The sequence below is a fragment of the Phragmites australis genome, chromosome 14 (assembly GCF_958298935.1).
Source record: "Phragmites australis chromosome 14, lpPhrAust1.1, whole genome shotgun sequence".
Classification (NCBI taxonomy): Eukaryota; Viridiplantae; Streptophyta; class Magnoliopsida; order Poales; family Poaceae; genus Phragmites; species Phragmites australis.
In genome coordinates, this window is record NC_084934.1 from 26,882,435 (window position 1) to 27,160,259 (window position 277,825).

Below are 277,825 nucleotides of genomic sequence, written 5' to 3' on the forward strand. Positions count from 1 at the left end.
CGTTTGAAAAATCGTATGTGTAGGTTACCATCGCTTGTTCAATGGGTGAGAACAAAATCTTATGGGTCCCGGCGCTCAGTGCATTAAAATAACTAGAGACAGAGCAACATCTCGCCCGTTCAGTGGGCGAGAACTTGGTCTCACCCAACGAACGGGGGAGACCTTTGTCTCGTCCGATGAATAGGTGACATCTTTATTAATATATAGCATAATAGACATATATAAAATTATTTTTTCTAATATAACTTTTGTATACAGTAATTTGAAAAATATTGCACATTTATTCGGCGAAAAATGCCAGTTTTGTAAATAGTTATCCAAACGGCATCATAGAGTGGTTCATTCTATCTTTAAATTTGGTTCGATATCATTTTGTCGATATTTTCTTTACTTAGTTGATGTAAAATTGTGTGAGATATTTTTTTTTAGTGAAGTAACATTGGGAGGATACATAATCTATTTTTTCGATCAATAGTAGTTGTGAAGCACAATTATCATATAATCCGGCACAGATGTTACATATGCTGAGAAACATTACAAGCATGAATAAACCTTAACCATAAAAAGATGACGACAACAAACTTTGGCATGCATGGTATGTGTAAAGACTAACCTGATAGCGTGCCGCTGCTAAATCTAAAATGCCTTAGGGGATGAAAATAGGCCAGGTTACAATATATGTTCTCTACTGAGTGCACTTGTGATATTTGCCATTTCATAGGGAATTGGGACCCTCCACCTTAAAACAATAGGCTATCTCCCACTTCCTTTCCCTCTCTACTTTCACATGCTTCATCCGCGGTGCACTCCTCCGCTGTCTTCCTCATGCACTCCTCCTCATGATGCTTCATCTGTAGTTTCTCTTGTTGTTGCTCGTACTCCCAGTGTTCGTACACTTCCCTCCTCCACCGCATACTCATGTCGACTCACCACTTCTAGTGCTCATTTTACTCCATATCAAGCCATTCTATGAAGTCATAGATAGGTGGAGAGGACTGAACAAATGAAATAATATGAAAGATTAGTAAGACAGTGCATGAAATCATATGAAAAGTACCACATGAATGATCTATATTACTATACCGGTGAGTACTCGTATGGTCCATATCGAGATGGGTCATACTGGTAGTTAGCACATATGAAAAAGCGTATACCATATGTGTAGGAGATGTCTTAAGACTCGTGAAGCCTACAAGAGTCGCCACAGAAGCACAACGGTGATTCGACCCCCTCAGAGATAAAAATCTCTCAATATTTCTTGCGTGAGCTTAGTGGTGCTGAGGAAGACATTGCAATTGAGAGAGCTGAGGAAGGAGTAGTCTATCTGCCACGTCCCAAAAAATGATAACCATAATTAAGCATCACTTAACCATAATTGCATGTGTTATCACCTGTGTTGTTACGTAATTGTCCAACAAGTTTAGTTCGAAGGTGTTTTAAACACCCTAGAGATGGTTTAGAGCTCCTTAGAAAGGCCCTAGATCCTTTAGAGAAGAAAGGGAAGGAAAAACGGGAATACTTAGAAAGATTCAGCACAAAACCCCTCTCGCGACCTGAGCGGGATCACCCGTAGTCTGACAGCCAGGTGGTAGCCACGTGGGCTTGCCATGTGTGCTGCTGCGGTCTGACTAGTGCCCTACCCAGTTCGACCGCCAGCACACGGAGGCTCGACTTAAGGTGGTTGATTGCCTCTCTCACTCTCTCATTTGCTCTCGCTCTCTCACTATCTCCACCCAACACTAGAAGAGGGAGAGATTCCTTTGTCATCGTGTTTGAGGGCCAGAGATCAGAGGAGGGGACTCTCACGAGCTCCCGAAGGACTTCTCCAAATGTCGCCCCTTCTTCTCCCTTGCCGGAGACCCGCTGTTCACCTCAAGCTCCACCACCACCCCAGGAGCCGATCCGCAAATTGAAGCCTTCCGCTAGAAAGCTTCAATGCACTAAGGTGAGCCTTCCCTACCATTTTTCCGTTGTTTTCAAGCTCGATTCGACCCCTCCCCCCATGTCGTTTAGGCCCAAAACTCAACCTAGCCTAGATCCAATCCCTAGGGCATTTTGAGTTTATCTCGGTGAAGGTAGTCCAAGTCACTTTAGAAACACTCAACTAGTCTCATAAAGTATTTAGATACCCTCCATGGTCGAAAGTTTCGTCAGCAACCCCACAAGGGTGCTACCGACAAGGCCTGGCGGTTTGACCGCCGCTAGGGCCAGTCTGACCACCAGTTGGGACTGGAAGGTCCGAATTGAGGGCTCTATATAGGGGTCAGACTGCCGCTAGGGCCGGTCTGACTGTTGGTGGGCAGTCTGATAGCTGGATCAACGTCGGTTCGACCATCAACCCCCAAAACTCTCTGCAGGCCACCGGACTGACCGCCACCCCAGGCCTGGTCTGACCGCCAGCCACTGAAGGCTTGGTGCATTTTGAGTTGGCTTATCCGGGGTTTCACGTTTTGAAGCCCTAGTCCCTTAGCGGTCTTTTGCGAATATTTTCAAGTCTCGGCACTCCACTATTACTTGAGCATGGATTTTATGCATCCTTTTTGTATTGTTCATTTATTTATGTATTGCACCCGTGTTTCTTTTAGAGAGCGTCGATCCGACAGTTCAGGCGAGTGAGGGCGACACCGAGCCACCCCACTTCTGTGAATTTTGTGCGGGTAGCATCAGGTAGCCGGCAGAGTAGCAAGGCAATTATTTAAGCATATTGAACCCTTGTGTTGAATTGAATGAAGTCAAAATTTGATAAATTATGCTTATGTATGTTTTCATGAGTAGCGAGTCGATGTCAAATGGGTAGAACCTATGTTGTGTTACATATCATCTACCTTGAATTATTGATTATTTTCATCCTTGTCACCTCAATAATATTGTTGATGTCTAGCCTAAGAGTTGTTCGACGTGCTTAGCAATGTATAGGTCCTCGGTAGAAGTCAAGCGACAGTGATGCTATTGTTAGCAAGCTTAGCGCTTACTTAATGTTTCACACGATTGATTATGTTGTTGAGATGGTTGAGATGTGAGAATGAGACAAGATGTGTGCGGTGTTAGAGGTATCATCTACCCTGGAGGAGGTTCTCAGGGTAGTTCAGGGAGGGAGCCCGGATACCATAGATCGCCTTACATTGGTTAAGCACCAACCGTTGGTCGTTCTTAGCTTTAGCACTTACCATACTCACCACATGCTGATCTAATGGTAAGCCAAATACTTCTGTAGCTATGATCATTTGGGCCTGAACATCGACGGTGTGAGCGGGCGGGCTGGTAGAGGTATCTAGTTTGCTCCGGCAATAGTTCTAGATACCTCTGCATCGAGCGATGCATGTATCAAAAGGTTGGGGCTTATTGGGAAATGTTATCATGAGTACCCCTTGTATGGACCTATGTGGTCATGCAAGCCGAATAATCCTCGTGTCGTATAGGTAAAGGAGTATCCCCTTTAGGGTGTAAAAATAGTTCGAACTATCGCGCTCCCGATCATTAGCATGTCTTCTATCCATGCACACCATCGTAGAGTCACGAGTTGTGATTTGTGGTTGGATATGTTGGTCATGAGGAAGATGGTTCGTGTTACATACATGTTCATGATGGTTCCAGTTACATTTATGCGCAGTTGGTTATTACAGGGTATAATGGTATTGTTGTTAGTTAAGTTTAGGTGCTCACACATATGTCTAAGTTATTTAAGCATAATAATGTACTTAACCTTGAGGTCTTTTTCTTGCTAACAGCTCAATACATAATTCTTGGAGTCGAGCTATTTATATGTGCTCTATATGTATTAAGTCTTGCAAGTACCTTCGTACTCAGCTACTCTCCATGTTTTGTAGGTGAGGAGGAAGCAGTGTTTTTCTACTTCACTCCTGTCGAGGGTGGTGGCGGGTATGAGTAGTGTATCCTACTCAGTTGACGTGCTTTTGTGATAGAGTCTAAAGTGCATATGGCTCCATATAGCTTTAGCTTTCGTTGCGTAGTTTCTTTTGTTGGTTAGGAGTTAAGCAGGTTTTAGTCTCCTCCTAGCTTTCTTTTACTGTAAATTATAATAACTTAGTAGTGCTTAAGAACTTGTAATATAATGTTAATTACTTGCTCTTTCTTAAGTTGTGTTGTGATGTTATATATTGTAAAGGCACGTGTTTCGATCTTGGACACAAAACACGTATCAGGATTACCGGGATGATATTCTGGTTAATTATCGAGGTTATGATTATAAATAATAATCCTCCTAGTGATTAATTAGAATATTATTTGGACGGTTCCTCCACACTATCTATAGTTGAGGGTAGGGTTATTTATGGTGACTAGGGGCTGGTGCGTGGACTGAGTGCATGAGCATGGTTGAGAGCTGGAGTATGAGATTCCTTGTGAAAGCTGAAAAAGCTGTGGCATTGATGTTTGGTAGAGATTATCTGTGAAAGTTGTTGCTTGGTGTGATCATTTTATTTTGCAAAAGTTCAAGAATGAGTTAGTGTTGCCTCTCGCGGGAAGGATGGTTCAACTAGTGCAGACCATTGAGTTTGTTACCGTCAATGTATTCCATGTAAAACATTCATGTGTCGTATGCTACGTGTATCATGCTATCGTTGTTGCAGTTTATAAGGGTGTTGTTAATTCAGTATGGCTACAAGCAATATATCCCGATGTACTACTTTAGTCTTATGTAATATTTCATTGTACCATGTTATTTGTAATTGAATAAGTTGTACCCTATCATGTAACGTTGTATTTTGTTTGCACGTGTACTAGTGGTAGGGTTTGTAATGCGAATAGTTTTGATATGAAAAGTTGCAAGCTAACGATTAATTGTCTGATAGGACGGCACCCCTACCCTTGTCCCTGCCTCTGGCACGCTTTCGCCTACGTGTTGACGCTGATTTTCACCTTAATGTAGAGTAGGTTTTATAAACTATACAATTGTCAGTGGTACTCCTAACAAACCGGTGTAATCTAGCGAATAGACTTTTCAGTGCTACCCCTAATAGGCTGGTACAGTCTAGGCAATAGATTTTTCAGTGTTGCCACATCTATCCACTACTGTCGAGACTTCTTGTATATAAAAAGAACTTAGTTGATTCTCTATTCGCACTTCTCTTGACCTTGAATTGAATCGAAACAATGGTGTATCACCATCCTCCCGATAGCCCCGTTGATCCACCGCCTCCACACCCCTATTTAGACGTCTATGGTAGATATTACCACAGAAACCATAATGTTCTTCCTTGTTCGTTTTAGCCGTTATGGAGATGACGTTGTAGTCCAAGTTTATGAGCATTTAGATAACACAGTCGTCGATTCTTCCATTGTCCATATTTCAAAGTACGAACAAATAATACTCACTTTCTTTCCTATTATCTCTACACTATTTACTTATCTCATCTATCACTTTTTTCAGACAGATGATTATGGGTTCCAGTACTGGAATGACCCGCAGATAGAACCACACATTCAAAAAATACATCCGTCATCTTCACGTCATCATCGAGGAACTATAGGAACAATTGCGCCAAGAGAGAGCCAGAAACATTTGAAGATGCTATATCCTGCCACCACTAGGGGTATCGTATATGTCATCATTCATTCGGTCGATATGTTTATTATAATTGTTATGGAATGATCGTTGCACAAGTCAATAATCCGAATAGAATCACAAAACAAAAACACGGTACATAAAAGCTATTATAACAGTAATAATAACATAGTAGCATGAAGAAATATAATAACATAACACCATAAAACTAACAATGAGATAGCTGTCTATATGTTACGTCCCCTTTTAGGAATAAGGTCCCTGGTCGCGTTCGTCCTCGGGATCATACATCTATCAAACCAATTATAACTACACTATGTCCAAATCATACATCTATCAAACTAGTTATGACTACATATCATACATCTATTACCTAACATATGTCTAGATACTACATCTAATTGCTAAAAATACGTATAAAAAGGATATAACCGCTAAACTATATCTAACCCTAATTCTAAAACTAGATCTACATTCTAACCTACATCTAGTGGCTATCCTATCAGGTTTTTAAAACAATTCTAAATTTAGCATCTAACTTATATCAAAATCTAGTAGTAGTGGTTATCCTATTAAATTTGTAAAAAAAATCATAAAAAAACATACCTCTTTCCTCCGGTAGGGCTTCACCGCACAATTTCCCACTCTCCACTCCCCTCCCCTCCCCTCATCTCCTCTTCTCTCGCCTGTGTTGATATAAAATGAGCGGTCGACGTGACAGGGCTGACGCGGCCGGATTAAATACCCAAAAGATCTCACATTCAACGGATGAGACCTTTTGGATGGGTTCGCTCGGTGTTGCAGCCACGGATATCTTGCTCATTCAGTAGGCGAGACCTATTTCTGACCCACTGAGCATGTGAGATGTTTCTCTATCTAGTTATTTAATATACTGAACGTCGGGGGTCTACAAGTTCTTACCTGTTCAAAAGACGAGATCTTGTTCTCGCTCATTAAATAGGCGATGATAAACTACCCATGCCATTTTTTAAATAATCGTGTATTCTTAAAAATATTAAAAATATATATAAAAAAATCGCCCAGTGGCACTCACGGCAACTCTGGTTCGAACCAGGCGACCCACTCCCCATTCAGACTAGGGCCAAACCCGAGCCGGGATACGAGCCAGACCGGAGCAGCGCCTCTCGCCCCGCCCAGCCGTCCGCCCCCCTCTTCGCCGTCGCGCCCACCACCGCCAGCCGCACGAGGCGCCTCCTCTCCACCCGGGCGAGCGACGGTGGCGGAGATGGCGGGGTGGCTGAAGGCGCTGGCGTACGGCGCGGGGGGCGTGGCGGTGGCCGGTCTGGCGGCGCTGGTGGCGCTGCAGGATCGCATCGTGTACGTGCCCGTGCTCCCGGGCCTGGCGCGCGCGTACCCTTTCACCCCCGCCCGCCTCGGCCTCGCCTACGAGGACGTCTGGCTCCGCGCCGCCGACGGCGTGCGCCTCCACTCCTGGTTCATCCGCCACTCCCCCACCTGCCGAGGCAAGCGCGAGTCCCCTTCCCCCCGTCTCCAGTCCCCAATCTTATGTCGCTTTGTTTGTTGCGTCCTCTCTTCGCCCCCATGCCTGCTGCTTTGCAGGTTTTGTAGGTGGTGTTTGTTTTCCTTGGGGCGTCGGCTCGTGGATCTCTTCGTAGCTGGGTTGGAAGACTCCACATTGATCCCAATTCCCTGGCTAGATGTAGTGGTGTTGTAGTCGTCGCTTCATCTCTTAGATTCCTTGATTGAGATTTGCGTTGCTGTATCCTGGTAGGGTTTGGAGTATTCACGCAGGGCAGGCTCGATTAGTATAAATTTTGTAGCGAGAGATTCGTGGTTACTTTCATGCACTGTGTGAATTTGTTGTTAATCAATTTCTAGGGTTTCTAGGTTATGATGCACAATTCTGTAGTCCAGTATGCGAACTGTTCGTCTGAGCTGATAACACGTTTGAGTCATAATTTAGCTAGCTGGTTCCAGCCTTAGGGCGATTCCGTAGCTGCTACTCAGCAGTGTATGTGGTCTAGGAGTGTGGTGCTTAGTATTCCGTTGATGTGTTATAGTTGCCTGTCATGTAAACTGTTCTAGTGTCAAAGGTTCTATATGCAGTAGTGTTAAGCTTCCATAATTGTAGTTTCTGTGCTTAGATTTGATTTTGATGTGTGTGTGTTTTTTGTTTCTCTATGGTAGTTAGCAAATCACATTGTACTTTTGTACCATAAGTTTTTTGGTTGCTGGTTTGTTTCCACCGTATGGTTTGAAAGATGTATAGCTTGAGAAAGTATAATTAGTAAGTTTTTCATATGTAGCAGCATGTAGGACTACTAGAAGAATTCATGTGAATGGGGAATTGGTTGAAAGCAGGCAGAGCTGAAATATATTTGGAGTGTACTAGAGCTTTGTGGACAGTAAAAAAGGCAAACACCACGTCTTTTTCCAAAATACATCAACTGGTCATCACCCTTGGCTCTTGTTCCCATGAAATGCTTCCCACCACTGAATGTAACTTCTGATAAACTCAGTCGTTCACTCCTTGGCTGGTTGGCCCCATACCAGCAAAAGGACCGTCTGGCCAGCTAGCTGCAAGTTAAACTTTACATGCATGCATGAATGATATGCAATGATCCAAGCAATATCGATCAATGTAATGCGTACACAAGTAACGTAGAAGCTAGCTATTTAGTTGCATGATTGTCGTCTTTCTAGTCGTATCTGCTATTACCTGTCCACCATGTACTAACTGATACTGTCTATGCATTAAATGAGTTGCATGATTCATGTTCTGGTCTATTTTTTTTATTGAATGTATCATGTGCTGGTCTTTTTAGATGCTACGTTAGGCTAGCATGACTTAGCAAAATAGTTATGTTTTTTATTCTATTTGTAATTAGGTACTTGTGATGCTTATTTATACCAGAGAGGAATGGTTTTAGGAGTGGATTTGCCAATGGCCTGTTCTAGTGTTCTGTGCTTTGACCCTCCCCCATTTTCTGAATTACTATGATATGCTTATGCACTATTTTCTCAATCTTCACAACTTCACATCCTTCTGTGCCCACTTTGTTAATTCTTTCATTGTTTGTTTTTCTGATGCAGGTCCAACCATTCTGTTCTTCCAAGAAAATGCTGGCAGTATCCTGAATTTCTTCTTATGGACAGAATGTATAACTCATATATCCTTTACAATTTATAGACATTGCCCATCGTCTGGAATTTGTTCAACTAATGATGCAGCGGCTACAGTGCAATGTCTTTATGCTTTCTTATAGAGGGTATGATATTCCATTAGTATGAATTACTTCTGTTATACTCGTACCATCCTTGACACTCAAAGGTCTCAATACCTTTTGGATTAAACATTCCCATTTTCTTCATCTGTGATGTATCTAAACTTGAATATGTTTGTAGGTATGGTGAGAGTGATGGTTATCCTTCTCAGAAAGGGATCACATATGATGCACAGGTTTGCTGGTTCCTTCATGTTTTACTTTTCTGGTTCCATGTGTTCTCACTTCTTACAGATATCCTGTTTACTAGGCGGCACTTGATCATCTAGTTCAGAGGAAGGACATTGACACATCCAGGATAGCTGTCTTTGGGAGATCTTTAGGAGGCGCTGTTGGAGCAGTTCTTGCAAAAAACAATGCTGACAAGGTAGTCATCATACATCAATATGTTATTCATATTGCTGTAGGAAAGCGAGAATTAGGCTTCTCTGTTCTCTATGCTATTGGATGGGTGGCATTAGTATTCTCCATCACATTTTATTTAATGCCTGTTTAAATAACTTGTGAAGCAACATGAACATGCCCATAGATTAGACTTGCATGTTCCTTGCGATCATGATGTAGAGGATCCTTTCCAAGATACCAGTGTTCAAGTCAAAAGATAGACAAGTATCACTTAACAGTTAAGATTGCTGATTAATGGAGTTTGAACCCCCCCCTCCCCCCCGGCCCTTAGGTTTTTGTCCCCCGAGTAACACCTCCCTTATCCCCATCTTATGGTAAGACTAATGTTCAGAAATTTTGGGGAAAAGAGTGTGAAAATCAGGAACATGGATGATCATGGTTATTACTCCACTTGAAATTGTTGAACGCACGGGTGGGGTATCCAAGCCTGTTTGAAATAGCTATCCTTTGGAGAATGCTGAATGACTTTTTTTTAAAAGATGAATAGTCTTCTCAAAACACAGTTGCACAAAAGAGATCCATTTGTTGTGAAATCATGCTATATTTGAAATCAAACCATAAAACGGGGTTTAGTGTGAGTAGTAAGAACTGGAGAGAAGATGTGTTCTGATGTATGTGACGGAGCTTGACCTACCAGCAGGCACTGCATGTGACCCTAACATAGAAGACTAGGTTTTCTGTGCTTTCTATTGAAGTCCCACATGCGATGAACTGCTTCCAACTTCTTCATTCTTTTTGTAGTTATAAACATTAAGATGATGTGAAAAGTGACCTCTTTATTGGAGAGGTGGGTGACAGCAACACACAATCTTGAATACAATGCTGATAATGAATGATGACTCATTACCACAGTTAAGAGCAGCAGTTTGTAAGGTACCACAGGGGACAGAGGTCTCACTGTTGGAAAAAAAAACTGTCGAGCCTAGATTTTTATCCCCCTTCCATCCAACTTGGCTAGTACCATGTAACTAGGTACCGCAATACAACTCTAAGTTCTGTACTTCTGTCTTTCACCCATCGCTTAAGAGTATATGCATATGATCACTTTTCATCAGGATCTAAGCCATATTATAGTAACATCTATCAATTATGCTTTTGAAATTAAGTAAAAACATTACACGAATTGCTCCATGCTGCAGGTGGCTGCTCTAATACTGGAAAATACATTTACATCTATATTGGATATGGCTGGTATCATGCTTCCCTTCTTAAGATGGTTCATTGGTGGCAGCTCCTCTAAAGGTCCAAAACTTCTGAACTGTGTTGCTCGCTCTCCATGGAGTACACTTGATATTGTTGCAGAGGTGAGTTTTGGGTGGTTTAAATCTACTTCCTGATCTATGTTTCGTGCTTTGGTTACCACTTATTATTTTCATTTGCAGTTTTGGAAAATCAGGGTGTAGATTACAGATTTTTTAGAGTGGTGAATACTAGTTTAATTTTGCTCCTTTGGTCTGTGTGTTTGGAATTTATGCTAAGTTCCAACCTAGATTCTTTCGCTACACAGTTTCAGCACTTTACATCTCATCTCCAGACACACTCACAGGCTACTAAATCTATATGACCTCAAATATTTGAATATGCTTGCATTGATTTTTTTTTGTTCTTATTCAAACATCTGTTGGTGTGTGCTATTTGTTGCCTCACACTTGCTTGGCTATTTTCTTCGCAGGTCAAACAACCCATTCTCTTCCTTTCTGGGTTGCAAGATGAACTGGTTCCCCCTTCACACATGAGGATGCTATATGACAAAGCTTTTGAACATAACAGAAATTGTAGATTTGTTGATTTTCCTAACGGCATGCATATGGATACCTGGATTTCTGGAAAAGAACGCTACTGGAGGACAATTCAATTGTTTTTGGATCAATATGCTCCAGAAGTACAGAGTTGTGATGATGCCAGCTGCAAAAGTGAAATTGCTGAGGATGGTAATTGGCTATCTTATTTATTAACTTGTTGCCGGGATTATCCTGTTCTCGTATTTTCTCTTTCCTTTGATATGAGGATTAGTTTATTTTTGAAGTTTGGTATAGTGCTTACTGCAGTGAAGTTTTCTGAATAGATTCAGTAATGATTGCTAAATGCTATAGACGTCATGATTCGTTTTTCATGTTTGTGTTCTCATGTTTGTGAGTACCTTGTGCAATTTCACTAAAATGTTAATGCCAGGATTGACTACTGGCAGTTGTTTGTTTCATCTCAGCTTTATTTTGGAACCACGTACTGTTCATGCTGCTGACTGCAAAAGTTATGTTTGCTTGTTTCTGATGATTATCTCTGACACTAGATGCTGCTGCTGAATGACTGGAACATCTGAAACAGACTTCTTTTTTCCAAGCTCCAGCTTTTCTGATGTTGATGCAATTTCAATCACCTATGAACTGAAGCTCACTGCAAACAATTCAATCAAACAGGCAATTGTTCTGCTCCATTCCACCTGAAGAAACCGAAGTTATGAATACTTTTTTAGGATATTCTCTACCATGCTCTTCCGCCACGTTTGTCCCTGGAACTTCAAAGATTTCTCTGTGGATTTGTCCCCGAACTGATTACCTCGTCTTGATTCAATGTACAAATTACTAGTACCTTTATTATTACTTAGTACTTATTATTATTATTGTTGTTTTCTCATCATCTTTTTAGTTGGGTCTTGTGGGTTTTATCTTGGGTCTACCTAACTTATTTGGGACAAAGGTGGCCGCCGCCGCCGCCGCTGTTGTTGATTCAATGTACAAATTGGCTTTTCTAAAAGTGTCTATACTAGAACTGGTATCCAAACATGCCGGGAAATCTGGCCATGGTGTACGACTGATCATTACATAGGTTGTAAGCTCACTATTTGGTTTTGTGATTTTGATTGTTATTGGTTGCAACCAAGGTGTTTTCTTGTTTCTTTCCTTTTTGCCTGGTATACTAAGACGATGCTATATCAAATAAGTGAGTAGCGAATCGTTTAAACGTGAAAAGTGAACTTATAGCATGTTTGGTTTAATCTAACTATACCGACAATTAATCATGACAAGTCATAGTCATCTGGCACACGTGTTAGTTTTTTTATTAACTTTGTCACACTTTGGGATAAAGAATTTGTTAGCTATATTTTTTTTTTGCAAGTCATTTAATTAAGGTTAATTGTGACGCCATTAAGCATGAAGTTTGTGGAACCTGTTCTAAGTAGTCTTTTTGAGAATTAGGAAGTCACTATTGATTGATGAGATTATATATATATATATATATATATATATATATATATATATATATATATATATAGGACACCTATTCTATACTCCTAGGAGTATGTACTCCCACATGCAATATATATATATATATATACATGTTTAAGGAACAAGTACATATCCATTCGGTGGCAATTCCACCTGAATGGGTGTCTCATTGTTGTAACTGTTAATGACTAATTGATCATATGTTTAACCTAAAAGGGTGTCTATTCATAACACTCCCCCTTGATCAATTATCTTGTATGTAAATTTTTTTTGTTGAAAACTCCTCTAAAAACCCTGTGGAAAAAATATGATGAGAAATAATATGTTATATGTTGATATACCATTAAAACTCCTTTAAAACCTAATAGAAAAATATAAGGAGAAAATGATATGTATATATCAGTTATTGCCTCATTGTAAGGTTATATGAGAAAACACATTGGTGAGCTTAAAGAGTAATAATTATGATCTTTGGATCATATTTAAAATCTTAGAAAACCATATTGGAAAAATAGGAGGAACAAAATAGATATTGCCTTATTAAAAATCTTATATGAGAAATCGTATAGGAAAAACTCATAAAGAAAAAGAGTAATATAATAGAACCAGTTATTTATTCAGGGATCAACTCCCCCTGAATCTTACAAATCTCGCAGTCGTCGCATACCAATTCCTTTAACATATTTTTGGAATGTAGAAGTCGGTAAGGACTTGGTGAACAAATTAGCAAGATTATCACATGATTTGACTTGTAAGATTTCTATTTCTCTATTATTTTATAATTCATAAAGATAGAACATTTTAGGGGCAATATGTTTAGTTATATTACTCTTTATGTAACCTGTTTGCATTTGAGCAATGCATGCAGAATTATCTTTATAGATAATTATCGGTGATCGAATAGAACCAATACCGCATGATTGTTGTATGTGGTTGATCATTCTGCGAAGTCATATGCATTCACGTGATGCTTCATATAATGCAATTATTTTAGAATAATTAGTGGATGTAGCCACTAGAATCTGTTTTGAAGATTTTCATGAAATGACTGTTCTACCATTTAAGAACACAAAACCTGTTCATAACCTGGCATTATGGGAATGTGATAAGTAACCAGCGTCAGTGTATTAAATTATATTCATGTCTTGATTTCTTTGAAAGAAAAGACCAAGATCTATAGTGCCTTCGAGATATCGTAAGATATTCTTAACTCCTATCCAATGACGTTTAGTTGGAGTAGCGCTATGCCTAGCTAGTAAGTTTACTGCAAATGCGATATCAGGCCTGGTGCAATTTGCAAGATACATAAGCGTCCCAATGGCACTGAGATAAGGAACCTCGGTTCTTAGTATCTCTTCTCCTTCCTCCTGTGGTCTAAATGGATCTTTCTACATATCAAGAGATCGAACAACCATGAGAATCTTGGAAGGGTATGATTTTTTCATATTAATTTTCTCCAATATTTTCTGGGTATATGTGGCTTGGTGTAGTAGAATACCTGAAGGATGATGCTCGAGTTGTATTCCCAAGCAAAATTTGGTTTTACCCAAATCCTTCATTTTAAATTCCGTCTTTAGATGATTGCGTGCTTCATCTATATCTTCTGTATTTTCGATGATATTGAGATCATCAACATACATAGAGATAATACAAAATCCTGTTGAGGATTTCTTTATGAAGACACACGGACAATCATCATTGTTGGAATATCCCTTTTTAAAAGAAATTCTTATTTTGATTTGGGAGTTGAGCGGTCTCCCTTAGTATAGAGTTAATGGTATAACTATTCACTAAGCACATCTCCTTTTTCATTGGATTGTCTCCCGTAATCATCTATATATATAGAACTAGAGAATGTAAAATTCTTCATAGATATATATAGAATACATACAACTTTATTGAGTATCAATGTGTTGATACATTATTGGAATATGCAACGGTATAAGATGACAACAACCTATTACAATACTATGTAGGATATAAATATAATAATATCTAATTAATTGGCAATCTAATTGAGGTCTCCAAATAAGTCGTTGGAAGCAAATTCCATAAGCATATTGTCCATGCTCTCAAGGTCTTTTTGCTGTTGAAGAGTGATGTCGTTGTTCAGTTCTGGATGAACGTTTTGGGAACAACTTGTCGTTCTGGTGGTGTTAGGTTGAATATTGAAATAAGCTTCAAATCTTTTGCCTTGAATTGGTCAGCTTTGTCCCACGAACTTAAGGTAGAGATCAACCAAGTGTTCTGGGGGTATGGCTTTTCTTAGTTGTGTGGCTATAGCAACCACATTTACGATAAATGTCAGATTTATCTTTGTTGTTGTTGAAAATGCCATTCCCCTTGTTATTTCTATGGAATTTCTACTTCTTGATGTGGTTCTACTTGCCTTTGAAGCTCTTTGGGCGGCGTTTGTTGCCGTCGAACCTCTTAGTGTTGTGAATATTTGAATTTACTTAAGGCAAATGGCTAGTGCCTGTAGGGCGCTAGTGATGATTCTTTAAAAGAAGTTCATCATACTTTTCAGTCTGAAGTAAAGTATAAATTAATTCATAATAGTGCTGATAGTTCCTAGCATGATATTGTTGTTGCAATACCCTATGAGCAGGAAGCATTGTAGACAAAGTTTTTTCTATTCTCTCCACATCGGTGGGAGATTTGTCAAAAAAAAAAAGCATTCTTGAGCAGATCTTGTGAACAACATGGTTGTATTCTCCAATGGATTTAAAGTCCTGACGGTGAATGTTGGACCATTCGCGTTGCTCTTCAGGTAGTATTATTGTCTTTTGCTGTTCATATCGCTCTTTGAGCGAGTTCCATAGGTTATGTGGATTTTCATCCATCAAGTATTCAGATTTTAAATCTGGATGTAAATGGTGCCTTATGTAGTATAAAGTCCCATGCTTGATTTGATCTTGAAGTGGCAGATCTCCCTCTTGAGGAGGATTAATTGCCGTCATAAGTTCGCGGGATGATAGACTTATCTTCATGTCCATTGCCCATGTTAGATAGTTTTTGCCATATAACTCGAGTCTTTCAAACTCAATGTTAGATATTTTGTCCTACAAATTGACAAATGATTGAATGAATTTACATTTTAGGTAAATTAAAGAATCATGGTAATGTTGTAATAGTGCAAAAATTGTAAAGTCAAGTTGATACTTGAGTTACATAGTGTAGACCTCAAATTATATTGGTAACACATTAAAGGTAGTCACTAAGATGGTGTAAACCTTTCAGTAGTGGGGGCATAATCTGTAATTATGCAGTAGATACCATTAATTTCACTAACTTGTGTTATGCAAATATTGTGTTAACACTACGAAGGTAATCACCAAAATTGGTATAGAACTTCTTTAATTCATACTCAAATTGGGTACGCACATAGAGGATAGTCACTATGTGCAAATATAGTATAGATCCCACAGTAGTACATAGATACTACCTTGTGTATGGTCAATATGAGATATGAATTAAGATAATCACCTTAAAAGGTGTAGGCCTTAGTTCCAAATTTGATATTGGGTACGCGCTTTAAGGATAGTCTCTATGTGTTGGACATAGCGTAGATCTCATAGTAGTATTAGAGTACTACTTAGTGTATGGCCAATATGCGAAAGTTTGGAATATAGTGTTATATCAAGTGAAAGAGGTTTGATAGGAAACATAGTGTTATATCAAGTCAAAGGTATCTAAAGAAGAAAATGACCGGTTTGATAGGATAAATGTCGTACTATAAAGAGAGGTTGGTGTATGTTTACTTGAGGTCTTTATAGTGCCAATTTGCTCAAACTTGCATTCATATAGAGATAAGAAATCTTAGCTTCTGAGGATCCCATGAAAAGGTTGCCTTAGTGTTTTCTGGTTGTTAGTGGTCTGATTGGCCTAAAGGTAGTCTGACTGCTGTACCTCAGTGTGGCGGTCTGACCAGGCCTTCGGCCGGTTTGACCGCTGTATAGCAATATTAGTAGTTCCTGCTTGGTGGTCTGACCAACCGAGTGGCTCGGTCAAACAATCCTGGCGCAGAAGGTTTTGGGATATGACGGTCCGACCGAACTGGTCTGCCGGTCAGACCGCCATAGTTGCTCTTGTGTCAGAACCACAGTAACGGTCGAATTTAATGTGAAGGCTATAAATATGAGGTTGGCTGGTCCTTATGAGCCCTCTCTTGCACTCTAGTTATTCAATACACGTACTTGGAGCTCTTGAATTCCTCCTCTCCCTCTCTTGATTAAGTGTTGTATCTTTGAGAGGTTTGAGAGCATCTAATGCATAATTTCAAGAGTTTGAGCAATTAGGCACTAGTGATTCTTCAAGCAAGCGACATCGGTTTTTTACTCTTGGAGGTTGCCGCCTCCTAGACGGCTTGGAGGTTGTAGTACCGTCGAGCTCTTCAAGGAGATTGTGAAGAAGCCACGGTGGTGGCTATGAGAGGCTTGAGCACACCTTGCCAGAGCGACAAAGTGCATCACTAGTGGAATCGAGGTTTGAGTAGTTCTTGTCAATTCCGACTTAAGATCAAGTTGCTCGGTGTGAGTCCTTTCTCCTTGGAGAATTGAATACTTGATTGAGAAGCGGATTGTAGCTTGAACTCACCTCAACGTGGACTAGGGGTGATCGGCAAATCACCGATACCATGGGAAAATTCCTTTGCTTCCTTGAGCATTTACTTTATTGTTGAGCTATTTATCTTTCATGTAATTTACTTCAAAAAAATTATATTTCTAGTCTTTAAGTTGTTGCATGTCACCTAGTTTGCAAACCTTCGACTTTGCTCTTAGTTGTCCCTTTTTATTACTAGTGATCATAAGTTCAATTTCGTAAGTTTTCTTAATCACGTGTCAATTAGTTTTTAAAACCGCCTATTCACCCCCCTCTAGTCGGTATCCTTGATCCTACAGTGTTGAGGTCGATGCCCCGGGAAGAAGAGGCGGGACTGTAGTCCGTCGTTGCTCCCGGGAGGCTTCTGCCGCTACGGACGCAGAAGATCCAATTGCGGCGACGGATTTCCGGAGTTGGTTCTGCCATCGCAGTAAAGGGAGCCGCGTCGGCCATTGGAGGAGACAGTGGAGTATACTCCGGGGAGTACAACCACACACGCTCCTCCGAATCTTCCTCCTCCTCCTCGGACGTCACCGTCGAAGTGCTGTTGAAGAAAGGTGCAGCGCCGCTGCGTGCTGCCATCGTGGGTGGAGGGCCAGCGGGGACAGTGCTAGAGCCCTTGGAGGACTATGGTGGTGGCCACGACGGCGAGGACCACGTGTACGAGCGCGGCGACGGCGACGAGCACATGGTTGGCCGAGCGGCGAGATGTGCCGGAGAACTGCCGCCTCCAAATTCATCAGGCATCGAAGAACTTCTCCAGTGGTGGATGAAGGTGAAGCCATCTTCTTTCTTTACCTTTTGTGCTGGGAGAGACCTTCGAGTCCTCTGGTTGTTGTGATGGTGGTAGCTGATGGTCCTTTGCTTCTATGATTTATGTGAATGCTGAGTGGTTTGAGGCTATGTGCTGATAACGTGTTCTAAGTAGTCTTTTTGAGAATCAGAAAGTCACTATTGATTGATGAGATTACACATATATATATACATGTTTAAGGGATAAGGGATAAGTACATGTCCATTTGGGTGGCAGTTCCACCTGAATGGGTGTTCCATTGGTATAACTGCTAATGACTAATTGATCACATGTTTAACCCAAAAGGATGTCTGTTCATAATAGAACCGGCGAGTAGCCCTTCTTAGTGTGTTAATGGCCATGTACTTGTTCATTTGATGGAATTTGCTTGTTTGTAGCCCTTTTGTTTGACGGCGCCTTAGTGGGAGTTAAGGGTTTGTTTTGTTCGCGTCTAAGTTTGCTATACTAAGATTAGTTATGTCATATATTTTTATATAAATGTTTGATTGACTGTTATAACCGTAACAAGTCTCACTTGTGGCTAAGAATTTTTTAATCATATTTTTTTGCGGCAAATCATACTTGACTGTACGGCAAACTTAGACGCGAAGGACCTGAATGTGCTTGCATTGCCACAAACTTGCAGCTAATTTCCGCATTCAATTCCAAAGTCCAAAAACCAGCCCAACAAAAACTTACAGGCCCAATAGGAATGTAAAATCTACAAGCTAAGAAAAGGAAAATCACGCAAAAAAAAAGTAAGAAAAGGAAACAGGATAAAACGGGCAGTACTCCGGTCTCGTGGGCCGCGGGGCCCACCAGCACGGACACGTTCCAGCCTCTCCAATCCACTTAACCCGCGTTCCCACCCCTCGCGTCCGCTCCTCTCCCTCCTCCTCCTGCTGCAGCTGCTGCTGCTCTCTCTCTCTCTCGTTTTAAACCCCCCTCCGCTTGAAGAGAAGACCCAAAAAAAAATGCCAGAATAAAACGGCAGCAAATCTTCGTCTGCAGCGCTCGAATCACCGCTCCAAATGGACCCGCAGTACAACCCCCGGACGGTGGAGGAGGTGTTCCGGGACTTCAAGGGCCGCCGCGCCGGCATAATCCGCGCGCTCACCACAGGTAGGCGATTGATTCGTTCAAACACTGAATTTTATGGCCAAAGATGTGAAGTTTCAAATTTTCTGCTGTCCCTGGAGCCGTGGAGGGTTTTGTCGGGTTCTTGGATGGTTCGGTGATTGGTTTTCGCTGGTTCTTGCTGCAGATGTGGAGGATTTCTTCCAGCAATGCGACCCGGGTGAGTGAATTCTTGCTTGTATTTGCGTTGTAACTTTTTATTGCTTTGTTTTTCCAGGTTTTGTTGTTCTGTGCTCCAGAATTTTTTGCACGCAATGCATTTTTCAGTTAGGGATGAGTGTTCTGTCATAGTTCTGGTCAATACTTTTTCGGTTTTACATCTAGGTAGATGCTAAACTGAGTGTTACTGTGTGTGCTCTAGAAATGCTTTACTCTGAATCCAAAGATTACAGAACACTAGTATGCAGTGTGCACCCGTGTAGGAGCAGGAATATAGTATGAGTGCTACCTGATGCTCTCAGAATTTGAAGTACAAGGACTTAATTTTAGGATTTAATAATAAGTGTCCTACTGACTCTGAGGTTAGGGTGGGAAGTGGGAACTGTAGAAGGTCTCAGCAGCAGCATGACCAGAGATGGACGGTTCAGATTAATCCAAAGTCCACTGATTGCTCAAACCTTTCTTAAGCTCCTCTCATTAGGACTCTTAAAGCTGAATCTTCTACCTTTTTGTATGTGCTGCTATGGTACAGCACTGTCCTTGTACCTGTTTGAGTTTGGGTTGTTGAGTTCAGCTCACTTCAACATTAGTGGGTCCTGCTTGGTAGGTGAGGTGTGATTCTTCTTTTTTCTTGTTTGGAGCCTCTAGGGTACAAGCTGTAGTATTTGGCGTATACCCAAACACACATCATACCCTACACATGCACACACCCTAAGACACATGCTAGACCTACATCCTATACACACACGCTTGCTGAAGAGATTCACGAAGCCTCTGGCTCCACAAGCGACGGACACGTCGTGCTCCCATTGTGGTCCACAGGCGCTCGAGGCTGTCCGGAAGAAATCTATTTACAAGCCCCGGTGCGAGGCCGGGAGTCAAACTCCCGACCGGTCGTTCGCCCACCAGCGAAACAATCAACGCGCTACAAGCGCATTCGCGGGGTGTGATTCTTCTGGCCTAACTATGATTCTGTAATTCTTTTGACTTGGAAGGGTGGGTTACATGCCTGCAGTAATAATCGGAGCTCTATCTCCTGCTTTGTGTGTGGAACAGAGGCCGGTGGCAGTTTGAGTTCTGACCCCATGGTTGTCACTGAACTTGGCTACCCATGGGTACAATTCTACTGTTGCATAGGCCATAGAGCAAAGGGCAGTGCTGTTGGGATCCACAAGATGATGGTGTAGTTTAATCATAAGATGACTTAGTGATGGGGAACTAGCTTACATTCCCCATAGATTTAAAGTATCGTGTTGTTGATTACATGGGGCCTTTTGTCGATCATTCTCTTTGCCTCTTCTTCCATGACATTACAGCCTCACAAATGTTCTGAACACTTTACTGTCACTAACTCACTATTGAATGTGGAGGAGACCAGGGAGAGCGTTGCCATGAAGATCCTTAATTGTTCTAAATTCTCATGAAGATCCTCAATCATCATTTGTCAGTTCTCAAGTCGTTTTTTGTGTGAATTATATCATTGTTTGGTGAATCAGATTGAATCACATGCCGTTACCCTACTGTCTAAAGCCTATGAGTTGTCTGGTGGAAGCATAGTGAACGTTGGACCTTTTGGTAGGAATTATGATCTTCTGAACAAGCGTCTTTTTTCCCTAGAAAATGATTTTCCAATTAGAATAGAACTGCACCAAGGGTCAGCTTTGAGCCCTTATCTTTTTGCTTTGGTGATGGATGAGGTCACAAGGGATATACAAGGTGATATCCCATGGTGTATGCTCTTTGCAGACGATGTGGTGCTAGTCGACGATAGTCGGACGGGGGTAAATGGAAAGTTGGAGCTGTGAAGACAGACCTTGGAGTCGAAGGGTTTTAGGCTTAGTAGAACTAAAACTGAGTACATGATGTGCGATTTTAGTACTACTAGGCACGAGGAGGATGAGGTTTGCCTTGACGGGCAGGTGATACCTCAGAAGGATACCTTTCAATATTTGGGGTCGATGCTGCAGAAGGATGGTGAAATCGATGAAGATGTGAGCCATCGAATCAAAGTCGGATGGATGAAGTGGCGCCAAGCTTCCGGCGTCCTCTGCGACAAGAGAGTACCACAGAAGCTAAAAGGCAGGTTCTATAGGACGGCAATTAGACCAGCGATGTTGTATGGCGCAGAATGTTGGCCAACTAAAAGGCGACATGTCCAACGGTTGAGTGTAGCGGAGATGCGCATGCTGAGATGGATGTGTGGCCACACAAGAAAGGATCGGATACGTGATAGAGTTGGTGTAGCACCAATTGAAGAGAAGCTTGTCCAACATCGTTTGAGATGGTTTGGACATATACAACGCAGGCCCTCAGAAGCGCCTGTACATAGCGGAAGAATAAAGCGTGCGGATAATGTCAAGAGAGGTCGAGGTAGACCAAACTTGACATGGGAGGAGTCTGTAAAGAGGGATCTGAAAGACTGGAATATCACCAAAGAACTAGCCATGGACAGGGGTGCGTGGAAGTTAGCTATCCAAGTGCCAGAGCCATGACTAGACTTGCAAGATCTTATGGGTTTCATCTCTAGTCTACCCCAACTTGTTTGGGACTGAAAGGCTTTGTTATTGTTGTTGTTGTTGCTGCTGTATATGTATACCTTGGAGGGAGTGATGGAGAGAAACTCATCGATCATTTGAAACAAAAAGAAGAAGGGTGTGTTGTATATTTTAGAGTAAAAATGAAGGGGCCTTTTGCTAGTTTCCCACTGATGGTTTGTGCAATTAACGCCAAAAGTCATTAGGCATGTGTAGTGTGTTAATTACAAGGGAAATTCCACCATATGGTGATATAGGGATTGATCCACAAATTACCAACATAACGCGAAGTCACCGTTTCCCTAGTGGACTGTGGACTGATTGTTTGACAATTTGATCATTACTGATATGCTATCCTTTTCGTCCTAAGCCATAACTCCCGTCAACGCACTAGCTTGATTTATTGATCCTTCATATAGTATATTAGAATGTGGCTTAACATTCGTAGTCTGCTCATATATCTTGTAGCGTTCTAGCTGTTGAATTATTGTAGTTTTTATATAGCTCATTGTTGAATCTTTATATGATAACCTGCATCTGTTGTTAGGGAGATGATGACCTTGCATTTGATGTTTATTTGTTAGGGAGATGTGAAGTGATCATATTTTAGCATTGCCGAGTTAATTCATGTTCACATTCTGAGCATTTTCATCCTCTTCTTTTCAACAGAGCATCTACTGAACATGTCATCATAACTATAGCAGATATATTTGTCTAGCCTGGCATAATTATGTTTTCTCTTCTTCAGAAAAGGAAAACTTGTGCCTCTATGGGTTTCCCAATGAGAATTGGGAAGTAAATTTGCCTGCAGAGGAGGTGCCACCTGAGCTCCCAGAGCCTGCATTGGGCATCAACTTTGCACGAGACGGAATGCAGGACAAAGATTGGTTGTCCATGGTTGCTGTACACAGTGATGCATGGTTACTTTCTGTTGCATTTTACTTTGGTGCTCGATTTGGTTTTGATAAAAATGACAGGTTACTTTCCATTCCATCTTTCTGGAATCTATACTGCAGTTTCTTTATCTTCTTTTACTTCTTGCCTTTCTCTTCTATCTGTGTTCCCACTTTATATATAGCTTTCCTACAGACATGTAATGCTTAATATGTACACTGTTGGACCCAATTTCGGCAGGTGATAGATCTGGAAAAGATAGTTTAAATTATAACTACTGCTTAAGCATAGGATAGTGTAACATCTGTTGGGAATTATTTGGCTTACTGAAGAATGACATGGTCAAACTGCATGGAACAAAAGTTAATCAAACCTGGACAGGAATTTGTGAAGCAATTCGAAAATTGGCTTGAAAAAATGTAAGACTTGACAGTGGCAGTATGAAACAATTCCTATCCTTTTGCAATGTTAGGCCATGCTTTGCTAGGGCTAGGGTTATCGAGAGAGACAACTGATTCGCTTTGCCTTCATTGACTCGAAATTGAAATTAATGTTTTTTGGTTAGTAACTTTCAGTAGGACTTATGGTAATGTTCTTGGGGGGAGTTGTTCTGGTATTAAGGAAATGCCGAACATGATTTTATGGTTAGCATTAATGTCATATCTTCACAAGGACCTGTTGCTATTACGCAGGAAGCGCCTGTTTGGTATGATCAATGAACTTCCCACGACTTTAGAAGTTGTTAGTGGGAAGAGTAAAACCAAGGCACCAAGCAATAATTACCACAACAATAACAAATCCAAGTCCAACAACAAAACGGTACTGCTCATTCTCTGGATATACATGTACCATTGTTCTGTCTTAAGTTCAACTGATCTTGAAATCCATCCAATATTTACCCATAAAGTGCAGCAGTGACATATGTTTCTTTTTCGGTATATTTGATTCATTTGTTCATATCTTTCATCAAATCAATCCATTTATTACCTGTTTGATCCAGTGTATAAATCTCTTGAACTGTACTGAACTCTTTGTTGCCACTATGTAAGTGTTGCTCATATTAGCAGTCAAAATTCTGCACCTTGTCCAGAACTGCATACATTTTTATACAGAGAAAATATCCTGCTTAAATGTGCTTACATCACGTATGAATGGCTCAATCTGCACCACCCCCTGTTCTGAAAAATGCAGAAATCATCCGAGCCAAAGGTGAAGCAGCCAAAGCCGCCGCCCCAGGTGAAGGAAGAAGACCCCGCCCCCGCTGATGAAGGCTCGGCCGAGGAGGAAGACGGCAGCTGTGGCGGCAGCGAGGGGGAGCACGGAGAGACCCTCTGCGGCGCGTGCGGGGAGAGCTACGGCCCCGACGAGTTCTGGATCTGCTGCGACATCTGCGAGAAGTGGTTCCACGGCAAGTGCGTCAAGATCACGGCCGCCAAGGCCGAGCACATCAAGCAGTACAAATGCCCGTCCTGCAGCGGCGGCGGCGGCGGCGGCAACAGCAAGCGAGCCCGCCTGTCCTAAGGTGGCCGGCGTGCTGGTTGGCAAAGCTGTTGCTGTAGTTGCAATGGCTGTGACTGTAAACTTGTCGAAAGTAGTTGAGCCATTTTGGCTAGGCTGCTTGTAAACAATGTAACTCTACTTGGCGTGAAGAGGTTTCGTGTTTAGCTGGATTTTCACAAGGAATTCATTTGGCATTTGCTCTGTTCATTTGGTGCTGGCTACCGTTCTCTGTTCCTGTGCAGAGGCCACTATGCTGCTCGCATGAATTTCTCTGTTCCTAAACCCTACAACCACGTACGTCCCTTTATAGTGGATCTAAATATAGCTCGTTTTGCGAGCGTCATTTTATGATTTGAAGGTTGTTGCAACCTGATTAGGGTTGTCAACGGAGAACTCCCCGTTGGAAAATGGTTCTCCATCTTTTTTTGAACGAGGGAAAATTTCATATCTCTCCTCACACCTGTGGGGACTATTTTCTTCTTATCTTCGTCCACACGTGGAGAATGATGACTTAACGGGAATCATCTCTGCTAACAAGTAGAATGCACGGCTGCATACAGCAGTTCTACAACCGAGTAAGAGGCGGCTCAATGACCCAAGATATGTGTAGTGTCTCGAGTCCACACATGCAGCAATCTAATTGGTCCATTCTTCTCAAGGTTTGGTGTTGGACCAAGATAATTACATACCTCGTTATCATTCTCTAGCGGTCTCACCCCAACAAATCGCGGTCTTACCCCACCAAACAAACAAAATAGCAAGTCCACACGATGCTAAATTTTAATAGATAAGCCTAGGACAGGTCCCCAGGGACGAAGAATGCTTTCTCATACATATCCCAATTAGACCTGACAGATTATTTTTCTACCATTTAAATCCCCATAGAAGGCAAAATCTCCAATCCCTATCTCCTAACAGGTAAATTCGCCGCGAATCAGGGATCGACCCCCATTAACATCCGTAAACCTGATAACACTACCTTAGACCACGGGGCCTGTTAGGATTTTCATACCAACGAGTTTCCATAATAACCAGAACCTTCATAGAAACAGAAAATTACATTAGAAGTTTGGAAAAGGTGATAGCTACACAAGGTAGTGATAGACCGGGCGTAGTCTACTAACGTCGTTGCAGATTTCCCAAATGTTCTGGAATACATACATGAAGTAACGAATGCCAACACTTTCCTTTGCCAAAACTGCATACATTATAGATTTTACAAATTGCGGTATTCTGTTTGTCACCCTCCAGCCTCCAGCAAAACTGCATATTTGCAAAAGACTATTTTTCCTGCAGAAATCACCCACGCAGCAGCATCAGCTTAAAAAACAAGCCCTGCAGGTAACGCCGAACTTCTCTGATTAAGTTGACAAATCTTCAGAAAATAGCGCTCCAGAAAGTGGCTATTGGAATCAATTCTACCGAACTCATCATACATTGTTTGCACACTGGACAAGTCGGGCGCCATTGTCTTGGTTCAGTAGTGAAACATCTTTGACCATAGGCTAGCCTTCGTTTTGCCCCACATCAGAAATAATGCAACCGGCAAGGTAATCTAAACGGACATACGGGCTTCATTGGCATAAACAAAATCCAAAGACAACAGTCTATCACAAAGGGTGTCTGGCACAATCAATATAATGCAGAGTTGTATATGGAGGGCAGCTTAACGCATTCCATGAAACGAGAATGCAAATGAAACGCCATCCTCCACGTGGTCAATTTTGCAGGATCGCTCGGCAACAATGCACAGATAACAGCATATGCTGCCGATACAAATATCCTGCGCCAACCAGACAAACACCAGACCATAATAACATCCGATGATAGCACAGAAACCAATCAATCTACCACAAAAATAGGGACAGGCACCATATACCAACAATGCAAGAATCTATATGCGTTCCAACAGGAAACATAACGAAACCTTTAACATTAATATACGAGTGCCAAATACAACAGAAATTTTAACTCGAAAAAGAAGGCAGAGAAAATATGTGAAAAATGATTGTTGAGAAAACCATAAGCCATCAGGCCTAACTCAACTGGCCATTTTTCTCAAATTGATGTAGCACGAAACAAGTTCAGGTGGCAAGTATCACAATGATTAGTTCTATGCCGTTCACACTCATCCTGCACATGGCATTCATACGAATAAAAAGCACATGTAACAATTGTATTCATGTACAATTCACCAATCAATCTATCAGATCAGTTTCCTAACTCGCTACATGCATAAAGTTTAGCAGTAGAAACAGTACCACATGCAAATGCTTTACAAGCTTAGCCAGACTAGAGATCACCAAGATTCTGACATTGGTGTCGCACTAGAATACATGTGCATTTCAGGTCACATGAGAGGAAAATGATTGTTGGAGAAAGCAGATAAGCTTAACCCAACTGCCCACTTTCCTCAGGTTGATATGGCAGGAAACACTTTCGGCAAAAAATGCAATGAAGGAGCATAAAGCCGATACACACTATCCTGCAGAGCAGCAAGTGGTTCAAAACTGAAGAACAAACTATGTGCAATACAAATGAAAAGAACGTGCCAGTTGAAGCTATTCCTGCAGATTGTAGTGTAAAATGGAAGCATGCAACCATGCAAATGCTATGGATAGCTATACAGAGATTAAAGAAAACTATTGTCACAACATCATGGAAACAGATAGTCATGGCATAAATACACAGTTTCCTAACTCGCTACATGCATAAAGTTTAGCAGTAGAAACAGTACCACATGCAAATGCTTTACAAGCTTAGCCAGACTAGAGATCACCAAGATTCTGACATTGGTGTCGCACTAGAATACATGTGCATTTCAGGTCACATGAGAGGAAAATGATGGCAGGAGTCACTTTCGGCAAAAGACGCATAAAAATTGCGTAAAGCCGATACACACTATCCTGCAGGGCAACATGAGACTAACAAATGAAGACCTTATATATGTGCAGGAGAAAAAAATGTTCATCCTGACCACAATCCTACATGAGCTATTGATCATAATGTTAAGCCATTCCTGCAGCCACAAATTGTAGTGTAAAAATGAAAGCATGCAACCATGCAAATTCTATGGATAACTATACAGAGATTAAAGAAAACTATTGTCACAACATCATGGAAACAAATAATGATGGCATGAAAATACACAAAAATGTTTCGGATAATGAGAGGAAAATGATTGTTGGAGAAAGCAGATAAACTTAACCCAACTGCCCACTTTCCTCAGGTTGATATGGCAGGAAACACTTTCGGCAAAAGACACATAAAAATTGCGTAAAGCCGATACACACTATCCTGCAGGGCAACATGAGACTAACAAATGAAGACCTTATATATGTGCAAGAGAAAAAAAAAATGTTCATCCTGGCCACAATCCTACATGAGCTATTGATCATAATGTTAAGCCATTCCTGCAGCCACAAATTGTAGTGTAAAAATGAAAGCTTGCAACCATTCAAATTCTTTGGATAACTATACAGAGATTAAAGAAAACTATTGTCACAACATCATGGAAACAAATAATGATGGCATGAAAATACACAAAAATGTTTCGAATAATGAGAGGAAAATGATTGTTGGAGAAAGCAGATAAACTTAACCCAACTGCCCACTTTCCTCAGGTTGATATGGCAGGAAACACTTTCGGCAAAATACGCATAAAAATTGCATAGAGCCAATACACACTATCCTGCAGGGCAACACGGGACAAACAAATGAAGGCCTTATACATGTGCAAGAGAAAAAAATATTCATGTTGACCACAATCCTACATGAGCTATTGATCATAATGTTGAAGCCATTCCTGCAGCCACAAATTGTAGCGTAAAAATGAAAGCATGCAACCATGCAAATTCTATGGATAGCTATACAGAGATTAAAGAAAACTATAGCCACGTCATCATGGAAACAAATAATGATGGCATGAAAATACACAAAAATGTTTCGGATAATGAGAGGAAAATGATTGTTGGAGAAAGCAGATAAACTTAACCCAACTGCCCACTTTCCTCAGGTTGATATGGCAGGAAACACTTTCGGCAAAATACGCATAAAAATTGCGTAAAGCCAATACACACTATCCTGCAGGGCAACATGAGACTAACAAATAAAGACCTTATATGTGCATGAGAAAAAATATTCATGCTGACCACAATCCTACATGAGCTATTGCTCATAATGTTGAAGCCATTCCAGCAGCCACAGATTGTAGTATAAAAATGGAAGCATGCAACCATGCAAATGCTATGGATAGCTATACAGAGATTAAAGAAAACTATTGTCACAACATCATGGAAACAGATAATGATGGCATAAAAATACACAAATATGTTTCGGGTAGTGAGAGGAAAATGATTGTTGGAGAAAGCAGATAAGCTTAACCCAACTGCCCACTTTCCTCAGGTTGATATGACAGGAGTCACTTTCAGCAAAAGACGCATAAAAATGCGTAAAGCCAATACACACTATCCTGCAGGGCAACAAGGGACTAACAAATGAAGGCCTTATACATGTGCAAAAGAAAAAATATTCATGTAACAGGCATACTGTGGTTTGCTCATCATCACCTATAGAAATGTGATGACTTGCCTAGAAGACATGTCAAGTGAATCACAATATATCATATTAAGCACCAAAAAAGAAACAAATCCAGTACCATAGTGAGGAAAGAAAAAATTATATTGATTGCCACTGTTTGCAACTTTAAAAAGTAAAGCTCTTTTTACTTGTGAGAATGTTAATAATAAAAAAATACACAGATGCAAAAACTGGATCACAAGCATCGGTTCACCTAAACTTGGATACTTCAAGCAATTGGGATTTCTGCTGCAAGAGGCCTCAAGAAGCAATTGGGATTTCTGCTGCAAGAGGCCTCAAGAGTTCGTCCTCGTCTTTAGCAGGGTGAATTGTAACAAGATCAGGTAATGGCATGGTTGGCCCTTGCTTGCCCTTTGGATCCCAGTCAAGCATAATCTTAACCTTGATACCCAGCACACCCTGAAGGCACGTCAAACTAGAACTTCAGTGCCAGAAACAAGCTAAAGATTCAAAGACAACTTATGATTCACATAATATCAACGAGTAATCAAACCTGTCTCAGAAGAACATGCCTCACAGCTGAGTCAATATAAAGGTTGACAGGATGACCAGAAGAAATCATGTACCCATCCTTGAACTTCATGGATTTAGCGCGTTGGGCCCTGAGCTTGCCGCTTACAATAACCTAGAAAAACAAAAGGATCATTGAAGGGATTGTACGTGTATTTGAGATCTAATGAAAACTACACATACTATTAAGGTTTCCAGCAGGACTCCTACCTCGCAGCCCTTAGCACCGCTCTCCATGACAAACCTGAGAACACCATAACAAGCCCTGGCAAACGAACGAACTGATTTAGTCAGATGAAAAGAATAGATGCAAATGGGAAACAAAAGGTGCACAAAGAGAGCATACTAACAAGAATCAAAGCCAGCTAAGTATCAATTAGCCAATCGAAACAAAAAAAAACCAAAGAAATTTAAATACAAGTAATGTGGCCAACCAGAAACACATCATAAGCCTATCACCAAAGCTTTTCAAAAGAGATTCTAGTTGGCACAGGTGATATAGTCGTCTTCCGACACAAAGTTGGCACAGAGTGACCTATTTGCTTTATAGACGACATGACACAAAGCAGGACTAAAATCATAACATACACAAACGCATTAGTTCATAAGTATACACGATCATATCCCTCCAACGCTGAAGCAACAGATTAGTAATAAATCCATCCAAAGCTGATAAAATGCAACAGAGGGCGGTGGTCAATTTCGTCAGCATTCGAACACAGGTCTGGCACAGCAATGAGCCAAGCCTGCTGTGAAAGTGACTGGAACTATATAGCATTACAACGATGTATGGACAATCGACATAACAGTACTATGTCAAAAGTAAGAATATAACCTTCGGACGGCGAGCCCACCGAGGAGCTTGTAGCGAAGGGACTCGGCCTGAGCAATGGCGCAGAGGCCGCGGTTGTTCACTTTCTCGGCGTAGAGCTCCACGCCGCCCTCTGGGAAGTTGAAGCGCTTTTGCACCACCGAAGTCAGCTCCCGGATCCTCCGTCCCTTCTCGCCTAGATGAAATCGAAACCTCAGATTCAGCATCCAAACTAGAAACCGAGCAAACTTGTACCTATCGGATCCGAATGGGGGAGCAGAGACGCACGTACCGAGGACGTTCTGGGTGCGGGTGGCGCGGATGATGATCTCGGTGCGCATTGGGGTGACGCGGACCTCGACGCCGGAGTAGCCGTCCTCCGCGAGCTCGCGGGTCAGCATCTCGTTTAGCTCCGCGAAGAACACCCCATCCGCCACGAACTGCGAGCGAGCGAGCGAACAAACGACACATCAGAAATAAAATCCTTGGGTCAGGCAAGCCGAGCTCGGGATCTAGATGTGAGGGCTCAGGCCCGCACCTTCCGCTTCTTGCTGGTCTGCGCGTGAGTCGCCATTGGGGAAAGGACGGGGGAGAGTCCGGCGGCGCGGTGAGAGCGGCGGCGGCGGCGGAGGAGGAGGAGGATAAAAACCCTAGATTTGGATGTGAAACGTTGGGAACGAGTGGCAATATATAGAGAGGTAGCACGATCGGACGGCTAGGGTTTGTTACTTTGTTTGAAAGTTTTGTACTTATGCCCCTGGCTTCCTTCCAATTTTGTTCTGAAGGGGCTCAGGACAGTGCGAACTGTTAAGGCATAGCGAAAATTTTTTTTTTGGAAGACAACATAGCAAAAGTTTTCTATCACTGACAATGACCACCCAAATAATGAATAAGATAGAGTGCAAATTAGTGAATCTAAGGATATACACGGATGCTCTTTAGTTTAACTAATAATACTAAAATTTTAAAAAATTAATGTAATTGAATAAACTAAAAAAAATCGGTAGGTATTTTTATGATAATTAATTTATACCCTTAACATAAGGTTGTTCTCGAAACAAACAAGTAAACAAGTTTGATGTGCATATACTGTTTTTCAGGGATTTTGGGTGAATATGCATTCCAAACGGGTTATAAGAAGGCCACACTGCACTCGGCAATCGGAGCTCGTGGACAATATTGAGGTTGCGTTTCATAGGCAGCTAGTGGCCAGACTTTTCTAATGGAGTTGTGTGTGTCTCAAATGTATTTTCTTATGGAATACGATAAAAATATATAAGAAATAAATCTACAGTAATAAGGAGTAATGCAAGTTTTAACTTTTTTTAATGAACTAGAGGTAGTTTGGTATCTAGTTGTATCCCTATCATTCGAAAAAAAAAAGTTGTATCCCTATCATATGCTTATCATATCGCTGAAGGCCATGCTAACGAGCCCAACTACACGCATGAAGATGGAACCATCGTAAAAAAACCGACAAATTGCAATTTGTAATTAACATCATCTTAGAGCATGTACAGTTAGGTGCTTAGAGGATGTGCTTATAGAAAAACAAGTTTTTTTTCTAACTGTAGTAGCACAAGTGTTTAGACAAAAGGTAAAATTCTTACTTAAACACCGCTTCTTATATTAGTGTTAACAAGATGCTTAGTTATATTTAAGCATATGTAGTTTTGTTTGTATTGAAAATTATAATTTTTAAGTGCATGTAGTTTTTATCTGTACTGAAAATTATAATTTTTATGTGATATTTAACACTCTCCTTCTTTAAGCATCCAGTATTATTTATGTCTTTAGAAAGACGCCAACATTGAAATCACATTAGTTCTCACGCGCTCTCGCAAGGAATAAGGTATGATGCTCACGAAAAAAGGATAAAGTGGTGATAAAACAACATTTTCCGTTTCTCAAACGGAATATGTGTTAGATTCAAAGCGAATATCGTATGGTTGGACTCGGCGAAACCATCCAATTTCTCAAACTAAAAAATCATTTCCTGCTACTGGTGATAAACTGAACTGATGACCCACCCCTGTTCAGAAGACAATGATATCACGAATCCAGCAAAATAATAACACTGGGCAAGCAGTGCAAATCGAAAGGCAGGTTGAACTATACAAAGGTGCTCAAGCTTGCACATGAATAAGGTTAGGAACTCACGATACAACATGTCTACCAGTTTGAATTAACACTACCAATTTCATTACTAAACCAGTATTATCTCTACTACTTAAAAAATACAAAGTATTTTTCGAATCAAACAGGACGTCTTGTCCACGTCCTGACAGGTGGTCCCTCCTCCACCTCTCTCGCTGCCTCCACCTCCACCTCCTCCGACCCTAGACTCCTCGCATCTCTCACCCCCCGCTCTCCACCCACCCTCGCTTCCTCATCCTCCTCCTCGCCCACATCCGGCGTCTCGAGATGGGCCACCTATGACCCCCTCAGCGACAGCCTCGCGTTCGCTACAGCGATCCCTTCCGCCTACGCCTTGGTCTCTGACTCCGAGACCCTTGCCACTGCTCCGCTCCGCCTCGCCCCACGACACCAGCGGCCACTCGCGTGCCCGACATGGCAACCGCCGCTGCCCACCATCCCCTTCCTGTCAGCCCACACCGGCTTGCCCTAGCGTATCATAGCAGCTTTCAGCCCACCGGTGATTCATCTAGCCTCCCATGCGACGAAGATGCCTACCCGGTTCCAGACAGTCGTGGAACCATCGGTGGTGATGGAGAGGATGGAGAGGGTGGCCGGGTTCACCACATGCATGGCGTTCAACCTCTCCGGCAACTTCGATCTCTCCCTCTCCATGGACCAAGATGGTGACTTTTTCTTCTACTAAGTAAAAATCAACGCTAAATTGATGTTCTAAATGTCTCAACACTAAATTGATGCTCTGAATGATGTGAACAAAGTGACTGTAATTAGGGAACATAACTCATCAATCAACCAGAATTAATCGAATACTCAAAGAGCTAATGGGATGGTTCGCGGATTTCAGTGTACTAAGAGCTCAACAACAGTTTTATTTAGATTTCTATACTCAGCTATGTAGATCATGATTCAGGAACCGCTGAAACAAGTCATAAAACACTTCTTATGCTTTAATGTGTATGTTCTCATAAGTCTCATCTTGTGCCAGCCCGATAGCCATTCGCCATTCGGCACAAAGGGTCTGTATTGCCCAAGCAAGAGTAGCAGTCTGAAAATCAAGGAACTCGTAAAGTTTTTGAATTGTCATAAAGTTAGCTAACGAAAAGGGTACTACCTAAGCTAAAACATTCTGAAAATCACTAATAACGTTAGTACAGCTCGATGGCGCCAACACAGAAACTCGAGATAAGTACGACACAGTAAAGGACATTACAAATCAACAAAATGTTGCAGTTACCCTATAGAATCCCACCAGTTACCAATGACATAAGATGCCGATCAGGCGACCAACATAAACCTAGTATGCTGACAACCTAGCACATCACTGTTCAGTTTCTATAACACGTGACGAAGATTATGCAATACCGATGCATAAAACCTTAGAAACTAAAATATCTCACGACTTAGCAGTGCTTAATTAACACGAGCGCAAAACAAAACTAGTATCGAATTAAGTGTACTTATTGTGGAGCCTCTTGTCCACGTACCTAAGATTCACCAAAGCAAAAACTCTGATTAAAATCACAATAAAGCAGAGAAAAACCAGCAAAACAAATCTAGATTCGGAGGCTGCCCCGATCGGATCATGGCGACTCCCCAACGGAAGATCTAGAAGCTTCTCCGTTCAGCCACAGACAACAGTGGCTGAGGATGCCGCATTCCCTTCGGCAGTGGCCAGTAGCCTGCCCGATGGTAGGAACATCACTCTCTCCACCAATTCCCCGTGGGAGAAAGACAAAGATGGGTCGGTGTTTCCCATGCGGGCATCCCACAATCTGACGCTGCAATCGTAGGAGCTAGTGGCGAATAGGTTACAGTCGATAGGGGACGTGGTGTCGTTGCGGATGTAGTCCTAGTGCACGGTGGAGACGGTAAAGACAGGCGTCTCCGAGGGCACGTCCCAGTAGGCAAGGAGCGCGTCATAGCCGGCAGTGAGGAGGTGGAACTTGTCGCCACCGAAGATCGGGTACCGGACGACGCGGGTTTGGACGGCGTGAGCAGAGCATGCAGAGGGGGCCCGCCGTGGGTTTGTCAGTGCAGAAGATGCGAACGACACCCTTTTTGTCGCCAGCGGCTAGGAGGGCACCGTTGGAGCGGAAGGAGGGGGAGAAGGCGAGATCGTCGACGACATATATCTTGGGAAGTGACTCGAGGGGGTCGCCGGAGAAGAGGTGCACGGAGGTGAACCACGCGGGGGCGAGGGTTGGGGTGGCGAGGCCGAAGGTGAGGTCGGTGACGGGGAACTCGGCACCGAAGACAAGCTCGAAGGAGTGTCAGGCGCGCCAGTAGGAAGCCTTCAGGGAGGCACGGGATGTGACGCCACGAGGCGGGAGGATTGCGGGGTGTGGTGCCGCAGGGAAGAAGGGGTTCTAGGTGTCAGCGACAATAATATTTTTGTCCAATAAAATTCTTATTCTAATCTCAAGTCTAACTTATCTAAATTTAATATATCTACTAATTAAAACATTTACAATTTTCCTTCCGTTGTCCATCTTTGCGTGTTCTAACTCCTCCTAATCACGTGTGCTGATAGGTGGGCCCTCATTGGCGCTCGCCCCCACCCCCAACCCACCCCCTCCTGCATCCCTCATGTGCCGCACGGAGCGCACGGGCACATTGCCATTCCCTCGATCCAGTCACCTACGTCGCCATCGCCGTCGCCCTTGCCCCTGCCGCAGTCGCCACCGTTCCTCTCCCCTCTAGCCGCAGTCATCGCTGTTCCTCCCCCTCTAGCCGTAGCCGCCATCCCCTCCCCATCCTGTCGATCACGCCGCCGCCATCTTCGTCCCATCCCATCGTTTGCTCCGCCGTCCCTGTTTCGCGGATTCGAAACGTCAAGCGTTTGAATTTGTATTTGAAATTATGCATGTAATATTGCGGGCGTGCCAGTATACAGAGTATACAAGAGACAGGATACAATGTAATGGAATTGTAACTTTATTCATTCATATTGAATTCATAAAGTACATCTTTCGATTACACTTGTTTTACTCCTCAAACGCACACGCTATCTGACTATCTTCATGATTTGGCGATTGCTTTGTCTTGGTTCCCGTGGCCTCGTGGGGCTCTCCGGTTAATTACGCCCGTCTTCGGGCTACCTCCGATTAAGTGCGCTGGCGGTCGTCATACCGAGGTCGTCTCCGAGTCTGCAAGGCTGTAGTCACACGCAACAAAGACCAAGCAAAGTGAGCGTTAGAAATAAAATGCGGTAAAGTACGGGACAACAGTCTGGCATAAGCTTTTTGGACTGTTTATGTATCCCGGATCATCATCGGCCACATAGGCCTCAGAATTGTGTTTTTATGAAGAGGTGGGCTGGGAGCGCGGCACGACGCGTAGCTTCGACCGAAAGCAGCAACATGGCCACAACCGGGAGCTCCGACGCCGTGCTTGACTCACTAACTCACTCTTCGGGCCTCGGACTTGTCCTCATCGGCCGTCTGAAGGCAACGTGCCACAAAGGCGAACGCCACAAAGGCTAGGTAATAACATGTGAGCCACAAAGGCATCAGCCGTAGCACCGGACATCCTTAAAAAAAGGATTAGGTCTCTAGCAATATCATAACTTAATACCGGGGCAACCTAAAGAAACCCACACTCTGAATTTTCTGCAACACACGATCACTGACAAGCAGTAGCCATATGAATGCAAGCCTCATGGCACGACGGCCAGACATCAGTGCATAGCATCCCCACCGTAGAGAAGGGTAGCACCAGGCCACCACCATTCGGCTAAGAACAGGAGGAGGAAAGGAGAGCCTCAGTTTTAGCATCATCGGCGGTCTCCGAGCACGACGGCACGAAGGCCGGGCTATCACAGAACATCAGCATGAAGCATAGCGGCCGGGCCTCAGTTTTCATCACTGGCCAACGGGCACGCCGCATCAGCGAGCACAAAGGCGGCACGATGGCACGGCCAGACAGACGGGCGGCGCAATGGCACGCATAAACAGAGAGACAACACCATGGCCGGGCTAGCAACATCACGAGATCCACGGCACGACACCAGCACTGTCAGAGGCTCGCCGACATGGCCATGGCCAGGGGTCGAATAGAGCATGGTGCGGCATCAGCACATATCAACAGGACGAGCAACAGTCGGGCCTCAGCAGGCACAACGGCAAGTACACAGAGCAAGAGCACGCCGACGCGAAGGCCGGGGACAAGCGTGAGCAAGACAGTAGCATATGCACGACGGCACGAAGGCCGGGCTATCACAGAGCAGAAGGGGGGAAGAGCAACGGCACAGCCGGAGCACCGGCTACGACGGCAAGGCCGTGCATCACAGAGAAAAGTCACGGCCAGGGCTCACCTTGGGTCAGCGTCATGGTGGTGATGGCGACGGATCGGAGGCGCGTCCTAGGGGGCGTGGGTGCGGTAGAAGCGGCAGAGGCTTCTATCAATTTCTCCTTGCCGATGGCGAAGCTTGCTAGCGGGGAGGGGAAGGCCCAGCTGCTCAGCAAACACACCTAGCAGCACAGCTTCGGCGCAGCAGAGCTCCAAAGATTCATCCTCCCTCCCGGGCACCCCCTCCCTGCCTTTTATAGAGGTGGCCCGGGGTTCCCACAGGAGGAGATAAGAGCATGTAGCCGGCCCAAATTTGCAGAAATCGCGGTGGCCGAGATTATCCGAAGCAATCCCCAAACTGATTTGAAATCGGGGAAGAGATAGAGATAGAGTCCAACCGAACTCGCCTCAATCCGTTGAGGATCAGAGGGTGAGGCTTGGCTTAGGGGCAGCGCAGCTCGGGCGGGCTCGAGCCCAGGGGCATGGCCGAGGAGGAGAGCCGCGGTGCGGTGTGGACACAGGGAGCTAGGGCAGCTCGGGCTGCGTGGGAGAGCGGTGTAGGCCCAAGGAGCAGGGAGGGGAAAGGGGGAGAGCCGACTTGGCCGGCGGGACGCGCGGCTCGAGCGAGGCGGCGGCGCGCGCGAGGGAGAGAGGCGGCCGCTCGGGCGACGCGAGGAAGAGGAACAGCGCCCAGGCGCCCTAGGGCAACCGGCGTGTGAGGGTAAGGTGGCCCGGGATGGGCCGGGCCGGCTTGGTCCGGGAGAAAAGAAGAGAGCCGGGCCGGCCCAAAAGGAGAGAGGCCGGCCGGGCCACTCTCTTCCTCTCTCTGTTTTTTTTTCTTTCTTTTTTTTATATGCTGTTGTATATATTTGATGCCAGAATATCGTTCTACAGTCCCATCCCATCGTTTGCGACTCCAAGAGCCCGCTCTTTTGCCCCAAGCCACGACTCCCCTTGGCGCCCCTCCGGTGCCACCAGAGCGGTAGCTACTCCGACGCCGGCTCCAGCTTGGATTCGCTCGACCTCCTCCTCTCAAAGCTGAGATCTTTTTGCTTCATCTTCAGATCCACGGGTTTTCTGCATATTATTTGATACATGATGCTGATGATTCGTGTTCGGTTCTTGGCTGGGAGATAAGCGTAGTCTCTCAGCGGCGCCCCTGCAGCCATTGCTGTTCTGTGGTTCGCCACGGTGGCAACCGTCGAACCCGGTGGTCCACGATAGTTGGTTCGGCATGGGGAAGCAAATTTTATAGGATACAATCCAGAAAGATTCTCGTAAGATCCTATTCATCCTGTGATCCAATAGCTGAGCTGAAAATGAAAGAGAATGAGTGAACACGTATCATCACGAGAAAAATGTCTTTTGTAGAATCGAGTTCTATAAAATTCGCTTACTCGACATGAACTGCCTGCCGATGCCAACGCGGCCACCGTCAACGCTGCCGGTGGCCGCGCCGGCGGCGGTATCCCGGCCCACTCCACGCTCGGTGGCACCATCCATGTCGCAAAGGAGTCAAATAGTGGTCATGGCTGCTCATGAGGCACTATCAGTTTGCCTGATAGCTTGATACTTATGCGAGTGTGCGAGAGCAGACAGAAGTAATTAACTATCTGAAAACGGTGCCTGTACGAGGATCTACATCAGCTCATCTTCTGCGGGCTTTGGAAGAGTACTTTCCAGTTCTTCTAGGACTGTTAAAGGAGGGTAACTTTTGTATTTGTTGCTCTTCCATCTTGCTCCGCATGAGATGAAACAAATCTGTGTCAATCACTGTTCCCTTCATTTTGGCTCAATTCTTCTTCTTTTAGTGAAGACTCACTTTGGCTCAATTCTTAGCAGGAAGCGACTTGGAAGATAAGATAGAGTTTTCATGGATGAACCAAGAGGATGACGCAGAGGTCTGGAAGCGTCTGTCCCTGCAGTGTATGTCTTGCATTCTGCATTACTGGAGGGGTACTGATTAAGCTGGCTTCTGTTGCTAGGAGACGGCATTGCCCAGTGCTTGGTACGAGGTGTTGTCGATTCTGCACTTGATGGCTATGCTGCGTTTATCTCAAGCAAAGTATCTGAAGGTCTGTAACATAAATTCCACTCCTCGTTGTTGCAGAAATCTGTATTGGTTATCTTTTAAGGCTGTGGAGGTGCATTTATAATTCTCAATAATTCTAATTTGTGGCCAATGCAGTATTATAATTATCCTGCGTGATTCTGTTTTTTTTTCAGATAACAAACGAGCTTCTATTGAAATATTTCTCAAGGCATCTGGGTACTTGGAGTGTGCTATTCAACATGTTCTTCCAAGGATATCCCCAGAAAATAAGGTGGGTGGAGTTTCCTTCTCACTTGCAAAAGGTTTGATGAGCAGTATTCCATTTTGAGTTTAGTTTGTGGTAAGGCGTTGTTTGTCTCTGTGTGCTCTGCCATTTCAATTCCTGAACTGAACAGATAAGTTTTGCATCAGTAGCTCTGAAGTGCTACATACTTCATGGGAATCGGAATATGTTGGTTGGTCTGGCACAAAGCTGATTGTTCTTGTGTTAAGTTCATACGCTTGACCAGCTGCATCCATGTCTGTAGATTCCATGAAAGATAGACTACTGCTTCTCTAGCATCCAGCAAGTTCTCTTTGTTACTGTGGTAGAAGCATTGCTAAATCGAGTCCATGATGTTAATGTTCCTTGAACTCATTATATATATACGAATAAAATACGGATGTATCTATGTGACATGCGAAGAAATGCAAGTGGGTTGGCCCATGGGCGTAGCTAGGCGAGTAGACGATCAGGGTCTTCTCTCTGTTATAGGATGGGGTCATTGCCATCTACTTCCTTCTTTTTTCAATAATTATCATTTTATTTGTTTTCAAATATTTGTCACTCCACATTTTTTAGACGTAGTTTTCAATTTTATCCCTATAATATATCTCTTACCTATTTATTTACGGTAGATTCTAGAATATTTGGGCTAGTTTCTAAGGACGTTTTTGTTATTTCTCATTTAAAATTAGTACTATCTTTGGTATAACTTGGTATGTGTGTTTGGTAAAAAATAACCAGTATTGAAAAACAAAGAGAGTATGGACAATGATTTCATTGAATTTACCAAAATTCGTCAAGTCAGCTGACCTGATAAACCACCCTAGTTCCACCAATGGGTTGGTCGTGGTTGCCGATGGGCAGCTTGATGCCACACGCAGGAGCTGACTTCAATTTTTTTCTGACCTGACAGCTGAGTTTACGTGATCAGTTGAGCTTGCAATTCATAAGAAGAGAAGAAGTGTGTAGATGATGGATGATTTGCCCTGATCCCCCGTTACGAGAGCTCGACTCATTTGACGAGAGTCTGTCAAGAAGTCCGAGTGTGATGCAGACCAGAAGACATGCCTTGGCGTGCAGCGCAATAACAATTGTAGCAAGCATGCGAGCAGCAACACCTCTGACGTTGTTAGCAAATTCTCCTCATTGGTTTCTCTCTGAGACCTTATAAAGCACCAAAAATATTTGATCCGTCGCAACACACGAAAATGTAACTCTCATATATTATTTATTAGTTATTAGCAAATAACTAATAAATTCATATTTTTTACATACTTATCCCTAATCCACCACTTCATATCTCATCTGATATCTATAATCCAAATCTACCGGAAAGCGAAGGTGTAGCCGCCGAACCTTGAACCCTAATAATGCCCAGGAGTCGGGGCAGGCATGCCTCTCGGCTAACTGCCACGTCTGCAGGGTATAAAAGTCACTGGCATGCGGGCTCGTCTCCCAAACTAGCGTATGAGGTATAACTTTTGGAATAGTACTAAGCACAGCGGCCTTTCTGCAAAACTCCCTCACCGGAAACCGGCCCGGCCCGGCCCACCCCACCAAGGCGCACGCTTGCGAACTACGGGCTCCTCCGAGTTCCGAACTCTATCGCGTGCGGACCGACACGCGGAGTCCACAGGGCGACGAGAGATGCGAGCAGGCGCCGCCGCCACCGGCGATGCGGGTCCCAGCTCCCGCGCCGGCGCCGGGGGCGGTGCGCCGGCGCGGCCACGGAGGTTCCCCGGGGCGGCGCAGCCGGAGATCATGCGGGCGGCGGAGAAGGACGACGGCTACGCCGCCCACGTCACCGAGGCCTGCCGCGACGCCTTCCGCCACCTCTTCGGTACTGGGAGATTCTCTAATTAGTATCGAACGTAGCGTTGTGTTGTGCAATTGATGGTGATTTGAGGTGGTTCGGCTTTTGGTTGCGATGATGATGCAGGTACCAGGGTTGCTGTTGCTTACCAGAGCGAGGTGAGAGCAAGTTGCCTCTGTTGGCATGTTCTTCTACTTAAACACGTAATCAGTACCAATTGACACTTCAAAGGATTCACGTGGACAGATTTTGGTCCAGTAAACACGTTTTGGGCATTGGTTGCAATGGAAGTTTGTGAATGACTGGTTTATAGCGTTTGTATGGGAAAATTGCTCCATATTATACAAAGCCTATCAGTGTTTGGGATTCTTCAGGTGTTGGTGCTTGAAAATCGTTCAGCTGTTGGATTGGCTGATTTTAGATGTGGAGGCTTTGGTCTAGTTGTTACAACCTTGAAGTTTGTTGAACACCTAGTTAAATCGTTTGCTTGGATATAACAACCCTTAACTGACATGCTTTCAACCCTTGCAATTTGGGTAACATACATAGAAACTTTAAACCTAGAAATGTCAGAAGTGCTTAAACTTTATTCCGAGAAAAAGTGTTCTAGCTGATATAGCTAATCTGCATTAATTGAATTGATGCTTATGGTGTTCTATCTCATATAGCTATATTGCATGCTTAACACTACAATTTAGTTGTTGATCAAATAATAATGGCATTTGCAGTATATTTCATCTCAATAGGGTAGGATGGTTGTTGATTTCGGTAAAAACAGCTCCAAGTTCTGTTTATGTGAAATGCATGAAATTGTTCCATAGAGCTGCAATATAAAGTAGGAACTTTAATGTTAACTCTTCTGCACTAGTATTCTTGGGTAATATTACATTTGCCTATGTAAGTTCTAGAAGCAGCAGTAACTTACCTTGATTTTGATCTTTCACAGATAAAACTGCTTGGGCAGTCCCTTTATTACCTGCTAACAACTGGTTCAGGCCAGCAAACACTTGGAGAAGAATACTGTGATATATCTCAGGTCATAGTGCCTATTCTTCTTTAGCATTATTTATGGTTTTCTTTGAGAAAGGGCAAACATTTTCTGCCCCTCAGTTCCATATTCTGCTATGCAGCTATTTGATTTGGCAGTATGGTGTACTATGTGTTTGTGTTTTTTGTCTTTTGATGAGAACAGTACGGGATGACCCTCCTGAATATATATCTATATAATAAAGAAGTTGTAACTATAGAAGAGGTCTAAAAGATCAAAATACAACGCTATATAAGGTCCATAAGACCTGACTGTAGAACCTGATTACAATATGGCACTAGGACTACATATCAATAGTATGTTGTAATTGTTGCTACTCTACTGCCTTGTAATTTTGAATCCTAGCAGCCACGTTAATTTGTCTCAATCACTATAGATTTCCAGTATACATTCCTTGGACATGTGCTGTTATTTCTTTTTCGCATAAGATACTAAAACTTTAATGAAGTAAATATGACCTTTTATCAGGGGTCCACTTTGCATCTTAATTTAAACACAACACTAAATATCCTCTTTTGATAAGGGAACACCAAATTTGACGTCCAGCGAGATGATGAAATTTGTTGTTCAACGCTTGTGGAAATTGAGGCCCGTAAAGGAGCCATTTGCAACATAGCAATACTATTATGCTGATGCTGTCCATGCTATAATTGAAATTTTCAGATTGCAACCTCACATGGACTGCCACCTACGCCTGCCAAGCGGATCCTGTTCATCTTGTACCAAACTACTGTGCCATATCTTGCTGAACGAATCAGGTTTGACAGCAATAATTTGTCGCAGTCCTTCAATCATGATTCTTTTGCTTAAAAAAAGGGCTGAATTCATATTTTTTTGTCCAAACTGATTTTAACAGCTCCAGAATTGTTGCCCGTGGTATTGCCGTCAATGAATCTCAGTTTGACGATCATCCTGAAAGTGATAATTCTAGTAGTGGCACTACACAATCCGCCACTAATAGGGATATTCCTTCAAGAAGCTTAAGTTTTTCTTCTTTGTCAAGGTTGATAGGCCGAGTTCATGCCTTGTGGCTATGGGTTCTTCAGAAATGGCCCACGGTACGAAATTGTGCAAGTTGCTTTGTTCCATCTGTATTTTGTTAGTGGAAATCCTATCTAGGGTCACACACTGAGAAATGCCGTTGAAGGTTTAAGGTTGCTTTAGCACTACAAAGATGATTTTATTGCCTAACATTTCTATCCTTTCGACTCTGTTACCCAGATGCTGCCGTTTGCTCATGATTTTATACAGTTGGCTATCCGGACAAACTTGATGTTCTTCTATTTTGAAGGTAAATGCTCAATAGAACATGTGAAGTCCTTTTTTTTTTGTCTTTTTCGTTGGGGGCGTAACCCTCTTAGCGACGCGCCACATTGGAACCCGGATGTGGTGTTAAATGAGCAAGGGCCGGGCCGTCACCCCCTTGGTGGCGCGCCGTATCTTGATCTGGATACGGTGATAAGTGGGCAAGGATCGGGTCGTCGCATCCTTAGTGGCGCGCTACATCGGCGCCCGGGTGTAGTGAAAAATGAGCAAGGGTCTTCGCATTTGACTCGACGAGTGCGAAGGGTAAGGAAGCTAGCCGAGTCAAGTAGGATCCGCTTAGGTAGCTGGAACGTAGGGTCCCTGACGGGTAAGCTACGGGAGTTAGTTGATACAGCGGTGAGGAGACGGGTTAATATCCTATGCGTCCAAGAAACCAAATGGAAAGGACAGAAGGCGAAGGAGGTGGAGGATACCGGCTTCAAGCTGTGGTACACGGGGACAACTACAAATAAAAATGGAGTAGGCATCTTGATCGACAAGAGCCTCAAGTATGGAGTGGTAGACGTCAAGAGGCAAGGGGACCGGATTATCCTGGTCAAGCTGGTCGTTGGGGACTTAGTTCTCAATGTTATCAGCGCGTATGCCCCTCAAGTAGGCCACAATGAGAGCACCAAGAGGGAGTTCTGGGAAGGCCTGGAGGACATGGTTAGGAGTGTACCTATTGGCGAGAAGCTCTTCATAGGAGGAGACCTCAATGGCCACGTGGGTACATCTAACACAGGTTTCGAGGGGGTGCATGGGGGCTTTGGTTATGGAAGCAGGAATCAAGAAGGAGAGGATGTCTTAAGCTTTGCTCTAGCCTACGACATGATCGTAGCTAACACCCTCTTTAAGAAAAGGGAATCCCATCTAGTGACCTTTAGTAGTGGCCAACACTCTAGCCAGATCGATTTCGTCCTCTCGAGAAGAGAAGACAGGCGTGCTTGCCTAGATTGTAAGGTGATATCTGGAGAGAGTGTTGTCCCTCAACATAAGCTTTTGGTGGCTGACTTCCGCTTCCGGATACGTGTCCAGCGGGATAAGCGCGCTAAAGTCGCTAGAACGAAGTGGTGGAAGCTCAGGGGGGAAGCGGCTCAAGCTTTCAAGGAGAGGGTAATTAAGGAGGGCTCTTGGGAGGAAGGAGGTGATGCAAACAATATGTGGATAAAGATGGCGACTTGCATTCGGAAGGTGGCTTCCGAGGAGTTTGGGGTGACGAGGGGAAGTAGAAGCGAAGCGAAAGATACCTGGTGGTGGAACGAGGATGTCCAGAAGGCTATCAAGGAGAAGAAATAATGTTTCAAACGCTTACACTTGGACAGGAGTGTTGACAACGTAGAGAAGTACAAGGTGGCGAAGAAGACCGCAAAGCGAGCAGTGAGTGAAGCAAGAGGTCGGGCGTATGAGGACCTCTACCAGCGGTTAAACACGAAGGAAGGGGAAATGGACATCTATAAGATGGCCAAGATCCGTGAGAGGAAGACGAGGGATGTCAACCAAGTCAAATGCATCAAGGATGGGACAGATCGACTTCTGGTGAAGGAAGATGAGATTAAGAATAGATGGCGAGAGTACTTCGACCAGCTGTTCAATGGAGGAGGTGAGAGCTCTTCCATTGAGCTGGACGACTCCTTTGATGATGCCAACAGGCGTTTTGTACGAAGGATTCAGGAGTTTGAGGTCAAGGAGGCTTTAAAAAGGATGAAAGGAGGCAAGGCAATGGGCCCTGATGGTATCCCTATTGAGGTGTGGAGATGCCTTGGAGACATAGCAATTGTATGGCTAACTAAGCTTTTCAACCTCATTTTTTGGGCAAACAAGATGCCCGAAGAATGGAGGCGGAGTATATTAGTACCAATCTTCAAGAATAAGGGGGATATTCAAAGTTGTACTAATTACCGTGGGATTAAGCTGATGAGCCATACGATGAAGCTATGGGAGAGAGTCATTGAACACCGCTTACGAAGAATGACAAGCGTGACCAAAAATCAGTTTGGTTTCATGCCTGGGAGGTCGACCATGGAAGCTATCTTCTTGGTACGACAACTTATGGAGAGATACAGGGAGCAAAAGAAGGACTTGCATATGGTGTTCATTGACTTAGAGAAGGCCTACGATAAGATACCGCGGAATGTTATGTGGTGGGCCTTGGAGAAGCACAAAGTCCCAACAAAGTATATTACCCTTATCAAGGATATGTACGATAATGTTGTGACAAGTGTTCGAACAAGCGATGGTGACACCAATGATTTTCCAATTAGAATAGGACTGCACCAAAGATCAGCTTTGAGCCCTTATCTTTTTGCTTTGGTGATGGATGAGGTCACAAGGGATATACAAGGTGATATCCCATGGTGTATGCTCTTTGCAGATGATGTGGTGCTAGTCGACGATAGTCGGACGGGGGTAAATGGAAAGTTGGAGCTGTGGAGACAGACCTTGGAGTCGAAGGGTTTTAGGCTTAGTAGAACTAAAACTGAGTACATGAGGTGCGATTTTAGTACTACTAGGCACGAGGAGGATGAGGTTTGCCTTGACGGGCAGGTGATACCTCAGAAGGATACCTTTCGATATTTGGGGTCGATGTTGCAGAAGGATGGTGAAATCGATGAAGGTGTGAGCCATCGAATCAAAGCCGGATGGATGAAGTGGCGCCAAGCTTCCGGCGTCCTCTGCGACAAGAGAGTACCACAGAAGCTAAAAGGCAGGTTCTATAGGACGGCAATTAGACCTGCGATGTTGTATGGCGCAGAATGTTGGCCAACTAAAAGGCGACATGTCCAACGGTTGAGTGTAGCGGAGATGCGCATGCTGAGATGGATGTGTGGCCACACAAGAAAGGATCTGGTTCGGAATGATGATATACGTGATAGAGTTGGTGTAGCACCAATTGAAGAGAAGCTTGTCCAACATCGTTTGAGATGGTTTGGGCATATACAACGCAGACCCTCAGAAACGCCTGTACATAGCGGAAGAATAAAGCGTGCGGATAATGTCAAGAGAGGTCGAGGTAGACCAAACTTGACATGGGAGGAGTCTGTAAAGAGGGATCTGAAAGACTGGAATATCACCAAAGAACTAGCCATGGACAGGGGTGCGTGAAAGTTAGCTATCCACATGCCAGAGCCATGACTAGACTTGCAAGATCTTATGGGTTTCATCTCTAGCCTACCCCAACTTGTTTGGGACTGAAAGGCTTTGTTGTTGTTGTTGCACGTAGCGATATGCTCGAGGCCAATGGATTATGATGAGTTAGGTAACAATTCAGGAGTTCTGTTTTTGTACCCTGCTCAGTGATCAACTTAAGTCATGGAGCTTGAACTAGTTGTGAGCTTGTAGGCAAATGAAAATACTCAGGCTGTGCCTTATCATTAAATTCAACTAATCTGGTTTGCCATTAGCCATCTAACATAACATCTTGAAATATTTGTCCAATGCACTGTTAAAATCTGCTACATATCATAACACCGCATACACTCATGCTGTCCTAGACATAGTTGCTGTGCAATCCAATCATTCAATATATCTATTGTAGGATGCAACACGTTGGTAATAATGTACCTTCAATGATTAACTAATTGGGTGACACTGGTCGGTTCAGGATTGGTCATTCTTTCTTGTCAATTCAGTTGGATATGTATATTAGCTATTTAATTACACTTCATATGATTCCTTTGCTGTAGGATTGTATTATCATTTGCCAAAGCGAGCAGCTGGTATTCGTTATGTATTCATTGGGAAGCCAATGAATCAGAGGCCCAGGTAGTCCCCCCTCCTCTACTTTGTCTTATACTACAATAACTTGGCTGCAAATAATTAGACATAATTGATACCGTGAAGTTACATGCCACAAATGAATTTGATAATTTGGATAATAAGTCTTTTCATAATCCATATTGTTTTGAATTATCTTTGCATAGACTACTTTTCCTTTGAGACCCTCAAATTCTCCCGGAGATCAAATTTAACTTGTGACATATTGCAGGTATCAGATATTGGGTATTTTTCTATTAGTTCAGTTGTGTATTCTTGGTGCTGAAAGACTCCGAAGAAGTAATTTATCATCGATAGCTAGTTCCATTAACCAAATATCATCTGGAAGCTATCCTTCATCTAGAGGTGCACTCCCTTTTGCGGAATTTATTGAAACATTTATGTTCTTTACTTCTTTTATGTCAAACCTTATTCAGTGAGGCAAATAAGTGTCGATTCCTATTGTTATCTTTGTCAATGGCGAACCAGGTCAAGGTGTCCCTGTTCTAAATGAAGATGGAAATATCATCAGTGACACCCGCCATGGTAAAGCTGCAGATATGACTTCTAGTTCTGAGGTATTTTCTTCCTCAGATAAGATCGGGTTTGAATACCTCCTTTCACACAGCACAGGACATTTAGAAAACAATATTATTTTTGTTGGAAGCCAACAGGTTTAGCTATTCTTCAATTACACCTTGTAGTGCACTTTTTTTTTTCAGAAAACAATCAACTTAATATACAACTACATTTTAAAATTACAGATTGTATTACATATGAGTTCAGCTACTATTCTTAGGTTATGTATCTACAGTTTATTGTACTTTAAGCCCAATTTTAGTATGTAATGCTTACATTTTGTTTATTGTACGTGTAATGGTCAGGCTTCCAGTGGCAAGAGCAAGTGCACCCTCTGTCTCAGTACCCGTCAAAATCCTACTGCCACTACCTGTGGACATGTCTTCTGCTGGTAAAAAAGTTTTTTCGATTATCATGTCTTGACAGATACTAACTGATGTTCATCCCTGCACCCTCTCTTGAATGGTTTGATAACTCATCACATACCATGCAGGAATTGCATAATGGAGTGGTGCAATGAGAAGCCTGAGTGCCCGCTATGCAGAACTCCAATTACTCATTCGAGTTTGATTTGTATATATCATTCAGATTTCTAGCAAGTCATTTCACACTGCAGCAAGGATCTTATTATTCTTGGCTGGCATTAAAATGATTATTCTGGACTATGGGTAAGAAATATGCTCGCTGAAATGGTCTAGTATACCGAAAGAGGAAGAGGAGCATGCGACCATTGCAACATGTTGAAGATGAGACAAAGTTGCTATGGTAAATTGCTGTAGAGTTGAAATGCCAAAGAGCACTAGGAACTGAGTATAAATTATTTATTTGTAGTGCGAACAGATACCTTGTATATATGTAAGTTTTGGACACCAGTGTGAATTTTGTAGGGTCTACAAAGACTGATTCGATTTTCTAGACACTGTATCAACTTAATTTTTTTGCCCGATCTGTTCCGTCCTGGCTCGTGTTTGGAGGGCGTGACTGGCATGTTCAGCCTTGTGAATTTTTCTCCATTCTCATGTCTGCTCCAGTTGCACCAACCGGGTGGCTATGTTGGAAGTCTCATGCCTTGCTTTGCTTCTTATAGATCCGTAGATTGCATACGCTGTAAAGGTGCCAGTTACCTTAGCATTCTACGGACGGTTGTTGGGGCCATCGACCAGCCAGTAGCTCCTACTCTGAATTAGCGAACTGCCTGTGTCGATGCAATGTCAGGAGAGAGAATCAAATGTCTGCTTGGTCTTCTGCTGGAACAGAAGGAACCATCGGAAGTTTGAATTGGACCTTAAAAATTTATCATTTGTACAGTGAAATTCAATGAAAATTTAGATCCAAACCACAGGCTAAAGCTCATATTGTCATGAGCCTGGTTCTGCCCCTGTCTCTGCGGTTATGTAGAAAATTCGCCACCGCTACAGATCCAAAACATTTTGCAATCGGTTACGTATTCGCTCTACATAAGCGTCGGATTTCTGATCAAATTCGGCTTCATCCGCCGTGATCGGATCTAACGGTTCCCGAAATTCACATGATCATGCATGCACCTCCGAATTTTCTTTCTTAACGCAGTGGATGATGCATGTCAACCATGATTTACTCGTGCACACAGCAAGCTGCATCCACCAAACCAGCTACCGCAGTAAAACCAACCATGATTCGCGGCGAGCCTGTCAGGTCGGACTGGGATCTCGCGGAAGGGCTAAAATCACGGATACCGTAGCATGATGACTTTGCTAAAGATTAGAGAATCTCAGTCGTCACCGTCTCGCCGGCGCTCTCAATTTTTAACCTCCTCTTGTCGCACTGGCCCAGCCATGATTTGCCTCAAAGCCCTCTCATCCCCTCTCCACCTCCCGACGCTCCGCCGCCTCAACCCCTCCTCCTCCGCCCTCCGCGTCGCCGCCATGTCCTCCGCCGCCGCGTCCCCCGCCATCGCGGACCCGATCGAGCACATCGTGCTCATCAAGGTCCGTCCGGAGGCCGCGGCCTCGGGCGCCGACGCGGCGATGGTCTCCTCGCTGCAGGCGCTCTCCACGCTAGTCCCTGGCCTGGCCTACATCCACGCGGGCCCCGTGCTGCGGCTCCGCTCCCCCGCCGCGGAGGCGCTGGGCCCGACCCACCTCCTCCACTCCCGCTACGCCACCAAGCAGGACCTTGCGTCCTACGCGGTGCACCCAGCCCACGTCGCCGCCGTGCAGGGGCACGTGCTGCCCAGCGCGCTCGACGCCACCGCCGTCGACTGGGTCAACGCGGCGCCGCTCCCGTCCCCCGTGTCCCCCGGCGCCGCCGTGCGGCTCACGCTCGCCAAGGTCAAGGAAGGGGTGGAGGTCGGGAAGCTCGTGGAGGAGGTGGGCACGGCGACGAAGGCGGCAGGGGAGGCCAGGGGCGCCAAGGTGAGCTTCGGGGAGAACTTCTCCCCCGCGCGGGCCAAGGGGTACCAATTCGGGATGGTGGCGGTGTTCAACAGCGTGGAGGAGCTGGACGCGGTGGAGGGGGACGGGAAGGTCGAGGAGGCCAAGGCAGCGGTCAGGCCGCTGCTCGACGAGGTGATGGTGCTGGACTTCGTTGTCGGGCCTCCTGCGTAGGCTCAGGCGCCGGCGAGCCTCTGAGAAGCTTCAGGTTTGACCTCAGTTTCGAGTGTGTTGTCAATTTGGAAATAATGGACTCCTGGTTGTGAACTTTGTGAAATTGGGGATGACAGTGCGATGAGAATTGCTTCCCTTGATTAAAAATCAAACTAGGGTGTTCTTCCCAAGCAACTTCCTATGTGCTTCAAATTTTGCCGTGCCCATGCATTCGGTGATTACTACTACTGCCTAAGCGCCTAACACCATACAACTACGACAACAACATAGCACATGACTTGCTAATTTTTACGCACTTTTATTCGTGTACAGTTTTTTAAAATATTTCATTTATTCAAATATCTCTACTACTCCTATATTAGTTTTGGTCGACCTCTGTCTCTCTTTACATTATCGGCACGGCCCAGTATCTCATTATACACAGGTGACTCTGGAGGTCTCTGTTAGATATGTTCAAACCATCTCAACTGATGTTAGATAAATTTAAAATTGTATTTGTTGAATCAAATTGAAAATGAACATTTTTTTCACCAAAGGCTAGTCATTCCCTAGTTTTATCCTCACCTGATTTTTTTTTTCTCTAGTATGTTTTCTGTTAAAGGGTACGTTACATACCATGATTTGGAATTTTCCTGATGGCCCAAAACCGTCAGGGAGAACACCTCCGGGGAGAGAGATGCTAGCAGAGTACTGAGGATCATCTGGTTTTTCTGAAGCCAGATGTTGTACTCTAGATTGGGAGGTTATGCGGTGCCTTTTGTCACGTTCCAGAACTATAATCACGTAATTAAGCATAATTATGTATCATAAGCATTCGTTGAGTATTTGTTAGTTTCATATGGTGACTTAATTTTTTGCTAAGTGTTTTTGAAAATACTCGACGTTAGAGTTTTATTTTAGTTCCGCATAGGCATTTGGGTGAGTCTAATTTAAATTGAGTTCATTTAATTTTGTAATTGCGACACATAATCCTTAGGATTTTTAAGCACTAGAATACCTCGTTTGGATTAATAAAATAGGGAGAGAAAGAAATGAGTTTCAACTGAAATAGACATGTGACTCTAATACATGGGATCTGCCTAGCTGGCTCCACCACCTCACCTCTCTCTTCTAGTTGCAGCAGCCCTTTTTCCCCTCCCATCGGTGCTCCTCCTCACTCCCTCATTCTCACTCTCTCTCTCTCCCCCACCAAAAACAGCAAGAGCAAAGCTACTCTCCTTCTCCCTCTCTCAAGTTCTCTCCTCCTCCACCCAGATTCCTCCCTCAAGAAGGAAAATCAAGATATGCATGTGTTGCCATGGTGTTCCTCGCCTCTTTAGCTTCCCATCCATATAAGAAATTCATGTATGCATGAAGGATCGAAGGATTGACAAACCATTTTCGTTGCCTCTCTCTTTTCTAAAAATTTCAGCACTTGGGTCTCTCTTCTCCAAGCTAGTTCCTTCGATTTCTTCCTCAACCGATGGTTACAAACCTTGATAAGTACCTTGGGTAAGTTTCCTAGGTTCCCATGGTGAGAATTCCTGGATGGATTTGGTAGAATTCGAGTTTTTTTAGCTGCGTTCTTGAAGTGGCGAAACAACGTTGTGTTCTTGATGTTTTGGAGCCAATAGAAGGATTTTGGAGGGGGATAAAACATGTGAATCGTGTTCGTTGGTGGGTAGATGAAGTTTAGAATCCATGCATTAGTATTTTTACATATTTAGGTGGTTTAGATTTTGATATGCAAATCGAATCGGCTGAAGAATCGTCGAAAATCAGCTTTTATGACATCACTCGGAGTATCCGGGTCACAACCCGGAGAGTCCGGGTGACCCTAGCCCAAAATAACTGAGAACCCTCACCAGGAGGTTCACCTGGAGGCTTCGGAATCCGGAGTGTCTGGGTACAAACTGGAGTATCTAGGTTTACTGTTCATCAAAGATTTTTCTGTTTGTGTACCTTTGCTGATAGATTGTAAATTTTATAATAAATTCTTTGTAGCTCTAAAAATTATGAAACAATTTTTTTTTCATAATAACATCCTCTACCTAACAAAAATATCCCCATCCATGAAATAAGTAATTAAATTTCTAAGTTAAATTGATTAGGTTAAGGCTTCATTAATTCACCGTTAATGTTGTACAAGCCCAAAATTAGGAAGACCAATTTTGCTTGTCTTCTTATGACTTGTTTATAACTAAAAAAAATATTTTCATGCATTATAAAGCATATTTTATGGTGTTTCATCATATGCTTATTGCGATGCATACTTTTCTTTAGTGATCGTTGAACCGGAGAGTAGTGGGTTATCGTGAGGATGTTTTGTGGTTGATCTTGATTAGAAGAAGAGCAGCAAGGTAAGCAACCAAGCATATTGCATCCTTTGTTCAAATTTAATGGAGTCTCAATTGATAAATTATGCTTGATGTATGTTTGCATGTTTAGCGAGTCGATGTCGGGTTATATGGGTAGAACCTATATTGTTGCATTACCTCTATCTTGATCTGTTGATGATCTCTATTCCTTGTAACCTAGGATGATATTGTCGATGTATAACTACAACGGTTAATCGAAATGATTAGCAATGCTTAGGTTCTCGGTAGAAGTTGAGCGATGGTACGACCGTTGTTCGTGAGCTTAGGGTTTACTTACTATTGTTCACATTTATAATTACGATGTCAGGTTGGATGAGATGTGAGAATGAGTTGAGATACAGGCGGTGTTAGGGGTAGGTCGGGAGAGGAGCCCGAATGTCATAGACTGCTTGCATCGTTTAAGCACCGTATGTCGGTGCCGTTGGTTTTAACATTTTTTCGTGCTCACCACATACCCGAATATGCGATGGGTAAGCCAAGTTCGTCGTGTCCATTTGACTCATACACCCGGAGTGTGAGAAATGGCTTGTAGAGGCACCTGAGATTCGCTAGTAAGACGTTGTACGCATTGGGGTCTAGGTGACCTCCACATGCATCGGGCATGGGAACAAAGGTTTAGGGTGAGTATGCGAATCATCACTTGCAACTGACAGGTTGTGTGGGCGATGGTTTCATATCATGTGGGTTCAGGAGTACTCCTCTGCAGAGTGTAAAATCAATTCGAATTACCGCGTTTTTGGTTATGAGCAAGCTTTTGTCCATCTATATTGGTCATAGAGTTACAAATGTGGGATGTTTGGTATGGAGGGTATATTGGGTATGGTTGGTGATGATCCTTGGTTATATGAGATGGATCCTTCTACATTTATGTGCAGGTTGGTGTTTACAGGGTAGATTGGATATGCGTTTTTGGTTAAATATAGGTGCTCACACATAGATGTTATGTTGCTTACATATATGAATATTTGCTCAACCTTGTGGCCTTTTCTTGCTAATAACTCAATGTATAATCCTTGGAGTCGAGCTATTTATACGTGCCCTATATGGTTTAAGTCTTGCGAGTACCTTTGTACTCACGCTGCTCTTCCAGGTTGGCAGGCGAGGAAATGTTAGCTTCTGGCTACTTCATGTCTATCGGTGGTGGTGGCGGGCAAGAGTAGTGTCGTCTACTCGTGTGGCGAGGTTTGGGTAGAGCCTAAGGGTATATGGCTCCACCGATCTCTTTGTTATTGTTAAGTTTTAATTCTTCCGCAGCGTAGTTTTATCTATTTTGATGTAAATTGTTATAAATGGTTGGATGCTTTTTATTAAGTTTGATTGTGATTATTTATATTGGAAAGGTATGTGTTTCGATCTTGGATACAAAACACGTGTTGGGATTATCGGAATAATATTCTGGTTCATCGTTAAAATTATGATTAATTAATTAATTAATTTAATAATTAATTAAAATACTTTTTGGACGATTTCTACACCTTCTTCGGTAACCGTCACCATCTGGCTGGCGGTACATCTGTTCCTTCAACAAGGTCGAGCAATTGCTGACCTCGATGAATTGGCAAGATCTGTGCCTTCCAAGAGATACGATTGTCACGTGTCAATTTTATATTGATCAGGTGACCATATGAGGGCGTTGGCAGAAGTCCTCTGGCTGACGTTCTCAGTCCTGCAACCATCGACGTGCTAACCGCTGATGTGCTCATCGTCGACATGCTAATGAAGATGATCAAGTAGAAATAGATGGATGTGAATGGAAGAGAGGCTCTGGTACCATATGAAATTCACCAAAGCTTTGAGATTTGCCGCACTGCAAAGGGTTGCCAGCCTGTTCTATTTATAGTCGCGGCTGATGTACCGGACGTTGAACAACAACTAAATCAGTTGTGATTACAACTTCTAAAAAAACCCGGCTATGATTATATTACATTGCATGAGTATAATTCTATCTATAACAACTCTATCTGTTAACAAAAGCCTCAGCGCTTGCAGACGAAGCCATGATCGCACAGGACGCGCATCCACCACCCGAAGGCCTCGGCAAGTGGGCAGGATCACAGGAACACATAGCCGCTACTGCGACACAATCCATGCTACTCTGCATGGTCGCCGTCGATCCCTCCGACTCCGAGGCGTCACTGCGGGCTGCGGCGGGACGTGGAGTCGTGGACGACGTCCTCGATGCTCGAGTGGTGGGCTCCCCTGTGAAGTTTGATCATCTTCCATCTTGGCAGCCATCCCCTGTCTTACGTACGATCGTCTTCCGCATGCGTTCTAAGCTCTTTGGGCTGAGGCGAGTATCATGCACCTAGGCCTGAACCATTCCATCAAGAGCTGCCAACTGCTGTCCTCGAGAGGTGGGCTCATGGGCTACCCAAAGGGGTAGGGGTGACCACCCCTTCCCCCTGTTGGCTCCGCCATTGCCACAAATGAATAAAAGATCAAACCAATGCAGTAACAAATATCTAGTCGGATATTACATGAAGTCAAAGGGATCAAACATGTCATTGTCGTACCATCGATCAACCAATTGTACATATATAAATGCAACAATAGAAGTTTCTCCATCCAAAACTACTCCAAATCGTAAATTGGCATTGTCTTAATGATCTAATTGAGGTAATAAAATATTCTGACTTTGAGAGATATCTGAGGTATAATCATTGGGAACTATCTTATTCCAACAAATACCTCAGCTCTCTACTAAATACTAACAAAAAAACTTCCATTTTTTGAATCTAACAAATACCCGAGACAGATTTCCAAATCCAATCCAAACTAGACAGGTCGGTCAGAAATAACCGAACCTACATCTAGCAAACAATCACGATAGGGAATTCAGCAGCATTTTCTAGAAAAATAAAACTATTATTTGGCTTTGCAATTTCAAATAGATTAACAGATTTGAAGTTGGCAAAAAACAGATAATGGAACTACGACATGAGCCTTAGCTTGATGTCTTAGGCACAACTTATATAGGATAATTTAGGATCCATTTGGATCGATCCCAATGAATTTCAAAAGAATTTAAAAGTTTTTCATCCCTATGAAAAGTTGTCTTATTTTGCTATTTGGAATTGAGGAATAACATATTCCTATCTTTACGAATGGGATCCATTCTGGTACTTTTTATAATAAACTGAAAATGTGGTTGCAACCTAGTGGAATAAATTTCTTTCAAGCTAAAGCACACCATGAGATTCATGATTGAAACAGCCCTGACATATGTGTAAAACAACACACAAATGGACATCAAAAGGGAGAAGTATGTTGATATCAGTAAAGCCAGTGTTGTGTATAATTTTGAAGCTGATGTATTTGTTGAATCAAATTGGAAATGAACATTTTTTTTCATCAATGGCTAGTCATTCCCTAGTTTTACTCTCACCTGATTTTTTTTCTTTAGTATATTTTCTATTATAAGGAACAATACATACCATGTTTTGGAAATTTCCTGACATCACGAAACCTTCAGGGATACATATGCTCTATTAAACATTATGGTTCATCATTAGCCATTAGCAGGTAGCCATATATAGTCTTGTAAAATGGTTTAGTGAAAGCAACTATTGTAAGACCCCGATCTCGGGTTCCCCTATGCCTCATATATAAATCTCTGGATCAAGTAGCTGATACGCATATAATTCAACAGAATGATATCAAATACATATTTTAAATAAAATAATTACCTAAACAGAGCGAACGATGATCTTGTGAACTAGGATCCAAGACAGAAGAGCCTAGAATGGAATGAAGAGGCACAAAATGAAACAACCCAATGCCACATGCAATCTGGGTGCGGATGCGACCTTAGACTTCTTCTCTTTAACTTCATCTGGGTCGGCATTTATCTCCATCTCAACAATCTGAAAGCAGCAAGACTGAGTACAAAAGGTACTCAACAAGTTCTAACACTACTTCAAAAGGTTGAGTAGATGCATAATAGAGATAACCTAGGATAAAGCCATAGGGCTATAGTTTGGGCGCAAAGCCCATTTTACATGCAGTGCGAATTCAGGTGTAACACTTGGTTTGAACCAGTTTAATCAAAATACATGTTGGATTAATAAGAGTTGTTGCCCACCATCACTCCTTTAAGCCTGGCTTACCAATCCATTCCAAGGACAATAGGCTCTTGCATTGCTAGATTTGCGGAGAAGTCTACCCCCCTCATTTAAGGTTTTCCTTAAGGCAACAAGCCTGGTTCTCATCGCTCCACCCGTTGAACTTATTCGTGTAGTCATTGACTAACTGAACTCCTTGCCTCTAATTATGGAACTTTTTCCTTATCATAGTGATTGCTTCTTCTCAATAGTCCTTGCTCCAAACATCTGTAGTTAGTGATTTAATGGCGTAGGAGGACATCGGTGGCTTTGTCCCCATGAATTTCTCCAACTTGGGCAGATTGTGGTGATTGTGTGACCGTGGCTGGGGTTGAGACTGCAACGGTTGTCTATGACACTCCTTGAGGGTTTTGAGTCTACATCACCATAAGTTGCTTAAGGGTCTAACCTTAACTCCTAGAATTACGTGTAGCTGGGTATAACCCAAGGGTGAGTTGCTTTTAAAACTTGAGGTGATAAAGCCAAAAACGGAGAATGCTTATCTTCATATGCTTGTTGCTCTGGATAGGGAGTGGCAGTGGTGGGGCTCCTTCCCGCTGGTGTTCTTACATTCGCCTCTTCTGTGTGGTTGTTCCTCGCATCCAAGTGGTTGGCGCTGGAACCTTGTAAAGTGGCATCTCCTCGAATCTTCAAGACGTTCATACTTCTCAAAAGCATCAGTAGCACAACTCTATCTTCCCAAGTGTAAAGAGAGTTAGGAGAGAAAAAAAAGATTTGGGATGAGTAGTCTTCAAGCATATCTTTTAAGATTCCATATTTCTCTTCTTTTAGGGCTGTCCAGACTATCTAGGGTTGCGTTCTAGGTCGATATAGCTCTGATACCACCTCTGTCGAGATCAGTTCAAGGAACCAACCAATCTCTTCTATGTGCTGAGTCTAGGAAACATTCTCAATACATAGTGACTTCATTGATGATAATCATTACAATATCATTACCTTAATCAATAAATTATCTTACAAAAGACCTTCAAGGGTCAAAGAACCAAATAAACTACAACGGATCTTAAGTGTAGTCTTTGTCTTCATTGATAACTCCACAGGGAAAAATTTGACGGAGAACACCTCCCTAGAATGCATCTTCCACGAAGTCTTCAAATTCTTTCCCAACTAAGTATTTGGTTATAGTAAGTGCGAGCACATGTCGTACTCAACAAGTTATGAAAGAATAGTATGCATATTAAGGCTTTAACAAGAATAAGGCTAAATGACTCTTTTTCATAAAACAACATTTATTTAAAAATATTTGAAAAGCAATAGTAATTGAATGAATAACAAACCACCTCAAGATTCCATCCATCTTAGCTTAACCAACCGACCACCTCAACCAAGATTCTAACCACCAAGGTTGAACACCCAACACCTCAACCATGGCTCCCACCGCCATAGTTGAACCACTAATAGACCACCTCAATCATGATTCGTACCATCGTGATTGACTCACACCTCAACCATTGTTCCCACCGTCATAGTTGACCTACTAACTAAAACATCAAGTTATAATCATGGTAGGTTTTTCGTACTGCTCGTGACCGTGAGCATGGCTGAATATTCAGTTTTAACTTTACAGAGATTGTACTTTACCCACAAGTCATGATTTCATCAACCGCAAGCGGGTGACTAAGTCTCCATGTTGTAGTGCCGACTGAGTAAATTACACACTACCTAAGGTGTGTTGCCAAGAGATCACTACAAAGCCTTTACAATTCCCCTCTCAGCATATGTCTACCCGCTAAGGTTTCACCGCCGTGTGATTCTACCTCAACAACGGAAGCCCCCTCTTATGCCTTTCAGATCCCAAGACATCGTCCATTCATTGCTCTTATGCCTGATATATACTATGCTGAGAGTAAGCAAATTACTTGGCTATGTCTGTCTCATACCAGGCTTGTAGTTGTACTGTAAACACAGAAATATTAACCCATGAATCGGTCCTTAGATTTGAGCAAGACTACCACTTTTCCAACCATACATCTCATCATACCACCTGCTCAAATTCCTACACCATGTCGCTACAAAAATTATTCCATCATATTTTATCATTGTTACATAGGATCATTATCAAGTTCATAGAACAATTATCACGATTATCATCTCAAAGCAAATATAAGCATCATCTACCCATCCATAACCCAAAACCATACTATGACGACAAGGATGATAAGGGAAAAACTAGATAAAGCCTAACACTTTGGATTCCCAACAAAATTATTAGCATGCATATTTATAAAAAAAAAAAACAATTGTAAAATTGAGATAAATATGATCAAGAACAAAACTTGCCTTTACTCGACCCAGTTGGATCTTCAGCGAAGTCTGGGTCTTGTAGTCCTTGTGGCTCCTCTAGAACGGTGGTGTCTACTTGCGAACATAAGCGAAAAGGCAACACATAAACACCAAGATTAAAAAAGAATCAGATATCACACAATAAACATCATCACATACAAGATCATATTTTTCTGGACAACCTAGCGGAAGAACGGGTCAAAACGGAACTACGGTTAACAAGTACCGATTTTTCTAAAGATTAAAACATGACTAAAAATATTATCTACAGATGAAATTATGTTCCTAAGATTTTTATAAAAAAATTCAGAGTCATCTATGATTTTATAGTATTTTATGGTATTTATTATATTATTAGAAATCAATTTCCTAATTATTATTATTAGAATTATTTTCATACTGGAAAACTATTTATTGTGCAATATAATTATGACATCATCACATTAATAAAAAGAAAAACATCGCTGACTAGGCATGACACGTGGCACTCTATGCTGAGTGGCATGACACATTAGTGGAATGGATGACATGGCAGGGTGAGGTGGCGTGATGACAAGGCTAAAGGGCTTATTGGGATTATGTTGGCCACGTGGCAATTCCTGATTAGCTACCGAAGGGGTACAAAGAGATCCAATCTCGACCATCGACTATAGATCGGATGGCTCACCTTGCTTCTTCTTCTCCCGAGTGAAGATGACGACAATGGCGACTCGTCGGAGACCCGTCGAAATCGTGTTGTCGGCCTCCTGCTACTCCAGCAAGTGGTGGAACTAGAACTGCAGCACCTTGCGAACTCGTGTGGGTGGTCCCGGACCTTCGGTAAACTACGCAAGGGGTTGGCAACGGTGCAAGGCGGTTGTGGCTCTTGGGACCAGGTGGAACCGATGCTCCGGTGAGCTACAGTTAGCAGTGAGCAGAGGTACAACACCAAGGGCTCATGGCGAACTCGTCTCTGGGGCACATCATCATCGGTGATGGTTGTGGAGGGCCGACGGTAGCTAAGGGCGGCGGCGGCGGCAGCTTCGAATCTTCGGTGCACGGGCCAACTAGCAGTGCATTTGCCTCGGCTTGATGGGCAATAGGCTTGAGATGAGGTAAGAAGGATCAAGGGGTGGCTATTTATAGGCGGGGAGGGCTAGAGATAGAGTTTGAGCTCGGTTTTCCATGGCGGTGGCGTCTTGTGCCCGATGCGGTTTCCTCGTTCAAACTCGAGGCCCTTGGAGATAAGGCCGAACATAGGTTGCGGGACTCCCAGGGATTCAATTCGGAGGCTTCTAGATTATGTCCCCTATGGCTTGGGCACGGATTCGATGGCCAGCGCACTAGCTCGTGTTGGAAGTGACTCTAGCTCAAGGTAGGAGACGACCAGTGGGGCTTGCACGTCAGCGGCTCAGGGAGGAAGCGGAGAGGCAGAAGGCGCCTTCGACTGAGGCTCACGTGGGCACAACTCAAAGGGAGGCGGCGGTAGCGGCTTGGGTCAGTTGGCTGCACAGCCCAGGCGGAAGAGAAGAGAGGGAATGAAAGAAAGAACGTGCCAGCTCGGTTTGGACTGCTTGGCTAGGAGGGTTTTAGCCTGATTAAACTAAAAGCTTTTCTTTTTTATTCTATTTCCTCTCATGTACATACACATGTATGTATATACATACAATGTATACACCACACAAATATAATATATTAGCTCACATACTCAAGCAATCAAATATATAATCAACATATACACATATATAGATATATAGATGTTATTTTATAAGAAAATAGCCCTCAACTTATATATGTATTTATACATATAGCACACATACTCACATATATAGATAAAGGTACACATACACATTTAGGGTTTTATTTGTTTTTTTAAAAAAACTCTTTTTATTTTCTTTGCAAAAGTTTCTAATTTTCCTGGTTTTCAGAATTTGAGCTGTTACGAACACCAAAGCGAAAGGACGGGGAATACGATAAAAGCTAACCTAGCGGGAAGATGATCAATAATTGTTAGCTATGCAAAATTGACACATGGAGTTTAGCGGGGTTATCTAGTAAAGCTAAGTCAAGTTGTTAACTAGTTGTTGTATCAACTTTTAAGATGAAGCCTAATTAAGTCATGATCTACTAGTTGAGCGTCTAATAGTTTAACTGCCGAAAAACGTTAATTAGGGTTTCTACGTGTAGGTGAGTACATGTGTATTGGTGTATATGTACGTGGGATGCTTAGGTCTATATGTATGTGAGCATGTGTACGTACACACATAAGTATACCTCTAGCTAGGTGACTATACGTGCTTAAGTGTTGTGATTAGTTATTCTAACCTATCGCACTAAACCAAGTTAGCTAGTATATATTCTTTATTACCTAGTGTTTATTTACTACACTCATTGGGATATATTTTACTGCTATCATAAAATCATTTATGTAATTAATTAACTAGGTTAACTATTTTTATTAAAAAGGTAATTAATTAATTAATTACTAATGTTAAATTAATCTATTATATTCTAATATTTGGTACTTATTTATCTAGTAGCTACACTGGTTAAATTATTATATTAATCTTATAGCCTAAAGCATGAATTAATATAACATTAATTAAAAATCAACATTTAGTTATTCTAAAAACTACTTTTAATTAACATAAAGATTAATCCTACACAGGAATCAGGTTATCATATGCGACTAAAATATGTTTATAATCTAAACATGGTTATTAAATTAACTGAAAATAACTTTATTTATTAAAAGATAAAATCTAATTCTAAGTTAAACAATACGACACAAAATAAATACCGAACAAGAAAATTAAAAGAGCTCAAAAAATCACAAGATTTGGTAGGAAGGTAGATTACGATTTTAGAAGAATATCAAAAAAAAATCACCAAAATCGGAGTTAAAAAAGAGGAGATATGGCTATCGGATGATTTGCTAAAAAGGATAATCCTGGAAGAAGAATGGGGCACTATTTTGTGGACTCGGTCCACAGGACTTGTGAACTGAGGGGGACTCGTGAGGGTGGTGTACGGTGGGCCAAGTTCGTGGGCTGGTGGGGGACTGTGCGGTGGATTTCTCTATGGGTCGGTGGACCGAGGTTGGGCGTAGTGGTCGGTCCATGCTGGACCGAGGCCATGGACAACAGGTTAGCCTGACATGCGGGGCCCATATGGCGGAGTGAGGGAGTGAGAAGGGAGGGCCTGTCTGTGTCGTGTGTGCAGCTCACAGGTGGGGGGGGGGGGAGGAGCCTGGGAGGAGGAGGCCGGAGAGGCAAATGGGAGAGGAGGACGCTGGTCGGGGTGAGGAGCTCACCAGCGGCGGGAGGGGATTTGTAGAGAGGGGTGGCTGGAGGGGCGACCATAGCCGAAGATGGAGAAGGGAGCCAGAGAGTAGGAGGGAGCTCGGCGGCGGAGAGAAGGCTAGCCAGGGATGAGACATGGCCGAGCGCAGTGGGGCTTGCCGACGGTGGCTTGGAGCAGGGCGGGGCTCAGCTTGACGGTGCGTACCAGCGGTGCGAGCCGGCGAGGACGGCCGGCCGGGGAGAAGTGAAGTGGAGGAGGGAGGCCGGTGGGGTCAGCGGCAGCGCACGCGTGCGAAGCTTGCTGACGGCGAGCGATGGCCCAATCAGCCTGGCTGAGGGTACCAAAAGAGGTAGCACGTCGCGAAGGACTCATTTGGGTGGGGCTTGGCTGGTGGGCCTGTCTGGAAGGTGGCTGGCGCGAGCACAGAGGGGCAACGACGCACAACGTTCGTGGAAGACTGCGTCGGTGAGGGGCTGACGATGAAATAACTCGGGCAAAAGGTTCAGAAGGGTACGGGGGAGCTCACCGTGGGGTCAGTTGATGCAAAGACGCATCGGTAGGGTGGCTCAACGGTGAGGGCGGAGAAAGTTGGCCGGGGACGAAGAAGAAGGTGGCGCGAGCTCCAATCCGGTGGGAAAACACGCCAAACTGGTCGGGGAAACCGTGCGTGACACCTCTCTTCGCTCCACGTAGCTCGAGCTCGACCGATTAATGCTTGAGCTCGTCGTATTTTGTGGCGGCGGTGTGGGATTTGGTGATGGCGGAGTATGCTGCGCTGCTCTCTGTTCTGTGCATGGTGTGCTCAACCGAGAGAAGTGAGGGGAAGAGATAGCAGTGAGTGAGAGAGAACTACGGGGAGGGAGAGATAAAGCGATGGCCGGTCCTGCTTAAGGTCAAGGAAAACGGCGCACGGCCTATACTCGAAGCAGCTCGGTGGCAGCTGGCCGGCGAGGAACGAGAAAGTCCACCGATGAACAGTAGCCACCAAGAGCAGTAACCAACAGAGAGGAAGGATCTGAGATAGAGAGAAAGATATGAGGAGAGAGAGAGAGAGAGACAATTTGAATGACAAATTCAAATGAATGTATTTGAATTTGAAATTGGATTTATGATGATTCAATTGAATAACTTGAATTGAATTGGGTTGGGATAATTCAAATTGAAATTGAATTTGACATGATTTTGGAATGAGGATTTGAAATATGATAATTGAACTTGAACCAAGATTTGAATTGAATTTGCGAAGTGATTAAACTGGAAAGCATTCAATTAAATCTTGAATGATTCAAATTTACGTTCGAATACAAAATCGACGAGGACTTGGATGAATCTGGCTTTGGATAAGATTTGAGATAAGGGAAAAGTCAGGAGATTATTCCAGGGTTCAATATAAATTCAAATAAAAATATTTGAATTTGAAACCTATTTGAAATGAGCTAGGACATCGCACTAAGATTTGAATTGAGCGTCAATCGAAGAATTGAATAGACTAGGATTCATCCGAAAAGAACTAAAATAGGTTTCGAATTTGAGAAACATTTAAATTCGAATTGTTACACAAAGAAACAAGGACACCAAGAAACAAAAATACAATTGCTCGAGTTGATGCAGGTTTCGAATTTAGAAATTGATTCCGGTGAATTTTGAAATACATAGTTCAATAATAATATACATATATATATATGTACATACGAATATATATACACACACCTATATATATTTCCTAGATTTTAAGTTGACTTAATTTTTTTAAAAAAAAATACTAGTGGATTTTGACTATTTTCTAAATGCTAAAACACATGTTGTTACAGCTATATATCCAAACGTAACGAGTAAACAATCAAAAGCAGTTCCATCGAAAACCATGATTAATCTTTCGATTTGGCGGATTTGCCGAACGGAGCCTAAGGCATCACCTTTCAAATAAGAATGAGTAAGTTGGATGTTGCTTGTGATTAGGTTTGTTGACCGTGCAATTTTTTTGTCAAGAATCGCATGTCGTAGGCCGGGTCATGAATCAGTCGCCATAATCATTGTTCCATAGGCTGTACTAATATTGCCACTCCCAGTTGGCTTTGGACGGAGTAGCACATACATATTTAGTATAAGTTCTAGAACTTCCTGCGTATAGTGTCGTTGGTGTATACATGCGAAGTTCACATGCATGCACGCGGATGGCCTCAATTAGACCATTATACCATGCATTGAAACATCTATAAGTACTCACGTTGAGGGAGGCAATCTACAAAGCGAACTGCAGAAACGTACACAAAAACTATCAAGTTAGCAGCCAGTCAGAGAGAGAGAGAGAGAGAGAGACATGGCCCCTGCTACTGCTAGCAACTTCTTCCACCCACAGCACTCGGTTGTAAGCTACAATTACGACGACGGGTCGTCGACCTACAACTGCGCCGCGTGCAAGCGCATAGTCACCGGCACCGGCTACCGCTGCGACGAGTGCGACTTCAACATCCACGAGGCGTGCTTCAGCCTCCCGCGGTCCATCTCCTTCGACCAGCACCCCGAGCACAAGCTCACTCTCACCCGCCTGACCGCCAGCCGCTCCTGCGAGGTCTGCAAGGACACCTCCCACGAGGGGCGCTACCTTTACCGCTGCGTGCCGTGCAGCTTCCACGTGCACCCGCGGTGCATACCGGCGCTGGATGATGGGGCCCAGCACCAGCAGCCGTCGCCGCCGCCGCCGCAGGGTTGGGGACAGAATGTGGCCCACACCGCTCTCAAGTGGGGCATCAAGGCCAGCCTCTATGGCGCCAACGTGGCGACCGGCGGGGTCCTGTCGCCAGTAGTCGACGTCTTACAAACGGCGGCTGATGCTCTCTAGTACAGCAGATAGGCATGCATGTTGGCACCGTTAGCTGTGCGGCGTTCAGTCACTACTACCGTACGTCTATGTGCGGCGTTCAGTCGCTTAATTGCTCCAGCCGTGCACTTATGTTGTTGCTTCTTCCTTTCGTATGAAAAGATCAGAGAGGTGTTCATGCTTTAATTTGTTTCTATATCTATATTTCTATAAAATAGATGAGTTATGATAAATTTGAATGATTTTTATCGTACATCTTATATGATTAAACGGTTCATGATCAAAGTTAGTTCCATGTCTCTCACCTCTCAATTATTTGAAAACTTATAATGAGTTTAGAAACATGCAATTAATATATGTTATCAGCATTTAAAAGTATTAATCACTATTATTTCATTCTATCTATAGGGCTGCATCCTCAGTTTTTTTCAACTAGCAATTGCTCACTTATTTCACACATATTAATTCAAGATATAATAATATATGAAAGATAAACATTAGACGTTTATGTATGGAAGATAAATAATAAGAGATTGAATGTATTTTTAGAATGTATGGAAGATAAATATTAGACGTCAAAATATGAAAGATAATTAATGTAAGATTAAATGTATTTTTAGAAGAAGGAATGAGAAAAATCTTTATACGGTATCCGTTTGATCAACTCGGATGAATGTTAGTTATCGTTCGACTCTATCATAACTCTTACATTTTATAGGAATATAGATTATTTTTTCCCGTGAAACTTTTTAGCATCTATCACAATATTATTAATTTTATGTACATGAAATACATGTATAGTTACTAGTGAAAAAAAAGCATCGGAGTATTTTATCTGTCATGCATGTGTGGCCGAATTAGTGCGCCTAGCTGCATCGTTATATGCTACTAGTAACGGCTTATATGTTAGACACGTGGTATCAATTCAGTATATAGCAATTAGAAAAAGTATAGAAGATAAATAATAAAGATTGAATGTATTTTAGAATACCTGGAAGATAATATTGAACATTTAGGTACGAAAGATAAATAATAGGAAATCAAATATATTTTTAGAAGAAGAACTGGGGTCTGATTTTACACGGTGATCGTTTAATCAACTTAAATGAACGGTAAAGATCGTCCGAATCTATTATAACTATTAAATTATATAGGAGTATAGATATATGGATAATACCGTAATGTTATGATTTCGGCGGAGGAAGTAGATACAACGTGAAATTATGATAAATTACTACACTGTAAAAATAAAGCAAAACAAGTCACGTGACGATAGCAAACCGAGCAACGGGTGAAAACCACCTATTTTTTGAAAACCCGAAAAGTGTTGCAAACAGTGCACATGTTTGGTTCCGTCGCTACATTATTGTGTTACACGTTGCAACAAATATCAAAACATTGACTACAACAAAGACCAAACTCTATATGCAAAAAAGACTTCTTTGGCGGAATCACACTCTCGTTGGCCTGAGTAGTACTTGTGCCGTTTCTCCGTTTATCACAAATCTACAAATAAACAATTACACAAAGTGAAAACAATATCACATTGATACAAATGATATAATCAGCCGCTTGGAACTTCAGATTTCACAATTCAGAGTGAAAAAATCACCTACGTGGCGGAGTCTCTCTCGCGCGCCGCAGGAGAAGCAGCCGGCGAGGAGGTTCCACAGCAGCGGCCAGCGGCCAGCGGCAACCACCTGCATTGCTCACCGTCATGGCCTTGCCCCGCAGACCACCCTCCACCCTGAGGCAGAACGACCACCACCACTGCTGATATTGAAGCCTCACGGCTTGCTGACGGAGCCGTGATCGCACAAGCAGCACATCCACCGCCCGCAGGCCTCGGCGAGTGGGCAGGATCACAGGAACGCACGGTCGCCACCGTGACACCGTCCACGCTGCTCCACCTGGCCGCTGTCGATCCCTCTGACTCCAAGGCGTCGCTGCAGCCTAAGGCGCGATGTGGAGGCGTGGATGTAAATTTAACCTTAGCAAGGGAATTATCATTAATATATATGTTATGTTGTTGAAATTATTATCTCTTATATTTTAACGGTTGAAGTTTAATCGGTTTATTTGTCGTTCATCAAAAACGTCACTTTTTTATCTTAAAATTTTATCATCCACAACAGACTCCTCTTGTTCATAGGCTACACTATGAAAATCCACTCGACCATTGTTCGGTGACGGAATAACCAATCGATCAAAACGTGTATTGAGTATTGCAATACTTTTATTAAGTTGTTGCATTGCGGTATTAGTTCCTACAAGCTTTTTGTCACTGTCACCATTAATAGTTAATCGATGATCATCCAACAATATTACGAGTTTGTCGATGTATCAGGAACCGGGGGTCCCTGAGGTCCGAGGTCAGGCCAGCTGTCTGCCACGTGTCACCATCCCGCGAGGTCCCTCCCGCGGGATGAGGAAAATCTAAGTTTCGGGAGAAGGCGCTCGGGGTCACAGCCTTTGGTCTCCGAGCACCCCAGTTCCCCGACGACCCGTAGAGTCCAAGTACCGGGAGAAAGTGCCTGGGGAGGTGCCCGGTCACCCCCGAGCACCCTAGTCCCCTGACAATCAGAAAAGCTAAGTTCCGGGAGAGAGTGCTCGGGGGGCTGTGTCGGAGAGTGAACTCCTGTCGCAGGGATCCCGAGAGACCCCTTTTTAGAGATTCGGCCGGGGGGATGATCCTGGAAAAGCTTGTGTGGGAAATAAGCGGGAACGGAAATAAATGCGATGGCTAGTGGGAGACGATCACCCTAATGCAAGGAAAAGTGGGTACGCTGGGTTTTAGACAGGTTCGGGCCGCACGGAGGCGTAACACCCTACTCCTGTATGAGCGCTATATTTATCCTTGAAGGGGATTCTTCAAGGAGGTATCTGGTTCTAAGGGGAGAACTGTTTACAAAGAGCTTGAGGCTCTTATGTTCTAGCTTAACTTGAGCTGGTTCGAGTGTCTGTCGATCTATCTTTGGCCTGGTTCACCGGAGATTGTTGGTTGTCTGGTCTCTTGGTCGTCTTGTGGTCGGGGGCTGTTGCTCTCCTTCTTTTAGTGTTCTCCATCCTTTCCTTTTATAGGCGCGTCAACCTCAACATATCCTGAATGGGAAAGAGGGGACGCGAATGCCAAGGTGCCACGGAGAAAAAGGCGTAATCATTTCATCTTGGCGAAGTGACAGGGGCGGTGGAGAAATGCGGCGCGCATTCGACCACCAGCCGCTGCGGAAGCCTCTGGGCGCCATAAAAGGGGCCCACCGGGCAGCCTCAGAGGTGCCCAGTGCGCCCACCCCGTCTTGTCCTTCTGACAGGGCGGGGTGGCTGACGGAGCGCTTTGATCCTGGCAACGTTATCCCGAGGCACCCGGATGAAACGGGACGGGACCCGTGCATTTAATGGACCCACGCCTCCCCCCCTGCCAGTACATGGCAGGGTCTGACACTGGGGCGTGGGCAGCTGAGAATGTCAGGATGTCAGGATGTCAGGCCGCGCGTGCCTATTAAATGCGGCATTGGGCCTTTGACTGGATGACACCCTGATGACGGGACCCTTCGGGTCGTCGAATGATCTTGCGCGAACCTTCGGGGCACCGAGTCCTCGGGGGCCGCCACGTGCAGCCCCGAGCACTCTCTCCCGAGCACTTCGGTGGGACCTTCGGGGCACCGAGTCCTCGGGGGCCGCCACGTGCAGCCCCGAGCACTCTCTCCCGAGCACTTCGGTGGGACCTTCGGGGAACCGAGTCCTCGGGGGCTGCCACGTGCAGCCCCGAGCACTCTCTCCCGAGCACTTCGGTGGGACCTTCGGGGAACCGAGTCCTCGGGGGCTGCCACGTGCAGCCCCGAGCACTCTCTCCCGAGCACTTCGGTGGGACCTTCGGGGAACCGAGTCCTCGGGGGCTGGCGCGTGCAGCCCCGAGCACTCTCTCCCGAGCACTTCGGTGGGACCTTCGGGGAACCGAGTCCTCGGGGGCTGCCACGTGCAGCCCCGAGCACTCTCTCCTGAGCATCTGCGGATCATCGGGGAACTAGGGTGCTCGGGAACCAGAGGCGGCGGCCCCAAACACCTTCTCCCGGGACTTAGCATCTTCCTACCTTGCAGGGTGGTGACATGTGGCGGATGGCCGGCCGGGTCTCGGGACTTAGGGACCCCTGGTTCTGAATACACCGACAGGCTGCGTGCGGCAGCCCCTGAGCGCCCGGTTCCCCGAGGGTCAGTGCAAAAGTGCTCGGGAGAGAGTGCTCGGGGTTGCACATGGCAGCCCCCGAGCACTCGATTCCCCGAAGGTTCGTGCGAGAGTTCTCGGGAGAGGGTGCTCGGGGAGGTGAACCATACCCCCGAGCACTCGGTGCCCCGACGACCCAGAAGGGCCCCCGAGGGGCCCACCGATGAGGTGTCAACCAGTCAGAGGTCCGATGCCGCATTTAATGGGCGTGCGCGGTCTAACATCCCCAACTGCTCACGCCGTAGTGTCAGTCTCTGCCATGCTTTGGCAAAGAGGCGTGGGGCCATTAATTGCACGGGTCCCGTCCCGTATCATCCGGTGTGTCTCGGGATAACGTCGCCAGGATCAAGGGGTTCCGCCTGCCGCCCTGCCGTGGCAGAGGAACAAGACAGGGCGGGCACGCCGGGTGCCTCTGTGGCTGCCCGGTGGGCCCTCTCAACGGCGCCCGTCGCCAGGGCGCCTACAGTGACAAGTGACCGGACGCGCGCCGCGTTTTTCCACCGCCCCAGTCACTTCGCCCAGAGAAAATGATGACGCCTTTCTCAGTCGTGGCGTCTTGGAACTTGTGCCCCTTCCTTCCCGTTCGGGGTATGTCGCAGCCGGCGAGTGCATAAAAGGATCGGCATATGGAGAGAAGAGAACGATATAGAAAAATTGGATAAAACACAAGCCCAAGCAGTCGACCGGGCCACACTCAGACGAAAAAGACGAACCCCACGACGAACCAAGCCAACAGACGAAAACATTGCAAGCAAGACTGAGTAGGGCTCCTGCCGAAGAACAAGGAGCCTCAAGCTCTTAGTTAGACACTATATTCTTGTAACCAGATACACCCCTGAGGGATCCCCCTCAGGGTAAGTTATCGCATCCATACAGGAGTAGGGTATTACGCCCCCGTGCGGCCCGAACCTATCTAAACTCCGGTGCATTTACTTCCCTTTGCACTAGGTCGATCGTCCCCCACCACCGGCCGTTGCATTTACTTCCACTTCCATTTATTTCTCCGACGAATTTATTCAGGATCATCCCCCGGCCGAATCTCTAAAAAGGGGTCTCTCGGAATCCCTGCGACAGGAGTTAATCCTCCGACAGCTGGCGCGCCAGGTAGGGGGGAACATCCCTGAATCTGTTCGTTTGTTTTCTTCCGCAGGAAAAAGGGCCGGTGGACACCGTCTCCAGCGTTCCGGCTCCACTTCCAGTGAGGAAATGCTGCCTGACGTCCAGGAGGCCCCAGTCGCTGCTGCGTTTCAGCTGCAGCCACTATTTGCACGCGCGGCTTTCCCCTCCCAAGGGGACCAGGGTGCTGGGCCCAGCAGGGCCGCCGCCGGTGCACCGTCTGACCCCCAGCAGGTGGTTGAAACCCCGGCCGCCAGGTCCGCCTCTAGGCAGCGCCGGGTGCCTTTGCGGCGTAGGCTCGCCTTCGGCGAGGCTTGCCCCGGAAGTGCGCTACTTGCGGCGCACGCTCTCCTCTGGCATCCGCCTATCCAGGCAATGCCGAACACTCCGGAAGGCTGGTGGATCCAAGACGTCGTCGCCCTGGTCGGCACTGCTCGCTGCCAGGTGCTGGCCGGGAGTTCTCGCGCCACCACCCAGCATGGCGCTACCAGAAATGGCTCTTCAACAGGCAACGTTCGCGCGGGCCGGGGGGGCCTCCAGGTGGAGCGCCACCCCCCTGGCCGCGTCCGAAGCCCAGGACCTCCGCTTGCATCTCAACGAGCGGAGGGGCCACGAAGATGCGCGCGTCACTCTTGAGCCCCAGCGGGAAACCCGACAGGAGGCCAAGGCAGAGGATCAGGCTTCCTCTTTCCCGGCCCACGATCGCCAGGAATCCCCGGCTCGCCGGCAGTCCCCACCAAGGACTACCGCCCGCGCCATGGGGTACGTCACCGGTTGCCGTGCCTTTACCACTGAGCTCTGTCGGGTCAAATGGCCCTCCAAGTTCCGCCCTGAGCTACCGGAGAAGTACGACGGGTCCATCGACCCCGTCGAGTTCCTCCAGATCTACACTACGGCCATCCAAGCGGCCGGGGGCAGCGAAAAGGTGATGGCAAATTATTTCCATGTTGCCTTGAGGGGCTCTGCCCGTTCTTGGCTCATGAACTTACCCCCAAGGTCTATTAGCTCCTGGGATGACCTCTGCCACCAGTTTGTGGCTAATTTTTAGGGCACATTCACGCGCCCCGGTTTAGAGTGCGACCTCCACACCGTCAAGCAACAGGAGGGGGACACGCTGCGACGTTTTATTCAGCGCTTCAGCCAGGTCAGCAACACCATCCCGCGGGTAGCCCCCCACGCTGTCATCGTCGCCTTCCGGCAGGGCGTCCGCGACGAGCGGATGCTCGAAAAGCTAGGTACGCACGAAATCGAAACCACTGCGAAGCTCTTCGCACTGGCTGATAAGTGCGCCAAGGCGGCGGAGGCCCGGGCGTGGCATGCTCCGCGCCCCACCGCCGACCAGCCAAGTTCTTCCCGTTCCGACAGGTAGGAAAAGAAGAAGAGAAGAAAGCGCGAAGCCGCTCCTGTCGAACCGGCCCAGGGCCCTGCCCATATGCCGGCCCAAGAGCCCGACCGCTGGCAAGAACACCGGGCGGCCGCCGATAGACGGCCCACGCCCGCAAGGGCCCCTGCCAGGGCCCCTCCTCGGGCCCCGGCACCAGCTAGGGCACCGGCTCCCGCAAGAGCCCCGGCACCCGGCCGGGCTCCTGCTCCAGCGAGGGTCCCCGCTCCCGCGGGGCCTGAGCCAGGCAAATGGTGCCCCATACACCAGACCAAATGGCACGATCTCACGGAGTGTCGTACGGTCAAATGTCTCATCGAGCAACGCCAGATGGAGCGCGACGAGTCTCGCGGGGGAGGCGATGTTGAGGCCGCCCCCGGCAACACCGAGCTCGGCTTCCAGGAGCCCGAGCATACCGTCGCCTTCATCGACGGAGGCGCCTACACGCCTTCCTCGCGACGTGGCATCAAGGTCATGCAGCGCGAGGTGTGCTCGGCAACCCCGAGCGAGGAAGCCGCTAGGCCCCTAAGGTGGTCGGACGCCCCGATCACGTTCAGCATGGCCGACCACCCCACGAGTACTGCAGCCGTGGGGCGACTGCCCCTGGTAGTGTCCCCCACCATCTGCAATGTCAAGGTCGGCAGGGTGCTGATTGATGGTGGTGCAAGCCTCAACCTCCTCTCCAAGGAGGCTTTTGAAAAGCTGCAGGTGTCCTCCAGGCGCCTAAGGCCATCGCTCCCATTCTGCGGAGTGACACCCGGGCACTCCATGCCCCTTGGGCAAGTCGAGTTACCCGTGACCTTTGGGAGTCGGGACAACTTCCGCACGGAGAACGTCCTCTTCGACGTCGCGGAGCTCCCCCTCCCCTACAACGCCATCCTCGGGCGTCCGGCGCTCGCCAAATTCATGATGGCCGCGCTTTATGCGTATCTCACGGTTAAGATGCCGGGCCCAGCAGGCCCCATCTCCGTGATTGCCGACTCCGGCGATGCCGTCTCCTGCACCGAGCAGTCGTACATGGCCCTGGTTTCAGCGCAGGCCGAGGTCGAAGGCTGCACAGGGGGCCCGGGACCCTCTTCATCCAAACCCTGACTCGCCGCCGACGCCTCTATTCTTACGAAGGAGGTCGTGGTGGGCGAAGGCGCTACCCAGGTCGTCTGGATTGGCGGTGACCTGGGCAGCAAATAGAAAAGCGCGCTCGTCACCTTGCTCCGGGCCAACGTAGACGTGTTTGCATGGCAACCGTCCGACATGCCCGGGATCCCCAAGGAGGTGATTGAGCATCACTTGGCGGTGCGCCCGGACGCCCGCCCGGTGAAGCAGAAGGTCCGGCGGCAGGCGCCTGAGCGCCAGGAGTTCATCCGGGAGCAGGTCAGCAAGCTCCTTGACGCCTGATTTATCCGAGAGGTCCTCCACCCCGACTGGCTGGCAAATCTAGTCATCGTCCCGAACGCCAACAGCAAGCTCCGCATGTGTGTAGACTACACCGACCTAAATAAGGCTTGCCCTAAAGATCATTTTCCCTTGCCCCGCATTGATCAAATTGTAGATGCAACCGCGGGATGCGATCTTTTATGTTTTTTAGATGCGAACTCTGGGTATCACCAGATCCGCATGGCTGTTGAGGACGAAGAAAAAACTGCTTTTACCACCCCGGTGGGGACTTACTGTTATATGTCAATGCCTTTTGGTTTGCGCAATACTGGGTCTTCTTTCCAGCGCGCCATTCGCATTACCCTTGATTCGCAGGTTGGCCGCAACGTCGAGGCCTACATCGACGATCTCGTGGTCAAGTCCCAAGACCGCGCCACCCTGCTCGAGGACCTTGCTGAGACTTTCAACAGTCTCCGCACCACCCGCCTCAAGCTCAACCCCGAGAAGTGTGTCTTCAGGGTGCCGGCGGGCAAGCTCCTCGGTTTCTTGGTTTCCGGCCGAGGAATCGAGGCCAATCCAGAGAAGATCCGGGCCATCGAGCAGATGCGACCCCCGGCTCGACTCAAAGAGGTCCAGCGTCTCTCCGGCTGCATGGCGGCCCTCGGGCGCTTCATCTCCAAGCTCGGGGAGCGAGGGCTCCCCCTCTTCAAGCTTCTGAAGAAAACCGGTTGTTTCGACTGAACGCCGGAGGCCGAACAGGCCCTCCGCGATCTGAACAAGTACCTCACCTCACCACCCGTGCTGGTGGCTCCCTCCGAAGGCGAGCCCCTACTGCTCTACGTATCGACCACTCCTCAGGTCATAAGCATGGTGTTGGTGGTGGAGCGTGACGAGTGCGCGGGGCCAGGTGCTGGGTCCCAGCTCCCGGCCACCCCCGGGCACTCCCCAGTCCTCGCGGCTCCCCCCGGGCAGGGGGTCGAGCCCGAGCACTTGGCTCCCCCTGAGCAATGGGTCGATTCCGAGCACTCTACTCCTCCCGACCAGGGAGTCGAGCCCGGGCACCCGGCCAACCTCGACCACGCCGCCGAGCCTGGGGGCTGTAACAGCCCCTCGGGTGAAGCCGCCGCCCGGGCTCGTCGGGTACATGTACCGGTGTACTTCGTCAGTGAAGTCCTCCGGGAGGCCAAAGCAAGGTATCCCCAGGCTCAGAAGCTGCTCTACGTCGTGCTCATCGCTTCCCGAAAGCTGCGCCATTACTATCAAGCGCACAAGGTCTCGGTGGTTACCGCGTATCCGCTGGGACCCATCCTCTGGAACCGAGAAGGCACCGGGCGAGTCGTCAAGTGGGCGGTGGAGCTGGCGGAGTTCGACCTGCACTTTGTCAGTCGTCAGGCGATCAAAAGCCAGGCGCTCTCCGACTTCGTGGCAGAGTGGACACCCGTCCCCGAGGTCGTCCCAGAAGAGATTTCTGCGTATCCCAGAAGAGATTTCTGCGTATCCCGGGCACTGGGTCATGCACTTCGACGGTTCCCTCACGCTGAAAGGCGCAGGGGCCGGAGTGGTTCTCACCTCCCCAACGGGTGAAGAACTCCGGTACGTTGTGCAGTTGCAGTTCCGCGCATCCAACAACATGGCGGAATATGAAGGCCTCATCGCCGGCCTCCGAGCCGCGGTGGGGCTCGGGATTCGTCGCCTCCTGGTCAAAGGAGACTCCCAGCTGGTGATCAACCAGGTGTCCAAAGAGTACCAGTGCACAGATCCTCAAATGGCGGCGTACGTGGCAGCTGTCAGGAAGCTGGAGAGGCGCTTCGATGGCCTGGAATTGCGGTACATCCCTCGCCGCGACAACACTCTGGCTGACGAGCTCTCCCGCCTGGCCTCCTCCAGTGCGCGCGTCCCTGCCGGAGTCTTTGAAGAAAGACTCACACGGCCTTCCATCCTGCCTGCCGAACAGGACGAAGGGGAAACCTCGAACCCAATTCAGGGGATCCCGGCGGTGTCCTCAGTGGGAAGCCCCATCAGGGTGCCACCGTCCGACGAGTGTGCTGCACTCGCTGAATGTTCTCAAGATGCCTCGTGGATGTCCGACATCCGAGGGTACTTGAAGGAAAAGTCCATCCCCGGGGATGAGGCGTAGTAGATGGGGATCTCTACCGGCGTAGCGCAGGAGGTGTCCTCCTGAAATGCATCTCCCGGGCAGAAGGCGGCGAGCTTCTCGCTGAGATCCACGACGGCGAGTGCGGTGGCCATTCATCGTAAAGCACGCTGGTCGGGAAGGCCTTCCGGTAAGGTTTCTACTGGCCTACAGCTCTCCAGGATGCTTCCGAGCTGGTTCGGCGCTGCAGGGCGTGGCAGTTCCACGCAAAGCAGATTCACCAGCCAGCTCAGGCTCTTCACACCATCCCCCTGTCATGGTCTTTCGCGGTCTGGGGGTTGGACATTCTGGGTCCATTCCCCCGAGCAATCGGAGGCTATGAGTACCTCTACGTCGTCATCGACAAGTTCACCAAGTGGCCGGAGGCGGTCCCAGTCATCAAGGTGACCAAGAACACGGCGCTCCAGTTTATCCGTGGCATCACCAGTCGCTTCGGTGTCCCGAACCGGATCATCACCGACGACGGCACCCAGTTCACGAGTGCCCTGTTCGGGGACTACTGCGAAGACCTCAGCAAAACATCGGAATAAACACTAAGTACTCAAGAACACTGGAGTTGCAAGCCCAAAGAAAAGCTCCCATTATATTCACAAGGAAAATACAAGCATTTCTAAGGGATCGCTCCCATATTTACATCCAGCCAAGACAAAAATAGAAGAAGAGGAAACTACTACAAAAGCCTAATCGGAGGCAGAGTCGGCATCGGAGTCGTCTTGGCCATCCCCGGGGGCTGGCGACGGCGGCACTTCCCGCCTAAAGCCGGCCGCCACCTCGGCAGCGGTGCTCCGAACTGCTTCCCGGGCGGCCTCTCCCTCGGCTTCGACCACTCCTTCCCGCGCTGGCTCCAGTGGGAAGTTCGAGTCTCTGCTCCGGTAGCAGGCCAGGACGTGCTCGGCCACTGCTTGGGCCAAGCCGCGTCCTTCCCGGGCGGCGAGCTCCTGGACGGCCCAGGGCAGCGCCTCGAGGCGCTCGCAGACTTGTTGAAGCCCCAGGACTTGTCGTGCGGGGCCATCGCTCTTCTTGTCCGCGATGAGTCGCGCAAGGCCGGCCCTCTCCATGGCCCGCCGCATCCGCCGGAGTACGTCCTCCAACATCTGCTGCAGGTTGACCCGCGAGACGAAGGTAGCCTCGAGCTTCTCCTTCGCGGCCCGCAGCTGCTCCTTGAGTCCCTGGCCCTCGGCCGCGCCAGAAGAGCCGACGTCGGTTGCCGGGCCGGCGGCTTGCTTCGTCTGCGCCACCAGTTCGGACAAAGCGCGCTCACGGGCGGTCAGCTCTGCCTCGTGTTTAGCATTCTCCTCCTCCCTAGCGGCATAGGCCGTCGCGGCAGCCTCCCCCTCCCGGCGGGTCAGCGAGTCTTCCCGGGCGCCCAGCTCCGCCGCCGTAATCTCGTTGTCGACCTCCCGGATGGAGACGTCCTCCTCCCACCGTCGGACATCTCCGTCCGTTCTCTGGAGCTCCTCCTTCCAACGTTGGAGGTTGGCGCGCGTCCGCTCGGCCTCGCCCTCTCGTCAGGTTAGCTCAGCCCGGAGGTCATCCGCCGCCTTCTCACGGTCGGCAACCGCCTCCTCCAGTTCTTGCGCCCGCGCCTCCCTGGCAAGAGCATCGGCAGCCTGCTACCGCGACGCCACAGCCAGGCGGGCGGCGTCTTCTCGCTCCTGCGCGGCTTCGGCGCGGGCGGTCTTCAAAATCTCCCGCTCCCGCGCGACCTCCGCGCGGGTATCTTCCAAAAGCTTCTGCTCTCGCGCAGCCACTGCGCGGGCCTCTTCCTGCGCGTTCGCAAGCTGCGCCCTCTCCAAGTCCAGCCGGGCGCGCTCCGCTTCGAGCTGCCCCTCCTTCGCATCCACCGCCGCGCCCAGCCCTTCGACCGCCACCTGGACGCCCTCGATCGCAGCCAGGAAGGGGTCGGCAGGCCGGCCAGGTGCCGGTGGAGCGCTGGTTTCCCCGCGATCCGCCTCCGGGGGGTTCGGGGTCCCCAAGGGTCGCCACACGATCATCCGCCCCGGGCTTGGCACGCCCGGGGTAGGTTCGACCGGCGCCGGGCGCTCGGGTGATGGCCGCGTTCCTGCCTCGGCCGCCGCATCCGCCGGCCCCGGCAAGGCCGCTGCTTCCGCCACCATCCGCCCCGGGCTCTGCACGCCCGGGGTAGGTTCCACCGGCGCCGAGGGTTTGGGCGACGGCTCCATCCTCCCCTCGGCTGCCACTTCCGCCGTCCTCCCCTCGGCTGCCGCGTCCGCTGCCCCCCCCCCCCCGCCCCGCCATCGCTGCGTCCGCCTGCCTCGGCTCGGCCGGCGGGCTTGGCTCTGGCGCCAGCGCCGGCGTTCCTTCGCCCTCGGCGGCGCCCGTGGGTGGCCTGCAGGAGATAGGCGAAGGTCAAAACCGAAGTCTAGTTCGGGCGAAGAGCGCCCAAGAAAAAGCAAAGAATGAAACTTACGCGGTCGTAGTTCCCCGATACTGCCATTTGGTCGCCGGGAGCCTGAACTCCGGGTCTGGCAGTGCCGGCCCGGAATCCTCCCGCCGCCTCTTTCGCTGGGGTCTCGGCGGGGCCACCGCGCGGTCTCCAGGTGCCGAGTCAGGCCCCATTCTCACAAGGCGCGGCTCCAGGGCCGAGAACGCCGCCACCGCCGATGGCGACGGCGGGGAATCTGGCACGGGGATGTAGATTCGGGGGCGCTTCCCCCGGTCTCCCGGCGCCACCGTCACTGCGCTTTCGACGGTGCCCTCTTCTCCGGTGCGACGGCTGCTCCCCGCAGCGGCTCTACCGCTGGCTTGCGGCTCGCTGCACCCGGCGCCCGGGCCACCGGCCCGCACCGGGCTGCTCGCAGCCTCCTCGCTGGCCACCTCGTCCAACCCAGGGAGCTCGGGGGCCTTGGGGCTCCGGCTCCTCGGCTGGTCGACGAGCCCCTGGGCGTCGAACTCCGGCAGCTTCGCCAAGATCACCGCACGCTCGGGGTTAGCGCAGAGCGCCATCTCCGGCCACGGGAGCACTGCCGGTCACCACTCGGGTCATACCCCTCAGCTCCGCTATGCCCAGATCCCAGCTTGCGCCAATTTGGGTCCGGGTGATATCTTCGGGCCCGGTGTAGAGCCAGCACGGCCGGGCCCGCTCCCGCAGGGGCGCCAGGCAACGACGCAAGAAGTCTGCCACCACCATTACCGAGGTCAGCCCGGAGTCACAGAGGAATCTGATGCGCTTGAACACCGGCTCCAACCTCGCGTCCTCCGACGGTGGCACCTCCCACGTCGACTTCCGGGGCTCCGCCGCCACCTCCGGTAAAGCGAGACGATCATGGGGGTCGACGTCGACGAAGAACCAGTCTCGTCGCCACTCCTCCCATTTGCTGCGCAGCACCTGGGGGATGTACTGCTCCCCCAAGCCGTCTCGCAGCCGAAGATTGCAGCACCCTGCAACGTCCGCCGTGGAGTACCCCTCTTCTTCCCGGCCGGCCGCAGGACGAAGAAATGTCAGAGAAGCGTCACCGAAGGCACCACCCCCACGAACATCTCGCAAAGGTGCGCGAAGACCGCCAGCACCACTGGGGCTCAAGTGCACCAGTTGGATGCCGTAGGTGTCGAGGACTTGAAGGAAGAAAGTTGAAAATGGCGGCACCAACCCCGCCGCCACGAAAGACGTGAACAAGACAATTCGCTCGGGAACGGTTGTCGCCGGCGGGAAGTTCGCCAGCGTCACTACCGCGGCTCCCTGCTGGCCCTCGGGGACCAGCAGCTTCCTGATCTTATCAGCCGCTTCTTCATTCTTCAGGCGAGACTCCGGCAGCACGCTGTCCGGAGTCCTGTCACGACGGCCTCCTCCGGCTCACGGCATCTCGACGGGAGGGGAGGTTGTCTGGTGGCGGAGAGGAAGGAGGAGAAGCGTTCCGATCGTCTGAAGGGTTTCTAAGGGCTTTGAAGCATGAAGGAGACAAGAGCAAGATCGTAAGAAGGCGTAAAGAGGGGGGGCGGATCGATCCCCTCCCCCTTTTTTATATCTCAAAGTTCAAACGTCGCCTGCCAACGGTTCGCTCGGCGGGACAGCTTCCTCGATCGACGCAACTGCACTCGCTAGGTTGAACTTGGACCTAAACGACACGAGGGTCGAATCAAGCTAAAAAAAAAATTGGGAAACGGGGTAGGAGATAGCTCACATCAGCTTATGAAAGTTTTCTATTGGATTGGAATGCTTCGGGAAGTCTCCGATATTGGATTGGCTCCCGGAATGGTGGTACCATGTTTTCAAATGGTGTTGTTCGCAAACTGTCACTTCAATTAGCCCATGGAGTTCGTTATCTAATTCTTCTCAAGGCAAAAAATCGTTGTTCAAGGTCTGCGGTTAACAAGAATAATTGAATGATATCACTTCTTACAATTTTATTGCATATTTCTGTTAATTATGAACTTTTGTTGTAAACTTGTATTAGTTATGATATCTAATCAATGACATGTAAAATAACATATATACATATGCATGAATGAGATGAGATGTGTATATGTATGTGATATTATATGTGCCGAGATAATTATATATGCATGTGAAACTTGAATGTATATTTATCTTGTTGTATGTGAAATTATTTGGGTTATTGTGGAAAAAGGCTAGATTCTGTATAGGGAGAGGGGCCATCAGTGCCGACTCATAACAAAAAATCGGCACTGATACAGAAACTATCACTGTCGGCTTGTACTAAAAACCGACACTGATAGTTGAGTACCAATGTCAATTACTTGTTATGAACCGACACTGATAGTCTCAGTATATCAATACTGTTTTTTTTCATGAGCTGGCACTGATATCATTATCAGTGTCGGTTAATAAACCGACACTAATAGTCACAATACTAGCTCAAAAAATATTACTAATGGTGTTTTTGAGCCAGCACTAATAACTATTTCTGTAGTAGTGCTAAAGCGCACCATGTGATTCATGATCGAAACAGCCCCGACCCATGTGTAAAACAACACACAGATGGACATCAAAAGGGATGAGTATGTTAATATGAGTAAAGTCAGTTTTCTGTTGTTGTGTATAATTTTGAAGCCGTGGATAAAGCAATTGCGAAAAAAAAACTTAATATTGTATTTGTTGAATCAAGTTGGAAATGAACATTTTTTTCATCAATGGCTAACATTCAGTCTTTCTCTCACCTGATTTTTTTCTCTTCAGTATGTTTTCTGTTATAAGGAACTGTACATACCATGACTTGGATTTTTTCTGACGGCCCCAAACCATCAGGGATACATATGCTCTGTTAAACATTATGGTTCGTCATTATCAGGTAACGAATATATAGTCTTGTAAAATGGTTTAGTGAAAGCAGCTATATATCCAAACGTAAAACGAGTAAACAACCAAAAACAATTCCATCAAAAACCATAATTATTCGTTCAATTTGGCGGATTTGCGAAATGGAGCCTAAGTCATCGCCTTTGAAATAAGAATATAAGTAGGATGTTGCTTGTGATTAAATTAAAGTGTAGGTTTGTTGACCGTGCAATTTGTATCGAGGATCGCATCTGTCATGAATCAGTCGCCATAATCATTGTTCCATAGGCTGTACTAATATGCCACGCCAATTTGGCTTTGGACGGAGTCATGCATCTTTAGTAAAAGTTATAGAACTTCGTCGTACAGTGTCGTTCGTGCATATGTCATCTGAAGTTCACACGCATGCACGCGGATGCCCTTAAGACGATTATAGCATGCATTGAAATATCTATAAGTATTCACGTCGAGGGAGGCAATCTACACAGCGAACTGCAGAAACGTACACAAAAACTACTTCCTCCGATTGCAAATATAGGTCATTTTAGTCTCTCAACTATTCTCTAAATATAAGTCATTCTCAAACTTCTATACACTTTTTTCTCTTTTATTCTCTTCTTGCCTTTGTTTAATAAATACTATCACTCTCACGAATAAATGAGTTATCTTTTTAAATACAGAATAAATAAGGAGCAATAAGATCATTCGATCTACTTTCTTAATTCTTATGTATAAGTCTAAAACGACCTACATTTACAATTGAAGAGAGTATATAACAAGTTAGCAGCCAATCAGAGAGATAGAGCAGCTTCTTCCACCCACCTCACTTGGTTGTAAGCTACCATTACGACGGTTCGTCGACCTACGACTACATCGGAGTTGGCGGGTGTGATAAATCATCTAAATAGTATTTTAATTAATTATTAAATTGATTATTAATATAGGTAAGGTTATAATAATTAATCAAAATACCATCATGTTAGTTCTCCGTCACATGTTTTGCACAAGATCAGAACACATACTTTTCCGACATATACATCATAGCAAAGCTTAAAAAAGAGCGAGTAATTAATATTATATTACAAGTTCTTAAGCATCTAACCATTTACAATAATTTACAACAAAAGAATAAAATTGTGTAGTGGAAGAACAAACTAAATAAAAAAAATCGGTGGCAGTATTTGCCCACAAGACAACCAACCAGGGGCTAGAGTAGGCGGTACCTAACTCCGTCTAAAAAGAAAATAAGCAGCGTAAGTATGAAAGTACTCGCAACACTTAATCCATAATAGACATGTATAAATAGTCCACCCCACCTGCCATCGCGTTTACATCCATTTATTTCTCCAGCAAACATATTCAGAATCATCCACCCAGCCGAATCTCTAAAAAGGGGTCCCTCAGAATCCCTGCGACAGGAGCTAACCCTCCGACAAACATGAACCCAGATTTGAATTGAATTTGTGAAATGATTAAACTGGAAAGCATTCGAATCTCAAACGATTCGAATTTACATACGAGTACGAAATCAACGACGATTTGGATGAATCTGGCTTTGGATAGGATTTGAAATAAAGGAAAAGTCGGGAGATTATTCCAGGGTTCGATATAAATTCAAATAGAAATATTTGAATTTGAAACTGATTTGAAATGAGCCAGGACATCACACTAAGATTTGAATGGAGCGTCAATCGGAGATCGATTTTCAAGGATTGAACTGGATTAGAATTCAGCCGAAAAGAACTAAAATAAGATTCGAATGTGAGAAACATTCAAATTCAAATTGCCACACAAAGAAACAAGGACACCAAGAAACAAAATTGCAATTGCTCGAGTTGACGCAGGTTTCGAATTTAGAAATTGATTCCGGTGAATTTTGAAATACATAGTCCAATAATAATATACATATATATATGCACATACGAATATATATATATATACACGTATATATATTTTCTAGATTTTAAGTTGACTTAATTATTTAATTTTTTAAATACTAGTGGATTTTGACTATTTTCTAAATACTAAAACACATGTTGTTACAGCTATATATCCAAACGTAACGAGTAAACAATCAAAAGCAGTTCCATCGAAAACTATAATTAATCTTTCGATTTGGCGGATTTGCCAAACGGAGCCTAAGTCATCACCTTACAAATAAGAATATGAGTAAGTTGGATGTTGCTTGTGAATAGGTTTGTTGACCACGCAATTTTTGTCAAGAATCGCATCTCGTAGGCCGGGTCATGAATCAGTCGCCATAACCATTGTTCCATAGGCTGTACTAATATTGCCACGCCCAGTTGGCTTTGGACGTACTAGCACATGCATCTTTAGTAAAAGTTCTACAGCTTCGTGCGTATAGTGTCGTTGGTGTATACACGTGAAGTTCACATGCATGCACGCGGATGGCCTCAATAAGACCATTATAGCATGCATTGAAACATCTATAAGTACTCACGTCGAGGGAGGCAATCTACAGAGCGAACTGCAGAAACGTACACAAAAACTATCAAGTTAGCAGCCAGTCAGAGAGAGAGAGAGAGAGAGAGAGATGGCCCCTGCTACTGCTCGCAGCTTCTTCCACCCACAGCACTTGGTTGTAAGCTACAATTACGATGGGTCGTCGACCTACGACTGCGCCGCGTGCAAGCGCATAGTCACCGGCACCGGCTACCGCTGCGACGAGTGCGACTTCAACATCCACGAGGCGTGCTTCAGCCTCCCGCGGTCCATCTCCTTCGACCAGCACCCCGAGCACAAGCTCACTCTCATCCGCCTGACCGCCAGCCGCTGCTGCGACGTCTGCAAGGGCCCCTCCCACGACGGGAGCTACCTTTACCGCTGCGTGCCGTGCAGCTTCGACGTACACCCGCGGTGCATGCCGCCGCTGGATGATGGGGCTCAGCCCCAGCAGCAGCAACCGCCGCCGCAGGGTCAGGAACGGAATGTGGTCTCAAGCCTTTTCAAGTGGGGCGTCAACGTCGGCATCGTTGGCTTCAGAGTGGTGGACGATGTGGTGACCGGTGGGTCCCTGTCGCCGGTCCTCGACGCCATACAAATGGCGGCTGATGCTCTCTAGGACAGCAGACAGGCATGCATGTTGGCACCGCTAGCTGTGCGCCTGTGCGGCGTCCAATATCTACTACCCTCAAGTATTTTCTCTGTTTTTTAATCTCTGAACAAAACACTACCGTCATGTATTATCATCGACTTCGTATTTTTGCTTAATCGCTCCAGCCGTATGTACTGTCTAAAAATGTAACCGTGCACTTATGTTGTTGCTTCTTCCCCTTCATATGAAAATAACAGATGGGTGTTCATGCTTCAATTCGTCTGGAAAAAAAAAGGCCCCGGAGTCTTTTGTCTGCCATGCATGTGTGGCCAGATTAGTGCGTCTAGCTGCATCGTTATGTGCTGCTATGCATGGACAACACCACGATTTTGTGATTTCTGCGAAGGAAGTACGTACACCATGAAATCATGATAAATTACTACACTGTAAAAATAAAGCAAAAACAAGTCACGTGACGATAGCAAACTAAAAGGGATCCTTAGGGAGCAACGGGTGAAAACCACCTATTTTTTTAAAACTTGAAAAGTGTTGCAAACATTGCATGTTTGGTTCCGTTGCTACATTTTGTTACACGATGCAACAAATATCAAAACATTGACTAGAACAAAAACCAAACTACTCTAGATGCAAAAAGATTTATTTGGCGGGCTCACACTCTCACTGGCCTGAGTAGTAGTAATGCCGTTTCTCCATTTCTCACAAATCTACAAATAAACATTTGCATAAAGTGAAAACTATATCACACTGATACAAATGATATAATTGGCCGTTCAGAACTTCAGATTTCATATTTCTCAGTGAAAAAAATCACCTACCTGGCGAAATCTCTCACGCGTGCAGTGCCGCACGTGAAGCAGCCGGCAAGGAGGAGGTCCCACAGCAGCGGCCAGCGGCAACCACCTGCATTGCTCACGGCCTTGCCCCCACAGGGCACCCTCCTTGAGGAAGAACGACCACCACCATTGCTGATGTTGAGGCGTCAGCGCTTGATGACGGAGCCGTGATCGTACAGGCCGCGCATCCACCGCCTGCAGGCCTCGGTGAGTAGGCAGGATCACAGGAATGAATGGCCGCCGTCGATCCCTCCGACTATGAGGCGTTGCTGCGGTGCGACGTGGAGTCCTGGACGACCTCCTCGAGGAACTGAGTGGTGGGATCTCATGTGAAAACTGATCATCTTCCACATGCATTCTGAGCTCTTTGGGCTAAGGCGAATATCGTGCACCCAGGCCTGAACAGTTGTAGCAAGAGCTTCCGACTATTGTCCTGGAGAGGTGGGCTAATGAGCTTAGGGGCAACTGCACTTTGCTGGACTGAGATTCTCTGACTTAAGAGTGAAGTCATGGGTGAATAGTACCTATGACTTTATTTCTCTACAAATAGTTGGGTTGGAAATAAACGTAAGAGATCAATCGTTACAGTTCTGATACAGTATCATACAGTATAATCGCTATAGTATTTTCGTGTACATTATATTTGCTACAGTAAAATTACAATACTGTTCACCATCTCAGAGAAAAAATATTGTTCACCGGTGACTTCCCTTCGAGACAGAGGATCCGGTTCCCCTTCCCCCTGCTGGCTCCGCCACTGCGCAGCAACCTTCGGCTTGGGATCGCCGTTGGTCGAAGTCCTATCAGCGGCCTTGAACAATTGATCAATCACCACGTCGTAGCCGCGCTAACCCGGCCGGTGTCCGTCTGTCCTGCAGATGTTGCTCAGAATGTACGTCTCAGCTATTGCCTTTGCCTTCTGTAACTTTCGTCTTCCTGCATGCATGTACTTTGTGTTGCGCTCAATAAGCGCAGAGACTCTGCTCAGATCGACTGTCTGTAGCCAACTGTGCGAACGTGGCGCACCGTCTGTAATGTATCTTCGGTTTTCCTGTTGGTTTCTCGTGCCATGAGTTATCACCGCTAGAAAAAAATAGATTTTTTGGTGACTGTCCCATAAATTTGGTGACAAGTATAAAAAAACAGTCACGAAGATTGTTTTGGTGACATGCAAGTTGGGACTGTCACAAAAAATGTATCTCTTGTGACACCGAGTTTGTTCTTTTTCGAAAAGAATCGGTTGTTCTTTTTCGAAAGCGAACGTGCTGTCTGAAATGTATCCGTACACCCATGCTGTGTTTTCTTCCCTTCATACGAAAAGAACAGGATGTTTTGTTTTTGCCTTTGTTTGGGAAAAAAAAGTATTTTTCCTGCCGTGAATGATGACCGGATTAACGCATCTGACTGCATCAATTTGGTTTGACATGCAACATAACTCTGCGTTTAATCATGTGGCATCTGCTCTGCCAGGGAAGCACACAATGAGACCATGACCATTTTATTAGCGGACACTAACAGTTAAAGAAAAGAAGTTTCTCAGATGAAGATCGATAGCAAACTAACCAAAAGATCGGACAGTGCTAATTAGCGCGCACCCGCGAGCAGCGCAACTCGCGGGACCTTTCCGACAGGAAAACGACGCACGTGATTTGGTCTCGGACGAGTTCGTCAGCCCGGCTGGCACGTGGCCCAGGTGGAAGCGTGCGTCAGGCTGGGGGCCGAGGCCCACGTGCGCGGAGAGTTCGTGTGTAGATGGGCTGCGGAGTTGTTGGGCAAGCATCTTACAAGTTTGGCTCAAAAATTTTAAATAAAAAGTTATGAGAAAAAAGTTTGGAGCAAAAGTTTTGAGAAAATGTTTTGAGGAAGAGTTTTGGAGCAGAAGTTTTGAGAAAAATGTTCGAGCAAAAGTTTGGTTTAAAAGTTTTGAGAAAAAGTTTGGATCAAAAAATTTATGAAAAAGTTTGAGAAAAAATTAACGAGAAAAGTTTGAGAAAAAATTATCGAGAAAAAGTTTTTGAGAAAAAATATCAATAAAAGTTTTAGAGGAAAAATTATTGAGAAAAAAAATTCAGCCCACATCCTCTGCTCCTTTGGATCAGATCAGCGGCTCGTGTGTTCTCTATTTCCCTCTCTGAGCCGCAGCAGCCCCAGCAAGCTTAGAGGCCGCTCCCCTCCACCACTCCTTTTCCCATCGCCTGAGTCGGCTCGCAGTCGGTCCTTCAATCCAGCGCGAGTCAGGGTCTGTTTGTTTCAGCTTCTGCTTTTGGTTTTTCTGAAAAGCTGTGCTTTTGGCTTTTCTGAAAAGCTGCTTTTGAAAATAGGCTATTGGTTTCTATAATAAATTTTTGGCTTCTCAGCGCATAACTTTTCAGAAAAGCTACTTTCAGTGAGCTTCTCAGCTTTTAGTTTATTTTCCTCAGAAGCAGCTTCTGGGGCTTCTCTAGAAACCACTTCTCAGCAAACCCGTTTGTTCTGGCTTCTGGCTTCTGGACTTCTGACAGAAGTAAAAATCAGAAGCAGCTGAAAATAAACAGGCCCTCAGTCCGTGAGCCGCTCGGACAACGTCGTTGGTGACTTGGCCACTCGCGGCCGTGCTCGAAATAGTTTTTTTGCCAAAAGATCCTTGCTCATTCCATCCTCCAAGCCACGCCCTCGATCGTCCACCACCACCGCGTAAACAATTGCTTCACCGCCACTTTTTTCCCACACCGCTGAATGAACAACCACCATGACGGCCACCAGCGTAACACGCCCGGAACAAGCATGTGTGCTTACTAGAGATGGCAATGGGGGCATGACGGGCACGTGTAGAGCTGATGAGGGTGGTGGCACACGGTGTTGGGATCTTGTGCCTCTGCGGCCTATATGCATGCGGGATTATCGTCGTTCCATTGTGTCGAGCATGATGCCCTCGAGAAAACGCCATGCATACTACAACGAATCTAGCTTCGGCTAGAACTTTTTTATTTATATATTTTTGTAAATTAAAAATATATAAATATATGTTCTTATTTTAAAAATTTATAAATCTAATCTTATATTATCTATTGGAAGAGCGACAGAGGTTTAAAAATAAAGAAAAATTACACTCTAATGCTCTCAAAATTCAATAATACTCTCAAAATTTGCTTGGGCTGCATGCCCACAACCTCCCGGCCCAGCCGCACGCTGCGGAATGTTAAAAGGTCCTCCGGCCCACCTTCGTCCAAAGCCCCACAGGGCCTGCTCGTGCGCCTGCTCCCACTTCGCAACTTGAAGTCCGCGGCCCACGGCTCATGCGGGACGATGACTTGCGTCGCCGGCGTGACGGCGCCGACGGCTCCACACGACCTTTTCGCCCTCGCCGCGCACGCGGGGCGCCGGCTGGCCTACGACGGCGCGCCCGGGATCCTCTGTACCGTATCCATCACCGCATCAGCGCGCGCGGCGTCCGCGCGCCCCCGCCAGGGGCTGATCCACCACTAGGACGAGCTAGGGCGGCCGCCCGAGGTCCCCGGCGGCGGAACCCAGCCCCCATGGATTTCCAGTGAGCCGGTGAGGTCTGAGGAAGAAGAAGACCGTCCGAGGGCTGAGGCCGCATCTGCCGTCCGAGGCCTGCATCTGCAAATCCCACGGGCCGCCTGGATCCGCACTCCGCAATACGGCAAATTGAAAAGCCCAGTAGCTCCAATCGGCCCGGTGTCTGGGTCTCGCCTCTGGCCTCTCGGTCTCTCAATTCGCCGGACGCCGCGTCGCCGCCCAATCCCCTCCACCTCCGGGCTCCAGCCCTCCACGCTTCTCCCCCGCCGACGCCGCCCTCTCCCTTCAGCGACACGCTTTCCTCTGCTCTCTCCGGATCCGCCTTCCACCGCTTCGACGCTTCCTCACAATGGCCTTCCGGGGGCGCGGAAGAGGGGGCCGGGGGAGGGGAGGCGGATTCGGGTTCGGGTTCGAGCACCCAGCCAAGCACGCGCCCCACGAGGACTTCCCGGTCAGTCTCTCCTGCTCTCTGCGCCCGCCGCCCGCGCCTTGCGTGGTGTAGAATCGGTGTGCCTCCCTTGCGTGGTGTAGAATCGGTGTGCCTCCAAAGTCATTATCGACTCATCAGTTGGGTCGATCGATCCGGACGGATCGCCTGTGCAGGACATCACCCTGCCGGAGATGACGTGCACCAAGGCGAGCAACGAGGAGAAGGCACTGTTGCAGTCCACCTTGAAATTCGAGGAGTTCTGGAGGCACTCTTGTTACCACCTCGAGGAGGATGCTCCCAAGAAAAGTACTATGACTGAACTTAATAGCTGCATTTCCTTCTATCTTGCTGATCCATCGTGATGACGATCCTTATGTTCTGTTCTTCTCGTCTCCTCTTGATGCTGATTGCGAGATTTTGTTGCTTGCTTGCTCAAAGTTGACATTGTTCCTAAAATTATAGTGTAAGAAATCAGTGAGCTAGCATTCATCATGTGGCTGGAGGGTGATGTATGTTTGTCTCTAGTAGTTCGTCGTAGAATTGGGTACAACTGTGTTGTATGATATGTGTTTTTTCTAGATTACTGGAAATTACTACTTATGTTACCGAGCATCCTTTTATTATGGTCTCTAATCTCTATTGTTGAATTTTGATTAATTGCAAAAGCTAGACTCTCTAGCCTAATTCCATTGGCACTGAAACGCTATAACATTTGCTTTTTTTATCATTGGCGATTTGGTAGCATACTATATTATGGTAGTAGGTATCATTGATCATGACATATATAGAAAGACTCATAGAAACAACTTCGCAGGATCATAGAAACAATTCAGCAGAAGCATTCTCCGGTTTTGTTTGCTATTAACCATTATTGTTGATTTCTACTTTTTTATTAATTAACTTCTGAGTTGATATATCATCAGAGAATGAAGATAAAGAGATTGAGAGATTTTCTGATAGGAAACGTAAGACACAATTGAAGCGTGAAGCTCTCGCATCATATCTCAAACTTACCCCGGCAAATTTCCCTGCAGAACTGTTACAAGGTAGTCTTGAATATATTGACGTACATTTAAATTTATTTTCAGCTATATGGCTACAGGCTACAGCAGAATAGACACACAATATTATGTTCCTTTCAGGTTCTAGACGAGGGCAACAAAGCAACAAGAAACTTCGGTGGGATAGAGACTCAGGTTTGCTGGATCTAACAAAACATATGGATAACACCAGCTACTGCTAGACATTAGTCCCATACACTGATCTCTTACATGGATCTTACCTTGTTTGCAGATGAGAAGGCACTTGAAGTCTTTGAGAAGCTGGAACAGACCCACAAGGCAAGAGCTTCACCCTTATATTTCACCTTTAAAATTCTTATTTGCCCTTCTATCAAGAATCAATTTGGAAAGCATATTTTCATTGTAGTCATACCATTACTGATTTATTTTAAGAACTTGATGTATTTCGTAGGGCAAAAGGGCCAAAATGTAGACATGTTCTATTCCATAGGGCCAAAAGGCCAATATATAGACATGTAGAAGATGAAGAAAAGATCTTTTAGAAAGAACTAATACTAGTCTATACACATATACTCTAAACAGTTTACAGTATGAGGCTCTGTTTTGACATTATGAAACTAGTCAGCATCGTACAGCATGTTGGTACGAGAAGCATGCACCTTATTTTTTGTGCTAACTTCGTTCCCCTCTTTTGACCATGTTAATTGGGTTTTGGTACTTGTAGGACGGTGACAAGAAAGCAGAAAAGGAAGGTGATGATGAGGATGAACAGGAAGAGGAAGAAGCAGAAGAGGACGAAAATTCAGATGATGATTATAATCAGGTACCTACCACTGAACTCGTTTGCTGGGTTTCTATGGGGTAAAACAAAATGGTGTTAGATGGTTTGTAGCTTCGGAGATATGCATAAATTTTAGTTAGCTTCATAACGATCTTCTATATACCATTTTGATACCTTGACCACCCTGTAGAATATTGAGTTTGATGACGATGATGATGACTGGAACCAAGAGGAAGAAACACGTAAGTTACCATTTGAACTTCTATTTCTATGATCGGTAACCTATTCTTTTTCGAAATCAAACTCCTGCTCATTTTTAAAGCTTTCTAAAGAAATAATTATTTTGTGTGACAGATGAAGACTGCTATGATTAAATATGGCTGGCCAGATTTTGCTTTCTTTTCATTTGAAACTCATCCAGCAATTTTGTTGGGAGTAGTACCTAGTTAGGTTATTGGAGATCAATATTTGTTCTGGTCTTTCTTGTGAAAATGTCACATGCTTTTATCAGAAACTCGTGCCTATCAGAATAGTGAAACACACTGTTGCTAGCTTTTCTATTGCACTCTGCAAACGGTGATTAATATGCAATGGAGTGTAGTATCATTTGCCAGGTTTTTGACAACATCGAAGAATAGGATTTGCTCCACTTTTGATGTTATACTACTTCGATTTCATTTGCAAAGGAAATTGACCTTGTGTTCATAGGGAAGATACATACTGCACGAAAAACGCCAGTCATATGGATTGAGAAGTGAAACCAAAACATGTGAAGTTGCCAACATAAACAAACTGGTTGCCTTGTGGCATACACAATATTTGGTGACAAAACAAATGCACTTTATCAATTTTGCGAAGCCGATGTGTTGAGAACTTCAGGTCTCGTACGTTCTCCATTCGACAGCAGCAGGCAGCAGCCTCTGCGCAGTGCATATGATTCTGGCGCGAGGTTCACCGTGAATGTCATGCGCGACGCCGTGCCCCGCACCCGGGAAATGCCCGTTCTTGTCGTGGCGATCTCCAGCGTTCTCCTCGCCGGCGCCGCCCCCCGCAGCACCCCAGACGAGGTGGCACGCGGCGCAGCGGTCCTCGGCGGCGACCAGCGTGAATTGGTGCCGTGCGTTGGACATGGCCCGTGCGCGCAGTCCGCGGTCCCTCTGTGGATGGACGCACCACATCGACGACGTCGAAACCGCGCAGCAGAGGTCGGACGGTTCGAAATACGCCGGAGCACGGCCCTCGCATAGAGGGAGTGCAGCAACTCCGTCCGCCGCAGAAGGCAGCAAAAATAAAATGGGGACACTAAGGTAAGCGGGAAGCAAAAATTAAGCCACCATTTGACCCACACTAACGGAATACTTATTTTGCTAGAAATATAGAGCTCGAATATTAAAGTGAAGCAAAAAACATACCAAACCAAGAGTAACGGAATAAACTCGAATATTGCTTACTAACACTGGACCAAATCCCACATGTCAGCTACAAAATGAGCAGTATATCATTATCGTGGATTTATTCAGCGACATATTATGGGTAGATTTATCCAAATTAATTAGTAGCAGCACCCTGCTGAACGTGAAAATTTACACAACTATTCAAGCAAACACAAATACAGCATATATGTCAGTTCAAGATACTATTTACATGTGGTAGATGTGGAGTACAAGGAGCACTCTAAGTCACCAACTTTAACTTAGTGCAAACAAGCAGTGGTGGATACAGAGCTATACAGTAGTAGGCTCTTCCTCCTCCTCTTTTTATTTTTTTCTTCCTCTTCCAAGCCTAAAATTGAATATGGGCTCCCAAGTGCGCCCCTAGGGTAGGGGCTTGACCCCTGGATGTGCCACTGCAAACAAACATTTTATACCAACATCAGTAAGCTATTTTACTCACTCCACAAGCATGAACACTAGCCATTGCTCATCCAAACATCTCATACTAGCTCTATAACCTCACGAACACTGGTGCTTCATCATTTCTCAATCGCAGCACCCAAACTCATCCAAAATTGAACTTTAAACGTGCATTGCTAAATAAGATCCTAGGAGACTTATCCCCACATTCTTGCCGAAGCTGGTAACCGTTGGTTGGGGAAGAATCAGAGGAAATGGCTTGAGGAAGAGAGACCAAAGTGCTGAAATTTCAGAAAAGAGAGGGGTGACAAAAATGATTTGCAAAACATCCAAATCATCATGCATGCACGAAAATCTTGGATGGATGGAGAGCTAGAGAGATGAGGAATGCAAGGGTAACACATGCATACCTTGCTTTTGCCTCTTGAGGTGGGATTTTGGGTGGAGAGTGGAGGGAAGTGCTTGAGCGAGAAGGAGAGCAGCAGCTCCCTTATGCTGCTCGGCTTGGGGGTGAGAGGGAGAGAGTGAGCATCTGAGAGAGAGGGAGAGGGGGTGGGGTGCTGCTGCTTGAGGAAAAGGAGAGGGGTGAGGTGTGGGGCTAGCCAAGTGGATCCCACGTGTTAGAGAGACAACTATTTTCAGCTATGAAATATTTTAAGAAAATATGTGCAGCGATTACAAATAAGATGAACCCATTTTAAATGGATTCACTTGCCATGCCTATGCACGACTTAAACTAGACGAAAGCTCTAACGTCAGGTATTTTTATAACTCTAAACAAAAATTAAACCGTCATTTTGAATAACAAATACTCATCATATGCTTAACAAATAAACTTGATACTCATGATGCATGATTATGCATAATGACATGATTACAGAATTGGGACGTGACAAAAAGGCATCAAGAACTTACAATCTAAAGTTACGCTAGCCATATATGAAATTTAAAGCCCATATTCATTCTACTTGAGAGACAATATGCATGTGAGACATATGCATGCAGCATGGAAAAGCCAAGTGAAAACCCCATTGTTGATGCTGTTTTTTCTTGGATTTAGCCCACTGGCATGCATGGGTGCCTCTCTGCTCTCACCCATGAGTACTAATACAAGCTACAACAGCCCACAAGTATGTGTGTGTTCTTGGTATTTTCATGTGTACCTTCATCGAATTACCAGGCAAAATTTTTATCTCTTCATAAATAAATCATGTGTACCTTTCACACTAGATATCTCCCCTTGTATAATATTGTTACACAACTGTACTATCAAAAGGTGTTGGTGCGGCTCAGCGGCAATTGGGCTATGCTATCAAGTGCAGTATATATATAGAAAGTCCTAAACAATTATCATGACCATGTGATCTGGCGGATTATTAAGAAATGATAGAAGCAGAGCAGTTGTGTTCATGACATATTTGAATTCATATAAGTTTCTTAAACACTTCTAAGTCTAATTTGTGTCCATGACATATTGTGTTCATCACCTTGGGCACTGGCTCGGTCTGACTAAGATGGCTTGATGGGCGGCAGCTTGACAGATCCACCGGGCGCTGGCGGCTTGGTTTGGAGGTGAAGGCTTGGGTGGCAATTCAATCAGGCACCGGTGGTTCAGTATGGCGTGGACCTTGACGGATCCATCGGGCATCGGCAGCTCAGTTTGGCAGTGAAGGGTTAGGCAGCAACTCAATCGGGTGCCGACGTCTCGGTTTGGCGACATCCTAGACAGATCCGGCAACTGCGGCCTTGACACTGGTGGAGTGGGGTGGCGGAGAGGCACTGGTGGAGGAAGCGGAGAGGAGTCGGGCCACGGAGAAGCACTGGTGGAGGAAGAAGAGACGAGCCAGGCAGTGGAGAGGCATTGGTGAAGGCGATGGAGAGGCTCTAGGCGGCGAAGAGGCTCTGGGTGGCGGAGAGGCACCATGGAGTGGGGGGCACCGAACCCTAATCGCGAGCAGTCGAGCGGGATGGGGCGGGACAGGCGCTGTGGGTGTGGGAAGAGATGGAGTTGGGGATTTTGTTTCGATGGCAACCATGCATAAAATACAAAAAGAACTTGATGGGGAAGTCTGAAACGGATGAGTGGGATCGGGTGGGGAGCAGGGTTTTTTAGCTCCGCGTGCCCAGTACAAAAAAAGAGGAATCATGAACTTGATTCCCAGGTAAGAGTAGCTTGAGAAATCATTGTTTGGTAGAGCTCCTCAGATTCTTATGGGGAATCTAGGTTGGAGAGCTCCTCAGATTCTTATGGGGAATCTAGGTTGGGGAGCTCTACCAAAAAGGTCCTAGGTAGGAGGTCAACCAACTCCCTCTCCCTCTCTTTTTTTCTTTTCTTCTCACTCTCTCTTTTCTTCTTTATCTCCCTCATCCATGACAAAAAAAATTATTGAGGGTTCAGAAGGCTTACATTAGTTGCGAAGCAGTAGGCGGGCTGGATCCGCCCCTGAATTCGATAGCCCAGGTTTTCTACTACTCATATTCATAGGTGCATTTGGGTCATATTTAACTCAAGTTGAATCAACTCATATATTGCTAGGGATGAAAACAGAACGGTAAGATTCTGAACCGATCGATATCGTTTTCTTGTTTTTTTCCAATCATTTCTTATTCTCTAGAACTTATATAAAACCGGGCCGATTACGAACCGATGAATAAAAAACAAAATAAAAAACAATCTAGCTTGATTTCCGATCGTATTTTCAAAATACCATATTATACCTGAAATTTCCGAGTAAACTCCGAATAATTTATGTTTTTCCAGACTCAGACCTTCTAATTTTTTAGGCCTTGACTCCTTATCAAGCAAGAGACCTTAAAATAGTAAGATGGCTAGTTGCACCCTAGTCATTTTATAATTTTTTTTATATAATAGATGGGTTTTTGTAATTTTCATGATGTAGTATATTTAGTGGTACTTATAGAATAGTTTTGTATTGTGGTATCAATATATTGAATGAATTATAGATTACCTGGTGTGAATATATTGTATCTTATATGGTCGAGTTAAGATTTATTCGAGTACTCAAGTTAAGACTAGTGTTATTGTACGGACAAGTTATGAGTTATGTGGTTGGATGGTCGAGTTAAGATTTAAATGTATCTCGACGATTGTATGAACACTCGTCGTTAAGTCATGCTCTATGGTGCGGTGTTTCCAATCTAAATTATCGGTTTTCGTAAATTATCGATTTTCGACCGAAATCGATATGTTTCCATTTTGATGACTTTATCTTCGATTCCAAAAACAAATGTGAAAGTGAAAGCGAATTAAGACATTTTCCAACCGTTTTCATCCCTATATATTGCCAAACCTGGCAGTGTGAACACAGCTGCTGGAGTTCATTTGTGTTGCAGGTTAACCTATCAATCGTCAGTTCGTCACTCTCTTATTAGTTTGCTCTTCAAATAGCTCGCATGAAAATGCTTGGTAATTGCTATTAAGCCATATGTCCTGCGCCACATATATACGGCGACGATTTGCTCAGATGAATCTTTCCCGCTCCAATATGACAAAAAGGATAATACTAAAATAGCATAGAAGAATGCATGCATTCAATGGTAAATCAAATATTTCCCCACTTTATCTTAGAGGTAATTATTGTCAAACCAACAAAGAACCACACAAATTATAGGTAAAACGCAAATTAAATCATGAACTCTTCGACGATCCTTGGGCCCGAATAATCGTTCATATCACATCATAAAGACGACTTTGAAGCTGGAAGCAAGAAATTCAGGAGGGCCTCGTTGAACCGTTTTGGATCCTCCTCCTGTGGCATGTGGCCAGTGTCCTTCAGGACCTCCAGCCTAGCATTTGCACCAAGTCTCCTGCATTTGGGTGGATCTCTTGTACATCAATCACATTACAAGGTAAATGCAACCTGTGAAATTGAACTGTAATAAGATTACAGCCAAGACTAGTAAGTGCTGACCTCGCCACTTGGAATGCCTTCTCTATGGGGAATATCTGATCATGCTCTCCCCATAACACAAGAACTTCCTGAAAGATTTGATAGAGAATGGGTAAGAAGGAAACATGCCATGGCAATGCATTTTTGTAGTAATATGTCTGCAAAAGGCAGTACCTGGGAGAGAGGAGTAAGCTGGAACTTGTCTTTGTTACCCAGTGTGATCCCCCTGATCAGCTCCTTCTTCTCTTCTACTTTGTCACTGTACAGATACTGCAACAGAGTCTTACTTGTTACTGTTACTCAAATCTAGGGCTTCCTTTGGCATAAAGGATAGTTAAAATACAGGAATAGAAAAACGCTGGATTAAAGTTGTCTAACTTCTTGAATCCTTAGGAATGAAAAACACAAAAAAATTACATGAATGATCATTTGGATGGAGCGTAAAAAAAACACAGGAATTTAAGGAGAGATAAAGACAAAGGCAGCTATCCTAGAGGTTGAAGCTCATGTTATATTTCCTCCAAAATTCTTATGAATTGAGGCATTACATAGAAATTTTATAGGATTCTACCATACTTAATCATAAGAAAAAATCCTATAGAATTTAAATCCTTTAAAAATCCTTTGTTTCAAAGGAGCCCTGGAGATTGTTTGCATGGTGCGAGTATAAGAGCTCACAAAGATACTATCATGTACTGAATTACTGGATTCTATTTCATTCTCCAGAACCAGGTAATTTTTATGTGATCTCACAGACAGGGTTGCAACTTGCAATTCAGTACTCGGTTGACATTCATAGACGATCCACATTGCTGTAAAATGCCAGCACCTATTGTTCTTTTTTAAGACTGACACATGTGTGCTGACAGTTCTTGAAAAGAAAGGGTCGCGTCGCTATACGGCCACAGCTTGTCGTTACAGTTGCTTCCAAAGAAAAGAAAAGAAAAGGTGAACTTGCAGTTGCAACAATGGCGGTCAGTAACTGGTTGTGACGAGATGGCCGTCAACGTCAACCAAACAAGGCCGGCTGCATCGATGCCGAGACGGACTCCTGTCAGAGGGGTTGGGGAAAAAGATGGCCGCGAGGCCTGTCGTTTGTTGGAATGCAGGTAGGCAACAGCAACGCGCAGGTCGTTGTCTCGTTGACCTGTACTCTGCCGCTATAAGAGTCTTGATGGCACGAGCTGGACCGGTAAATACAACTCCACGTAGTATTACACACGTATTGTTTATCTTAGATATTTATTTCTCTTACTCATTTTAATTATAAATATATTTAATTTTAAATATAAAAAATATATGTAGATTTATCTTAAAAATATTTTTTTAATATAATATTTTATTAGATATTATAACTATATTATAAAAAAATAATAGTTAAAGTTGCCCATCTTTCATATAAAGATCGTGAAAAATAAAAAATTATAAGTATTTATAATCGTATGAAGTATTTATCTATTGATTCCCCTACTATCTATATATTTTTTACATGTCTCAATAAACCGGCTGAGATAGATAGTACATAATCATCTTATAGAATTTTCCCTTCCGGACTAACCGGCCGTTCGGGATTGATTGGAAGAGCGGCCCCGCCGGAGAAACGGTTGGGAAATGCAACGGAGGGGCCGCCGCCGTTGGGAGTTGATGGCGATCGAACGGGGCAGTTGGGAAAACCTGCGAGGAGACGAGGAAGAGGAAAGAGACTTTGGACGCTTCAGATGGAAGCTTCCGATCCATGGACACGCCATCGGCTGGAGTGACGTGGAGGCCAGGCCATGCATGCGTGCCTGCGACCGTCCGATGGAACCGAGCGGCGAGCCAGATGGACCAAAAACTCTCAACGCAGCACGACGAGAACGCGAATGTAATGGAATCTGATCAATGCTGTTCAATCGGATGATGATTCCATCTACTGATCGCGGTAGGAGAAAATGCATTTGATCGAGAAGCGATTTTTTAATCGAAAATAAAATTTGAATCGAAAGATGGAGAAGCGATTGAGTGCAAGAATTATTTGACGAGCGTTACCTGGACGAGGTCCCGGAGCACGAACCCCGGCGTGTACCGGCGCCGGCGATGGTACGCGAGCTGCAGCAACCGCTGCATCTGCTCGGGGGAGCGCGGCAGCATCACGTCCTCGACGCACTCGGCCCCGCCGCGGTGCAGCAGAGCGCGGTCGTCGGCGTCGGCCTTGAGCAGGTCGGAGCTGGCGATCACAACCCGCTCCACGGCGGCCGGGCCCAGCAGCCTCGCCATGTGGTACGCCACGAACCCGCCGTAGCTCGTACCGGCCACGGACACGCGTGTCCCGGGCGGTACCACAGCCGCCACGAGCTTCGCGACCGCCTCGGCCTGGTGGGCCTCCGACCGCGCGCCGGGCGCCGCCGTGCCGGAGCCGCCGAAGAAGAGGAGGTCCGGGACGATGAGGCGGAACCGGCGGGAGAGAGGGCCCACCTGGCGCCGCCACTGCCACGTAGCCGGGGGACCGAAGCCGTGGAGAAGGACGAGGACGGGGCGCACGTCGTCAGCCCCCGGAGGGAAGCGCCAGCAGTGCACCGTGGTGGTGCCTCCGTCGAGCGGCACGGACGCCTCGACGAGGCCCGCCGTGGCGAGGCGGCGGCGGAAGTAGGCGTCGAGCAGCCGCGCGATGCCGAGCGTCGGCATGGCGGCGGTTCCAAGATGTGGGCTGGTGTCTTACGCGCGGGAGCTCGGGCTCAGATATATGGCTGCTCAGAACTGCATGCGTGACGTCGTCGCTGCTGACGTGGTTCTCTCTCACGGGTTGTCTTTCTTGTACGGGTCTTTTCTCAAGAGTCCGGGCAACGTGTAAAAGATAGAGAATTAGATACCACTGATGCATTTGAATTTTTTTGAAGATGAGTAGATAACATAGGGAAGACAAATTTGCACGTATCACGATTGATCGCGTATGTGTGAGTTATGTTGACCTGAGCTTCTACTTTGGGGGCAAAAAGGCATCAGCGGAGTCCAGAGCCTTAGAGATTTGGAGGGAAGATCATTTTGGATCCATTTTGTAGTATTTAGAACGAACTTAAACTGTATATGAAAATTCTTAGAGCAATGGCAAACACATATTTTGAGTCAGATGGAGGTTACGAATGGATGGCAAAGATTTTCAGGTTTGACAAGATTCAGACCACCGATAACAACTGTAGGATAAGAACTTGGGAGTTGAGACAGCCTTCACGAGTTTTCTCGACCTACCACATGATGTTTTAAATATTACTGGTGATTAGCCATGATTCCGCATTTTGTATCTGCAAGCTTCAGTTTCACGACTCTGGGCTACTAGCCCTTTGGCACGGGTTCGGACCTTCTTAGAAACGTTTCATGTTCGATTTGTTGTTGGAAACGTTTCTAGGATGAATTAAAATCAATTCGTGCAATAATTTAGCTAGTGTAGAAGATTTGGATTTTTGAAGATTGTATATGAGAGGGGAGATGATTCTAGTGAGAAATACACCGAACTACCCCTTTGGAAGGGATTCTCCTATTTCTAGATAGTACACCCCCAAAAATCCCTGCCAAACGCCGCCCTAATGTTGAATACAGGTTTGAGAATTTCTTCAGCATATATCATATCTCCTCAATGAACAGAAAGGTGCTACTCTGTGTTAGGCGTGGTGTTGTCGCCATGCTACCTTGCATTTTTCTTTTTCCTGTACCATTTGCGCTCTTGACGTTTAATTGTAAGATGCGATGCAACAACATATGCTGAACAAATCAGGTAAATGATACAGCGAACAATGTTTACGACATACGAAAGATCCAAAACCTTGCATGTACATTTGCAACGATTAACAAACACTAGCAACTAACACGAGCCAATCAGCCCATGATCAAACGCTGATGTTCAGCTGCTCATCCTGCGCCGTCTCGCAGCAGCTGCAGCGGCTGTGGCATTGAGCCTGCCCGGAAGAGCCCTTCTGAGAAGGCTGCTGCTTCTGCTTCTGCTTCTTGCTAGCGCCACCATTGTGATCTTGTTCAGTGCTAGAATTAGGATTGGAACCTTCGTCGTCATCCTCGGTTTCCTCAACCTGATCAGGCGGCGGCTCGATTGGACGAACAAATAGGTAGTTTTGGTTCAGCATTATGTCCTGAAGAGGCGGGAGAGGGATCGATCCTGGAGGCGCAGTCGACTTGGGCAGACGGATTGTGTTTCGACCGCGCGCCAGGTCAAGCATAACCTGTCCGAAGTGAAGACGATGTTCATCAGGTTACCACAAAACTCTCGTTCACGAACGAATATTAGTGCAAAGATCATTAGGTGAACAGTTTAGCATTTGAACTTCTTGAGCCCCTCAGAAACAGAATATGTACTGTACCGTCACGAATCGACCACACTGTGGAAAAGAGTCCGAGCTCCACTGCAGCATGCACGGGATTCATCAGCATGCAGAGTTTGCCATGCCATCCGTTCATTGACGGGTGATAGCTAGCACCACAGAAACGTTGGCACTCTGGATCTAAACCATCTGATGTTTAGCGTCAGTGCTGCTGCCATTGGTTCAAAAATCTCGTGTTCTTGCAAATAACGTTCAGCTACACAAGGATCAATTGCAAACAAGCAACCATATGTCAACATCTTCGTCAGTCATTTTTTTTTTATTGGATGCTTTGAGATTGAAATATGCCTTCAATACAAGCAGGAGGACGGTCAGAAGGTGAATTTCTAAAGCAGAGATCTAGAGGGACCCCTTTGAGATTCGGTGGGGATGATTCTGAATCTGTTTTGCGGGTGAAATAAATGGGCGTAAATGCAATGGCAGGTGGGATGGAATGATCGAATGCAGAATGCAGTAAATGCGCTGGAGGTTTTTAGACAGGTTCGGATCGCACTGAGCGTAATACCTTACTTCTGTGTGGATGCTATAAATGCACTGAGAATGTCTCTCAGGGATGTTGTTGGTTACAAGAATGTCTGTCTATCATATAGCTTCGGACTCCTTCTTCTTCGGTGGTCTCAGCTTCTGTGCTTGTACTGGGGTGTTCTTCTGTCTTCGATCTTCGTTCGGGTCGGAGAGCAAGAGAGCCAGAGAGCTGGATCCGATCCTCCTCGTTTTCATCGGCTCTTCTTAAATACTCGCCGGTGGTAGCGTGCCTCGAAAGGGATGACACGAGTTCCAAGGTGCTATAAATGGAAAAGGCAACCATCATGGGCTGCTGCGCGAAGTGACGGAAGGTTGAAAACGCGCCCCTCCACCCGGTCTCGGTCGTCATCACGCGCTCTGCAACAGGCGGCGCGGAGAGGACCCACCGGGCAGCCACAGAGCAGCCCGGCGTGTCCGTCCGGTCTTGTACGCTTGACACAGCATGGTGGTAGGCGGGGCGCCTTGAGCCTCGTGATATTATCCCGAGGCGCGCCAGATGATATGGGATGGGAGCCGTGCATTAAATATCCTCACGCCCTCCTGTCAGAATGTGGCAGGAACTGACACCGAGCGTGGCTGGAGCAGTTGGAAGTGACAAGACACGTGCCCTCTTAAATGCGGTATTGGGCCTTTCACTGGCTGACACCTCACCGCTGGACCTCTGTGGAGGCTACCGGCGAAGGACTTCTTAGACCGTCGAGGAACCGAGTGCTCGGGGGTCACTGTTCACATCCCCGAGCACTCTCTCCCGAATATACCCTTTCTTGATTCTCGGGGAACCGAGTGCTCGGGAGTCACTGTTCACGGCCCCGAACACTCTCTCCCGGAATTGACTGTTCAGATCCTCTAGGAACCGAGCGCTCAGGGGCCGCTGTTCGCAGCCCCAGGCACTCTCTCTCCGAAACTACCTTTCTTGGGTCCTCAGGGTACTCGGATGCTCGGGAGTCACTGTTCGCAGCCCCGAGCACACCCTTCCTGGTACTCAGTTTTTCTGATCGTCGGGGGACTTGGGTGCTCGAGGGCCACTATTCATGACCTCGAGCACTCTCTTCCCGGCACTTGGTCTTCGCAGATCGTCAGGGGACTCGGGTACTCGGGGACTACTGTTCATGACCCTGAGCGTCCTCTTCCGAGACTTAGTTTTCTCGCGCTTTGAGGAGATCATTCCCGCGGGAGGTCGCCACGTGACAACCTGCTGAACTGACCTCAGAACTCGAGGACCGCTTATTCCTGATTCACCGACAGGGACCTACGTTGGTCTAAAAATATGCGCCTATAGAACGAGCAGCACTGGATCGAATTAAGATGTTTGCCAAACATAGATCTCGTATCAATCTGCTCGAAACATTAGTGGGGTGATGGGCTCGAGATGGCGAAAAAGCTCCAAGAAATTATCCAGTAAGAAATACTGGGTCTTATCTACACATATATGGTGCCATATGTCTGCAGTACATTGCCGCTATCTGCAACCTTGACCACACCTATCAGCATGCCGATCGATAAGCTACAATTTTTTGACGCAAATCCGCAGATCAGTAAGGAAAGCTTCGATTTTGACACAAACCAAAAGGATGAAGCCCCAAGAAGCATGTGACCGCGATCACGCCATCAACAAATTTCTCAAAAGATTCGTCACATAAAAAATTCCTCAAAATTAAGGAAACGGAGCATCGTGGGGGCTACCTCGCGGCGCGGCGGCCCGGGGGCGAGCGCGGCCTTAGCCCGGACGGCGAGGCGCACGTCGTCGGCCTCGAGTGACGCCCTCCCGGCGTGGTCGGCGTAGGCCCTGGCTTCGCCGAGCACGTCGCCGGCGTAGCGGTGGGCGAGCCCCACGAACTGGTGGACCACACGCGCGTCGTACTCGCCCTCTCTGAGCCCCACGGCGTGCAGGATCATCCGCACCACCCGCGCGTCCCGCGGCTCTTCCCCGGCAGCGGCCGCCGGAGGAGGCGACCGTACGACGGCGTCCATTAGGTCAGAGTGGCACGGCCCCAGAAAGAATAGGCTAGCCATTCGCGGGAGAGCATTCAAGTATTCGGGACTTCGGATTATTGTATGAATGTTTAATATAGTTTTATTTCCTGAAGTATACAACAAAGACGCTTTGGCCGAGTGGTTAAGGCGTGTGCCTGCTAAGTACATGGGGTTTCCCCGCGAGAGTTCGAATCTCTCAGGCGTCGAATGTTTTTTTCCCTTTTTTTTTTCCTCTTTTGCTTCTTTTAATAGCTAATGTCCCTTTGGGCATGGATGATTGGTCATACTCCATGCACAACAATGCGACGTGATGAACAAACACTTCTGCTACCGAAGTCTACTATATACCTAAATATTAAAGCCATCGTGCCAGCTTAACAGATAGAGCAGAAACTGCAAAGCGCAACCAAAATGGAAGACGCAGTTGACAGCAAATCCTCAAGATCATGAACCTAACCTCCATGTTTAACCCATGAGTTCACAATTGACAGGAACGATCATGGTCACTATGTATCGGATTCCTAAAGATCACCATTACATATTATATACAACCCCTCATGCAAAAGAAAAAACAGGGAACATTTTCAGAGTGGACATATCCTAGCCAAAAAGAGACTAATTTATCTAGAAACTTCGACCAGAAAATCCTGCCAACGTCCTCCAGGTGTAACAACTTACAAGTAATTAAGCACCTAAATCATACAATGACTACAGCGTAATCAGTATGAACAAACTCTCTGAGCTTTTCTTGGACGTCTCTTTCTCGGGCTAAACTTCAGATGATTTACATGGTGTGTCATGTTATGTATTTACAAGGTATGGTATTCTACAGTTGTCAGGACTGTGAAACCGCAAGTCGGTGGTCGAACATTTGGTGGAACTCCCTCGTATAACCTCCAGATTTGCATGGAGTTAAAGGGATCAATTCAAGCACATCACCCATTTTTAACTCCTGGTTCAAGTTGTGGATGACATGACAGTTGAGCCTCAGCCTCAACTGAATGTCGTAGCTAGAAGCCCTCTTCAGTAGGTCCGATATCGTTGAATTTTGGGGGAGTTCTTGCACCGACATCTGAAAACATCATAAAATTTTAGTTTTCTTGCTCAAGGATGAAGCCACCAGCACAACAGATCTAACGAACAAATTGGAAAATTGTGGTTAATGAGACGGTACAATAGCAAAAGGATTAAAAGGTACCTTTTCATTCTCCAGAAGTATTACTAGAACCGGTCCACTGTGGTCACACCGTTTTGAATAGGAGAACGGGCAGACCTCAGAGTGCGCCATAATTGTGTGTATGTTGCTTGGTGAATTGTCAGGTGCAAGTGATGAAGGATGGTATGTGTGCAAAGTTTCACAGTGCCACGTAACGACCCATCTAACCCATTCAACCATTTCAGGAACAGATGAAGAGCAACTCCGAACACCTTCCTTGTATCTCCAATGTGCAGCAATTCCAAACTCTGCCTGCAAATGCATGTCCCTGGTACGAATTTGAATCTCTAGTGGGAGTGTTTCTTCAGTGAGAACAACCGTGTGCAGGGATTGATACCTACAATTTAGCAAACATCCAGTAAGCATTGTGGCTTACACTATTGCATATTAGCATAATTCTGTGAAGTCATACCTATTGGGTTTGGGGTTGTTGATATAATCTTTGAACTTCCCAGGAATTCTAGGCCACAAGTGATGGATAACCTCTAATGTGGCGAAACAATCAGCCTTGTTCTCAAGTATAACACGCACCCCATGTATATCATAAATTTCATCCATAGCCAGTTTCTTCCTATAATCGAGTGGGTCACATTAGCACTTTCAATGATATATTTCAGGCTAGCAAGCTTTTCTTCAAAACGTTCAGTTAAAGTTTGTTCAGCACTCAGTTGCAAGGGACAATAAATTGTATAATTTCATTAACAATAGAACTAAAATGTTTTTTATTCTTTCTAGTGGTGCCAATAAAAAGAAAGAGCGTGATACACCTGATTACCTTGCCATCTTGCTGTAGATACTGTACATGCTCTTGTGTCTCCCATATATGGCATAACAGGATAGTCCTCTCACCTGAAGGGCTTGTTCCAGTCGCCTTGTTGCAGCTACAATCATATCTCTGTTGTAGAATTCGAGAAGGTTGGTTGACAGTTCCTCATATTTATCTGGGTAAAGGTACTTGAAGCACAGATTTTCAAGCTGTTCCTTCCAGTTTAAGATGCCCAACTGGTTAGCCAAGGGAGCAAATATCTCCAGTGTTTCCTTTGCAAAGCACTGTTGTTTGATTTTGGGCAAAGAATCCAACGTCCTCATGTTGTGTAGCCTGTCAGCAAGTTTAATGAGCACAGCTCTCGCATCTTCCATTGCAAGGAAGACTCTACGTAACCTGTCAGCTTCATCAGTTCTACTGGCTGTATCGTTTCTACGAGCCAGTTTGCTCAAGTAACTTAGATTTGATACCTACAAGAAGGCAACCAAACTATTGCTTAGTCAATTCACAATGTCCTCAATGTTTCCAAAAGAATAATCAAGAAGTCACAAGAGACGGAAGTTTCATCAACACGTGATAGGTGTAAATACTGACTTTAGACGACCAATAATGCATAGCCTTCATTAGCAGAACAAACAACAGAATCTTCCAAGTTCCAAAAAAATTGGTGCAACAACATATACTAAACATCCAATTAACAAAAGAAAACGAAAGGGAAAGAATGGAAAATAAAAATCACCACACAGCACAGTGCTGATTGGATCTGATACCCAACCATGCACTGATTGTATGTTACTGAAAGATAAGTCATTCCTAGCATTCAGCAAGTGACTACTATAATATAGAGGTGATGGTAACGCTGTAACGCAATACCTGCCTTAGATAGGCCTAAGAAAAATCTATTCTAAAATCCCCAGGAACGATCAGTAAGTCTTATCAGCCACAATCAGATATCTAGCAGCATCCAATTCCTAATCACGAAAACGACAAAGCCATTAAGCCAAGCAATATCATAATAAAAAATAGGGGGTCAATGAAATGATCTCGTCATAGAACTACAGTCGTTTGTGATCTGATCTTGCGCTCCGGCCCTTCTTACATTATGCTCGAGTATAAGGCATTGATATATGCTGATATGATAGTTTAGCAGTGAGACGCTCTGATTTGTTATGTTGTTTATATGGTGGAAACGTAGAATAACGGTGCAGCAACAAGGGGGCTTTACTATAGTAATTGTGGGCTAAATTGAATAAGGTTACTGAAGAATATAGTCATCAACAAGAAATTATTTCCTGAAAAAACAAGAAAAAATTAGCGAGCGTGCTCGGTCTCGTCACATTAAAATGATAATTGCTTGTAGTTAAAGGGATAAGAATGATTACCCCCTTGACAAGGTCGGCGACACCAGCACCGAACTGCTCGGAGATGAAACCGTAGTCGAGGCCCGCGTCGTCGACCGTGTCGTGCAGCAGCCCAGCAGCGATAACAGCAGGGCCGGCGCCGAGCTCCCCGAGTAGCGCCGCCGTCTCCACGCAGTGCTGCAGGTAGGGATCGCCGTTCGCGCGCACCTGGAGCAAGTGGGCAGCCAAACGCACAACCAAGCAAACGCATTTCGGTCACTTCAGCATCTCACAAGCCACACAAATGCAACTATGAAAATGTGAGCAAAGGGGACTTGGTCGAGCACCTGGCCGCGGTGAGCCGCCTCGGCCGCTGAGAAGGCCCTCCGCACGAGCTCGTCGCGGAAGATGGCGTGCCGCGACTGCGCGCTGGCGAGCGGCGCCGCGGAAGAGCCGTCGCCGTCTCCCCCCACCGCCACGGCGGCGCGGGCCCGCCTAGCGGACGGGGTTCCCCGGCACGGCGGAGCCAGGCACAGGGACGGCGGGCTCCGGCACCGCGTTGACGCCCGCAGATCGCCGGCGGCCAGGAGCTCCAGCGACGCGGCGGGGGGCAGCGGTGCTAGGTGGTGGTGGGGGCGACATTTGACCGAGCAGGCGATCGACGGTGGCATGGCTCGCGGGAGATTGAGGGCGAGCCGGCGAGGCGAATGCTGGCTGGCTTGCAAGCGAGGGGGTGGGGGGTGGCGGAGAAAGGGGCGTGGGAGGAAAATGGTTTGGGAGGTTGTGCTCCTCAGTTTCGCGCGTGGCGCCGTGGTTATGAATAGTAGCCCGATTGCCGGTTGGGGAAGTTGAGGGCTTATTTGCACTTTAGGCTTCATGTTGTTGTTTTATTGTGGAAAATATTTCAAGCACAATCTTCTGCATACAATTCCGTTACAAATTACAATCATATGTTTAGCCATCTGATTCACTTACGAGTTACCGCCAGGGATTAAAATTTTGTTAAAATTTCACGAATTTCAGGAATTTTAGAGATGAACGAAATATCTGATTCTGAAATTTTCTTTCGCTGATATGTAAGACCTGTAGAGGAGAGAACGAAAAATTACTAAATTTTCACGAAATTCTGGTCTTTTCTTCATTGAATGAAAAGAAATGTAAAATGAAATTGATATCCTAAGTACCACTGTCCCATCTTGTGTGTAGATATATCAATACCCTTTTATTATCATCCCGTGTGTAGATATAACAAATACGAAGGAATGCTTGTTGTATGGGGAAGTGTCTAGGGCTAGGCAAAAATCCCTCGAAATCGAACTACTGAGATTATCGATTTTTTTGTGTTCGGTGGTTGGTTTGGTTTCTATTTCTAAGCTACTCGGTGTATGGTGTTCAGTTTGGTTTTAAGGTTTCAAACATCAAAGACCGAACCAGCCATATGGGCCTCAGCCCAACTCTCCCTCACTCACTCCTCTCTCTTTTCCTCACGGGTCGGCGGCATGCACCCAGATGCGGCGGTGGGTGGCTCACACGAACGGTTGTGCTATCGATGGCCCACGATCAAAGTGATGCGCACCAAACTTCGATGGAGGTACAACGATGCTCTTCGTGTGCCTGATTTGGATAGAGACGGCTCGGGGTAGCGGATCAATAGTGAAGCTCATGGCGGTGGTGAGGAAAGCTCCAAATCCGGCCCTGTCCGTAGCGGATTCATAGGGAGGAGAGGTCAGAGAGGTGCGCAAGATACTAAAGGAGTCACGTCCTCAAGGAATCAACTTGGGCTCGCTGGAGGAGGGAGAATCATTAGTGGCGGCTTCGATCTCCACGACCGGAGTTGAGGAAGAAAACCGGCGAAGCTCTGATTCAGCCAGGAAACAAAGCATTCACACGGGATCCGACGGGGAAAGCTCCTAGCGACCTTCTTCTGTGTGAATCCAAGCTCGGTTTGTGGGATTTGGGCTCGGTAATGGAGCTCATCTCGGCGACGGGTCGACGACTCTCTATGCACTGTGCTTCTTCGGTCGGGAGGATGAGGGGGGGGGGGAGTGAGACAGAGGGGAGGGAGAGGGGATGAGGCCTCGGTTGTCTATAGGAGAGGAGAAGCGGCCATATGGCCCAGATTGGTTGGCAAGGGCGGTGTACAGAAGCTCGTTGTCGCAAAATTTTAGCAAAAACTAAAACTATATTAGGTGGTTTTCCATTATTTTCACCATTTTTTGTTTGCACATTCTGAAAACTGAATTATTCAAACACCGAAAAACAAACCGATATAACTAAAATGCCGAATGCCCAGTCCTAGAAGTGTCGAACAAGTGAAAGTGTGTTAAATCTCTTCTTGCATTGCTATCTTTTCAGTGCATTCCATTCGTCGCACAAAAAATTCCTCATATGTTCGACCATAGGTTGCTTGTTCATTCTAATCGAGCGGTGTTTTTCATATGTCATTGGATTTTATCACAAGAGTTTATGGATAAATAGGTATAAGAAAGATCCTTTTTCAAGGAAGAGGATGTTATCAATCGAGGTCTTTCAACCCATTCGAGGATGGGAACGAGTCGTGGGATGCTTTATGCTTTTGCTGGTGAAGTTGATTAGAAGTCTGTGTGTTTTCCTTCTAATCCAACATCGAACTTTCTGGGTTTTTTTTGCTTAACCTTTTGTTTTTGTTAGGAATATGCTCCTCCTCATTTAGTTACAATAAGCAATGCGGATAGAGCTCGGTGGCAATGCTCTCAGATGGAGTCGAGCCAACGGGGGTTCGAGCTCCCGCCCCGTACCCTCCAGATTTACAACGAAGATCGTGTCGTGGGGGAGCGCTGTTTTTTTTAAAATAAAAAGTTACAATAGGCAATGAAACTTTAAATTTTCATCTTAAACTCAATTTCTTGTTTCTTTCTCTTCTCTTTTGGATAAATTTCAGTTTTCTACTTGCTTTGGTAGCAAAGTAGTGAACACGTGTGATGCGTCTTTTTTAAGTATGATGTTGTACTTTGGAGAGAAAGAAATATGCTCTTTTATCACCTGAGAGTTACAACAAGCGTTGAACAAGTTTACGCCAAAATCAGGTGACTTAAAGGACTTCATTTTGAAAGTTTTGTTACACAACAATTTTGACCTGTCAGAACTAACAACGGTCTGCGGGTATTTTTATGGTCATAGCAGGGTGCTTCGTGCATAAGTTTGATAGGGTGTCCTCTGCAAAATGAATTCGATAAGAACAGCACGGGGGAATTAGAACGGATGAGGACGACCGCACGCTCAAACAAGACTGTCTCTCTCCATGTCACGCGGGGCCCACAGCGCGGGGCCCGCGTGTCACGCGCGGCGCGGCTGCCGTCGCGGCCGGAACGGAGGGACGCGGCTCGGTTTCTTGTGCGTGCGGACCAGGGGTTGCTTGCCGGTTCAGCAAGCGCAGGAATCCGCGTTACTGACGGTGCTATCCAATTTAACAAACAAAATATAACTACGTGAAATACAATTCAAAATTAGATTTGGAGTGTCTGATTTGATAAAAAAAATTAGACACAAGTGTACACCGGTAGAATAGCAATTAGCAAGCAAGGACGCAGTGGCGGACGCGCGCCCCGCTCTTGTTGTTGTTTCCCTGCGCTTGTTTGCCGTGTCAGGTCGCTCACGCGCGCCATGTTTTTCTCATGGCAGCTTCAGTTCAGGGGGGCCCATGTATGACTTGCACCAAAAGCTGAGATGTACCTGTCGGTTCATGTGGCCGCCATGATTGCAGATGATCGAGCCTTCCAGTAGATGGGTGATGCCATTACTGATCAAGGGGCCTCGTGGCCCATGCCGGTCGCCGTGGCGGACAGCGAGTGATTACGCCGCCGATGCGATGTTCGGTTCTGGGAAACGGCCGAGGACGATGCGCAGAAAGGATTACAGTAGAGAGCTCGACGTGACGACGTTGGATGCATGGAGGATGTCGGCTGGCCATCCGTGCGCGGCTGCTCGAGAGCTCGACGTATCGACAAGACGCTGGCCCGCTCCGTCACGCCTAAGCACCGAAACGAACTCGGTCTGTGCATGCCATCGCGACAGTTTGCCAAACTTCTCCAGGCTCCGGCTGCCCCCGGCGCGAAGCGCTAGTCACTAGTGGCAGCACACCAACGGTGTGGGCGGGGCGTGTCGTGTGGCGCTCCGGGCCGAGGGATTCATCTCGTTCTTCAACCATGGGGGTAGGAGGCGAGGAAGAAGCAGAGGCGCGGCTCGACGGGGAAGCGGGAAGACACACCGGGGAAATCGGGGTTTGATTGCGGGCAATCTGCAGTGAAATCAGCTTGGTGATGGTTCCATTCGACCACAGATACTTGGAACGATGGGTGGATTCCGGAGAATAACGGCACCGACCACCGTGCAGAAAGCCTAACGCAAGAGCCACGAAGGTTTGTGACTGGCTGATGCCGGATGGTAGATGATAGAATACTCACGCTTTAGGACTTGTTTGGGAGGCCCAACCCCCGTCGGGATCCTGGCCCTTTCCCTAGGGTAGAGGTCTATGGGACGAGCTCCCACGGGAGAGGCAGACGGAGCATTTGGTTTGTCCATTTCCACGGATTTCACAGCTCGATCCACGTACTTTCCACAGAGGAGAAATCTACACCAGCTCACGTCGGGAACATTTCCCCGTGGTGACTAGAGAGTCACAATCGATTCAGCCTCTCTCACTCCCGACACAAGTCGCCTCCGCCTCCACTGCCTCCCTAGCTCGTCGCGGTGCTCTTCTTCGTACTCCGGCGACGAAGCAAGCCTCCTCCACCTTGACTACTCCTATTGCTTCTACCTGAGCATCTGATACCCCTCCCCCCCCCCCCCCTCTCTCTCTCTCTCTCTCTCTCTCTCTCTCTCCGGCGATGACGTGAGTACTCCCTCCCTCTCGGATTCCTCTGGTAACACTTCTTTTTTCTCATAGATCTTGCTAGGGGAAGGGAAGCATACGGCATATACGAGGAACACAAGGGAGTTTATAGCTACATAAAGGTCGGAGGTTGCATCAAAGGTGATTTTATTGTGCTAATCTTTTTTTCTTTCTGTATAAATTCCTCTTTGCACGTTCACTTGAGCATTTGCTCGTATATCATTAGGTTTCAGAGTAGTATATTTCATTTGGCACTTGAAATTATGATTCTTGATCAGGTGCTTCATACGATGCATGCATACATATTTTATTCCTGAAAATTATTGGTTCACATACTTCCATAGCTTTCATTGTATGAAGAGCACCTTTGTATACATGTTATAAATTGGTTCCTGAAATAGCCTAGTAATATTGGTCCCTACGCCCACGCTCATTGCAACATTGTTTACTGATATAGTACGATTTTAGGCCCTTAGTGACTCCATCGTAAGTGCTCTTAACTTTGTAAGGGAAAAAAAGGAAATACTTGTTACAATTAGTTATTCTATTATTTATTGTATGATAAATGTTTAGCTCATTATACTAATTAACATTATGACCTGCATATACTAGCTAATACATTCTTGAGAGGAGCAGAGTTTAAAGTTGTTTTGGTTTTGATATAAGATGATCTGATTGCCATGTGTGGGAATATATGAAAGAGATATGTTGCTTCTGGACCATACCCTGGTGGGTTGCAAATCTGATCAGTGTTTGATGTATTGTTCAATGTAGTACACATTATTGCCAAGCTTTTCAGTTTTGTCCTTGCATTTCTTTCTCAATGAAGTTCCATTTTACTATGAACTTGGCAATATATGATAGCAAGAATGATGATCAAAGTGATCCTTGTTCCTGTAATGTAATCACATTGATGATAATCATGTATGGCATGATGGTTATTTTGTAAGGTTGTACACTTATATAGCATAATGAAGTTAATTCTTGAATGTTTTGTTGCAAGGTGATTTTTTCCTAGTGATGGTTCCTGCTTCCTCGTATAATTTCTATTGCTCGATTTTTAGGTTGTTTCATCTTGACAAATGGAGCAGAAGAGAAGTAGAATGTGGCTGGATCTATATACGATAAATGTTTGATCTTTCATAATCCAGATACTTGAAACACGAACAGACTCATGTGTTCCTGATGTGAATTACCTATGATATGCTCGTGTGCAGATGCCATATTGGCTGGATGTTATACATGCTATAGTTCAATTTTTGCATGAATTCAACTCATGTCTGATTTGATTTCAATTATCTATGATGATGTAGGGGAGGAGAGAACCTAATTTGAATTTTGGTGCAGATTTTAGTTACTCTTTTCTCAAAGTATTTATAGATAGAGAGAACAATAATTTGAATGTATGCATGGTCTCATAACGTTGGTGCAGATTTTGAATTTTTAATGATATTGCAATGAGTTTCTCATATTACTATTTTTCCTGAATTTTCCTCATTTTTTTTTATTCTTTCAAACATATTTTTGTTTCCTAGGATTTTTATCCCTTCCGCCCCAAACAGTGGCGGGGAATGACACGGATTCCCCTAAGAAAATGAAGTGCCCTCTAAAGCCTCTAGGGGATTTTCCCCCCTGGGTTTCCTTCCCTTTGCTTCCAAACATGCCCTTAGATGGAAATTTGACTATACCGATGCTCAGGCAGTATCCCGTATTGCAACTGGCAAAATGGAGAAGGCTGGATATCATATCATCGATAAGAATTTCTGTAAGCCGGAGGCGTTATTCTCTGCGGTATGTGGTCACTGTGGGCATGTGGGCATCTGGGAATTCTCGAAAAGCATGGTGAAAGTCCACCAAAGATTCTTCAAGCTGTTGCCGGGGCTCATGATGCTGCAATGGAGCTGACACTCGCCAGGCATGCTCATTTGCTCAAAAGGTTAATGCTGATTGTGCCACTTGTGACCTGAACAAGAACGGTGCAGTTGGAGCTATTGTACGTGACCAATGTTACAAACAGACATCTTTTCAGATTATACATATGATCAAATATCATTAGCAAAGATAACTGTTTTTAGTTATTATCCAAGGACACCCATTCAATATTGAATGGACATATTCATGCCCTTTAAAAATGTATATATATATACACACATACAACTATCAATCAAAAGAACAATGCTGATTCTCTCAGTCTCTCAACAATACTACTCAACAACCAAAACGGAGCATCCTTGGCAACCTCAACCAGATGGCTCTCAGCATTGCCGGATTCCCTGATTCTTTGGAGCTGGTATATAGCCGAAAGCGCTTGCTTGCTCATTGATAAGGTAATAGCCCAAACTGATTCTTTGGAGCTGGTAAATCTTTGGACTAAACGGCGATCACGCGTCTGGCCAATATTGGAAGACGTCCAAGAGTAGAGCAGGAGGTTTACTTCTTTTTTCTATTTCGCATGTAAAAAGAGGCGCAAATTTGGCGACTCAATTGTGTGCCAAACGAGCATCTCCGTCTTTTCAGTTCGTATCTGAGGTTCCAAACTTATTGGTGCATTGTTTGCATAACGACTGTAATCCTGCTGCTTCGATTGATGCTCTGAATTCTCAAAAAATCAAAACCAGTCCGTTATTGGGTGCTCTGATAGCCAATTAGACCTCAAACCAAAACAAACAATGTGATCCTTTTACGCTAGAAAATAGCCGAACCAAGCACCCTCATACCATGATTCAAGCCTGACATAGTCACATAGCTAAAACAGTCTCGAAATGATTTCGAAACAGCAGCACACACCATCAATCAACAGCGTACTCCATGGAACTATACACGGAACAGATGTACATGCAGAGTATGCAACTACTCACGACGCAATGCAATGCATTAGTGGGTTGATCACCATCCTGGCCAGTGTGATACATGATTCAGATGGAATCAGCAAGTAAGCATCCGCATTGACCAGCTGAGTTGCACACTATCATACTTCTTGTAATATATGAAGTATATAAATTAGATACTCAGTGCACAACAACACCATTTGATGAGCATACACTTTACCAAAGTTTATTGTTTACCTAAATATTGAAGCCATCATACAGAGCTCAATAGAAAGAGCAGAACCCACAAAGCGCAAGGAAAATGGAAGACGCAGTTGACAGTAAAACCTCAAAATCATGAAATATGATAGTGCAACTACCGCCATGTTCAGCCACAAGTCCACAATTGACAGCAACGATCTATGTCACTATGGAATCCCTAAAGATCACAATAACATTGAGGTACATACAACCCGTCATGCAAAAGTAAAAAACAGGGAACACTTTTAGAGTGGAGATATCCTAGCCAAAAAGAGACTAACTTATAAAACTTCGAACAGACAATCCGTGTCAACGTGCTCCAGGTATAACAACTTCCGAGTAATTTAAGCAACTAGATCATACAATGTCTACAGCATAATCATTATGAACATGACAAACTAGGCTGTTGTATGAAACCATGCACTTGTATAGGAGACAAGTTGCAATATCTGTCAAATCCCGAACATAAGCCAGCATAAAACTAGACAATTGGCCTTCACAAGTGAACATGCTACAGCATTAGGCACAAACCATGCAACAAACATTTCACCTTGTTTGTAACACCATGACAATCTTGAAATAAAAGCACGGTTATGAATTACAAGCTGTCATAGATCCCAGATCATGCATCATGAATCAATAAAACAGATCAAAATAACACCATTGGCAGCGAAAGATAGCATTGATATATCTGAAATATTTGGTATGAACCGGCATCACTAGGTGCAAAAATCCTCGTAAGGCACTCACCAGGTAGGAGCCACAACAAATTCGAAACTACCAAGTTCCTTAACACAAATAGCTGAGACGAGAAAGCGCTACCAGTTCAGATTTAGATCTCAAAACCAAGAGACGGAAACCTAAGCGGTGAGCACGACGGCGCCGCCAGCGGCCTTGATCTTCTTCTCGGCGACCTTGGAGATGAGCTTGGCCTTGACGACGATGGGCTTCGACGGCAGCATACCCTTCCCGAGCACCTTGAAGTAGCCGAACTGCGTCACGTCCACCTGCGGGGCCTTGTCGGCGCCGGCTGCGGCCTCCGCGGCCTTGTCGGCGGGCACCATCGACCACAGCTGCTCGACGTTGATGGCCGGGCAGTAGAACTTGTTGCGGAGCTTGTGGAAGTAGCGCATGCCGACCTTGCCGAAGTATCCCGGGTGGTACTTGTCGAAGAGGATGCGGTGGTGGTGCATGCCTCCGGCGTTACCGCGACCTCCTGGGTGCTTCCGGTGCTTGCCGATGCGGCCGTGCCCCGCGGACACGTGACCGCGCTTCTTGCGGTTCTTCTTGAAGCGCGTCGTCATCGCCGCCGCCGCTGCCTTACCTGGGCAGCGCCTGGGAGGAGAGGAATGGAGGCGGGGAGGAGTGACAAGTGAGGGAGGAAACCCTAGGATTGGGGGATGGCTAGCTGTTATAAGGCAGGTGTGTGGTGCGGCGGCCGTTGGATGTTAGATGGGGGAGCGGTAGGCGTTGATGGGGCTTTCTAGGGTTTTGTGGCCATGGGCTTATTGGGCTAGGTTTGGATTTCGTGGGATATTGGGCTGGGCTTAATCGTTTCCAAATATGGGCCTCCGTCTAAAAAAAGGCTAGGCCTCTGTTCATCTGAGGCTGCAATTCTGGCCCAAGCTGCAGGGTACTTCTGTACATCTCAAGAATAACTTTTTTATTTTTATATTTTTAAATAAAAAATTGCAAATGTATACACTCATTTTGAAAAAATACAAATATAGAGTCTAATTAAAAAAATATTGTGTTTCTCGAAATTTAAAACACTATCGAAATAGCCATAAATTTTCAAATATATCGTCCGTTGGAATTGCGACGGGTTCTATATTTGTAATTTTTAAAATATATATATATATATATTTGCAATTTTTATTAAAATATATTAAAAAATGAGGGAATGGAAGAAGTTTCCATGTGTTGAGACTTTTCCAGCTGTATCTCCTTATCATGTGGTGATGACTTGTTAGTGTGAAGAGTGGCACAACGGTTTTGTGAGTGTGATCACCTACGAGAGAGGCATGCTCTGTTCGGGTACATAGTGATTTGATCTCTAATCTTTTATGTTTTGTTCGTCTTCCTTCCTAATCCGAGAAAATCGGATATAACTTTCTATATCCAACAAGCCTTGAGATTCAAGATCCATTATATGCAATTGCCAACATAAATGAGCCGATATTATCTAGAGGTGTGTCAACTCTCAAGCAGAGTTCACGGATACATAAAATTTCTACACTTACCCTTGTTTATTGCTCTAAAATTAACTCCGTAATGCAAGTATTCTTTTTGCTATACAACCTGCCATACAGCCCTACTCATGTGAATGGAGGAGGACCATTATCTTTGTGTTTATTATACGGTGGAAATCTTTGCTATAATAGGTTGTTGTGAGAAGATTCTAGTGTCGATAAGTGATGTTTTATTGTTATCACATATGCATCATTATTTATGAAAGTATTTATGTGTATTATTGCAGTATATACCTCGTAATAAGATACTATGTTACAAAGAAGGTTCATCATAATCTCATAAAAATATATTGTACAAAAACTACGACGCTTCTCATCAAATGTAGCCTACCGACTATAATGATCTCTGTGTTTCGTCCTAAAAACAATAACATTACTAAACCAACTTTGAAAAAAAAAACAACCGATGTAGTTTGGCTAGCTAGTGAAAGCTTTATCATCTCATAATTAAAAGCTTGACTTATACATGCGGATATACTATATTAACACACTTTATTTATATTGACGAAGTAATGTGAATTTTATACACGTCCGTAAAAAATACAAGAATGAGGGTTGTCTAAGATTTGAGTATTAGATTATATTTTAAGATATTATTCGATTATTTCAATACTAACTTATATTTTAAAAAGGTAGGCGTAACAGTGTTATTATTTTTAATAAAACAAGAAGTGATTAATACCACTATCTCATTATCTATTACTATGCTATATACAATTAATATTATAAGAATCTATAAACGATTTACTGAACTCAACCGTAAAACCAAAACCTCTTGATAAAAAGGAAGCTAAAAATCTAAACCCAAATCAGCCCATAAACCCATGAAGCTGGCAAAGCCGAACCCAAAACAAGCAACAAAAACCACCCGTCGTCCTATAGTCCTAAGCAAACAAAAGGAAGGAGCACGGCGGAGCAAACCCTCTCCCCTCCTCTTATATTAACCCCACCTCCGCCTCCCTTCCCCTCTCCGCCCCCTTCCGCCCCAGATTCCTCCGCACCGCCATGGACGATCTCGAGCAGGCCATCCTGCTCGCCTCCGATTCCCCGGCGGCCGCCGCCGCATGCCCGGCCGTCCGCGCGGAGGCGCTCGCCTTCTGCGCCCGCGCACGCGACGAGTCCCCGCCGTCGTCGCTCCTCCGTCTCTGCCTCTCCGGCCTCACCTCGTCCCCGCACGCGCAGGTCCACTTCTGGTGCCTCCAGTCCCTCCACTACGCGCTCGTCCGCCGCCGCCTCGCGCTCCCCGACGACCTCGCGCTGCTCCGCTCCTCGCTCCTCTCCCTCGCGGTTTCCTCGCACTCCGCGTCGCCGCCCTTCCTCCGCAACAAGCTCGCCCAGCTTGTGGCGCTCCTCGTCCGCCTCGATTATCCCCATGTCTACCCTTCCTACTTCCTCGACCTCCTCCCGCCCCCGCCGCCGCAGCCGGGCCCGACGGACATGTTCGCGCGGGTCCTCATCTCCCTTGATGACGACCTGCTCTCCCAGGACTACCCCCGCAGTGCTGACGAGGCCTCCGACGCCATGAGGGTGAAAGATTCCATGCGCGCGCAGTGCGTACCCCAGATCGCCCGCCACTGGCACGCAGCCGCCTCGACCCTCCGCACAGCTGACCCTGCGGCCGCGGCCGTAGCCCTCGACGCGGCGCGCAGGTGCATCTCGTGGATCGATGTCGGGCTGGTCGCGAATGATGTGTTTGTTCCTCTGCTCTTTGACATTGCGATGTCCCCTGGAAGTGCGGGTCCGCTTGCTGCTGCAGCGGTAGGGTGCCTTTCTGCTGTGGCGGCTAAGGGGATGGACTCGAGGGCGAAGGTGGCATTGCTGAGGTCGCTCCTGGTTGCACAGCAGGGGCTCGGTAGCCCAGACAGTGGATTAAAGATGGCACCATTGGTGACTACATACGCTGCGGAGGCTCTTGAATGTTATCGCAGGCTTGGCCCTAGCGACGCTGATGGAGCCGCGGCATTGGAGATGTTGGAAGAGGTCTTAACGGCTGTATTTGCAGCTGCGGAGAGCTGCGACGAGGAGGAGGTGGATTCTGGTTCCGTGCTTGAATTCTTATCTGGCTATGTGAGCATGATGAAGGCACCATCCGAGAAGCAGTTGGGGCACTTGGGACGGATCTTAGAGGTGGTCCGGGTGCAGATGTCATATGATCCAGCATATAGGGGTCATCTTGATGCACTTGACAAGATAGGAAAGGAGGAGGAGGACCTAATGGCGGAGCAGCGGAAGGATTTAGTTGCATTATTCCGGAGCATTTGTCGTGTGGCACCAGCTGCAGCCCAACTTTTCATAAGAGGGTTGCTTGTGACATCACTCTCATCTGCAGAAGCTAGTGTTGAGGATGTTGAGGTTGCTCTTACTCTGTTCTTCTGGCTTGGAGAAGTGGTGGGTGAGGAAGAGATCCGGACTGGGACAGGGCTGCTCGGGGAGCTTGTGCCCATGCTCCTTTCTGCAAGATTCTCATGCCACACACACCGCTTAGTTGCATTGGTGTATCTGGAGACAGTTACCCGCTACATGAAGTTCACGCAGGAGCATGTGCAGTATGTGCCACATCTGCTTGGTGTGTTCTTGGATAACCGTGGCATACACCATCAGAATGCTCATGTGAGCCGGCGTGCAGGATACTTGTTCATGAGAGCTGTCAAGTTGTTGAAGGCGAAGCTTGTGCCTTACTTGGATACCATTTTGCAGGTCTTTCCTTATCTCTTTTGGTAGATAAACACTTAATTGTTTGCTATTCTAGATCTGAGACTGTGTCTGTGAGTGATCAGAGCTTGCAAGATGTACTTGGCCAATTCACTTCTATGGGCTGGACAAACAAAGATCCAAAGCTACCCAGCTCAGAGGATGGCAGCCAAATTTTTGAGGTGCACCGTCCATTTCTTACTACAACCCATCTTAACTTGCGCCTAGTCATTTTTGTTTTCTACAGTAGACATACTAACTTGGACCAGTGACATGTGTTCTAATTTCAGGCTGTTGGATTGTTGATCGGCATTGAAGACATATCTCCAGAGAAGCAGGCTCAGTGCTTGACTGCTTTTCTAAATCCTCTCTGTCATCAGGTGATTAATATTCCTTTTGCTTAATACGATGGCTTTAGGCCCTTTAAGACAAGAGAAACTTACTGATGCTGGTAAAAATTGATTCCAGATCGAGTCACTTGTTATGGATGCAAAAGCGCAAGGACATGAAGAATCATTGCGAAGAGCGATGAACCTTCAACAGATTATTGTTGCACTGAATATGGTCAGCAAGGTAATTTGCATTCACACATTGCAAGGTTGAGTTATAACACATTCTCTAAAACATGGTTTGTGATTATGCGAGATGGTTTATTAGGCCATGCCTGGTAAAATATGTTGGCGCTCTATTTTTGAAATCTGATTTATTCTCATGTAAATTTTCTTACTTCTGTGCACGGGAAGTCACTCGTACCTCACTTACTGGATCCGGATGTTGCCCTTTTTTTAGGGCTTTAATGAGCGCCTTGTGATGGGAAGTAGGCCAGCTATTGGGGTCATGTTCAAGAAAGTAAGTTCTGTACACTTGCCTATTTTCACTAGTATTGTATGTATGGTTTCTGCTTGTCATCATGTAGCATATGCAATTGGACAATGGTTGGAACAGTTTGAAGTCCTCAATTGCTCTTGCATCAATAATCAGCCTACTCTGTCTTTGGTTTTGCTATTTCTTCTGGTATGAATTTTTTCTTATAATCTTTTCCTCAGACCCTTGATGTTGTTTTGCAAGTCCTTGTCTCATTTCCTAACGTGAGAACCCTGCGATCTAAGGTAAATATGAACCTGTTCCTTTAGCATCTTCATTAGTTCCCAGCTTTGATGACATGATCGCACCATATTCTAACTCGAGCAAATGCTGAAATGCAGGTCATATCCTTTCTGCACCGGATGATTGAGATATTAGGTATCTCAGTGCTTCCATGTATTCCACTGAGACAATTGCTTCTTGATAATGAGGTATTCCATTTCTTTTTTTTTTTCAATGACAGAACCCTCTGTTTTCTTGGTTTTCTGCTTTGCTGGATCCCTTACCTGGAACAGAACTTTTCTGAGAACAGTAGGAGAGTCGTTCTTGGGGCACAAAAGTATAGGAACAAACTCTCTGCATCTCTCCTTCCCTGTTTTCCTCTTCTCCACTCACAACCATGAGCTCAGCATCCGCTGTATCTTCCTGGTGTTTCATCACTCACTCCCCAAAGGACTCCTCTGTTCCATCACAGCTTCTTTTCCCTTTTGTAGAGGGAATTACCACTGGTAATGCTTTGCTGATGTGGGAACAGCACCAGTTGTGCACAACTTGAGTGCAGGACAAGTTCATTCAAGGATTGTATTAGGACGGTTAGGGCGTTAGGCAAAGGATGTGATCACCTGGCAGGCCATACCTGGACATACGTTTTTCATGTCATCAAAGTACCCTCCCTAAATAATCCTAGCCTCTCAGTAGATTTGAAGTTTGTCCGAAGTTTTTCTTGGAGAGCACTGTAACAAGTCACTTTTTTTCTTTGTTTTTTCCAAAACATCCTACAATTAACTCTATTTCGTATCATTTTCAGTGCTCACATAATTATTATTTTTCATACAGGCAAAAGATATGGTGGATTTTCTCATATTGGTAAACCAAATAATTTGCAAATTTAATTCTTCAGCTAGTGGCATATTGGAGGATGTTTTTCCTACCATTGCAAGTCGTTTGTCTGTCATACTGTCACAAGATGCATTTTCAGCTGGTCCTGCAAGCAATACCGAGGTAATGTTGATTGCATCTACAACAAGGCCCTGCATATATTACTTTATTTTCTAGCTGCTTGCTCTTGTATACTTTTTGATGTCTCTGCTCATCTCTACATTACAAGAATGCTAGTGCCTTTGAAATGTGCTAGATTCATGGGGATATATTACCTTATTTGCTTTACAGTTTTCCTGGTTATGACGGTGCAACTCTAGCTACCTAACATGTGGCAAATATAGTTCAAGAGGCAAATATTATTTGTATGATTTATCAATACTCACTAAATAAAATCAAGGATATCAATATAATGGCAACAAGGTGGTATGCTAATATACTCCACTTTACGTTGTGTGGCTAGTTTGATTAGTTTGGACAGCATCAATTCCACTAGCTTAAGTGACTAACCTTGTGCAGGTACTGGATGAATTGCATGGTTCCTTGTGTAATATATTATTGTCTTACCACTGCAGGAAATACGAGAATTGCAAGAGCTGCAGAGGACATTATATACATTCTTGCATGCTATGGCAGCACATGATCTTTCTACAATTCTCCTTGCTCCTAGCAGTAGGCAGTATCTGGAGACCATAATGCAGTTGCTTTTGTTTACTTCATGCAGTCATAAAGATATACTACTCCGGAAGGTGAGGACTATGGTTGATCATGATTTCCTATCTTCTTTCTCAATCTGCATTCTCAACTTTCACTGTAAGCTAAACCTGTGGACACTGTTTACTCACACCTTGGCCACGGTTTTTTTTAGGCATGTGTACAAATTTTTGTCAAACTTATAAAAGACTGGTGCACTAACTCTGAAGATAAGGTAATATTATGTTTACTTCTTTACGATGTTATGTCGTGAATTTTCAACTATCCAGTACTTGGCATTCAGTTGGATTACTCATGTAATTCTTGTTTTGTTATGTTCTTGTTTCTTCAGCTTCCTGGCTTCCGAGTTTTTATGATCGAGAAGTTTGCTACTGGCTGTTGTTTATACAGTGTCCTTGACAAATCATTTGATCTACGTGATGCAAATACGGTAATACATGTCACCTTTCTACAATTTGAAGTTGCAATCATTATATTTGATGTGTTGAAAGTAAACCTTCACATAGCTGTTATGGCTGTTTGTCCGTGGCTCTGTTTGTATCTTAGTAACTTTTGATAATCTCCATGTTAGTGGGATTTATAGGCATCAGCAATGTGAGCCATGCAAGTCAAACAAATTTTGGAGATTATCTTTAGTATTATATTGTGTTGCTAGGTCAAGCATGAAAGGTTTCTAACCACTGCCTACCATCAGTAGGGTGAAGTGGCAATTAAATTTCAGCTGACACAAGTTATTCAGCTGGATTATGTAACCTGTAGGACGGATCTGATTTCTTAAAAATGTTAGGACCTTTAACTTAGAGAAAGTTGAAGTTGTGTCATTATACTGTAATATTTTTCTGTAACTCATCCTTCATATTTGTTTGAACTTATGCAATAAAGTTGCTCCCTTTTTTTTTTTTTTTTTTTTTTTTTTGCTGTTGTTCTAAAGTGGACTGAGTTGCTTTTAAGTTCATTTTGGTTTTAATATGCAATTTTTTCCTTCTAACTAATTCATGCTTAGTGATCACCTCAGGTTCTTTCCCTTGATGGAATTTTTTCCCCTACTGATAAGTTCCAGAAATGCTTGAGGGGATGTACCCTGATAAACTAAATTGATTTCAGAACCTCAGCTACCAACACATTATTTGATGCTGTGCTTTGGCAGAAATCAAAATACATTGTGCTTTGTCCAAATTTTTGAACTAGTCCATGAACTTTACTATTTAAGCTTCTCTACACTGAAAGGGTGTGTATAACTACTTGGTTTCCTTGTCTTATAGCTGTTATGTGTCAAAATAGAATGCTGAGTTGGGCAGTGCAAATGTGCTATGTCCTAGTGCAGTGGGGATTAGTAAAGTGCTTGGTGTCCAAACTAGGCATGTGCCAATGCACTTCTGAGGACAGTGGGGCTTGGTTATTACATATTGGCTGCTTAGTTTAGAGTCTCAACTGGACTTTACACGTCTGTTTGTTTCAGAACTCTCTGTGTTGTCATTTTACAGCATTACTATACTCTAAAGTCAATATGCTTGGTGCATGGTGATAGATGAATTAATCCTTTTTCGTCAAGCACTTCATTTATTTGACTTGTTCTTTATATAGCTTGTTCTCTTTGGTGAAATCGTGATGGCCCAAAAGATTATGTACGAAAGATTTGGGGAGGACTTCATTGTAAACTTTGTAACAAAAGGTCTTCCAGAAGCTCACTGCCCACCAGACCTAGCTGAACAGTACTTCCAGAAGTTACAGGTATGCTAGCTCTTTTGATCTCACATGGTTCTCATTTCTTAATTGATATATCTGGAAATTACTATATTCAAACTTAGGAAGTTGAACCACTTTTCTTAAATTCGGGAACTCAAATTTGAGTAAACTATGTTGCTGTGCTGTCAATAGTTGGACACTTAGATGCTTTGCATCACAAAACAACTTGACTGTCAATACTAGTAACAAGGTGTTGACGTGATTTAGAGTTCATGATGTAACCTCACACTTTTAAATAGACTGTTTCTTTTTTGGATTGTTTAAATAGACTATTTTTTGTTGTAATGAGTGTAACTTTCTGCTTCAACAGGGAAATGATATCAAGGCATTCAGGACATTTTATCAATCGCTTATCGAGAAAATAAGACAACAAGAGAATGGGAGTCTTGTATTTAGATAGCATCATTCATTCATTTTGAATATGTTTGCCAGCAGAAGACTCCTCAGCTGTGTGATTCAAGTATAGGTATTTCTGTATTCTTGCTTGTTATATTTCTTTTCTATATGGTTTGCTTGTTTCTTTCCTTTTTGTATTTTTGCCTAATTATTTATAGTTTGTAGGGTAGTTGTGTCGTCAATGTATATAGAGCTACCATTTGTGAGATTGGAAGGTATTCTCTTGCCTTTAATGCGATTCAAGTTATCTACCAATCTTTTTCTGTTTTTTTGCAACTCCCCATGGTGTCTTATGTTGTGTTCTTCCTGTGCATATTGTTGGGTACTTCTGTTGTCCTCAGCATTCCATTCCAATAGTTTGATGTATTTACAGGATTAATTGTAAACTCCGTACATTTGTCTTGCAATAGCAGTACATGGCTGCAAGCATTATCCTGGTTATGAACTTATGACCTTAATGCCTATTTCAGCTGGGTGGAATACATTTGGTTAATTGCTTTATCTGGTTTTACGTCACAACTGAAAAGGAACATTTATATGCAGTCTCTTTCCCTTGTTTCTCGCTTTAGTCTGTGTTGGCTACATGTAATTTATCAGAATTTACCCTTGCATGCTTTGCAGATGTATACTGCGGGAATATTTTTTTACCAAGTCTGGCTACCGTGGCGAAGTTCGTTATTCATCGCGTGCTAGTGAGATGCAAGGGGGAGTGCAGAAAAAGAAAAATACAGGGTTCCATTTGTTTGTTTTGATCTTTCTCCCCAAATCATAAATTGTTCTGCTATCTGGGCCTGAAATTTTTGCAAGGTATTTTCAGCGAACTAGTAGTTGGGACAGGGGAAAGAGTGTTGTGTAGGCAGTGTTTTTCCTGACAAAAAATTGTCACACCGCCTGTTGTGTATTGTGTTATACCAAATTTTGCGGGACTCAGAGGTTTTCACCCCCCCCCCCCCCATATTTGTCATCAGGGGTACTGTACATATTCTTCAATATCCTTGTGCCATTCGCTTCATAAATTATTGTCACCTTTTCGTCAGTCTGATGATGCAGTGACAACAGAGCATGTCATGCTGATGCTGTGCAAGATTTGAACTTCAAATCTCTGTTTTTTAACCCTCCAAGTCTGCAATATCTCTACCTGCTAGAAAAATCCATGACCCGTGCTGCTGCTCTATTCGACTGTTTAAAGCTTTTGCCCTGTCTAGCCCATCCTGTTTGGCGGCCGCTGGAGCTTGTAAAGAACATCAAAGTGCAGGGAAATGTTTGGCATGCCAAGCTCCAAGTCAGGTTTTTTGTAGCGCTCTTACCCCAGTTTCTGAATACAGAGCTCAGAGAAGCTGAGCCGAGCCGAGCCTTAAAGCTGGGGTGTTAGGCCTCAGATTCTACTTAAGAGTTTGTTTGTTTCTTATTATGATTCTAATATTCTGATTTTAAAGTTAAAATCAGAAATAAACAGGTTAATTTTACAATTTAGATTTCACAATCGGGAGACAGATTATGTATAATCTATAATAAAAAAGTTGATTCTGAATTATGGATTATGACTCATATTTAACTACTAATACCATTATAAACGTACCATTTCGTTTCTTTTCTCCTCTCTCTCCCTACTCTCTTCATTCGCTCTTGTTGCTCGGCTGAGCCGCCATAGCAGAGGTCAAAGCTAGGCGCCATTGTCCGCCATTGCCATCGTTGGTGCTGCTCCACTGGCCTCTGTCCGTCAAGATCCACCTAGGAGAGTTCTCCTTGTCGCTCTCTCCTTAAACATGAGCACTTCTTCAATTTTTCCCCATTTGTGCTGTCTTTGTCCAATTCCTTGCGCTCAACGCTTTTATGTGCTCCTCTCATTCTTCTTGTTCCATCTGTATGCGCAGTGAAGCCATGAGCTCGCCGGATTTCAGAGTCCCTTATCGCACCACCGTCATCAATCATTGTTGTTGGTCCTTCGCATATGAGGTCAGAGCTCCCTTCCTCTCTGTTAATTGAGCACTGGAAAGACATAGGTTAGCTTCATGTCGATGATTAGTCGTTGTACCACCGCACACCGTGGGCCTCCTTTTCCTCGATGCCGATTGTCGTCGCCTGCTCTCTCTGATCGTCAATCAACACTGCGACCATCGTAGATAGTTTCCTTATATTGTTGCGATTCCATATAGCTTGATCCCGCCGTTTCCCGTAGCTTGTAGCTCGAGGTCACCCTCGCCGCAGTCCATGGAGTCCAGCCAGTCCAAGTAGCGCCGTCGCCGACTGTTTGCACAGTAAGATGCCGCGAATCCATTTTGCCGTCATAGCCGTGCCGCCGTTCGCGTGGTAAGGGAGTCAGTAGGAGAGGGGGAAAGAGAAGGAAGATTATAATAATCGGGTGGTGTTTATTTTAGATTGTGAGAATCATAATCTGAATGATTAGAATCATAATAAAAAAACAAACAGCCCTAAGTAGCTTCTGGATCTTTATTTTAGAGCGCTCGGCCAAATCTTTTTGGCTCCAACAAGCTCAATACTGGATTCTGTTACCTAGCAAAAATGCAGGATTGCGACAAGTGCTGGGCAATCCGGCATGATCATATCTTTTGTTCCAGCTTGTTCTTTTGACCCAACAACATACCTGCGTGTTAGTCTGCTAGAGACGGATGCACATGTAATCATGCGCATGTCACGGATCATAACGCAATGGGTCATTGTATTTCGGACTGGAAAAATCCGTATCAATTATCTGGTCACTACAATGTATTCTAAACAGAATGGGCCCCAGGTTTGCAAGCATACAAGAAATTGTATATGTTTTATTTGATATTTTAGTACTCTGTCATTGATAGAGTGTTAAATTTATCACTAGATCCACTATTATAGATCTAGAGTATTTATTTATCATTCTCAGTGAGGAATTATCACTCCAGTGTAGTGGTAAAAAATTAAATATTTTATTTTATTGTGACCACTGTCATGTCCAACTCAACTCATCCATACCGGGTCATTCTTTTTGATCAAACCTCTTGGGTCAACGCGGCTCACGTTCATGCCACACAACACGGCTGGAAAGGGCCCTGGCCAGGCAAACATGGGACCATTTACAAATTCCAACAGAACTATGGGACAAGGCACACAAACAAATGCCAAGAGTTGAAAAATCATGGATCACATACAGAGGTGACAAGATAAGCCAAAGAATTGAAATGAAAGTAATGCATCATAGAGAAATGACAAGAAAAAACTGGCAAGCTGAACAACTATCACTTTTCTAGTCCACCACAAGCTTGCCAAAAACTCGGCTCTTTAAGCCAACGAGGAAGAATATCTAGCTCGGCCCAGCTTGGCTCGTCTCGTTGATGTTGTTTTTACCAGCCTTTTTTGTTTTTGGAAATGGGGAAAAAGAGGTGTTACTTAGATATTACTCCGCAAACTATCGTCACAAAAGAGTACTAACAACCAGCTATATCAATATGAAAAAAATTGTATTTGGGTGCTAATTGTCTTGTAACCATGACTCCATGAGGTTGTTGACCTGTTGCAGTGTATGGGAAGTTTGGAGCAGATGCTGCTGATCCGATGTCTTGAAAAGATATCAAGACAAAAGCATGCGTTGACATGAAAAGTTTACAATAACAATTAATAATGACACTATGCTAAAGGATGTTTGCTAATGGAGTTAGGTTGATTAAATGCCTACTCTAAAAGATAAAGAGGATCAATTATGATTGTATCTCCAGGATAAAATAAGTTAGTTTAGAACCAGTCTAAGGGAAAAATTTCGCATAGGAAACACCTTCTTCTTGGGTTCCAATGTCAAGTAACCTGTCTATTGAAGAAGCATGCATTCCCTTTCAAAACAAATGGTCGGTATTCAGTTCAGTGTATATGCTTGTTGACCAAATCAAGCTGAAGATAGTATCTGATTAGAAAAGGTAATGAAGCTAGCTATTGAACTGAATAGGTAATGCCTTGTATGCTTGTAGCCGACAGATTGAAATGCTCCAAATCAACTAATGCCTTGAGCAATTATCCAACTGGCGTTTGTAACACGTATACGAGTCATGATTGATGCATCAACCCAACAGAGCTACAAATCCATGCACGGGGATCTTGAAGAATCGTCACCAAACTTACTCTAGCCTCGTTTCTCATATTAAAAAATTATGATCAAGAATATATGCTCACGTCGGGGAGCATGAATGATCCAAATTAAATCACAGGCATTTTCAACAAAATCGAGAACCCTAGCTAGATACTTTTTTTTTTTTGCTACCATGTCTCTTCTTAAATCAAAGCCATTGATCTAGAATTTTCCCTCGAGTAGAGCTGAAAATGACAGATGCTAAAAGAGTCTATATCATATCTTAAGGGGCTGTGGTTGTACCTGCCAAAGAGTTTATCCTTAAACACAGAAAACTAATCAGGAAGCAAGAGGTGCATAAGAAGCTCAGCTCATATATTAGCATGCATGCATGTATGTATGTAACTATAGCAGTTGGTAACGGGTCGTCGTGTGACGCTTCAGCTCTTCATGGAAAAAGATGGCGAACCTACCGGCCCATATCTCGTCACGAGGTTAACCTGTCGCTTAGCTGCAGGTGACTGTAATGTCATTTGCATATGTTCTTGCATTGGATCATATTTTTTAAAGTGTTTCTAGAACGTGTCAATTCGGGAGCTTGGTGCCAAGGTCACAATCGAGAAGCTAAGACATTCATGTCGGGTTTAAGCTAAATTAACTGTTCAGTGTCGATCGAATTGCTCTCTCGATGTTATTAGTCTGACCTTTTTTAAGAAACACCAATAGAACAGGACCCTACGTTCTCTGCCCAAGCTAAATTATTTGGTTAGCATCGACCAAGTAATAGAACACGATCAGTGTCAGGGTTTCTTGGCGACGAAACAAGGAAATTTGTTCTCCGTTTTTATCCAGCAACTTACGGCGCTGGGAGGTCAAAGTGAATCAATTATCAATCGATGTACTCGTAGAAAGCACGTGAGTTAGTTTGGTTAATTTTCTAATTGTCGTAACTAACACGGGTTGATCGATCGATGTGCTGCACTGCAGAAGTCAAAAGGATAGAAGGATTATTTCCCTGCAGGCACGCATGAACGTTTGACTGTCACTGCATGCCCGGTTGCTCCACCTGCCGGAGAAAAAACAAGTCCGTTATGTTGTTGTTGCAGGTGAAGACCAGTCATGGATTGCACGAAAGAAAGAAACCTGTAAAGATCCTAAAAATATCGACTCTTTACATGGTCTTAATCAAATTTGGGCGTATTATTTCCTTTCTGGTAAGACGTAAGAGCATATAATAGTTCGACGCATGTTTCTTCAGAAAAGAGAGTTGAACCGTTTCCTGTGAAATTATTGTCATAGTTAGGAGCGAATCCACATTATATCTATAGAATGCATATGACATCGATTTAATTTTTATTTTCATATGATTCATCATATATAGCGGTTCATATGACATCTTTTAATTCAACAAGTGAAACACCTAAATCTTAACAGGCCATATGTCAGTAATATGAGATTCGGGGGTTTCCGAGTCCTGAGACCAGAACAACACGGTATCACATGGCGCCTTCCCTCAGGGACTATCTCCCCGATAGCCCGATAGAAAAGTAAGGTCCGGGAGTGGGTGCTCGGGGCTAAGAACAGTTGATCCCCGAGCACCCAGAGAGCCTCGAGGACTCGAGGGAAGTGAGGTCCGGAAGTGAGTGCTCGGAGCCAAGAACAGTTGGTCCCTGAGTACCCAAAGAGCCCCGAGGACCCGGCAAGCCTCATGCTGGTGGACCCCGCAGGGACTCCACGATGAGGTGTCAGTCGGTGGGAGGCCCAATGCCGCATTTAATAGGGAGCATGGACGGTCACATCCAACCACTCTCCCCCATGCCTGCCGTACTGAATACGTCAGTCCCTGCCGCTGTCTGGCAGGAAGGCGTGAGCACAATTAATGCGGCGGGCTCCATCGCATGTCCTCTCGTGGGGCCCATGAAGATAGACGGTTTGAGGATATCTTTGATGGGTACGAGACTTATCGCCCTGTCACATCAGACCGCGTCAGGCCTACTCTGCCCAAATGGGCATGAGAGAGTACTCAGAAGTTGGTCGGTGGGCACCCCTTGCCTGCTAAAGCTGGAACGCGAAGACCAATGGAACCGTCCGAGGGATATATTTTCAACCCTTTGTAACATCAATTGTATACCAATGATAATCACTTTTCATTTATTATTTACGGGAACTCATGCCCTCATTCTGGACACTTCCTGACGGTGTTGGAATTGATCTCGGCCTTATCCCTAACATGACCGAGATAAAAGGAGATCCGTTTGCCCTCCATGCGCTCTGATCGAGAGCCCCAACCAACAAATGGTGGTGGTCCCACCTTGTGCTGCGCTATATATAAACCAGGGGGGAGTCCCGTAGGCCATGTGACCATAATTCGCATGTTAGGCTAATCTCCCCCCACAAACTCTAATCCGATCCTAAGAGAACGCAGTAAACAAGGTGAAAGCTACTGCCGGCGTCATCATCGACAACATTTGCATTTACACCGACACTCCCCGACCTCACCATCAACCTCTAATGTTATCACCGAGCTCAGGTACCCATATTCACGCTTCCGTTTTAAGTTAGTGTTTGATTTAGGGCTAATGATTCACTTGATTAAGGCTTGCTTAATATAACAATGGCATCAGAGCCACCTTTAGCTCTAATCAGACCGCTTTTAGACCTTAATTAGACTAGATCATGTTCGGTTGATGTCATCTTTTGATCAAACTGGCCTATTTGTTTTCGGTTTACATCAATTAGCTTTAAATTATGTCTTTTTAAGATGAATTAGGTTCGGCTAATGTTAATTAGGCCCAATTTGATCAAGTTTTAGTACTGTTTTTGTCCATTAAGCATGTTTAGTCCATAATTGCTTATGTTTAAGGCTTAGTTGACGCGTATTAGCCCCATTTAGCATCGGTTTAGACCTACATATTCATGCATTAGTTTCGGATGAGATGTTTTTTTGTGCACATTTGTGTTATTATGTGCTAATTGTTTCGGATTAAGGACCTTAGGCCCCTTTTTGGACCTCGGGTAGCATTTAGAAGGAGGGGAATCGGGGAGATTAAGCAAAACCCTAAGAAATCCCCAATTTTCCCCCAAAATCCGAACCCTATAAACCCTTTTTTCCCTAATCTCGAACCCTAGAGCAATAAAGTTAGAGGGGGTGGAGGTCTTACGGATCCGGCGCCTTGCGTCGCTGTTCATGCCCGTCAGAGTTCTTCTTCTTCGGCGGGATATTCTTTCTTCATGCACGCGCGGTTCCTTCGGTTCCTCCGCAGCGGGACGGGGCACCTTCTCGCCGGGCGCTCTCCCCCCCCCCCCCTCCCTTCCTGGGATACGAGCACGCCTCCGTCGGTTCCGGTGGAGCCCGTGCCCTCTTCTCCCTCTCGGGCGACCGGCGGCCATGTTTCGCCGCCGCCTCGCTCTCTCTCCAGTCGCGCGGTTTTTTCGGGGAGGAAGAGAAAAAAAATGTTTTTTAGGGTTAGGGTTTTCGGCCGACAATTTTTTATACTAGGCGATTTCGTCGGCCTGCCGTCGATCGCGATGAACGGCTGAAAATCTCCGGGCCGACGCACGCGCGAAAGCAAAAATGGGCCGAGCGCGTGGCTGGGCCGTGCCCTCGGCCGGGCCGGCGCGCAGCGGAAGCGAGGAGCTGGGCCGCGCGCTCTTCTTCTGGACCGATCGCGTTGCTGGGCCGCATGCTACATGGGCCGAAAGTCCCTTTTTGGGCTGAATGGTAGCGTGCACAGGTCTGGGCCGAGCCAGGCCGAAATGCCGTTTTGGGCTGTTTTCTTTAAAGTTTTGGGCTTTTTCCATTTATTTGGAATTTTCAGTGATTTCTAACGTTTTTTCCATTTATGCACTGGAATATCTAATGCAAATAGCCCAAAGTTAATTGATGATTAATGCATAAAATATTATTGTTAATTCTCTGGTTGAATTGGATCCAACGGGAAGATTTTTCCGGAGAATTTTGCGATCAATTCATATAGGTTCATAATTACTTTCTGACCAAAGTTGAATGTAATTATGTGCTATCTTTTCTGTTTTTCGCCCAACGGTGATGCGGATTGGAGTTTTATTTTTGCATGATTTTAATCAGACCAACGTAGAGTTATTTTCGTGTAAATTATTTTCTTATGATAAAGTCACTAATCTGGCCCAATTCTTCTCTCCAGCTCTTAACGCTTCCTCCATTGCCGTCACTATTGACGGCATAGAGCAACTTACGGGCAATAATTTTCCTGCTTGGAAAGCTAAGGTGACTGTTGTCCTTGGTGTTTTAGACCTGGACTATGCACTCAGGGTTGACGCTCCCACAGCTCCCGCCATTTGCGTGGAAAATTATGATGAATTAAAGAAAACTTATGATGCACTTTCTGAGAAGTGGGAGCGGTCCAACCGCATGTCTCTTATGATAATGAGGAACTCAATATCAGATGCAATAAGGGGAGCGATCCCAAACCCAGAAAAAGCTAAGACGTACTTGACATCTGTGGAGGAGCAATTTAAAGGCACCTCCAAGGTTTATGCCAGTACACTGATTCAGAAGCTCCTCAACACTAAGTATAATTATGGGTCCGGTGGTATAAGAGAACACATCATGATGACGACAGACATGGCTACCAAACTCAAGGGCATGGATATGGAAATCTCTGAGGGTTTCCTTGTCCACTTCATTATGACCTCTCTCCCTCCTGAGTTTACTCCTTTTGAGATAAATTACAATACTCAGAAAGAGAAGTGGAGCATGAGCGACTTGATCGCAATGTGTGTCCAAGAGGAAGAGAGGGTGAGGACTGAAAATAAAGATTTTGTGAATCAAATAAGCAGCCCCAAGAATAAAAGAAAATTCCAAGGGGATTTCAAGTCTAAGAAGAAGTTGCATTTCGTCGCTAAACACGACAAGGCAGCACAGAGGGCGCCCAAGGCATTTGCTCCTTCTGCTCCTGCCTCTCAAGAATCTAAAGATGACGGATGCCACTTCTACCACAAGAAGGACCACACTACCAAAAGGACTGTGTTGGTTTCCTGAAGTGGCTTGCAAAGAAGGGTAATGATTTCATAACATTCATTGATGAATTACTTTATGCTGATTTTTTCCTTAATTTATGGTGGATTGACTCAGGTGCCACTGTGCACGTTACCAACTCCTTACAGGGATTCATTACCGCGAGAACATTAAGAAAGGGGGAGCGAAGTCTTAGAGTGGCCAATGGGAAGGAAGCTCAAGTTGAAGCTATCGGATCCCTTCCATTAGTTCTTAATAATAGCTTCACTCTTAGATTAAATAATATAGTTTATGTCCCTTCTATGAGGAGGAATCTCATTTCAGTTTCGATGTTAGATGATGATGGTTTTCATTGTAATTTCGGAGACAATAAATGCATTCTTAAATTTAATTCAGATGTTATTGGTCTTACCATCCGACAAGACAAACTTTATATGCTTCCTCTTAATGAATCCTCTATGACGATGAATGTCTATGATGTAAGCCATAAGAGAAAGAGAAGTACAATTAATGAGACTTCTTCAAAACTGTGGCATTGTCGTTTAGGCCACATTTCGAGGGGGAGAATGGAGCGTCTCATTAAGGAAGAGATTCTCCAACCCTTAGACTTCTCCGACTCTGACCACTGCATAGATTGCATTAAAAGAAAATACGTTAAGCAAATAAAGAAAGGGGCCACTCGGAGCACAGAATTATTAGAATTAATTCACACGGACATATGTGGTCCTTTTCCTGTGACATCAGTTGACGGTTTTGATTCTTTCATTACCTTCACTGATGACTTCTCCCATTACGGCTATATCTACCCCATTAAAGATCGATCTGAATCTCTCGATAAATTTAAGATATTTAAGGCTGAAGTAGAAAATCAGCACAACTTGAAGATTAAAGTAGTGAGATCGGATTGCGGAGGAGAATATTATGGGAGGCATGTCACATATGGGCAAATCCTTGTTCCTTTTGCCAGATTCCTTCAGGAAAATGGCATAGTAGCCCAATATTCTACACCTGGTGAACCTTAGCAAAACGGGGTAGCTGAGCGACGCAACCGCACACTTATGGACATGGTGCGAAGTATGCTCAGCTATTCTAGTTTACCAGTTGGACTGTGGATGGAGGCACTTAAGACAGCCACACACATTCTTAATCAGGTTCCCAGTAAATCAGTTCCAAAAACACCATATGAATTATGGACTGAAAGAAAACCCTCTTTAAAGTATTTACGCGTGTGGGGCTGTGCAGCTGAAGCTAAAGTCTTTAATCCACATATTGGAAAATTAGATCCCAAGATAGTTAGTTGTCACTTTATCAGGTATCCAGAAAGATCAAAGGGATATCGCTTTTACTGTCCAGATAGGATCACTAAGTTCGTAGAAACAAGACAGCTGTGTTTCTTGAGAACGGGGATAGGATCAAAGGGAAGTTGATCTTGAAGAAAAACGGGTTTATGTTCCTACTCCGCTGATACAAGAGTCACACATCCCTGTGCCTCAGGTGGTTGCACCTTCAATAGAAACTAACGTCAGTACACCCCCTGTTGAGGTCTCTGAAATTCCTAATGATATACCTAACGATGAGCCTCAGCAGTCCCCTGCAGTACCCAGTCCTTAACCTGCAGTGCATAATGAACCGATCAGGAGATCACAGCGTGACAGGAGACCTGCCATCTCGAACGATTATGTTGTAAACCAGGGGGGAGTCCCGTAGGCCATGTGACCATAATTCGCATATTAGGCTAATCTCCCCCCCCCCCCCCCCACAAACTCTAATCCGATCCTAAGATAACGCAGTAAACAAGGTGAAGGCTACTGTCGGCGTCATCATCGACAACATTTGCATCTACACCGACACTCCCCGACCTCACCATCAACCTCTAATATCATCACCGAGCTCAGGTACCCATATTTACGCTTCCGTTTTAAGTTAGTGTTTGATTTAGGGCTAATGATTCACTTGATTAAGGCTTGCTTAATATAACAGAAGGGTCTCCCCCCGTTAGATAAAAGGGTGAGCACCTTGTAATAGAGATTCAGAAAAGAGACATTCGAAGAGCATTGATAAGATATTGGACACATATGAGTTGGGTATTACGCTTCCGTGTGGTCTGAACCTGTTAAAATCCTTAGTGTATTTATTTCTACTCGCTGACGACGATCCATCATGCCTAAGTCCCACACGCATTAATCTCATGTACGAGGTAGTTCTAGGACTAGCTCCCAGCCGAATCTTGGAGGACATTCAATTTTTTTTATTTTGCATCCGTCACTAGTTCTAGCGGAGCTTGATTGGGCATCGAGAAACGAGACTCAAAACCCCGGCTACACCGTGTATACTGCTGCGAGAATGGCGGGCCGTCCCTATCCTTGCATGCCCATTCGGAATCTCCATTCGAGATACATAGCAGTGAGCATCACCACCAGCTAGACGCCAACCAACGCCGGAGAAGCTTCTGTCTGTTTTCTCTCTAGAAGAAAAGGAAGCTTGGTTCTCATTTCGGCAGGGTAGGTGTGCCAGAATTTCGATAGACATCGATCGACCGACGCTGACACTAGCTTTCGCCCGGTGCGTGGCATAACCTTCGAGGGAGGAAAGGTCCAAACCGACGAGAATTTCTCGGGGGACCAGGACGAGGATCGGCGAGCACGACTGCCCCTCCTGCATGCACGAGCCGTCGCTGCTTCGATGGGCGTGAAGAGAATCAGATACCTCACTCGCTGCGTGCCGAAAGAAATCTGGAAGAGTGAGAAACAGAGGAGCAGAAGCCAGCCGGCCGGTGTAGTGTGTCAGGCTGTCTATCCGTCCTCTTCGAGCATGATCTTATAGGTTATCTCATCTATCCATTCTTTCTATTTGATATAGATTAATTTGTTGATTTTTTCGTCTATTTATAATATTTTTTACTTATCTTTTCAGTATGAATTTCAATCCAAATGAACGGTTATGAAAATTGTGAAATTTTCACTTACTAGAACATGCTCTAGTTTTGTCAAAGCATCTTTGCAGAGTTGAGTTCCTTTTTGCAGGAGTCGGTGGTGGGTCACTGCAAGTGTTTGGACGCGTTCGTTTGAGCGTGTGGATGGCCCGTGTGAGCACGGCTGATATCCTAATGACTAGTTAAAGACCCAATGCAATGCATGAGTGGTATCCCGTTCTTTGCAAAGAACTAACTAGAGCCTTGAACGATAAGCTGGACAGTGGACAATAATCTTCCGGGTCTTCCATTCCCAAAAAAAACAAGCATTTTCCTCAAGCTCCATTCCATCTCAACGGTAATCCAACACGAAATAATCAAAAGCGACACCTACTACTCGGACAAAGTCTCCATACCCCGTAAGAGGGTAGGTAGAGATCGAAGAAGCGCACACAAACACAAAATAAGATACAAAACTCTTAAGAAACTCACATTGAAATTTTGCAACAGCGACGGAACAAATTGTATAACCTATTCCATCCCAACGAGCGACGCACATCGTCCCAAAAACCAGTAGAAAAGCGACTCAACGGAGGTGTAGACGTAAAGTTATCTCATTTGTCTATCTCTCCTCTTATATCTATTCATACATTAATTTTCTTACTTATTTTATTATTTTTTATCTATTTTTACTGTGAATCTTAAAGTAAATAAACGGTATTGATAATACGTGCAAGAATTTTTCAAGACCCTCCCGTGGTGAGACAGGGCCGAGGCGCACTGTGGCGCTCGCGTCTATATAGCCCCTTCGCCCCGCGCGATCGACCTCGCCAAGCCACACCACCACCGTCGCCCTCTCAGCTCGCGAATCACGCAAACTCGCCGCGAAAACCCCGCGTGTTCACGAGCCTTTATCTTTTTTACTCTTCCCTCGCGGCCGCGACGACGTGCCACTCAGCTAGGGGAGGGATGAGGTCGAGGAAGACGACGGCGTCGGCGTGGAGGTCGCTGCTGGGCGGGTGCCTCGGCGGCAACGGCGGGGCGGGGGAGAAGCAGAGGAAGTTGCGGCCGGGCGGCGGGCGGCTGTCGTTCACGGACCTGAGCAGCGCGGCGGACCAGGACCTGTCGGTGTCGCTGGTGGGCTCCAACCTGCACGTGTTCAGCGTCGCTGAGCTGCGCGCGGCGACGCGCGGGTTCGACTCCGGCAACTTCCTGGGCGAGGGCGGGTTCGGGCCCGTGTACAAGGGCTTCGTCGACGAGGGCGTCAAGAAGGGGCTGAAGCCGCAGGCCATCGCCGTCAAGCTCTGGGACCCCGAGGGTGCCCAGGGACACAAGGAGTGGCTGGTACGTGCGTCCTCACCCTGCCCTTGTCTCCGATCACTGCACCGTCTGCACGTACGTGTTACTTACTCTACCTGTATTGCGTAGGTATTACCACTCCAGTCCAGTGATTAACAGCTTCCCGACTCTTGCAGTGTTACTTAAACACTTGTATCTAAATTTTTTTTAGTCCAACATATCAATTTTAAATGGGATACCGATACACGTACTAGTTCACGTGTTCAAATTTTCTATACTAAATTGGACATTCAAATACAAGTCGAACCGACGTCTGTGTCCATGGATAGCATAGCTTTCTTGGAAGTGTAGTCTCGAAAATTGATTTTTTTTTTCCCCTTCTCGATCTGAAGGGTTTATTGCAGTAAAAGAGTGAGCTTGTGGTTAATCGAAGCTAGCGAGTCAGTTCCCTTACAAGGATAACTAAACGTATCTCTTATGGCAAACCACTTCCCGACGTGACACCTGGTCCCGGCAACGTTGAGTAACCCTACAGAAAATCTAAATCTGAACGCTAGCTAGAGGCTAAGGATTGAGAGTCGCGTAGCTTAAGCTTAGCTTCCCTGATGAATTCATCAGCTTTTCAGGAAGCAACATGTTTACTAATTTACGTTTTCTAAAGTTTAAAGTTCAGACGCCTGATTTTGTGAGGTTAGGTGATGGTATGAACATAGTGATGACGATAGGGTTAGGGTTTTGGGTTGACGACAACGGCTTTCCAATAGGGATTTGTCTGCTGCTAGGTTTAGAGGGAGGTCGGCAAGCGGTAGGTTGACCCGACAGACGAGACGGGCATGGGGCGAGGCGATGAAGACATCAAGGATGTGGGTTGGTCAGGGGCGAAGCTAGCAGCCAAACCAGGAGGTGCACGGCCTTTTACTGTTCATGATACCTATTATTAACAACGTTTTTGGATCGGAGGGGGTGCATATGCACCTACAACTCTATAACGTGGCTCCGCCACCGGGTCTGGTGAAGCTGGGTTAGCGTGGTGAGAGCGGCAGGCACGGATCTATCGACGGAAGAGCCGATGGAGACGGGGAGACCGACAGAATGAGGGAGTCTCATGCTGTGGAAGAAGAAGCACAGTATATCCGTTTTAAAGGGAGAAGAAAGTAGATGAATCATACGGTGGAAATCGGACATAGTGAGATTTGATCCATTTTTAGATTTGACCCGTTTCAAAGGGAGAAGAAAGAAGATGATCCATTTTTAGGAAATCAATGTCAATTCAACGGATCAAATTTATCGCTCATGGGCATGACATGATTAGCCGCACGAGTACTAAAAAATATCTCGGCGCGCATAGAGATGCGGACGTGTGTGGCGGAAGCCAACTCCACATCCACAGACCACAGGGAGGGAGGTGGTTGAGCGACGTGACGGTTCCGGGTTCCGGCGGCAGCCGGATAAGCTGCCCATCGACGTACGGCGGCGGCCCCGATCAGGAAAAGGGAAATGGATGCGATGCGTACGCTGATGGCGACGTGGTTTTTCTTCTTGGGTGCAGGCGGAGGTGATCTTCCTGGGGCAGCTGCGGCACCCCAACCTGGTGAAGCTGCTCGGCTACTGCTGCGAGGACGAGCACCGCCTCCTCGTCTACGAGTACATGGAGCACGGCAGCCTCGAGAACCACCTTTTCAAGCGTAAGTACACGCTAAGCATGCCACCAATCACCTGGAGGTTCCAGTTTAATAACTGCTTTAGTACCTAGTTGTCAATGCTAATCTGGAATTCTGGACGACCAATACAATCCAGAATGCTGCTGTGATGATGTATGGTATGGCTGACAAGTCACGCGCATGGTGACTTGGCATGGTCCGAGAGAAAACTAGGTTACTACCTAACCACATCAAGAACACAAAATTAGGGGAATTGTTGAAAGAAAACAAAAGTATATTTCAAGTTGGTGACTGCGGAAAAAATCAAAATGTTTTAGAATGCATGGTAGACAAAAGGTTTCCTTGAACCGCCTTCCAATTCCAACCTTTCGAGTTCTGTCAGACCAAACTAGATTTGACTGACTTCTAGCCGTTCAAATGCAAGACTGCATGACATTGCAGTTGTATTAGCCAAGCATGGATCTGAGCATTCGTGCTTACACAAGAAGATAGAGAGGTCACATATAGTTGATAGATTAATGTCGACCAATAGATTATGCTGCATGCCTCACTGATTGATTTCTTCTTGGTCATAAGGAAATCGCCTAACACGTTGACTGGATCGTTCTCTACACTATTATCTAGGTAACCTAGGTAAAAAAAAAGGGAGTAAAGAAATCAATTTCTATAAAAACCGGCGATGATCGAGCTCATCGCTCATCCTCTGATGTGTACAGAACAATAAACATTCATGAATTATTGAACTCACATTATAAAGATCCTACTGAGTTTTTCTGTAATATTATTTTGCAGAGATTCCTGCCGTGCTGCCGTGGTCAACCCGACTAAACATCGCAGTAGGTGCCGCGAAGGGTTTGGCGTTCCTTCACGACGCAGAGAAGCCGGTGATCTACCGTGACTTCAAGACCTCCAACATCTTGCTCGACTTGGTGAGCGTTTCTGCAATTTTCCCGGTCATCTTAACTACTTAATTTGGTGTGCATGCATGGTGTGCAGCAAGTATTTAAACTAGCAGTAAACATCATAACCACTTCTTTTATGCTTCTAAAAAAACCCACTTTTCTTATGGAAATTTCTGTAATTCTAACCTGACGTGTAGGTTGTGACTTGTGAACATTAAGATGATTACTCTAGCCATTTTTTTCAATGAAAAGAAGGTTTCTTTTTTTGCGAATCACTGAAAGCATTTCATTCTGGCCAGTGCCAAATGCATACATAGTATTATCCTTCTATAACTGAATAGAGAAAAAATAAAATGGCAAAAATAGTGCTGTGGGCTAGTGGTAAATGGTTTTGGGCTGGTCCAGTATCGAAAGAATTACTCTACAAGCCCAGCTACTAGGATGCTGAATGGCTTCTGTCCATCTCCAGGACTACAAGGCCGAGCTCTCAGACTTTGGTCTCGCCAAGGACGGCCCAGAGGGCGACGACACCCACGTCTCCACCCGCGTCATGGGCACGCACGGCTACGCCGCGCCGGAGTACATCATGACCGGCCACCTCACGGCGAAGAGCGACGTGTACAGCTTCGGCGTGGTGCTCTTGGAGATCCTAACGGGTCGGCGGTCGGTGGACAAGACGAGGCCCAACAGGCAGCAGAACCTGGTGGAGTACGCGCGGCCGTGCCTCAAGGACCCGCTCAGGCTGGCCCCGATCATGGACCCGGCGCTGGAGGGCCAGTACTCGGCGAGGGCGGCGCAGAAGGCCGCGCTGGTCGCGTACCAGTGCCTCAGCGGCAGCCCCAAGAACCGGCCGGACATGTCCGCCGTCGTGGAGGCCCTGGAGCCGCTCCTCGGCTTCACGGACGATGTGCCTGTCGCGGCCGTTGGGCCGGTGGTTCTCTTCGTTGCGGCGACGGAGGCAGCAGAGGAGAAGAAGGAGCGCGCTCCGAGGAAGGACAGCCGCCGGCGAAGGCCCATGTCGCCGAAGGTGAGCCCCAGGAAGCGTGGCGCGGCTCAGAAGGAGGAGTTCTGGGTGTGGCATCTGCCGGCCGAGCAGAAGGCGTGACACGTTCGTGCTTGTGCAATTCTGCACGCAGCGTGCGTGCACATATGAGGTGGCGAGGCGCTATTGGTTAGGATCGTATGCATCCCTGTAATTCTCTTCTCTTTTATTATTTTTCTTCTCAGTCTGTTGTTACAGTGAGATGCAGAGTGTGGCTCATAACTAGAGCAAATTTCGTACCGGAAGCTTTCGTTTCTCTAGACTCGTATGCTTGTCTTCAGATGAAGCTACAATTGGCAAAGTGTACAGAACCATGTACGCACAGGCCATGTGCATGTGACAGGAGGGTTTTAAATCTTGTGGGGTGATTGGCATCCGTCATTCTATTTTGGTTCCACTACATTGTTAACCAACGATATGGTACAATTGAAACCTTGGAGCACAATAGTTTTGTAGGAAATTCACAAGAAACATATTTTTTTTCTTAAAAGAAGATGATAAAATGTTCTGTTCTAGCAGAAACCAGGGAAAATTCCAGAGTAATAAGCAGAGGCTTGTTTCCATCTGGAACTAAAAATCGTATTATTTGAATCCAAATCCCCCTCTCTAACCACAGGATTTCAGCTTCCTTGCCACTATCCGGTGACGTCCTGCAGCTCTTGTCTCGGCATTTTATAATCAGCGAGCAGGAACGCACCCAGTGTACAACACCAGGTCGTCTCCCACGTCGCTCTCGTGCGCTCGCATGCGGCCGGCGACCCGGCACGGCGCCGCCGGCAGGACGTACGCCATTGGCCCCGTCTCATCTTCATCCATGCACACGCCACATCCTCCATCACGCGTCCACATCGCGTGCGCTTCGCTCCATAAGTAAAGCCTCGTTCTCGGCATTCTGCACAGACATGCACGTTGTGACCTTGTGATCAGGGACGCGAAATGGATGGCACCACCAGGGCATCTTCCTTCTCCTCTCTTGGCCCTTGCCGGGGTGGCAGTGGCACGCAGATGAGTCTCCAATGGCCGCAGCTGTTGTCTTGTCTTCAGGGGGCGAAAGTTGTTGCAGCCGATGATCAAGATCTTGCCGGTTCAGTTGCGGTGGTGAAGACCGGGAAGCGGCGGTCACCGGCGCAGGCCGTGAAGGTGTTCGTTAGCGGGCTGGTCGAGATGGTCGGGAGGAGGTTCGAGTGCTCGATCCCGGCGGCCAGGTTCGGCCATGTCGCCTACCTCAGATGAAGCTAGTAGTTCACGTCTGTGAATGTTGTCCCCCTCATGTACTGCGTCTTGATGTCAGTGCCAGTCAATTTTGCCATGGATACTCTGCTCTTGGATCAAGCAAGCTAATAGCTTCAAGTGCTTGCTTGCATGCGGTGTTCATCTTTAATTTCTGATGATTTGTACATACTCTTTTATGTGTTCATCAATATCTGGTTGACTAATAGTACAAACCAGGCAGCAAGTAGTTGGATTTTACAGCAATCCGAATGTCCTGCTCTTGCTTTGTTAATTGCTACACACTTCCTAAATTCTGAAATTTAGGCATTTGTGATGAGGCGACCGTTTGGCGGCGGCGGCGGCTTCCTGATAGGTGTTGATTTGGCGGTGGCTTCTGGGCTTAGAAGAGCGGAGGGTCGGAGCGACGGGGACGTCACCGGCCGTGGGCAGCAGAGGACAACCGGTGGGCAGTGCCAAGGCAGGGGCAAGCAGAGACAGCCCGACGGAGCTGGGTTAGTGCGGTGGTGAGCGATGCCGATGGATCTGACAGGAGATGGGGGAGCAAGCCGGCATCAGGGGAGTGACCGAAGGTTGAAGATGGTCTTTGGATCGTTCGATCACGATCGGACGACTCATATTTATCGTCTAATTTTTTTTTTAAAAAAAAACAAGTGACTGAAAAATAACATCACCCTAATTGCTACTAATATATGTGATAAGCCTCCCTTATTTGTTTGTAGCTTTATGTAACTGCTTCCAGCATTGCAGTTATCTTGGAAGGAAATTTATCTAGTTTGAGTTAATTGATAATACCTAACATCGCAAGCAAAGCTGGGCACCAAGTATTAGGATCTGCATCTTACGCTCCAAACTGTCTGCTATTGGTTAGGAGCAACTACAATGAGATATTTAGAGAAGTTGCTTATTAAAAAAAAAACGTGTTTTTTTAACTGTACTGGTATATGTGTTTAGACGGAAGACAATATACTTATTTAAGCATCATTGTTTATATTAGTACTAACAAGATAGTTAATGATGTTTAAGTATATGTAGTCTTGTTTGCAATAGAAATTATAATTTTTATGTAAATTTTTAACGCTCTATTTCTTTAAACATCTAGTTACAAATATCTAGCATTATTCATACCCTAAGATTAACAAGCCTGATATTTTTTTTCGTCCCACTCTTTATCTTAAACTTAGGAATGCTATTTTTTTAGAACAAGAGATTGTCTTTCTCCAACTCTTACTGATAGTGGTGTTAGATAAACTTAATCTCGATTTTTTCTGCAATTAATTGATACTGAAAATCATGATGCCAATTGAACTGAGGACCTTTATCAGCTTGATGTGATATGTGAGGCAAGATTCATGAGTCACAACCACACGCAACCTTGGTTACAAGTTGCAACCGTTTGCCGGCGCGATACAGTTTTGCTGATGCACGTCTCTCTGCGTATATTGTTCGTGCAGTAGCAGCAGTCAAATGATGAAACATGTACGTTGCTTTTTCTTAGTCGTCTGTCTCTTTCGGTCTGTTATCAATCTGCTGCATCACGATTTTGGCCATCACCAATTGCAGCTTTGATTCCATTGCAAACCAGTACGTTTCGTTGCTTCCATCGTACTCGAGACATCGACGACCACAGCACATAATACAGAAAATCAAACAGATTGTAGATGGTAATACAGAAAGTCACAACAATTCCCATTTCGGTGATCGTCGGCAGACCAGCCCCCTGCCATTCGACCCGATACCCTTGTTGGGCCGGGCTTGGGCAGCCATTTGGCCCGACTCAGATTAGTATTTTTTGGCCCGGCCCGAGCCCGCTCTGATGTGAGGAGCGGGAGCTATGAGCTTGTCATGTTTCTCCTCTCTCTCTCTAAAAAAAAGAAGTTTGTCATGTACTCTTCAATTCAGCATCTGATGGCGATGCAATGGTTCTGTTTCTGTCCTGCAGGCTACCGGTACAGCAAGCACGATCACTCGAACGTACTGCACTACAACGATCAATCATCTCTCACGTCGCATCCAATCCGACTGACGACTGAAGAACACATACCGTGTGCTGCTGAACGTACTGACATAGATGCGCGAGCTCACTCTCAAGTCTCACCTGGGTAGCCGAGCTAGACCCGACCACACACGTGTGGCCTCTTCTCCGAGGCTTGCAGCTCCTGCGAGCGCGTCGCTGCCACACGATGCTCTCTTTTCGTAATCGTCCAAAGAGAGGCCTACACTTTTCGCAAGCTGTGGTGGCCATGATGCTCCATTTCCTAGGCGGCCTGAGCTTGAAAATGGTGGAAGGGCCCTGGATTGATTCCGGAGCGAGGTAGATGCAAAGGAGCCTCAATTATTGACCACACTAGGCCTATTTCATTCTACTCGTCCGAATGGCATCTACTGTACACCACAACAGTGCTTGTTTTGTCCTGTCTTGTTTCCATGTCGAGCTTTGTTTGCTTCGTCTGTGTTGTCGACCAGAACTCATCGCTTCGGAGTTCAGACTTGTAAGCACTATTTTTTTTTTCTGTGGCTGCAGTTGGTGGAGTCGCTGTAGTACCACTTAGTTTTTTAACTACAAATTGAAGTATTTAACCTCATATCACACCCAGCACACTCATCCACATACCTAAGACTTACAACTATATGCACATGTCTATTAAAAAGATTTATGAAATATCTACCATTGCAAATAAGTGACATGTTGTTCTCTCGTTATAATTTATAGGTGCTTGAGACTGTTGAAAAAAAATCAAATATAGAGATGAGCTCCGATAAGACATGAGCGTCTAAGTCTATAGAACGTATATGCTCGACGCTAGTAGGTAGTGAGCGATTAACCGCTCCTACCACCACGTTCTCCGAGTACCACGCAGTTGGATGGGTTGGAGAGAATCAATGCTCCTTAGCTTCAATTATTGGCATGGCTCACAAGGTGAGCACAGTTGCATAAGCTCATACGCTACAACGGTTGCAGTTACCTAACAGGGGTGCAGGGCGCTGAGAAGCGCATGCCTAGCTTCCGATAGATCGGGATCCTTGTGGGTGTAATTAGCAACTGTAGAGAGCTACAGTAAAATATATTAGAACTCTTTCCCGGTCATCAGATAAAAATCAACGGATCAGATCAGATGCTACAGTGACTATGAACAGTAGGGTTCATCGATACAGTATAACGGGATACTGTTGCTACGGTATTTTGTCTACAGTACCACCGCATATCACTGTTTATCTACTCACATTTTATTGTTTCAACTACTACAATAAAATATATTGACTTTTTCACTGCAGAGGATCGCTAAGGACCGACTATATCGGTCCTTGAAAAGAGTTGCAGACAACAGTGTTTGATTCTACCATTTCACCTTTTTCTTTTTCTTTTTCTTTTGGAAAGTTCATTGATCTCGGCCATCTGAATATCCATCTGATTTGAGGCAAATTTGTCGACAGACTATGTTTTTCTCTGAACAGAAAGGAAGACACTCCGTACTACGATGAGTACCTTGTGTACACGGTCGGTCCTTAGCTTTTTGTGTTCCGGAATGAAACTAAAAACAGGTTTATTAAATTGAAACATAAAAAATAATTAATATATAAATTGTAATGATAATATTTGATGCATTAAAGAAAGTGTTTCCCATAAACACTTCATGTATGTAAAAAATAACACTCATCTCAAAAAACAATTAGAGATTATCCTAAACATTTTTTCCTAAATATTTATATCAACTTATCTACTCGTTTTTTTTTTCTTTTTTTCACTGCCAAATACATACTTTCTAGAAGGCATGATATTAAGAATGTGCTGAAAATTTTAAAAAAATACATTAGCGGTTGAAAACTAATACAAAGCTATAAAAGTACTTAATCAACTTAAACAAATCTTACCAATTATTAAGTAGAACTTGCAAGAATTTGTATCCCTAACCAGTTAATTCATGACTTACTGCAAATCACATCAAACGAAGCAGGTATGACTATTTAAAAATGTCAAAGTTTAAAAATCAAATATCATACTACTTTAATGTTTTCTATACAAAATAAAGTAGCAAATAGTGAAATAAAATTTGAAGACGAGTGACAACCACGTGAGTCCAATCCAGTCAGTCCGCACAAGACGCTTTATAAAAAAGTGCATCAGCCACTCAGGGGCGAGCCAAGTCCACTGCCGCTACCATCTGGACGCAAGAACCCAATCCCTCAAAAGAACGATTCCTCCACGTCAGATACTGGTACCGTAGGGAAGAAAAGAAAATCCGCATCAGCACGGCTCGCGGGGACCGGACAACCCACATCGGCTGGCGAGGACGTGATTCACTGCGTGGCGCCCCGAGGCTCAGAGGAGGCTAGGGCCGCGGCCGAGGGTGCGCTAAGAAGTTGCGCAGTTGCTCTAGGGAGGTGAATTAGAACTTATAAAAGGAAGTGATCTCATTGACTTTTCTGTGTACAAGAGGTTGTTAATTTAGACTGTTGCTAACTGTTGTGCACGAGAACAAACGGTATCAACTTATCTTTTAGGCAAGCTAAAGGCCAAAGCCCATATACAATCATGTAACTGTGGCCGCTAGTAGATATTTGGAATTTGGACTGATGTACTTTGTTAGATCATAACTAGTATTTTTATTTTTCAATATTTGTAAAAATATATATACCTATTTCAAAATATCATACATCTACACTATCATCGCCTGTTGTAAGAGCGACAACAAGGTGTCGACACCTTGTGAGGTCCACGATGCAACAATTAGAAATTAAATACCCTTATCAATGTGACGTCCATGTCAACGTGTCGTCCAACCAATAAACGACACATTTGCTACCGTCTGTTGAAAGAGCGACATGGCTCTGCTGGGACCAACTAGAAAAGGTGTCAATGGGCAAACACATTTTCCTACATGCACTTATTAATAAAAGGTGTTGTTGCACACATACATGTGATTAACAAAAGATGTTATTGCATGCATGCATGTGATTAACAAAAGGTGATGTTGCATCCCTGCATGATTAACAAAAGGTGTTGTTGCAAGCACAGTACCAACGACACTTTTTTCGGTGAGCCTAATAACAAAGGTGTTATCTGTTGGTTGAACGATATATTTACGTTAACGTTACGTCAACTAAGATATTTAATTTCTGATCATTGCACCGTAGATCTAATGGGTGACACTTTGATATTGCCTTTTTAACAGGCGACGATAGACTTAGATGTGCATTATTTTAAAATAGATATGTATTTTTAAAAATATTATAAATATATAAATAAAAAGCTCCCTAGCTAGAGGGAAGGAACCCTGGGCCTCTGGCTAAAATGCAAAATCCGTGAAATAAATTGGAGGCGTTGAGAGCGACCAGACGTGCACGTATGTCGGCTGTTGCAGATACAGGCAGCCGTAGCTTTACTATTAACACGTTGCTATGCACATACATACATAAGTTATTTAGCACCCTGGCAATCAAACCAAGCAAACATACGTCATGACCGTAAAAATAGTCCCACAACCGTCAAATAATATACATTTTTATGTACTATATATTTTTAGTTCACGATAAGTTTTTCCGGTTCTTAAAAAAATCTAAAAATAGATAACATACGTAACCGTATTTACCGAAATAGATGACATATTACCGTATTTATAAATTTAGCATACGTATTCGATACCTTATTTATCAAAAATCTATTTTTTACACTGTACACCGAAAAAGGTGAGATCAGCCTATATTCGACATCTTATGTGTCGAATATGGCACTGTGCATGGTGTAAACTTCCATCACTTATGTTTGAGACTTGGATACGTTGAATTAGATAGATCTCATCGAATAGCTGTTCCAATCAAGGATTCGGTTAAAAAGGATAAGAAATGTTCGACACCAAAGGTTATTCCTTCCCTTTTATGCTTGATATGCATGGATTCTGAGTCCACATCATCTGGTGGGTGGGGGGGGGGGGGCATGCTGATGTGGATCCATCGAAGCGGTCACCACAGGGAAGTGACTAATTGTCATATACTCTTTTAGTATTATTACCACCACTATCGCTCCAGCGATAAGATTAGAGGAAAAGGTTCCTGTCACACCGCAGATTTACCCAAGATTAGGAGATCACCAGCCAGCAGCCAAAGGTGGATTTCGGCTCCTGAGAAGATCGAGGATGCAGAATTGCTAGAGACGCATTCGTACTGTTGCGACAATGCACGCGCAATGGGTCTAGTCTTCTTCGCTAAATGCGAGGCGTCGCCACATCGACTTGTTATTCCACAGCCTAAATATTATGTCATACTACTTTTGTTGTAGAATAGATGCCATTCTTAAATAAATGTTATTCTTGAATATATATAGTTAAATTTTAAAAAAATTAATCATTAATATATATAAAACTATTAAGGTTCGACATATGAACGTAATAATAATGAATTTATCATAAAAATATATGTTGATATCATCTATTTTTTTATCAAGTTTTACCCAGAGTTAGTTATCAAAAGTAATAGTTAAACGTGATCGTTGGAAATCATATTGATGTCCTAAATGATAAGTAAAAGAGAACCGATATAGTATTTGGCAGGTCTCTAACTGTCAGCTCCATACTAGACTTATAGTTTATAAGCTAAAATAAAGTAGTGTAGGCCTATGATTTTAGTCTAATATAAAAAGAAAATAGATCGTTCAAATACCACGGGTGTATCTGGCTCCAGTTCTATGAATTCCTGGAGTTATGAATAATGAGCTCCGAGAATTCTTGAAGCTAGAGTTTTAATAAACATATTATAGATGGAACAGCCACTACCACGTAACAGTTTATTACAAATGGATTTTAAACCATATCACATACAATTATATATTTTGTCTCTGCAAAAGTGTCTGTGATATCGATCTTGTTACAGACAATTTCAACTCCGTATCTATTACAGCTACACACAGACATATTTTCTTGAAAACTATTTGTAAGTAGTAAGGATCACAGACGGGTTTTGTTGAAACTCACTTGTGAGTAGTTAGAGTTACAAATGATTTTTTAAAAACTTGTCTATGTGACTCTTTCCCCTTATAAGAAATTTTGGTTCCTATTGCCCTCATGATATGACATACATACTTCATGATTCACAAATTAAACAACATATTGACATATATTGTGCAGAACATCGATTACACATTATTCAAAACACAAAACGCATACATTTACCTATCACAAAGGTTAAGAACATTACACAGATGCACATTACATATTATTCAAAGCACATAAACCTATCTAGCTAAACAAAATCCCTAGCTATACATCATTGATGATGATATCTTCTAAAAGGATGGTATGATAGACATCATGGCGATGCCGTCTTTCAGAAAGATGAAATGATTAACATCATTGGTTGATGGATGGTGTCTTCGGAAAAGACAAAATAATTGACATCTCAGCCTCCCGTGTTTCAACACAACGTCAATCCAAGTATCATCTTAAATCAGCAGCTCGTAGTCATTCATATTAGGTACCATCTTGACTATCTCATACATGCTAGAACCAGACTACATTGTTGTTAAACCGTTAGCCATGGTTGAGTAAGAAATACGCGTTCAACCCAATCTTGCAGTTCACAAAAATGTCTATATTGTGACGAACAACAATAGAGAATTTTACATTTGTAAGAATAGAATGGACCACATGATTCATACCAAAAAGAGAATCCACGCAGGTGCCCTTCACAACAGCAAAGAACACGAACTCCACCTAGCCGACGTCGACGCCAAGCATACGCACTGTAGAAGCAGCCATAGGAACAACTCCATACTTTCACCGCCTGATTGCCATGAACTGAGCTATTGCAGATCTATGACAGAAACAAAGCATTGCCCTCAGTTACACAGATCGAAGTAAAATCTAATAAACCCTAACAAAACCGTGATGAGAACCCTATGATACTCACTTTAGTGCAGCAAAAGGAATTCGAGCCCCAAATCACACTTCTCCGATGCAAAAAAAAAAATTAATTCCATAGTAACTATGTGTGTGGAAGATATGAACACTAGGATGACAAACGAGGAAAATGAACATGGTCTGGTGCTTTATATTGAGGGGAGATAAGCATGTTGTTTGTGGGGGAGCCAAAGAGCTAGGGAAGGCAACCGGTCAAATTTGATACAATTCATGGGTTTTTAAATATAGACGAATTTTCATAAAATCCGTCTGTGCCTATCATTCAGACACAGACAGATCTTACAAAAAATCATCTGTGCTGTATGATAAAAACAAACGGATTTTTAAAAACCGTATGTGAGTTTAGGCACACACAAATGATGGTCTTGTTATAGACACGTCAGACTTAGCAATTGTATGAGGTATTTTATCAGTAACGAGTATAAAAACTATCTGTGACATACCGTTTGTTTTACTGATTCTATGGTAGTGAGCATCGGACCATAGTTTAGGCTCCAGCAATGGTGCTAATGGTGGCCGATAAGCCAGTGTGAAGGAAGAGAATGAGCGATGGAGATGGCAGTGGATGGATTACGTACTAGAACAGAGGTTGATTGTGAGGTTGGGGATCGACTCAAGGCAGCTCGACAACGTACGAACGGTGACTGAGCAATTATTATCAGGGAGATGCTTGTCTGCATGATCGCGTGTATCATGCACTGTGAAAAGTACTGGCATTTTGCTTTGCTACGCTGGTCTGGCTTCGTATTGGTTCGACCGCGTTCATGCCTGATTGAGCGTGCATTCTGCTATAGGCTTTTGCATTTTTCAATATGAGTTTTGTCCATGGTCGATCTGTGTCACCATGGAGGGCTGTTGTGCAGGGGAGCAAAGGGCTCCAAGGAACCAGGACAGCATCCAACTTCATCGTGGGCTCAAGACCAAGAGGCCCAATCCAAAGTATGTCCGGTCCAATGGAGTTGTTGTTGGGGGTAGTGGCGTGAGTGAGAAGGGTATTTGTACTAGTGTTGAGGAAGAGGAGAGGGGAACAATGAAGATACTAAACCTAGAACCTTGCAATTCATCTGAACCCAGTCCCCAATTCTTCTAAACCCAGTCTCCAATTCTTTTGAACCCAACCCCCAATTCTTCCCTTCCCACTCAATTGATCATTCTTGTGACAAATCTAGTACCATAGACTATCAATCCTGGAGGTTCTGGATTATCTCCAAGTTTCACGATATTGCACGTGAGCAGCAACAGATGGCGGAACATGATCAACAGATGGCAGATCTGTTCTGATCGCTAGCGCGGGTCAAACAGTAGAATCAGGCAACTCAGGAGATGGTGGCAGCGCAATCAGCGTCGCTCAAGTCATTGATGAGGTGGAGGCCCAACATGGAGGCGTCCATGGAGGAGATCCAGGCGGAGGTGTGCAAGTTGAAGACGCTAGTGAACTAGATCGCCTGCAACCCCGTCCTCAGCATCCACCCTATCGATCTGCCCCCGATTTTGCCTTGACTGAGCAAGGAGCACCATGGTGGAATCGTGGCGATAGGGAGCTAGTCGCACGGGGAGGAGGAACTCAGGCCCGCTGGCCACGACGCTCATCATGAACACCGGGGATCTGGGAAAGGGGTGGTCACCACCTTGTTGCCTTCCCCGAACAAGGGTAAGATTCATCAAGCTAAGCCTGCTCCTCATCAGGGTGAGGAAGACAATTGGGGGGAGAAACTGAGCCATCATCCACATTACCATACGCCCCTGCCTAAGCTTTATTTTCCACAATTTTGTTTTTGTTTAGATTGGCCAAGGCTGTGGAGAAAGAGGTGTGAATCATACTTTAGAGTGTTTGGTGTGGGGAGAGATTCTTGGGTGAATGTGGCAACAATGCACTTCACTGGAGGGGCGGTGAGATGGGTAGAGAATCCCAATTTTCGGTTTGAGTCATTTACTTGGGAGGATTTTTGTGAGGCAGTGACAGAGAAATTTGGTAGAGAGGAGTTTACCCAAACCTTGAGACAATTCTTCCATTTTTGGCAAACTGGAACGATGGCAGACTATGTGGAGAACTTTGAGGGAATGATGTACTCGTTGATGACGTATAATTCTCATTGGGATATGTTGTTTTTTGTGTCACGAGTTCTGGATGGTTTGAAGGACGAAGTGAGAGCTGTCATAGTTTTGCATAAGCCTCAATAACTCAATACTACCATATCTCTAGCTTTGTTGCAGGAGGAAATGCTGGACAGTGGAAGACGGAAGGAATTGCGGTGGTATGAGCCCTTGACCATGGCATCCCGAGGGGCGCCATGCCAGGGCTACCCATAGCCGGTGAAGTTTGGAGATTGGAGCTCACCCTCCGCGGAAGATAAGCGTGGAACAAAAGGAGTTAGAGCATATGGAGGAATGGAGGATCGGATGGCTGCTTTGCGCTCAGACCGCAGGGCAAAGGGGTAGTGCTTCACTTGTGGAGAAAAATGGATCAGCCATGATCATCGTTGCTCAAAGACAGCTCAATTGCAGGTTGTGGAGGAACTGTTCAACATGTTGTCGACAGAGTCAGAAAACAAAGAGGAAAACCAGATCATTGCTGAATTTGGGGGGGGGGGGGGAGGATCTGATGGCAATTTCCAAGGAGGCTCTCTTAGGTGTAGAAACACCCAAAACCTTGAGGCTGCAAGGGTTGATTCAACACCACAAAGTCTTAATGCTTGTGGACTCGAGAAGCTCGAAAAGCTTTATTAGGGAGGCGACAGCCCAACAATGAGCAGTGTCGCAAGAATTCTGGAGCCAACTAGAGTGCAAGTGGTTGATGGGGGTGTTGACTTGTACCATGGAGATTTCGTAGGGTGAATGGTGGGTCAGGGGAGAGACCTTCCGCACCACTCTGATAGTGCTCCCTTTGGCCTGCTATGATGTCATACTAGGAATTGACTGGCTCGAGGAGCACAACCCCATGGAAGTGCACTGGATGAACAAACAAATGATATTCAAACATGAAGGTAGAAGGGTTACTCTACAAGGAGTTAAGCTCAACACAATAGCATGTACAAAACTGAATGGAATGCAAATAAAGGGGCTGGAACACTGAGGATCTATTGCACATGTACTGCAGATCTGTGCTTTGCTTGAGCAGTCCCAAGAGCAGACAATACCTGACAGCATTTGACAGCTGGTGCATCAATTTCAGAGTGTGTTTGAGGAACCAAAAGGGTTGCCTCCGCCCAGGACCTTCGATCATCCTATACATTTACTGCCAGGTGCTCAGCCAATGAATCTTCGCACCTATCGGTATAGTCCAGCTCAAAAAGATGAAATTGAGCGCCAAGTTAAAGAGGTGCTACAGCAGGGGGTCATCCAATTTAGTTCCAGTCCATTCGCTTTGCCAGTGTTATTGGTTTAAAAAAAAAAGGACGAGACTTGGAGGTTCTGTGTGGATTATCACCACCTTAGTGCCATTACCGTCAAACATTGATTCTGTTTACCAATTGAGGATGAGCGAATGGATGAGTTAGCACAAGCTACTTGGTTTACATGCTTGGATCTCAAGGCCGGATATCATCAAATATGGATGAGACCCGAGGATGAGCACAAGACCGCCTTTAAAACACATCAAGGACACTATGAGTTCGAGGTTATGCCTTACGGCTTAACGGAGGCTCTGGTGACATTCCAATGTACTATGAACCGAATTCTCACGCCACTGTTGAGAAGAGGGGTCCTTGTATTTATTGACGATATTCTAGTGTATAGCAGCACACTAGAACAACATAAGCGGCTTCTGCGACAAGTGCTAGAAATTCTGACCGAGCATCAGCTCAAGGTGAAGGTCTCCAAGTGCTCCTTTGCGCAGCAGCGATTGACTTATATTAGACATGTGATCAGTGGTGGGCAAGTGGCAACTGATGGAAAGAACATAGCTACAATGAAAAGATGGCTGGTACCCACCAATGTGAGGGAAGTAAGGAGATTCCTTGGGTTAGCCGGTTATTACCAAAAGTTTGTCAAGGGCTTCGGGGAGATCAGTCGACCTTTAACCAGTCTCTTGAAGAAGAATCAAGTTTTTGTTTGGACAACCGAGGCAGATGAGTCCTTTAGAGCTTTACTGCAAGCTCTCATCACTACCCCCATGCTGGCTTTACCCAACTTCGATAAACAATTTGTGGCGAAGATTGATGCTTCAGATAAGGGCATTGGTGCGGTATTGATGCAAGATGGACATCTAATCGCCTTCCTTAGCAAAGCACTTGGACCGAGGATGCAAAGCATATCTACTTATGAAAAGGAGACATTGGCCATTTTAATGGTGGTTGAGTAGTGGAGACCATGCCTTCAACAATCTGAATTTGTGATCAAAACCCGACCAAAGAAGTATTGTTCATCTCAAGCAGCAAAGAATTAGCACTGTTTGGCAGCAAAAGTTAACGGTCAAGATGTTAGGATTGCAATACCGACTGGTATATAAAAAGGGGGTGGAGAATCGGGGTGCAAACTCCTTGTCCCGATGCAAACATGAAGAGAGTGAGTAGCTGATGGCAATCTCTTCTGCTGTACCAGTGTGGTTGGAGCAAGTCAAAGAAGGGTATCAACAAGACCAGTACTCTAGGCAACTATTATCCAAACTGATGACAGATGGATCTCCACAAGTTATATTCAGTCTGCAAGGAGGAGTGATACGCTATAAAGGGAGAATTTGGGTGGGAAACAATGAGTCTGTACAACAGTTTTTGCTGAAAGCACTACATGATGGAGCTGTAGGAGAGCACTCCGGCGTTGAGGCCACTTTCCAACGCGCTAAGAAGATGTTTGACTGGCCATGAATGAAGGAGACAATCGAATGATATGTTGGGGCATGTGCTATTTGCAAACAAGCTAAGCCAGATCTTGCAAAGTATGCAGGGCTACTCCAACCTCTTCCAGTGCCAGATTACACATGGCAAATGGTAACATTAGATTTCATTGAAGGTTTGCCTCAATCTAGCCGATTCAATTGCATCATGGTAGTGGTTGATAAGTTCTCAAAATATGCACATTTTCTTCCTTTAGCACATCCAATCACCACTCTTCAAGTGACCAAAGTATATATGGATCGGGTCTACAAGTTACATGGTCTCCCAAAGTCCTTGGTCTTTGATCGGTAGGATTTTCACGAGTCCCTTGTGGCGAGAGCTATTACGAATGGCGTAAACTCAATTGAGAATGAGCTTAGCCTATCATCCGAAGACCGATGGACAATTTGAGCGGGTGAATCAATGTCTCAAAACATATTTGCGTTGCTTTGTGCATGCTTGTCTGCGCCAGTGGAGTTCTTAGCTACCGCTAGCTGAATTTTGATACAACATGGTGTATCATAGAATACTTGGCAAGACTCCATTTGAGGTCCTGTATGGTTGGCAGCAGCGTCAATTTGGTATTGTTGATATTTTAGCTTGCTCGGTTCCTGATCTGACTTAATGAATGCATGGTCGGGAGCTCATGAACAATCTTCTAAAGCAGCATCTTACAAGGGTGCAACAAAGGATGAAAAGCCAGGCCAACAAGAAGCGGTCATACAGGGAATTTGCTGTGGGAGAGTGGGCATTCCTGAAGATCTAACCTTACATACAGACTTCAGTGGCCCGCCGATCTAACCATAAATTGGCATTTCGTTACTTTAGAACTTTTCAGGTGTTGCAGAGGGTGGGGGCGGTGGCGTATAGGTTGAAGCTTCCGGACATTTATCGAATCACTTGGTGGTGCACGTGTCCTAGCTGAAGCATGCAGTGCCTCCGTCAGTGCAGAGCGTTGGGGCTTTGCCGGTGATTCCGGACGAACTACAGGAGACTCAAGTATCCGAACAAATACTTCAACGCTGGCTCTATAAGAAATGATCAACCACTGTAGTGCAAGTGTTGGTCCGCTGGTCGGGATTGCCTGAGTCTCTGGCGACCTGGGAGGATCTCCAAGCCTTGAGGCATCGCCTTGCTCTGGTGCCTGCTTGGGGACAAGCAACGTTTGAAGGAGGGGATGTCACCATGAAGGGTTGTTCTGCAGGGGAGCGAAGGGCGCCAAGGAACTAGGACAACGTCCAACCTCGTCGTGGGCTCAGGACCAGGAGGCCCAATCCGAAGTATGGCCTAGTGGAGTGGTTGTTGGGGTAGTGGCGTGAGTGAGAAGGGTATTTGTACTGTGTTGAGGGAGAGGAGAGGGAAACAATGGAGATACTAAACCTAAAATCTTGCAATTCGCCTGAACCCAGTCCCAATTCTTCTGAACCAGCCTTAATTGGTCGTTCTTGTGACAATCTGGTGTTCACTGGACTGCTCTGCTCTTTTCAGCATGAACCAAACTGCATGAGTGGTTCGCTTCTCCAAACTGCATGATCCAATACAATCATCCAAGAATGCTAAGAAAAATATAAGCAATGACTCCGAATGACCATCGGTTTTAACAATTACTCCATTAGCGATCAGAAATCGTTCCGTCGCCCTAATCGAAACTGATAAGAAGATCTGACTTCAACATGCACACAAGAAACAGTACAATATTATGATACATATACATACATTACATAAGTGGAGAGCGTTTTTGTAAAAGAAGTGAACTTATGACAAATCACAAGAAATAAGCAAACCCAGAAGCAGAAACATATAACTGATCCAAACCTGAGAAAACATGGAATTACTTCCATTTTTCATATAGTTTGTCGACCTTCTCCTTATATATACATGTTTATTGATCTTGAGTCCTAAAGAAAGGTAAAAGCATGGAGGAAAGTTCCAGTGCATTACAAAGGCAAAAGGAAAAGTGAAGCTACAAGAGACTACCGTTCCTTGGTTTTTCTCAGCATCTTCCCATCCCCCCACCCCCACCACCGCCTTACTTTTTATTCCACGAGCGTGGCGAAGCAACTCTCGGTCCGCGCGAGCGAGCTGCCGGCGCCGGCACCGGCACCCCCGGTGGCCACGGCCGCGACGGAGGCGTCGCGCCCCGGGCTGCTCGGCGTCGAGCGGGCCTTCCTCGGCGGCGGCGGCGGTGTCTGCGGCGATCCGAGCTTGCGGCGCAGGAGGAGCCGCAGGGCCGCGATGAGGTCGTCGGAGCTCCCGGTGGGCGACGGCGGGGCCGACGAGCGGCGGCAGACGCAGGCGTGCCGGTCGAGCGCCTCGGCGGGCGTGATGGGGGGGGACGCGCGGCCGAGCTCCTCGCCGACCGCGTCCCCACAGAGGCCGCAGATCCACCTCCCCTCGTACCGCGCGCGCACGCCGGCGATGTACGGCGCCGTGCACTCCTCCGTGAACCCACAGCACTCGCACGCCACCTCCTCCTCCTCCTCCCCAACCGCCTCCCTCTCCATGGCCTCCAGTCCCCGGATCACAGGCCACGCACCTCGCAACAGATCGGCGGTTCCTCCGCCTCGGCGGCCGCTGCCGCTACCCCAACAACGACGAGCGCCCGGTCGTGGCCGTGGGCGCCGCCTCCGCCTGCTGCCATCTACTCCTCCCCTCTTCGTGTGCAGCGCGTGAATGCGTGATTGGCGATGACGCCTTTTATCAGGGGACGCTGGGCGGGGCCCACGCGGGCGTGAATTATGGAGCGGGGCCCGCCCCGCCACGTAGGACGGGGGCGTAGGATGTGGGCCGGGTGGCCAACTGTCGCCAAGTGGGCGGCCCAGGTCGCTTGCTTGGTGTGCGCGTCTGCCTGCCACCGCGATGAAGTGCTAAACTTGCTGCCGCTGTTTCGTGCTCGTGCTCGTGCCCCCGGGTTTGCTTGTTCGAGGAACTCACCGATGCGCGTGGAGCGATCGGTCAAGACAGAGTTTTTTTTTATTTAATTTTTTATAGATTGATTCTCTAATAAAATTGATTCTCACGAGCGCGTGACTCACCGATAAGATGCCAAATTTTTTTTTAAAAGATCACGGATAAAGAGATCCGGTGCTAAAAAAAATTGATTCTTTAGTGATTATTTAGTATAAATTTTACGAAAAAAGTAATTCTACATAAAAAATAAATATAGAAAGTATATTAGGAGATTTTTTTTTAATTTCTAGCCTCTAGTTTATTTTAAAGAATTACTACTATAAATTTTATTTAAAAATTTAAAACTATTATTTAACAGAACTCTCCTAATTTCACTCGACGAACTTAAAGAGTTCTACACAACAAGCCCCTATTCAAATTATCGCTCTACATCCACGCCCATATCTAAAATCACGGCGTATAGTTGCAAGTTCTCCCGAGTACGGCACTGTGGTGTACTGCTGTATTTTAGAGGAACCAATAGAGCCTTGACAAATTTATTTTTTAAAACAAAGTAGGCTCTTGTTAATCACGTCTTGTAAATAAAAAAAGTATGGGTTCGCTTGGTGATCGATTCGATGTCAGCAGTTCTCGTGAAACACATACAGACGAATAAAGAAACGGGCAAAGAAAGCGAGGTCCTCGTTCATCTTGTTCACAGACTGAAGTCACTGAACTGGACGAGAAAATTAAACACACGGCAGCGGTTGCTTGCAAGGAAGAAGCTGACGTCGCTCACACCGCATTGACTTTTGTGAGCTGTGAGTTCCCATCCTAGGGCAATTTCACCCGTGCAACACGTACACAGCAGCAGCAATAAACAAGCCTGCCGTTGCATCGGCACGAGCAACACGTACGAAAAGAACGGGTTAAAAATTAAAGCGCCGGAACGTGCGGACTCGGACAACGGGCTGCCGGGACATAAACAAACGGAGACGGCCAGCGTGGGGAAGTTCTCGGCGGCCGGCGGCAGGCCACGCCACGCATTGCGCGCGTACGCTGCAACTGGGCGGTGGCGTCGCACGGATGACGACGGCCCGCCGAGGCGACGGCTCCGCGCCAGCGCGCGCGCGGGGGGGGCGCGGCTTGCTGCTGTGTGGCCGCGCGGCGTGGCGTGGCGTGGTGCCCCGTCCGCGTCGGCGCAGCTAGCCGACCACGCGGAGTGGGGTTGGAAATGCGGTGCAAAGGTCGGCGCGCGCCGGCCGCTCTAGCCACGGAGGGCGGCACGAGTAGGATCTTCGTTGGGTTTGGCCTGATGACATGCCACGGAATCCAAATACATTCTGTTTTTTTTTTACAAGTACCTGTCGGTATTAAACAGTAAGGAAAATATACATCGATAGATATAGATGCACATACGGGACAACCGTCCATACCAACTTACATAGAGGACTAAAATGAAAGAAAATTACAAATAGGTCCTTAGAGACCTCTGTGTGTGCCGAAAACACCACCCATTGCAAAATTGTGCCAACACTAAGGAAATAGCCGGAGGAAGAAGACGACAACATAAGCCACACCCGGATCAGAAACAGAACCATCGCACAAAAGCTTTGAAGGGAGCCACAACAACATCCCGTCTCTGGAAACGGAATCGGAAAAAACTTACTCAACCATCGATCGAGAACATGCCACATGCTTACTTGATCCTAAAACTGCCCACGCCACCGAAAGACAGCACGGAAGAAGGGCAGCTACCACTTGTCAAGAGTAAATCTCTGACAATAATTCCGGAGTATGCTGAACAATAAGTGTGTGATCGACGTTCCAGATGTGCCTATGAAATATGTGTGTTCATTGATAAGGACACTAGAGTTATCCAAATTCAGACCTCTCATGAGAAAATAGTCCTACATCTTGTGTATTCTTCTCCATCCTCCTCTTTTCACAGAAGACATCCCCTTTATATTCCAGGGGATAAGTCTTACAAGTGGACCCAACCAACAAACCCATATATGTCCTAATAAACGATATAAGCAATCATTATAAGCCTACATTCGTTGTGCTTGCCCTGGATTCCTGCGATGGCTATCCCGTCCATCGGTCGCACCCCCGTTTGTCGCGCCTGAAGCGCTCGGCTTGCCCTGTCCTACCGCAAGCTTCTCACGCGCGCCTATTGCGTCCCTTATCACGTCTACGCGCTCGTCCTACAACAATTAATATCTGCGGGACGAGATAAGATAACTCTACGCCGATCATATCATCTCAGCCGGAGTAGACTGCATATGGAAAAAAAATGGTGTAAGTGGCGGCATTAATGAGATTTGACTAGCCTAGACGAGTAATTGTTCCGCGACCAGCGGGGAACCCTACGGAGGCCCTGATCGTGATCGCGCTGGCGTCAACTGATCGCGCGGGGGTCATAGGTCAAAAATCGAAAGTGGGTATCGCCCATAGCTGACCATTGTGGGTCTTTCTGGTGAGAAACACCTATATTCTTTACATCGACACCACTCCTCTCACTTTGCCCCATGCCGCCACTAGCACTACTAGACCAAGCAAAAGCGTTGGACGACACCAAATTCTTGTACAAGAGCCACAAAGATCCGAAGCACCAGATCTGAAGAATTTCACCCTCACCGATCCCTCATCGGCGCTAGAGTGAACGCCGCTGAGGCGGGACAAGGGCCGGAGGGACTCATTCCAGGCCAACGCCGCCACCACCATCTCACCCTTGCCGTCAAGAACACATACCCTTGACAAACTAGGATCTAAACCGCTCGGCCGGACGGAGAACCGTTGTCCCCCCTTCCTCCTGAGCCCACAGCAGCCATCGGAGGCAATGAAAACCAACGGTCTCGCCGGCGGAAACCCACCTCGTAGTCGCCTCGGGAGCGGGTTTTCGCCGTGCAGACTTTTCCTCAACTCTCTCTTGTGCACCGCTCTCCCCTGCCACCCTTCCGCCCTCGCGCGCGCCGCCCGGTCCGGCGCACGCTCGCTCGGTCACGCCAATTAGTAGACGAAGTGAAGGGTGTTGAGTCCAAAAACATTCTACCCAAATGCTATTGACAGCTTTGCAGCTTCGGCCTTTGGATCAGGCTGGGAGTATGGGACTGGGATAGGTACGGACGTAAATCGATTTATGCATCCACTAACTCAATTTAATTAACTAATTGATGAGCTGTGAAGTGATCCGTATATCCATTTTAATTTAACTTAATTAACTAACTTAGAGTGATCCGTGCTCCATACCCATCCCTATACTAGGAAACCGAACGCCTTGGATCAGGCTGCACCACGAGTGACGAAGCGTGTTCTCGCATCGACAAGAATACGGTTCTCGACTTTTCTCTGCTCACCTGAGCTACGGTGGTCGTCTTCTGGCTTGCATTTGCATACCCCACATGTCGTGTTGATTGATGTGATTTCTCTCTAGAATAACAATGACAGTATGACATGCGGCTTCACGGTACCCAGGCAACGAGGCCTGTCGTTGTGGCCTTGTGGGACGATGGTGGTGGGTGTGGAAAATGTCCTCCCTCCTTCAAAAAATAGTAGACGTACTTTCTGTTTGGTTTTAGAAGTTAGATTTTGATCAAGATTTTATTATAAAATATATATTTTATAGCTATAAAATCTATATAGTGTGAAATTTAATTATAAACTTAATTGTACAATTTTTATTCACTAAATATTTTTATAATTTAATTAATGCTAATCAAAGTACATAAAATTTGATTTTTTTTAATATGTCTACTATTTTTGAATGGATAGAGTAACTTTTAAAACATATGAACCACATAAGGCCAAATAAAGGGGTGAAAAGTAAAAATAGAAAGCGGATTTAAATTTCTTAAATTTATACTCCTATATAATTCAAATAGTTATAGTAGATTTGGACGATCTTCACCGTCCAACTGAATTGATCAAACGGTCACTGTACAAACTTAGACCCTATTTCTCATTCAAAAATATATTTAATCTTTTATTATTTATCTTCTATACCTAGACATCAAATATTTACCTTCTATACATTCAATTCATATTATATAAAACACGAATTGGTTTACACGTCATCTCTTCCCCTACTCTACTCCCATATAATAAAAAATCTTAAAATTTAAATAATTTATCCACTTTTGCCATCCACCCTCGTTCTCTAAGTCTCCCCCGCCTTAGGATATGAGATCCGTTTTACTAATGAAAATAATAAAGAAATTATGAGAAAAATTATTGAATAATCTCATTCTCCTTTTTTAATCACATCTGAAATCAAAATACGGCATCACTTTCGATATATTCGTTCAGCGGTGCTCCCATAGTGCATCCACATCTCCATATTGTGTTTGTTGTTAACACGCTTATTATTTATATTTTTATTGTAACACACAGATACTTAGCTATTCTTTTATTATTTGTCTCAAAGTACTAGATTTATTTTACATGTGTAACACGTGTGTAGTTCCCAATGTGTCTCAAAGTACGCAGTACAGAACAAATACTAGCTCACACGTTTGAGTCGTAGCAGAGGGTCAATTACGCTAGAACAGAAAGCAACACTTTTGCTGGCTCTTTTTTTTTTTTGCATGTAACACTTTTGCTGGCTTCAGTAGCGACGAATTCAGCTATGTCCGGTGTTCAAGATGATGGACAGGGATCACCGCTCAAGAGGGACACATATCTCACGTGACTTGACAACTTGGAGTCTTCAGTCTCGGGCCAGTCCTTTCGTTGCTTGCGAATCCGGCAAAAACTGAAATCTCAGCACCGACGAACTTGGGCCACTCTCCTTTTGTTGCCTGCGATTCTGGTTGAGGCCGAAATCTCCACCGCGAAAATGCAAGCGCACACCTGTTACACAGGTACATTGGTGGTCATGGCGCCTGGCATCTTCGCCGCCGCCGCCGTGCTGGCCGTGATGACGTCGCTCGCGGTGCACGTAGCGCTCAGTTGCCCCGTAGAGTCGGTCCCGCCGCCGACTCCTCGGTACCCACCCAACAACCTCCTCCAGGTTAACGAACAATCCTGTGGATTGAAGACCGGTTTTCCTCGTCTATCCATGCATTCCTGCCCGTTTCAAGCATGTATCTACTTGACATGCGCTGCTTTGCATGCGGGAACTGCACACGCAGAGGCTGGAGAAGCTGGGGGAAGGGGCGCTGGACGCGCCGGATGATGTGTACGTGGACGCGGCCGCGGGCAGGGCGCTGTTGTACTGTTGTACACGGCGACGAGGGACGGGTGGCTGCAGAGGATGCACCCCAACAACGGGTCGTGGGAGCGGTGGCGGTTCGTCGGCGGCACGGGGCTGCTCGGGATCGCGCCGTCTGCCGACGGCACCATGCTCGTCTGAGACGCGGACAAGGCATGTGCACGGAAGTCCATCAGGCTCTTTCGTCCAAATCAGAGTTCGGGACACGCACACTCCGTTAGGCTTTCATGCACGTACATGATCTGGTACTCTATCTGCAGTTATCTACTGCTCCTATGATATGCATAGGTAGTTATGCTAGTCAACCATTTTCTGCTTCAAAAAGATGAGAAGTAGGTTGTAAGTCAGGCGAGAGAACAACTCTGCGTGTTCTTATACCATGAAACACCGATCAAAAGGTACCCTGTTCAATGGAAAGGCTCCATGATCAGGTTCGCGGACGCGGCGGTCGAAGCCTCCGACGGCACGGTCTACTTCAGCGACGCCAGCACCAGTTCGGCTTCGACAGGTGGATCCTCGACTTCATCGAGTCCCGCCCCACCGGCCGCCTCCTCAGGTACGACCCGCGCACCGGCGAGACGTCCGTCGTGCTCGGAAGCCTCGGCTTCGCCAACGGCGTCGCCCTGCCGCGGGACGAGACCTTCGTGGTGGTCTGCGAGTCGACAGGGTGACTGAACGTTTACTCTGTCTCCCTCCGGCACTTCATTCGAATCAAGCAGGTGATATGGAGAAGCAACCGTGAAAAATGCAGGTTCAGTTGCATGAAAGTCTGGCTGAAGGGGGAGAAGGCTGGCCAGGCCGAGACGTTCATCGACAACCTTCCGGGGGGTCCAGACAATGAGACAACATTCGTCTCAGTTCAGACGGTTCCTTCTGGATTGCCCTTATCCAGGTCAGCCTTTCTGCCACTGGCTCCGCGTTGACGTATGGATGAAAAAACATCAGTTCACAGGTTTCCAGTGCTCAAAATGCAGCTGAGGTCGCCATGGCCCGACTTGATCACCCGCTGGACCTTGACGAAGAGGGTTGTCGCTTCGTTCCCTGCGCTCCTCGCGTGGACAAAGGCAACTGCGAAGGTAGCAATGGTGGCTCAGGTGTCGGAAGATGGTAAGATCATCCGGGTGCTCGACGACTCCGAACGGAAGGTGATCAACTTCATCACCTCGGTCACAGAATTCAATGTAGACATCTTCCTCGGAAGCCTCGCGACGGACTTCATAGGGAACTTATCTCTGGCACAGGTGACACAGGTGCATGATGCAGTTTCTTCGTAGACATTTGTGAGGTCTCGTCATCGGTTTATATCGGAATAAACTAGGGAACATTTCACTCTTTTGCGTTGTCATACACAGCAACGCCTCTGAAGTACAGTTATCAGCTACCAGTTACGATTTCACGAGTTGTAAAGATTCAGTAAGAAAGGTGGTAGAGCGAACTGTTCTGTTCGGTCTTCAGCTCTGCTTCAGCGTGGTAATGGCTTTCAGGTGCTCCTCGATTTCAGCTTCTGTCAGCAGTCTGAAAATTGGATCATCGTTCCTGACGACTCCCACCTGGAACGGTTGGTTACTATGGTGGTGCACGAATGTGATAGCATATCAACACAAGAAAAGAAAAGGGCCGTTACCTCAATCTCTGTGGCTTTGAGATCCCCCTGCAGGGCGTGTCGCAGTGCAGATATTGCCATCTGGAAACAAGAGGAACAAAATGAATTACAATGGGTTTGAACCACCAAGTCTGAAACGAATCAGCTCAATGAGCTAGAATTGTACCGGTAAAAGGAGGTCTAAGATGGATCTAAAAAAAAGGAGGTCTAAGATGCTTTCACAGATTAATACGCAACAATATTATATCCCAAGTCGATCAAATCTTATGAAGTTGTCGAAGAAAATCAACAAGATGGTGCTCCTTTGTCTTTACAATAAAAAATGTCTTCAGATAGAGCTTTACAGGACACTATCAGATCCTAAATACCACTCCGTTATAAGAAAAACATAAAAAACTTATGTAGTAAGTTTGAAGAGAACCAACAAAGTGGTACTCCTGGCCTATATGCAACTATAATTTCCCGAGTTACAGCTTCAAAGAACATTACTACTTCAATTGTAAGAGTCATGCTGCATAGCTACCCTATACATAATAATAGTCAATAGTAGAGCAATGCTGTCCTCATAAATCACAAGCACAGACTATACCGTGCGTTAGTACGAAGCAATAACATAAGTTAGAACGCATCTTGAGAAATCAAATTAATATGTTCAGCTGCTGTATAAAGACACAAGGGATATGGTCCATGCCTAAGTAGATTGGATCATTCGTATCTCTATTTTCTCGAATGACCTGTTGCATATGTTGATTGAGTTTGTTCTTAGATAAAACACACCTCAATGGTTGCCTGAAATGATAAAGAAGGATTGTTCTTCATTTTCTTCTCAAGAAAGTTGGTAGCTTCCATCTCTTTGAGACCAGCACTCACTGCCTGAGATGAGGAAAACAGGAAATCGGAGAAATAATGTATTTGCAATATTGGGTGCGTTCCTAAAATCTAGGTGGAAAATAGAACCATATACATCCAGTTCTCCATCAAGAATGTTTATCAAGTTAAAAACCAAAGAATTTTTCAAATTGCTGGAGAATTCATTGACAAACAGTATCTTATTTGCAAATTTCAGAATCATCCACCAAAAAGAAACCCCGAGTCACTTGCATTATGAGTTACGTTGAACACATGAAGTCAGTGAATAGCATAAAATTCTTTGAATACCTTGTGGCCTAAGAAATATCCAGCAGGATCACATGTAAAGAGCTGGGGAGTTTCTTTCTCTTCATCAATACCCAAGATCATAGCAACTGTGAAGGAAGTCAGTAATAAGATTTTTTAGAACGTAAAAGTAGCAGAAGATGGTGGTGGGTCCCACCACTCCCAAATATTCAAGTCTGATTGGACTAACCAACTCCGGAAGGTCTCTTGGAAACATGCTGGGTGCAAATCTGTGCTCTGTCTGCAATCCTGTGAACAACCAAAGCATATGTATTTGGCTACATTCAGACAATCCCAATGAATTGACAATAGAATGCCAGGTTATTGAACGGAATTGTCACACATGCTTAGCAATAACGAAAGCAAATGCCATGCATGCTAAAACACAAACATAATTTTGGTTAGTGACTGTCCCCATAGTTTGTATGGTGTTACAAATCAGTAAACAACATTTTTATGGAACTTAATGCACAGGAATCAGCTATCAGACAAAACATAGGCAATAATAAATACCTTCGAGAGAAACTCTCAAAATATCTTTCATAGCTCCAACATGACACTGAATATGAGTGAAGTTGAATTAAGGTGCTGATAGAAGCATTTTTTATGTTACCAAGTGGTTATATGTATGGCCAATGTTACCTACTTCATTGAGGTCAATGCTTACCACTGCGCCAATACATCAGGAGGCATTTCATATCCCCATGTGAAACGAAATTCTGCACTTTGATTCCTTGCCTCATGAGCTAATGACCTTCCATCACCTGTAATAAAGAAAAAGCCATCAACAGTCTAAAGCAAGCGTACAAATACATATTAGTATCGTCGTGTCATGTTCTAATATTACCCAGTTCAGTGTTTGGCACCACGACACGGGCCATTGGAGTTATTTCAGAAAGTTTTCAATCGGTAACTCTTAAAATCGTTCGAGACACTCAAAGAAAGTTAATGGTGTGCTGTGGAACTCCAAACAGGTACTAAACAATGGCCAAATGCAATGATAATGAGAGAGAGAGAGAGAGAGCGCGCGCTAGAAGTAGTCAAATGGTCGTGCTACCTTACTACAAGCAGTATCAAGCTAGCAATCATGCATTGATTACTCACAAATACAATGCAGAATGGCCCTCACATCAATAATTAAAATCAAACCAGATGATTGAACCAGTTAGCACCACAGTAACGCATACTAGTATGCTAAAGACCGTCAGTCAAATCGAACATATACAGTGTGTAACCAAGGTTTCAGATTATCAAGTGGACTCAATTATTACATTGTCAGGTTGTGTCGACCGACCGAAATGCTAATCCAAAGAGTTCTATTAAAAACTACCCAGGTGAACTAGACCGTCAGCAAATACATCATACCCGTATACTCGTTTCCAAAAAAAAAAAAAAAAAATCATAGCCGTATACCACACATCAATGCCACGGTGCATGCTGCATCACACAGAAAATCCCGAGTAATCCCACCCACAAATCTGTGATCAATCCTTGCAAGTCGCAACGCATTTGCGAAATAGCAGCCGAAACGAATCAAATCGCGTGCAGCACATACATTTCGCGAATCGTTCGAATGGAAACAACAACAAGCGCCGGTCGGTCACCTGCGATTCCCGCGGTGAGCAAACCCATCCGCTCGGTAATCGGGAACAGGCGCGAGACGCTGGCCGCATCCAGCAACTTGTCCTGGAAGCAAGCAGCGCACCACCATCACCGACTAATCACCCGAACGCGAGACACTATTTTCCGCCCGATCGCCTCAGCCACTCACCTTCGCCTTTGGTGCCTTCCGCTGGCCGACGACGCAGACGGAGTCGGCCCCGCGCACGCCGACGGAGGTGACGCCCGCCAGCCTCACGGCGTTCCACGCGTAATCTGCGACGACGACGCGGACGGGCCATCAGAGACCGCAGGCGCGGCATCGCTGCTGACCGCATAGAGCTTTGGGTTTTGGGGCGTGGGTTTCGTGCGAACTCACCGACTTGATAGAGGCGGCCCTCGGAGGAGAAGACGGTGACGAGGCGGTCGTACGGGGGTGCATCGGTCCCGCGGCCACGGCGGCTGCTCCCGCTGCTCGACTCCGCGACCGGCATCGGTGTGGGCGTGGGTTTGGGACGACCAGCGCTTGCTGTGCCGTGCTCGAGACGAGTGGGGAAGGACGGGGGTTTCGGTTGGGGAGGGAGCGGATGCTTATGTGGAGGGTGCTTCTTGGGGTGCAAGGAAATGCGTTTCAACCAAGGTTGTCAAAATCATTCTGAATCGGAGGTATTTCAGTAACATATAAATTGTAGAATAGCTATTAGAAATTGTAAAAACACATATTCTACTGATAAGAATCGTAAAATTAATCGAACCAATCTAAATCGTAAAATAGCATGACTGAAATAACTATTAGAATTGTAAAACCGCATATTCAACCCATAAGAATCGTACAGAATGAATACAGTCAATCTAAATCGTAAAATCATATTACCATACTAACTATTAGAATTGTAAAAAATACAGTCAATCTAAATCGTAAAATCATATTACTATAATAACTATTAGAGTTGTAAAAACACATATTCTACTGATAAGAATCGTAGATTAATCTAGTCAATGTAAATAAATCGTAAAATCATATGATAAAAATCGAGATTTTAATAACCATATTCCAACTCAAACGGCGGTCCAGTTTGCTCCTGTGCGACATGCGGTTGAGCCTCATTTGTGCAGGGGCCCAAGGACCGTGCGATGCCATCAGGCCCCATCACGAGCTGCACAAGTGCACAATCCACTCTGTGCAGGCTCCGGCATCACGGGCTGCAGTGTGGCAAAAAGAGGCCACCCTTGTTCAAGCCATTTTTTTTTTGCCACCACTAAAATAATTTTGTTTATTTGTCACTTTAGTCTACAGTCATAGACTTAAATAATTTCATATCTTATTGTAAGTGATAATATAATCAAAGGAGTAATATTTTAAGTCATAAATCATTAATTTATTCCCCTAATTTAAAGAAGCAAATTCTTTAGAACCTTCCTACAGAAGACTTTTATGAGATCCTAATTCAGTCACATATCATCTGATCTGACGACTAGGCTGAAGAGTAGAGAGAGGAACACGTGTTATCACAGAGAAAGAGATCTTTTGTAGGATCCGATCTTATAGAATTTAAAAACATTTTCAAAAGTTTCTTTTGAAGCATCACGATCAAGGTGGTTTCCAAAAGTTTTTTTTGAAGCTTCACGATCAGCTCAGGCCTCACATTTCCTCAAAAATAAAAGAAAAAAATCAGGCCTCGTGATTATTCCGTACCATCGTAATCATAGCAGCAGGTGGAGTTCATCGCGTCTCAGAAAAAAAAATGCGAGTTAATAGAATAGCCTATTCAGCCTATCACGAATACCAGCCTTTCTCCATCGGTCGTATTTGTGATGGTATTTTCCTTCAAAATTATTGGGCATTCGATTACGACGCACAAAGCATGAGAAAAATGCAGTGCGCGAATGATTCGGCGGGGATCGGGACAAACTTATGGCACGATCGCGACGACACGAAACTAAGCGAAGGCCCACGGACACCGACCCACGGCGTGGCCGCGCCGTTGACCGTCCTCCAACCTCAGTTCGGGGGAGAGAGTGCCCACGTCCGACGACGACCTCCAACGGCGGCCGGCGGACGCCCGGGCAGATGGACGGCGACTTTTGCCATCCGCGATCCTTTGTCCACGCGAGCACGCCACGGTGTCACTCAAGCTCAGATCCACCCGTGCTTGCTTCTTTATTCCCAATACCATGTGTCCTCTCTAGTCTAATGCTTCTTTTCAGTTCTCTACTTGTATCTCTATTACTTAGAAAGTACATAGTAATTTTTACACTAATTAGGATATCTTATCTTTAGTTTTGTAGATTACCTCTAAATTTTATAGAAATTACCTCTATACCCTCAATCTCTGTTACTCCGCTCATATATATTACACTTAAAAATCCCACTCCAATGTTTTGACTCTGACTCACGTGCCCATATATTCAGTGCAGTATGCGCTATGCACATCGACCACCTCCTGTACCTTCTCGATGCCACACATGGGCATGCCAATGACTCGTGTGGTTTTGAGTTGTGATGTTAATGGATCGGATAGTAACACACGGCCACGGTGTTCCCTCGCGGGTTTCACACCGTCGAGAAAGACCCAGATTTTTTTACGAAGGAATCAGGTGGAAGAATCGGATGGGCAAGGGTGACAGGTGATACAATTGCCGCCGAGCTTTCATGAAGATTTACTCGCTCGCAGTCACAGGTGGACCAACTGATGGTCACCCTGTCTCCTCCATCAGACGCTGTTGCTTGGGCAAACAATCCGTGAGCTGGTCAGTTTCCAAAACAGTACCAACAGCGGCCAGCGGATGTGTTCATCAGGCTCAAATAATTTGGAGCAGCGAACGTTACGTCTGGACGAGAAAACTGAAGCCGGCAAGTTGCACAGAAGGTTAGCCGTGCCTGACGCAGAAACACCGATCCTCTGTGTCGTGCCACAAAAATATAGCCTGCGGCCTGCCCATGAGTTCTCTCGAGGCTATAGAAGTCCACAACCGTCCAGGTCTCGCTCCCAGAAACAGCACCAGGTCTGTTTGGTTTCTCATCTCTAGATTTTAAGTTAAATTTAATTATATTAAAAATAAAGTTATGTTAAAATTTAATCATATCGAGTAGTGTTTGGTTTTAGCTGACCGGCAAAAAATCGGAACGGTTATTTTAGACGTAAAATTTTATCTAACTTTGCTATAGAAAAAATTTAGATTGCCAATTTTTTTCTAAATACAATTAAAATTTGATCTTGAACCAAATGAAAGCTAAATTTCCTAGATGTGACAATTTTATCTTAGCTCCTTAGAGGTAGAACCAAATAGTCACAAATGTGTCATACTGTGCACTCACGTGACCAAACGATCTACTACCATCATCCGACGGATTACCAACTAGCCGTTGCAGCCTTGGGCGGACGCCGCGTGCCGCGTGCCGGTCCCCCGCTGTGAGTGGGGCCCGTCCCGTGGATCTAGCCCGTGGGTGCCGGAGGACGAGCCTTCCAACAAACACACGTGGCGCGGGGTGAGTCAGCCGGCCAGGCCACCGCGGACTGGCCGTTGGGTTCGTGAACGGGGGACAGCGTCTTGACTCGCGCGAGTCCTCTCACCGACCCGGGAAAGTGCCTGACGCGGCCACGGGCAATCTGCTTCCGTGATCAAGAGGTAACAATCCCATTGGTATGGGCGGTTTATGTGATGGAGCATGTCTAGTAGACACTAGTGCTAGAGTTCGGTTAAAAGGCAGGGCCGATGGGACAGGATGATCTAACACCAAAAGTGATCGTATATGTTAGCATCGACCAAATGCCAACGTCCACGTTGCAATGCTTAGCCAAGTTTTGATGGCGAAGGCAACTTTGTTAAATGACACTCTTATGTTTGGGCGGTGCATAATTGTTTTCATTCATCGAGAAAACTATTTTAATATTGACTAGGGTCATCTCAGTAAAAAGTAAGTACTAATAATTGCTATGCTAACTTACTAGCCAGTCATATGTCAAGGACAGTATGATGATACTGTTTTTCTATTTTAATAGCTAGATACGTGTAATTCTAAAAATTGATTATTCTAAACATTGTGAAGATGATCAATATACCATTCTAAGTATGTTGTTGTTTCACCGTCACAAATTTTTGAGATGCTAAGAATCACTCCATTGTTATTTCAAATATTAACTGTCCACTATTTAAACGCAAACATCTTACGAAGCATTCGGGAGGAGGCAATGTGGATGGTGACACGGTGTAAACAATTGAACGAATGACCGCGAGAGCCAAATAAAGATACCAACCCCAACTGGACGGTACCAAACCAGCACTATAGCATAAACGAACCAAACAACCACAGCGCCGCACGCTTATTCTCACCGCCCACGCGGCCGACCACACCACACCCCAAGTCCCAACCCGACCCAGCTCATCATTTCCCCTCCCCTCACCTCCTCGACGCATCCAGATAAAAACTCGCCCGCCGGCCCGACGCGGCGCCGTTCGCCTCCCCCAAAATCAACCAAACGGGAACGACCGGCTCCTCCTCTTCCTCCGCATCGCTCTCGTCTGGTCGAAATCCTAAGTGATCGCCGTTCGCGTGCCCGCCCCGTCCCCATGGAGGAATTCGCGCGCGCGGTGGAGGACGGGCTCAAGCTGTCGAAGCGCCTCGTGCTCCCCGGGGGGCTGCCGCCGCCGCGGCCGCCGGCGGGGATGGAGCGGACCATGTCGGCCGCGCCCAACGCCGCGGCCGCCGCGCTGCTGCTGCCGTCGGCGCCGACGGCGTACGCGGTGGTGACCGACCCCGCCGCGGTCGACACCCCCGACGTGCCCAGCTACCAGCCCTACGTGTACGGCCGCCTCGACCCGCCCGCGCTGATCCCGCTCCAGATGAAGGAGGTCGACCTGGACGTGGACTGCGCGCTCGACGCCGCCCACGTCACCCTGCGAGCGCGGTGGTGGCTGCACTGCATCACGCGCAGCCGCGAGTGCGACGTGCGGCTCGTCGTGCCCATGGGCGAGCAGGTGAGCCGATCGGATTTTACTCTGTTCTCGCGATTTGCCTTTTTTTTTGGGTCTTCCGGTTTCGTTTGACTTGCCTCGTTAGATTCAGTTTGGTGAGGGTTGAAATGATTGCGGGTGCAGTACAATCGCAGCTGTTTGACCTGAGTGATTGGGCAGGTAGGTCCATGTATCTGTTGATCTGTGCATGGGCATTTGCCTTGGATTGCGGTTTTGATTTGTGCATACAACCTGCTAGTTTATTTTAATTTATAACATGACCGATTACTCCTTTGATGCGTTTGTACTTAGTTGCCGCCTGTGATTAGTTGGATTGGTCGGCGGCACCATTATTTCAGGTGCTTGCATAATGCAACGTTTGTAAAATCGGACTTTGCCGATCCTACTTTCACGTGTTCTGATTGATCTTGCTGTTTTGCTATATAAACTAGAGATGATGTTAACGCTTACGTCATAAATTCTAGATAAGCAAAAGGGGTGTGTCTTCATTCTTCAGTTAAATAGAAGGAATAGAATAGTAGGTTTAAGTAAAGTTGCATAAACAATTGAGTATTGCTTTGTCCAGTCGAAACCAAACACTAGAAGGGATATGTCGGTTCTGCTAAGAGGTAACCTTTAGTTGGATGAAGATAAACCTGTAATGCAAGAAATAAACTTGTTTGGAGTGCACAGAAGATAGCTTGGGTTTTCATTTGGACACATATTGGGTTGCTTGGGCTTTAATTCGGCATCCGGCTGTATATGTGCTGTTCCTTTACCATCCAGTAGAATATACATGGTTTGGAAAGTGGCAATTAATTTTATACTTCTTATTCGTCTTGGCTGATTAAAGCATATTATTAGGTTGTGCAGTGGGGTTGTTATTCACCGTGAGTTGCTGATGGGGTCGACAAGGACTTGAATAAGAAAATTAAAAAGGAAAATCAAGCACTTGCACTAACATTGAATTTCTTGTGAAACAAAAACATTTGTTCTTTTATTGATTCTGATTGCTTATATTTAATAACTTGATAGGTACACCTAATAAAGAAAAAACTTTTATATCATTATGTATCAACACGCGCTGTAGATTTCTTTTTCATGCATAATTGATAGACATTACCATCAAATCAAATTAAGCAGTGAGTATCTCACAGATTTATACAGTGAAATTTTCGTACTTATATTATCTAAGCTACATAAATTTCCATGTTTGTATTGGTCTCAACCTAAGAACGGTTTGGCTAATAGGGTTCAATTCTAGGCGCTGAGGTTACTATCAGAAATAGATCATACAATACTCAAGTAATCGAAGTAGAAGACCACACTATGGAGAATAATGCAAAAACTGATAGCGGCGGCCTTCTGATGCCCCAATTGTTTTTGTTGACAATACCACAGGTATGTGCTACATCCTTAACACATCTCCTGTCCCGATTGCATAGTATTTAATTATTTGAAGTACTATCATGCTTTGCTGATTCACTGTTTCTGCCTTGTTAATCAAGGTTGAGGGTGGAGCAGATATTTTTGCCACATTTCGATGGTCTCAGAAGTTACTCTATGACAATGGGTGCTTCACTGTTGACATACCTTTCCGATTTCCATACTTTGTCAATCCATTACTGAAAGTGTTCATGAAGAGGGAGAAAATTCAGTTGAATGTGAACAGTGGTTTCAGTAAAGAGGTTTTATTGCAGGGAACAAGTCACCCGTTGAAGGTGATTGAGTTAATTTCTTTATTAATACTATTTTGATGTGCATTTGGGACCATTCTGTTGCAAATGTTTAATCTTCTGAAGAACTTTAATTTCTATTTCAGGAAAAGGGTAGGCAAGGTGATAAACTGTCTTTCCTTCATGAAGCCATTGTTGAGAATTGGTCGAGCAAAGATTTCAATTTTTCATACAGTGTGAGTTTTTCTGCTTTGATATTTTTCTAGATTAGCTATACCCAGTAGCCACTATAACTTATCTGAGCTCATATGTTCCTGCCAGAATCTGACTTCTCAAGGCATTTTGAAAAGTTATCTCTAAAATTGTAGGCATATGATGAACTATCTTGCAAATCTAGCTCACCACAATATTCAACGAGTCAAAACTTGCAATATTGCTGAATGTGTGGTCCTTTGCCTAATTTATATTGATGTGTGTAGGTTTACTCTGGTGATTTGTCTGGTGGTGTGCTGGTGCAACCCTCAACATTACGTGATTACGATGATAGAGATAGGTTCTGCATTTTTCTTTTACCTGGAAGTGGCAAGAGAAAGGTTAGTTGCTGTTGTTTGCTACAATATCTTCCTCAATTGAGATATCTCCACTTGGAAAGTTGTCTATATATAGGATTGGGACAGCATGCAGTAACCTTCCTTATTAAGCTCGTGCAGTACTATTGTTGTCATGAATTTGTTCTAAATTGCCCTTCAGTTTTATTCTCCTGCCTGTGAGAAATGCTGATAAGTACATATGTAGTTCTTGCTTGATACCTTGCTACCTTGCAATTGTACATCACTGAAGTCAGAATAAAATAATAAGTAGCCTCCATCAACCCAGTAGTTCATTCTCATTTTTGCCCTTTTTGCAATTCAAGAAATATGCCTTCGTGGTCCTTCATCTCATCTTGAGCTATTTCAATAGGTCTTCAGAAAAGCAGTTGTGTTTATTGTTGATACAAGTGGAAGCATGCGAGGAAAGCCTCTTGACAATGTGAAGAATGTGGTGTCTACTGCTCTTTCAGAGCTTGTGCAAGGAGACTATTTCAACATTATAACATTTAATGATGAGCTTCACTCATTCTCTTCGTGTTTAGAGCAAGTAAATGACAAAGCAATAGCAAGTGCGACTGATTGGATGAACTCAAACTTTGTTGCTGAGGGTGGCACAGATATTATGCATCCTTTGAGTGAGGTGTTACATTTTGAATAATCTTGGTTGGGAATTGGCTTATCTTATAGTCCTGATCACCCTTTTTGTTTTATTATTTATACTGTCCTTATTGTTTCTTAATGTAAGGCAATGGCATTACTGTCAAGTACTCATGATGTACTTCCACAAATATATCTTATGACTGATGGATCGGTTGATGATGAACATAACATCTGCCAAACTATGAAAACTGAGATCATCAACAGAGGATCTAGATCTCCCCGGATTTCTACTTTTGGACTAGGTAATATTATGGATTAGTTTGATTAGTTCTGATCAAGACACAATTCTTGTAACATCTAGAACTCTATACAATTAATTCTTGGACTATAAATCCCCTTGTCTTCTCTTCCCTATTGGCTTCTCATCATTTTATATGCAAATGTTCATTCCTGTGTAAACAAAAAAAACTCAAAAAAGAATGCTAACTGTGGTGATTTATAACTGTCAATTGTTGCAAATCAAACCCTCGTTTTCTTTGTGTATTTTTTTATAAAATTAATTGTTGATTATTAATATGACGTATTTTCTAATTTCTTTATTCTCTGTTACTGGAACATGTTAGGATCATACTGCAATCACTATTTCCTCCGCATGCTAGCATCAATTGGCAAGGGACATTATGATGCTGCACTTGAGACAGGTACTATTGGATTCTGTCTTAGCGAACAATATGCTTCTATCATTTCCCACCTGAACTCTAAATTTAACATTACAATCTAGCTGCCTGTACTTTTCCGATTAATTGTTGTATTTTTGTTTATAGGCATGATTGATCTTTTTTTTGTTTGTTGTTGTAATTGCAAATGTAAACTGTGATCAGTTCTAGTTGTTATGAGGTTATATGTACAGTTTATCCAACTTTTCTCAGAGTCTACTCTGCTTGGACCTAGTTTATTCCAAATTTTTATTGAAGGTCTCTTGTTTTGCAATCTGTGTCTTGGAAGCTACCTAACTCTTATTTCATTCTGTATTCTTGGACTAGATTTTCTCTAGTTTTATATGTGTACATTATTGACCTGGAATTTGATAAATAAATGAAATTCATCTTTCAGCAATCACCACCCAGTTTGTCATATGCATTAATTTGGCCTATGCATATATGGAGCTGAACCAAATTTTATTCTGAATTTGTCATATAGGATCAATTGAGAGTCGGATGCTTAGCTGGTTCAGGAGAGCATCCAGTACAATTGTAGCAAATATCTTCATTGATGCTGCGGCACATCTCGACGAATTTGAAGTGAGTTTGTGCATGGTTAATTTGTAATTACTTATTTTGTTCATTCTTTATGTTATGATGCATGTGATTAGACAGGTTTTGTGCCTATGGTATTGATCCTTCTTGGAAGTTCTAGCTGCCATCACATGTCATAATGCTATGGCATCTTACGTCACATCCGGTGGTCCAGCCTATTTTGTGAGGCAACATATAGATGTGGATCTGACTGGACAAAAATACCACCTTCATAACTACATTAGCATGCTTATTTGTGTGGATGCAGGGGTTTAGATTACATTCTACAGTCTAATCTAGAAAAATATTTTTTCAATTCGTTTTTAGGCCACCAATGTGTATTCTACAGTTTGTATACCACTCTTTGGGAGCCAACCTATTTTGTTAACAAAGAAAATTAATATGCTGTTTCCTTCTTTTAATGATCGGAGCTGGAAATAAAGTTTTTTTTGGTTGTCTAATTACTGTTCTTCTATTTTGTAGGTGGATTCTGAGTATATTCCTGATATTTCAGCAAAATCTCCTATATGTGTATCTGGAAAATACCAAGGCAAATTCCCAGAAACAGTTAAAGCTAAGGGTTACTTGGCTGACATGAAAGAAATCTTAATTGAACTGAAGGTCCAACATATAAAGGAAATACCTCTTGATAAAGTAAGATGCACAAGCTAATTATTTATATGTTCTGTTCATGACTTCTCTTCTCAGTCATCGACTAAACTATCACATAGTTTCTTGGACATACCTATTGTAAAATTACACTTCTAAAATCCAGTCCACGTGGTGCGAGAATCACTGTGTTTCACTTATAAGTGGTCTGGTTGTTAGTCTGTTGACTAGAACAAGAATTTGTTAAAAACATGTAGTTTTTGACAAGTCTGGAACAATATGGAGTTTTGTGAAAACTTTTATCAAAAGTGTGCTTTTGTAATTGTTTGATCAAAATATATGTACTATGAAATTTACTGACTCATTAAGGGACTTGCACAAGGTCTAAAATTTAACATTGACTATGATTCAAAGCTTGGGCTAACTGGTATTCTGTGATTTCATATAGTTAATTTGGTAATCTGAGATACATAGGACCATCACTTATCATATTATGCTGATAAGATCTGCAATTTCTTTTATGTATGGGTTTCAGGTTTTGGCAGCACAGCAGATTGGTCTTCTGACAGCAAAGGCATGGCTTTCTGCAGACAAACAACTGGAGAGAAAGGTGGGTTGTAAGTCAGACCAATAGTTTCATTAGATTTTCGTAGTTTTACACTTCTAATACACATTGAAGCGTGAAATTTGGTATAATAAAGAAGCGAGTTAGCATATAACTAAAACTTGATCTCAGGATCATGGTATGGAAAAAAGAGTAAGCAGTTGCTGATATTGAGTACCTTTAATGTTGTTGCTTGGAGTAGGTTCTCTCATATTTCCCATATAGGCTTATAAGGTTGCCCATGTGAATTGCATGTCACAATATGTTACTACTTAGACTCCTTTTCGGCGGCAGCATTGAAAATAAGCACCGCACAACAACCACAAACTAGCCTTTAGTGAGTAGTTTATCTTTTTGCTCTAGACGACTAGACCCCATCTTTGAACAATGTGGATTCCTTAGCAAGTCGGTAACTTCTTTTTCTTCTCAATTTTGCAGGTGATTAAACTAAGCATACAAAATAGCATTCTGTCGGAGTACACAAGCATGGTCTTACTTCAAACCAATCTGGAGAAAGTAGATGCAACACAAAAGGTAGTTCCTACAGGTTCCTTTTCTACTATTATTCCTTTTCTATTTTAAGGTAGGACGTAGCAAATTAGCTTCCGATCACATGCTGATGATGCTTTTGCAAATATAAATCAATTAAGAAAATGGAACTTATTTCAGAAATGAATGCAATACTTCTAGCTCATAACTATTTGCTCATGTTAACCCGCGAGCTGCAACTTCTAATTGATCGATGTGAAGAAACTTCTAGCTGAGCTCTTTGTACTTGAACAGGTCAAGCAGAAACTGAAAGGACACAAAGGCCCAGATGAACCACTACGAATTCCGCTTCATGGCCTAAGACTAGGATTTGGTGACAAAGCCGCTACAAACGAAAATCTCATCACTGGATTTGAGGATGTAAAACAGCCTGAGAAGTTGCAGATACTCACCAAGGCGGCCGGCTGCTGCAGCCGCCTGGCCGACTGCCTCTGCTGTATGTGCTGCATCAAGGCGTGCAACAGGATGAATGACCAGTGTGCCATACTGATGGTGCAGGTCTGCGCGGCTCTCTCGTGCCTTGGCTGCTACGAGTGCTGCACGAAGGTGTGCTGTGGAGGGTCGGAGTCATAGTGGCTACCTGGTGTTGATTTTGTATTGTATGGAGGATTGGAGATTTGCAGTGTACATCGTAGAGTTTGCGTAAGCCTGGAGTCAAATTCTGTATAGCTTGATCGAGAATGATCAGTCTTGGTTGTACAGCTTGTCCATGAGAACGCATCAAATTTGGTTCAATCATGAAATCTGGAGCGATCCAAATGTTCTAATGCGCGTTTACTTTATGTAAAACAGGAATGCCAATACTACATTCTTGTGTCTCACAGTTCCCATAGTGTAGTGAGGTTATTCAGTCCGGTTACTGGAACGAGTCATGTTGAGGTTCTGAACGCCATTGACAATTCCTAACCACGTGCAACGCGCTAGAACTTCGTGCCGGAGAAAAGGAGGTCCACAGTTGAGACCAAATGGCCTTAACATATTGCACCTGCATGCCACTGGCGTGCCTCGTCTGCTCTCTGGGGTCTCGGCGCTGTGGGCCGGACGGGACAAGTGTCACGACAGCGCACGGCCAGGCCTCCAACGTGTCGGGGTGACACAGGTGGTTTCTTAATGACCGGTTTCTCCCCGCCTAAGCACCCGCACCCTCCTCCGGGTTAGCCAGTAAGCTTCACGATTAGACCCTCGTTGATCGCTCCCCGACCTCGTAACCCTCCCGCGCTGCGAGATAATCTCACGGGTCAGTGGCGCGCGAGCCCGACCGGTCCCCGGCGCGGCGGGTTGCGACGAGCAAGAGTAGAAAAGGGGTCCGAATGGCGGAAGAAAATTTTATATCGTTTTTCTCCTAATTTAATACTAGTTGACATGTAAAGAAAAGAGAAAGATAAAACTCGTATCGTGAGCCCACGTCCGCATTTGGCACGAACGGACGGGGTCGCACCACGTAGGCCGCGTCGGTTCGCGCCCGCCATTGGCTGCCGCGCCGGGGAACCTGGTACGGGCGCGGGTAATATTCTACGCGGCTCCTTCTGGTTGGACACCGGCTGCTGCACGATGGCTCGAGAATTGGCCACCAAAGATGCATGGGTTTTGGCCTTTTTTGGTACGGAGCAGGGCAAATTTCCCTTACCGCTGGATATGTTGCTGGGAGAGAAGGTGACAAAAGGGTACAAAGGAATGAAGAAAGATAACAACATCGATCCACCACCACGTCTATGCATGTGCTAACCATATTCTCCGTAGACCTTATTTTGGTGAAGACAAATTATAACAGTATATATTAGTCACATTTAATAAATAATATTGTACCTGTTAGACATACTAAAATAATAAGTCCTTAATTCTCAATATTACATAGGGATGAACACGGTACGAAAACGATGGGAAAAAATCATAAACCACTTTCAATTTCATATTTTCTCTCGAAAACGAAGTCGATAATGATAATGCTGGAAATAAATATGATGTCGATAATATGAGAAAATCAGAAACGGTGTTATCGGAATGAAAACATGCCGGTTTTGATCAGGAATTGATAATTCAAATCCAAAAGTACCAAACCGTAGCTGATAAACTTCCTATGACAAATATAGTACTAGCACGGCTAAAAAAAGTACTTGCAGCTTAATAAGGTAACAGATGCATCATCGTAGGTACTAACAAAACAGACAACAGTTATGGCTTTACAGATTATACATAGATTAAATAATGTGTCCTTCAAATCACTGAGAGACAAGAGTTCTGCCTCCACTGTGAGTCCAAGAAACATAAAAAAAGAGAGAATGAAATCTTAGGCCATGACTATCGATCGAGACGGCTAACGGAAGACTCGAAGAAGTGTGGAATAGAGGCTAGCAGTTGGGCTTGACCTCTCAGGTCTGGACCCTTGTGTGTTGACACTTAACAATTGACATACGTGGGCTAGTAAGAAATGATAGTTATCAGTGGTAATTTCCGCTCCAAAATGGGAAAAAGCCGAAAACAATTAGAAGAGTTCAAAATCGCTTCCATTATCTTTTCCGTGAACTTTTATCATTTTTGTTTCCGTTTCCTCGGAATATCTTTTTCAGTTGTTTCAGGCAGAAGAATTCAAAAATGGTAAAATGAGATTTATCGTTTTTGTTTTCATCCGTAATATTACGACATTTTAGGCATTTAGAGAGTTGTACAACAAATACATTTGCCATTAATATTTTTGCTTGGACATAAAATATAACCTAGCTAGTTGCGCAATTGCGTGAGCAATTTTGCTAGTTAAATTGACGTCTAATGTACATGTAAAGCGTAACTGGATGCAACAATGCAATTTGGCCACTACTCTCAATCTAGCCATGGGTTTCTGTGGCAGAGGCAGACTATAGGCTCACTAACCCTATTTAATTCAGGGGGTAGGGGACCCTGGTTGCATCTGAGTCACTTCACTCTGCTTCTCTTTCACCCCATGCTTCTCTCTGCACTCTAAAACCTCCTAATGAGTATACACCTTCAAAACCCTGGAACTGAGCTTCTGTTGCCTCCAAGTCGATCTCTGCTGCTCTTGCAGATTGTCACACTGCTCAAATTCACAGGCCGGGGCTACTGATCCCTCCCCGGGAGGAGTACGTACGTACATTGAGCAAGAAGACATGGGGGTAAGTTCAACTGCAAGCTAGGTTTTGATCCACTCATGCTATGCCAGTGCTTCCATGCATGTATCTGTTCTTTTCTAGTGTTTCACAGTTTTTTTTAAGAAAAGAGACAGCTAGCGTTTCACAGTTACTTTTGTCTGCACTCTGCAGATCATTAACTGGATGCAGAGTCGCTTCAATGGTAAGCCAGAGAAGAGACGATCCGAGGCCGCCGTCGTGTGCTCAGCTCGCGGTGAGAGATCCTGTTTCATGCCTGCTACCTGCGTGTGTTCTTAGCTTCGTGCTGAGGAGCTGCCCCTTGCATGCATGCGTTTTTTACGTCAGATATCCATGTCCGAGAAAGCTGCGGCCAAGATCACGCTCGCGAGGAGAAGAACCCCAACGGCGACTGGCCACAGGGCCTCCTCTCCATCGGGACGCTCGGGAACGAGGAGGCAGCGGAGACGGAGGGAGGCCCGCGCGCGTCGCAGGCCGACGTGCCGGACTTCACCATCGAGGAGGTGAAGAAGCTGCAGGACGCGCTGAACAAGCTGCTCCGGCGCGCCAAGTCAAAGTCCAGCGCCCGCGGGTCAGGGGCCACCGACGAGGACCGCGCCAACCAGCTGCCGCTCGACAGGTTCCTCAACTGCCCCTCCAGCCTCGAGGTGGACCGGAGGATCTCCCTGAAGCACGCGGCCGACGGAGAGAACGGCGAGTTCTCGCCGAACACGCAGATCATACTGAGCAAGGCCAGGGACCTCCTCGTCAACAGCAACGGCGCCACCATCAAACAGAAGTCCTTCAAGTTCCTCCTCAAGAAGATGTTCGTCTGCCGCGGCGGTTTCGAGCCCGCATCGAGCTTGAAGGATCCAGTCGAATCAAGAATGGAGAAGGTAACTGTGATTTACACACTATGTCATGCTTTATATATACGATAAATTATCAAACATTTCTCACGCTTTAAGTTCATGTCTTCTCTGATCATGTCCAGATATTAATACGGTGATATCTTTCTTGTTTGCGTGCACATAGTTGTTTAGGACGATGCTTCAGAAGAAGATGAATGCTCGCCCGAGCAATGCCAATGCGGCGTCATCGAGGAAGTACTATCTAGAGGACAAACCGAGCGGGAGGATGAAAAGGGATCGCCGTCTCGATGAAGAGGATGACAAGGGCTCTGATAGCTTTAAGTGGGACAAGACAGATTCAGACTGTAAGTACACTTAATTCAGTGCTAGTACCTTACTTTGAACACAATTACAGAGTACGACTAATGCATGGTGGATACAATGCAATGAGATCCGCCAGTAAGCACGGACTGAGTGAAATGTTTTACTGTTGCTGCAGTCATTGTTCTGGAGATTTAAAACGAGATCACAAGTTCAAGGTCGTTATTGTACGCACGGCGGTAAGTTATAACAGAACCCAGCCCGTAAATTGAATTATGCGAGTACTAAAATTTTGATGACCTAAATCCTCTTTTTTTTTTCCAGCTTACATTCATGTGATGGTCCTGACGAAGCAGAAAATTCTCATTTTGTGGTGCCAATGTGCCATAATAATCCCTACTGAAGGTTCAATTGATCAACGGCGATTATTCGATCAGACAGGATATAATGCACCAGAGTGCGTACTACTGAATGAAGATTACAATTCACTCGGTCGGCGGGCTTGTTCAAGAGCAATATTTGAGCTGTTCATAGGAAGAATTTTCAGCTTCGTTTTACTTCTCTTTCCCGTCTAATCATCAGATGCCAGATATGTTAATGTTTCATATATTATCCTGTATAGTTCTTTTTCACCCAGTGGGGTTAAAAGAAGTTTCAGTTAGTGATCAACCTCATGTTCTATTCTAATGTGGTGGCCCATCTCAAGAACACGGTCTTCCTCACCAAGCATGATTGCATGAAAATTATATATACCTGAATGTACAGAAGTAGCATTGCAAGTAGGGTTCTTGGGACATGCTTATTGCCCAAACCGGAAAGCCAGTCTGGACCTGAAGGTGCAGCCGAAATCTCCATGGGCGCCAGGATCAAGGCAGCTCCCCGGCACATTTGTGTGCTTCTGTGCCAGCTTTGGTAAAAAAAAGGGCGCCAAGGAGTGAGTGCCAAGCAACGTTGTACACCTTTGGCAAATGCCGATGTGCCATTGGATACGTGCTCACTCCTCACTGTAACCTTATTTCTTATTTACAGGCTTGAAGATAGTGTGCAATAGAATAGTATAATACTCTTTCTGGTTGTAAATATAGGTCATTTTAGTCTCCTCAACTATTCTCTAAATATAAGTTATTCTCGAACTTCTATGCATTTTTTCTCTTTTGTTTTCGTCTTACCTTTGTTTAATAAATACTACAACTCTTATAAATAAATGAGTTATCTTTTCTAATGTAGAATAAATAAAGAGTAACAAGATCATTTGATCTATTTTTTTAATCCTGATTATAAATTTAAAATAATCTATATTTATAATCGGAGGGAGTATAGCAGTACTGACTTCTTTGAGATGGTTACCGAGGAGCTCTTCTCCCTCGAGACACTTGGTCTTTGTTAGTTATGGGAAGGATCCACAAGATAAAATCCTGTCATCGAAAGCCATACCTTTTGTTTAGTTGGGCTCATGCATTTTTTTTAATCTCCGGCTGTCCAAGAATATTTGGGCAGGGCAGAGACATCCATCATTTATCATTCGCGGATGAATCGATCGATGCATAACTATATCGATAAATGGGCGAATTGTGCAGTTCTAGGAGCCGAGAAGCTGCCACAACGTGGTCCTGAATCGCGTGTCGCTATTGGTTGAAAAATCAAGCATATGTACTTTTCTTTTCTTTTCTTTCTGAATGTGAGCCAAAGCGTATCTAGCAGATGGTCAACTCTGAGTGTGTCGTATCTGCGGTGAATCGGCGAGGTATTCAGATGAGATCGCAGCTATATCACTCTACGAAATAGTAACAGGTTGAGGATTTCAGGTGTTGACCGAGTGACTGACAGAAAATGGCATGCTAAATTTTTTGAAGAGGATTGGTTGGGGTGACTTCTTAATTTTTTGCCACAGATTTGGTAATCTCTTGTCGCGCATTTGAGCGAGTTGTTAGGATTACTTTTCTGAGACACAATTTGCATAGCTTCAGAAGGATGCGTTCCAGTGGCTGACAGGGCTCGTGAGAAGTGTTCGTGTAGTGTCATTCGGGCTCATCGAAACTGTTGACGGTTCAATATCTTAGTGGTATCAAAGCGTTCATATATCTTCTAAATTATAATAGATCTGATATTGTATTTATAGATAACTTATTAGCTCATACAATACAGCTTCAATAACTCTATTGGGCAGAAGTCAAATAGAGATATTACTATAGTGGTATATCTATACTGTCTATATAACTGATTCTCATAACACCAGACCACAGACTATTGTCATTGTATCTCATATGAGTCATCAAATAGATTCTAGTAGATATTTTCAATTATCATTCTAAAATATCACATATATATATATATATATATATATATATATATATATATATATATATATATATATATATATATATATATATATATATATATATATGGTTTCGCAGAATAATCAACCATATAAAAAGTCATATGGTATTGGTTTCATTGAATCATCAACCATTATCCACAAAGATAATACTATTTATGTTGCTCAGATGCAAATAGATTATATAAAGAGCAATATTACTAAGCACATTGCCCCTAAATTATTTTATCCTCACAAGTTACAACAAAATGGAGAGATAAACATCTTGTAAACTAAATTTTGCGATAACCTCATAGATTTAATCACAAAGTCCTTACCAACTTTGACATTCCAAAAATATGTTCATGGTATTAGTATTCAATGACTTTGAGATTTACAAGGATCAGGAGGAATCTCCACTAAATTTAACATATTCATACATCATATTGTACTATTTTTCCTTTATAAGTTTTACTTATAAAGTTTCTCATAAAATATTGTTAATAAAGTAATATCTACACAAGATCATATATCACATCTCTTATTTTCCTTACTAGGGTTTTTAAAGGAGGTATACCAGACATCTATTGTTCTCTAAACTCGCTTATGAGTTTTTCCTTTAGAAGGTTTTTTCTCATATGAGTTTAAAAAAGACAATAATCAATATATAGTGTATCTTTTTTTCTTATTTTTTCACTGAATTTTAAAAGAGTTTTAACAACATATCACTACTACTCTTCTCATATTTTTTCTACATAATTTTTAGAGAAGTTATCAAGATAATATATACATAGATCGATATTGATCAAAAAGGAGTGCTATAAACCAATGTGACCAATACCCTTTGGTTACTCCATACCCTTTCGGCAATATACATCTGTTCAGAGGATGCCTCATAAATGAACATGAACATAACTGTTCATTATGTATAAATACCTACATCTATCAATGAGAAAATTATCTATTGAATCTATTACTTGTGTCTCTAATTTACATTACAATCCTAGTTGTAATCCACAGTTTGTTTGCTAAAGATCAAAGCACCACGTTCAGGTTCAAGCACGAGTTTGCACCGTATAGCTGGGCAAGTACGGCGGGGCTCGCCCTTGGCAAAATAGAGGTGCGATGTTGTACGATCACCGTAACACCTTAATTTTTTCAACTTTTGAAATAGTAATAAAATATTCTTTTCTTAGATTTAGGTGTTATTTTTTTTCATCTTAAAATCGTAGGTGGAAATTTATTTTTTAAATTAAATAATTAATTTAAGGTTATAAAAAAATATGGTTGCATTCATGCTGAGTAGTAGCAAGTAGTAGCATTAGAGTTTCTTTGTATGAAAATAGCTTTTAAAAAACTCCACGGAACACCGTTGGAATTTGTGGCAAAGTTTGAAAATGTTCTATAAAAAAATCTCTTTTATTTCCTCTCTGGATCGAATCTCCTTTCTTTTTATCTTTTTATTCACTTTTCTTATGGCTCCCTCTCTCTTTCTTTCTAGGTTTGTTCTCTCCCTCACTTTTGCCCTCTTCCGCATAGGCTAGCCGAAGGCCAAACCTATCTCTCTAGCGCGCTAGCTGCCCTTGCCGTTCGCCTTCCATCTTCCCCGAGCGAAATCGTCTCGCGCCTCTCTCGGCCACCGACGGGTGGGGCCCATCCCTTTCCTCCATCTTCGACCCTAGCCAAAGAGCCAACATGTCAAGCCACCTCAGCAGAACCTTTACCCAATCATTTACCTATTTATTTTAATTTGGAAAATTGGCACTTTTGCACTTAAGCTCATGAACTTTTCTGTGTTTACCAAAAAGCCACTATCTTTTTATAGTTTAGTACTTAAACTTTTCTTTATTTACAAAAAGATTCCTCTATTTTTACAAAAAGCCCATATCCTTTCTGTTTTATTTAAAATATGTCTTTTTTCTTTTTTAATTTAACCCTAAACTTGTTTTTAGCGTAACTTTCTTGTTCTAGCTCTAATTTAGATGATTTTCACGCTCTCGCGTTCGTAGCAGCGTGTACTCTCGTTAGTACCTTTTTCATAGATGTTAGCTATTATTTAGTGTACTATTTTTAAATAGTTTTGTTGTGTGTTTTTGGTGTGTATCAAGAGCAGGCGAGGAGCAGTTCGAGAATCTTCAGGAATAAGTCTTTGAAGAGTCTAAGCAGCAAGTTAGAAGAGACGAGTATCCTTGAACATTTTGATTCCGGTTTTTCAAATGCGTTCTTTATTTCAAATATGTATGTTGTTAATTCTGAGTTACTTATAGTACAATATTTCATATATCCCTTGTCACCCTAGTGGTCAGTAATAGTTATGTTGGGTAACTTATGCTTAGAGTTGCACAAGGGTGTAGTTGGATAGTTGGTTAAACATGGCTAATGAACTATGAGTTGGTAATACTGGTAATTGTTGTTGCAGCATGGAATATAGGGATGTTGAGCAAAAGGTTAGATGAGGATGGTGCGGGAATGCACATGTGTGTGGAAGCACTATGGTTGGTGGTAATGTTTGCTCAATATCCTAAGGACCGGTTCGCGTAACGGGTAACTCCAATTAATAGTTCAACCACGAGATTTATATTGGTACTACCTGACTAATTAATTAGCAGATTTTCGACATAGTATAAGCCAATGATGGTGTAGGGAGGAAATAGTGATTTTTTTTGGACCTACAAGGTGCAAGAGCGGGCTTCTGGGTGGTGCGATACCACTTTGATGGCGGTGAAATCTCAGCGGACTTATTTTTGTTGAGAGAATATTTTATAACGGCTTTGTAGTGAAACCTAGTCTCACACCTCGTAAGTGTGTAAGTGCTGTGATGGCATGGGTATACGGGAATCACAACTCGTGGGTAAAGATGGACGACTTCTGCAGAGTGTAAAGCTGATATATCAACCGTGCTCACGGTTAAAAGTGGCATGGTCCCTGCACATGATTAGTTGGTTTGGGTTTTGATTTTAGTTTGGTTGGTGGTTGGTTACATGTGATGGGTAATAGTGAATGTTTCTTGGTTACCTGTGATAGGTATCAAGTTGATTAGTTTGGGAACCTAATGTGGATTTCATGTGGTTGAAAAATATATGTAGATGTTTCTGGAAGTGAAAGTTTAATGATGATTCACCTAGTTAAATAAGATGATTTTATAACTCTTGCGTTAATATAGTTGGTATTTATGTAAATTATACATGTTATAGCATTCTCATTTATTCAAGCTTGCATGTCATTTATTTCCCACACTTACAGAATATGACATGTACTCACATTTGTTATTTTTATACAAATATGCTTCAAAACGCTACTCGAACAATGAAGAAGAATCAGGCTACTTCACGGACGAAGATGAAGACTGCTAGGTTGGTGGACCCCAGATCGATTATCTGTGGAAGATGGGAGTTTCGTTGTGTTTTGCTAGTGTGCTTTGTTTAAGATCTTGAGGTTATTTCTATTTATTTAAGTTAAACGTTGTAATAATAATATTGTGTGTGATACACTGATGAATTCGCTGCATGTATGAAACTTGTTTCTGTCATAGATGTAGTTTACATTTGATTTGGTTCCTTTATAAAACTGAGTGTGACAATCACAGTGTTGTGCCGCCTATAAAAACTCAATGAATTTGAATTTTTTTTCCACTCTAAAGATCAAGCTTTGTTGGATCCTATTTGGCAGAGCTCCGACTCCTAGATTCACCTTAGCTCCAACTCCACGAGTTTTTGGAGCTACACATATCTTGCTATAAGAATTGTTGGAGCTGAAGCTCCGTCAAATAGACTCAAATCTAGAAACCACCCAAATGATGATGCTAAATCTAGTAAAAAAGAAGGATCAATTATTTTTTTGTCACACTCTCAAGTGAGTGATTAATAATATATCACCTAACCCACTAACTCAGATGTACCCATTTGTTAGTAAGAGAACAAATTATCACTCGTAAGAGTGGAAAAAAAATTAATTACCCCAGTAAAGAGTGGGTACGAATAAAGAGCGCAATAAGCTATACTCAGTGCGGAACCAGTCATGAGCCAAGCTCTAGAGTGGCTCATTCAGATTTTAGACTAGACTTAAAAATCTATTATTTATACAATAAATATAACTAAAATTTAAGCTCATATCCCGAGCTGAAGCCTAGCCTGTCGTGGCCTGGTTCGTCCCTGGCTATTCTCACTGCAGACGAGAACTCGATGGGCGCAATAAGCTATACTTACTGCAAATGAGAACTCAGTAGGTGCAGAAATCAAACCAACAGGCCTTCATATAGTAATCAAACCAGATCTTTTGCTATGAAGAGGACTAGTTGGAGTCAGTTTTCTGGATTTCCTTTCGCAGGTTTGGTAATATCGTCTTGAAAGTTGTTGGTGCTACAAATATGGCTTGAAAGTTGTTGGTGCTACAGTCTTGTACTTCGATACTGCCTCACAATTTGCAGTGCATCGCCCGTACACTGGCTGCGCGTGGAGACTCTTCGGATCCCCCAACCAGACAGCTACGGCTGGGCTCCCCTGAGAAACACTGCGCCCGGCGGAAGGGAAGGGCTAGGGCTGTAAAAAAAAGCTTAAATTTTGCGAACTTCTTGAATTCAACTCATTCTAATTTTGATTCAAGCCTTAACTTTCCTTATATATCGTTGCAATGATAAAAAAGATAAATTATCTTCAAACCCAACTAGATGACTGGGTCATAACAAACAACCAAGAAGGCAAGACATACTCGAAGTTCTTTCGTTACCAAGTTAAGACTAGCCGTGCTCGAGCCTAATCCCAAACTCGGTCGCATCATGCCTTGCTCGAGCCTGATCGTTTATCGAGCTCGAGATGACAACAGGACCAATTCCCACTAGGGAATACTTTCCCATCCCCATCTAGCTATCAGCTTATCCACATCCTTGCGAAGAATTTTGTGAGGATTGGATGCTCAATAAAAAAAGCAAAATTGAATCATAATTGATTATTTCTATATATTAACAATATATCCATAATATAAATAAATAATTTATTAATACATATGAGGATAATTAATACAAGATGAGTTAAATATCGTATATTAAAAAATATAGAAGTAATTTATTATTTTCCTTATATAATGTAATATTTATACATTTATATATTAATAAATATGTATATATGTGATATTAAAAATATAACGAAAACAAGCAGCGAATTTCCATCCCCATTGCCATCCCTACAGAAGTTGTTGGCTGGTAGGGTCGCCAACCGAGCGGGAAAACGCGCGCGCTCAGCGACGGAAACAAGAAGCTCCTACCTGATGACACGCCGCCTCCAAAAAACCACGAAAACGAGGGTGCAAAATCTAGCAGGTACGGGCCACGAAAAAAACTTCGGACAAGAATGGTGGCAAACAGCAGTCCAGCCAGATGGTCATTCCAAATTAAAGCAAAATCACTTGGTACTTGTACACTCGACTCGATTAGGTCCCAAAAACCTCACGGGCAAATTACTAGCGACACCACGATGACACATCGACGCGAAACTCTGGATAAATTGGGCTGGTGCCTTTTGTCCACCGACCACCATCGCCTGCCTCAAGAAAATTTCTGCAACAGAACAGGTTGATCAAAAGGTTAGGTAATTCTCAACCAACACGATCAAACATGTACGGGCAAATATTCGAGAACAGGAGCCATTTTCTTATTATCCATAGAAACCTGTAGCAAATTTTACGAGGGCCTTGAGGCTACTCCTCAGTACTCAGATGTCGCTACAAACCACTAATGGTGGAGCAATGCAGGAGGCAGCATCTAGATGCTCGTGAAAAACCTTCTATTTGAGCATAATAATGCTTATGAAAAGTTATGTAACATCTAATCTAGCATAATAACGCTAACAAAGCTGTGCGAAAATTCAAGAATCACGTGCTAAAAACAACTTACAGATTTTGTTGAAGGCGACAATATCGCAGCTCTGGACGTACTCATTCACTGGCGCTTCACATAAATGGTCCTCGATGAGAGTGTCAACAGAGACAAGGTCATCAACAATTGTCATCATGATTTGCAACTTTTTTATGCCATATCCAACCGGTACAAGCTTGGCTGCAAAGGATGGTAAACATTTGTGTTAAAACCCCAACTAAATAGTATACAGCAGCATGTCCATGGCTAAATTCCGGGAGTTGGAACTTACAGGCCCCCCAGAACAAGCCCTCCATCTTCACACTCCTTACTGCTTCCTCGAGCTTGGCCATATCAGTTTCATCATCCCATGGTTTCACATCAAGCAAAACTGATGACTTCCCAGCTGAAAAGGAAAGGCAAAGTAAGAACCAGGTTTCGATTTCTGAGTAAAAACGCATAGCTTCAGCAATACAATACAATACTAGGAGTAGTGAGTGTATATCTTTCCAAAGAAAAGTGTCAACACAAAGAGATAAGAGAATAAAACAGAATAATATGCATGCTGGCATACATTCTTTCTTCTTGCCAGAAGCCTTGACAGTCGCAGCACGCTCTTCAGCAGCCTTCTTCTCCTCTTCGGTCTCCTCACCAAAAAGGTCAACATCGTCGTCGTCGTCATCATCATCAGCTGCTGGGGCCTACAGTTAGAAGATACAATGCAGGGATTAAACAGAGTAACAGGAGTATGGGGGTGCATATTTGTGACAAAGGAAATTGAACCACATGATTGGCTATTCAAGTCAATAATAATCAATGATAACTTTCGTCAACAACAATTCAAGTCAACCACAGGCACTAAAGTATGACTATGTCAGCATATACTACTACTTGTTAGTTTTCAGCCAAAACAAAAGGAAACGGCTGGAACCATGTGAGTGCACCAGGTTGATGGCTAATTGGCTATACCTTTGCTTCAGCAACATCGGGAGTCGAGGCTACAGGAACAGCGGATGATTCAACCTTGATACCTTTGCCCTCTTCAGTAACTCCACTGAAAATGATCAGATCATTAGGCAATTGTAAACCACTGAACAGGGTATGAGGAAAAAAAGTTGCTCAGATTAAGCGCATACCTCAGCCTCAGGAGTGCATCAATGTGACTGTACCACCTTGCGACGTTGGTATACTTGGATGAGGGAGCCGCAGAAAATGAAGAATAGACAGCTAAGTCATCCTTGGAAGCTTGGTAACTAGATGTAGATTATTGCAGTGTAAGTCAAATGCAATAGATGAGCATATGATTGTTGAGTAACAAGGGTAGCAAAAATCACAAACCCAGTGATGTAGCTGCGAGTGAGAAGGTACTCATCAAGCTTTTTAAGTCCTGCCTCAGAGTTAACATTTGCGAAAGAAACCGCCATCTCCCCTCAAGAAAGTTTCGCAGGTGATCTGATGGCACAGAAGAGAATGGTGTTAGCACAAATCGAAAAGCCCCAATCATGATAAAAGTCCACGAATGCGCAATTAACAACTAATCATGCTACTACTTGAACTGTAAAGCAGAATCCTGAAACGATAAATAGATATTTAAACTAACAAGTAGCCCTAAACCATGATCTTAAACATTTGTTTTGCTTCTGAAGTATCATAACTCTAATGGTATTGAAAAGACCCATGTGATAGCAAAGAATGTTTATCCAACAGCTGATCCAAAAGACAAGAGGCAGTTTTCTATAGCATCCATGACCAATCTAAGACCCTAGAACTCAAGTCACTCTTTCACTGAAATTACTAGATCTAGCACCAACGGGACACAATCACACAAGGAACTAACGAATCGTCTCAATACGTCGGTCTTGTTACAAAGTTTAACGAGAAACTAATACGTAAAATGAAATCTAGTAAATATAAGAGCAAATAGCGTCAAGCCTTCAAACCACTAAGATCAACTATCCAGTTCACAGGATACAAACCACGCAGCAAGGGATATCCTACAGATGCAACAACTCGCCACGAGTCTAAAGATCGAAGCACTAGTTAAGAAACGAAACAAGAAATTCGCATGGAATCCAGCAAACTCGACGCGCTAAAGGTCCAATCTTTCGCTCAACTGAAGCAAAGAAAACATAAATTCGCACCCAACCTACGATGAACTCGGATTCGAAGCTACAGATCGACGACGAACCGGAACGGAAGCATTAGTCGGTACCTTTCTCTCGATGGGATCGGGAGGGAAGAGCAGACAAGGCTTCGGCGACGGCGTGGGCGCAGTAAGTGGAGGGAGATGTAGCGGAGGGGCACGGCTAGATGAGGGTTTCTGCGGCTGTCGTCAGACGTTGGATCCGATCCAACGGTGGCGGGATCGAGCTCGGCATATACCGTTGGGCTGGGAGGGAGAGGTGCGCGCTCCGGCGGGTCACGTGGGCCGTTGGTGGGCCCACTGATGAGTTGTCTGGGCCCTTTGATAACTGGGCTGGACAACGTGTTCAGGCCCAATCCAACCCAAACGAAAATATTGGGCTCTATGATAAGCACGTTTGGTTTCTAGACTTCATGCATTTGGGTTGGGCTCTGCGGTTCAAGTTCTATTTTGGCCCAATAAAACTTAGCCCAGATGAAAAGTGTAAGCAACGGCCCAAATAGTCTTTTAGAAATAATTTTTTAAGAACAAAAAATGTTGACTTGCTAATATGAGAATATGCGGGTGTGTTTGGTTCTCCGGATGAGATTTGTAGAGCTGTATCATATAAGTAGTTTGAGGGGAAGCAGACTAAGTGGAGTCATATTTGTTAAAAAGAAGAGTATTTGGTTGGTTGTATATGTTTAGATTAGCTGAGCTGAGTTTCTATTTGGTTGATTTAATTTGGTGTTACATGAGCAGATGCAATCATACAAGAGTTAAGATTGTGATTACTTACTCGCATACAAATAATTTTATGACACTGACAAGTGATCTCATTTGCATGAGCGGATGCAGAACCTGCATTCACGTGGCTAAGTTGTAGAGTGAAGCTCGATCGAGCTTTACTCCTGAGTCAGGATGAAGTCGTATATTTGCACCCGCTAGATCAGACTGTAATAATGAATATAGGTAACTAAACTGACTACTTTTTGAGATTTTACTTATCCACTAGGTCAAAGTAGAGAAGATCTAGGAAACCAAACACATACTATGTAAAATCTAAAGTATCCTCCACCTTAGATCTCATCCTAACCTCCGTTAAAAAGAGAAATTACAAATACCCCAAACAAGTCACCATAAGTTGTTTGTACCTCGTATAAATAAAATAGCTGCACTTACCACCCCAAAGTCTAATCTGGTGCAAAGGTGCATAGACTATGACATATTAACCGCATATTGAGGTTCCTATTCACCTCATTTCGTTCCACGAACTAGACAAAATAAGAAGTACAGTTCACTCTAATGCTATTAAACCCTCTTCTGTCCTTTACTTAATATACTGTGGGAGTACACCATTCAAGTTCATGTCACAACAAATGTGTTGATACAAGATTGAGTAAGAACTCATAGGGCTTTACACTGGGATTATACTTGTGGGATGATAAATGGAACTGTTTTACTTGTATGGGGTATTTACAACTTCAAATGACTCGTGACTTGGATCTCAAATCTCGTATTCTTTTGAAGGAATTTCACAACAGGACGCTACCACTGGATTGTTTCACTGCTTATTCCAAAATGAAAACTGCCCGTTTCATGACTTGAAACCCAACAAGATAAGCATGGTTAGGCCGTTTGTCAAATGGATTAGGGAGGGGGGGGGGGACAATTCTATGGTTTGCTGCCCGACTTTACGTGGGTTCCCGCCCGATTGACAATTCTCGCACTTTGTCTGCAGCAAGTTGGCGAGACCACTTCAGGAGTTTCTTTCTTTCTTTCTGGTACTAGTAGTACTTTCTTCTCGTTGATGAACGAATCTGGAGCTCTGAATCTTTTTAAGACCGTACGTGGAACGTTTATGAATAATAATTCGACCTTGACCTTGTACGTGTCGCACGGGCTGATGCGATTAATGAGGACGGACACTTGCTAATCCCCACACGACCTCAGTTTCAGCTCTCTCTCTCTCTCTCTCTCTCTCTCTCCACACTTGCAGTGACAGAGAGCTGAAAACTTTCAGTGCACGATTGCCCAGGCCACAAGGAAAACGATTAAACAAAAACATTGTCAAAATTCGCGATCCCCAAGATCTTCTCGAATTTTATTTGCTCAAGGTACCCAGAATCTGACCTTACTCCGTTTTGGTATGTCGTAGGACCGGCAAATCATGGGGTTTTTTTTTTTTCCTTCGGAATGACTTTATTGATTACTCGTAAAACAGATTACAATATCTTGCCTAGTGTTACCTAGAGAGAGCAGACACAAGCTCCAGGTGAAGATGATAATATTAGCAGGTAATCTGATGCTATTTGCTAATCGCTTTTTGCCCAAAAGACATTCTAGATAGCCGTAATTTGTTTCTGATGATGAACTTGTTTTTCGTCATGTAACTTTATTCGTTATGGTTTCTCGATTTAGGTTTGGTATGTTGAATAACTTGTTGGTGGATTTGGATTTTAGCTCTATTGTCTTCTGTTTGGATCTTTTATTCTGGTTGTTTTTATAGACCAAAGACAAGATTAGCTTAATTATGTTTTTTTATTCTTCCTTCATCTTTAGGTAAGCATGTCTTCTTTTATAGACCTAAGCAAGCGCAACTTTTTATATAAGACTTATCAATTAAATATAACATTGGTTATCCGTAAATATTTCTGCATGTATTATTTATGCTTGGAGTAAATTCTTTACATTTACATTAGCGCTCTGATAAGCTCCACCAATCAATGGTTAGTTGTTTTGACACTACTTCCTCTAATAAAATGAAAAGTTGTTTAGGACATCGTCATATTCTCCAACATGATATTTTGATTAGCAACTTCTATCAAAATATGTTGTTCCAAATAAAAAATATGTAGAATAAATAAATTTTTGGATTAGTAATCGAAAAAGACCTTGTAAAAATAATTCCTCTCATGCTATTGGAAAATGTCCCAATCCCAAAAAATTCCATTGGCTAGTGTCTATGATGTCGGTCTCAAATGTTATTGATATAGTTGATGTCATTTTCGGGATCGGCAAGTTTGGCAATGGTGTGTGAGGAAATGTCCTCAAATTTTTAGTTTATGTAAGTCAAACAAATTACACAAATCAGTTTCCTCTTAAAATTTTCTCCGCATCTTAGAACATTTTATATATGGTTTTCACTGTCGGTGTAGAAATCTCATGTTCACGCATAGTTAATGAAATGGAGCCAATAATATCATGAGATAATCTCAATTTAAAACCTTCCGGGCCAGTTTGGTTCCTCTCACTTGTCCTATTTGCCGTTTTCTCTTTCTCGTGTCCGCCTAATCCCATCATCTCAGCACGTAATCCTGCTCACTAATCACTCTGTTCCGTGGCAACGACTTGGGCGTGGACCTAACAATTCATCGCTTCTCCACGTCAAAGTCTCCGATTCCGTTCGTCTTCCACTCCTCTCCTTGAGATCCCACCACCTCCTGCTCAGCTCGGGTGCTTCAGTGCCAGCCAGTGCACCACGAGCACGGACAGGAAGTTTTCTCTTGCCGCGCGCCTCGACTGATGCCAATGCCCTCCCCGAGGCTCGCCCACCTCGTGGTGGCCTTGTTGTTATCGTTGTGCGCCTTCCCCTGCGCCGACGCGTCGGTGCACGACTACGCCGGCGAGCGGTTCGACGGAGTCGGCAACGGCTTCATCCTCCACGGCGGCAGCGAGGGCGTCTACGCCTCCGCTGCGGCGGGCGCATTCATCCGGTATACGATTGCGTTGTTATCGAGCAGAGGATCGGTTCGTCGTTTGTTTGGGTTCTTGGGGAGTGACGCGGTGGTTTCTTGATCGGTGCTGCAGCTTCGAGAAGGTCGTCTTCAGGAGGACGCCGGAGTCAGCGGCTGCGGCAGGGCAGGACGGCAATCGCACGGCCACGATCACGGCGGTCATCTTCGAGTCCGGAGACCGCGACGCCGTCGGGGGCTCAGACGTCTCCGGCGGGCGGGCGCTCTGCTGCACGGCGGATATGGCGAGGCTTGGTGCGTGCACCGAGGGGGCGCTCGTGTACCGCACGCCGAACGGCACCGTTGGCTGGCCCAAGGTGACGGCGGCCTCCTTCCTCCCGGGCGGCCTCGAGGCGGCGTTCCCGGACGAGACCGCCGCCGTGTCGCGCACCGGCATGTACACCCTCCTCTTCGTCCACTGTGACGCGTCGCTCGCGGGGGGGCAGGTGGCCGCTGAGGGCAAGACCATCTGGAAGAACAGCCGCGGCTACCTCCCCGGCCGGATGGCCCCCCTCGTGCCCTTCTACGGCTGCATGTCGCTGGCGTTCGCCGCGCTCGCGGCGTACTGGTTCGCGCAGTACGCGCGGTTCTGGCGGGAGGTGGTGCCGCTCCAGAGCTGCGCCACGCTCGTGATCGCGCTGGGGATGGTGGAATCCGCCACGTGGTACTTCGACCTCGCCGAGTTCAACGAGTCCGGCGTCCGGCCGCGCGGGGCGACGTTCTGGGCGGCCACGTCCGGCGCGCTCCGCGGCGCGGTGTCGCGCGTGCTGGTGCTGCTCGTGGCCATGGGGCACGGCGTGGTGAGGCCCACGCTGGCGGGGCTCAGCGCCAGGGTGGCCGGCCTCGGCGCGGCGTTCTTCGCCGCGGCGGAGGCCCTCGAGGTCGTCGAGAACGTCGGTACCGTGAGCGACCACTCGCCTACGCCGACGAGGAGGCTGTTCTTGGTGCTCCCCGTCGCGGCCCTCAACACGGTGTTCTTCTACTGGATATTCAGCTCGCTGTCGAAAACTCTGAACAAGCTTAAGGTCAGCAACTCCGGCCGGATGTTTTCTTCACGTTTCGTCAAGATCATACGAGAATTTGTCAATGTAAATTCAAATTTCGTAGGCCAAACGGATGACGGTGAAGCTGGAGATGTACCGGAAATTCACCAACGCCTTGATCATTGCAGTGGCCGTGTCGCTCGGGTGGATCACATTTGAGGTAAAAATTCAACCTAACGAAACTAACTTAGAACCACATCTCGCCAAGCAGAAATATTAATTATTGGCGATGTCCAGTATTGAACCTTTCAGTATTTGTTTCTAGTAAACACGTCTCGATTGCTAATTTTTCATTGGATGTTTGTCCACAATGTCCAGTCCATCACTCTCATCAACCAACTGTGACTTGTACCAACCTATCGCTATGATACTAAATGTTTTCACGGAACAAGATCGACGAACACAAAAAAATCTTCATCTGAATGATTTGCTGAATATTTCTGATGGATCGATCTTCCACGGGGAGAGCATCTGTTTTTAGACAGAAAACAAAAGCACTACTGCTAAACAGCGATGGTGCCTTGAGCCCTCCTTAACTGCACACTAACAACAACAAATCGTCCAAATATAATCTCTCTGTATTATCATTACCCTGCATCCATGTTTTCTTAGACAGAAAAGAAAAGTACTGCTGCTAAACAGCGATGGTGTCCATTTGCAAATCGCAATGCGCATGCAGATCCACTTCAAGTCGACGGACGAGTACAACGAGCGGTGGCGCGTGGCGTGGGTCATCCCGGCGGTGTGGCAGCTCATCTCCTTCTCGCTGCTCTGCGCCATCTGCCTCGTATGGGCGCCCTCTCACAGCTCCATGAGGTATGCCTACCCGGACGAGGAGGAGGGCGAGGACCTGGAGGACACGCGGCCGCTGATCATCCGGCCCGGCCCGCTGTCCTACGTGGAAACCTGGGCGATCTCCGTGTCGCCGGACGCGACCAAGGTCATACTGAAAACTGACTCCGGCGTCTACGCGAAGCCCGGTAAGCGGGTGTAGCTCTCTAGCTCAAGATCTGAGAGACATGCAGGGGTGAAACTTGAGAGCAAATGATATCATGTCACTTCATTGTACATCTAACAAAAATATAAATTCATAATATCGATATGAGCAGAATATTAGTAAAGAATTTCTTCACCTGATGCCAGTGCACTAGCCTAGATCAACGTAGCTTCACCTGTGAAGACAGGAGTGTTGTAATCTCACACGCGCGAACACGGTGGAGAAACGAAGAAACGCAAGCACGAGACAGAATTTTGGCGCTACTGAACTTAGCAGCTGGTTTTCGGACGCACTATTTATATAACAAAAATAGCAGAAAACGGTTACATCTCACGCCAAACCCGGCATTATTATAGAATCTGATGTGCGCCATCTCCAACATCCATTTGCACGTCCGCGTATTGACCGAGTATCTAGCTAACTAAAATAACTAAACTCACGCTGGATCAAACTATCAAACACAGAAGATTCGGACTGACGACATTGACAAAACTGAACCTACTACTAAACTTGAGCACTACACAGCAGCACTCAAGGATTATTACATCAACTCACACCCTAATACTTGAAGTGCTTACCATCAGTGACTCCAATCTTGTTGCGAAGCTCGAGAAACTTTATTTTCCTAAGTGATTTCGTCAAGATATCTGCCAGCTGACCTTCGTGAAGATGTACTCAACTTCCACCTTCTCTTTCATGATGCACTCACGAATGAAGTGAAAACGAGTATCGATGTGTTTGCTACGATCATAACAAACTAGATTTTTGCAAAGTTCAATTGCTGACTGATTATCCATCTTCAATGGCACTTGTTCAGGCTTCTCACTTCTGAGATCTCCATTTAGGAATGCATATTTAACATCCATGTGATGCACCTACCATCCCTCACTGGCTGCCATTGCAAGCATCAACCTCACTGATTCCAACCGAGCCACTGGTGCAAATACCTCTTCAAAATCTATTCCCATCTTCTGAACATATCCTTTAGCCACAAGCCGTGCTTTGTGCTTCACAATTTCACCACTCTTTTTTTTAAGCTTAATGGCAGGTGCTCTGCCTATTCATTGAAGGTAAGGACGAGATCATAAACGGGCCCTAGGTAGAAAAGAAGGTAGCTGGAAGCTACCCACAGAAAAAGAAAACAAAAGTACCTAAGAACAGTACAGCCGAGCGCTTAATTTGTTACATGATTGGACCCTTTAGTTCTCCCGATCCACACCCCTAGTAGCCATGCGCCAGGTTGTGATGTCTTCCTTTGCTCTGAGCGGCACCTTCGCATCCTTCAAAGACACGTCGATTTCATTCCTTCTATATGTTCCACCAAGCATATAAGATTTTCCCGGTCTTCGCCTTGCGCTCCTTGCTCGCTCCTGATGCTGTAACTCTATAAATCCATTCCGAGAGAGTTTCTTGTGGCACCGGCTCATCATATTTACCTGCAATGTGACACCAAAGCCATACCTGATTGGTGAGATCTTTGGCGTAGGAACAGTGTAGGAGCAGGTGCCCGGCCGTTTCAGGCTCCTGGAGACACAAAGTGTAGACCACTCCGTTCTACATGCCTCTCGCTTCTAAGTTGTCTGCAGTGAGCAATTTGCCATGCATGGCCGTCCATGTGAAAAAGCAGACTGTCGGAGGGTGAACTCCTGTCGCAGGGATCCCGAGAGACCCCTTTTTAGAGATTCGGCCGGGGGGATGATCCTGGAAAAGCTTGTTTGGGAAATAAGCGGGAACGGAAACAAATGCGATGGCTGGTGGGAGATGATCGCCCTAATGCGAGAAAAATGGGTGCACCGGGGTTTAGTCAGGTTCGGGCCGCACGGAGGCGTAACACCCTACTCCTGTGTGAGCGCTGTATTTATCCTTGAAGGGAATTCTTCAAGGATGTATCTGGTTCTAAGGGGAGAGCCGTTTACAAAGAGCTTGAGGCTCTCGTGTTCTAGCTTGGCTTGAGCTGGTTCGAGCGTCTGCGTCCTCTTCTTCACACACTTCCGGTCTCTTTTTACGTGTTCTCTATCCTTTCCTTTTATAGGCGCGCCGACCTCAACATATCCTGAATGGGAAAGAGTGGATGCGAATGCCAAGGTGCCACGGAGAAAGGCGTAATTATTTCGTCTTGGCGAAGTGACAGGGGCGGTGGAGAAAGGCGGCGCGCATTCGACCACCCGCCACTGTGGAAGCCCTCGGGCGCCATAAAGGGGGCCCGCCGGGCAGCCTCAGAGGTGTCCGGTGCGCCCACCCTGTCTTGTTCTTCTGCCATGGCAGGGTGGCAGACGGAGCGCTTCGATCTTGGCAACGTTATCCCGAGGCATCCAGATGAAACGGGACGGGACCCGTGCATTTAATGGACCCACGCCCCCCCTGCCAGTGCATGGCAGGGTCTGACACTGGGGCGTGGGCAGCTGAGAATGTCAGGATGTCGGGATGTCAGGCCGCACGTGCCTATTAAATGCGGCATTGGGCCTTTGACTGGATGACACCCTGACGACGGGACCCTTCCGGTCGTCGAATGATCTTGCGCGAACCTTCGGGGAACCGAGTCCTCGGGGGCTGCCACGTGCAGCCCCGAGCACTCTCCCCCGAGCACTTGAGTGAGACCTTCGGGGAACCGAGTCCTCGGGGGCTGCCACGTGCAAACCCGAGCACTCTCTCCCGAGCACTTCGGTGGGACCTTCGGGGCACCGAGTCCTCGGAGGCTGCCACGTGCAGCCCCGAGCACTCTCTCCCGAGCACCTCGGTGGGACCTTCGGGGCACCGAGTCCTCGGGGGCTGCCACGTGCAGCCCCGAGCACTCTCTCCCGAGTACTTCGGTGGGACCTTCGGGGCACCGAGTCCTCGGGGGCTGCCACGTGCAGCCCCGAGCACTCTCTCCCGAGCACCTCGGTGGGACCTTCGGGGCACCGAGTCCTCGGGGGCTGCCACGTGCAGCCCCGAGCACTCTCTCCCGAGCACTTCCTTCTTGGTATTTGGGCTCTGCGGATCATCGGGGAACTAGGGTGCTCGGGAACCAGAGGCGGCGGCCCCGAGCACCTTCTCCCGGGACTTAGCTTCTTCTTACCTTGCAGGGTGGTGACATGTGGCGGATGGCCGGCCTGGTCTCGGGACTTAGGGACCCCTGGTTCTGAATACACCGACACAGACCTTGGGCTCAGCATTGGCCTTCCAGAAGAACTTGTCTCGTAACGGTAGACTGGCACCACTAAACTGAATCTCATATGCGGATTTCGCCGTGTAAGTACCGTCGAGAGTCCATTTCTAGGTCACCATATCTTGTTGGCCCGGCTGCAGCATAATCCCTTGAAGCAAACTCCAAACATCAATGAACTCCCTGAGCTGTTGAGAGTTTTCAATGTGCTTAACATTTAAGATCCACCGAGAGTCTGCTAGTTCTTGAAGAACCGTTTTGTTCTTGTGTTTGGCTATGCTGAACAGACTTGGCACAAGCTTAGCTAGACTAGAATGGCCAAGCCAGATATATGTCCAAAACTTCATTTTATTTCCATCTCCAATATGAATGATAGCTGATGTCGCAAAGAATTCCTTCTCAGAACCATCCAGTTGAACCTGGAGACCGGTCCAAGGTCTAGCTGGATTAGTCCAAGAGTACCAAGGCCATCGCATTCTCAATGCATGATAGAAACGATCGAGGTCCAGCACCCCAGCTCCTCCAAGCCTTTTCGGTCTACACATAACTTTACAGTTCACTAAATTGCAACCATGGCCCTCACCAACTTCCAATCTAGACCAAATAAAGCGCTTCCTGATCTTATCTATCATTTTAATGAACCATTTTGGAAACCTGAAAATAGTGGCGTGGTAGATGATAGTTGAAGTAAGCACTGAATTTGTCAGCTTCACCCTCCCTGCCCTTGTAAGATGTTTTCCTTTCCAGCCGGGTAATCTTGCAACCAATTTATCAATCAATGGTAGGTAATAGATTATGTGGAGTTTGCGTAGGTGCAACGGGAGGCCCAGATATTTGCACAGAAAATGCATAACTTTTACCGAGAAATCTTGCAAAATCTCTTCAATATTTATGCCATTGCACCTAATAGGAAAGAGTTCACTCTTCTGAATATTTGTGTGAAGAACTGTCGCATCCCCAAACACCTTTAGGATTTCGTTTACTGCCCTTAGATTCTGCACCCTCGGATATATGACAAGGGCAGCGCCATCCGCATATAGTGCAGATTCGAAGATCCTTGAATTGGGGTGGACCAAAGTGAATAGATTCCTGTCTTTTGCTAAATTTAGAATTTTATGTAGAGGTTCCATAGCAATAGCAAACAACATTGCTGATAGCGGGTCTCCCTGCTGGAGTCCTCTTCTGTGCTAAAAAGGCAAACCTGGGATACCGTTTAGAAGAACCATTGATGAGGTAGATCCTAGTATAAGACAGATCCAATCCTTCCACCTATGTCCAAAACCCGCATGACGCATAATTTCGATGAGGTAAGGCCATAGCACAAAGTCGAAAACCTTGCTTATGTCCAACTTGAGGAAGAGCGATGGCTTCGTTTTCTTATGAAGGTCTTTGATCAGGCATTGCATGTGAATTAACACATCATGTATGCTCCTTTCGCGAACAAAAGCGCACTGGTGATTGGAAACAATCTTATGCAAATGAGGTTCTAGTCGGTTGGACAGGATCTTGGAAAAAATCTTCGCAAAGCTGTGGATCGGACTAATAAACCTATTGTCCACGACTGACTCCGGCTGCTTCCTTTTCGGCAAAAGCACTAGATTTGCCGAGTTCAGCCATTGACATCTTTGATTAGCAATGTGCTTAATTGTCCTTATCAAATCATCTTTGATGACAACTCAGCAAGAAACATAGAAGCACCCCATGAACCCTTCCAGACCCGGCGCCTTTTCCTTTGGTAGCCTCATAATTGCCTACTTGATCTCATCATCTTCAATATCACCATCTAAATCAGATAGGCCATGGGTTTGCAGCCCCAGAGTGCTCCAGTTAAAGGTCAGGTTACGCCTGATTGAGGAACCCAACAAAGCACTGAAATATATGTAAATCTCATCCGCTTTTTCCTCATGCGTGATGGCGACTCCCCTGCTAGATTTCAAAAGGTGAATGTGATTTCTCCTCTTCCTTCTGTTAGCCCGCAGATGGAACAATTTGGTGCTTGCGTCTGCAATCCTAACTCGCGTCATTCTTCCATGTTGCCATGCTTTGATCTTTTGGATGGCTACTGGGCCCAAGAACTTGATCTTTACTCTACTTCTGAAATCTGATTCAATGGTTGTGAGGCATCTTGATTCCTGTGCAGCATCGATATGTATTAACACCCATTTAGCTATCTCCATTTGTAGCCTTATATTACCAATATTCGCTCGTTCCCATTTTCGGAGAGCCTTAGTTGTGCGTGGTAGCTTGATGTGAAAATATCTAATAGCGTCTGCAGACTGAACCGATCTATTCCACGCTTCCTGCACGACCTCATGGAAGCCCGGCATGGCAATCCAGAATGACTCGAATCTGAAACCCCGATGCTTTCTGTAACCCGGGTTACCATGCATAACTAGAGGGCAATGATCTGACAAAGTAGAAGCAGCAACAGTTAAGGTGGTCATGGGAAAGAGGAGGTCCCAAGCAGAAGAGCAGAAGAATCTGTCAATCCTTGTCAAGGTAAGATTTTCTTGTCCATTCATCCAGGTGTATCTGCGGCCTTGCAGTTCTAACTCCTTCCAACAAAGCTCATCAATAGTGGCCCTGAAGAAATTTATGAGGCCTCTATTAAGCCGCGGATTGTTCTTATCTGCTGCCTTGTAAATTAAGTTGAAATCTCCAGCTATTAGCCACCTTGTTCCAGCAATCTTTTGACCTCCTTGAGTTCATCCATGAAGCTAACTTTGTCCGCCTCTCCTTGCAGACTGTACACAGTAGTGGGACTCCACTCAGTTCCATCATCCAAGAATCTAACAGCTACTAACAGTGAATTCACAAACCTGGAAGATGCGAGCAATTGCAATCTTGTCTCATCCATCGCAATCAACATGCCTCCTCTTGTTTCATCTGCCGGCACAAAGGAATAGTTTGCAATGAATCTCACTCCCAGAGCTTGTGCCACAATGTCATTGCCAATGATCCCCATCTTTGTCTCCTGAAGACACACAACTGTAGCTCGAACAACACATACCATTTCGTGGATGACATCCCTTCTAATGGCCGCGTTCAGACCACATACATTCCAGCACAGCAACTTAAAAGCACCGAAACTCATCAGCTAAAAAACAACTTCACAAACACAAGCCAGGCCTCAAGAACCACGAAGGCTGACATCACATAGCTTGAAACATTATAGACCACATATAGGAGCATACATGTCTAGGGGGATCTCAGATGCACTCACGACTGGCACATCAACGGCCACTGACCAAACAGCGAACATACAGTTATCAAAGTAAAGCGACGCGAGCCAGGCAAAAGAGAGCAGAAGAAACACTGGCCTCCTCTCCCACCGAAGGAACATCGAACCCATGCTAATCCTAGCAGAACTTATTATCCTAAGAATGATGCCTCCTAACAAGAACACATGAGACTTAAAGCTAGACAGACTACGAGTCAACATGACAAACAACAAACTCCAAACAGGCTTCAGGGACAATCCCCGCAAAAGCATCACTCCCGCGTTCCAGCCTTCTTCTTGCTCCCCTCCTTTGGCATTTTGGCCATGTCTATGTCCATCACCTAGATCAGGCTCTCAATAGCATTAAGAGTAGCAGCCAGAAGGGGACCCTCAAACATCTTGATCTGCTTTTCCTTGGTCTGAGCGTTGATGTTTTTTGCCGATGACAACACGCCCATATTCTTCACAAGCACTTATATGGCCATGTCCTCAATGGACTTGACCCCTTCAGCCCTCTTCTTGTAAGCAATCCTGCCATGACAGTGCACCGTATCCTCCTTAAGCACCTTTAGATTTTGAAACTTGGCCTTCTCAGGTGTGGAAAGAAGACCTTAGTCTGTTGTTGCAGCAATATTGGAGATGAAATGGTCAATGTCACCTGTCACAGTAGCCGCTGGTGTAGGTGAGGGAATCGACTGGGCATGCTCGACCATCCTATTCAACTCCTCAGGCAGGAGCTGCGAATTTTGCTTCACAGCGTCACATGTAAGGGAAGCCTCTAATGACATCGAATCATCATCTAGGAGGCCCCCATGCGATTTCACCACTGGCGCAAGGAGCCAGTTCACTTGAACCATCGGGTCAGTCATCAGCGACCAGAGAGGAGTTTAGGAGCCAGTAGCAAACATTGCACCCCCTGTCTGGGTCTCTGATGGCACGTGGGTGCAGCTTAGAATCGGCCAATCAAGATGATCGTTGGCCAACTACAAGTGTGAGGTACCATGGCCTATGCCTAGCTCAAGGTGGCCATGGTGTCTACCATCAACATGGTGGCCGCTATGCCCTTGTCTAGAGGACGAACTGCTCCCGCGGTCACCCCCCAGTGTAAGCGGCCAAACTAGCCCAATCGGCGGCTCGAGCGGGGTCAGCCATCCCCCTCGTCAAGATGCCAACCCCCGCCTCCATCCTCATCTTCATCATCACTGTGGCGTCGGAGTTGGGGTCGGCCAAAAGAGCTACAAGAGCTTCTGGTTAAGACCACCTCCACTGGTGCATCACCGTCTTGAACGCCCTAACACCAAATGAAGTTACGCATCCTTGGGTTAATTGCAATTCCTGATGGTCGTAAGTATTTGAAGCGCACCAGGTGAACCAGCACTTTATACAAGTGACCTATCTTTGGCACCCGCGGCTCACCCACTCAATAAAGGCATGTGGTAGGGGGACGTGGACCGGTGGCACCGGTCCTTCCGGCTCTGGCTCAGTGACGGTAACTCACACGCCTTTGGAATGGCGCTCGGGCCTGGCATCCAGGAAAAGAGCGTAAAGGCATCAGCTCTGTTCCAGCGGCGGGAGGCCTCTTTAGCAAACCGCATCGCACATGTGCGGCCAATGATCCTGGTCATGATCTCCTTGATCCACAGATGTGTCGGTAGCCCCTCCAGGGTAAGAGTGATGTGGAACCCCAGAGCTGCCCTATTGGACTGACTACGCATGAACCAACGTTGTAGCCAAAATTCACGCCCACCAGAGAAGAAGATTGAGCGTGAGCTGGTCCTCTCGGACATAGACGGATCAGAGAGGACCACCATGAAGTCTTCAGGATGATAATTGGTGACCTGAATGTCCATGAGGTGGACATCGAACTCCGCCCAGAAAGCATCAAGGACATAATAGGGCTCTGTTGCAGGCCGGTTGCGGTCAATCCAAACCAGCAAGGCCGAGCGCTCTAAGAAAGCGACGTGCTCCCGAATCTCCTCCGACATCGGAAGCATGAAGATCTCCTGGTCTAGGCGGAGTCCCGCGTCACCGAGGAGAGCCATGGAAACAGGTGTAGCAGCGGCCAACCTAGATGAATCGGCCACCGGGCTCTTATGCCTAGTCCTCGGGGCACGCCGTGGACACCTCACCGCCCGATGACCCTGCCTACCACACACCTAGCACCTCGATGGATCACGACATTGGGTGGAGAGGTGGTCTCAAGCAAGGCAATTGAAGAAAAGACCCCGCAGCTTCTTCATATAGGCGTCTCACAGAGTTGGGGCACCTCACGTCTCCTCCAAGCGGCGTGCCCACCCAGGTGGCCTAGGGCGATTCCTGCGCCACCAATGCGGTCGCTTCACCTCCTGCCATCTAGACTTGGCATCAGAGCCTCTGTGGACCGGCCAATGCATTGTCAAGGCCGCAAGCCAGGACCAAATATCCTGGTTGTGGGCGATGTCCTTTAGGGGAGAGATAGTCGTCTAGCCAGCATGGTGCCCATCCTCCCGAACGGTCATGTCGGAGTGGCCTCATCGTCCTGGTCCGTCCTCTGCAACTACAGACCTCAGTGGCCGCTGGTCACCGGGACTGGATCTGTCGGGTAAGACGGATCCCACCACTACGGATCTCAAAGTGGGATTCGTCGTAGGATCTTTACTCTGTAGATATTTGCCACGGAAGATCTCCTGGTGCACGGGTCCTCCCTTGATATCGTCGTCCTCTTCTTCTTCCTCGGAGCTTCACGAGGTAGGTCAAGACAACTTCCTAGATCTAGATTTTGGGGAGACACAGGGTCATGGATATCTTCCTATGCGGCTGTAGTAGTTGGTGAGAGGGTTGACAGGCGGTTGATTTGGGCATTGGGCGGAGGAGAGGTTTGTGTGGCTGCCGACGAGGTGCTGGCGGTGTGCGCGTGCACCTTCGAGGTCGCAAGCGCCAAAGCAGCTTCGATTTTGAACTCTTTCATCACAGGCCATGATTTCACCACTCTCATTGCGCTTGATCTTGAACACCCATTTCAAGCCAACTGGACGATGTCTAGCAGGGGGTGCAACCAATTTCCATGTGTTGTTCTCCTCAATTGATATGATCTCATCAATCATGGCTTGTCTCCATCATTGTTCATGCTCAGCTTCAGTAAAGGAGGCAGGCTCTTCTACTATGGTGAAATTCAGTTCTTTTTTAGCAAGATGTCGATGGGCTAAGCTGGGAGGACTTGCTGGCCCAATGAATTCATCAATGCTATGAATCTTCGGTGGTACACTCTCATCATGATCAACCTCCATAGTGTCCCGAATGTCACCCCCTGGTGATGGTGACCATGAGACATTACCCATGTGCTCACTAATGTAGCTTGGCGAAAGAGCTTCAGTGGCATTGGTCCTCGGTGTGTCTTTTTTGAATACTCAATGATGAAGGTATCACCAGCCCACTGCCACTTCTTTCTGAAGATGTTTCTGACCATTTCCATTTTGCACCTTCATCAAACACCACATATAGGCTCACCACGACTTCCCCAGATTTTGGATCATAGAGCCCACATGCCTTGGCTCCAGGCTCATACCCAACAAGGATCATAGGTTGTCTTCTATTCTCCAGCTTCTTCAGATTTGACCATGTGATCTTGACGTGTGCCTTGAAACTAAAGGTGCATGTGAAGCTGACCTCTGGTTTCCTCCCATGCCAAGCCTCAAAAGGGCTCATGCCTTGCAAACCTCATGTTGGCAAGCAGTTCAGAATGAACATTGCGGTGGCCACTACTTCTCCCTAGAAATAATTTGGCAGTCCTTTGCCTTGAGGATACTTCTTGCCATGCCAACAATAGTTTGGTTCATGTGCTTGCGTCATTTTGTTGTGGCGAGTAAGGCACTGTGAGATGCCTCTGCACCCCCTGGCGCACAATATTAACTAAACTCAATTGATGTGAACTCGCCTCCTTGGTCAGTCCGAAGCACCCGTAATTTCCTTGTGGTTTCCACCTCGACGTCGGCTTGAAACTTCACAATTGCCGCCGGTGCATCACTATATGTTGCGAGGAGCGCCAGCCACATAAAACGGCTATGATCATCAACAAGGAGGAGGAAGTACCACTTGTTGTTCAGAGTAGCTAGTGTGATTAGTCCACATATGTCATCGTGAACTAGATCTAGCATGCCATCAGCTCAGAACTTGCTCTAGCTTGAGAACGGCGACCTTCTTTGCTTGGTGGTGATGCAACACTCACATAGCTGGTTCACCGACTCCATACGAGGAAGCTCGTGCACCATGGCCTCACGAGCAAGTTTCTTGAGCGTGTTGAAGCTGATGTGTCCAAAACATGTGTGTCAGCGCCATGAGTTGTCTACGCGTGCGCTGACAGACCGACCGACCTTGTGATCTGCAACCAGATGGTGTAGAGCATGTTGGCCAATCTAGGCACCTTGGTAAGCAGCCTCCGCTGCTGGCCCCTAATCCTCAGAATCCCATCGATGATGAGCACCTGGTAGCCTTCCTCATCCATCTGACCAAGGCTGACAATATTTGTGGCCAACCTTGGGATGTAATAAACATTGTTTAGGGTGCGGTGCTCCCCGTTCTTACAGGAAAACACCACAATACCTTTCCCCTCAATGTTCACAGTGGAGCCATCACCGAATTTTATAGACCCGAGGATAACAGAGTCAAGATCCGCGAAGATGGTTCTACACCCGATCATGTGGTTCGTTGCTCCACTGTCGAGGTACCAAAGATTGGCCTCGTTCACATTCACACCATCGCGGTCCAGCTATGCGAAGACCTTGGCCTCCACCAGCTGAACGGGATTAGCCACCGTGGATGGACCTGATGCAGAAGCCGTTGGTGGTGGGCAAGAGACACATGTCGACGCCATGAGCAAGGTTCTTCTTCTTCTTCCCCTTAGATTGGATGGGTGTTATCCAACCACTTGGGCTTGCGGCAATCCCTTGCCCAGTGACCAATCTTAACGCAGTTGCGGCATTTGTCACGAGAAACATCGCGTCCTCCTTTGGGTTTCTTCGATGACTTTTCCCGTGCTTGCGATCTCCAGCCTTGCCCTTCTGGCCAGTGGATGAGTCACCCACCTCCCAACGCTGCTTCACCCGTGCAGCCCACTCCTCAGTGAGGAGCAGTTTGCTGCTGGAGCTGACGGCGGCACCACCGTTCTGCTCCAGCCGCTCTTCAGCCGCTTTGAGCCTCCCCATCACATCTACCATAATTAACGACTCGAGATCAACTAGTGTCTCGATCGAGAGTGCAATTTTGGAGAACCGTGGCAGCACGACACGAAGATACTTCTAGATCACCTCTTCTTTAGATCGATCGTCGTCGAGGACACACAGATTGCTTACAAGACCCATGAGCATCATAGCAAAATCGTCCACGGTTTCACCTTCATAGAATGAGATGTTCTCGAATTCACAACGGAGAGTCTGAACCTGCGCCTTCCGCGTGTGATATCCTCCTACATGCATGGTCTATAGGGCATCCCATGCGGCCTTTGCACTAGTCTTGCTACCTAGTGTCTCCAGCATCTCTGGTGGTACGATACGTAGGATTGCCTCTATCACCATGCGGTCCTCCTGGAAGTCGTTGACGCCGTGCTCCATTGCGTCCCACAGGCCTCAAGTCTGCATCATGACTTTCATCATGAGGGACCAGTCAACGTAACTGGTCCATGTGAGCATCAAATACGCAGTCGAGCCACCGATCTCCTTCACTACGCGCCATACAACTAGGTCACCACCATCGCCGATGCCACCGCCGCTGGCACCGTTGTCGCGGACCTTGGGACGCGGAGGTGATTGTGAACCACTGAACACCCTCTTGCCGTCGCCTTGCTCTGACATGTCTGGATCGATCGGTCAACAGCCAGAGGCTCTGATGCCAATTATTGTAATCTCACTCACGCGAACATGGTGGAAAAACAAAGAAACGCACGCACGAGATAGAATTTTGGTGCTGCTGAACTTAGCAGCTGGTTTTCGGACGCACTGTTTATATAGCGAAAATAGCAGAAAACGGTTACATTTCACGCCAAACCTGACATTACAGAATCTAATGTGTGGCATCCTCTCCACATCCATCTGCACGTCAGAGTATTGACTGAGTACCTAGCTAACTAAAACAACTAAACTTGCGCTGGATCAAACGATCAAGCACAGAAGACTTGGACTGACGACACTGACGCACTCTGACGAAACTGAACCTAATGCTAAACTTGAGCACTACACAGCAGCACTCAAGTATTATTACATCAAGGGGATTGCGGAATTCATAGTTCAACATGTCATGGTAGAAACTTCTCCCAAACTCCGACGGTCAGCTACTCCATGTAGAAGAGGGTGTTATGTCTTCGTAGTACTAAGTGCAGCTCCAGCATTGGTTTAATTTTTCGACGGTGCTAGAGGAGAGAAAAGGGATAGCAAGGGTGCAATACACTGTAGACCATTGCGCTAAGCTGAAAATCATTGCCACCGGTGCCAAATTTAGCTCCGATGCTAAGGATTACAATATTATTTCATCCTCTTCCTCCACCAAACACTCCCCAGCTGCGGCGAGAGCTTGTGAGCCACGGCAGGCCGGAGCCCAGTGTCAACCAAGGCTAAGACTACGTTTGAGTTGTGTCTAATCTTGCTACGTTTAAGTTTAATCATGTTATAAATTTATAAATAACTGTTTAGTTATCTATCATAATGACTCGCACGTTATACACTTAATTTTTTGGAATAAATCCATTTTACTCCCTCGAACTATCACGTTTGTCCGGATAACCCCTGAACTTTTAAACCGTTCATTTTACTCCCCTGAACTATCAATACCGTCCATTTTACCCCCTGGAGTGGTTTTTCTCGGTGGTTTTGATGACGTGGTGGCAGTTTCACTATGTGGCAGTCCTAGTCAGCGTGCTGACATCAGCGTTGTGCAGTAATTCGATTTTTCTTTAGAAAAATAATTCATGAGAATAGATTATTCTGAAAAATAGGTTTTATGTTCAGAAAAAATCCAAAAAATATAAAATGATTTAGATAAATGTTGTAATATGTTTTTAGCTCTGTTTTTATTTCTGTAAATATTATTTAATGTTTTCTAGTGTAAAAATTATTCTAAAAATGTTAGAATAAATTTTTTAATTTGGAAAATAGTTTTAGAAAATATAGATTAATTCTGATAAAGTTTAAAAATATTTTATTTAATAAAATAAATGCTTTTAATATGTTTTGTTGTATATTAAATTAGTTTTAATTCTAGAAAAATTAGGTTTAATTCCAGAAAAATCGTTTGTAGTTTTTGCGTCCCATTTGGACACATTTTGATCACATTTGGCCATATTTTGATCATATTTAGGCACATTTTGGTCATATTTAGGCACATTTTTAGCATATTTGGACATATTTTGGTCATATTTTGGCACATTTCACCATATTTTGGACATATTTGAGTACATTTGGGTACATTTTGGTCATATTTGGACACATTTTAGGCATATTTGGCCATATTTGGACACATTTTAACCATATTTGTGTACATTTTAGGCATATTTTGGGCACATTTGGACACATTTTGAGCATATTTTGAACACATTTGGACAAAATATGGTCAAACGTGCCCAAATACACCAAAATGTACCAAAATATACTCAAATATGTCCAAAATATGGCCAAATATGCCAAAATGTGACCAAAATATGTCTAAATATGCTAAAAATGTGCCCAAATATGACCAAAATGTGCTCAAATATGACCAAAATATGGCCAAATGTGATCAAAATGTGTCCAAATGGGACGCGAAGACTACAAACGATTTTTTTGAAATTAAACCTAATTTTTCTAGAATTAAAACTAATTTAATATACAACAAAACATATTAAAAGTATTTATTTTATAAAAGAAAATACTTTAAACTTTATCAGAATTAATCTATATTTTCTAAAACTATTTTCCAAATTAAAACATTTATTCCAATATTTTTAGAATAATTTTTACACTAGAAAAATATTAAATAATATTTACAGAAATAAAAACAGAGCTAAAAACATATTAAAACTTTTATCTAAATCATTTTATATTTTTTGGATTTTTTTCTGAACATAAAACCTATTTTTCGGAATAATCTATTCTCATGAATTATTTTTCTAAAAAATCGAATTACTGCACAACGTTGATGTCAGCACGCTGACTAGGACTGCCACGTGGCGAAATCGCCGCCACGTCATCAAAACCACATAGAAAAACCACTTCAGGGGTAAAATGTACGGTATTGATAGTTCGGAGGAGTAAAGTGGACGGTTTAAAAGTTCAGGGGTTATTCGGACAAACGTGATAGTTCGAAAGAGTAAAATTGACTTATTTCTAATTTTTTAATTAACTTTATCACATTTATAGTTAAGAATTTATTTACCATACTTTTTTAACAATTCACATTTAGCTAAAGTAGTGGTGGCAAAGTTACGCATGAAACAACCATGAAAGTTCTTGCACAACCCTGGACTACCCTTCAGTTGCACGCCACAATTGACTGGACCTTTTTGCGAGGGGAACTTCAATTGAAACTACAGGGACGTATCAGGCTCCATGTGGCAGTCTCCATCGCGAAGATTTTTCTTGTCTCCTGCACCGATGCTTTCCATTCTTCATGAGTTGCAGCCTGCAAGCGACTGCCCCAGCGGTTTGTGCGTTGCGCTGCACGTAGATTACGTGGTCGCAATTGCACAAAAAAAAAGAGTATTTACTTGATCGCTTGTGCTTCTTGGTAAGGCATGATTCAGGAATGATGAGAGGCCGGTGGCAATAATCTGTTTTGTGTTTGTGGAGTTTAAAAAAAAATGTTGAGATACCAATAAAGATTTGTACAGAGTCCGGTAACTGAAGCGTTGCCTCATTTCGTCATGCACACTGTCACTTTGGGATTTATATATCCTTGAGGAAAGAAGAAAAAAGAAATCAGTTTTGTCCATCTATCAAAACCACTGTTCATCAATCATGCCATATCCGTATGCATCTTCTTCACAGACAACAATGCGCTAATCATTCGGGTCTGTAACACAAGTGACGCCAGGACGTCCATATCCGACGACCAATCATACCACTCGTACCGTTGCAAGTTTCCTCTCTCTTTCTTTTTTTTAACAAAAGAGCAGCGTTTGCAGTTAAGTGGGTGGTTGTATCATTGCAAGTTTCCTTCTCTCCCCCATTTTCTTTTAACAAGAGAACAAGATTTGCGATATAATTTGAGCAGCTTCGTTTGGGTGTTTCGCATGCTGTTTTCATTCACCAATGCCTCCCAACGGCAGGCTTCTACTACTGCTATCCAATACACATTTGGCATCTCTCTCTGCACAAAAAATATCCGAAAGAGGGAAAAAATCCTCTTGTAAACTGCACACCTCCTCACAGGACACTAGAAGCATAGACGGACTGATCAATAAGATATTAGAGATGAGATTTTCACGCCGATCACTTTATATCATATTTTTTTTTAACTCTGATAGTACTAATTTATAACTGAGTAGTTGACTCTTAGCTGTCTTACCTTTTTAGATGTGAGATTTTCACATCAATCACTCTATATTATATTTTTCATCTTCAACTACATTTATTTATGGCTGAATGGCTCACCGTATCATACCTATTTTTTAAAACCGGATCCCCTACTGACGAGGCGTGTTCTCGGCGTTCATCCAGTTGTCAGTACCACCACCATGGGTGGTCAAGTACTCCTGCTACCACGAGACGACGAACCAACGGGCAGGGCAGCCGATAGTGACCCGTTCGTGCGAGCATCACCAAGCTGCCGCCGCGGCAGAGACCGCGTGAGCTTGAGCGCCATTTTCTCAGCCCCGGGCGTGGCCCACGGACGATGGCTCTGGCTTTCGTGCCACGACGTGCTGCTGCCGCTGCTGCCCTGGCCCTGACACTGGACTGGTCAAGTGATCTTCTGCACCGCCGCCTGATCTGGAGATTTCGAATCGATGGCGTCGTGCACAGGCGGCAACGCAAGTTTTAGGCCACGCACGCTTCAAAAGTCGCCGGGGCTCATGCCGGTGCGAACATTTGTTAGTGGGCGACTGGGCGGCGAGGTGGACGACCGGGGAGAGCAGAAGTTGTGCCCCCTGTTTCAGGGGCGGATCCAGAAAATGAAATCGTGGGGGGTCACTCTTCTAAACATAGTGGTGTCAATTGCATCCGAGTTCATCCAACTTAATTGCATGTAAGACCATCCCAACAGAGTTTTTTTTATAGATCAGAATTTTTTCGTGAAGAGATTTTCGTTTACTTTAATATTTTAAACGGTTTTTGTCACAAAGAGATTCTAATATCATTCACTTTAGGATAATATTCTCTCATTTCAGTTCACGAATCCCATTGAAAAGAAACGGTTGAAGATGAGAGAAAAAAAAACGAACAAGAACGAAAAAGTAAATCAGAAATAAAACGAAATGAAGAGAATATGGTTATGATGATCTAAATACTTTCTCTCGTTACAAACACAAATCTATTAGACATCGACACAGTCTCTAATATAAATCTTATGCTATCAATTTATATAACTTTTTTTGTTATTAATGCTCAAAGCTAAAAAGATTTAACTTATAACAAATCTAAATAGACTTATATTTAGAATTAGATGTTGTACTTTTTTAAAAAGAAATAGTTTTAGGTTGTCACTTGTATGAACATGCTTAGTTGCGTTATTTTAAGACATATCTGGCTCAAGATTCAACCAGGATCACATAGCCATTGTTAAATTTAGGACGAATGCGGTTAATTAGTCAAATTCCGAGTGGCCAAGGAATCCGATCAGAGAGGCAAAAAGTCTCGGTCAGTGTCGATTGCCGCCAGTTTTCAACAACGGGTCAACTAAGGAGGTGTGGAGATCTTGCACAACCCGCATTGCAACTAAATCATGGACTCTGGAATCCAAACGCAACCATATGTCAATGTCACATGTTGTCATGCATGCACTTTGTAGTTCTGTGTTTTTCATTTTTTAATGCGTCGTCTGCGTTGGAGTTGAATACCTGCCAGTAAATACCCACTCCAATTTCCAAAAGAAACTACCCTCCAACTTACACACATGTAGTGTAAAAAAAATGGAACGCTGTAATTTCACAGAGTTTTGTACAAATAGTACAGTTATTACATCTACATGGAAAAACTCCAATATGATTGTTCTACACTGCACCAAAGTCTAAGACCCTATTTGTTTTCTATTTTTACTGTTGTTAGAAGCTAAAAGCTAAAAACCAGAACAAATGAGATTATAGAGAAACTAGAAGGCTGATTCTGAGGAAAATAAACTAAAGCTGAAAAACTTGCTAAGAGACACTTTTCTAAGAAGCTATGTGCTAAGAAATCAAAAATCTAGTATAGAAGCTAACAACCTATTTCTAAAAATAACTTTTCAGACAAATCAAAAATATTATTTAAAAAAAATCCAAAAACAGAAATTCAAATAAATAGGGTCACTGAAGTCTGAACTCTGAACTCTGAACTCTGAATACAGGCTAATTTGGGGACAAGGTGAGAATGGTCAGACTTCAAGATCACAGTTGGATGTGAACGAGACACTTGTGCAGAGACTAGGTGAGGCTTGGAGCACACTAACCAATAATTAGTGGTAGTTTCGTGTAGGCGACAATGACCCATGTTAATAAGTCGGTCTCTACTGTCCACTTGTACGTGACTAATTCCAAAAGATAAAAATATCAAATCCATCTGCGCGGTGCACGCCGTAATCAACAATTAGCGATAACCAAGACAATTTGGTCCAACAAATCCATCTGGTGCTTCCTTTGGCTTAAATATATACTATGATCTTAAGATATTGCATCTTGTCAAAGAAGTCGTCTGCCTTCGGCTCACCTAAGAGGAGAAATATGCAGCAATTTGTCATAAGAAAGGATGTTTACTGTGCTTTTGGCTAGCTTGACTCAAATTTACGTGCAGCACGAGCTCGTCTTTTATATAAGTGGAGACGATCGAAAGGTTATCGTGTAGTACTGAAGTTCTTCTTCGTTGTTAATCCCATGTCTCCTCTTACCTCCTTGCTGCTTGTAATAAAAATGGTTTCATGCAGACCCTTGAACTATACCTTAGCTAGAGTAAACATGGTAACGCAAGTTCTTAAATTTTGTCACTAAACTAACTTTTTAAAGGGCACTAACTTACTATTATCTCTCATACATAGTTACATACATGCATATATGTGACTCTATATTCATGCTACTACTGCATATCGTCACTACAATCGTTTCTAAAGCCTCATGCCATAAGCTTCTCATCTGTCCGTAATAAAATGTCTATGGTGATCCTCTAATGGTCGATAGTTACGTACATATTCATCACTACTTAGAGAAATTATTTATATAGATGATTTGTAATTCCGTACGTGACGCTTTTTCGATCCATTTTAATAAAAAAGAGTATGTACAAATCAGATTTGTATAGACGAATTTTGAACCGTCTATACAAATAATTAGTACAGACGGCTTCAATAATAAATCATCTGTACTATTTAATATCACAGATGGCTCATAGTTTCGAACCATCTGGACTATAATACAATAAAGAAATAAAATTGTGACCCATACAAATATTACAAACAACTATCACAAAATAAATACACAAAGCAGAATTTAAAAACATCTTCTCTCAATTGCAATCATCATATATATACATAGCACCTAAATTAACAGAGTAGATACATAGAGCAAAATCCAACCAATATTGCTTCTGTTGTTTCTATTGCTAGATACTATATCAATTACAAATTGATGAAAAAAATGTTAAAACAATATGTACAACAGATCCGTGCAACGTCATCTGATGTTGCACAAGTAGTAGTGCACAAAGACGAACGCACATCAGGAAAGCATTACCCAGAAGTAGGAAACGAAAAATCAGATGGTCTTAGATCTCCCAAGCATTTGCAAGATCTGGCCTGCACAACTCGCACTATATAGAGACCTCCAAACTAAACAAGATACTTACCGATGAGCCACAAGGAAAAAATATATCCAAGTTTTTTGGGTTGGAGAAGGTTCTGGGCGAACACGTGGGGAGATGCGCGAAGCGGGACGCTCGGTAATGTTGGAATCGTCTAAACTATATACATACAATGAATGTGTGGGAAGATAAAAGAGGGACGCTTCATTGTTTTAGAACCGTTTGAACTATGTTATTTATGTAGATGATCATATTTTGGAGCCGTCTGTATTAATAGTACAAACGGTTATTAAATGCGAACCATCTGTACTAAAACATTTTACTTCGTGAAAACTACTCATCATCATCTTTCAGACGGTTCTAGTTTAAAATCTTTACACAGATAGCTTCGAATAGACGCCTGTACAGAGACGTTTTACTAAATCATTTTTTAATAGTGCATGCTACTATTGCATATCGTCACATGCAATCGGTTCTAAAATAAAGTGTATGTGATAGCCCTTTAATAGTTGATAGTTGTCAGCCGTATGTGAAATCATACTAGAGATGCCTGATCACTATGAACAGTCTATGATGACATCTATAGGGATCACCTCACGTAATATTAATATTAATCGTTTGGCAGATCATATGACAGACGGTTGCTGGGAAGAATTATCTGATTTTTATGATATATTTTAGATAATGCTAGACAATAATTATATGTAACATTTGTGGAGGTAAAAGAACGTCATCCACCTCCCACCATGGGCACCGCCAGCTCGGGGCCAGGGCTGCCATGGATGAGGAGGGATGAGCCGGGTCCATCGTCGTTGAATCACGGTCGTTGTTTTTGACCTTGTATGTATGATCATCGCGAAATCCTGCACGAATCACGTACACGTGGTCGGTATGAAGGCTGCCATCACAACCATCGGCACGTATGTTATGATTTGCTACAACCACACCTTTAATTATATTAGAGAGAAATGACATAGCTATTTGGCTATTTGGCTTTGCTCGATGCTACACCGTCCGAGCCAACCAAGCCGACCCGGACTGAACCCACCTCATCAAGGAAACACCGTCTGGCCGAACCAAACAAACCCAACCTTCCTGGGAAGCCGGTCCACTTAGGACTGTTCATTTATAGCATTGTACTGAAAAGCCGAACCCAACCAGTCGAATCAAACCGATCAACTCGGTTTGACAGGCTTCTGGTGGTGTTTGATTTGGTTTTGTAAAATTATGTGGTTTCATATGTTTGATTCTTAAAAAAACTGACTATTAACTGAATAAACCAAAATGTAGAAAAAAATATATAACGTGGAGGAGATTCAAATCCTGATGAGCAAACTAAGTTAGTGGATACACACCTTCACCACTTGGTTAAAGAGTTATTATGCGCTATTGAAAAAAACTTTAATTATTTTATATAGTTATGTTGAGTTCATCGGTTCCCTAAAGAGATAAAAATAAAAATAAAAACAAAAACTTTTCTAATTGATCGAGACTTCTTCTATTTAATGTCAAATATGATCAGATGTCTCTCTCATATTTGGTTGATGCCAACTTTTTTACTACTGGTAGTAAATAAAAGTTAGGTTAACTTAATTTTGTGTTAAGTTTGCTAAATATGATATTAACCGAAATACATCGGAATAAATTGATATTACTAAAACCGAACCATACATTAAAGAAATACCATATGAACCAAATAAATAATACCATATTTACCTATATATCGTAATTCCCAAACCGAAATAAAAAAAAACCGAACGAATCGTCCTAGTCCACTCAGCGGCGGGCGCTCTGGGGAACCCACCGCCTTTCGCCACACGAACCACGTGCGAATTCGAGTCATTATGGCGCCCTGCATTAAATTACCTCCCCTCCGCCCGCGGAATGATAAACAAATCGAATTAATTTATTAATCCGACGCTTTTAATCGCGGGATTACTCTTAATTACACTCCTTTATAAACGCGTGAGGGCTAGGCGTGCTCACACGAGGTCGCGCACGAGCACGAGGGAGAGAGGTTAATCACTGCCGCGCCAAGAACACCGCGGGTTGGGTGGGTGGATTCGGCTGCGGAGTTGGAGGCGGCGGGGAGATTTGTTTCGAGGAGGTGAGGTGTGGGGAGGAGGAGACATCGGCCGGAGGGGAGATGGCGGCGTCCGCGAGGCCCGGGGAGAGGGCGACCAGCTTCGCCGTGGCATGCAGCCTCCTCAGCCGCTTCGTCCGCCAGAACGGCGCCGCCGCGGCCGAGCTCGGCCTCGGGATCAAAGGTGAGCAGCGCCGCCGGCGGTTTCGGCCTGGTTCGGCTGTTGAAATCTGGATGCCTTATCTATAATTGCGAAGTTTTGCGTCCCGATTCCGGCGGTTTTGTGGGTTTTTCGTGTGAGATCTGAGCCGGGGTTTGGATGTTGGGGTAAAAATCACACGTTCCCGCCGTCTGGGCCTGAAAATTTTCAACTTGCTGTGGTTTCAGGTGAAGCCGAGCCGCAGAGGGCGCCGGCGACGATGAGCATGCTGCCCGGAGCGGACGGCGAGGAGGCGGAGAGGAGGAAGGAGACTGTGGAGTTGGAGCTGTTCCCGCAGAGTGCCGGGTTCGGCGTGCAGGAGGCTGCTGCTGCTTCTGATGCTTCTAGGTAGTACTTGATCACAGCTTGTTCCTCCATTCCGTTTTTGAACCTGATGGTTTTGCCTTGCGGTCACATGGTCAAAAGCCTTGAACCTCTTTTTGTGTTCAGGTTAATCATGCACTTAGTTTAACCATGTTGTAAGTAGTCTGAAATCTATTTGAGCGGTATGGTAAGTTTTGGGTAGGACAGAGTTGGGTACTTGGGTATAAAGCGGCCTTGTAGTTGCTCTTGTTTTGATAGGATTTCTGAGTCAAAACTGTGTCCTTGTAGTTGCAAGAAGCTACTGCCTTTGTTGAAATACTTTCATGCTCAGAATTATGTAGAGATTAGCTAATGAATAAGTTGAATCCTTGTTTGTAGAAACTTAGAATGTGTTAATCTGAACTGGAGTTTGCCGCCCATGAGCCAAAGTTGAGGTTTTTTAACAACAACAAAAAAGTATGTGCTTGGCAGTGAAAACAGATTAGGCAATCGATGCAAAACTGAAGTAGTTTGTACAAGCACGTTCTTATTGTTCCTATGTGCAATATTTCTCAGGGAGCAAGAAAAGAAAGAGAAGCCTCAGCAGCTCACCATCTTCTATGACGGGAAGGTGCTCGTGTTCAACCACTTCCCAGCCGACAAGGCAAAGGACCTGATGCAGCTGGCCAGCAAGGGCAGCCCTGTGGTTCAGAACGTTGGTTTGCCTCAATCCTCTTCACCCACAACCGTCACCGACAACGCGAAGGTCCATCAGGTCGTGCCGGCCCCGGTCAGCAGCTTGCCTGGTGCTCAGGCTGATGCTCAGAAGCCTGCTCGCCCAAACGCTTCTGGTAATTACTCCTCCCTTTCTTGTTGTTCGTACTACTGGGAGACTCAACATATGGATCATAGAATTTTGTCAATGGATTATTCATCGGACGTTCGCATTTTCTTTGTAGATATGCCTATTGCTAGGAAGGCATCACTTCACCGGTTCCTCGAGAAGAGAAAGGATCGGTAAGTTGCACTTTCCTGTGATTGTTTTCTCAGTATGGTCAAGTTTTTTTTTTACCAGTGTTGTATTTGGATCTAACGTGTACCTTTTTTGCTGTTCTTTAGTCTCAATGCAAAGACACCATATCAAACTTCTCCTTCCGACGCAACACCAGTCAAGAAGGAACCTGAGAGCCAGCCATGGCTTGGACTAGGACCGAATGCCGTGAGGTCCAACATGAGCTAGCATGTTATGCGGCCAATAAGACGGCACGACAACCTTACCAAACCTTTGCAGAATGATCTGAAATATGCTTGCTTGCCATTAGAGTACCAAATCATAAATATTCTCTTGTATCATGTTTTAGTGTTTTTCTTTAGGTCGTGGTTCTAAGTCCTCTTGTCATATAGTTCTGGATGTAAAGAAAAGTAGCCAGCCATGACCATTACCGAGAGCCGGAGAGAAGTTTTGGGTTGTTTACACACCGCGCCTCTGAATTGGCCATGCTAAGGAAAAAAATATAGTGCAAAGGGACATGTATTTTCTGAAATTCGGATCATCTGGCTCTAGCCTTGCTCTATGCGATTGTAATGGATCCAGGATATCATCAGACTACTATTGTTATTTTCTGATTACATGATCTGATTATCAGGTTTGTAAGAAATCTTATTGCGCTTGCTGTTGCAAATCTTTGTTACTGATGACTGGGGCAATGTAGAGTGATGCAAAACCATATGCAAGTAATTCATGAATAATTGCTCCTCCATTTTATACACTAATATACATGTGTCTCCAATTATAGTGCTTCTGCTAATAATTTGCCGTCGGTAATTTGGTGCATACTTCATTGTGGTCTTTGAGGAAATGACGAACGTCTGCTGGCAGCTTAATATAATACTCATCTGTTGCTCTAGAAACACAAATAGTGATATGTTTTTCCTACGAAGTAGTTTTCATCTTAATATAACCATGCAGGTACACAGCATCACATGAGGCAAGGCAGAACCGGTAGGTTGAATGGCGTTGCCTCGTTCAACTGTTGAAGATTGGGTTTGAGAGGGAAGATGGACAGGCATGACTTGTCACCCATGCCCGATTCTTTAATCAAAAGGCAAGAGCACATGTGAGAAATACCAGGAGTCGATCGATAGGATTCTTCCTGACGGCTAAAGCATAGCAAAACACTCTACAACAAAGCAACAACGGGAAGCTGTTTGGAAATTGCGAGGGGAGAAAAAGACTGGGGACATGGGAGCCCTCTCTCTCTCTCTCTCTCTCTCTCTCTCAACTTGTTCGTAGTTTAACATTAACAAAAGACTACGCACACCCTTGCAAGTTGCTGTTCTTCCGATATGTTTTCCTCAAACTTTTAGCTGCTTCTCTAAGAAGTCTCGTGCGCCTTTGATCAATGCATCTTGACTCAATTTTGTCAAAAAGCTTTTGTCATTGAGCTTTTCCCATGGAATGAATTGAAAACATTGCATAGTTCAGGAATTCAGGCAACCTCAAGTAAACGTCTTCTGGTGCAGAAATAACTAAACAATTCCTGTTGGCGCCGACGAACTGTGCAGGTTTGGAGCTTGGCTTGTGGCTTAACAAAATAGGAGAAGCCATGTGCTAGTTGTTCATAAGCAAGAACTTCGAGGGAAAAAAGAAAAGAAAAGATAAACTGTGTGCCGTCCTCTGATCCAGGAAACCTCTTGCCCTGGTTTTTAGGATGGAAATGTTCTTGTTATTACTGTACGTTCAATAACAATCTAGGTCATTCAGACGCAAACGCATGCAAGGGGCTCCATAGATACGGACCACCGAGCTATTTGATCCAATGGTCCCTGCAACCTACCAAACAATGGATCGACAGCGCCTCGCAACAAAAATTCTCCTCAAATTGTTCGGCAGGCCGGGGAGTTCACTACTATTTCATCTTTCATGACAAAAATTTATATGAAAGATTCAATTCATATGTGCAACAGCGGCCCTGAAACGTCAGGGAGCTTCACACCTCTATTGCAGGACACATCATCCTTTATTGTTATTCGACCCTTTGTTCGGGCTGCCAACCGAGCCGGTTGTTAGGCATGGGAGTAGAGCTCCGCTTGTTGAGTTGTCGGGGTGTTCTGGTTGATGAGCTAGCTAGGCACAGTTGCTGGCGGGGTAACGTTGTTTCAGGTGGGTGTCGCTTGGTTGTTCAGGAGTGCCGGGTTGTATATTGTTTGTTGTGTTTATCGGGTTGTATGCTGTTTAGACTTGTCTTCGTCTGTTAGAGGGTTTAGGGTCCTTTTCTTTCTTGCTTTGTCTTGCGCGTGAGAGGGGCTCCACAGGTTGTATTGCAATACTTGTTAAGGTTTTCGGACTCGGTTTTTCTTATAACTTAGGTCATTTTTCTTGTTAATACAATGATACGTAGCTGTCGGTGACATGGGAACCAGGGGTCCCCGAGTCCCGAGACCAGAACAGCAGAGTGCCACGTGGCGCCCTCCCTCGGGGATTATCTCCCTGAGGTCCGAGAAGACCAAGTTTCGGGAGAGTGTGCTCGAAGCCATGAACAGTGGTCCCCGAGTCCCGAGGCCAGAACAGCAGAGTGCCACGTGGCGCCCTCCCTCGGGGGTTATCTCCCTGAGGTCCGAGAAGATCAAGTTCTGTGAGAGGGTGCTCGGGGCCATGAACAGTGGTCCCCGAGTACTCAAGTTCCCCGATGACCCGAGAAGACCAAGTACCGGGAAGAGGGTGCTCGGGGCCATGAACAGTGGTCCCTGAGTACCCGAGTTCCCCGATGATCCAAGAAGGCCGAGTTCCGGGAGAGGATGCTCGGGGTTATGAACAGTGGCCCATGGGTACCCGAGTTCCCTGATGACAAGAAAAGTCAGTTTCGGGAGAGAGTGCTCGGGACCGTGAACAGTGGCCCTCGAGCACTCGAGTTCCCCGAGGACCCGAGCAGTCAAGTTCCAGTAGAGAGTGCTCAGGGCCATGAACAGTGGTCCCCGAGCACTCGGTTCCCCGAGGACCAAGAGAAGGCATATCCGGGAGAGAGTGTTCGGGACTGTGAACAGTAATCCCCGAGCACTCACAGTTCCCTGAGGGCCTGAGAAGTCCTTCGCCGGTGATCCCCACAAGGGCACAGCGGTGAGGTGTCAACTGGTGAGAGGTCCGATGCTGTATTTAAGAGGGCGTGTGGCATGTCACTTCCAACCACTCTCCCCACGCTTGCGTGAGGACATTTAATGCACGGGTCACATCGCGCGTCATCGGGCGCGCCTCGGGATTATGTCGCAGAGCTCGAGGCACACCGTATGCCGCCCTGCCATGTCAGGTCTGCTCTGACCGGGCGGGCACGCGGGGCTGCTTGGTGGCTGCCCGGTGGGCCCTCCCCGTAGTACTCGCCGAAAAGCAGTTAGATGACGAACAAGACTGGACGGGGGCGTATTTTCAACCCTCCCCGTCACCTCGCGCAGCAACCCATGATGGTTGCTTTCCATTTATGGCGCCTTAGAATTTGCGCCATCCTTTCTGGGCACGCTACCGCCCCGATGGGTATAAAGAAGGGCGAGCTCCCCGGAGAAAAAAGGCCTGAATCTGATACAAGACAGAGAAGACGGAGACCGAGACTTAGATCGACCGAGGAATAAGGAGCACGAAGCTCTAGACTTAGACAAATATTCTTGTAACACAGCAGATCCTCAGAGAGACATTCTCAGAGTATTTATAGCATACACACAGGAATAGGGTGTCACGCTCAGAACGGCCCGAACCTGTCTAAAAATCCCCTGAGCATTTACTCCTTCCTGCATCCGATCATTCCACCACACCTGCATCTCATTTACTCCCATTTATTTCACCTACGAAGCGGACTCAGAATCATCCCCCGGCCGAACCTCAAAGGGGGTCCCTCTGGATCCCCGCTTGAGGAGTTAACCCTCCGACAGTAGCTCTACCGCGTGTTCGAGAAAAAAGAAACATCAAGGAGCTCCGAAAATGGTCGTATCGACAAGGACGGAGAGAGTAAGAAAGGGAGCTTCTGATGTGTACCAAATTTTGAATCTCTCTAGCAGTTGATGGACAATATTGTCGTAGTGGATTTGAAGCTATTAGAGTCTGTTTGTTTCAGCTTGTAGATTACATATTGATTATAATTTGCAACTTGAAATAAATATGTTAGATTATAAAAACTGAATTTCAACAATTCATCTTTCTGCAATTGATCAGCTTCTGCAAATTGTATAATCTAGCTTTTACAATATAGTTCTTTATAACTCACAATATACAAATAGCTTTTTATAATCTACAACTGAAACAAACAAACAATATAAAAATAAAACAGGAGATCATTCCATTCCATTGGAGAGAGGAAAACAGGGGGTCATGGGCAGCAAGCAGGTGAGGAATCTCTGGAATATCTGTTTCGCTCCTTTTTTTTTTTCTTCCAAGTACTCCTTCAGGTTCATTTCATCACGTTGCGATTGTTTAAACAAGACGCGAGTTCATGCACATGTCCGCGTGCCGGTGTAGCATCGTCAACTGTTGCTGCAGTAGTACTACGCACGGTATGGGTCGTGCGTTTTTCTTTCTGCAGCACAGTTTCAGTGAACCTAGGCCCAGTAATGGTAATCCACGGACTGCTATTTTAAATGCCTCCAATTGTTATTTGGCTCGTTTATAAACTTGGAGCAATGCAACAATGTTGGCATACTTGATGATACTATGCAGTACGTGATGTGTGGGCGCGGTCGTGATGCAGACAAGGGAACTAAGGGAGGCACATGGCGGCTACGAACAAGCACCTCTCGGAAGGGTGAGAGTACGACCCTATTTATCACTATTTAAATCTTGATACACACTATTTTTCAACGGTATTATTAGTAACTAGGTGATAGAGATGTGCTTACGTGTGTGAGTGTAGTGTGCATGCGTAATAGTGTGTATATGTGTCACCAGTAATCAGAAAAAAATCATCTGTCATGGCCTCCACTGTTCATGCTCTTACAGTTCAAACTTCAAAAGGCACATGGAGGGCGCGCGCGGCTAACAATGCTGGAAATATAAGAGAGGGACCCTGCACCTGCATGTGCTTTTACTGTGCATGGCGTCTGGTTTCCGAACTAGAGCGGCGAAGAAGTCCATGCCGTTTTCATGTTCCAACCAACCGTTCGGACGAACTGAGATTCTCTGTATCAGAGAAGCCAATGCAGAGAGTTTACAACCCTCTGCATTAAAGCGAACGTGCACCGTCCGATAAAAAATGGAGAGTTCAGATCTGATGCTACAGTAATCTATGAACAGTAAATTATAATGCTGCCAGCCGAATCCAAACCAGACCATGTGCAGAATTCAACCAGAACCATTTTCTCAACCGGGCTCCAAACCGTTTCAAAACCGTTTCCCCCAGCCCGATTCCCAACCCAGTTTGGCAATACAGGGAGCCTCTGCTCCGCTCTGCTGTTCACTTGCTTGGAATTCAAGCACCGACAAGCTAGCTGTTGCAAGGGTTGCACTTTGTTCATCAACAAAATCTGCTAGTTCATACTTGTTCCCGGATGCAACCTTCTCCAGAGAGGACCTACTGGACAAATCAGATGTTACAACAGCTAGTTTGGCAAGACATTGATTATACTCCTCGCTGTTCTCTTGCTTGTAATTTAGGCACTGACAAGCATACAACTAAACCAGAAGTTGCTAAGTCAATTTTCTCATTCAACGTCGTAGTCCTTACATCAAAATACAGTAAAACAAATCAAGTAGTACCGGTAGAATTTGCTCATCAACGTCTTAGTCCTTACATCAAAATATAGTAAAACAAAATAATTGATGATGGTTGTTTTAGTTGGCCTGCCTGTTCTTTACAGCGGACATGTCAATCTGGAATCTACAAAAGTTGTCACCGACCTGTTCAAACAAGAAACTAACATGTCATGTCAGACAACATTCACCCCATTCAAAAAATTAGAAGTACAAGAAAAATGCCACATAATAAACACAAATGAGGTTTCAATTGGCAACCGCAATGCAAAATGAGTTCAACAGCCATCTCATGTCTATTTACACGCACGTATGATGTATGAAGCAAACCATATCATAGTATCAACCCCTCCGCGGGTTCAGCGCATACTTCACAACCCAAATTTTAAGGGGCAATTTGCTAAGTATTATCGTAAAAATTAAAAAATACTATTGGTGTGAGGATGACATATAGATCCTGAGCTCATATGTCATCCTCACAACCGATAATATTTTCCAATATAAATATTTTTACGATAGTATCTACCTAATTTTGCCAAACTTTAAACATGACACAAAGAGAGTAAGGAACTTAGATATTATATAATTGTAGATTTAGAAAAAGTGCAATCAATTAATCTCATATATGTGAGTAATGAGCTAATATATTGAAGTAATTAAACTAGAGAAATAAGTTGATAATGTGAACTAATATCTCTATGAAGTATGTACAATCAGAAGTTATCTAAACTGAAACCGCAAGGACATTTTTCTTAACAATGGTTGTTCGTTTATGAGCAAAAACAAGATGCAGCACTGCAGCAAAAACAAGACTTGTACAAGATGCAATTAAACGGGGCATCTTTGGATCAAAATTTCCAGTCTAAGTAAGCAGCTTTCTGTGCCCAAATGTAAAAAAAGAAACAGATGCAGCAATGCAGCAGGAGTGATGAAGTGGGGGACAGATCATAAATATTAACATTTAGCAGCAGACATTCGCATATTTGGTCGAGATCAAATCAAATGTTAACATTTAGCATCAACATAGCAGCAGACATTCGTATTTGCATTTAGCAAGAACCTAGCAGCATATATTTGCAGCAGAAGATGTATCTAAAAATGCCAAAGCTGAAACCTTTCTTTGCCCTGATGCAAGTTTCCTCAGGATTCACCTACAGGAGCACTAGAGGATGCAAAAACGCATGTGATACAAAGATATCTCAAGGAGTAAACATGTCCTGGACAACAAGTCACCGGGCCAAGGGGCCAATCTGAGAACCAATCTTGTGCATTAGTCTTGTTCGTCTTGTTTATTGTCTTTCCAACCATTGGCGCGGAATCAGCAGCGGCGAAGAGATCGTAGTTGCAAACGATGGCGATTGGTGAAGGGCACGAGTTCTAATGACAGGCTCGTAGGTGATTAGATTTCGTTAGTGACTAACAACACGCACAAGAACAAGACGAACAAGCAAGACTAATGCTAGAAGGTCTACACCTTTGACCGTGCCCTTCGCTACAAGACGCACAAGAACAAGACGAACATTGGCATACAAGACGAACATGCTTGAAGGTCAACATTTACAGACGAACAGTTATATCTTCAACACGCACAAGAACAAGGGGCTCACCTGCAGCGGAGCGGAGGTGGCGGGGTAGGCTAAGGACGAGGCGAGCTGGAGATCGGAGGAGGAGGCGAAGAGCTTGTGGCCGATGTCACCTCCAGATCTGGGAGGCGGAAGGGGAGGAGAGGACGACAGTGAGCACTTCGGGTACCGACGATTCGTTGAAAAGGAATCGAGTGTCCGGAGGCGGAGCTGGAGGAGACGTCGTCGATCGGGGCCGACGAGCGGTGACGTAGCCGAGGGTTTGGTCGCTTCGGTGTAGGAACATGACGGGGTGAATAGGCGATTTTAATAATTAATAATTTAGTGATAAAAAAAAGACTTAGAAAGATAAACAAAAGATCATTGAAGCTATTTAAAGCAACAAGAACTAAGTCGAGGTTTATAATACTATGATGACATGTAACAATTTATATTTTAAAAGATAAATTGTATAAATATAAGACACAAGAGATGACACTTTATTTCGTGTTATCGATGATTTATCGATCATCTCTAATCCTTATTGAGGTAAATTCAAGCTTTTAACCGCTTTTCTATCAAGTATATTATTCTCACCCAAAAAAATAGCTCACACAGAGCAATTTAATCTTAAGTCAGAATTAGAACAACGAACTACTCAATACCTCAATTTCACTAGAGTAGCACTTTACCGCTCCGGTGATGCGTGCTCAAAGCCCTTTCACAATCACACCACCAATGTGGCTCCTTCACAATCTTCTTTGTAGGGCTCAACGGTGCAAACTCCTCCAAACCGTCTAAAAGGCTCATTGGTTTTATAACAACAATGCAATGCACTAGATCCTCTCACACTCTCAAATGTGCCATCACTAAGGCAAGAGAGAGAGAGGAGGAGGACAAGTGCTCAAAGGATCAGAATTGAGTGCTTCATATACCCTTTGAACCAACAAAGGGTCTATTTATAGCCCACATTTGAAAATATGATTGTTGCTGTTGATTTGACAACATTGCGACTATGATAATTAGACCGCAGGTCATCTGGCAGTCGAACCGCCAACCGTACAACTTCTACTAAAACGTGATGATTACACTGACACGTGTCTGGCGATTAGACCACCCAGTGTATCGGTTATACTACGAGCCGGGAACATAATACCAAAACTCTTTGTTCCTGGGTGGTCAGTCCTACTGACCTCAATGGTCAGATCATCTGGCCTTGGCGGTCAAACTGGCTGACCTCCGTGGTCAGACCATCACCCGAGTAAAGGGTTCAAATCCCTCTGTTCCTTTACGGTCAGACCGGATCATACACTCGGTCAGACCAGGCCATACACTTGGTCATACAAGGGCTAAAGTTCTACTCAACATTGACCAAAATTATATAGTGGTTAGACCAGCCATACCCGGTGGTCTGAGCACCACACATGAAACTCAACAGAAAACACATTTTCTATATAGCAGTTTAACCAGCCACTTCTGGCGGTCAGATCGCCACAACACAGAACTCCTAAATGCTTTGTTTTCTTTGGTTCTTCTCAAACTAAAATCTCATTCTAGATGAAATACAAGTTTAAGCAATGTTACACTTTTGATATCTCACGTAAACACATATCAACTCCTCTTAATAGTAAGATACTTATCCTATCAAACCGTTTTTCTTCTTCTCTAAACACCTTTGATCGATAAAAGAAAATACCATACATTTATACCTTTGCCTTGAGCTAGCTATTTACATATCTCCACATATGCTTCTTTTAGCTTCACGATACCTTTAGACTAACCTTTAAGGTGACAAATGCGACAAGGAGGGGCGACCAGTCTCGTTTAACAGATTACGTCGGATGGGAGGGGTATCGGGCTTCTATATGCCCGTATCCAATTACACGATAATGGATTACAACCTGCCTAAAACAAATAAGATATAAAAGATTCAATTAACATTCTGAGCTGATTACGTCACAAAAGCTCGAACCAAACACTACCTAAGCCTTTATTAGTCCAACATTTAATCAGGTTTTGGAGTATGTTAATTTAGTCGACCTCGCCTGAGGCATATGGAGCCTGAGACGAAGATACTAAGCCACTACACCGGTCCACCTACGTGACCTAGCCGGGTATACTAGGCCGTGCGTGTTAGGTCGGGCGGTCTAGCCAGGCTGAGCAGGCTTGGTGTTGGGTTGGGCCGGTGGGCTTTGCACGAGTCGACACTTCACGATATGGCCCACTGGCTGACAGTGCATGTGTTCTTTGTGAGTACTGTGCTGTCAGTGCAGGAGCGTCTTTCTTGTAGGATGTTGGAGGCACAGTTGTACACGACACAAGTCACGACGGCACACACTCGCTCTAAAAAACAGAGGGGCTCAAACCTCTTATTCATGACGTACTTGGGAGCTTTTTTAATTTTTGGGTGTGAAAGAAGAATGGAAGAGAAGGCAGAGGAATGAGGAAGAAGAAGAGGGAGAGTTCCTCTAATTTTTAGTTCTGGATTCACCTCTGTCTTCTCCTATCTAGAGGTACTACAGTGAATAATTGCCTATACCGATGTCACTTCCGGTATTTCACAATTATGAAGATTACAAAAGGAAAATGCCTGCCTTTGGTGTTGTGAAACTACAATCCGGCTGATGTCCCAACGTGCACAAACGTGAGAAATGACTACCGACAAGATCGATATCGTCACTGAATGGTCAGCAGAATGAAAATAAGATCGAACAATACAAAATTTTCTCAAGAACAAACTCCAACTGTAGCGTATCTCGATCCCAATTCCCAGCACATCCGATGAAATCGTTGCAAACATTGACTGATCAGGAACAAGAACGATATAAAATTTTCAACGTCGACAGTTCCCAGTATTTCCATGTCTAACTTACTAAAACATGCAAGGATATATAATATATATAAGATTTCAATTGAAATGGTCGGAAGGAAGCTACAACCTCCATCCTAGGACTCTTACACACACACATATAGCAACACATACTGACAGGCCTATATTGTACCCTTACACCTCCCTCTTCGCTCTCACATACCCTCACTCTCTCTCTCATACTCTACTACCTTGTCACTGGCGATCAATCCTAGCTCTTGCATGCATGCGGCTGCTGCTTAATTTATTTGCATGCGACGACGCGCAGCTGTTTCAGGGGAACGACTCGGCCTCGTCGGAGGTGAAGAAGATGCGCCTGAACTCCCAGTCTTCTTCCTTCGTCAGCTGCATCGCCTTGCCCGCGGCCCTCCTGGCCCTCTTGCCCGCCCGGACGTCTGCGACGAGCTTCCGCCTATGCTCGAAGAGCTCCTCCAGGAAGAACTCGTACCTGCACTCCGGCGTGCAGAACCCCATATCCCTGCAGCCCAAAAAGGAAACCAGCCATGCATGCAGCTCAACAACGTCGATCTCTTGGACAGGAGTGCAGTAGATAACGTGCTCGTGTGAGCAAGTGATCGTTAATGCTTCGCTAGCTAGCTCGATCGAGGCTTACATGTACATGTAAATGCTCTTGCCGCCCATGTGGCGGCTGCAGAGCCTGCAAGCGAGCATGGACTCGTCGACGCGGAACGGGGTGCGCGGGGTGCCGCAGTAGGGGGTGTCGCACGCGCCGTTGCAGCAGAGGTCGGTGGTCAGCGCCATGATGCTCCGCGCGCCGGCGCGGACGGGCTCGGCGACGCGGAGGCACGCCGAGGCGGGCTCCACTACGGCGGCCATGAGGCCAACGCCGATCTCAGGGTTGCAGGGAACCCCGGTCGTGAACGGCCCCCCTGTGCGCTTCTTCCTGGGGGTGCACCGCCGCCGCGCCGCAGGGACGGCGAAGGAGCTGTCCTCGGGGATGCGGACGCCGCGGGACGACGACAACCAACCGGATCCCGCCATGGCCACCAGGTTGCGCACAGACTCCTTCCTGCTTTCCAGCATTGCCGTTGCTCGAGTGCTGGTGCTTGTGCTCGCACTGTGTGCTCGAGAGGGAGAAGAATGGGAGTGAATTGCTGTGTGGAGTGTGGAGGGATAGAGGGGGTTTATATTGCCCTGGAGGGATAGAGGAGGTTCCTTGCTCTGATGAATTTCTGTGCCTTTTGTGCCTTTTTTTTCTCTAGAAAAAACTGCTGCGTTGGCAGAATCATCAAGATGATGCATAGATTGTCACTTCTACATGGGGAATTCTTTGTCTAGTATTTATTTTTTTTAAGGATTTTGAGTCGAGAAGAGAAAAAAAAATGAATTCTTCCCAGACAATTGATTGATGGCCGACACAATGTATCATGGACATAAATATATATGGCCTATCGCATAGCAACACCTTATATTATAAATGTATATGGCCTCTTGCATAGCCACACTACAAGCTACGCAAGCACCATGTCATGCAATCAATGTCCGAGGAGGTATTTTACACCAAAGAAAGAGATGCAAGCTTTAGTTTAGCCAAGAAAAGGATGTAGAGGTTTTTTTTTTTTTTTTGACAAACCCTAAGTTATTGGTGGATTTCAGAATTTTTTCCTAAAATAAACAATCTTTGTCGAGAATTAATACAAACCTTAAATGTAATAGCAAAGAGAAATTAGACTTCCACTCGAAGCATTGGACCCAACCCTCTCATCACAAGAATTGCATCAAGCTAGCAAATTAGGATAAAATCATGTACCTTACTGCGATTTTTTACATCGACTTGGATTTGCATCATTCTCGATTGTCTCGAGATGCCTTGATCCGCACCTCTTCTCACCCAGATAAAAATGAACTTTGAAATTATATTTCTCTTACGGAGCCTAGCCTCGACACCGAATGCTCACTCTTTTTCCTGGCATCTGCGGTGTGGTGTTCAAAATGTAAATCAATTCTACTCCGGAGGAGGACTCAACAGAAGAACAGCGGTTCTGATGGCTAACCTAATTAATTTGGCTATGTGGATTCTAAGGCCCGAAGAGCCGAAGCTCCGTTTTTATAGACGGCACGGAAACACCGTTTCGCCCCTTACACTTTCCTTATATTCTTCCTAATCCCTAAATTTATTAATATTTACAACACACAAATACTGTACCACACCGTGCGGGGGGGGGGGGCAAGTGGTGTACACTTAATTACCAAGTACCCAAACTCTGGATAAGAGGAAAATTATAATGATGAGCTGTTTGGATGGAGAGTAGTGGAATATAATTGTTTAGAATTAGATAATATTCTTCAAAGATTCGAGACAGAGTTATTAAAAAAAAAGATAGAACGCAGCCGTCTCACTTTGAACGTGACACTGACGATGGGTCCGAAGTAGTAAAATGGATTCGTTTCATTCCACCCACCAAACAAGTAGCTATATATAAATAAAATTATCACATTCTTAAATATATAAATAAAATTATTTTATCACATATCGCACTCTAACCAAATACTGTCATAAATACCAAGTACCCAAACTCTGGAAAAGAGGAAAAATGTAATGGTGAGGTGAACCGCATGCCGATATTCGGGTCGCTGACTCGCCGGGCCGGCCGGGGTGCGCGCGCGCGGCGTGACCCCCGCAATTAACAAACCTGTCAGCGACTGCGCGCGAGAACGTTCACACGCCAACCCGGCCATGCATGCATATCCAGCCACGCGAAACGTTTCAGTTCAGAGCGCAGTGGCCGGGTCCGTTCTTGCGAGCCTCTGGCCGGCCCTCGCCGATCGTGCTGCGCTCCGACGTGTAAAGCAGCTAACGTTCCATTGGGACGATAACTTCAGTTACCAGTTTCAATTTGGCGCAAACGGAGCGGTTTTTGTCTCGAGCCTTGCAAATCGCAGGAGCTTTTTTTAAGCCTTTTGAGCGGTGAAGATTAATTGCTAGCTGTTGAGTGTGCGTGCGTGGTAAGGAAGGCAGTGCATGCATGGCACTGAGCAAGGTTCAAAAGCGACGAGGTAACACAAGCATACGATCGATGTCCCGTTTTGGATGTATGTAAGAGCCGTTTTTGTACGTTTTTGTGAGGGACCAACATGTGAGCTTAGATGGGCTTCGCCAAGGAGAAAGTACTAACAAAAAGCCTACTAATGGATGATAAAGACCATCTCCAACAAGTGCTGCTATCCATATCCATCACTATAGCTCTTTTTGCCGATCATCCCATGCGGCAAACGGCTCTAGCAGCTCTCCTTTTCTGCTGCTAGCGATAGGGAGGAGATGACCTTAAATTTAAGGTATTATTTCTTCCTCTTATCACTAATTATAAAAACTTATAGGTAAATTTAGAGAGAAGAGAAGAGTAATGTAAGATAGAAAATATAATAATTGCTGGGGATGAAAAATAGTATATGCTATAATAATGTTACAGGATATTATAATAATATTATAGGGGATAAATGTTTAAAGTATCTACCAGAGATTATCTAAACTAGATATAGACTTATGTAGGTCCACTAGATATTTTATATTAGGCCCAAACGCTAAGCACAGGCCCAGCCTAATGCAGGGTCTGTTTGGTTTCAACCTCATTTATCTCAAAATTTAGGTCACTAAATTTGATTTTTTTTTTTACTATCCCTGAATACTCATCCCCAAACACTAAATTAGATCAGTAAATTTGATTTATAGATGCAGGTGTTGCTATTTATAAGGCCATCTCTAGCAAACACTATAAAAATTCATCCTCTATAATACTATTACAGTATCCTCTAATACTATTACAGTATCTTCTATTTTTTTATCTTCAACAGCTATCTTATTTTTTACCTTCTATTACTCTACTCATCTATTTAGACCCACAATCATCCATCATAAACAGTATTGCGGGCAGCTCGAACTTGCCGCAAATGTGCCAGACCGATATGCCACCCTCATCACTGTAGCAAACATTTAGCGCTCTATAATGCTTCTGTTGGAGTGGCTTCTGCGGGCGCTGGATCCCGTATCGGTGTTGGAGCGGCTTCTGCAGGCGTTGGATCCCGTATCAGGTCCTGTAGCACCAGACAAAGTCTCTGCTGGAGACGCCCTAAACGCATAGCTACAATGCGGACGGCACATTTCAGTTACATCGCAGCAAAAAGCTCTTGCAACAAGGTCTGGAGCCCTCATAAAAAACCATCGATCAAGTTTCAGCAGACACCAACACGATATATTATCTCTATTTTCATTTACTTATCACCAATTTTTTATTATAGTAATTTTATCCTTGTGTTTTCTATGAAAAATTTATAAATATATAAAACTTTTGTATTATTAGATTTACTGTGAAATGTACTTCATTAATATTTCATATTTTTAAATATTTGTAACTTTTTCTTAAAAAACGTAAAACCAAGATTACTACAGTAAAAAATCGGTGACAAGTAAATGAAAAACAGAGCAAACTTAAACGGAGTATCTCGATGCTGTGCATCTGTCCGGGATCCACAGAATTCTAGACCCTTTCAAGATCGCGGGATTTGACACACGTCATTTGAAGAGACAGTAGTTAGACCAGAACTAGTTCGTGCAACAATAGCTCCACATGAAGTACGCATCCAGAAGACAAGTTTGCCGCAAAGTCCTCATAACTGCAGTACTAGTCCAATCACAGGCTACTAGTGAAATCAGGTTCATGCCAAGAACTACTCTACTCTGGTTTGTGGAGTGGTCATTCTCATCAGTTCCTCCACCTGTGGCCACAGCTCGGGTTGCAGCAGATGAAGTACAGCGTCAGGCCTTGCTCTCCCGTAGTTGGGGCCTGTGAATTCAAGGTGTCAATGTACATGGAACGGAGTAAAAATTAAGTGCGGGAATAACAGAAATACATAATGAGCTGATGTCCCAAACAGCCCGCGGGTACAAGGATTCCAATACTAGCGGCAATGAATCAGTTGATACATTTATGTACCAAAATTAAGCAATAAGTGGCCTGATACGCAAAAAAGTCAAGGGCAACCAAGCAGCTTCTACTAACAATAACTGGTTGGTACTGGCAATGAAATCAAAAGTAAAGAGTCAAACCCTGCGAGCACGTGGAGCTTATCTTCTTGAACAGGCCAAAAAATTGGAATGTTAAATGGTGGATATTGATTTTATTCCATCTGGACAGGTTGGTTTCAAGTTATCATTGTATGAACTAAGTGGATACCGCAGGGCTCATTGATCCAATTTGGCTTTGCTGCAGATGAAACCCTCCCTAAACACAATAATTCCCGACCAACCATGCAACAGTATGAAGGAGACGAACGCTGAAAATTTCTTCTTCGCTTTTACCATTCGCTGCAGAATTTGAGAGCACTCTGGTGTCCTCGTCGCCTGTGTCTCTCACCTTGCGCTGCTTGTCCCTTTCTCGCCTTCTCCCTTCTGCTCCTCTCCACTGTGAGGATTCTGGCAGGTGGGTCCGACATGTCAGTGAATCATAGAAGGTCTAACCTGGGCCCATCTGAGCGAACACGTACACGTGTCGAGCTGTGGTCGCAGCCGCAGACGATCGCCTACCCCGCCGCCGCATCGGATCCCGCCGACCCCTCCCCTCCGACTCCCTGCGTCCGCTAGTCCCCCCGCGCTCCAAACCCTAACACCAATCCGGAACAGCCGAAACAGTTCGCAAAATTCGCTCGGAATTTCTCTCCAAACTACTCCCGGTTCCTCCTCTGGTGCGAATACAACTCGAGATTGCCATTTTTGCGAATTTGTTTTCTTTTTTTTGGGGGGGGGGGGGGGGATCTGCTGATGCGGGTGTCGCCATGGCAGGGTGGTGATGCAATGATGCACATGCTGGTGGCCCCGGATGGGGGCGGAGGGGAGCTGCAGCAGTACGCCGCGCCGCCGGCAGAGCAGGAGCTGGAGCTCCACCGCGACAACGCCGACGACGGCCTCGACGGCCACGTGCGGTACGTGCTCGCGTTCAAGAGCTTCTTCCTGTCACTGTGCTTGTGGCAAATCACTCGTCTTTAGTCGCTGTTGGTGCTTTGGGGAAGGGAATGGTCTCGCCTCTGGGCGGTAGTTGCTTGCGGTGGTGCGGTGACAGTGCGCTTGCTCCACTCCAGAATTTATTTATTTTTGCTTCTCCTATTGCAGAAACGGTTTTGGTTAAAGCGTGGTGTTTGAATCTGTCATTCATTTATTGTGATTCGATCAGGTGCCTGCGGTGTGGGATATCCGGCAATGCAACGCCCCATATGCGGCGTGGCCCTGATGGCCCAAGAACTCTTTGCAATGCGTGTGGCATTGCTTACAGGAAGGTAAAACCATGCCCTTATGTTATGGCGCAGTTATCTCATAGTTGTTTTCGACTTTTCTTATGTTACTTGATCCGCGACACTTGCTTTGCAATTTGAGTGTTGTGGAGTTCTCTTTATCAACTCCTTGGAGATGTTATAGGTAGGCATAGACTCCATAGAGTTAACTTTATGATTCACAATTACTATTTTTCCAACAGTATTGTTGGTGCCATAGTTTGGACTAGGTTTCATGCATTGTAAGGACTTTTCTCCCTTGTATGTCGGAGGTTATATATTATGATTTTTTTTTAACCTACAAGCAACCATGTACCTCTAACACAGAATGTCAGTCCTTATATTGTGTCAGCTGCTGTTGTACAATTTCGAACTCTTTTCAAAAAGGAATTATTGATCCAGTATCTTTGATGATCATGAAATCCATTTTGGCATATTGACAATCTGGTGCAACTAAACCTCATTGTGTCCTTGAACTCATTTTACGATTGATTCTCCAGGGGAAAATGAGAAGAATGATAGAAGCTGAACCACCGATAGATGAGGCTGCGCTTGCGAAGCTGGTTCCAGAGGTTGGCATGGAATTTGAGAGTGAGGAAAAGGCATACGAATTCTACAATAAATATGCTGGCCATGTTGGCTTTAGTGTTCGGAAAAGTACATCACACAAATCTTCTGAAAATATTACCAAAGTAAGAACTTTTGTATGCTCAAGAGAAGGTTACAATAGGGATAAAAAATCATTGGAAGCCAAGAAACCAAGGTTGGATACACGAATTGGTTGCCCAGCAAGGTTGATTATTAAAGTCACACTAGATTGCAAATATAGAGTAACTGATTTTAAAGCAGACCACAATCATCAGTTGGCCCCTCCTTCGACGATGCATATGTTAAGGTCACAGAGGATATTAACAGAACTTCAGTCTGGAGAAGCAGAACTATCAGATGATTCTGTAGTGACACCAACAACAAAAGCAACTGGTGATCTTGTAGTGAGACAAATTGGATTCCTTCGAAGTATCTCTCTCCTTCCAGCAGATTACAAGAATTATCTCCGCTCCAAGCGTATGAAAGCTATGCAACCTGGTGATGGTGGAGCGATATTGAAATATTTGCAGACAATGCAAATGGATAACCCCTCTTTCTTTTACACTATGCAGATTGATGAGGATGACAAGCTGACCAACTTCTTTTGGGCAGACCCAAAATCTAGAGATGACTTCAACTACTTCAGTGATGTGCTCTGTTTAGACTCAACATACAAAATAAATGGATATGGCAGACCACTTGCATTATTCCTTGGTGTGAATCATCATAAACAAACAACTATTTTTGGTGCAGCTATGCTTTATGATGAATCATTTGAGTCATATAAGTGGCTTTTTGAGAGTTTTAAGATCGCCATGCATGGGAAACAGCCTGCTGTAGCTTTAGTAGATCAATCGATTCCGCTGAGTAGTGCAATGGCAGCAGCCTGGCCAAATACTACTCAACGAATTTGTGCTTGGCATGTATATCAGAATTCTCTTAAGCACCTCAATCATGTCTTCCAAGGTTCAAAGACATTCACTAAGGACTTTAGCAAATGTGTCTTTGGCTATGAGGACGAGGATGAATTCTTGTTTGCATGGAGAAGTATGCTGGAAAAGTATGATCTTAGACATAATGAATGGCTGTCTAAATTGTTTGATGAGAGGGAAAGATGGGCCTTGGCATATGATAGACATATATTTTGTGCTGACATCATAAGTGCGCTTCAAGCCGAGAGTTTCAGTAGTGTTTTGAAGAAATTCTTGAGTCCTCAGCAGGACCTGTTGTCCTTCTTCAAGCACTATGAAAGAGCAGTAGATGAACATCGCTATGCTGAACTGCAAGCTGACTTCCAAGCTAGTCAGAGCTATCCAAGAATACCCCCAGCCAAGATGTTAAAGCAAACTGCTCATACATATACACCAGTGGTGTTTGAGATCTTTCGTAAAGAGTTTGAGCTATTCATGGACTCTGTGTTATTCGGTTGTGGGCAAGTTGGGACTACCTCTGAGTACAAGGTTGCTCCATCTGAGAAACCCAAGGAACACTTTGTTAGATTTGATTCAAGCGATTGCTCCTGTGTCTGCACTTGTGGGAAGTTTGAGTTTATGGGTATCCCATGTTGTCACATGTTGAAGGTGCTGGATTACCGAAATATCAAAGAGTTACCTCAAAAATATCTGCTGAAGCGATGGAGAAGGACCGCCAAATCTGCAAATGAAGACAACCAATGCAATGCAGCAAATGCTAATGGTCATCATTGAATGCCCCTGTTCCTCTGCAAATCACCATAGGCTTCAAAGCTTTAATGCAATGATTCAAGTAACTAACTCCCAATACTCATCCGTACATAATGTATTGCCGTGTATTTATTGTGGCTGATGGCATACTTTATGAGTGCAGGACGCTTCCGTTTCTAGTGCGCATGAGAATTCATTTCATAGAAGCTCATGATGAAGGTACCAGAACTCGATGCAGCAAATTTCTCACTTTTACGCCTAATACATATGAGTTTTCATATGCCACCAATACCTCTTGTTAAATAATCTTATCTGGGTTAGTTCTGGGTCCATCTGGTTTTGTCGGTTCATCTTTGAAAATGGAAGGTCCCTGCTACAATCTGGGTGGTTGATGAGTCCAAAACAAAGTTTTTTGTTCTCCAAAATTCAAATTTTCCATGCATGACAAAAAAAAAATCATCTTTGATCATCCACTTGGACTATCTACTTTTGTACACAAGGGCCTGATTGCATCACTAGCTTTTCTGCTGGATATCCTAGCAGTGTGAGCTTCCAGCTGTTGGATTGTCTGTTGCCCTTCACGAGTGATCTTGACATTCATTTAGAAAGACAGCTTAAACAATTTCTCTATTCCTTGATGAATGCAGTACTCTTTTGAGATATAGTTTTTAACAACAGCTTGTGGTGACACCTGAGCCTTGGTTATATTTGATCATACAGTTCTATGTGCTTTCGATTCTGTTGTCTAACGCAGCAACTTACTTGCTTCAATTGCCATGCAGGATTAACTCCAACGATGACTCCACCGTTTACCTTGCAAGACTCCACATCATTTGACCATTGAAGCAGTGGATAGGCCGCAATCAAGCGCCCATGAATAAGTTGGCAACCTGTAAATTATTCAGCTGTAGGAAATTTCAGTTAATGAGGCACCGATCCTTAGCGTAGAGTAGATTATAAAAAAAAAAAAAAGAATCATGCTTGTATCGCGCTGTAAACAGTTCTGAAAATTTTGTGTATTCTGTAAACAGTCTCTCGTTATGCTAGCCCATTTATTACAAGTAAAAAATGTTATTCAGGCAGGTCAACAAGCTTGTCATTGTGGCTACTAAGGTCAAGAAGATGCATGTGAAGCTTGTGCAGGCAGCTGAGCAAGTAGACCCCTCATGATACGATGTTCAGTGCAATTCAGTTAGATTCAGATCTGGGGTTTCACCTGCAGCTGAGCTGGAAAGCCCGTGCATTGAAACGTTGGGGGCAAGCCAGACCAGCGTGGCATGGCTGTGGATCCCAGCTGGTCCGACCGGCCGGAGAACTACCGGCCGAGCCACCGTTGACGCTCCAGTGGACAGCGATGCTCTGTGCCTGCTATCTTTGGCTCGTAGATGACGCACTTGGCCTCGTGGTTCCTGTATGTGTATACACGCATTTGTACAATAATGCATGCGAATGTTATCATTTCTTCGACCATTATCGGAGTTCCATGATGTTAGTAGCATGTGTCCGTGAAATATTCAGTCAAGGTGCTTCCGTGCTGTTGTTTTTCCCCCCTTTTTCTTATTGTTCTCAAGGAGATGACTTTGAGCTGGGCAGTTATCCTTCCGTGAGACACCAACACCAATGAAAGATTTCAGCATGTGATCCATGGTACAATAGCTTGACAAGTCGCCAAACTGGTGGCTGGCCTAATGATACAGCGCCTTTGGTGTCTCGTGGCTTACGGTCACGGTTCTGAGTCGTATGGCCTACAAGCTAAGCGAGCGAGTTTGTCGAGGATTTTTGGGATTTCATTCGGTGATCTCTTGGGGTTTCCCAGGTCCAGAGGAAGAAGAGAAAGCCTCTACCTGTGTCCGCCAGTGCTCAGGTCCTAAGAATGTCTTTGATAACCAAGTGGCACTGCTACCCTGCTACCTTTCTGAAGATCAACGACCTCTGCTACTGTTCCATTGGCGTGCTTCAGTCCCGGTCCCGTTTGAGCATCATATACCGTATGGTGACCGGGACGTCACAGCCGACTGGTATGCGAATGCCATGCAGAAGAGTGAGCCTGTCGCCGCTGCGCGACGTCGGCATGTCCTTCGCTGGCGCAGCGTGTTGGGCGAAAGAAACAAAAAAAAAGAAGGGTTAGGGTGGTCCATGGCTGAAGAATGTTGATGCTTCCTGCCTAATACTCTTCTCGCTCTCTCGGTCGTGAAAGGGCGTGACAATGATAATTGCAATGCCTCGCTCGCTCGTTTCATATGCCACATTAATCAGGCCTCTCCATAAATCTACTCTTTTTTTTCTTCATCAACTTTTCGAGAAGCGCAATACAAGGTGATGGAGTGACGACTAGCGCCTAATCGCCGATCCGGCAGGACGGGATCTCTGACGTATTGTATGTCCGCTAACACGTGAGACTCGGATCCATATGTCAGCAAATATGCAATAGCGATACAATACGTCAGAGGATCTATGTCCATCGAACAGGAGGATGATGACTAGTACTAGACATTGCCTATGTGGTGCTATGAATAGGTAATGCACCATGGACAACTCTTGTTGCTACGCCAAGCCTCATAGGCTCAGAGATCATACTGAACTACTCGTGCAATACAGGATGTGTTTAGTTGTTTGAATTTATCATAATCTGATTCGGTGAATGTGTATAATTTTAGCAAGAAGCGTATTTGTTTGCTCATATTCACACTTCTGGTCTGATCCAACGGATACAAATATACACCTTTAGTTTGGCCTGGGTTTGGTCCAGTGGATACAGGCTCCTGCATCCACTCATGCAGATAGATACACTTGTTAGAGTCACAAAATCATCTTCATACGAGCAATCAATCACAATCTTAACTCTTGCATCCACTCATACAACCATATACTTAATCAACTAGACAAATACAACTAAGGGTGAAAACGAGTCAAGCCAAGCCTCTTGGCTCAAATGACGAGTCAAGCCTGCCTCTGCTCGGTAAATGAAATGAGCTAGAAAAGCGCTCGATTCAGACTAGAGCTGGCTCGATAAAGCTCATAAGCCATGGCTTACCAGACCACCAGCCCACTCACCTAACCTATTTACATAGCTTACCAGGTCACCAGCCCACTCACCCAACATATTTAATTGACAGCTATGATTTCATCATGACAAAAGCTGCCAGCCCCCACCGGCCACCGCGCCATCGAGCCCCGCCTTTCGTTGGGTTACCGATGCCCGGCGCTGGACCCCACCATCCACCACGCCGCTGACACCCGACACCAAACCCAGTCGTCTACCGTGCTACCGCTGTCCATCGACCACTGCGTCAACGCCTGCACGCGTCACGTCGTACCAACGCCCGACACCAACCTACCCTCCACCAACGCTGCAAACCTTGTTCATCACGCGTTGCCTCTCATCGCTTAGGCCACATTTCGATGGTGGCGTGGTTGCATAGAGGCAGTGTGGCGTGAGGACAGTAGCACACACCTAAGCGTCGTAAGCTGCTGTGCCGACTCGCCTCGCCCTCCCACGTCGCCCATCATAGCACGCCCATCGTCACCTCCTTCTCCCTCGTTGGCGATGACATCAGTGGAACCGTGCGGAGCACTGTCTCTCCTGCCTTCTCCGTAGAAGATGCTACAGGTTTAGTCTGACTCGCAAACCACTCGCGAGCTAGCTCAGATTTGATTCAATTAAAAAATAAGCCAACAAGAAGACTTAAGCTCAACTCGTTTAAACAACCAGCCGATCCAAACCGAATCAAGCCTTCACAAATCCGAGCTAAGCGAAGCTTTTTTTTTTCCATAAAACCAAAACCCCCATCCGGAAAACAAACGCACCGATGAGCCACCGACAAGGCCCCGCACCTGCACGGCTGCACCGGATCTCGCGCACGCGTCTCCGCGGCGTTGCCCCGCGGTCACGCCACGCACCGGACAGGACACCGCGCATGTGGCTGACGCCGATCCGCGACCGCTTCAGGCTCAGCTCTGTACCACCACTGCGGCTGCAGCGGGCACGGGGCCATGCACTCGCGCACATGCTGCGGGATTTGGCGTCGGCACTCAGCAGCCTGCTTCTTGTGCTCGCTGCTCTCTTTGCGGCGGCCAGCGTGCCCCGGAAGCCTCCGAAGGTCCATGATTGATGATTTGTCGCTGCTTGGTCTATAACCACCTGTAAATTACTTGTTACTATCGAGTTTTACCGCTGGCCAGTTCGCTCAAGAGCTAAGCCGATCAGATTTGGTAGGTAATATATAACGAGGAAAATGAATCTGTACGAAGTATGTACTTTCAGCTTGATCAATAATGGATTTTGTTATAATTAAAATAAGTACTATTTTGCAGAATATATATATTTCTTTATAAGTGAACATATACTACTTTATAAATATATATTCTACATTCTGATATACTATTTTTTAAGATATGCATACTTCTTTTTGATATGTATATTTTACTTATAAAGAAATATACATATATCAAAAAATAATATATATATATATATATATCATAAAATAGTATATATACTTTAATTATAATGAGATCAACAATAAATCAAATCAGAGTATATACATTAACGGTTATAAGAGGCAACGGAAGAAGGTAGACAGAATTGCCAAAGGTTGTAAGAGTAGATGTTTCTCTTTTCAACGCAATTTATATGTAATCCTTCCCTTTCCTTAAAAACTCATGTAGAAATATCAAGTATTGGGAAAATTGGCATTGTACGGTGTTCCAATTACGTGCTGAAGCCTTTCCTTTGCCTTGTTTTATCGAGCCCTAACCAAAAGCGCGCTCACTCTATCATCTTCAGCTCCACTACACACATCGACACTTGCCACTATGGGAGCAGCTTTAGGTTCCGTTTGGTAGAGTTTTAGAAGCTGATTTCGCTCTGAAATCACTCCCAGCGCTGTCAAATGGGTTGGTCGGGGAGTGATTCTGCGCAGGAATCACTTCCCGTTTTGTATAGTGAAGTAGGAGCTAAAAAAACTAGTTTTCACCTGATTCTTAACTGATTTTCCTCGATTTTAACATAATATCCTCTCAGAAATCACTTCCAGCACTAACATACCAAACGATTTTACAAACAAAATCACCCTCACCAAATAACCCCTTAATCGTACTGCCATTTGTGACGCGAACTACTTCGCGCTGCCAGTGCTAACTTAGCACAGCTTAAGTACGGCAAATCAGAGCTAAAAAGCCGTTAAAACGGGATCGATCCGGTCGTTGGCCGATCCTCATCACCGGCGATTGAAAAACAAGCGCCGGGTCTCGTCACCGGTCGCAGCAATGGACTCTGCCTTTTTCTGCCATCCTGCTCCATCAATGGAAAAGGTTGAAGCCTGATACGATCTGGTTGATGTTTCTGGTTCAGAGGCTCATGAGTCATGAGCTCGTTGATCGGGTGCTAAATTTGGGGGCGTCCCTTTCATGGGAAGAAGCCAAAAGAACAGAGCGTCGCGGGTGCTGTTGCTGTTCATTCTCTGAATGGACGAAGCTTAAAGTCTGGGCTCCATTGATTAGGACTTGGCTGAGCTCCAAAGCAACCTCCCGGAGGTTCGCCTAATACGTGATTATTTCGCGTCTACGTCTCGAGCTGATCGTGTTTTTCCTCGCCGTAATCACGATATGTAAGGAAGCATTTTTCAGTGTTATCGATGTGCCTGCAACTGCAAGGCTCCATTTCCCCGCAATTTACGACCGGTTACCAGAATTTTATTCCCTTGGCAATTTTCGCTGGACTTTCAGAAAGAAATTAAAATTACGCGCCGGATCGTGTTGGTCTGTCGAATTTCCAGTTTTTTTTGGGTGACTAGTAAGAACCTGTTTGGACCCAGGAATGTGAATCGAACTCAGGATTTGCTTGGATGGAACCTTAAATGGGTCCTATTCGTTATTCTTTGGTGCTCGATCATCACCAGTGTTACTTGAACATGGTTCAGACTTGGATGTTCGTTTCAACAAAAAATTTAAACACATAAAATGTAACTTAAAATTCAAAACGGATGTTGAAATTGAACTCGAATTCGAAAAAAAAAAACACTGATGCCTAAAAAGCATTGATCATCAGTACGTACAAAACTGACAAGATGCTTTCGATAAGGAAAGATTTGGTTACGTCTAGCCAAACTCGAGAGTATCCCAAAAGGAACAGGCGGTGCCCCGAAGCATCAGTACGCAGCAGATGGCCCCAAGCTGCCGGACGAGCGACACGTTTGCCTCCGCTGTCATCTCTGACAGAGAAGTGACAGAGCCACTGACCGCTAAGTGACAGTTAACAGATCCCCTCGTGGACACGAATCTTAAAGCTCGACCCCAACAGATTAATCAATCAAATCTCATTTCTTTTTTAAAAAGTATCAATTAATCAATTAACCAACCAAGCAATCAAATCTCTGGAGGGAAAAGGAGACCAGACAAAGGAACGCATGATTTGTCCTCTCCAAAGCATGCTTTGCAAGAGTAGAAAGCAAGATACTTCCTAAATCAAAGCACAATTTCATTTAAAACGATCGCTTTGGAAGTTAGAATCTTTGGTGCAAATTATTGTGTAAACATGCAAATAGTGAATAACTTCTTATTGCAAAATAACACTTCACTGATAGAATGGTGGGATCATTTGTAGCATTTACATAGAGATTGGACGAACTATATTTACTATTTGCATGTTTACCTCCATTTGTTTGTGTTGCACCAGATGTCACTCTCCATCTTGTCCAAGCGTCGGCTAGTTAATTTTTCAAGTTAAAAATAAAAGGAATTACAGATGCAAGATTAACGGCATGTGAAGTACAGGTGTGCAATTCAAAATACAAAAGACCTGAGGTGCCTATTTGTGTATATGCATGTTTTTTGTTTAACAAAAGTCAAATACCATTCAGGGTTATGAAGCAGTAGTGGGGGTTAAACTGGTCAAGAAGCTGCCAATCAGAAGGCCAGACTGATCGCTTGGCAGACTGCATGCTGAACTGTACTAAAGAATGTCTTAGCCCTTAATGTATCATTAGCAGCATTGCATGCTCAAAACACTTCTGTTTCGTATCCTGTTGACCTTTACTGTGGGCTGTGGTGTGTGCTCAACTCCAACAAGTGGCGTGTGTTTATTTATTTTTATCCAGTTGTTTGGAATCATCGGCTAGTGTTATATTGAGAGATGTGCCACCTCATTTTAAATGGGGAAAAATGTGCTCCTTGGGTCCTTTTTTCTTGAGATACTGAACCTTGTGAGGAATATTTTAATCAAGGAAGGAGGGTAAAAATATTAGTCTTCCTCTAGGTTAAAATTTTCATATCTGTGTAAGAGACCACATGTTCAATCCCTGGGAGTATTTGTTTTGAAGGATTTTCTGAGCACGGATGGATTTAGGTCAAACTCTGAATATTTTTAGATGTACATATAATCTAATAATTATATTAGGAATACTTGGTGGGTTGGCGAGTTAGATGAATTAAAAGTAATTTCATTTTTCTATGATTTATTGTTCATTTTGGTTTTGTTAATCAGTACCAGGAGTTGATAATTGCAGTTCAACAATGCTACCAACAAACAACGAGTACTCAGTTCTGGGGCTAGAGTAATAGATAAAAGAACCAATTGTCATTGTCCAATAAACAAGATTAAAGTAATGGATAAATCAAAGTTTGTTAGATATCTTGGGCTAGAATCTCATGACCTCAGGTGAGTTGAAAGGGACTGCGTTGGGTGATCTGTGAGCTTAATGTGCCAACAACTCTCTACGTCCTCAGCCAGTATAAGGGCATCTTTAGTTCATATCTAATAGTATCATGGTTAATTTTAATTAAGTGTGACTTATTAAAAAAAATATGACGAACAAATTCTTAACCACAAGTTGTAGCAGTCAACCAAATAATTATCTAAAAATCTTTAACATGATTAAAATTAGGTACGACATTGTTAGACTTAAACCAAACATACCCCTAATATTAACCTGTGTCAGCTTTTCCTTTTTCCAACCTGTTCATATGATTTCGGAAAGTACGAAAAAAAGAAAGCCAATTTATATTGTTTTGACAGAAAATATTGTTACTGAGCACATGTTGATGGAGGTAAAGATGCAAGTGAATTATTAGAGTTTTGGATCAGTGCCGTATAGGTATGACATGATCACGTCAGGCAACACAGTTTTTTTTTTTCGTTTCACAATTGTTTAAGTTGTTTTCACCGACAAGAGAGATAGGAAGTTAGCATCGGAGTTGCGTCATGATATATTCACTGTTTTTCTCCTTGTTTTTTTTAGCATCAGTACGACTTGTACATGCAATTCTCTCTCTTTTTTCCACCTTGGTCTACTCGTTACAGTTTTTTTTAGCATCGGCTGCAACAGTGGTCAACAGCAAGACCTAGATTATTGGGAATTGGTTTAGAAGAAAATTTAGAAAAGGATAATGAGCAGAAGATATAAAAGGAAATTAGAAGACCAATTATTCTTCAACTATTAATATCAGTTAAGCATGATTAGGCAGGCTAACCAAAGCTGTATTTGAAGGGGTTAAAAAAAAAGGCTATATTTGGAAAGGGAAATGTTCAAGTCACATAATAAATTGTTCAAATATATGCAAAAGGTGTGTCACTGTTGAGCTCTTGGGGCCCCAAGCTGTTCTAGAACAATCGGTCCATGATGTTAGCTTCAGGTCAGATGACCTGTTGTTTTAGGTGCAAGAGCAAAAATAGAAAACGAAATTAAAAGAAAAGAAAAATAAATTGCTCAACCACTGTTGATTTTACAAATTATACTTAGAAATGCAGTCAGTAGCATTCAAAGCAAGCATTTCAAAAGGGGGAGACTACAGAAATTACGAGCTCGTTGTTGAAGCTATATATTTTCCATAAGCTCAAGAAAAAGTCATCATCGAAGACATCAAATCAATGCAACACACTGGTTAAATAATCATGTAAACTTCCAAATGACTATTCACAAACTGTATATTATGAAATGGAAATACTGATTTTACACTAGTTAAATAATCATGTAAACTTCCAAACTATTCACAAACTGTATATTATGAAATGGTCCTTCTCAAACAGAAATCCCTCCTCTAAATTTCAAAAACAAAGTTTATATCTGCTCTTTAGGGGGGGGGGGGGGGCAAAATGGTACATCCCCACACCACAGTCCGCTCAAAGCCGTTGTTATCCTGAAAAGTTAAGGGCACAAAAGCCAAATTAAGAGGAAAATAAAAGAAAACCAAATTTAGCCACCCTTCAATTCCTTTCTTTTGGCTCCAATTACAATCTCAAGAAAGATCTAGCTCCCATAATCACAACTGGCTTAAGCAAAACTCCAAAATTAAGCCACTAATCTCTCCCAAGTACCCACAAAATTTTCTTGTTTTAGCTTCTCCATTTCTTTCTCTTCAGGGCCACCAGTGACAAGTCAGTCCACCACCACCACCACCACCACCAAACAGGCAGCTCTCTCTAGTCCTCTCTTCTTCCACTCCGCTCTCCCCACTCCGCACGCACGCTCATCGGATTCGGCCGCGCGCTGGCGAGATCCGGGCGGCCGCAGCACTGTCCGTAGGACGCTGCAGCCGCCGCAAGCCGCGTTCTTGTTGCTGCGGGAGCTGCATTGGCGCCCGTAGCGGCCGTTCCGGCGTTTCTTGGCGGGTTGCAGCGGCGGGACGAGCTCGTGTCCGGGATCCGCCAGATCCGAACTCGCCGCCGGCGGCAGCGGAGGTTGGGACCGCCATGGAGGCCGACGCGCCGCTTGACTTCGCGCTCTTCCAGCTCTCCCCCCGGCGCCAGAGGTGAGGAAGCGCGTGGCTAGGAAGGGGAATTTCACCTTTTTGATGGGTTCGTGCGGTTCCTGTGCGCTAAATGCGGTCCCTTTGGGTCCCTGCACAGGTGCGAGCTGGTGGTGTCCGGCAATGGGCGGACGGAGAAGATCGCGTCGGGGTCGGTGAAGCCGTTCGTGGCGCACCTGCGGGTTGCGGAGGAGCAGGCGGCGGCGCAGCCACCGCCACCGGCCATCCGGCTGCAGCTGGAGCGGCGTGCCGCGTGGTTCAGCAAGGGCACCCTCGAGAGGTCGGTTGATGTCGCTTATCCGGCGGTTCTCGGATTGATGGTGCGGAAAAGACTGGATTTTGATGGGTTTTGGCTGGATTTTGAACCTGCTTCCGCCTGCAGATTCGTGCGCTTCGTGAGTACGCCGGAAGTGCTGGAGATTGCGAACAACTTTGATTTGGAGATGTCGCAGCTGGAAGGGGCCAGGAAGATTTACGCGCAGGGGGTAAGTGCCAAGCAGTTGTTCAGTTGCCGGAGTGTGTTTAGGCTGTTTGTTACATGATGTAGCAGATTCCTAAAAACTGTATACCATGTTCAGGGTGCTGGAGATGCTACCTCGGGTGGAGCTGGTATGTAGTATTATGATCTTTGATGTTTGGGATTGCCCTAGTTATTGACCCGGGTTTGGATCATGTTAGATTAGTATATCTATGCTCATGCCTCATAAGGTTTACCACACTTCTATTGTGGCAAATTTAGTCCATGTTAACTTGGGGACTCGAGGGTTAATTAATGGTAAAATCAGAATGAAAAAAGGGAGATATTTGATTGAATTCAAATGGGATTACTACCTGGATAATTGATCTCCATTTAATTTTAAGACCTCTTGATTAATGAGAGAATACATTCGATGCCACAAACCTTGGAAGCAATCCATATCTAATTTAGGAAAGAAATGAATACAGTATTTAATCGCTGCTAGTGCTTGTGGGGTTCATGAGAATTCTTTTAATGTGGCATCGTTATGATCTTGTACATGTGCTGCTTCGGAATGTAATTTGTGTAATCTTTGGCTGTGCTTTTCGTCAGCTGAAAATGTCTCAGCCTCAGCAGCAGCTGCAGATATTACAAAGTAAGCTCCTTTCTCATGTCTGTTGTTATTCATTTACCTCTCCTTTTCAGATAAACTTGATTTATGTGAGTTGAACATGACCCACCCAATTAGTTTGTTTGTTGAATAAATCCATGAGATACATTATGTGCAGTTCTTCTCAAGCCTTTTACCTAGTTTGTGCACTCTTGTGGTTTTAGCATTCCCCCATGTTAACTGCTATTACCACCTCTAACTAAAATATTGAGTTGCCGAATATTAGTTTTTTTTTCTGTCTTCTCCAGTTGTAGGTACCTGCCCATGATATCTGTAACGTGGACATAGGTTTAGTGGACTCTGGAGTGCCATGTACTGTGTTCTGGATGTGGGTAGTCTAACAATGAGAGTTTTAAGTGAGCAGTACTAGCATATGATACCTTTTAGCCGGAATAGGGTACCTGCGTGTTAACCCTTTTACGCAAAGTGAGGGTAAAAGCGTACACTGTTCTACGTGTGGAGGCTGGGCTTTGAGCTAGTTTTGGGCCATGAGGTGTTACATGTATAGCAAGAAACTCGCTTTAACTTCAACAAGAAACTATCCGTGCTCTTAGTTTTTGTCTCTAGGCTGTATTGTGTTGCCAAGTAATTATGATTTTTATTCATTTGATGCAAGCTGATGAGTATTGATATCTTAGTTATTCAGAATTGATGTGCGCATAATTCTTAGATCGATAACCTCAGTCAAAATATCATACTTATTTGTATTTACTAATTTATGAATTTAATTCTTGTGCAGGAAAGAGCTTCTTAGGGCGATTGATGTGCGTCTAAGTTCTCTTAAACAAGATTTGGCCACAGCTTGTTCTCGGGCATCCTCTGCAGGGTTTAATCCTAGTAGTGTCTCAGAACTGCTTCTTTTTGCAAACCATTTTGGTGCCAATCGGCTGAGGTAATGCTCAAAACTAGTTAATCTCATAATTCTCGTATAGAGTAATGGCTATTATTTGATATTGTTGGATCATCACTGTGTACTCCAATGAGATTAACGATCAGATAGGAAGCAAATTCTGCAAGTTGTGATCATCAGTTATCCAGTCACCGCACTATTTTGGTTCCACCAAAAGTTGATGGCATGCGACAGTAGTGGCAGATTTAGCACAAGTTATATCCCATAACATGCAGTTTTTTTTGGAAAAGGGAGCTTTATTAACTCTCATCGTTACATCAAGCTGATACAACCGTACAATAGTTTACCCCTGGCCTCTGCCCATAACATGCAGTAGATAATGTGTACAGGTTACACATTTTCTAGGTGATGTGTGGACAATTCTTGTTTAGGACATGAACAACTGCATGCTGCATAGAGAAAAATAATTTTTTGGATTCCTTTTTTTATGAAGAGGAAGTATCAGGTGCACAAGAGTATATTGTTGCACATATGTACAAACTTAATCTCGTGCCTCAGATCCAATCTGAGTGGACCAACTGGGAGGTGGGAATTTCATCATCCCACTTGGGCTGACTTAGGCCCAATCTGACTTGGTCAAATGAAAAGTTGTATAAGTGGGTTTGAGAATTCCCACCTCTCACTTGGGCCATCCAGGTTGAAACTGATGATCAAGATTGAGTTTGTGTATATGTGCACCAAAATACTCTTGTGCACATGATATTTCCTCTTTTATGAAATGCAATTACATTGCGTGGAAGATTGTACTTGATTCATGACATCATTCATTTTCAAACAGTATGATATAATTAAGAAAGTAACATGCTATATGGGGGAAGATGTAAACATATAAACTTTAGATTCGGCGTTTGGGAAAGTGTTTGCCTGGAAAGAATTTTCTTTTTGTTGGGAAGATGGTGTTGCAGTGAAGTCTGTTCAATCTCTATATGCCCCCAACTCCCCAAGTCATTGTTGCACTGCTGGTTGTGATGGCAGCACTGAAGTTATTCTTCCTTCCCACGTTTTGCTTCATTTTGTTCTTTTATTGCGTTTCCTGCTGAATGATGTTTCCTTCCCACGTCATGTCCAGTGAAGCGTGCACCAAATTCATGTCACTTTGCCAGCGGCGTCCCGACATCAGTCCTCAAAATGCACCGCCAGCAGTTTCATCACAGTGGAAGGGCTTTGATGATGGGAATGTCCGTGGTTCCTCCAGTTCAGACATGTCTATAGATGAGCCACAAGTTGATCTTGGTGGATCCAACGACAAATCTACAATTGGTGGAAGTGACTCTCAGATCCACAGACTAAGCAACAGCCAAGGTTTAGTACATGTTGCATCCGAACCCATCACAGAACAGAAACCTAAGCAAACCATCCAACAGGCAGTAGATAAACAAGAAACAGAAACAGATGCGTCTCCTGCACCTGCTGTAGGAGGTGGTTCAAGGCGGTTGAGTGTGAAGGACAGGATAAACATGTTTGAGAGCCAGAAAAAGGAGCAGACCCCAAGTTCCGGTAACAGCAACTCAGCAGGTACTAGTAAGGTGGTTCCGGGGAAAGGTGAGCACCGCAGGGTTCCTTCTGGTGCATCCATGGAGAAGTTGGTAAGGAGGTGGAGCAGTGTTAGTGACATGAGTATTGATCTAAGCAACAATGACAGTAACAGCTTAAATGACAAAAAAGAGAATGGAACTTCTGTTGGGACCCCAACATCTACTGATCTGGAGGGTAACTCAAAATTAAGAGCTGACAAGGACTCTAGTGGGCTGAAAGATTCAGTCACTTCACAGTCTTGGCCATGTCAAAAGGATGACATATCAGTGGAGTCAACCACCACAAATACTCGCTCGCCGTCAACTTTGAACGATACTCCTGCTTCTCATAAACAGACTAAATCTCGTGCAGAAGATGACATGGTTATAAACTCCAGCTTTGAGAGTGAGTCATCCTTTGGAAAAGAACAGGGAGTTATTCAAGGACAATGTGACACAAAGATGTCAGATCATGCTGCTCTGAATGTTTCCACTCGAAACCGACTAAAGACTTCTCCAAAACTAGCTGATGATACCTCGCTGAAAGATAAGGATATTTTAAAAACCAGCCCCTCGCCAGAGGAGCATGTTTGCATGATAGATAAGGAAATCACAGTTGTTGCTCATGAAGTGCTAGTTTCAAGCGAACAGATTGGACAAAATGATACTAGAGGTCCTCGCCTCCGTACAAAAGATATTCACACTGAAGCAGATATGAATGGAAAGAAGGATCGGCCCTCTCAAAAATTTGAAAAGATATCTGGTGGTGTTAATCCTAGATCAAAAGCACCATCCAATTCCCGTATTAATTTTAGAGGCTCATCTGGTAGGGAGGAAACTGACTCTACAGAAACTGAAGGCCATGATGTTAGCTTGCAGCGGAATTGCCTGCCACGGAAAGCAGAGGATGTAGGGAGAAAGGTTGTGATTGGCTCTGATTCAGATTGTTCTGGTCGCCAGGGAAAAAGTTTGAGCAGGCAATCGTCCAAGGCTGATCAGGAATTGAATTTGCAGGCTAGGGCGACGAGGCCAACAAAAGGGAATCAAGATCGACATGATCAACTGCAAATGAAGGCCAATGAGTTGGAGAAACTATATGCTGCACATAAGCTAACTTCTTCTCGGAGAGGCAAGTCTACAGACATCCATGTTGACAACACACCTATGATAAGTGAGGTAAAGCCTGCACCGGTTCTTCCAGAGAAAATTTATACGAAGAAGATTGTGAAAGAGAGTATAACAACCAATGATTTTGATTCCAATGAGCTTCTGAAGATGGTGAACAATCAAGGGTATAACAATAGTATACCACAAAAACTTGGCATTCTCAGTTTACAAGAGTCGAGAGGGAAGTTCTATGAGCAATACATGCAAAAGAGGGATGCAAAACTAAAGGAAGACTGGAAACTGCAGAGAGAGGAGAAGGAGGCAATGTTAAAGGCAATGCATGAGAACCTAGAACGAAGCAAGGCTGAGATGCTAGCCAAATTCGCCCGGTCTGCGGATGTCCCTGACTCAGCTTATGTTTCTCGTTGTTCTCAGAAGATTCCTCCTTTGCAATCATCTAGAAAAAATAAGGATCAGGTATTAAATTATATTTGGAATTGTTTTTTGATGCAAAACAGTAGTTCTGTTTGTTGCAGTTAAAAAGGGACTTCAATTTTTTTTGGTAACTAGAATATTGAACATACACCCTGAGTGCATTACACTGGGATTTCCACTGTACTGGAAACATTGTTTTGAAGGTTCTGTCATACTAAAAAGGGAAAATCAAGCAAATGGGTGTAAATGTGCAAACAGTGAATGCAGTCCGTCCGATCCCCGTCCGAAGTCTGTGGTTGATCCCATCATCCCACCGGTAGAGGGGTTATTTCGTGATATTTTGTGGTCTCACAGGGGTTTTCTATAAATTAACCCCTCCACTAGCGAGATGGTGGGATCAAGCATAGCCTTCGGATAGGGATCGGACGGACGATATTTGCTGTTTGCATGTTTGCACCCATTTGCTTGTTTGCACCAAAAAATTTCCCTACTAAAAATCAATGTCTTAAAAAGTATATGTTTAAATTATTCATTATTCAATGCCATATGCATGTCTTGGAATCCTATAATTACATGCAATGTTGTGGAGTGCTGAAATCATGCACAATGTGTATTTTACTTGCTTGCAATTAATTTTCTTTGCCTTCTCCAGGGAGTAGACTCATACTTGGTAGAAGAGGAACCGAATAGTGACTACCTATCTGGTGACGGTTCTTCCAGGAGTGCTGATTCCAGGAAGCATTTTTCAAATAAAGTTGCTTCCACCCAAAAGACATCAGTTGCTCCTGTCTATAAGCGTTCATCAAGGACTGTAAGCTCTGGTTATGCAAACCGCAGGAATCCACCAGAAAATCCTCTTGCACAGTCTGTCCCCAGTTTCTCCGACTTAAGAAAGGAAAATACGAGGCCTGCACCTGGACTCAGCAGAGCGACTGCTAGGGTTCAGCAAAAAAGTTTTGCCCGTAGTAAGAGCATTATTGAAGGGTCAAAGAGTATCTTGAAAGAAGATCAATCAAGGAGGGCACAATCTATGAGGAAGAGCCTAATTCCTGATGAATCAAAGGACATTTCATCAGTGAATGAGGACATTTACAATTGGGCTCCCTCAAGAATCTCCAAGAATCAATCAGAGGGAGCTTTTGGTTATAACACCCGTAGAACAGGTCCACCAAAGACTTTTCTTAGGAAAGGCAATGGAACTCGCCCTGCTGTCGGTATAGCTGGATTTCAGGCAGCCATGATGGCGAATGCCTTCCAGAATGGTGACAGTGGCGATTTTGAAGATCAGCAAGTGGATTCCCCTGATGATGCCAAAGAAGAGGAAGAATATGAAAGCATTGAAGAGAATCTTAGGGAAAGTGATTTTCCTGTTGATTCTGACAGTGAGAACCCAAGAATGAGTCATGAATTCGGAAATTCAGATGAGCCAGGATCAGAAAATGGCGATGTTAATTTCCCAAGTGAAGCGCCCACACTTGGTGGTACCAATTTCACTTCTTTTGCAGGAAATATGCATGATTCAACTGGTGATCTTCCAGCACCCTGGAGCTCGCGTCTTCCACAACTATTCCCTTATGCGAATGATAACTCTGATGGCGATGCTTTTGCTGATTCACCATCCGGGAGTCCATCACCATGGAATTCTCATTCACTAGATGAAATAACAGATGCTGATGTTTCCCGGATGCGGAAAAAGTGGGGCAGTGCACAGATGCCTTTTGTTGGTGCCAATGCATCTCAACAGCAACGCAAAGACGTTTCCAAAGGATTGAAGAAACTGTGGAAATTTGGTAGGAAGAATAGAGGTGGTGATGGTTTAGTAAATGATTGGGTATCCGCTTCCACTGCCTCAGAATGTGATGATGACATGGAAGATGGCCGGGATCTGGTAGTAGGATCTTCTGATGATTTCAGAAAGTCTCGAATGGGTTATCTTGCTTCATATGATGGTTTTGTTGAGCATGAGGTTTTTGCCGAACAAGGTATTTTGCTTTCTAATTTTTTGCGCAAAAGCTCTTTCCTGTTATCGTTTGACTTTAGATTACTTGGTATGCTTCTCAAAATACTATTCCCACAATGTATGAGCCTTTTTTTTGGGGGGGGGGGGGGGGGTAACTTTAGAAGTTGGATTTCAGTTCTCCATCTACCCAAACAAAAGAACTTGTTTGCATTAAATCATGCACATGTTAAAGTCTATGTTAGTGGACGCATTTCGAATGTGAGTTTTGCCGAAAAACAATATACAAGACCTGTAATGTTTCCTATGGAATTCTTGTGCAATGCCTACATCCGGAAGAATCCTATAACATCTTTTTGTGAGACTGAAAATTTGGTTTGAGGATCCACCAGGCAATGACACGTGAGATTTGAAATGGAACCTTTGAAAACTATGGACCCTAACAATCAGGCGCAAAGGTAAAAAACTGTAATCCCCCCAAAAGTAGCAACTTCCCTAAATCATGATGTTCATGCAGTTGTGAAAAGGTTTTCTGGGTATGGAAAGGATACACTCACATACACAAATTTGCTCCTGGAACTTCTGAATCTTAAGATATATGTATATACTTTTGACTACTGTCCAATTTTAGCTCTTGCTACACATTTTCTTTATGCACTTAAGCACACAAGCTTGATTAAGATTTTAATTTGCAGAGCAATCTCTACGCAGCTCCATTCCAAACCCCCCTGCAAATTTCAGACTGAGGGAGGATCAACTCACTGGAAGTTCTCTCAAAGGTATGTAACCTTTAAATATGTATATGCTTATGTTAAGTTGCTCATTTAACTCATAGAACATGAAGATGTTGGCTATGGGATTGTAATCTTCTCTAAAATATCTTAACCTCAAAATGCAGCGCCACGTTCTTTCTTCTCCCTCTCAACATTCCGAAGCAAGGGAGGTGATGCCAGGCTCAGGTGATCCTCAAAAGGCACCAGAGTTGGAGTGTATAAAATATCTTCCAAAATTAGGTATGAGTATCAAATTTTCATGGATGGTACGCCGACGCTGCTAGCTTGTGATATATAAATATATATTATGTATCTATGGTAATTCTTATAAGCTGTCAGTTGAGCGTTTCCATTGTTGTTGTTTGATTATTCTTTTTCTTAATATTCTTTTACCTCCTGTGTAGAATTGGACTTTAAGATCTTTTGCAATCTTTTCTTTCAATTGGCCCAGAAATACTGTATTTTTTCATTGTTTTTGCGATATATTTGTATCTCCCTCTCCATTTGTTTTGCCATTCACATATATCAGAAGTTCAAGATATATGGTAATTTTGCCAATTAGAGCTGGAAATTTTACTTCTGCAAGGCACACGCAAGTCAAGTTTGACTATATCTGTTTTTATTGGTACATTTGTTCTCAAACTTCGTCGAGCTTGTTCTCAACCGTCGTCTTATTTACTTACACAGTTACTAGTGACTAGACTGTATGATATCTTCGATGTACATATGCTTCTACGATTTCTGGAGCATTTCATGCAATTAGAGCTCAAGCTCATGTACTTTGTTTTCTTGATGACCTGTAGCAAATAGTAATATGCCCTACTCCTTCGTCCCTTGTTCGCAGTAACTTCATTTGAAATGATTGTGCACGAACTCATCTCGTAGTTCTTGATCTGAAAATACGAAAAGTGGGTTTCATCTGCAGTTTTGATGCAACTATGCTACGGATGTTCAGTTTCCTGAACTTAAAGATAAGCAGAACGCCTTCAGAGTTTTGAAGGCTCGCCAAGTTGCTTCCGGTCGATTGTTCTGCTCTCCCGTTGAATCATAGTTCGTCCAAATCTTCATCGAGTTGTTTGTGATGGGATTAAATCCAAAATTCATGGGAAAGCATTCTCATTCGACCATGCAAGGTAAATATTGCCTCTTGCAAATTATGAATGTTATAATATTACACCCTGTAGCAGCAGTGGGCAGTGGCTAGTGTGAATAGCCTTCTCTCTGATCCATTTAGGGCCTAGTGTGAGCCCCAAGCCAGTGCATGAAGGGCTAGGGCTTCTCATAGGCCTTGTTGATAGATCATGCTGCACCTTGCCACCGTCCATGCAAGCCAATCACATTGCTCTCCATTTGGCTTTTGCATTGAAGCGAAGGGTCAAGGGAGGAGCCGTCAAATGAATTTGTGGCCGGTGGCAGGATCTAGGATGGTGCCATTTGCTCTTGTCCTTCTCTTGTGACTAGACTGGTATATTTCAGTCTCTTAGCGTCAATGAATCACTGCCTTGCGTCACTGGTTGACTAGAGGGTGTCCACCCTAATATGTTGATGCTCTTATGGATATATCATCATCACCATTATCATTATCGAAGCCTCAGATTTTGACGTACTATTTCGTTTTACCATTTGTGATGTCCACTTCTTACAATCGAGTAGATTGCTCGTCTGTTCTTAGCAACTTTAGTTGGTGCAAGAAATTCAACAGTCGGCAACGCTTCGGACAGGGTTAACACAACCTTTTTTTTTTACTGTGTTCAGTTCTGGATGCATGTAATGTAGGGTAGCTCTGAATATTGCAACTTGCAACGCCAATCGCCCTAGCCTACTCTACCATATCCAGCAGGGATGGAAGAGACTGCCGCAGCGGAATGGCACTTGATATCACCATATATTTATCGCTCTCCTGTGAGATGAAATGAAACGACAAATAATGCGTGCCTAGCACACCACTTGTATGCTAAGTAGGAGCATATTATCTTTTTTATGAAAGGTAGTAGTAGTATATTATAGTTGTAGCACACAACTGTCATGATTTTTTTTTATTCAAAACGAACCGCTATATCTCGCCAAAGACAGGATCAGTAGAAAATTAAGGTAAAAACAAGTGAACTCCATAAAATGATAGGAGTTCCCTGTACATGTTGCGACATCAGTCATCTTTTAGCATTACCATGTCAGCAAAATCTTAGGATGATGAGAGAGAATAAGGAGAGAGAATGTGGGTTGCCTCACGCCGAGGTAGGGCTTGTGTGGGTGATTGATATCCGAGGTAAGGTCAATGTTACTCAAGTACCAAAAAGATGACTCAGGCGACGTTTATGCAGTCAGCCAGTGACACTGCATGTCCAAGAACCTAGCTGCATGCCATATTAGCAAACTGCACGCTTCCTAGGACCACTCCTATTATATGTACCACCTGCTCACATCCTCACCACCAAATTCTTCCACACACACACACACACACACACACAGGCTCAATAGTCATATAGATGTCACAGTCATAGGCAATAGCTGAGGAGAGGTGCCTCACAGGTCACACAGCTTGAGAGCCCAAGATGACAAGCCACTCCAGACCAGTTGCAACGACTCCATCTCCTTTTTCCTTCTCTTCTAAGAACAGCAGCACAGAGCAAGTGCAGCCACACCTCTCTGGGGCTTACATCCGGAGCCTTGTGAAGCAGCTGAGCTCCTCATCATCCACGGCAAGATCCAGAGCCCAATACCTCAACACCATGACCAGTGCCACACCACTTGATCATCAGCAGCAGCCACAGCGAGAGCAAGAGCAAGCACCACCGAAGCCACGGGTCAAGAAGCAGGTGAGGAGGAGGATACACACGACCAGGCCGTACCAGGAGAGGCTGCTCAACATGGCGGAGGCGAGGCGGGAGATCGTCGCCGCCCTCAGGATCCACCGGGCCAACATGCGGCAGCAATCCGAAGATCGGGAGGAGCAGCCGCAGCCACAACCGTACTTGCAGCTGCATCAACAACAGCAGCAGCAAGTGCAAGTGATGTTGCAAGAGCAAAACCAAGCAGTTGAACTTGAAGGAGTGCCTGTGGCTATGGGATATGTCTCCTTCTGCAATCACTTGTGCAGCTCCCCACTTGCACATCTGATTGCTTCTGCCCCTGATGGTAGCTACTCGCCATCCATGCTCCCTTATGATGATCTCACACAACCTGAAGTGCCAGCTGCCATTGGTGGCTTGGAGTGCCATGTCTTAGAGAACTTGGCTTGCAACTTTCCTGCACAGCCACTAGGGCTGAACCTTAGCTTGCAAGGCTTTGGTGGCTCTCTTGATGATGCCAAGAACAGTGACGATCTGTTTGGCGTTCCTTTGATCCAATCATCATCGCCTGCCTCGTCTTATTCGGCGTACCCATCTTCGGTGACGGCGATGGCGAGCGCTCATGGATCACCGGCGTTCTGCACGGCGGAGAACGCATCGTCGGTCGGTGCAACGGCGCCGCTGAGCCCGGTGCTGGACGACGGGGAGAAGCACTACTTGATCGGCGAGAGGCACGGCATGGAGATGGAGTGGAGAGAGACGGCCGCGAACGTGGCCGCCGCCGCGTCGGCGTGGTGGAGCAAGATCCTGGAGAACATGGAGAGCGGCGGTGGAGAGAGCACGGGGGCCCGGATGGATCAGGTTGGCGCGGTTGGCATGGCGGATGACGACGGGGTGGTGGCCGGCTTTCCGGAGTGGTTGTGCGACGGCGTTGGCGAGCAAGGGGTTACCGGGGCCAAGCTGGACGCCTGGGAGATGCATGTCGACGACGGCGACTACAACTGCTGCTACCGAGGGGATCACAGCGACGACCGCGATGACATCGCCTTGCCGTGGTATGACATGAACTTGCAGTGGCTTTAATTGTTTCTAACGGAGTACTTTAATTGTTCGCACTTAGCGTGTGTAACCATCTGCGATCAATGTGTCCACTTACTTTTTCGATAAAAATATTTATTGACTTTTATAGTTACACATCAAGACGATACAAAATACATAAGAATTCAATTTTAATTTTTGCATAGTACAAATGCACACGACCTAAAAATAAGAAGAAAAAAAAGTGAAAGTAAACAAACGACATATAAGATAATCAAAAGATCCACTTATTTTGGTTTACAAGTTAAGCTCTTTTAGCAAATGATGTATTCGTGGAACGCTTTGTTTTTGCAGCATGGACATTGGAGACATTGAAGGATGGGACGGGGAGTGGTTCTCATGATCGATCGATCATGATCACAACACGCATCTATCCCAGGGCGTAGAAATGTAGAACTACGCACGGGACCAAAATTTTGAGCAACGATCGAATTAACTGCTCAGATTTATTTATGTAGCCTACCGTGCTTTTCTCTACACCCAACTCGATCGATCCGGCATTACTCCATGCATGCATGCATGAGCTGTGACAAGGAGATGCCGGAACCAGATTGCTCGTTCGGCATGTAGAAATCGAAGCCGGTGATCAGCTCGGATTGCATGCGTCCTTGGGTTCGTGTTGGCTATTTTCCTTCACGTAGAGTTTGGTATCAGTTTCCAGTGGCTCGCAGGGACCGGCCGGCCCATCGATGCCCTGCCGTAGCAGCCCTCGCACGTCCGTGTTCGTGTTTGTGTTCGTGTTCATCCGATGGGGGTGCGACGTACATGACGCGAGGCGCGAGCGTGGAAACGGGTGGAGCTGGTGGGGAGGCAACCGGTGGAGAGGTGTGGACGGAAGGAGATCCTGACTTAATTGCTCCGTGACGTAGTTGTTGATATATCGGTTAACTTTCAGTGAGTCCTACCTATCAGCGACGACGTTACCAGTGCAGTTACGTAAGAGGAACCGCTTTCTGTGTGAGATGGAGAGGAGGAGCTAGCGCGGACGCCACCAGCCCGTCGCACGCAGGCCATCGGCATGGCCAGGTAGCATTGCGCGGCCGATGGCCGCTCGTCCTCAATTTGTCCACACGCTCTGCATGTTAATTTTGAACTTGACAAGCAGTGGCACAGCTCGTCAGCCTACCTAGCAGGCAGCAGCTACTGGTAGCTATCCAGGCCACAAACGCACCGTGCTGCCAGACTAGCTAGCCTTGAGGCAAGTAAATTCACTCACGTTACAGAGGTTACTCACTCGTAGCCGGAGAGGCCAGGCAAGCCTTGAGGCTAAGATCCTAAGAGTGATGGTATTGATACCGAGCCTTGGCACACCCTACTGGAACTTCAATAGTCAATACATGCGAGCATTCATCACAGTTCCTGTCATAACCAGGCGCAAATGGAAACAGCGTTCGCAGATCTTAAGATTCTTAACCCAAACGTGCACACTCACTGACCCACATGTATGTAATGCACGACCACTTGAAGTGCCAGCTTCCATTGGTGGCTTGGAGTGCCATGGGTTAGAGCTCTTGGCTTGCAGCCTGCCTGCGCAGCCGCTAGGGCTGAACCCTTAGCTTCCAAGGATTTTGTGACTCTGTTGACGAGGGTTATTTGCTTTTTTTTTTTGCCACCGATGACCCCCGGTGGTATTCTATTTGTCACCTTACTTCACATGCATAGACTCAGGATAATTCGTATGTTATCCTTAACAGTAATTGTCACTTTCTAAAGATGGTAACTGAGCAATTATACCATGTTGACGAAGCCAAGAGCTATAACGATCCTTTTGACCTTCCTTTGATCCAATCATCATCGCCTGCCTCGTCTTACTCGGTGTACTCATCTCCTGTGAGCGGTACAACGAACTGTACAACGCCGGCCGAGAACAGCTCGTTGTGCAGTGCCGCGTGCCACCGCGCCGTCATGTGAGTACAGCGAATTAGCTCCATCCGAGTGCTACCGGACAACACGAATGACTCAGCATGAGCTCAAATCCAGCCAGAAACTCACTAACAGATTTATCAGTCTTCCATTGCATGCATGAATGAGTCCACAGTAGCACACGGCAGCGTACTAAATGTTCTGCCAATATTAACAGGTGTGGATTGATATAAATAGTAAATGAACCGTCCAACAGAAGCTGTACATTTTCCTGTCATCTTTCCTTTTAGGAATTTCCTGGTATCTTTTGTTTATGTACATGGCTGCATGCTACAACCGGGCCATGGAGAGTATCACAATCTAAATGAGCTAGCAAACCATTTTGGAGAACAGATCATCTAGAGCTGAGTACAGGGGCTGGGCAGCTCGGGGCCTCTCCACCCTCCCAAACAGGATATCGATTGTGGTCAGGTACGCGTCACCGTAGAAACGTAGATTGGCCTCTGTTCTGGTTGTCACCACATTCCCTTCCAGTGAAACCCCAACAAAAGCACCTGTTTCAAGTTTCCACAAGTAGTTAAGCGTATGGAGGATACTATTAAGACACTATCATGAATTTGCTAAAATGTAATCGTAGGTTAGAGAATTTTTTGGCTACACGGATGTCTCAATGTTACATATGAGTATATGACTAGTCAGACTGTTTGGGTTTCCTGTTTTGTGGGAAAATGCACCTAAACATTACCTTTGATTTATTACCGGAAGAAAACAGAAAGCTCATCACAATCTTTTTTTTTAAATAAAACATTGGCATTTCCTACTTGATAACATTATCAGACTACACCCCCAGCATGATTTTTTTTCTTTTATAACTTCTATCTTAAGCATGAAACTATAAGGATAGCACTATCAAGAGGCAATGTTCAAATTGTTACCTTTGCTGCAGCTGTAAGTGTAGCATATTCCAGAACCTTTTTCACTGGTCCTAACATCTGCCTCAAAGGCTCTGCCGATTGGCCCTGCTGCAGCACTCAATCCTGCCCCAAGAGAAAGATGAATGCGGCTGCTGAAAGCCTTGACAGCTTTAAGGTCATGAAGCACAATGATAAAGTCCGTCAGTTCTCCTCCAATCTGGAAGGTACAAACAAAGGCCACCATCAAATGGAGATTAAGGATCCTAACAACAAACTGTAGCTAAGCACCCAAATCATTGCAGTGCTCCATATCCAGTCTTCTCTTTACACATTGCAACTCCCCAAGTCGTTCAGGATGGTTATGCTGATCTTTTCTTTTTTTTGAAGAAAATATGTTGATTGTTAGGATCCCATGGTAAATTTATGGACATTTTTGCATACTTAAAGCAAAAAAAAAAAAGCTAGAGTTTTCACATCACATGGTGACCTGGTGCATTTATTAACTAGCTTATGCTCTTATGTGCAACCAATGCATACCTAATGTGATCAGCATATCTTTATCAAGTAACGTGAAAGTTCTTTTATTTTCTGGTGAGGAACATATCATTTGTCTAACAGGCTTCCTCATTTGTCTAACATGCTAAAGTACCAAAGATGCTGCCGGTACATTAAAAGAGATGATATTTAGTGGATAAATACCTGCACTCCCCATCCCAGTCCAACAGATAAAATTGCTGAAGGGGCAGACCATGATCCATCTGATCTGCGAGCAACTACAAGGCCAGTGCCAACTTTGTATGTAAGAACTGCACCCGCCTTGGCGACTGTTAGAACAGCAAGCCCCTTTGCTCCCTTGAGAATAGATGACGGGATGGACTTCTCGGGGTTTAATCTAGCAACCTACATATTCCAAAACAGAACCATTCTCAGCCCTGGATGATAAGGTTACATCTCTTCAATGGGTAAAACATCATACATACCTGGCAATATTTCTTCATCGTGTTTGTCGCCTTGTATATCTCATACTCCATTGATACACCGACAGGCATGTTCAACCAGCTTCTAGTGCTTGTCCAATCCATGACATCATGTTTTGCTTGCTGCATGGCGTTACTGTTGTAGTTGATCAATAAGCCCTGAAGTGGATCAAGTCTCTCATAGCAAGCATCACACACTCTCTGAGGATCGCGAAGTCTGAATTTCATGGGCAACAAGCATCTTCCCTTGGAACAATCTTTGCAGAATATACCTCCACAGAACCGGCAATGGTGCCTTCCACGAGTCAGAGCTGTGAAAGGAGAGTTGCACTGCAGGCACACATTACTAGAGCTATCTGGCAACCACTCTGGTGGATCTGCTAGCAAAACCTCCCTATATGCACTGTACTGTAAAGCATTCGCTTCAAGTACTGGCGGTGCACTTGGAACACAGACAGATGGGTGCACGTTAACATCGCCATTCTTGTCAGAGCCTAGAAATGATACATCTGTGCTGAAACTTTGCTGCTGTGATGTGTCATCCTCACTCTTGTTTCCACCGGTGACAATTGAAACCAGCCCACCTAGAACAGTCTTCAAATTGACTTTTGGACTAGCTCGTGTTGGAGTGAACGGATCATCCCTTGAATCATACTCTGGGAAGTTTGGTTCCAAAGATGGCTCGTAGAGATAATCCTGAACCGGATAATTGTTTCCCGCAACTACATTGGATAAAACAGCTCCCTGGTTGTGGCCGCTATTGATTTTGGACAGGGAAGAGTATGGCATCATTTCATTTGGAGTTCCCATGGAATCATTTAGAGGTTATATAAGAACAAAGAGATCACCTGCAAGTGATAGCACATAACCTGTCAAAAAAAGGATGCAAGAAAAAATAATTAGCATGACAAACCCCTTGGAACTCTCTATTTCATCATCACATCAAGAAACTCATCTTGTCACTACTCATTCCTTATATACTTTAGTTATCTTGTGCATAGTTCACGAACAATCATTTTAGACAGATACAATACAAATCTGTACTCATGTTTAAGAGAATCAGTCACCCGTGGACAACACTATTCAAAGTCTGAACTATCATCAGGTAGCATTAAAGCTCTATATCGCCTTCAACACGAAGCATTAGAACCGAACCATGGAACCAAACCATTCAGGTTCCATCGTCAGCTAACATTAAGGTTCTATCCCGTTTTCAACACTAAGCATTGGAACCGAAGCAATAGCTAGCTAGCAATGCCACATGTATGCACCATGAAACCTAAATGCATCAAGCTGAAATTAACTAATCCCAGATTCACAATACAACGGCGCCGCGCGTAGGCTCGAGACAACTCCCCAAACAGATATGGCTACCGAACAGTTCACCCAACGTGCGTGGACCCTAACCTCTACATACAGTTACGCGATCGCGGCGACAAGAGTTGCGGAACCCTGGATGGGGCGGAAGACGGGTCGATCACCCGGCGACACAACAGAACTAACAGGACAGCGATTGATTCAAGCGCAGACACGGACGAGTCAAGCCCCAAAACCTACGCGACCGGATCAAGCGGCGGGGCTGGGGAGGGAGCTAGCCGATATCCTCCTCACCCGGGAAAAAAAAAGCAATTAGAGAGAGAGAGAGAGAGAGAGAGAGAGAGAGAGAGAGAGAGAGAGCGGGAGAGGTTTGCGCGTACTCGGTTTGGAGGGAGCGCGTGGGCGCTGACGCGATCGCCTCGTTGCGGGACGGGAGGAATAGGAAGCAGCTTCCGGCGGCGGCGGCGGCGGGGGAGGGGGCGTCGAGGCGGGGGTGGGGATCGGGTCGGTTGGTTACTTCCGCCGGCAACGACAGCGGGGAGAAGATGGGATTTGGAAGCAACGCAAAGCTATCGGCTCTTCGGTGCCAGTTAATTTGGGCCCCACCTCCCGCTGACGGGGTAGCGCCTTGGGCTTGATTTGGCGGGCTTCTTTTTCGTGCGTTCCTATACATTGGTGGAGTATTTTTTTATTTATATATTTTTTATTTTTAATATTTACGAAATTATACGGCCATATGAATAAATCGGGAATATGTTACCGTCGCTCCTAGATCGGGTGATATAAGTGCCACCCAATGAATGAACGAGATCTCATGGTCTCACAGCTCAAAAAATTAAAAAATATGAAAAATACATCGAGCAACGTATCACTCGTTCATTTGACGACACCTTGCGGTTGCCCGGTGAACCGATGGGAGCTCTGGCTCTGCTTGTGTGCATACGTATGTGTGTTTATTTTTTATTTACCTCTTGATTTTATTTAGAGCACAAGAGTGTTCTAAATTTTTTAAATATTTTTATAAATACACTAGCAAACTATTTTAATTGATTTTATCGAAAATGTCTAAACCAATATTTAATTAAAATTCTCTAACAAGCCTATCTTTATAAATTCTAGTAATTTTTAATGTCTCAAATAAATCCCAAAAATCAGATAAAAATCACTAATATTCTTATCATGCGATTTACTAATTTATAAAAATATTTCTACTCCTAGTTATTTGGTGAAAAAAATGAGTTCTTTGTAATGCTATATTTACACATATTTTTATCATTTCATGTGATATTCTCTTTTTGATTCAATTTGAATTCAAATAAATTCAAATATTTACAATTAGGCTGGTCGACCGAGTCTGGGCCTCTGGGGCTCACGTCGGTCAGGTGAAGTGGTGCTTCCCGGTTGGCCGATAGGTAGGGTAAGTGAATATTTTTTTGACTTTAAAAAAAATAACAATTCGGATGTAATATTTCAACAATTCAAATACACTATTTCAACAAATCATATAAAAAATATTGAACATGTTGTAAAAATGTTGAAGTCTCACAAAATGTTGAACATGTATTTTTAAAAAGTTGAATTAGTTCTTACAATTGTTAAATTAGGTACCACAAATTGTTAAACCAAGTTTTTTAATTGTTGGGTGCATATGAAAGAAAAAGGATAATAAATCTATATTAACAGGGATTAAATTACACTGGAAAACAAAATCAAAACTAAAAATAAGGATCCAATATGACGAGGCATGCTTGGCCAGTTGGCCGTGAGACCAAATAATTGCTTGCTGGTTGCTGCTGCTGGTCCGTGAGACAGCTGCACAAGTCCGCGGGGAGAAAAGAGATGCAAGTGGGTCAAACACTTAATTTATTTTTTACTTAACTTAATTAGATGAGATGATTCTTTAGTTTATTTTTTAAAAGTTTTGGATTGATCTAATAATCTAGAAAATATAAGATCCCACCTTTTTCTTTCTTTTTTTCTAAATTATGCATCGTCTCAAAAAAAATGGTATGAGCTCGGACATTCATTCCAGAAAAAAATGGTCACCCGATTTGGTATGAGCTCGACGGCACCATCTATCAACTGAGCTCAGGCAGATGCAGTCTTCAGTTTCTATTGTGCGGGCTTCTTTCTGATAAGTATTTTTCTTTTGATAAATAGTTTGGGGTTCATTATTGTTCGCGCCAAAAAAAAAAACAGCTTTACACCCAGCGTATCATTTTGAGCGTTAGTTGATGTAGCACGAACAACATACTGGCATACTGTGTTTGCTGCCAGTACACTGGTCAGAAAGCCAGCACTTAACAGCACAAAAACATTTGCACTCTGAATCCAAACGAATAGGAAGCCATTTGCACTTCCTAAATAAGTACTAATAGCAGTTCTGTTGTTTTTAACTCTTTCTACAACTGATACAAACCATTGCACAGTTCATGGAACTAGGATCTGGAGGAAGAGTGAGATACTGCGTCGATCAAGAAACATATCAAAAGTCGTCCCTTTACAACAAACACAACAAGTACATGAAAGCATAGATAAAAAAAAAAACACTTGTTATCGGTTCTACAGAGGATATTCACCTTCCAGCGGTGTCAAATGCAAAAGTCTATTGTGAGGAACGGTGATATACTAAGAGCGTGTAAATTAGGATATTTAGAAATCTAAAATAAATTAGCTCTAAAAACTTTACAAGCTAAACATATATCAATTTCTATTTAAATATGCTCTAGTTTATCTAGTGTGTCTACTATATCGCTCAAGAGAATTGCAACATACTATAAAAGGTAAATTGTAAGTATGTAAATACGGAAACATAAATAAGGTAGAGAGATAAACTCGACACGAAAGATTTTTATCTCGTGGTATCGATGGTATGAATGCCACCTCTAATCTATGTTGGAGCTCCATAAAATATGTGCTCCTAGTCACCAAGTCTCTTCCGATCACGACTCTTGGGCTATCAAGTCACTCAAGCACGATGAGACATCAAGCCATTAAGATAAGGTCTCATCACTAGTCTTTCTTCCGGTCACTTGCCATCGTGATCACTTCGAATCTTAAATCACCAAGGCAAGGTTCTTCGCGTCCCCGTACACGTGTCTTATTGCCGCTCCATACCAAATCAAAGGGTCAAAAGCTTGAGCCACCAAGAGCTAAGATGTTGGTAAGTCACCAAAACTCTAAGGTTACGACGTACCACTCAGTACAAGCTAGTATCACTTCTTGATCCTTTTTCAAGCTGCAACACCTAGCTACAACTCACTTTAGGCCTATAAGCACTAAACACTATCTAATCTTATGCTTAATTACCTTATATAATCACTTTAAGTACTTTGGTAGTTTGATATCTTCTCAAGTGTATATGAGCTTCCTCTAGACTCCACCAGCATATCACACCATTAAATAACTGAGTGCAGGGATATTTATAGTCTTAAACCCATCAACTAGTAGTTTTTTCAACGGCTCAGAAAAGCTGTTAACATCGGATGATCCGGTGAGAACACTAGTACTGACACCGGATCATCCGGTGAGTACAAACTCAGAAACTAGCCGTTAGACTTCCACTCGAAGTCTCTATAAACACCGGATACTCTAGTGTGCCTTCAAATTTATCACCATATCTTCCGGCGAGTTATCTTGAGTTATCCGAGCCTTTGCATCATCTCTGTGTAAAATACTCTGGTGCATTCATTCGGTGTTCATTCCATTCATATCGGACTATCTGGTGAGTTGAACATTCTCTTCTTTTTTCTGAAATGCTCCGATGTAACTATCTTTGTGATCACTTGACTATCCGGCGAGTTAATTTTTATTCTTCAACACTTTGCAGTCGTCTCTGCAAGAAATGTCCCGATGCTATACTCCGGTGTACACAAATCAAGCACCGGACATTCCAGTGAGTTGATCTTCAGTCTTCTGCACCCACATTCTTTTTTGCAAAAAATGCTCCGGTGTTACCTTATGTAGATCACCGGATTATCCGGTGAGGTCATTAGCCTTCTCCCTTTTTGTCAAAAATACTTCGGTGAGTTCAACACACAGAGCACCAGACTATCTGGTAAGGCTATTAGTCTCTGTGCATAATGCTCCAGGTCGTGCAATTTTAGGATTTCTCCAATTCAATCAAACTTTATCCTGGCTACATCGGCTTCTTATGTATTATATCTATAAGACCTACTAACGTATATTTTTGATAAACATATTAATTCTAATAACTATATAATCATTAATCATCAAAATTATAATTATAATCTAATAAACAATTTTCGTTACATCCATACCATTGATGCAATGTGAAGTACCGATCTCTTGCATTAGGCAGGTATTATGTTGCCATCTCAAAGAAGAGGTCATCTGAAACGAACAATATTCATTTTTCAGTAAGAGGAGAAAAATAACTCTCACAGGTTAAAAAACTGTTGCATGGCATTTGCGTGGTACTATGCCAAAGCGGGTTTTCGTGATATGGAGCTAATTTTACCATAGGGAAAAACTCAATAAGGTTATGGCAAAAGGGCTAATATGACAGGTGATGGAAACACTCCTCAACTAGTCATGAATTTCAAAGATGTACAGGTACCAAAGGAACTCGCCTTTCCTGATCTTTCCTCACTGGACTCATCTTTCTCCGAAGACGAAATATGGGCGGCCATTAAGACTTCCTCTCCGGACAAAGCTCTCGGCCCAGAGGGTCATATCGCCTGTTTCTATCGTAGTTGTTGGAACATAACCGTCATTTTGATGGCAGTCCATCCTTTTTATAGTATGCATAGCCGTCATTTTGATCGGATCAATGGAGCTTTTATCTCTCTACTTCCAAAGAAAAATGACGTCTCTCGGGTGGGGGATTATCGCCCCATCAGTCTCATCAGCATCATCAGCAGCTTTGCAAAGCTCATTTCAAAGGTGCTATCTCTCTGCCTAGCTCCACATTTGTACAAGCTTGTCTCCTTAGCTCAAAGTAGTTTCATCCAAAAGAGGTGCATCCCGGAAAATTTACTCTATGTCCAAAATTTAGCACTAGGCAAACACAAGCCTTTGCTGCTGCTTAAGCTAGACATTTCAAATGCATTTGATATGGTCTCTTGGCCTTTCCTGTTGGAGCTCCTTCAATCACGAGGTTTGGATCTAGTTGGCGAGAGTGGATGTCAATTCTGTTCAGTACAACATCCTCGTGTGTTCTTTTTAATGGGTCATCGGGACAACTGTTTAGTCATCGACGGGGCATGCGGCAAGGAGACCCACTCTCACTTTTCCTTTTTATCATCGCCATTGACCCCCTCCAACGTTTGTTCGAGTTGGCAACTGCAGCCGGTCTACAAAATATTCTCATTTTTATTGAAAATACGAAGTAGCTAGATCTGATATTATCTTTGAATTATTTCAATTCTTTTCACAAATTTTGTTGAACATTCGATCTAAAATTCCTTAATTTTTTTCTTAAATTGCTCACGGATCCATTCTAATCCGCTTATTATTTTTCACAAAGATGTTTACATAGCTGTATTTAAGAGCAGATGAACAGATGGATTTTTGTCAATTGCTTTATCTATTTTTGCTACACATTGAAGTGAGTTATAGATAAGTATTGAAAATACAGAAGCAAAAAAATCCAAAAATAAAAAATGCTCATATTCGGACTTTGTTTTACTAAAAATAGATGTATATGATATAACTCCAATTTTTAGATGCATTTCATATGGTAATTAGTTATGTTTTTAAGATATAATTAATTTTCATATTATTATGAAAGTTTTTTGGTCTCGTATTGCGACATTGTCGAATTTATTTTTTACTCAGTGAATTTTACATGGCTTAATAGCAAAAAAAAAAAAAAGCCTACACAAATGCGTGAATGGCAAAACCGCAGAAGATCCCGAGCTAGGGTTTTTATCCCAAACGTGCCGGCCCGTATAAATTCGCGCATCCCCCAGCCCCGTCGCGACCTCTCGCGCCGCCACCTCCCGTACCGTGCCGCCTGCCAGCCTCTTCCTCTTCCGGCTCTCTCGCGCACGGCGCTCGCGCTCGAAACCCTAAACTCCGGCAGCGACAATGGCGGCGGCAGCGGCAGGTGGCGGCGCTCGCGCGCTTTCCCAGCGGGAGCAGGACATCCAAATGATGCTCGCCGCCGACGTCCACCTCGGCACCAAGAACTGCGATTTCCAGATGGAGCGATACGTCTACAGGCGCCGCACTGACGGTATCAGTCTCATCCCCTTGAGACCGCCCAAACCCTAACACCTAGTGTTCATCGTATTAGAGTCTTAGATACAGTAGATCCATTCGTGATGTCCTCTATTTAGATCTTGTTATGCGCAGACTCTATGCATAGAGTTGAGCCGAGAATTGTTAACATGTTCTAAGTGCGGAGCCACGTAGGTTGGTAATTTTGCAGGTGGTAGACGTGTCTTGTTGAATCCTCCGAACATGAAACCATAGAAAAGTACTCCTTCAGTAGACTTTCATTGAGATTACGTATTTCAGATTGTACCCAGTGTGATAGGTGTTAAGACCTAGCGTGATGAGGATTTAGAGGGCTAGTGGAATATGATATCGATATGTAAGGTTCAGCAAGAACATGAAAGACGATTTTCTTTATAATGTGATCTCATAATTGTAAGCCGTGAGTTCAATTCACGGACATTGTACAACATTACATTCCTATTAGTCATGGTTGTCACTGGGCATGTTGGAATCGAGTGAATAACGTACTTGTAGCTTAGTGCCAACACGATTACCTTTTGAGTGAGCAATTCCATTTGTCATTTAACCATGATGAACTGCAAGTTAACAAGGTGGCCTTTTTATACTACCCTTCAGGTATTTACATTATTAACCTTGGCAAAACCTGGGAGAAGCTCCAGTTGGCCGCAAGGGTCATTGTTGCAATTGAGAACCCCCAGGACATCATCGTGCAGTCTGCTAGGCCCTACGGCCAGAGGGCTGTCCTCAAGTTTGCGCAGTACACTGGTGCTCATGCCATTGCCGGCAGGCACACTCCTGGTACATTCACCAACCAGTTGCAAACCTCGTTCAGTGAGCCACGCCTTCTTATCCTGACCGACCCCAGGACTGATCATCAAGTAAACTTTGATCTGTTAAACTAGCGTATGTAATTCAGTTTATCAACTGAGGGCACTCTTCAACCTGCTTACTGAACATTTTACAGCCCATTAAGGAGTCTGCACTTGGAAACATTCCCACCATTGCCTTCTGCGACACAGACTCTCCTATGCGCTATGTCGATATTGGCATTCCTGCCAACAACAAGGGGAAGCAGAGCATTGGCTGTCTTTTCTGGCTGCTTGCCAGGATGGTCCTCCAGATGCGTGGTACAATTCTCCCAGGACACAAGTGGGATGTCATGGTAAACTTACATAATCCCAACTAATATTGTTTCTGCCAAAGTTTGTCTTGTCGAAATAACACATTGCTTTTCTTCATCATCTAATCCTGCCAGTTGTTTTTGTTTTGCAGGTTGATCTCTTCTTTTACAGAGACCCAGAGGAAGCAAAGGAGCAGGAGGAAGAAGAGGCTCTGGTTGCTCCTGACTATGGCGCAGTTGCAGAATATACTGCCCCAGCGGCTGACAACTGGGGTGGTGAATGGGGGGCTGGTGATGCTGCAGCTCCACCTGCTGTCGTTCCAGCACCAACTGGGGCCGACTGGACTGCTACTCCAGGTCCAGTTTCTCTTCTTTCATAATAATATAATAATATACTATAATTGAATTTAAATCTACGCCTGCAATCTTTTTTCTTATTAGTATAATAATATACTATAATAATATGCTTAGTATGTCCAGGATACAATCTTTTTTCTTGATTGATGATGAGTGCTTGAACGCTCTATTCTTCCTTATATGTGCCTAGAGGTGGCTTGTTGTTGGGTTTAAGCGTGAAGCTGAGACGAGCTGAAGCTTCTGGTTTTTTTGTTATGGAGTATCTTATCTGAAGTTGCCCTCTGGCCTATATGTTTATATGGGTAACTGTTGAAGCTTTTACTCAACATGGAATCTTTGCTTACTCAACTAGTAACGTTCGGCCTCATTTGCATGTTGATGTTATGTTTCATGGTTGCTCAAATTCTTATTTCAGCAAGTCACTTAAAATGGTATACATGTACCGGTCCAATGGGAAATGATGCTCTGTAAATGTTTTTGCCCCATTCTGGCTCTGGCCTCCTTTTTTGTCCATGGATTTTGATATAGTTATCTGTTTGGCTGTAGTTTGAATGCTTACAACTTATATCGTTCTTCTGAATTGCAGCTCCTCCAGCTGATGGTGTTTGGGATGCAGCTGCTGCCCCTCCTGCTGCAGCCCCTGGATGGGAACAAGGCGCTGCCCCCGTAGCGGCACCCACTCCTAACTGGGAGTAGAAAAGTAGCCCCACGGTTGTTACCTCATGGATGGCTTGGTAGTATCCTTAACTTGCTTCACGATGTTCTCTTGTATGCGAGACATTGTTTGGTTCCCGTGATTTGAGTAACAGGCTCACCGAAATCTTAATTCTGGAAAACTTCGGTTGGATTTTGGCATTGCTTTTGGGGTATTTCAAAAACAAATATTGGTAGCAGGTATCATCCATTCAACAAGATCCACCGTATGGGCTTTTCCTTCATTCACAGTTTGGGCCTTCGCGATCAGGCATCCAGCATGTAAATCTTTGTTGTCCCGGCACGGGATGTCCAATCAAGTAAGCAACGCCGGCGCCGAACAATTTCAGTGGGGAGGCGTCAGCGCCAGGCGTGCTGCGTGCACCGGCGCAATCGCGGCGCGTGACCCACCAGTCCTGCACGCCGGAGGCGGCGGCCCAACGCCGTGCTCCGGCCTAGTCCCCGAAGCGGCCGGCCCTGCAAGAACGAAGCATGCACACGTACTTTTGCGCGGGCCTACTACAACTTTCACGGATGGTTCCACACGTGTACTGTGGCTTATTTCTCGAGCGATCGATCAATGTCACATGCGCTCACATCGCAACCCTGAGTGCACGACCCGGCGTGGTTCTGGGAGCCTGGATCGTCGCCGGGTCACAGCATGGCCCTGATCCGGTCGCCCTCGGTCTGGACGTGTCCCCTGGTGACCTCCGCGACGCTCCGGCGGCCACAGAGCACCATGGCCAGCTCCAGCTCCGCGTTCAGCATCTCGATCACGTGCCTCGCCCCGGCCTCCTCCCCTCTCGCCGCCAGCCCGTAGAACACCGGTCTCCCCACCTGCAAACGCAACGCGAGCAACGCAACGCCGTGGAATTTTTCTTCCACGGTTTTCCTTTCTCAAACACTCCATTAATTGTTGTTTGCTAGGAGCGTTTACCATGACCGCCTTTGCGCCGAGCGCCAGCGCCTTGAACACGTCGGTGCCCCGGCGGACCCCGCCGTCCACCAGCACCGGGACGGCCCACGCCACCGCCTTAACCACCGCGCCGCCGGCCCTTGTCATTTTCAGCCATGGGGGCAACTGACACCCGCGCGTCGCAATAACAACACGCCCTCCAGCTGACAGCATGCCTCACATGGCCCTCCCGCGTGCCGGCGGGCGGTCGGTCACGTTACCTCTTCGAGTGCGGAGATGGTGGCCGGCGCGTAGTCCAACTGCCGTCCGCCGTGGTTGGACACGATGACGCCGGACGCCCCGGCCTTCCTGGCTGTCCAATCAACGCGTCGCGGAGTCAAGAGTTCACTGACCATTTCTAGTACTCCAAACAATACAATTCAACAATGATATTATGGTGGCAGCCATTACCGTCCTCGGCGGTGACGATGCCCTTGAGCAGGATCGGCAGGCTCGTTATGGACTTGAGCTACTCCACGTCCTGCATCGCAGAATTCAGTCACACACAGTTATTACTGCATTGCATTGGCCCGATCACACAATCATCTAGCATGTTATGCAGGCTCGTTATGGACTTGAGCCACTCCACGTCCTGCATTGCAGAATTCAGTCACACAGTTATTACTGCATTGGATTGGCCCGATCACACAATCATCCAGCATGTTATGCAGTGGGGCCTCTTGCTCATCGTAAGCACTGACGCATGCAATTCAAGGTCAGTGTCCTCGGGGCAGGGACGGTAGATCACCATTTCTATACCAGCATGTTATATTACTCCACGATTGCCTGATGCAGAATCGTCCTTGTTTCCCCATGAAGGCCATGACTGTTCCTTATGCTGATCGAGTACTGTGGATGCCGGAGCACATGCTATGAGATTCAAGATTCAAGAAATTTATGGCAAGGGTGCCAGTAGTGCTGTGTATGTACCTTCCATGACAACGATGGATCCCGTGGATGGCTTGCGAATCGTTCCAGCTTAGAGCCGCCTTCCTGATGTTCAAGATGCGAGTAGCTGATGGTTCAGTCTTTCAGAAAGGAAAAGGAGTTATGGTTTTTGAACAAATTTCTGCAGTTCTAGGCAGGGCAATATATTACAAATCAAGGCAACAGTTTCACTCACAGTGTCAAGGTTATCATCAAATGACATTAAACCTTCAAGGTTCGCCAGCTGGAACAATCATCCTGTATGAACAATTAGTTCAGTTACACAAATTAAAAGGGGGTAGGTTTGCACCGTTGTAGTGTTCAAGCTGTCAAAAGATGTCCTGCATAAATGTCTTGAGAATCTAAGATACAGCATGGGAAAGCAGTAGCCTATCAAAGTTTAACCTTCAGAACCAGAGGGTGACAAAGGGATATTATGGTTTCTAAAATAACATTTTGATTAACTATTTAAAAAGAAACCAATAATATAACCAGCGCTGTATACTTGTTTCTGATATCAGCTTCACGCCTACTGACCACAGGCGTGTCAACTGTCAAAACAATTGCCTTGAATTTACAACTCTCAGCCCGCCGTATCAATGTTGCTGAAACATCTCTTGTCTTGGTCACCTAAGGTACACAATAGAAAATTTTCAAACATCAGATAACTACAGAAAAGGAATTTATTAGAAGGAGCTCAATGTTAAGGCATCATACATATAACTGATAAAAGCGAATGGCATCGCAACTGAAGCAACCTCCTCAATTCTGCAGCTGGTTGCGAAGGAAAGCACCTGTATGAAAATATGAAATATATGAACATGTGTAACAATCCACAGAAGACATAAAAGATGAGTACACCATCAGATGATCCTAAATAAAAAAAAGAAACAGTAATTACCATTATGGTGTTACATGCTATTGCAGCTCTTGCTGTAGACACCTCCCCTGAAATGAGCATTTAACCAAGAGTTGTGGTGATATCACCAGTTGTCATATAACAATTTTTACTATTTACAAATTAGATGACTCGAGTTTTATACCTTCTGGATTTGCTAACTTGTGTGCCCCTGTTGGAGCGACAATTATGGGCAAGGGAATATCGTACCCTAATAAGCTTGTTGACATGTCTATCTTGCTGACATCTACAAGAACTCGTGGTCGTAACCTGTGGAATCCACACCAAGAAATCAGGTCTTACTTCTTACTGAAGTTTAGATACGTATGGAAGAGGTGAACAGTACAGAATTATTCCATATGCTGCAATATTCTGCCTCAGTGTGTACTCATCCTCCGCTCCCCCTTGATATAATCATAGTGCATCTTTTTTTTCCTCGTGAATACGCAAGAGAGCTATGTATCTTTATATTAAAAAGGAGAAACAAATACATAGTTATATACGACACCCCTAGTAGGGCACCACATCAACGGTGATTACTAGGACAAGAGGAAACAACTAGGTAGTCCAAAGTTCACTAAACTAGGTAATTGAG

The 277,825-nt window shown here is 44.8% G+C and overlaps 28 protein-coding genes, 1 long non-coding RNA gene, 7 other non-coding genes and 3 pseudogenes across 51 annotated transcripts in view; 21 read left to right on the forward strand and 18 right to left on the reverse strand.

The window, feature by feature from the left end:
- Positions 1-6,584: 6,584 nt before the first annotated feature.
- Positions 6,585-12,061, forward strand: LOC133890884 (alpha/beta hydrolase domain-containing protein WAV2-like). Of its 2 annotated transcripts, none has more exons than XM_062331504.1 (8): positions 6,585-7,008; positions 8,600-8,635; positions 8,697-8,775; positions 8,912-8,966; positions 9,041-9,157; positions 10,335-10,499; positions 10,868-11,126; positions 11,613-12,061. In XM_062331504.1, exons 1-8 carry the CDS (start codon positions 6,771-6,773, stop codon positions 11,654-11,656), a joined length of 993 nt encoding a protein of 330 aa, XP_062187488.1. In that variant the 5' UTR covers positions 6,585-6,770; the 3' UTR covers positions 11,657-12,061. The 2 variants fall into 2 exon arrangements, with proteins under 2 accessions (XP_062187488.1, XP_062187489.1); XM_062331505.1 differs by having other exon boundaries at positions 6,587-7,008; positions 11,486-12,061.
- Positions 12,062-18,722: 6,661 nt separating this feature from the next.
- LOC133891193 (PHD finger protein ALFIN-LIKE 9-like) lies at positions 18,723-24,248 on the forward strand. Its single transcript, XM_062331912.1, has 5 exons — positions 18,723-18,939; positions 19,082-19,114; positions 22,396-22,624; positions 23,234-23,360; positions 23,733-24,248. The coding sequence occupies exons 1-5, from the start codon at positions 18,849-18,851 to the stop codon at positions 24,060-24,062; spliced, it is 810 nt and encodes a 269-aa protein (XP_062187896.1). The 5' UTR covers positions 18,723-18,848; the 3' UTR covers positions 24,063-24,248.
- A 1,784-nt stretch (positions 24,249-26,032) lies between these two features.
- On the reverse strand, positions 26,033-26,181 carry LOC133891853 (small nucleolar RNA snoR135). Its single transcript, XR_009904308.1, has one exon. It is a non-coding gene; the product is annotated as a small nucleolar RNA snoR135 (small nucleolar RNA).
- A 212-nt stretch (positions 26,182-26,393) lies between these two features.
- Positions 26,394-26,533, reverse strand: LOC133891850 (small nucleolar RNA snoR135). Its single transcript, XR_009904305.1, has one exon. It is a non-coding gene; the product is annotated as a small nucleolar RNA snoR135 (small nucleolar RNA).
- A 672-nt stretch (positions 26,534-27,205) lies between these two features.
- On the reverse strand, positions 27,206-27,345 carry LOC133891851 (small nucleolar RNA snoR135). Its single transcript, XR_009904306.1, has one exon. It is a non-coding gene; the product is annotated as a small nucleolar RNA snoR135 (small nucleolar RNA).
- Positions 27,346-27,599: 254 nt separating this feature from the next.
- On the reverse strand, positions 27,600-27,739 carry LOC133891848 (small nucleolar RNA snoR135). Its single transcript, XR_009904303.1, has one exon. It is a non-coding gene; the product is annotated as a small nucleolar RNA snoR135 (small nucleolar RNA).
- Positions 27,740-27,991: 252 nt separating this feature from the next.
- LOC133891849 (small nucleolar RNA snoR135) lies at positions 27,992-28,131 on the reverse strand. Its single transcript, XR_009904304.1, has one exon. It is a non-coding gene; the product is annotated as a small nucleolar RNA snoR135 (small nucleolar RNA).
- Positions 28,132-28,380: 249 nt separating this feature from the next.
- Positions 28,381-28,519, reverse strand: LOC133891852 (small nucleolar RNA snoR135). Its single transcript, XR_009904307.1, has one exon. It is a non-coding gene; the product is annotated as a small nucleolar RNA snoR135 (small nucleolar RNA).
- Positions 28,520-28,703: 184 nt separating this feature from the next.
- LOC133891194 (small ribosomal subunit protein uS3y-like) lies at positions 28,704-31,347 on the reverse strand. 2 transcript variants are annotated; one of them, XM_062331914.1, is made up of 7 exons: positions 30,500-31,347; positions 30,254-30,401; positions 29,986-30,157; positions 29,361-29,415; positions 29,134-29,265; positions 28,913-29,039; positions 28,704-28,877 (listed from the first exon to the last, which is right to left on the reverse strand). In XM_062331914.1, exons 1-7 carry the CDS (start codon positions 30,533-30,535, stop codon positions 28,849-28,851), a joined length of 699 nt encoding a protein of 232 aa, XP_062187898.1. In that variant the 5' UTR covers positions 30,536-31,347; the 3' UTR covers positions 28,704-28,848. The 2 variants fall into 2 exon arrangements, with proteins under 2 accessions (XP_062187898.1, XP_062187897.1); XM_062331913.1 differs by having other exon boundaries at positions 28,833-29,039.
- An 8,945-nt stretch (positions 31,348-40,292) lies between these two features.
- On the forward strand, positions 40,293-48,234 carry LOC133890940 (peroxisome biogenesis factor 10-like). Its single transcript, XM_062331587.1, has 11 exons — positions 40,293-40,563; positions 40,663-40,694; positions 41,483-41,572; positions 42,248-42,342; positions 42,441-42,642; positions 42,806-42,875; positions 46,573-46,651; positions 46,875-47,008; positions 47,132-47,220; positions 47,527-47,612; positions 47,715-48,234. Exons 1-11 carry the CDS (start codon positions 40,371-40,373, stop codon positions 47,815-47,817), a joined length of 1,173 nt encoding a protein of 390 aa, XP_062187571.1. The 5' UTR covers positions 40,293-40,370; the 3' UTR covers positions 47,818-48,234.
- Positions 48,235-48,961: 727 nt separating this feature from the next.
- On the forward strand, positions 48,962-54,257 carry LOC133890941 (stress-response A/B barrel domain-containing protein UP3-like). 4 transcript variants are annotated; one of them, XR_009904126.1, is made up of 3 exons: positions 48,962-49,840; positions 52,069-52,145; positions 53,254-53,481. XR_009904126.1 is itself a non-coding variant. In XM_062331590.1 (2 exons), the coding sequence occupies exon 1, from the start codon at positions 49,036-49,038 to the stop codon at positions 49,804-49,806; it is 771 nt and encodes a 256-aa protein (XP_062187574.1). In that variant the 5' UTR covers positions 48,962-49,035; the 3' UTR covers positions 49,807-49,840; positions 54,173-54,257. The 4 variants fall into 4 exon arrangements, 3 of the variants coding, with proteins under 3 accessions (XP_062187574.1, XP_062187572.1, XP_062187573.1); XM_062331590.1 differs by lacking the exons at positions 52,069-52,145; positions 53,254-53,481 and adding an exon at positions 54,173-54,257; XM_062331588.1 differs by lacking the exon at positions 52,069-52,145 and having other exon boundaries at positions 53,254-53,479.
- Positions 54,258-64,148: 9,891 nt separating this feature from the next.
- On the forward strand, positions 64,149-64,728 carry LOC133890132 (protein VACUOLELESS GAMETOPHYTES-like). The gene has a single exon (XM_062330579.1). It carries the CDS (start codon positions 64,170-64,172, stop codon positions 64,689-64,691), a length of 522 nt encoding a protein of 173 aa, XP_062186563.1. The 5' UTR covers positions 64,149-64,169; the 3' UTR covers positions 64,692-64,728.
- Positions 64,729-82,659: 17,931 nt separating this feature from the next.
- Positions 82,660-83,506, forward strand: LOC133891488 (protein VACUOLELESS GAMETOPHYTES-like). Its single transcript, XM_062332206.1, has one exon. The coding sequence runs from the start codon at positions 82,730-82,732 to the stop codon at positions 83,255-83,257; it is 528 nt and encodes a 175-aa protein (XP_062188190.1). The 5' UTR covers positions 82,660-82,729; the 3' UTR covers positions 83,258-83,506.
- A 3,938-nt stretch (positions 83,507-87,444) lies between these two features.
- Positions 87,445-90,442, forward strand: LOC133891725 (uncharacterized). Its single transcript, XM_062332463.1, has 8 exons — positions 87,445-88,054; positions 88,207-88,339; positions 88,957-89,079; positions 89,176-89,229; positions 89,327-89,373; positions 89,780-89,878; positions 90,027-90,078; positions 90,191-90,442. The coding sequence occupies exons 1-8, from the start codon at positions 87,953-87,955 to the stop codon at positions 90,208-90,210; spliced, it is 630 nt and encodes a 209-aa protein (XP_062188447.1). The 5' UTR covers positions 87,445-87,952; the 3' UTR covers positions 90,211-90,442.
- A 4,786-nt stretch (positions 90,443-95,228) lies between these two features.
- Positions 95,229-98,293, reverse strand: LOC133891126 (uncharacterized). Its single transcript, XM_062331847.1, has 4 exons — positions 97,629-98,293; positions 95,775-95,870; positions 95,622-95,689; positions 95,229-95,517 (listed from the first exon to the last, which is right to left on the reverse strand). Exons 1-4 carry the CDS (start codon positions 98,262-98,264, stop codon positions 95,388-95,390), a joined length of 930 nt encoding a protein of 309 aa, XP_062187831.1. The 5' UTR covers positions 98,265-98,293; the 3' UTR covers positions 95,229-95,387.
- Positions 98,294-99,339: 1,046 nt separating this feature from the next.
- Positions 99,340-102,484, reverse strand: LOC133891141 (transcription initiation factor TFIID subunit 9-like; annotated as a pseudogene).
- A 106-nt stretch (positions 102,485-102,590) lies between these two features.
- On the forward strand, positions 102,591-102,672 carry TRNAS-GCU (transfer RNA serine (anticodon GCU)). Its single transcript has one exon. It is a non-coding gene; the product is annotated as a tRNA-Ser (tRNA).
- A 322-nt stretch (positions 102,673-102,994) lies between these two features.
- On the reverse strand, positions 102,995-106,614 carry LOC133891439 (probable GTP diphosphokinase RSH2, chloroplastic). Its single transcript, XM_062332151.1, has 6 exons — positions 106,136-106,614; positions 105,831-106,016; positions 104,458-104,918; positions 104,095-104,253; positions 103,665-104,019; positions 102,995-103,538 (listed from the first exon to the last, which is right to left on the reverse strand). Exons 1-6 carry the CDS (start codon positions 106,457-106,459, stop codon positions 103,302-103,304), a joined length of 1,722 nt encoding a protein of 573 aa, XP_062188135.1. The 5' UTR covers positions 106,460-106,614; the 3' UTR covers positions 102,995-103,301.
- A 7,663-nt stretch (positions 106,615-114,277) lies between these two features.
- On the reverse strand, positions 114,278-115,120 carry LOC133891442 (large ribosomal subunit protein uL15x-like). Its single transcript, XM_062332154.1, has one exon. The coding sequence runs from the start codon at positions 115,028-115,030 to the stop codon at positions 114,587-114,589; it is 444 nt and encodes a 147-aa protein (XP_062188138.1). The 5' UTR covers positions 115,031-115,120; the 3' UTR covers positions 114,278-114,586.
- Positions 115,121-116,869: 1,749 nt separating this feature from the next.
- Positions 116,870-124,523, forward strand: LOC133890729 (exportin-T-like). Of its 4 annotated transcripts, none has more exons than XM_062331244.1 (15): positions 116,870-118,675; positions 118,756-118,851; positions 118,960-119,049; positions 119,138-119,242; positions 119,459-119,518; positions 119,716-119,778; positions 119,875-119,964; positions 120,590-120,754; positions 121,207-121,380; positions 121,500-121,559; positions 121,677-121,775; positions 122,930-123,076; positions 123,402-123,557; positions 123,646-123,702; positions 124,109-124,523. In XM_062331244.1, the coding sequence occupies exons 1-13, from the start codon at positions 116,984-116,986 to the stop codon at positions 123,489-123,491; spliced, it is 2,931 nt and encodes a 976-aa protein (XP_062187228.1). In that variant the 5' UTR covers positions 116,870-116,983; the 3' UTR covers positions 123,492-123,557; positions 123,646-123,702; positions 124,109-124,523. The 4 variants fall into 4 exon arrangements, with proteins under 4 accessions (XP_062187228.1, XP_062187227.1, XP_062187229.1 ...); XM_062331243.1 differs by having other exon boundaries at positions 123,653-123,702; XM_062331245.1 differs by having other exon boundaries at positions 123,658-123,702.
- An 11,601-nt stretch (positions 124,524-136,124) lies between these two features.
- LOC133890598 (serine/threonine-protein kinase RIPK-like) lies at positions 136,125-140,613 on the forward strand. The gene is made up of 4 exons (XM_062331047.1): positions 136,125-136,789; positions 138,294-138,429; positions 139,198-139,334; positions 139,777-140,613. Exons 1-4 carry the CDS (start codon positions 136,415-136,417, stop codon positions 140,410-140,412), a joined length of 1,284 nt encoding a protein of 427 aa, XP_062187031.1. The 5' UTR covers positions 136,125-136,414; the 3' UTR covers positions 140,413-140,613.
- Positions 140,614-140,741: 128 nt separating this feature from the next.
- On the forward strand, positions 140,742-142,615 carry LOC133890599 (uncharacterized). Of its 2 annotated transcripts, none has more exons than XM_062331049.1 (2): positions 140,742-141,554; positions 141,900-142,615. In XM_062331049.1, the coding sequence occupies exons 1-2, from the start codon at positions 141,286-141,288 to the stop codon at positions 142,087-142,089; spliced, it is 459 nt and encodes a 152-aa protein (XP_062187033.1). In that variant the 5' UTR covers positions 140,742-141,285; the 3' UTR covers positions 142,090-142,615. The 2 variants fall into 2 exon arrangements, 1 of the variants encoding a protein (XP_062187033.1); XR_009904079.1 differs by having other exon boundaries at positions 141,419-141,554; positions 141,886-142,615.
- A 131-nt stretch (positions 142,616-142,746) lies between these two features.
- Positions 142,747-144,092, forward strand: LOC133891453 (uncharacterized). 2 transcript variants are annotated; one of them, XR_009904219.1, is made up of 2 exons: positions 142,747-143,058; positions 143,143-144,092. It is a non-coding gene; the product is annotated as an uncharacterized LOC133891453 (long non-coding RNA). The 2 variants fall into 2 exon arrangements; XR_009904218.1 differs by having other exon boundaries at positions 143,522-144,092.
- A 12,016-nt stretch (positions 144,093-156,108) lies between these two features.
- On the reverse strand, positions 156,109-156,985 carry LOC133891093 (uncharacterized). Its single transcript, XM_062331788.1, has one exon. It carries the CDS (start codon positions 156,805-156,807, stop codon positions 156,340-156,342), a length of 468 nt encoding a protein of 155 aa, XP_062187772.1. The 5' UTR covers positions 156,808-156,985; the 3' UTR covers positions 156,109-156,339.
- Positions 156,986-161,811: 4,826 nt separating this feature from the next.
- LOC133890377 (protein STRICTOSIDINE SYNTHASE-LIKE 4-like) lies at positions 161,812-163,735 on the forward strand (annotated as a pseudogene).
- On the reverse strand, positions 163,663-167,366 carry LOC133891287 (proteasome subunit alpha type-6-like). 2 transcript variants are annotated; one of them, XM_062331998.1, is made up of 9 exons: positions 167,141-167,361; positions 166,934-167,037; positions 166,767-166,848; positions 165,830-165,926; positions 165,353-165,411; positions 165,166-165,251; positions 164,785-164,880; positions 164,029-164,088; positions 163,663-163,954 (listed from the first exon to the last, which is right to left on the reverse strand). In XM_062331998.1, exons 1-9 carry the CDS (start codon positions 167,253-167,255, stop codon positions 163,856-163,858), a joined length of 798 nt encoding a protein of 265 aa, XP_062187982.1. In that variant the 5' UTR covers positions 167,256-167,361; the 3' UTR covers positions 163,663-163,855. The 2 variants fall into 2 exon arrangements, with proteins under 2 accessions (XP_062187982.1, XP_062187983.1); XM_062331999.1 differs by lacking the exon at positions 164,785-164,880 and having other exon boundaries at positions 167,141-167,366.
- Positions 167,367-171,055: 3,689 nt separating this feature from the next.
- Positions 171,056-178,407, forward strand: LOC133890600 (uncharacterized). Of its 2 annotated transcripts, none has more exons than XM_062331050.1 (13): positions 171,056-171,741; positions 172,969-173,118; positions 173,226-173,438; positions 173,540-173,629; positions 173,873-173,986; positions 174,354-174,623; positions 174,729-174,885; positions 175,207-175,284; positions 175,784-175,884; positions 176,362-176,532; positions 177,023-177,097; positions 177,530-177,625; positions 177,875-178,407. In XM_062331050.1, the coding sequence occupies exons 1-13, from the start codon at positions 171,334-171,336 to the stop codon at positions 178,211-178,213; spliced, it is 2,262 nt and encodes a 753-aa protein (XP_062187034.1). In that variant the 5' UTR covers positions 171,056-171,333; the 3' UTR covers positions 178,214-178,407. The 2 variants fall into 2 exon arrangements, with proteins under 2 accessions (XP_062187034.1, XP_062187035.1); XM_062331051.1 differs by lacking the exon at positions 171,056-171,741 and adding an exon at positions 171,831-171,897 and having other exon boundaries at positions 172,982-173,118.
- A 2,355-nt stretch (positions 178,408-180,762) lies between these two features.
- LOC133890378 (protein NEGATIVE GRAVITROPIC RESPONSE OF ROOTS-like) lies at positions 180,763-182,699 on the forward strand. Its single transcript, XM_062330770.1, has 6 exons — positions 180,763-180,768; positions 180,916-180,997; positions 181,090-181,637; positions 181,777-181,957; positions 182,092-182,152; positions 182,238-182,699. The coding sequence occupies exons 1-5, from the start codon at positions 180,763-180,765 to the stop codon at positions 182,109-182,111; spliced, it is 837 nt and encodes a 278-aa protein (XP_062186754.1). The 3' UTR covers positions 182,112-182,152; positions 182,238-182,699.
- A 6,874-nt stretch (positions 182,700-189,573) lies between these two features.
- LOC133891516 (elongation factor 1-delta 1-like) lies at positions 189,574-192,411 on the reverse strand. Its single transcript, XM_062332243.1, has 8 exons — positions 192,288-192,411; positions 191,414-191,527; positions 191,212-191,328; positions 191,045-191,129; positions 190,650-190,776; positions 190,368-190,481; positions 190,115-190,276; positions 189,574-189,778 (listed from the first exon to the last, which is right to left on the reverse strand). Coding segments are annotated over exons 2-8 (693 nt in total). The 5' UTR covers positions 191,500-191,527; positions 192,288-192,411; the 3' UTR covers positions 189,574-189,776.
- A 3,064-nt stretch (positions 192,412-195,475) lies between these two features.
- On the forward strand, positions 195,476-198,111 carry LOC133891754 (uncharacterized). The gene is made up of 4 exons (XM_062332497.1): positions 195,476-195,913; positions 196,008-196,956; positions 197,039-197,134; positions 197,654-198,111. Exons 1-4 carry the CDS (start codon positions 195,723-195,725, stop codon positions 197,966-197,968), a joined length of 1,551 nt encoding a protein of 516 aa, XP_062188481.1. The 5' UTR covers positions 195,476-195,722; the 3' UTR covers positions 197,969-198,111.
- Positions 198,112-219,234: 21,123 nt separating this feature from the next.
- LOC133890906 (protein TIFY 10b-like) lies at positions 219,235-221,473 on the forward strand. Its single transcript, XM_062331531.1, has 5 exons — positions 219,235-219,526; positions 219,730-219,889; positions 220,421-220,695; positions 220,804-220,861; positions 220,964-221,473. Exons 1-5 carry the CDS (start codon positions 219,406-219,408, stop codon positions 221,082-221,084), a joined length of 735 nt encoding a protein of 244 aa, XP_062187515.1. The 5' UTR covers positions 219,235-219,405; the 3' UTR covers positions 221,085-221,473.
- A 15,078-nt stretch (positions 221,474-236,551) lies between these two features.
- On the forward strand, positions 236,552-239,600 carry LOC133890896 (protein FAR1-RELATED SEQUENCE 5-like). Of its 2 annotated transcripts, none has more exons than XM_062331521.1 (4): positions 236,552-236,702; positions 236,800-236,939; positions 237,127-237,290; positions 237,785-239,600. In XM_062331521.1, the coding sequence occupies exons 2-4, from the start codon at positions 236,837-236,839 to the stop codon at positions 239,576-239,578; spliced, it is 2,061 nt and encodes a 686-aa protein (XP_062187505.1). In that variant the 5' UTR covers positions 236,552-236,702; positions 236,800-236,836; the 3' UTR covers positions 239,579-239,600. The 2 variants fall into 2 exon arrangements, with proteins under 2 accessions (XP_062187505.1, XP_062187506.1); XM_062331522.1 differs by having other exon boundaries at positions 237,188-237,290.
- A 9,176-nt stretch (positions 239,601-248,776) lies between these two features.
- Positions 248,777-257,932, forward strand: LOC133890487 (COP1-interacting protein 7-like). Its single transcript, XM_062330871.1, has 10 exons — positions 248,777-249,298; positions 249,396-249,575; positions 249,678-249,780; positions 249,874-249,904; positions 250,365-250,407; positions 251,162-251,314; positions 252,402-254,430; positions 255,041-256,370; positions 257,041-257,124; positions 257,244-257,932. Exons 1-10 carry the CDS (start codon positions 249,240-249,242, stop codon positions 257,306-257,308), a joined length of 4,077 nt encoding a protein of 1,358 aa, XP_062186855.1. The 5' UTR covers positions 248,777-249,239; the 3' UTR covers positions 257,309-257,932.
- Positions 257,933-259,670: 1,738 nt separating this feature from the next.
- LOC133890379 (uncharacterized) lies at positions 259,671-260,990 on the forward strand. Its single transcript, XM_062330771.1, has one exon. It carries the CDS (start codon positions 259,671-259,673, stop codon positions 260,988-260,990), a length of 1,320 nt encoding a protein of 439 aa, XP_062186755.1.
- Positions 260,991-263,043: 2,053 nt separating this feature from the next.
- Positions 263,044-266,764, reverse strand: LOC133890886 (uncharacterized). 3 transcript variants are annotated; one of them, XM_062331509.1, is made up of 6 exons: positions 266,457-266,764; positions 265,608-265,628; positions 264,763-265,516; positions 264,482-264,682; positions 263,804-263,999; positions 263,044-263,422 (listed from the first exon to the last, which is right to left on the reverse strand). In XM_062331509.1, the coding sequence occupies exons 1-6, from the start codon at positions 266,747-266,749 to the stop codon at positions 263,238-263,240; spliced, it is 1,650 nt and encodes a 549-aa protein (XP_062187493.1). In that variant the 5' UTR covers positions 266,750-266,764; the 3' UTR covers positions 263,044-263,237. The 3 variants fall into 3 exon arrangements, with proteins under 3 accessions (XP_062187493.1, XP_062187495.1, XP_062187494.1); XM_062331511.1 differs by lacking the exon at positions 265,608-265,628 and having other exon boundaries at positions 264,763-265,607; positions 266,457-266,599; XM_062331510.1 differs by having other exon boundaries at positions 264,763-265,628; positions 266,457-266,577.
- Positions 266,765-272,004: 5,240 nt separating this feature from the next.
- Positions 272,005-274,612, forward strand: LOC133890449 (small ribosomal subunit protein uS2-like). Its single transcript, XM_062330824.1, has 5 exons — positions 272,005-272,275; positions 272,896-273,158; positions 273,245-273,442; positions 273,553-273,757; positions 274,344-274,612. Exons 1-5 carry the CDS (start codon positions 272,128-272,130, stop codon positions 274,451-274,453), a joined length of 924 nt encoding a protein of 307 aa, XP_062186808.1. The 5' UTR covers positions 272,005-272,127; the 3' UTR covers positions 274,454-274,612.
- A 371-nt stretch (positions 274,613-274,983) lies between these two features.
- LOC133890451 (peroxisomal (S)-2-hydroxy-acid oxidase GLO4-like) lies at positions 274,984-276,801 on the reverse strand (annotated as a pseudogene).
- On the reverse strand, positions 275,105-275,579 carry LOC133890381 (peroxisomal (S)-2-hydroxy-acid oxidase GLO4-like). Its single transcript, XM_062330772.1, has 2 exons — positions 275,388-275,579; positions 275,105-275,287 (listed from the first exon to the last, which is right to left on the reverse strand). The coding sequence occupies exons 1-2, from the start codon at positions 275,577-275,579 to the stop codon at positions 275,105-275,107; spliced, it is 375 nt and encodes a 124-aa protein (XP_062186756.1).
- A 36-nt stretch (positions 276,802-276,837) lies between the features above and the next one.
- The window catches only part of LOC133890450 (uncharacterized), a 6,699-nt gene continuing 5,711 nt past the window's right edge, over positions 276,838-277,825 (reverse strand). Inside the window, exons 3-6 of the mRNA XM_062330826.1 lie at positions 277,376-277,500; positions 277,234-277,280; positions 277,050-277,126; positions 276,838-276,962 (exon numbers count right to left, since the gene is read on the reverse strand). Coding sequence (XP_062186810.1) covers positions 276,959-276,962; positions 277,050-277,126; positions 277,234-277,280; positions 277,376-277,500 — 253 coding nt within the window. The 3' untranslated portion in view covers positions 276,838-276,958. The remainder of the gene's footprint in view (positions 276,963-277,049; positions 277,127-277,233; positions 277,281-277,375; positions 277,501-277,825) is intronic.

Excerpts from the sequence above, each read along its gene's own strand:
- LOC133890886 (XM_062331509.1), bottom strand. The coding sequence starts at position 266,749 with ATGTATAGGAACGCACGAAAAAGAAGCCCGCCAAATCAAGCCCAAGGC. Across the intron at positions 265,517-265,607 it reads TTATGTGCTATCACTTGCAG|CGGCCACAACCAGGGAGCTG; the intron begins GTGATCTCTTTG and ends CAAAATCAATAG. Across the intron at positions 263,423-263,803 it reads CACTTACAGCTGCAGCAAAG|GTGCTTTTGTTGGGGTTTCA; the intron begins GTAACAATTTGA and ends AACTTGAAACAG.
- LOC133890132 (XM_062330579.1), top strand. The coding sequence starts at position 64,170 with ATGGCCCCTGCTACTGCTAGCAACTTCTTCCACCCACAGCACTCGGTT.
- LOC133891193 (XM_062331912.1), top strand. The coding sequence starts at position 18,849 with ATGGACCCGCAGTACAACCCCCGGACGGTGGAGGAGGTGTTCCGGGAC. Across the intron at positions 18,940-19,081 it reads AATCCGCGCGCTCACCACAG|ATGTGGAGGATTTCTTCCAG; the intron begins GTAGGCGATTGA and ends TTCTTGCTGCAG. Across the intron at positions 19,115-22,395 it reads CTTCCAGCAATGCGACCCGG|AAAAGGAAAACTTGTGCCTC; the intron begins GTGAGTGAATTC and ends TCTCTTCTTCAG.
- LOC133891093 (XM_062331788.1), bottom strand. The coding sequence starts at position 156,807 with ATGGAGAGGGAGGCGGTTGGGGAGGAGGAGGAGGAGGTGGCGTGCGAG.
- LOC133890378 (XM_062330770.1), top strand. Across the intron at positions 181,638-181,776 it reads TCGAATCAAGAATGGAGAAG|TTGTTTAGGACGATGCTTCA; the intron begins GTAACTGTGATT and ends GCGTGCACATAG. Across the intron at positions 181,958-182,091 it reads GGACAAGACAGATTCAGACT|TCATTGTTCTGGAGATTTAA; the intron begins GTAAGTACACTT and ends CTGTTGCTGCAG.
- LOC133890598 (XM_062331047.1), top strand. The coding sequence starts at position 136,415 with ATGAGGTCGAGGAAGACGACGGCGTCGGCGTGGAGGTCGCTGCTGGGC. Across the intron at positions 136,790-138,293 it reads AGGGACACAAGGAGTGGCTG|GCGGAGGTGATCTTCCTGGG; the intron begins GTACGTGCGTCC and ends TCTTGGGTGCAG. Across the intron at positions 139,335-139,776 it reads CCAACATCTTGCTCGACTTG|GACTACAAGGCCGAGCTCTC; the intron begins GTGAGCGTTTCT and ends GTCCATCTCCAG.
- LOC133890600 (XM_062331050.1), top strand. The coding sequence starts at position 171,334 with ATGGAGGAATTCGCGCGCGCGGTGGAGGACGGGCTCAAGCTGTCGAAG. Across the intron at positions 173,119-173,225 it reads TTTTGTTGACAATACCACAG|GTTGAGGGTGGAGCAGATAT; the intron begins GTATGTGCTACA and ends TTGTTAATCAAG. Across the intron at positions 177,098-177,529 it reads ACAAACAACTGGAGAGAAAG|GTGATTAAACTAAGCATACA; the intron begins GTGGGTTGTAAG and ends TCAATTTTGCAG.
- LOC133890449 (XM_062330824.1), top strand. The coding sequence starts at position 272,128 with ATGGCGGCGGCAGCGGCAGGTGGCGGCGCTCGCGCGCTTTCCCAGCGG. Across the intron at positions 272,276-272,895 it reads CTACAGGCGCCGCACTGACG|GTATTTACATTATTAACCTT; the intron begins GTATCAGTCTCA and ends ACTACCCTTCAG. Across the intron at positions 273,443-273,552 it reads GACACAAGTGGGATGTCATG|GTTGATCTCTTCTTTTACAG; the intron begins GTAAACTTACAT and ends TTTGTTTTGCAG.
- LOC133890906 (XM_062331531.1), top strand. The coding sequence starts at position 219,406 with ATGGCGGCGTCCGCGAGGCCCGGGGAGAGGGCGACCAGCTTCGCCGTG. Across the intron at positions 219,527-219,729 it reads GCTCGGCCTCGGGATCAAAG|GTGAAGCCGAGCCGCAGAGG; the intron begins GTGAGCAGCGCC and ends CTGTGGTTTCAG. Across the intron at positions 220,862-220,963 it reads CTCGAGAAGAGAAAGGATCG|TCTCAATGCAAAGACACCAT; the intron begins GTAAGTTGCACT and ends GCTGTTCTTTAG.
- LOC133891442 (XM_062332154.1), bottom strand. The coding sequence starts at position 115,030 with ATGACGACGCGCTTCAAGAAGAACCGCAAGAAGCGCGGTCACGTGTCC.
- LOC133891754 (XM_062332497.1), top strand. The coding sequence starts at position 195,723 with ATGCCAATGCCCTCCCCGAGGCTCGCCCACCTCGTGGTGGCCTTGTTG. Across the intron at positions 196,957-197,038 it reads AAACTCTGAACAAGCTTAAG|GCCAAACGGATGACGGTGAA; the intron begins GTCAGCAACTCC and ends CAAATTTCGTAG. Across the intron at positions 197,135-197,653 it reads TCGGGTGGATCACATTTGAG|ATCCACTTCAAGTCGACGGA; the intron begins GTAAAAATTCAA and ends ATGCGCATGCAG.
- LOC133890379 (XM_062330771.1), top strand. The coding sequence starts at position 259,671 with ATGACAAGCCACTCCAGACCAGTTGCAACGACTCCATCTCCTTTTTCC.
- LOC133890381 (XM_062330772.1), bottom strand. The coding sequence starts at position 275,579 with ATGCTGTCAGCTGGAGGGCGTGTTGTTATTGCGACGCGCGGGTGTCAG. Across the intron at positions 275,288-275,387 it reads TCGGCGCAAAGGCGGTCATG|GTGGGGAGACCGGTGTTCTA; the intron begins GTAAACGCTCCT and ends TTGCGTTTGCAG.
- LOC133891126 (XM_062331847.1), bottom strand. The coding sequence starts at position 98,264 with ATGCCGACGCTCGGCATCGCGCGGCTGCTCGACGCCTACTTCCGCCGC. Across the intron at positions 95,690-95,774 it reads AGCTTACTCCTCTCTCCCAG|GAAGTTCTTGTGTTATGGGG; the intron begins GTACTGCCTTTT and ends CAAATCTTTCAG. Across the intron at positions 95,518-95,621 it reads AAGGCATTCCAAGTGGCGAG|GAGACTTGGTGCAAATGCTA; the intron begins GTCAGCACTTAC and ends ACCCAAATGCAG.
- LOC133891194 (XM_062331913.1), bottom strand. The coding sequence starts at position 30,535 with ATGGCGACTCACGCGCAGACCAGCAAGAAGCGGAAG. Across the intron at positions 30,158-30,253 it reads CCGCACCCAGAACGTCCTCG|GCGAGAAGGGACGGAGGATC; the intron begins GTACGTGCGTCT and ends GATTTCATCTAG. Across the intron at positions 29,266-29,360 it reads GCGGTGCTAAGGGCTGCGAG|GTTATTGTAAGCGGCAAGCT; the intron begins GTAGGAGTCCTG and ends TTGTTTTTCTAG.
- LOC133890487 (XM_062330871.1), top strand. The coding sequence starts at position 249,240 with ATGGAGGCCGACGCGCCGCTTGACTTCGCGCTCTTCCAGCTCTCCCCC. Across the intron at positions 249,781-249,873 it reads GGAAGATTTACGCGCAGGGG|GGTGCTGGAGATGCTACCTC; the intron begins GTAAGTGCCAAG and ends TACCATGTTCAG. Across the intron at positions 250,408-251,161 it reads GCAGCTGCAGATATTACAAA|GAAAGAGCTTCTTAGGGCGA; the intron begins GTAAGCTCCTTT and ends ATTCTTGTGCAG.
- LOC133890896 (XM_062331521.1), top strand. The coding sequence starts at position 236,837 with ATGGGGGCGGAGGGGAGCTGCAGCAGTACGCCGCGCCGCCGGCAGAGC. Across the intron at positions 236,940-237,126 it reads GGCCTCGACGGCCACGTGCG|AAACGGTTTTGGTTAAAGCG; the intron begins GTACGTGCTCGC and ends CTCCTATTGCAG. Across the intron at positions 237,291-237,784 it reads GTGGCATTGCTTACAGGAAG|GGGAAAATGAGAAGAATGAT; the intron begins GTAAAACCATGC and ends TTGATTCTCCAG.
- LOC133890941 (XM_062331590.1), top strand. The coding sequence starts at position 49,036 with ATGATTTGCCTCAAAGCCCTCTCATCCCCTCTCCACCTCCCGACGCTC.
- LOC133890940 (XM_062331587.1), top strand. The coding sequence starts at position 40,371 with ATGCGAGCAGGCGCCGCCGCCACCGGCGATGCGGGTCCCAGCTCCCGC. Across the intron at positions 42,643-42,805 it reads TTCTTCAGAAATGGCCCACG|ATGCTGCCGTTTGCTCATGA; the intron begins GTACGAAATTGT and ends TCTGTTACCCAG. Across the intron at positions 47,009-47,131 it reads AAGCTATCCTTCATCTAGAG|GTCAAGGTGTCCCTGTTCTA; the intron begins GTGCACTCCCTT and ends ATGGCGAACCAG.
- LOC133890729 (XM_062331244.1), top strand. The coding sequence starts at position 116,984 with ATGGACGATCTCGAGCAGGCCATCCTGCTCGCCTCCGATTCCCCGGCG. Across the intron at positions 118,676-118,755 it reads ACTTGGATACCATTTTGCAG|AGCTTGCAAGATGTACTTGG; the intron begins GTCTTTCCTTAT and ends GTGAGTGATCAG. Across the intron at positions 119,243-119,458 it reads CACTGAATATGGTCAGCAAG|GGCTTTAATGAGCGCCTTGT; the intron begins GTAATTTGCATT and ends CCCTTTTTTTAG.
- LOC133890884 (XM_062331504.1), top strand. The coding sequence starts at position 6,771 with ATGGCGGGGTGGCTGAAGGCGCTGGCGTACGGCGCGGGGGGCGTGGCG. Across the intron at positions 8,636-8,696 it reads CTTCCAAGAAAATGCTGGCA|ACATTGCCCATCGTCTGGAA; the intron begins GTATCCTGAATT and ends TACAATTTATAG. Across the intron at positions 8,776-8,911 it reads TTTATGCTTTCTTATAGAGG|GTATGGTGAGAGTGATGGTT; the intron begins GTATGATATTCC and ends ATATGTTTGTAG.
- LOC133891287 (XM_062331998.1), bottom strand. The coding sequence starts at position 167,255 with ATGCCGGTCGCGGAGTCGAGCAGCGGGAGCAGCCGCCGTGGCCGCGGG. Across the intron at positions 165,927-166,766 it reads GCTCACCGCGGGAATCGCAG|GTGATGGAAGGTCATTAGCT; the intron begins GTGACCGACCGG and ends TCTTTATTACAG. Across the intron at positions 164,881-165,165 it reads GATATTTCTTAGGCCACAAG|GCAGTGAGTGCTGGTCTCAA; the intron begins GTATTCAAAGAA and ends TCCTCATCTCAG.
- LOC133891439 (XM_062332151.1), bottom strand. The coding sequence starts at position 106,459 with ATGCCACCGTCGATCGCCTGCTCGGTCAAATGTCGCCCCCACCACCAC. Across the intron at positions 104,919-105,830 it reads TCGCCGACCTTGTCAAGGGG|GTATCAAATCTAAGTTACTT; the intron begins GTAATCATTCTT and ends GCCTTCTTGTAG. Across the intron at positions 104,254-104,457 it reads ATCTACAGCAAGATGGCAAG|GAAGAAACTGGCTATGGATG; the intron begins GTAATCAGGTGT and ends ACTCGATTATAG.
- LOC133891725 (XM_062332463.1), top strand. The coding sequence starts at position 87,953 with ATGGCCTTCCGGGGGCGCGGAAGAGGGGGCCGGGGGAGGGGAGGCGGA. Across the intron at positions 89,080-89,175 it reads CCCTGCAGAACTGTTACAAG|GTTCTAGACGAGGGCAACAA; the intron begins GTAGTCTTGAAT and ends TGTTCCTTTCAG. Across the intron at positions 89,230-89,326 it reads TCGGTGGGATAGAGACTCAG|ATGAGAAGGCACTTGAAGTC; the intron begins GTTTGCTGGATC and ends CCTTGTTTGCAG.
- LOC133891488 (XM_062332206.1), top strand. The coding sequence starts at position 82,730 with ATGGCCCCTGCTACTGCTCGCAGCTTCTTCCACCCACAGCACTTGGTT.
- LOC133891516 (XM_062332243.1), bottom strand. The coding sequence starts at position 191,499 with ATGGCGGTTTCTTTCGCAAATGTTAACTCTGAGGCAGGACTTAAAAAG. Across the intron at positions 190,482-190,649 it reads TTCTGGCAAGAAGAAAGAAT|CTGGGAAGTCATCAGTTTTG; the intron begins GTATGCCAGCAT and ends TTTCCTTTTCAG. Across the intron at positions 190,277-190,367 it reads GGGCTTGTTCTGGGGGGCCT|CCAAGCTTGTACCGGTTGGA; the intron begins GTAAGTTCCAAC and ends CATCCTTTGCAG.
- LOC133890599 (XM_062331049.1), top strand. The coding sequence starts at position 141,286 with ATGGATGGCACCACCAGGGCATCTTCCTTCTCCTCTCTTGGCCCTTGC. Across the intron at positions 141,555-141,899 it reads TGCTCGATCCCGGCGGCCAG|GCGACCGTTTGGCGGCGGCG; the intron begins GTTCGGCCATGT and ends ATTTGTGATGAG.